The 252,068-nt window shown below is 38.7% G+C and overlaps 19 protein-coding genes, 2 long non-coding RNA genes and 5 pseudogenes across 39 annotated transcripts; 14 read left to right on the top strand and 12 right to left on the bottom strand.

Annotated features, from left to right (window-relative positions):
* The first annotated feature begins 12,335 nt into the window (after positions 1-12,335).
* LOC126584867 (uncharacterized) lies at positions 12,336-16,263 on the top strand. 2 transcript variants are annotated; one of them, XM_050249240.1, is made up of 4 exons: positions 12,336-13,032; positions 14,550-14,633; positions 15,739-15,850; positions 15,983-16,263. In XM_050249240.1, exons 1-4 carry the CDS (start codon positions 12,958-12,960, stop codon positions 16,069-16,071), a joined length of 360 nt encoding a protein of 119 aa, XP_050105197.1. In that variant the 5' UTR covers positions 12,336-12,957; the 3' UTR covers positions 16,072-16,263. The 2 variants fall into 2 exon arrangements, with proteins under 2 accessions (XP_050105197.1, XP_050105196.1); XM_050249239.1 differs by having other exon boundaries at positions 12,343-13,032; positions 15,971-16,263.
* A 2,034-nt stretch (positions 16,264-18,297) lies between these two features.
* On the top strand, positions 18,298-22,745 carry LOC126584860 (probable LRR receptor-like serine/threonine-protein kinase At5g48740). The gene is made up of 16 exons (XM_050249231.1): positions 18,298-18,465; positions 18,552-19,092; positions 19,180-19,631; positions 19,736-19,853; positions 19,929-19,997; positions 20,095-20,163; positions 20,241-20,309; positions 20,429-20,500; positions 20,586-20,654; positions 20,729-20,967; positions 21,051-21,256; positions 21,358-21,484; positions 21,593-21,661; positions 21,753-21,942; positions 22,037-22,169; positions 22,270-22,745. The coding sequence occupies exons 1-16, from the start codon at positions 18,390-18,392 to the stop codon at positions 22,480-22,482; spliced, it is 2,712 nt and encodes a 903-aa protein (XP_050105188.1). The 5' UTR covers positions 18,298-18,389; the 3' UTR covers positions 22,483-22,745.
* Positions 22,643-25,752, bottom strand: LOC126584408 (uncharacterized). The gene is made up of 5 exons (XM_050248801.1): positions 25,739-25,752; positions 25,484-25,628; positions 23,345-23,492; positions 22,940-23,006; positions 22,643-22,861 (listed from the first exon to the last, which is right to left on the bottom strand). The coding sequence occupies exons 1-5, from the start codon at positions 25,750-25,752 to the stop codon at positions 22,750-22,752; spliced, it is 486 nt and encodes a 161-aa protein (XP_050104758.1). The 3' UTR covers positions 22,643-22,749.
* On the top strand, positions 25,426-29,232 carry LOC126584861 (myosin-binding protein 7-like). Its single transcript, XM_050249232.1, has 3 exons — positions 25,426-26,713; positions 26,960-28,328; positions 28,774-29,232. The coding sequence occupies exons 1-2, from the start codon at positions 26,071-26,073 to the stop codon at positions 28,282-28,284; spliced, it is 1,968 nt and encodes a 655-aa protein (XP_050105189.1). The 5' UTR covers positions 25,426-26,070; the 3' UTR covers positions 28,285-28,328; positions 28,774-29,232.
* Positions 29,233-38,591: 9,359 nt separating this feature from the next.
* LOC126586838 (phosphatidylinositol/phosphatidylcholine transfer protein SFH9-like) lies at positions 38,592-42,919 on the top strand. Its single transcript, XM_050251800.1, has 15 exons — positions 38,592-38,863; positions 39,081-39,131; positions 39,237-39,537; positions 39,630-39,729; positions 39,952-40,218; positions 40,325-40,402; positions 40,485-40,586; positions 40,658-40,707; positions 40,802-40,901; positions 40,997-41,086; positions 41,177-41,275; positions 41,508-41,598; positions 41,718-42,109; positions 42,222-42,296; positions 42,459-42,919. The coding sequence occupies exons 2-15, from the start codon at positions 39,125-39,127 to the stop codon at positions 42,513-42,515; spliced, it is 1,809 nt and encodes a 602-aa protein (XP_050107757.1). The 5' UTR covers positions 38,592-38,863; positions 39,081-39,124; the 3' UTR covers positions 42,516-42,919.
* Positions 42,920-43,524: 605 nt separating this feature from the next.
* Positions 43,525-52,070, bottom strand: LOC126586836 (endoribonuclease Dicer homolog 3a-like). Of its 4 annotated transcripts, XR_007610918.1 has the most exons (25): positions 51,846-52,069; positions 51,521-51,713; positions 50,917-51,030; positions 50,668-50,802; positions 50,311-50,380; positions 50,166-50,230; positions 49,939-50,070; positions 49,684-49,833; positions 49,446-49,575; positions 49,245-49,350; positions 48,970-49,162; positions 48,717-48,877; positions 48,411-48,629; positions 48,065-48,330; positions 47,557-47,825; positions 46,955-47,472; positions 46,786-46,871; positions 46,499-46,716; positions 46,188-46,397; positions 45,557-46,030; positions 45,165-45,440; positions 44,511-45,066; positions 44,306-44,417; positions 43,882-44,227; positions 43,525-43,585 (listed from the first exon to the last, which is right to left on the bottom strand). XR_007610918.1 is itself a non-coding variant. In XM_050251799.1 (24 exons), the coding sequence occupies exons 1-24, from the start codon at positions 51,899-51,901 to the stop codon at positions 44,020-44,022; spliced, it is 4,902 nt and encodes a 1,633-aa protein (XP_050107756.1). In that variant the 5' UTR covers positions 51,902-52,070; the 3' UTR covers positions 43,789-44,019. The 4 variants fall into 4 exon arrangements, 3 of the variants coding, with proteins under 3 accessions (XP_050107756.1, XP_050107754.1, XP_050107755.1); XM_050251799.1 differs by lacking the exon at positions 43,525-43,585 and having other exon boundaries at positions 43,789-44,227; positions 49,699-49,833; positions 51,846-52,070; XM_050251797.1 differs by lacking the exon at positions 43,525-43,585 and having other exon boundaries at positions 43,789-44,227.
* An 888-nt stretch (positions 52,071-52,958) lies between these two features.
* On the top strand, positions 52,959-55,233 carry LOC126585514 (trihelix transcription factor ENAP2-like). Its single transcript, XM_050249966.1, has 2 exons — positions 52,959-54,093; positions 54,577-55,233. Exon 1 carries the CDS (start codon positions 53,227-53,229, stop codon positions 54,058-54,060), a length of 834 nt encoding a protein of 277 aa, XP_050105923.1. The 5' UTR covers positions 52,959-53,226; the 3' UTR covers positions 54,061-54,093; positions 54,577-55,233.
* Positions 55,234-56,029: 796 nt separating this feature from the next.
* LOC126585513 (chromatin modification-related protein EAF1 B-like) lies at positions 56,030-69,434 on the bottom strand. Of its 8 annotated transcripts, XR_007610551.1 has the most exons (24): positions 68,993-69,433; positions 67,644-67,833; positions 67,500-67,554; positions 67,323-67,420; positions 65,767-67,219; positions 65,558-65,677; positions 65,184-65,459; positions 64,284-64,466; positions 63,791-63,871; positions 63,484-63,541; positions 62,888-63,396; positions 62,717-62,770; positions 62,401-62,461; positions 62,114-62,310; positions 61,963-62,016; positions 61,784-61,864; positions 61,520-61,657; positions 61,264-61,380; positions 60,506-60,606; positions 60,137-60,343; positions 59,633-60,014; positions 57,013-58,787; positions 56,386-56,575; positions 56,030-56,230 (listed from the first exon to the last, which is right to left on the bottom strand). XR_007610551.1 is itself a non-coding variant. In XM_050249965.1 (22 exons), exons 2-22 carry the CDS (start codon positions 67,784-67,786, stop codon positions 57,093-57,095), a joined length of 6,063 nt encoding a protein of 2,020 aa, XP_050105922.1. In that variant the 5' UTR covers positions 67,787-67,833; positions 68,993-69,433; the 3' UTR covers positions 57,010-57,092. The 8 variants fall into 8 exon arrangements, 1 of the variants encoding a protein (XP_050105922.1); XR_007610555.1 differs by having other exon boundaries at positions 56,030-56,575; positions 57,013-58,730; positions 68,993-69,434; XR_007610549.1 differs by having other exon boundaries at positions 56,030-56,575.
* An 8,182-nt stretch (positions 69,435-77,616) lies between these two features.
* LOC126587612 (pentatricopeptide repeat-containing protein At5g48730, chloroplastic) lies at positions 77,617-82,056 on the bottom strand. Of its 5 annotated transcripts, none has more exons than XM_050252693.1 (3): positions 81,537-82,056; positions 79,617-80,778; positions 77,617-78,705 (listed from the first exon to the last, which is right to left on the bottom strand). In XM_050252693.1, the coding sequence occupies exons 1-2, from the start codon at positions 81,939-81,941 to the stop codon at positions 79,645-79,647; spliced, it is 1,539 nt and encodes a 512-aa protein (XP_050108650.1). In that variant the 5' UTR covers positions 81,942-82,056; the 3' UTR covers positions 77,617-78,705; positions 79,617-79,644. The 5 variants fall into 5 exon arrangements, with proteins under 5 accessions (XP_050108650.1, XP_050108649.1, XP_050108652.1 ...); XM_050252692.1 differs by lacking the exon at positions 77,617-78,705 and adding an exon at positions 78,757-78,971; XM_050252695.1 differs by lacking the exon at positions 77,617-78,705 and adding an exon at positions 78,757-78,925.
* A 2,330-nt stretch (positions 82,057-84,386) lies between these two features.
* Positions 84,387-88,416, bottom strand: LOC126584407 (uncharacterized). The gene is made up of 4 exons (XM_050248800.1): positions 88,353-88,416; positions 85,527-85,710; positions 85,000-85,110; positions 84,387-84,761 (listed from the first exon to the last, which is right to left on the bottom strand). The coding sequence occupies exons 1-4, from the start codon at positions 88,414-88,416 to the stop codon at positions 84,677-84,679; spliced, it is 444 nt and encodes a 147-aa protein (XP_050104757.1). The 3' UTR covers positions 84,387-84,676.
* Positions 88,417-88,566: 150 nt separating this feature from the next.
* Positions 88,567-91,034, top strand: LOC126587830 (E3 ubiquitin-protein ligase complex slx8-rfp subunit slx8-like). Of its 3 annotated transcripts, none has more exons than XM_050252905.1 (3): positions 88,567-88,671; positions 88,835-88,933; positions 89,723-91,034. In XM_050252905.1, the coding sequence occupies exon 3, from the start codon at positions 89,752-89,754 to the stop codon at positions 90,805-90,807; it is 1,056 nt and encodes a 351-aa protein (XP_050108862.1). In that variant the 5' UTR covers positions 88,567-88,671; positions 88,835-88,933; positions 89,723-89,751; the 3' UTR covers positions 90,808-91,034. The 3 variants fall into 3 exon arrangements, with proteins under 3 accessions (XP_050108862.1, XP_050108861.1, XP_050108860.1); XM_050252904.1 differs by having other exon boundaries at positions 88,573-88,671; positions 88,798-88,933; XM_050252903.1 differs by lacking the exons at positions 88,567-88,671; positions 88,835-88,933 and having other exon boundaries at positions 89,503-91,034.
* A 9,311-nt stretch (positions 91,035-100,345) lies between these two features.
* On the bottom strand, positions 100,346-131,768 carry LOC126584404 (purple acid phosphatase 15-like; annotated as a pseudogene).
* On the top strand, positions 107,264-109,415 carry LOC126587597 (protein SUPPRESSOR OF NIM1 1-like). 2 transcript variants are annotated; one of them, XM_050252680.1, is made up of 2 exons: positions 107,264-107,400; positions 107,759-109,415. In XM_050252680.1, the coding sequence occupies exon 2, from the start codon at positions 107,793-107,795 to the stop codon at positions 109,239-109,241; it is 1,449 nt and encodes a 482-aa protein (XP_050108637.1). In that variant the 5' UTR covers positions 107,264-107,400; positions 107,759-107,792; the 3' UTR covers positions 109,242-109,415. The 2 variants fall into 2 exon arrangements, with proteins under 2 accessions (XP_050108637.1, XP_050108638.1); XM_050252681.1 differs by having other exon boundaries at positions 107,273-107,400; positions 107,665-109,415.
* A 6,077-nt stretch (positions 131,769-137,845) lies between the features above and the next one.
* Positions 137,846-139,777, bottom strand: LOC126587610 (uncharacterized). The gene is made up of 4 exons (XR_007611132.1): positions 139,625-139,777; positions 138,893-138,952; positions 138,057-138,126; positions 137,846-137,915 (listed from the first exon to the last, which is right to left on the bottom strand). It is a non-coding gene; the product is annotated as an uncharacterized LOC126587610 (long non-coding RNA).
* Positions 139,778-147,222: 7,445 nt separating this feature from the next.
* On the top strand, positions 147,223-149,161 carry LOC126587596 (F-box/kelch-repeat protein At3g17530-like). Its single transcript, XM_050252679.1, has 2 exons — positions 147,223-147,344; positions 147,593-149,161. The coding sequence occupies exon 2, from the start codon at positions 147,627-147,629 to the stop codon at positions 149,124-149,126; it is 1,500 nt and encodes a 499-aa protein (XP_050108636.1). The 5' UTR covers positions 147,223-147,344; positions 147,593-147,626; the 3' UTR covers positions 149,127-149,161.
* A 3,762-nt stretch (positions 149,162-152,923) lies between these two features.
* On the bottom strand, positions 152,924-160,409 carry LOC126584403 (purple acid phosphatase 15-like; annotated as a pseudogene).
* An 11,570-nt stretch (positions 160,410-171,979) lies between these two features.
* On the top strand, positions 171,980-174,054 carry LOC126587595 (putative F-box protein At3g17480). The gene is made up of 2 exons (XM_050252678.1): positions 171,980-172,201; positions 172,486-174,054. The coding sequence occupies exon 2, from the start codon at positions 172,520-172,522 to the stop codon at positions 174,017-174,019; it is 1,500 nt and encodes a 499-aa protein (XP_050108635.1). The 5' UTR covers positions 171,980-172,201; positions 172,486-172,519; the 3' UTR covers positions 174,020-174,054.
* A 1,428-nt stretch (positions 174,055-175,482) lies between these two features.
* Positions 175,483-176,245, top strand: LOC126584402 (ribonuclease S-3-like). The gene is made up of 2 exons (XM_050248799.1): positions 175,483-175,810; positions 175,901-176,245. The coding sequence occupies exons 1-2, from the start codon at positions 175,553-175,555 to the stop codon at positions 176,243-176,245; spliced, it is 603 nt and encodes a 200-aa protein (XP_050104756.1). The 5' UTR covers positions 175,483-175,552.
* Positions 176,246-178,614: 2,369 nt separating this feature from the next.
* LOC126584401 (purple acid phosphatase 15-like) lies at positions 178,615-194,859 on the bottom strand (annotated as a pseudogene).
* Positions 194,860-198,591: 3,732 nt separating this feature from the next.
* LOC126587594 (F-box/kelch-repeat protein At3g17530-like) lies at positions 198,592-200,611 on the top strand. The gene is made up of 2 exons (XM_050252677.1): positions 198,592-198,795; positions 199,043-200,611. Exon 2 carries the CDS (start codon positions 199,077-199,079, stop codon positions 200,574-200,576), a length of 1,500 nt encoding a protein of 499 aa, XP_050108634.1. The 5' UTR covers positions 198,592-198,795; positions 199,043-199,076; the 3' UTR covers positions 200,577-200,611.
* A 3,762-nt stretch (positions 200,612-204,373) lies between these two features.
* Positions 204,374-211,859, bottom strand: LOC126584400 (purple acid phosphatase 15-like; annotated as a pseudogene).
* Positions 211,860-220,626: 8,767 nt separating this feature from the next.
* LOC126587609 (uncharacterized) lies at positions 220,627-221,846 on the bottom strand. Its single transcript, XR_007611130.1, has 3 exons — positions 221,754-221,846; positions 221,144-221,207; positions 220,627-220,802 (listed from the first exon to the last, which is right to left on the bottom strand). It is a non-coding gene; the product is annotated as an uncharacterized LOC126587609 (long non-coding RNA).
* A 1,598-nt stretch (positions 221,847-223,444) lies between these two features.
* Positions 223,445-225,505, top strand: LOC126587591 (putative F-box protein At3g17480). The gene is made up of 2 exons (XM_050252675.1): positions 223,445-223,652; positions 223,937-225,505. Exon 2 carries the CDS (start codon positions 223,971-223,973, stop codon positions 225,468-225,470), a length of 1,500 nt encoding a protein of 499 aa, XP_050108632.1. The 5' UTR covers positions 223,445-223,652; positions 223,937-223,970; the 3' UTR covers positions 225,471-225,505.
* Positions 225,506-226,933: 1,428 nt separating this feature from the next.
* LOC126584399 (ribonuclease S-3-like) lies at positions 226,934-227,696 on the top strand. The gene is made up of 2 exons (XM_050248798.1): positions 226,934-227,261; positions 227,352-227,696. Exons 1-2 carry the CDS (start codon positions 227,004-227,006, stop codon positions 227,694-227,696), a joined length of 603 nt encoding a protein of 200 aa, XP_050104755.1. The 5' UTR covers positions 226,934-227,003.
* A 2,369-nt stretch (positions 227,697-230,065) lies between these two features.
* On the bottom strand, positions 230,066-246,312 carry LOC126584398 (purple acid phosphatase 15-like; annotated as a pseudogene).
* A 3,736-nt stretch (positions 246,313-250,048) lies between these two features.
* Positions 250,049-252,064, top strand: LOC126587588 (F-box/kelch-repeat protein At3g17530-like). The gene is made up of 2 exons (XM_050252672.1): positions 250,049-250,248; positions 250,496-252,064. Exon 2 carries the CDS (start codon positions 250,530-250,532, stop codon positions 252,027-252,029), a length of 1,500 nt encoding a protein of 499 aa, XP_050108629.1. The 5' UTR covers positions 250,049-250,248; positions 250,496-250,529; the 3' UTR covers positions 252,030-252,064.
* Positions 252,065-252,068: the final 4 nt, after the last annotated feature.

Here is a 252,068-nt window from a genome sequence, read left to right as displayed (position 1 = left end):
AAAAAAAAACTTATGAAGACGACTGAATAAATTATTCGGCAGCCTGCCGCTATTATCACCAACTAGGTGATCAAAAGTACGTCCAGTACTCCAAAACTATTCAGCAGTCTGCCATTATTATCATCAACCAGGTGATCAAAAGTACAACCCGTCTTCCAAAAAATCATACATGAGCATCACTCATGACAATCACCATCATACATGAGCATCACTCATGTCAATCATACATAAACATTCATGAGCATCACTCATATCAATCATACATAAACATAGCATCACTCATGTCAACATTCATGAGCATCACTCATGTCAATCAGCTTCAAAAGCTTCATTTACAGAGCTCTAACTTCGAAAACTTCATTTACAGAGTTCCAGCTTCAAAAGCTTCATTTACAGAGCTCTAACTTCGAAAGCTTCATTTACAAAGCTTCAGCTTCGAAAGCTTCATTTACAGAGCTCCAGCTTCGAAAGCTTCATTTACAAAAGCTCCAGCTTCGAAAGCTTCATTTACAAAGCTCCAACTTTAAAGCTTCATTTACAAAAGCTCCAGCTTCAAATCTTTACTTTCAAAGCCTCACCTATAAAACTTCACTTTCAAAGCTTCACCTACAAAGCTTCAGTGCATGGTAAAGACCGCCTCCGAACAACTGCCACTTCGGCCCATACATGGATTGAATTTGAAGTCTCCAGCCAACATACTCTATTGACTCAAGACTAAGGGGACTACACTATATACCATATATTGGGCTTCCGTAACTGGGCCTCATGAAAAATACTTGGGGGACTTAGCCCATTATTTATGTACTGAGGAGCGAACCCTTATTCTATAAAAAAGACTCCCTCACTTTCATTAGAGAGCACCCATTATTCATGCATTGAGGAGCGAACCCTTATTTTATAAAAATGACTCCCTCACCTTCATTAGAAAAAGACTCTCAGCCCATCACTTATGTATTGAGGAGCGAACCCTTATTCTATAAAAGGGACTCCCTCACTTTCATTAGAGAGCATTGCTGCCAGCTGAGCAACCGCCTCGCCACAAGCATCACTCCTAACCCATCACTTATGTATTGAGGAGTGAGCCTTTATTCTATAAAAGGGACTCCCTCACCATCATTAGAGAGCATCGCCGCCTGCAGAGCAATCGCCTTGTCATGAGCATCAACTCTAGCCCATCATTTATGTATTGAGGAGTGAGCTCTTATTCTATAAAAGGGACTCCCTCACCTTCAACGCCACAAGCCGAGCCAACCAAGGCAACATAAGCCACAAGCCGAGCAGCCTCGCAACATGTACTACTTCTAGTTGAGCATCATTTCACATTAAGCACCGCCTCATATCGAGTATCAGTTTTAGACGACATCTAGTTACTTCGGCCCACACATGGACTGAATTTCAAGTCTCCAGCCAAAAGACTCTCTTGACTGAAGACTTGGGGGACTACTATTTGTACCATATTTAGGGCCTTCATATTTAGACCTCGTATAAATACTCGGGGGACTAAAATGTAATTATGTAATAAATGAAGGGGCAAATATGTAATAAGTGAGAAGCCCTTATTCTATAAAATGACTCATCACTCTCCTAATTAGAGGAGGACAAGGTTTAGGCCATGAGAAGAGAGAAAACATCTCAGAAAGGGTAAACACAAAAAATAGGCTAGAGAGCACACGGCCTCTAGCCTTCTTGTATATTCACCATTCAGAGTGAAACAATATCAACATCAGTGTGGACGTAGCCCAAACATTGGGGTGAACCACTATACATCTTGTGTTTTTTACTTTCTTGCAGATTCACGGTCGGATTTATGTTGTTCCAAAACCCCTCTGGTTTTGTGCATCAACATTATTCATAATGTATTCGAGGTACTGTTTTTCAATTTTTCATCGTCAGTGGAGTTCATCGTTTGTTTCTTCAGAAAATAAATTTGAAATCTGCATGCTATTAAATAATAATGATGGGTCACTGTTTATGGATTTTAAGTAACACTATTTCTGGAATCTAAGTCACTATTTCTGGAATCTAAGTTACTGTTTCTGGAATGTAAGCTAGAAAAGAAATAGTGAAATTCACTGTATTTGGATTCAAAACAAAATAAGCACCATATTTATTAAATATAATCAACTGATGCATGAAAGAAAAGAAACAGTCAAAGGTTAAAATATAGACTATTTCTGGAATTAAGTCATTATTTCTGGAATCTAAGTCACTGTTTCTGGAATTTAAGTCATTGTTTCTGGAATTTAAGTTACTGTTTCTAGAATTTAAGTCACTGTTTCTGGATTTTGGTTATTTTCTTTCCAGATATAGTGTTTGTTGTGAACAGACAAAACAAACACTGTATCTGAGTTTTTTTTTTCTAGAAACAGTGTTATGTTTTGGGTTCTCTAGAAACAGTTTTATGTTTTGGTTCTTTTTTTTTCCAGACACTTTTTCATCGGTTTTTGCCATTAAACTTCTTTGAACTTGTTTTGGCTACTTTGTTCCGATGAATGCTTCATTTTTCAACTTTGATTTGAATTTTGATTTGGTTGTTTTTGAAATTGGGGAATTACCGGGCAATTAGCAGTTAGATGATGAAGATGATCCCCTGGCGCTGGGACATGATTCTACTGCAGGTGACAGTGGGCAATCATCAGGAAAGAAGAAGAAAGCTTCATTTAAAGAGAAGTCAAGTAAGATGGGAAAAGAAAATGGGGAGGTGGGGAAGAAGATCAGATATGAAGAAAATGGCTCAAGGCGAGAGAAGAGCAAGCATGAGGAAAGTGGCTCAAGGAAAGACGAAGGGAAAAAGAAGATGAGGAGGCGGAGACATTCCCAAGATAGTGCTAATAGTTTTGGTCCTTATGGTGGTGCATGGACTCGGTAGAATATTTGTTGGCCCGTGAACAATAATTTTGGATGATTTTTTTATTAAATTTTGAGCCATTTTGGTTAAATAACATTTTGAAATGGTTTTTGGTTAAATATTTGTTGGCTCAAGCCCTTTTCATTAAAGCTCCCCAAAATTTATCCCAATAATATATTTACCATATAGTCTTCACTCTCCCATAGCCCAACCACATAAAGGCATGGTCGTTCAGCCAAACGCAGTCGTTTAGAGAGTATTCGGAGAGCGAGCCAATTCAAAAACTAGTTAGTAACGGCTGCTGAACCCAGAAAACCTAATTTTGGCTCCCTCTGGTTCACTCGCTAATCTCCCATACACAAAAAACGCATGCTACACTGTATATCAAATACACAAAAAATCCAACTCAGAACGCACAATTCTCGCCTTGTCCCCGTCTGCATGAAATGAACCCTCATTCAAGAACCAGCTAAGCCAGCAAAGAATCTTCTTCATCATCTTTATTGTGAAACCAATCCTAAACCTTGTTCATCCTCTCTCCAAAAATGTCCCCACGAGTTTGCCAACCAAGGTCTCTCCCCTTCTCGCCTTGCATTCCATGTTTTCGTCCTCGTTTGTATCGAAAACTCAGTTATAAGAATCCCCAAGGTTTGATTGTGAGCTTCTCAGAGAGAGCACAGTTTGTTAGGCTTTGATTGTGAGCTCCACAGAGATAGCACAGTTTTGTTGGGCTGTTCTTTTAGTGAGCAAATGGCACCAAAGAAGAACAACTCGCTTGAGATTCCCGACGGCTGGGTCCTCCACACGAGGGTGGAGAGCGACGGGACTGAGGTCCAGGTAGTCCAAATTCTATACCCTTTTGCTTGAGTCTGATATAATCTTACCCATTTTTGTAAATTTTGAAGCTTTGGGTTAAACTTTGATTATGGTTTGATGGGGTTCTGTTTTTAATGTGTGGTGATATTAATATGAGCATCTTTATGTTCTTTGATTAATATAATTAAACATTTGAGATAAGTAAATGGAAGAATTTTTCTGAAAATAAAATTTGACTTGTTTTTATGAGTAGAAGAACTACTGTTTGATGATTTGATGTGCAGATTTGAAGCTTTCAGTGATTTCTTTTCCCTTAGAAAAATGATTATCTAGTTTTGTTAAAGTGTTTTATTTTCTTATCACAAGTTTTAACTGTTCAAGCACAAATTAGGATGGAAAAGTTTTGATTATTTTGGACTGCATTGGAACATTGCTTTGATCCGGTAAAAAATAAGTACAATATTGTATCCTTACTCGTCGATTGATTGTGTTGTTCCTCAGTTAGAACGCATTGACTTTCACAGATCCCAGTGATCCATAAGGTATGTGCTCAGATGTTAGATCTTGTGAGATCTGTTAATGTTGAGAAGATATATTTCCTAGTACGCGGTACAAAATCATTTGATCTTTAAGTTCAGCTTTGTTGTGAAATGTTTTAGATGAATCTACGTACGATTGTTTTAGCTGCACGTGTTGGATTGCATGTAGCTGTCATAAATTAAGTCCGTAAGACATGATCATTGAACATCCAATTCAATTTTGTCGTAACGCATTTAAGATGAATCTAAAGAATGTTGTTTTCCAAATAGTTACACGTGTTGATTTTTATTTACCATCGCATTTGAGAAGCTTAATGAATGTTGAATGTCTACAAGCGACACAAGATTTTGTTGTTGTTATAGAGATTAGAGAATAGCTCATCATATACATGTTAGTTTATAAGTGTATTTGCTGAAATATAATAAGAAGTCAGTTATAAATATCAGCCCTTGGATCATAGTCCAAGTGTGCAGCTAAGATGTAATCTTAGATTAATTAATATTTCCTCTTGCTACATGTGCTAAGTGTGTGCGAATGAATGAAACAGTGTGCAGAGTTCGTTTCTTCTTCCTCAAGATGAATTCTCTCACTCTCTCTCTCTAGATTTCTTACTCTCTTCCTTTCTTCAGTATTTATAAATTGTTTGAAACACTCATACAAGATCATAGTCTGTATGCTAACATGGCCTCAGAGCTGTGTTCGATCAATTGATACTGGGCGTTTGGATCTGTGAAGAGAGCTACCCAGCAACTCAAAGCTGCGATCGAGTTGATTGCGATCTGAGTCTAACATGGCAGGATCGGGTAGTGGTGAGGTGAGAGCACCAATTTTCAATGGTGAAAATTATGAGTTCTGGAGTATTAAGATGAAGACCATTTTCAAGTCCTACGGATTGTGGAATCTGGTTGAAAAGGGTTTCGATGAATCAGATCTGAAGAAGATTGATGAATCTGAGGCGAAGAAGAAAGACAAAGAAGAGTCTAGTGGTGCTGGGAGGATGACGCTTGTTGAGGTGCTCATGAAGGATGCTAAAGTTCTGGGTCTGATTCAGGGCGCTGTTTCAGATGAGATATTTCCCAGAATCTCTCATGAAGAAACTTCAAAAGGCGCATGGGACATTCTGCAGCAAGAATACCATGGTGATAAACAGGTTAGAAGTGTTAAATTGCAAGGTCTTCGTAGGGAATTTGAATATACCCGAATGCGAGATGATGAATCACTCTCTGTTTATCTTACAAAACTATTTGATCTGATAAATCAAATGCGGAGCTATGGAGAGGAATTATCTCGAGAGAGAGTTGTTCAGAAATTATTAATTAGTTTGCCATCAGCTTATGATTCTATCTGTTCTGTTATTGAGCATTCGAAAGATTTGGATGTGATTGAGGTACAAGAGGTGGTGGCTTCTTTGAAGAGTTTTGAGTTAAGGATTGATAGGCATTCTGAAAATAAAACTGAGAGAGCATTTGCTAGCCTTAGTGTGAATTCCAAACCAGTTAAGTTTACTGGAAATCAAAATGCCAAGTACCATAAGAATTGGAAGGACAAAGGCAAGAAGTGGGATAACAAACCCACAGATGGGGCTAGAAATTCTTGTAAGCATTGTGGCAAGCTACATTTTGGTGAGTGTCGATTCAAAGGCAAACCAAAATGTTACAACTGTGATAAGTTTGGTCATCTAGCAAGGGACTGTAATAGCAAGAAGGCAGTGCAACAGCTTAATTATGCCACTCAGGCAGACTCTACACCAATCATGTTTTATGCTAGTAATCAAACTAATACTAGTGTAAAAGGATGTGAAGATGTATGGTATGTAGATAGTGGGTGTAGTAATCATATGACTGGAAGGGAGGATCTACTGATTGATATTGACAAGTATGTGACTGCAAAGGTTGAAATGGGTACTGGACAGCTTGTTGATGTAACTGGTAAAGGAAGTCTTATGGTTGAAACTAAAATAGGCAAGAGATATATCAATGAGGTTATGCTTGTGCCTGGATTGAAAGAAAATTTGCTCAGTGTAGGTCAAATGATGGAGCACGGTTATTACTTGGTGTTTGGAGGTCATAAAGTAGAGATCTATGATGATAGCTCATATTCCAACTTGATTGCCAGAGTACCAATGAAGGGAAATCGAAGTTTTCCAATGAAGTTACAGTCTGGAATACATATTGCCTACAGGGCAAATGTATGTCCTTCTACTGCTATGTGGCACAGAAGATTGGGTCATCTGAACATGAGCAGTTTGAAATTGATGCAGGAACAAGAATTGGTGATCGGGTTACCGGAGATCAAAGTAATTCAAGGAGTGTGTGAAGGCTGTGTTCTTGGCAAACAATGCAGAGAAGCATTTCCAAGAGAAGCCACTACTAGAGCATCATTTCCTCTTGAGCTTATACACAGTGACATTTGCGGACCAATGCAGACAACTACAAGCTGGAAATCGATACTTTCTCACTTTTATAGATGACTGCACCAGGATGTGTTGGATTTATTTTCTAAGGCATAAATCTGAAGTTCTCAATGTGTTTAAAAGGTTCAAAGCTACTGTAGAGTTGCAGAGTGGATATAAACTGAAGAAGCTTAGGAGTGATCGAGGAGGTGAATACACCTCAATGGAATTTAACAGATTTGTTGAAGATGTAGGCCTGGAAAGACAACTTACCACTCCATACACACCACAGCAAAATGGTGTGGCAGAGAGAAAGAACAGAACCATCGTGGAAATGGCTAAGTGTCTTATGTTGGAGAAGAAGGTTCCACTTGAATTCTGGGCTGAGGCAGTCAATACCTCTGTGTACATTCTGAATCGATGCCCAACCAAAGCCTTACATAAGAAGACACCTTTTGAAGCTTACAGTGGGAGAAAACCAGGAATTAAGCATCTAAAAGTGTTTGGTTCTTTGTGTTATGCTCATGTGCCAAGTCAACAGAGACAAAAAACTCGATTTGGCAAGCAAGAGGTGTATTTTCTTGGGATATGGTAGTTGTGAGAAGGGATATAGACTGTATAACATTGAATCTGGAAAGGTGACTATTTCCAGAGATGTTGTGTTTAATGAAGAAGCATGTTGGGATTGGAATGCACAGAAGGAAAGAAGGGAGAGTATCCAGATCATTGAAATGTCTGCAGGAGAATAAAACTGTGAAGGAAGTGCTTGTGATTCTGAAACACAATGTGAAGTCAGTGAAGAGAATGTTGGGTCAGATTTAGTTAGGTCAGATTTAGTTACTGAGCTATCTGATCAAGAAAGAGTGACAGGTCCACAGGATTTTGATCACACTCCTCTCAAGTACAGAAACATTGCATAAATATATGAAAAGTGTAATCTGTGCATAATAGAACCCGAATGTTTTGAAGAGGCTGCCAAGGATGAATCATGGCAGAAGGCTATGGAAGATGAAATCTCTATGATTGAGAAGAATCATACTTGGGATCTTGTTGATAGACCATTTGATAAACCAATCATTGGAGTCAAATGGGTTTATAAAACAAAACTAAATTTGGATGGTTCAGTGCAGAAAAACAAAGCACGGTTGGTTGCAAAGGGGTACTCTCAGAAGCCTAGAATCGATTTCAATGAAACTTTTGCACCTGTGGCAAGACTTGATACTGTGAGAACCTTGGTGGCCCTTGCTGCACAGAAAGGATGGAAATTATTTCAGTTAGATGTAAAGTCTGCATTTCTAAATGGAGTGTTGAATGAAGAGGTGTATGTGGATCAACCATCTGGTTTTGTTATACAGGGCAAGGAAGACAAAGTGTACAGGCTCAGGAAAGCTTTATATGGTTTGAAACAAGCTCCAAGAGCTTGGTATGAAGAAATAAATTCCTATTTTGCAAAGGCTGGATTCCACAGAAGTCCGAGTGAAGCTACTCTTTATATCAAGACATCTCACAGTGGCATTCTTATTGTGTCACTGTATGTAGATGATATTATTTACACAGGGAGTTCAAAGGAGATGATAGCTGAGTTTAAAGGTGAGATGATGAGACAATATGAGATGACTGATCTAGGATTACTTCATCATTTCCTTGGTCTTGGGGTATTGCAAACAGATAATTACATCTTCTTGCATCAAAAGAAATATGCAAAGAGTTTGCTTGAGAAATTTGGACTTAGGGATTGTAAGCCGGTTGCAACACCATTAGCTATGAATGAAAAACTTACAAAAGTAGATGGAAGTGATCTGGCAGATGAGACTTTATATAGACAAATGGTGGGAAGTTTGCTATATTTGACAGCAACAAGACCAGATATTATGTTTGCAGCAAGCTTATTGGCTAGGTTTATGCACAATCCTACCAAGAAGCATATGGGGACAGCTAAGAGAGTTCTGAGATACATACAAGGCACTGTGACCTATGGAGTTGTCTATGAAAAGGGAAAAGGAGCAGTGTTGGTTGGTTATTGTGATAGTGATTGGAGTGGAAGTGAAGATGATATGAGGAGTACATTTGGCTATGCATTCAATCTTGGTTCTGGTGTGTTTTCTTGGGCCTCAATCAAACAAAGTAGTGTTGCTCTTTCAACTGCAGAGGCAGAGTACATCAGTGCAGCAGAAGCTACTGCACAGGCCATTTGGCTAAGATTTGTACTCTCTGATTTCGGGGAAGAACAAGCAGAACCAACTAAGTTGTTGTGTGATAATACCTCAGCAATTGCCATATCAAAGAATCCAGTTCATCATCACAAAACCAGGCACATTAATCGGAAATTTCATTTCATCCGAGATGCACTTCAAGATGGTGAGATTGATCTGGTATACTGCAAGACTGAAGAGCAGGTTGCAGATATATTCACTAAAGCTTTGGCAAGGGATCGATTTGAAGTACTGAGGACAGCTTTGGGAGTGATTTCAGCACATCACTTAGAAGGGAGTGTTAGTTTATAAGTGTATTTGCTGAAATATAATAAGAAGTCAGTTATAAATATCAGCCCTTGGATCATAGTCCAAGTGTGCAGCTAAGATGTAATCTTAGATTAATTAATATTTCCTCTTGCTACATGTGCTAAGTGTGTGCGAATGAATGAAACAGTGTGCAGAGTTTGTTTCTTCTTCCTCAAGATGAATTCTCTCACTCTCTCTCTCTAGATTTCTTACTCTCTTCCTTTCTTCAGTATTTATAAATTGTTTGAAACACTCATACAAGATCATAGTCTGTATGCTAACAATACAAACTTATTTTTCCATATGCGTTTGTAACGTATATGCAACTTTGTAAATCGACAGCATGCAATCATGATCGATTACTGTTTGTTGATTATGTATTGCCTCATTATTATGCACAAACTTATAAAGTAACTGTTCCCAATTGAGCGAAATCCTAGATCTTTCATTCTTCTTCTTTTTTATCTGGCTCCATGAAACCCTCTTATGGCAAATTTGATTTACACATAAAAGACTTTAACTGCTAGAAAGAGAAACAAGGTGGTGGCACTCAGTTACTCTTATTTAACTAGACTATATAAGACCCTATCAAATGTAGCAGTTCAAGATACTTTACCGAAACTAATGGTAGAAAGTTATAAGCTATGAGCAGAAACTTCTAGCAGGCAAGGTAGATGATACTCTACTTTCCCTTTTTACGGAATCTAGGGCCTCTAAATGCTAGATCAACTTCCTTGGCTAGTGATATTTGCTTAACCCATTTTCCTTCTGTTTTAATCTGAATATTTGGTTGATTTGTAACCATATTTTTTTAGATTGTGTCAAAGGGATGCTACTAAGAATATTTGTAATAGCTAGTTGTAATAGAATTAAATTAAGTAAAGCTAGCATGTCTTGACAATAAAGAAAAACTAGTTGAAACATAAAAACAATATAGACCTGTAAGGACTGATGCTTTTCAATTTTATTTTGCAGTCCTTCTTCTGCCCACAGACTGAACAAGAGTTTTCTACCTATGAAAAGCTGATGCGATATGTTCGGTATGCTAAAGCTGCGAAGGTTTCAATATATGCACCAGTGAGTTTGAGCTCCTATCTTCTTTATTTTAGTCTGCTCTTTTTTCTAATAATTGTCATGCATATACATATGTAGCTTAAATGTGGATTTCGTAGCCTAGAATCTTATTTCCAAATGAGAAAAATGATGAAATTTCAACACTTTATCAAGCTGTTTGTGTCTGTTTAAGATTGCCCTTAGATCCAAATACATTATCATTGTCTACCATTCATGTGTGCTATGATTGTTTCCTGTCCTTTAAAGTAGGTTACTTAGTATGAATCTCTTGATGTATTTAAGAGAAGTTTCGATAATAATTTGCGAAGTATAAGTGCATTCAAACAATTAGGTCTGAGTTTACTGTGTACCATTTGCTCATAGTATGGCAAGTGTGAATTTTGTTTAACGGATACTAATCCACAACTCCAGTAAAAACTTACATCCCTTAGTTTTTTGAAGATCTAATACTTAATGATCAGCTTCCTAATCAGGAGTAATTTTTCCATAATTAGGAGTAATTTTTCCATAATTAGGCGTTTTTCGGTTGAAAAGGACATAAGGAATTTGATCTTGTATGAGACTTGCTTCAGTTATGTATTTGCATTAAAGTAGGGCAACTCAGTTTGTACTTTCAGTTTAACTATAGGCTTCCTTTTAGCCTCATCTTATCGACAATCCTATATTAAGTTGCCTCCTTATATTTCTGGGTTTTTGGTGCCTGGCTGCCAACAAGGTATAGGTCGGGCTTCTCTGTAAGAATTTGATTGTTGTTTTCGTGGTCGGATATTACGTCAGTTGATATTCCCAACTGGAAGAAGGGCTTTATCATATTGTACTAATAAATCGCTAAGTTTCCCAAGTAGGCTATTCAAGCAACTTTCGTTATAGATATAGTCTTCTAGATTTGAAAGCAATTTGGCCATCATGTGTAGGATTTTCGAAGCACCATTCCGAATGAAGTATCTAGGTCAAAAGCTGGGAAGAAACGCTCATCAGGCCAGGGCTCAAAGTCATCTGTCACTAAACAAGGTAAAGATGTGAACTTCTTCACTTGATGGGAGAGGGAGGGAGATGAATTAGTATGTTATAATTGATGAATTTGAGTTCCTTAATTTTTCTGTTGTAGGTGAGGAAAGCACCGAGTCTGCAGCAGCATGCAACAGCTCAACTGAAGGTCGAAGGTTGCGTTCTCATGGCAAAAAGCAAAAGTGAAGGATTCTAAAGCTTCCAGAATGTCAAATTTGTAAAACTCTTGGTTGTTCTGGCAAGTTTTGTTGTAGTGTGTGTGTCCATCATCGTGTCATTGGAACTAATCTACCATCATTTTGTGATGGTTGAACTTGAAGTCCTTTAATATATAGTAGTGGGCTTTCCTTTTTTAATAATTGGTTCGCTCGGCATTTTTTATGCATGAGTAGTGTTTTGGCTGGGGATTAGCATTCCTGGAGAACTGACATTTGAGCATCTAAACTAGGAGAGAGACCTACATACACTATTTTGCAACGGATGGGATACTATATTATTGGTTTAGTAAGAATATCGTCACAGTTCTGTTGCCAATATGCATATTTAACAAGTATATGAATGAACTAACAAATACGTAGTATGCATTATGAAACTTAAGAAGATATCTAAATCAACTTAAACTCTATGTTAGACAATTATTTTTCCGAGGTGCTAATATAAGATGCTAATACTACGGTCTAGTAGTATTCCTTCACTTGTAAGTAAGAGGTTTTTGGTTTGAATCTTGTCGAAGACAACTTTGAACCACAAGTCCATTGTGAGGTTAAGCTCACTCTCTCTTCCTTAGTGTAGATAATGAGAAGTCATGTTGTTCCAAAAAAAAATTGTCTAAGTTTTTAAAATTGTTGTTGGCAATCCAAAATGTTACCTTGCTATAATTTTTCACCTTCAATTTTATCAAAAGACGATATTCTAAATCACTCTAATTTACGATAAAGAAAATTCAAACTTGAGTGCAATAAAACGAGCACATTGTACTATCTAACTGGCATATATCATTTTGTGAAAGAGTAGTGCAACATAACTTTTTAAAGTACTAGTAACAATCCCATATAGAGAAAGGTATATAAAGAAATTATTTTAGGGTGACCAAGACATTTAGATTAAGATGCCGCATTTTCCTTTGTTGTAATCTAACTCTCAGAAATTTTGGAGTCCAACAAGCGGACTACGTATCCGTGCGAATTTAGACACAAAAAAACAAACTTCTCTACCGCATCTCCTAATTTGTCAGGCTAATCATGGTCGACTTTTGGTCTCGCCCCCTCTCACAAAATCCTGACTCTCCCCAAACACCCCTATTGTATATAACCCTGGTCACCCCATGGCCCAACAACGAAACACAGTCGTTTGGCAGATCCTCGGTGAGCGAGCCAATTCAAAACCAGTAACGGCTGCTTCCCTATTTATGATGCCGGTAAAAACCTAATTTTGGCGCGCTCTCTCTTCTCCCTCTCTCCCTTTCTCTCTCCAAATATGCAAAAATCCAGCGCAGAATACACAATTCTCGTCCGTCCGCATGAAAAATCGAGGACCAGCTAAGAACCCAGATAAGATTCTTCTTCATCGTCTTTATTACCATACCATCTTAAGCATTCTTCGTCCTCATCATCCCTCACCAGAAAATGGTACCACGTGTTTTTCAACCTATCTCTGTCTTCCTCCTTCCATGTTTGCTCCCTCGCTCTTATCCAAAACCCAGCAATAAAAATCCCCTCGCTTTGCTGTCGAGAGCTGCGCAGAAAGTTCAGTTTTCTGGGTTGGTCTTTTTCTGAGCAATGGCACCGAGGAATAGGTGGCTTCAGATTCCTGAAGGTTGGGAGTTGGATAAAAGAGAAGGGAATCATGTAAAGGTAGTCTAAAATCTATACCCTTTTAGTTTGAATGGTATTTGGTAAAGCTTTCTTTGTAAATTTTGAAGCTTTGGGTTCGGTTTTGATTGCGGTGCGATGGGTCTTTTTATATGATTTGTGCTGTGACTGTTAACGATTTTTTTGTTCATTTAAAAATATAAGGGACATGTAAGGTATATGTTGTTTGAGAAAACTGGGAACCATGTGCTCTCATTTGCTTACATGGAAGATATTTTAAAATTAAAATTTGTTGTTGATTTTATGAGGATCAGAACCACTGTTTTGATCATTCGAAGTGCAGATTTGAAGCTTTCGGTTGTTTTCTGGTGTTGTTAATAAATTGTTTAATTAGCTTAGATGCTCAACTTTTTTTTATACAAGCTGGGAGGGGATTCAAACTTGGGTACATAGGCGGGAGAACATCCACCTATCGAATGTGGCTATGCCCACACCTGTGGTTTAAAGGCTTAAAGCTGAAACTTACTATAGAAATTTTTTTTTGTCTGGACTGCACGTGAATTTGTGTTGATCTTATATCGATAGAACACAAAAATGTCCTACTCTGTTTAGGTAGAAATGTTTGATACTACACAACAATGTATTTCTTATTAGATGATACTGGTTATCTTTTAAGATCGCTCAATGTTAAAATGATATAATTGGCAGTACATACATGGTTGGTACAAGATCGTTGAAAATTCAGTTCAGCTTTGTTGGACATGTTTTAGATGAATCTAAGTATTGTTTCCATGTAACTTCTGTACATTTGAATTTCATACAGCCAATATATATTTAGTGCATGGCACACGATCATTGAACATTCAATTCAGCTTTGTCGTAACATGTTTAATTAAGAGGAATCTTGGTAATGTCGTTTTCCAAATAGTTGCACGTGTTGAATTACTTCAACGGTCACATTATAGGTGCTTATTTAATGTTTGAAGCATGTTATCATCAAGCGATGCAAAATTTTTGGTGGTTATAGCAAATGCGCGCATGATAGTTTTAATAAAAAGAATGCATTTGTAACATTAAATAGCTCAATATATAATAAAATCAGTTTTTCCTAATATAAGTACTTCCTAGTTTTACCAATTACGGGCATTTAATCATATGGTCCTTGTTAGTCGATTTTACATTCACTCATTATTATTCATGGACTTAGCTGTGCTAGATTTAGCAAAATCCTGGTTCTGTCATTGTTATACCGTACTTCTGGACTTTATGCTTTCCTTCTTTTCATAATCTTAAGCCTTATACATTAGATCAACTTCCTTGAGTGATATTTGCTTCACTATTTTCTTCTCTCTGCATATTTGGTTCACTTGTAACCAGATTCATTAGATTGTTGGGCTTTTAGCGTGCTCAAAGTCACGCTACTAATGTTGTGGTATTAGTTATGATACCATCAAACAAAACGACGCTAAAAGTTTCAATGATAAAGATAAAATAGTTGAAACATAAAAAAGTTTAAGAGCTGCAAGGACTGATACTTTTTTTATGCATGGCAATTGTAGGGCTTCTTCTGTCCCAGAACAGGCCAATCATTTCTGACGTTTGAACATCTTATGCGCTATATGAGATGGGTCGACTATTATGCTGTGAGTTTGAGCTTCTCCTACCATTTATTTTTTAGTTTATAACTTTGTATTAATTAGTGTGCATATATCCTGATGAACTGTGGATTTTAAAAGTCTAGAATCTTATATCAACAAAGGAAATGATGAAATAGAATTTGATTAATTTTATCTAGTTTGTTTTTATTTGTGATTTCCTTTAGTTTCATCCTTGTCTACCTTATTCTTGTGCTATGATAGTTTCCAATTCTTTAAGTTAAGTTACTTAGGAGCCCTTTGATGTATTAGAAAGCAATATTGATCTTGATATAACTAGACATCATAAGCTCTAAATACACAATGATATTGTGTATGATTTGCACGTAGTATTAGTTAATAAATGATAAGTACCTTTAAGATTCTATTCATTGGTAAGTGTCTTTTAGGTATGTTATGTTCGTTCTGTGAATTTTGTTTCACAAAAAATAATCCACGATAGTAAATTGTGATTTTTCTTTAAGATCTGATAATCAAACTTCCTGATGTGGAACAAATTTGTCGTATTTAGGCGCTTTTAGGTTGAAAAGGATGGCTAAGGAAATTGATCGTTTGCAAATGTGAGATTAGAAACTGGCTTCAACAATGTATTTGCATTAAAGTAGGGTAACTCCTTTAGTTTTGTACTTTCCTCCTCCCCGGCTGGGCGTGGCAACTTAACTATTGAGAGAATCCAATTCAGATGCCTCCCTTTTTTGTTGTTGAAACTCAGATGACTCCTTATTTTCCTAGTTTTTGGTGCCGGGCTGGCTACAAGGTTACAAGTTATAGGTATACGCTTCTGTAAACAATATGCAGTGCCGAAGCAAGGAAACTTAATTGTTGTTTTAGTGAGAGGATATTACTTCATTAGTGAGGAGAAGGGTTTTATCCTCCTCTGCTGTTACAATGGCTAATTCAATTAATAAGTCTCTTGGGATCTAGAGTAGGCGATTCAAGCTACTTTCGTTATATATTTTGAAAGCAATGTATGATGGAAAATCTTCTATGTTTTCTCTTTTCTTATACAATGCCCTAATCCCCGTACAGGGTGACATTGATCTGAATCTGCTTCCTTAAATAAATTGTGTATGCATTTACCCACCATTTGTAGGATTCCAATGCCAAGAAGCCGTATGCCAAGAAGCCGAACAATGGAGCAATCTTTAAATTTGGGGAAAATCCTTCATCAGGCCAGAACCCAAAACCATTGATGATTGAACAAGGTAAAGTTCTTTATTGTAACCGGGTGAGGAAGGGAGGCCGGTATCAATTACTCTGTTATAATTGATTGATGATATTTTCCACATTCCATATTGTAAGTGGGATAAGCACTGATTGTGCAGGGTACACTGCAGCCTCGACTCAAAAGCCAGATCCAAATTTTCAATTTGTTGCCAAGCCGAGCACTTCAAAGGCCAAGCACAAACAGCAAAGGCGAAAGTGACGGACACCGATATAGATTGGATCATCTCAACATGAGAGTCTTAAATTGCACTGCTGCTAAACCAGAAATTTGGCCAATTTCATAACCCTATCGGTTGTGCTTATGTTTGAACTTGGATATGTCCACCTTATTCCGTGATGATTAAACCTTGAAATCCCTTACAATAGTAGGCTTTCCTATCTATGGTTTATACTTGGTTCTCTCCCCATTTTTGATACATGAAGTTGACATCGGCAGGTGCATGTATGCATACAGGCCTATCGATTAGAGAGAGCTTTGCCTGGCATCAGATTAACTAACTAAGCACAATGATTTACATGAAATGGGAATGCCGAGGTACGGTGTCCCAAACCAATTATGCAATGCTACATGAGAAAGTTAAAGCATATGTGACATATGATAGATTAAGGTCAACGCTGCCTTGGTCCTTGGCGTTCTTGTTTCATGTAAGTCTCTCCAAAACTGGAGCTTCTGACTCAAAGTCATGGGATACACAAGGAAGAAGTTGAAATATTCAACAAATATATGAATAAACTTAGACCAACTCCAACCCTTGAAGTAAGTCCTAAATTCCCCCCCCCCTCCTCAAATTTCTCTCCAACCCTTGTTCTAAAATTGAGTTTAAATGTTAAAACTTAAAGAAAACTCAAATTCCTCTCAAGATTTAGCCTAAAATTAATGATGGAGCCCACATGTAAGAGTGAAAAACAAAAAGTGAAGCCCAAATGCCCAACTCTCACCTGCCTAAACCTTTGCAGGTGCCAAGGAAGTAGCAGCCGGACCCCACCCATGTAGGCTTGCAATCATGAGCCTAACGGCTCTATTTTTTTTATCGTGCATTTAAATGGACCGTTGGTTGTCCACGGTCAAATTTTTGTCTTGTTTTATATTTATATATTTATTGAATCCAACAACTGATATCTAATATAATCAAATTCAACTGTATAAAAAAAGATCTTACAGCCCAAATTTAAATTCAACGGCTAAAATAATTTAACTCAAAATTCACCCAAATTTAGTGATTTTTCAATATTTATCGGAATCTATATATTTTTTTATTGAAATTTTCATAAAATTAAATTAGGATAGTATACAATTTTTTTTTAAAAAAAATTACTTAAAAGAAAAAATTAGTCTAAATTTAATCTTTAATAATCTTAGACTAAAAAATTTAGGCCAGAAGGGTTGGAGCAGAAAAACTTTTTTTTTTTTTTTTTTGTTAAAACCTAAATTTTCTGGACTAAAATTTTTAGATTTTACTCCAAAAGTTAGAGATGGTCTTAGAAATAAATAGCATATATCATTGATGCATGAGAAACATAGGGTATTGGTTCATATTTTGTCTTCCTTTGTAGGCCCAAAATGATGGGTTTGGTTAGGACAAAGCACCTTTTCTTCCCATAAAAGGTAGCGGTTGGAGCAAGAGAGAAATTACAAGCAAAGCTATACACAAAGGGAACCACAAAAATCATTGTTTTGTTGCATCCTGCATTAAGCATCCTATGCATCATCATCTTCCACTAACCCACATTACTGAAACTTGCATTTCAAGCCTTGACTAATTAATCTAATGCAACTGTTGCTTATATCTAAGACAAGCAAGACCCTCCCTTTTTCTTTCTTATTTTTTCCTGGATTTTTTTTTTAAAAAATAACCAAGAAAAAAGTTTCCCAATTTTACAGCACGATGAGTTGGAACGTTGCATGCATACAAAAATAATATATTTTATACGAGTATCTTGCTCAAGACAAGACTAGACCACATAATAAGTGAGATATTGAAATGAGAATATATCCTCGATGATGCGGCAGAATCTCTCATTTCAAAACCCCAAAATTAACACTATGTTACATGTACTCTTAATAACTTCTCTATTCATAACTGAAAGTGGCCTTCTTTTTCAACACCTACTACAATATTATTACTAGCACTGTGCATAGCTCATAATTATAATTATTTGCTACTCCATCATCACCAGTGCGCCTTTTTCATCCTCAGTCACAACCTTCTTTTATCTCCTTTTTACAGATTCATTACTAAATAGAGCCGTTAAAATTCCTGTGTTACTGAGTAGTCCTGACTATTAAACAAAAACTGCTAAATAAAATGCCACTTTTGATATTTTATTCGTAACTAACTCATCAATTTGTCACCCCAGTGACCCCACTAAAGAAATACAATCATTTTCTTGGATACCAATATCTCTTTCACTTCCTTCTTTTGAAATCTTCACTCTGTTTACCCCTTTTGTTTCCTAGATAAGTATTTTGGGCTTCTCTGGTTTCTGAAGATAGCAAACTTTCGTGGTTCCGAATTCATGGACCTCCATTGTTTCTGGGTTGGCATCTGTCTGTTCTTTGGCTTTTCGCTAGTTGCCTTATGTGACCAAGATGGTATGCAAATTTTTCATCAAACTTTTTGGTTTATCCTCCTAATTCCTACATTTTAAGTGTTGGTTCTTCATGCAAATGATGGACAGGTTTCTTGAGCTTAACTTGCGGTGGAACTGCCGATTACACCGATTCATCTTCAATCTCATGGATTCCAGACAGTGCATACATCACCACAGGCAACACAACCAGTGTTGATTACATTGAAGGAACCTCCTCATCTAGTGTCCCGGTTCGGTACTTCCCAATTTCCCAAGGCCGGAAATGTTACAAGCTACCAGTCACCAATGTGTCATCTTTGGTTCTTGTGAGAGCTCAGTTTGTATATAAAAACTATGACGGGCATCGAAAGCCCCCGTCATTCTCCGTCTCTCTTGGGACAGCCATTGTTAGTACTATAGATCTCCTAAAAAATGATCCGTGGACAGAAGAGTTCGTTTGGCCAGTTGACAAGGACATGGTGTCGTTCTGTTTGCACGAAATTGCAGGTAGAGGAGCTCCTGTAATTTCTACACTTGAAGTTAGGCCACTTCCTCAAGAAGCTTACACAAGTGGCATGGAAGATTTCCCTAACAAGTCACTTAGGAAAAACTACCGGATAAATTGCGGTTACACGAATGGAACTTTGAGGTATGAAATTTTCTGACTCTAAAGATTTCCCTAACAAGTCACCATTAACTTTGATGTTTTATTGGAGTTTTCGTTGTCTGAAAACAGGTATCCTTTGGATCCGTATGATCGGATATGGGATGCTGATCAAAGCTTTTCGCCATTTCATACGTCCACCGAGTTCAAGACTCAGCTTAGCTTCAATTTCTCTGCTTTGAAGGAGGCTCCCCCTGCTGCCATTCTCCAAACAGCAAGAGTTTTGGCGCGAAGGACCATGTTGACATATACCTTTCCTCTTGATACCCTGGCAGACTACTACATTGTCCTCTATTTTGCTGGGATTCTTCCTGTTTTTCCATCGTTCGATATCTTAATCAACGGTGCTGTTGTGCAGTCAAACTATACCATCAGAAGCTCAGAAGTTAGAACACTATATTTTAAACAGAGAGGAATAATGAGCTTGAACGTCACACTGAAGACCATCAGCTTCTATCCTCAAGTCAACGCAATCGAGGTGTATGAAATTCTCGATGTTCCAGAGGAAGCCTCCTCCACTACAGGTACCATTTCAATTTGCCACAATTAATAATTAAGGTCACTTGATGCGCTAATTTCGATCCACAACTGACTTTATTTTTGTGTGATCTCCTACATTATGTTGCAGTATCAGCTCTTCAGGTTATCCAACAGTCTACCGGTTTAGATTTGGGGTGGCAAGATGATCCTTGCTCTCCTAAATCATGGGATCAAATTGGATGCGAAGGAAACATAGTCACATCACTGTATGTTCATTGTAGTTCTAGAATTAACGTTTCATTTTATCTCTTATGCTGAACTTACCGTCTATGTCTTTTTAGGGAGCTTCCGGGAATCAGTTTGAGGTCGATTAGTGCAGCCATCGGCGATTTGCTTGATCTTAAAACATTGTAAACTAGTTTGATAATATTTTTGGTGATGAAATCTAACTAGTTTGCTAAAATTGATGTTACATTTTCCTTATGTTTTGGTGGTATTTATGCTCAGGGATCTGCATAACACATCACTTGCTGGTGAAATACAGAATTTGGGCAGCTTGACACGCCTCGAGAAATTGTAATCCCCTTTTATTCTTTACCTGAAATTCTGTCTCTTTACATCGTGACAATCATTTACTTGACTCGAACTTCCAGGAATCTGAGCTTCAATCGGCTAACATCCTTCGGTACTGAGTTGGAGAACTTGGTTAGCCTCCAAATTCTGTAAGTTGAATGTTTTCTGCATTTCTATGCTTTTGAACATAAGTTTACGCTTGTTTATGAACCCGGAGTCTGATACTAACATTGCATTGTCACTTTTCTCCTGCCTACTCTATATGGAGGGACTTGCAAAATAATACTTTGCAGGGAATCGTTCCAGACAGCTTGGGAGAGTTAGAAGAACTTCACTTATTGTAAGTGAACCCTAGTATACTTTCCAGTTCGTATACAAGTAAAATCATTAGTCTCACTCAATTATACATCCTCTGCATTTATCAGGAACCTGGAAAACAACAAACTACAAGGCACTCTTCCGCTGTCCTTGAACCGAGAAAGTTTGGAAATCAGGTACTGAATTTAACATTGTCATCGTCTGCTGCACCTTATGTTTCCTCTTGTGCTAATGCACTGATACTGTGCAGGACATCTGGAAATTTATGCCTCTCTTTTTCGACAATGTCATGCAATGATCCTTCATCCAACTCTTCAATTGAGGCACCACAAGTTACACTCTTTCCCCGAAAGAAACACACTGAACACAGCCGTGTAGCAATTATACTTGGCGCAATTGGAGGAGCCTTACTTGCACTTGCGATATTTGTCTTCCTTCTAGTATTCTTGCACGTGAAGAAAAGGAGAACTGAAATGACTTGCGCGGCAAGTATGTGAACATCCAGATTATGATTTTGTACATTGAAGATTCTTACTTAATTCTTACACGAACGTTGTTTGGTGACTGCTTAGGGGCGGTGGCGGATATGCGAAACTGGAATGCTGCAAGAGTTTTTACCTACAAAGAAATCAAGGCAGCTACAAACAAGTTTAAGGAGGTTCTAGGCCGGGGTAGTTTCGGTTGTGTTTACCTTGGAAAGCTTTCGGATGGAAAAATGGTGGCTGTGAAAGTACGATTCGATAAAAGCCAACTCGGGGCAGATTCTTTTATCAACGAGGTTCACCATCTCAATCTGTAAACTCTTTGCTCGCTTATAAAGCAGAGATATTTTGAAAACTCATAGCTCTTAGTAACTTCTGAGTTCCGAATCTTTTATAGGTGCGTCTCTTGTCGGGAATTAGCCATCAAAATCTTGTAGGCTTGGAAGGATTCTGTCATGAAGCAAAGCAGCAAATACTTGTTTATGAGTATCTTCCTGGCGGATCGTTGGCTAACCATCTTTATGGTATGCCAAATTTATGCATCAACAAAAGCAATTTTAATTCCTTGTTGAAAAAGTGTTGTTCTTTAATCCCATGTTGCAATTTCAAGAGGTGTTCTGATGTTATATCAGGTCCAAAGAGTAAAAAAGTTTCAATGAGTTGGGTTCGCCGGCTGAAAATTGCTGTCGATGCTGCAAAAGGTATGCTGGTTCTTCTGCTTCTGATCTGGGTCTTCCTATTCTCTTTCAACAACTTTATCTAACTCACGAGTCTCATTTCTTTCTTTTGAAGGATTGGACTATCTACACAACGGGAATGAGCCGCGAGTCATACACCGTGATGTGAAATGCAGTAACATCCTTCTGGACAAGGAGATGAATGCTAAGGTTTGTGATTTTGGCCTTTCTAAGCAAGTAATGCAAGCGGAAGCAACTCATGTGACCACTATCGTTAAGGGCACTGCCGGCTATATTGACCCTGAGTATTTCTTTAAACCCTCCATAATGCTGTTGATTTCTGATGGATTTTTCTTTTTCTCGTGTGTTGACGGATTAATTATACAACTCAATTCACAGATATTACTCAACCCAGCAGCTTACTGAGAAAAGTGATGTCTATAGCTTTGGAGTTGTTCTTCTGGAGCTGATATGCGGGAGAGAACCATTGAGTCACTCTGGAACTCCAGACTCCTTTAACCTGGTGTTATGGGTAAAACCGAATATCTGTATTTTGTTGCACCTCGTTCTTTGCGTGTCAGTGTTCTTCCTTCAGGCTAAAGTTCATTGTTTCTTTGTATTGACGAGTGCAGGCCAAGCCTTACTTACAGGCAGGTGCATATGAGATAGTGGATGAGAGCCTGCAGGGCACATTTGATGTCGAAAGCATGAGAAAGGCAGCATTAGTTGCTATAAAATCTGTGGAGAGAGATGCATCGCAAAGGCCAACCATAGCAGAGGTTTTGGCCGAGCTCAAAGAAGCCTTCAGCATTCAGCTTTCGTATCTCGCATCCCGTGACATGTGAACTCGAATTTTGCGACTTCTGTGATCAAATTACTTCATATAAGAGAGCTATTAAGTTATTTTGTATAGTTCTACCCTATATAGTTAATTTATCCTTAAAAATGCAACTGTATTTCTTCTGTTATTTAAAGCTTTTTATGGTAAGGTGAAAGAGCGGACTGTAAAAAAACGTTTGGTATGATAATTTATATCTAGGATTGTGTCAAAAATCAATATTTTGTATTGGATATTACTCCAAAGATAATCACAGTAATTTCTCTTCTATCCTCTATTTCTGGGAACTCATTCTGGCTAGGTAGAGTAGCGGCGTCTCAGGTAAAGGAATAATGCCGTTGATGCAGCCACATCGGAAGGGCGTAAGGGAAGATGGTGCAAATGCCCTGGAAAATCTTCAAGTTAGATTCATGAAATTACAGAAAAATGATTATTTCATTCATATATTTAGAGCTTTTGCATACCAGTGCTGTTGCAACAGTAGCGAGGGCAAAGACGGGGGCGCTCCCTCAGGAAGAATCCTATTGACGACTGAGATGAGAAAGCAAAAGAGAACAAGTTAGGCTAGTACTTGAACGAAGGTTGGATATCAATCTCTACTCTTGTTGTTCCAGCATCGAAAATATTACTCTTCAAATGCCAAGAAAATCTGAAACTTCTAAACATTTCACTCCTTTTAGCAAGTATTGCAACATTTCCCCAGTTTTTCTTTGAGCTACAGCATGTTATGAGACGTATCTTCTACCTAGTTAAGCATAGATTTAAGTACATATCTATACAACTCTATTCGCACTTCAGAGTATCTAGAGTTGCAGGCATTGTTATGCATGTATGCAGGGCAGCACAATTGTTAAAATAACTGAACTGACCTGGAGGGGAAGGGTGATCAAACAGCCACAACAAACACCAGCAAAGAAACACTCTGAATAAATGCCCTGCACTCAGATAAAAGAATGTGATTCCCGAGTCAATCAACACCGGTTGGTGGAAGGCGAGGCGGAAGGCAACAATGTTGCCCTCCAGCCAAAAAAAAAACCATCTCCAGCAGTTGAATAAGCAAGGGCAAGTGGTGGGCCAACCACTGCCCACTCAAAAGCCCGTGCATGTGTCAAAAGCAAGTTGACGTCAACATGGCGTCAACCACCATCTTTTTTTTACTAGGCGTGTGCAACACACGCTTGAAGAAGGGAGGATGGGCCAACAAAACTTCAAAGGTGTGCCCTGCTGCAGCAGAGCACTGAGTGCTATTCAATGGCTTAGACACGTGGCGAATGGAAAGCGGTTGGATTTCCAATGGCTAGATGATCTAAACCTTGGATTTCCAACGATAAAAATACCATTAGACACTCAGCATGTTGTGGGTCATCAATTTCAGATCAGTTTGAAAATCAACGATCAAGATTATTCCAACAGTAAAAAAAATTTAAAAAAACATATAAAAATCAAATAAAATAGAAAAAATTTGTTTTTCGATAAATACCAAACCATCTTTTTCAATTCTCCATCACAACTCAATATATATACACGAAACTTCTTCTTTATTTCTCCATCACAACTCAATATTACAGTAGAAAAAAATTGTTATTCTATAAAAAATTTAGAAAATATATATACGCGAAACTTCTTTGGCGTTTTGAAATACGAGGGTTAGATCGTGCCTTGTCCTCTCAAATGTAAAGTGACACATTGTGCTATTTTTACCAATGTTTTACGTCACATTTTACCTTCACCATCAAATCGATTAAGAATTCGTTTAAAATGTTGGCACGACACAAATTACTTGATATGGTTTTGCCATTTGTGTTAAGAAATTATGAGTTTCACCGTCGCAACATTATTTGATGTAACTAATCAATAATGCTATGATATGAGTAAGGTTTAAAATATCGATAATATCGGAAATATCGATAGTCCAAAAGCATGAAAATTTCGATGGAAATATCGGGATTTTATCAATATCGATAAAAATTGAATAAAAACCACAGAAATTGTAAGAAAATCTTGGAAATTTTTATTGAAACTTTGTAGGATGTTTATTTAGTCAATTATCTATTAGTTTATCATAAAAAATTGGAAGGAAATGCATTGCATGATGAATTTAATTGATTTAAGTTGATTATACAATGAGCTGACAAACATTGTGAATGTAGAAAACATGTAGTAATTAATTAAAGAAGTTTAAACACACCATAATCATTTATATATAATAAATTAGTACAATATTTTACACTTTATACATTGCATGGTAAGATACATGAGTGACTCAGTACCACATAGAGTTCCTATCAAGTTCTAAAATATCGATGATATCAAAAATATCGGTAGTCCAAAAACATAGAAATTTTGATGGAAATATGGGGATAATATCGATATTTTAGACCATGGATATGAGTGAATAAACAATTTGATAATTCATCAACTAAGATATATTAACAAATAGATACTTACATTATAATTTAGGATAATGATAGGGAGATAAGATTTGTAGACAAAATTTTATAAATTAAATGACATGAAAGTTAAAAATTGAATTATTACATAAATGTTGATTAACGTGTTTATTTTATTAATTATTTAACTTTTAAATTTAAACTATAAATCTAATTTATCTATCAATATCATACCGCCAATGAGGCTTAAAAACAAAAGGATGGCGCAGTATTTCCACGAATGGTGCCACCCTTTACCCCAAGAAATTGTCAATTGTGATGAGAACACGACTGGTATATCACGTGTTTTTATGTAAATGATGAAAAATTTTATTTTTTAAGTTATTAACATTTTAATACATATATTTCATCATTTATATAACAACACATAATATACCATCTTATATGACGCTAACATTAAAAAAATATCTCCCTTACCCCTGAGGGGATTTGGCGCGCAGCAGATAAGAATACAGCAGTCAGCTAATACTTAAAGTAGACTTAATAGATGACGACGGTGATTCCGTGAATGTCAACAGCAGTCAGCTAATACTTAAATAGAAATACTTGCCGATTTACCATCTTCTTCCCCAATTCAAAAGCCCGTCTCTTTCCAAAACTCTGCGAACTTTCTCCGACCTCGCGGCTCAAAAGTCCAAACCCATCACGATCTCCCCATACCCTTGCTGGGTTTTCTCTTTCAGCTCTCTGAGTTACCAATTTCCTGTCAAAGTTGAGATTTTTACCTTTTTTTTCTACTATTTTTTCTTTTATTTATTTATTTTAATTCATCTTCCTTATGGACTAAGTATTGTGTGCGTCATTGACTTGTACCTAGTTGGATTCATTCATTACTTGGAGAATTCTAGTAGTGCAGGATATGATCATCTCCGTCACAATTTTTAGAGAATCTTTTGAATTATTAATTTTTCTACTTCCAAGGGTATTGTAATCATGAATTCATGATGTTGCAGCTTTTTCTCTTTTAATATTCTCCCAACTGGGTAGCTTTTGGTTTGGTGAATTCTTTACACCCAACTCAGCAAAATATTCTCAGATGATTTGGTTTGGTGAATTCGTTGTACCCAAATCAGCAGACTTTATGATTCGTCAATTGCTTCCCACAATTCTGTGAAATCCCAGAATTTTGATTACTTTGAAAAGGGATGGCTTTTGCTTGCCAAGAAGTTCAGCCCTGGACCTTTGCTGGTCTTATACGAGCGTTTCTCGACCTCGGTTTGGCTTATTTCCTGCTGTGTGTGTCTGCTTTCATGTTTTTCGCCTCGAAGTTGTTGAGGATTTTTTGGGTTTATTTGCCATGTCCTTGTAATGGGGTTTTCGGGTATCGAAACCGTGATCTTTGCTTACATAAGTTGCTTATTGACCGGCCTGTTGGGACGATCGGCGATGTTCACAAGCTGGTGAAGAGCAGGTTCCCTTTTGATGTTATTTGGTCTCCGGATCAAGGATGCAACTTGAATAGAAAACTGATCAGAGATGTGAATTGTGAGAATGGAGTCCATGAGTTGGAAGGTGAAGCGGATTCTAGTCCGTTTTCGAGTCCCAGATTGCAAAACCTGGTTGATAGGGAAAGTGGGTATGATGCTAAGGGGAAGAGGGTAATGACTCTAAAGAAAAGGACTGGAATTCGGCGCTCTAGGAGAGCCGCTCCTGAATACGGAAGGCTTTCTTCTTACTATCCAAGTGATAGTTCAAGGTTGGTTGCTCGCATATTCCCCTTTCCTTGTGATAACAGAGATACAAGAGAGATGTCGGGTGAAAGCTCAGTTGCCATAGCTGGTAGAGAAGGTGAGTGAGGAATATCTAAACTCGTTTGGTTGTTTTCAGTACTTAATTTCATGTTTTTTGTATTAGAGGAACTTGTTTTCTTTAATGTGTGGATTTATATATCTATTAGAATGTAGTGTGAATCAAATTTATTGCAATTTTAGTTTCGAAAATCTTTTAAAACTAGAATTGGTTGCATATGAACTTCTTGTTTTGCTGTATTGGTAATGATGTTTGCTCACTTTTGCGGATTTTCTTTCATTTTAGATTATGTGAAAGCATCAGCTGGAGATGATATGGCTGAAAGTATATGCCAAAGTTCTGAATTGAGTGGATTATTTGGTGCGAGTAAGGACGTGGATGTTAGTAACACGCAAGAAAAGGCTTCCGTTGTTGGAAATGAAACTGATAAACTCAGGGTGTTGGAAGAAGCACTGGAAAAAGAGAAAGCTGCTTGTGCTACTCTTTATCTAGAGCTAGAGAAAGAGCGAGCTGCTGCTGCAAGTGCTGCTGATGAAGCAATGGCCATGATAGCCCGTCTGCAAAAGGATAAAGCATCAATAGAAATGGAAGTGAGGCAGTACCAAAGGATGATCGAAGAAAAATTTATTTATGATGAAGAGGAGATGGATGTTCTGAAAGAGATTCTTCTTAGGAGGGAGATGGAGAACCATTTTTTGGAGAAGGAAGTTGAATCGTATAGGCAGATGGGTGTCTTAGGAAAGGAACGGTCTGATGCTGATTTGAGTGAAATGTTATGTGAATCGGGAAAAAGGCCTTCACCTTCACTTGATCCAAATACAGATGCACAACTGATGCTAAAGCAGACTGCTGATAGTAAATCCAACTGTACGGCAATCGAAAATATTGCAAATAGTACTTCTCAGTATGAGGCTTCATTTGTTGAAAAACAAATCCATCCGAATGAGCATGATTCACTTGAGAAATGTATACTTTCAGAAAGGGGAGAAAAAGTACACACGGATAATGTAATGTGCCAAGAAATTACTACTGAAGCAGCCCAAGCTCATAATGGTACCGAGGAAAACTTACATTGTGATGAAGAAGTGCCACAGCGTGATGGGGATCTTCAGAGGAATTTGCATGGTTCAATGCTTGATATTGAGCCAGCTGTTTATGATGTTCATGTCGTTGATGGTAAAACTGATTTTTGGAAAGAAGAAAGTAGATCATCACTTTATACTGCATTGGATGGATCCCAAGATTTCACTCATACATTTGGCGCTGCCGGAGTCAGTAGCAGTGAGTTATTACAAGGTTTGCCAAGTACAAGCCAGGTGGATACTGAACCATTCACTCCAAGTTCTTTGGATATGCATTGTGGGTTATCGATGTTGGATAGCTCCCGATGCAAAACCTTGGTGATAGACTCAATGAAGAACTCATTGTCGACAGTAAATAGTGAAAGGTCGAAGATTGACACTGAGGTTGAATTGCTAATGGAAAAGCTACGGATTCTAGAAGAGAGAAAAGAGAAGTTGACTTCCTCTTCTGAACATGGGGAGAGGCAAAAAACCCCATCAAAATGTTTGGAGGAGATCAGAACCCGCTCTGCAAGATTCAGCAGATAAGAGATCCTGCACGCCAGGCTTCTTTACCTCCTTTGTCTTCTAAGGTGAATCATTGTACTTTCTAATTGCAATTTTACATTTATAACTTCTTATTGCATATTTTTGTCAAAATCATCCATGTCTTGTGCTGCAAAGATCATTATTTGTACTGTAACTTTGATTTCTTCATCGCGGAAGCAACATGGTTTGCTTCTATTCTACCCTTATTAACATATAGAAAGATAGGATCATCACCTGTCAAAAATTGAAAGATGCAACGATGCAGTGGAGTCATTAGACCTGAGAAAAAACCAATGAATGCTTACCACTTTATTGTGGGGAGGAGGGATTTTAATTATAACACTAACACTCACAAGCGCTCACGAGAACTCACAGAGAACCATGAAAGAAGGGAAGTACAGAAAGGACCATGTTATAGGCTCATATAACGTGTGCTTTCATTTCCATTGCTATGTTCTCCGAATGACAACGTAATGTTCTCACTTTCAGGTGAGTTCGAAAAAAAGAAGCTGCCAAAGTACGTCCTCGGAGGCACTCGAAGCTACAAGTTCCTAAAGCATGTAAGATTGTACGCTAATTCCCGGATTAATATCGGAATGTTGATGCTTCAAGTCCCTTTATATTTGATCTATGGTTGGAAGGAATCTGTCAATGAATTGTATATTCCCACTGTACTCGTTAGTTAGATTGTAGCTGTCAGTTGCCTGCCCTAGATAACTTTTGTGTTTTGTGTATTAAATTTTGAATTTAGAAAACAAAGCAAAAAGGGTTCACAACCATGTTCCTCCAGTGATCTGTCCCACCTTGTATTTCCCTTGGCAAGTGATGGAAAAAGAAAAAATGTCCCCCAAATCTTAGCCAATGATCCAAAGGCTTATGGGGCTTGAAGGTTGCTGATGGATGTGATGATTGTACTTTTAGTTTCTCAAGTTCTTCTCACTTTTCTCATTTCCTTTTCATCTTAATTTTTTATTTCGCTAAAGTTTCCGACTAACGGTCTATCCTTCTTTATTCGGAGGCTCGGAGGCTTGTAACTCAAGTGGTAGAAAATACTTAATCCACATTCATGCTCAGAGATCGAGTCTCGTCTTTCCCAATAGTTGGACCCGTGATAAATCGAAGTATTTATAAAGAAACGAATGTAGACAAAGTTTGACAATCCAAAAGACAACTCTTTCTGGGTAGGTGAGGGATGATGAAACAATGAATATCGAGTCTCATATGGGTCGCCACCCTTGATTCCTTGGCTTGACTCAAACTAGGTTAAAACAAAATGAATCAGAATCTTTGGAGCAATGATCCTGTCAAAGAACGTGCTTGTTTAGCGGGCAACTTGGATTTCCATGAGAGTATTTTTCATAACAAAAAATTGGGGAGAGGGGAAACAAACACGTCTTGAGTGCAGCGACAGAATTCTTAGTCATTTGAGTTACATGTTCATTGGAGTTTTGAGATATTAGGTACAAATAATTGGAGCAATAGTTCATGAACTTTGGTCTTTAAACTAAAACTCTGTGAGTATGAGTCTCTGAACTTGTTATATTATAGAGCAACAGTCATTTTGAATAAGGGGTGTGTGGAGGAGTTTCGAGATATTAGGTACAAATAATTGGAGCAATAGTTCATGAACTTTGGTCTTTAAACTAAAACTCTGTGAGTATGAGTCTCTGAACTTGTTATATTATAGAGCAACAGTCATTTTGAATAAGGGGTGTGTTATCCACACACCCCATTTTACTTTTCACACCCCTTGATAATTTATGTTCGTTGATCTTCTTCAATTCATCCGATCTAACGGCCGAAAATTAAAAAGGTGTGTGAGAAGTAAAATGAGGTGTGTGGATATCACACCACTTGAATAATTCTATTAGAACTTTCACTCAGTTTTGGGCTCTTTAAACCCTTTATTTTGAGTGAAATTTTCAATGGGGTTAAAATTAGTTTAAAAGACTATTACTTCATATTATGACAAGTTTAGGGATCAGAACTCTAATTGACCAAATTTTAGGAATCATTGTTCTAATTTTCTCTTAACAAGTAGAAAGATGAAATATAAGAAACAAGTAGAAAGATGAAATATAAGAAATATGACAAATGTGATACGACCTAATTTGGTATCCAAACAAAAGTATAAATTAGAAATTTTGGCACCCTTTGGTGACGCATGCATGAAAACGGCCTCCTTTGGTTTCCACCCACGAAACTAGTGTGGCATTGTACTACTTGTCTCCATGTACCATGTGACATCAACCTTATTAGGTCATTTAATTTTTTTAGGGGTTAGGTATTTTTAAAGATACAATAATTTGCATCCAGAACTTTTTGTGACCTCTCTCATTTATTGACATCTGATCATTTATTTAATCTTCTCAATAAAAAAAAGAGTAAATTACATAGTAGCCCCTCAGGTTTGAGGTCAATTACAACCCCATACAACAACTTTAAAACATTTCACTTTCATACATCCAGTACCATTTTATTTCAAAATAACACCTCCGTTAGATTTTCCATCCATTAGTCTGTTAAATCCTGACGTGGCTGCCACATTTGTGCTGATGAGGCTGCCACGTGGCAAAAAAACTAATTTTTTTAATTTTTTTTTTTTAAATACCTAAATCTTCTAAATTAAAAAAAAATAAAAAAATAAAAAAAATAAAAAAATAAAAACCCAGAATCTGAACAAAACCCCACCCCCGTGAACCCCCCTCAGCCTTCTTCTTCCCTGCTCCCATCTTCCCCCACCCCATACCTGCACCTTTGAAGGGAAAAAAAAAAAAACCAGAGAACAACCCAGATCCCATATCCCCGCGAAACCCATACCCCATACGACCACCCCCCAACCCAGATCCCATTACCACGCCCCCCCCCCCCCCCCGACGCGAAACCTAACCCAGATCCCATTACCACCCCTCCGGTGCGAAACCCATATCCCCCCCAAACTGCAAGGACATCATCCTCACCCGCATCATCTTCGTCGTCGAAGACGACAACGAGCAGGAGCAGCAAGGCGACGATGAGAAATCCCGGTCGACGGCGAGATCGGGTGGTGACGAAGGACCTCCGTGAATAGCAGAGGAATCAGAGAGAGAGCTCTGCGGTACAGGCCGCGATGCAGCGCAGGACCCAAATTCACCGCCACGAAGACGACCAGAACGTTGAGCCCATTCCGACCCAACCCCCGACCCTCATCCCACTCTCCTCACTCTCTCTCTCAAACCCCAAACCCCCCAGATCCAAAACCCACACAACTCCGCCGGGTCACCACCGCCAACGCCTTCCTCCTCAGCGGTTTGACCCTCCTCCCACTCTCCTCACTCTCTCTCTCAAACCCCAAACTCCCCAGATCCAAAATCCCCACCTTCTTCCCGCTTTCTATTCGCCCCAACGCCAATCCTATATCCATCACTCTCTCTCCTCTTTCTGCTTTCTCACTCCTTTCTCTCCCTCTCTGACTCTCTCTCCGGCAACCCCCCCCCCCCCGGCGAACCCCCCATATCCCATTAACCCTTTCCCCCACCCCTCCTCGTGAACCTAGATCCCATATTTGTGTTTTTTTTTTTTTTTTTTTGCTTTTCTTTTCTGGGTTGAGATCCCATTAACCCCTTCCCCCACCCCCCGCGAACTCAGATCCACACAGTTCGGTGGTGTTGGGATTGGGAGTGGGGATGAAGATGGTGAAGGGAATGATTTTTGGGAGGTGGAATTTGTGGGATTGGGTTGCAGGGAAAAGACGAGGCTCGGGTTGGGGGGAAGGAGGATTTAACGGGAGTCGGTCGTCGGGGGGGGGGGGAGGTGGGATTTGAAGGGAGTGGGTCGTCGGGGGAAGGGGGATTTAACGGGAGTGGGTCGTCGGGGAGGGGGGTGGGATTTGACGGGAGTGGGTCGTCGGGGGAAGGGGGATTTGACGGGAATGGTTCGTTGGGGGGTGGGGGGGGAGGAGGAGGTTGCTGCGCTAGGTTTCTGGGGGGATTAATGGGGAGGTGGGTTTGGGATTAATTGGTTTCTGGTTTTGGGGGTTGCGGGTAAAGCTTTCAGGTTTTTTTATTTTTTATTTTTTTATTATTAATATTTAGAAGATTAGATTTTAAAAAAATTAAAAAATTATTATTTTTGTCACGTGGCAGCCTCATCAGCACAAATGTGGCAGCCACGTCAGCATTTAACAGACTAATGGATGGAAAATCTAACGGAGGTGTTATTTTGAAATAAAATGGTACTGGATGTATGAAAGTGAAATGTTTTAAAGTTGTTGTATGAGGTTGTAATTGACCTCAAACCTGAGGGGCTACTATGTAATTTACTCTAAAAAAAATTAAAAACTAAAGATAAGTTAAATCAAAAGAATATGTATAACTTAAATAGATAGGCCACAAACAGACCACAAAAAATTTCGAGTGCAGATGATTTAAACTCATCTGGCCGATGTTCAACTAGTAAAAAAAAAAAGAGTTTCTTTTGTTAAAAAAAAAAAACAGAAGAGTTTCTAGAATTTCAAAAGTGGAAAGGCTACGCACATGAACTTAATTTATTAACCCAGACAAACGAAAGCTAACTTTTTTTAATTCAAAAGGTGTAATCTTTGAATTCTTAGTAGATGTTGGATTATAAGATGATGAGTGATAAAATTGATAATTCCACAAATCATCAAGTACGTGTATCACAATCACTCTAATGAGTTGAAATTGGGAACGCTTGGTTGAGATTATCATCTTTAATGCTTGTGAATTAGGAATGTGGTATATGGAAAGAAGCTCATCTTGCCGTGACTTTTTCCTTGATTCTCAAAATTCCTATCCCTCCATCTCTGCAGGGGCAGAAAACCTATCGATGTCTTGGTTATGGAAGTGTACGGAAAACCTAAAAAAAGAAGTCTAATTTTGTGAGTTATTATTGGGTTTAGTTCACTTTGTTGGGTTAGACCCATTCACTGATTATCCACATTGGCTCTTTTTTAATAGGAAAACTAATTAAAAGAGTTTGAAAACTTTGATTTTTAACAAAAAAAGCAAAATAAAGGGTAAAGTGAATAGTACTAGAATTGATTTTTTTAATATAAAAATGTGATTTTTCGTTAAAGTAAACAGTACCATAAGCTTTTCGTTAAAATTCCCTTTTTTTAGTTGTAATAAATGTCATCCCTTATTTATAGGTTTATCTTTTACACAATTTTAGAATTAAATATTGTTTCTCAATTTTTTTTTCTACCTCCATCATAAGTTAATCGTGTTAACTAATCTATGTTCTTGGTACTATATATATCAGCCTATATAGTATGGATTTATAAGTGTATGGAAGATGAAATATCTTTGAACTATTTTCATGGATGATAGGTGCATTAATTTTTATTTATTTTTCTTAGATACTTCTATCACAGGTTAAATGTATGGCATGTAAATTTCTTTTAATTATTTCCATGAAAGTGGTTAGATTTTCATATTCAAATATTCAAATTAAAAATTTGAGTAAAGATGCATAAATCAAGAAATTTAATTATTAAAGTTGAAAAAGATAAGAAAACTGGACTAATTCCAACAACAGTTAAATTTTTTCTTTGGTAGGTAACTAAGAAACAAACAAGGGTAATGCTACAGAAATAAGCATGTAAATCAACGTTTAAGTAATAATCCAATTATCAACAACCACATCATTTTGTTTGTAAATTTAGTTTAAAAAATTTGATCTCTTTAACATTATCCAACAAGTACAAGTAAGTATGCACAAATTTTCCATGAAAATAGAATCAAATTTGCATAAAAGGAACTTTATTACACAAATGACGCAACAAAAAAAGCAGAGTTGAGAGGCCTTTGTTCCCGCCCCAACCCCCAAAGCGTCGCATCTGATTCTCTCGAATCAGCACCAATTTTGAAGAAACTGAGAGCACCGCGCCTCTCCACGTGTCACATATCACTTGGACGATGACGTGGCTCCCACACAAATACTTCACACCGACGCCGAAACTCCGCCTCCTCATGCGTAGCGTAAACTGTACAGCATCTAATCACACCCGCATCCTCCGTCTCCCGTTAACAAACGGCGCCAACAAACAACAAATTAAAAAAGGGTAGACTCAAGTAAATAAAGGTTTCTTTATGGCCAAATATAAAATAAAGTTTAAACAATGTTTTTTGTTTTTGTTAGTACATCAATATTTTACACTAGAGAGATGGAGAGTTTGGCTAAATCACACAATGGGCAACCTAATTTGGTATCGAATTCGTCATCCAAGAGATTCAAACCTAAGACCTCTCAATTCCAAGCAAAGATGAATACCAACAGACCGTAGTACTGAGTGATTTTTTTTATTGAATAAGATACTTTAAACTTTTTTTGTCAAGTGATAAATTTGTTATATTAAATGTTAGATTAGATAGCAGATAGGGTTTAAACCCGCGCTTAACGCAAAAGCAGCACTCATTTCCACCACTTTGATAGTAAGATAGTGTATAAGATCATCTCCAAATGATATGTTAAAGTTTAAACACAAAATTTAAATTTGAAAGCTTATGTGGCACATTGATATTTTTATAAATTTTGTTCTCCATCCGATATTTCAAATTTAAACTATTATTTATTACGTTATTTATTTTTTATAGTTGTAATTAGTATTTGAAAACAAAAGATAAGTATAAAAATTATGAAAATCATTTATTAATTACTAAAAATATATTTGAAGTTGCTTTCAAATTTGACAGTAACTTCCTCTGCTGTCTTTTTATGTCATGCCACATAGGAATTGACATTTCGGTTGAAAAACACTAGTGATGTCTTTGATTACCGTTATTGCTGAAGTGAACTTTTTGACATCTCTTTTGGAGATGCTTTAAGATATTAAAGTCTATCCAAAATCAAACATGAATATCATGAACTAAAGTTGCGTCTTAATTAAAAGACACGTTGCTCAATTAACATCAGAGGCATAAAACCAAAACAAGGAAGTCTTACAAATATCATTGAATTAATTATAAAGTACAACTTCCAAGAGAGAAGACATCAAGTTATGAAGGCTGATGATGTGGATCTCAATAAAAAATCTTTCTGGAAGAAAATCACTTGGAACAAAACTTCATGACAAGAAAAAAAAAGCGCCACGCAATTTTTATGTTCAACATGAACCAACCTTAACATTACCTTTCACCACCGCTATCACCTCCATGACAGTGGCACTATCAACGAAATCCTCAATGTCAATTCCAAATCTCAGCAAATTGTTAAGACACCTTAAACATTAATCCGAACTTCAAAATCCAAGACATGTTGAATAAAGTCTATAAAATCTCTGGAAAAGAAGATACACCAAAGAAGGAAACTAAGTAAATAGAAAGGAAATTGCTCTAAACAAGTACTACTTGATACTCAATCATCAAAAGAATGTAAAACAACAAATGAACTAATGATCTAAAAACGTTTTTAGCCAAAATAATCTCTGAGATTTGCATAACTTCTTTTTTTGATTTTTGAGTTTGTCCACCATCAATCATTTTGATCATTCCGTGAAAAATCTCTATTAAATAAGGATAAAATAGAAAAAATACCCTCAATTTTTAAAAATTATTTTGGTCCATTGTTTATTAAGCTGAGAGTATTTCTGTCATTGTTGTAAAGAATCTTTCATGAAAGAATTAAAATGATTGATAGTGGATAAACTCATGGACTATTTCAATTGATTTTAAATTTGAAGGACCAAAATGAGGAATGTCAATCTCAAAGACAATATTGGCTAAAAAGCCAAAACAAATGCAAATGAACAATCAAAGAAAAATGATACTGTGAACACGGAAATTTCCTGAAACGAAAGAGACAAGAACGAACGTGCACAAACAAATATTTGTATTTTTGATGATTTTGGGTTACAATCTCTCTCTATTTTGATCCTCTGATTCAATCTCCGTAAGGTATTGATTTGTGGATGTTTCCTTGATCCAAGGGCCGTCGAGGCTTGATCTTGGATGAACTGTTGGAAGTTTCTTCAAGGGGCCGTGGGCTTGATCTTTGAAGGTGGATTTGAGCGGATCTTCAAAGGGGCTTTTGGGCTTGATCTTTGAAGAACAGTGACGAACGGATCTCCAAGGGCTTTTGGGCTTGATCTTGAAGAACAGTGATGAACGGATCTTCAAGGGCTTTTGGGCTTGATCTTGAAGAACGGTTGGATGTGTGGATTTGTCGACGTTGTTGATCCAAAGGGCCGTTGGGGCTTGATCTTGGATGAACGGATGATGAACGATGGTGCTTTCTTCAAGGGCCGTCGGGGCTTGATCTTGAATTGGTGGATGGTTGATCCAAGGGGCCGTTGGGGCTTGATCTTGGAAGAACGATGAACGAAGAACGAGGAACACTTTCTTCAAGGGCCGTCGGGGCTTGATCTTGAATTGGTGGATGATTGTTGATCCAAAGGGCCGTTGGGGCTTGATCTTAGGATGAACGATGAACGAAGAACGCTTTCTTGATTCTTCGGGAACCTGGATGCTTGAGAGCTTCGGAGTTTCAGAGCTTCAGAGCTTCAAGAGTTTTGTCTAATGATTTTGGTCCCCCTTAAATGAATGAAATGGGCTTGTATTTGTAGAATTTTCCAAGGCCTAATTTTGAATATAATATCCCAGATGAAATAAGTCGTTTCTGCCAGATGTTGACACGTGTCCTATTTGATGACTTTTCCAATTCATTTCAATTTTCGTTGAGTCACACGCTACGTGTAAAATTTATGTAATACATGAGCGTTGACACTTTGATTTATCGGTCAACATTTATTTACCGAAATTTCGATGTCTACAGATACAACCCAAACAAAATAATCCTAAAAGATATTAGTACCTTAACACTTCAAACAAACAAAGACCAACTTATTTGGGAAAACATTTCCAGAAATAAAAATATTAACTGTTTTGCAAAAATCAATATTGAATTTGTGAAGGCAGAAATTAATAAAACGTGCCCCAAGACAGAAAAAAGTTCTTCTCCAACATAGTTAAAAGTTGAAAAAATTACCACTTAGTATTATTGTGCTACGGTCTAATGATATTTCTCTTCATTTGTAAGTAAAAAGTGTTAGATTCGATTCTCGCCAAAGACAAATTTGAATCACATTATTGTTAGCCCATTGTAAGGCTAAGCTCAGTCCTCTCATCTTTAAGTGTAGAAAATATCGTTTGCTAAAAAAAAGTTGGAAAAATTAAACACTTTTAAATTGTTGGAATTCAAAAAAAAAACAAAAAGAAGTTCTTCTTCGACCCTTACAGTTTTGTTAAATTATTTGTAGCAATTTAAGAGTAACCACTTAATTGCAGACATGAATTTATTTATGTTAAATGAAATATCTCTTGTATAAAAAGAGAACAAAACTTAATTATGTCGTTTTTATTGGGATAATTAGCTCATAAATGATATATGTGACACTTCAGTAAAATTTTTTTTTTTTTTTTGTAAATTTAACACTGCCACACCAACGCATATGCTTCTTTCGTGCTTGTTTCATTAAAAAGTGACAAAATTAAATTATTCTTAAATTGACAATCTACAAAATTAATTTTTTTGAGTTGAGTCTACATGTACCAAAGTGGAATTTTACGAAAATACTGAAATCATATTTTGGCAATTATTAAAATCGTACTTGCCTTAACAAATTACTAAAATTGAAACATGAGTCTAGGTTAGAGCAATGTGTTCTCACCTGTTTACATCTGTTCATTCAAGTTTTAGTTAAATTTAGTGTAAACTATACTATCGTATGTAAAACAAATATTACCAAAATTATAAGTCTTTATTACTAAGTCATAGTACTAAGTGACAAACAAAAATTGAAAATTGTATTAAGAAAATAATTGAGAATTGAAAGAAAAAAAAATGTAAAAACTAAAAAGAAGCACTGCACAGTATATTGATATTACCAAAATTATAAGTCTTTATTACTAAGTCATAGTACTAAGTGACAAACAAAAATTGAAAATTGTATTAAGAAAATAATTGAGAATTGAAAGAAAAAAAAAATGTAAAAACTAAAAAGAAGCACTGCACAGTATATTGATATTCCTCTTCACTTATAAATTATTCATTTCCACTTAAAAGTGAGAGGTCTTAAGTTCAATTATAACTAAAGGTGAATTTGAACCACATTATTGAAGTCATATTTTACGGTTAAATCCACCTATTGTTTGTCAAAAAAAAAAAAAAAACAGATGACGGAGTTAAACGGCCGTTGTACGATACATCTTGTTCAACTAACGCTTTTGACAACGACATGCCTCTCTCTCTCTCTTCCTCTGCGCTTCCGCTACGTTCCTTCTGTTGTCTCAGCTCTCTCTCTCTCTCTCTCTCTCTCTCCCCCCTTCCTCTGACAGTTCGCTGCTTAGAGAGAGAAACAATTAAGAAAATAAAATGCCATCATAATCCAAAAGCAACCTCCATTTAGCTTTCTCTTCCTCTCTCTTTCATCACCTGTTATTTCACAGAGAGAGAGGCAGCATAAACAATTCAATTCAGTTCCATTCTTTCCGAAATTCTCCGCCACGTGTGCGCTCGGTTCCATGCGCTTCGCCTGCAATTTGCCGTTCCGCTTCCGATTCAATCACCTGATCAGCTTACGGTACGAATGCAAACTTGAAATTTTGACATTTTTTCTCGGCTTTGAATTTTCGTTTCTGGATTCTGGTTTTCAATCCGTTTCCCGGTTTTATCGGAGATTTTGCTAAAATCTTGGTAGATTTAGTCGTTTTCTTGACCTATTGAGTATTTTCTAAGAAATTTCGGATTTTATTCGTAAATTTGATTTTCTCTGTTTTTGCTCTTCTTATTCGATGCAGAATGTAATCCGAGCTCGAGCTGTTATCCGATTCGATTAGCAGCAATGCCAGGTACATTATTCCGATTCCTCAATGAGATTCTCTACAAAAATCGGATCTTAATTTTATTTTTGATCCAAAATTTTCATTTTTCTGCATTTTGATATGTAATTTTAGGAGAAGTAGTTTCGTTGCAAGAAGACGAAAAGTCCAGAACTTTTGATTTCGAAACCTCCCAGGCCGAGAGGCGGAGGCCTCGGAGCAGATCTCTTAAGAAAAGAACTTCAAATGCTTCCTTGAGATTGACAAACACTCTTAGAAAGCGCGGAAAGCGTGTGGCCAATTGCCGCTACGCTTCGATTTCAATCGAAGATGCTCGGGATGCTGAGGAGGAAGAAGCTGTGATTACGCTTCGCGAGGCATTGGTTGCTAAAGATATGCTTCCGGCTCAATTTGATGATTATCATACAATGCTGAGGTGATTGACTCGTTGCAGTGATAGTGTTTATTTTTTATTGTCCTTTTAGCGTTTTGGATTCGATTACTAACAGCTAGGCATTGTTTATGCAGATTTTTGAAGGCGAGGAAATTTGACATTGATAAATCTCTTCAAATGTGGGCCGAAATGCTCAACTGGAGGAGAGAGTTTGGAGTAGAATCTATTGTGAAGGTATAATGTTATTAAGAGTACTTCGAAGGACAACTGATACATGTATAATGCCTGTATATCTTTTACTATTCCATTTTCATTTGATAAAGAATGAAACTTTTGTTAGTAATTTTTAAAGATTACAGAATATCGAACAAGAGGAACTTTTTAATGCCTGTTTTGTCGGACATTTCATTTCATTCACAGGATTCTAATAGAGGTGTTATAATGATAAATTTATAGGATTTCGTGTACAGTGAATATGAAGAGGTTCAGCGTTTTTATCCTCATGCTTATCATGGGGTAGACAAGGCAGGACGGCCTGTTTATATTGAAAGACTTGGAAAAGTTGAACCTAGCAAGCTAATGAATGTCACCACAGTGGAACGGTTTCTAAAATATCATGCCCAGGGTTTTGAGAAGGCTTTTGCTGAGAAATTCCCGGCATGTTCTATTGTGGCCAAAAGGCATATAGATTCAACGACTGCTATACTAGATGTCCAAGGGATGGTAACTTCCTAACTCACAAATGGGTTTATTCAGTTCTATGCATCATGTGTATTTTTAGCAATAACTACACTTTTTCCTGTTTTTTATTATCATTATTATCATGCAGAACTGGATGAGCTTTGGCAAGGTTGCGCTTGACCTTGTTATTCGCATTCAGAAAATGGACGGCGATAACTATCCTGAGGTGGATTTAATATTATCTGAAACCAACTTATAATATTAATGAAATGGTTTTTATTCATTTCTGATACTAGCTCATTCTCCAGACGTTAAATCAAATGTTTGTGGTAAATGCTGGTAACGGATTCAAGCTACTTTGGAACACAGCAAAAGGGTTTCTTGACCCAAGGACTACTGGAAAGATACATGTATGTGGATATTTTTCATTTGTTACTTTCATTTTGAAGGTCCTATGGACTACTAATAAGTTCTTCTGCAGGTCTTAGGCAACAGATTTCAAAACAAGCTTTTGGAAATCATAGACTCAAGGTTGGGACTTCTTACTATTTGATAAATTAATTCGATTTGAAACTTTTTTGGTTTGTGTTTCAAAACTTATTGTAGCAACTTTTTCTTTAAACAGTCAACTTCCGGATTTCCTTGGGGGAACTTGCTCGTGTCCAAATGAAGGCGGGTGCCTTAGGTCTGAGAAGGGACCCTGGAATGATCCAGAAATAATGAAAGTACGGTTCAAGTGGATTTAACAGTTTTGAATTAATAGGCCGAATATTAGGTGGTTTTCTTGTCGGTTCCATACTCATTTGACTTCTTTTTGCAGCTGGTACACGTTGCAGAAGCAATGTACTTGAGAAAAATCAAAAGTTCTTCTGATGGCGATGATTTTGGAATCAAGCTGCTTACCTCTAAGGTGACTTGAAGCCAAACCTTCAATGGATACTGATCTTTATGACCTTTTACTCATGTATCATATTTCACATATCTTGGGTTTACTTTGCAGACAACAGATAGTAAAATAGTATCTGCAGCTGAGTCGGGATCAGAAATGAGGTCGAGTACTTCTGCCTTCATGCAGCTATCAAAGTCTCAATCTGACGAAGTAAATTTTCTGAAGTTCTCTTTCTTGGGTGTCTTATCCTTTGACTTCACTACTGACTACATCTCTAATAGCTATTTTATTTATAGCATCTATATATCTAGCCAAAATTAAAGATATTACTTACTATTTTGGTCCTTCATGTAATTTTTGAATTCCTCATAGACCAAAAATGATAAAATATCAATTAATTTCTAACTCTTTCGTCCTCTATATTTTGTCTGATTTGTCTCAGGAGAGGGCAACTGACTCTGCATCTCCCTGCAACCTAGTTGAATCAGGCAGTGCTGCGGCAAGAATGGAAGTTGCTAATTCAAGTTTAACAAGTAGGTGATCGTCGGTCATTTATCAAGCTGCTTATGTTTACTCGTAACGTAGTGGCAGCTTGCTTTTCATGCCTCAGACTTGGAAGTTTCTTATTCAAGTTTAACTTGTTTTTTGACAGGTGATTCACCCATGAACTTCACCCTGACAAGGTCGCTGAAGACATCCATTCCACATGTAGCAAGTTTAACCATTCACTTCATACTCAAAATATTAACAGGCATATGTCTGATATTCCCAATGTTAGGGAGGATATTTGCAGCATGTTATTCAGAGAGCCGCTTAAAAACACCATGCAAACCTCCGCCACTTGAAAATTCAAGCTCTCAGGAACAACAGTATTCACAGGGAGTAGATGTAGACCCTCTCTGGCAGAGACTGCAGCAATTAGAAGTATTGGTTACCAATTTGATAAACAAACCTATTAAAATTCCTCAAGAGAAAGAAGACATGCTTCACGAATCTTTAAGTCGCATTAAATCTATAGAGTACGACTTACAGAAGACAAAGAAAGTAAGTCAACCATCTTTCTTGAAATCATAGGTTATTCTGAAGTGTGTACCAATAAGGTTTCCTGTTTCCGTCGTATAGAGTCAGCTACTAAATCCAAGATCTTTTCTTTCAGGCATTGTTTGCAACCGCATCAAAACAAGTGGAGCTTGCTGAGTCGCTGGAAAGTTTTAAGGAGGACAGCTTAACTGTAAGTTCCTAGAACCTTTAGTAATAAAATTGAACATTGTTTATAAGGCGGTTAAATTTGGAGCCTCTTTTTACTATTATGCGGTTGGCTAGAAATCATGACTCGTTGATGTCACTAGCACAACATGGATGTGCCACTAATATCAGGCTTTCTCGATTGCAGGGATCAAACTCATGTTGGCCAAGAAGTTACAGTTATAACCACGACCCGGGAAGATGAAGGCCAGTTTCTTGGGACAAGGGCCTACTGATATTGCCGGCCAACAATGCCTGTTGACTCACAAATGCAAATATTACCACATCTGAGTTGTGCTGAGCCAATTTTAAGGGGTTTGTCATTTAAGGTGACTGATATCTTCCGTAGCACGTTGATACAATCATCTCTATTTAATCTCTATTTCCCGTGCCAGTTTTTTTGTAGTTGGCGATTGATAGTAGTTATCAAGAGAAGGGAGAGTAGAGAGAATAAGCTATAAAGCTGATGATCGGGGTCACAGCGAAGAAAAGCGTGTTTAGAACCTGCTTGGTGTTTATGTACATAGCTTTCTTCCCCCTTTTCATTGTGACTGATAAAGTATTATACTTGACCTTCTCAATTTTTATACCAATACAAATTTTACTAAAGCAGAGTTTACCTCGACAATGTCTATTGATTCTGGACATTATTTGCTAACTATATAGGGTTGGGCACTTTAGTGGCCTTACCGACCAACGTAACTGGAATTGGTTGGGTTGGGTTGGCTGTAAGCTCTATACATCTATTTTCGTGTAGAAAACTGACTACCCGTCCAATAGATGGATTGGGTTAGGTTGAAGTATTAATAACTGTCGGAACTGTTTTTTGTCCCACATCGGACAGAGGGAGAAGAGAAGAGTACTTTAAATAGAATTACCCTACTCTAACTAAAACTGAGGCCTTTTATGATAAAACCCCACACTTGAGGATTGTGCGGGTGGTTAAGTGGGAATAGTATCGGTGTTGTTGGAGTGGGCCCTCGGCCCATCGACTTGAAAAATTCCACATGGTATTAGAGCCAGGGGACGGGCCCGTACTGCCACGTGATTGGGTGGGTCCCTGTTTGGCCCCATGCGATGGGTGAGCCCCCGTTGGCTCCACGTGGTTGCTGATGTGGATTTCCACGTGTGACCCATAAAATGGGGTCTCATGTGCGGAGGAGTGTTGGAACCCCATTTTGTCCCATATTGGACAGAGGGAGAAGAGAAGAGTATTTTAAATAGAATTACCCCACTCTAACTATAACCGAGGCCTTTTGTAATAAAACCCCACACCTTGGGGACACTATCGGTGTTGTTGGAGTGGACCCTCGGCCCGTCGACTTGAAAAATTCCACACGATTGAAACCCACCCACCTAAATAGCAAACAATTCTTAAACATATATGTTTATTACATAGATACATGCATAAAATCTAGTAGTTACTTAAAATAATGAATTTCAAATATCAAGCAACAAACAAAGATCCTACAACACAATTCACATAATTTAGGTCTAATATGACATGTTTTGTGGATTATACACTTTAGGAATAAAAAACAAAGTAAACCATGGAACCCGTCCAACCCAACCTTGTCTTAGAATTGTTCAGGTGGGTTGGTTTGACCATTTTCTTGGATGGAAATGAGTTTCAATAGTACCAACTCGAGCCTATTGGGTTGACCAATGGGTTGAAGTCCAACCTAACCAACCCAGCCATTTCCCACCCCTCAAGAGCACCCAATTGTAAGTTTTCCCTGTCGTTGAAGCTTGTAAAGCAGGGCAACTACTGCAGAGTCATATGAACTCTTCTTATCAGCTCTAGGATCTCCTCTGCATACAACAGTCCCATAGTTTGGTATCTGCAAACTTATTTCCGATGCGTAGCTGTTGAAACCGATTCTCTTTTCAGAGCCCTCACCAAATTCGATTGGAGTTCTGCAGGAGGAAGACACTAGTTAGTTTAGCCCCTAAGAAAAGGAAACAATTAAGTGCGGTTTGGTTGATTCGAATCACCTCGATTTATGCTCTGTTGTTTTGAATGTAGGCATTGGCCACTGCATTCTCTTACACAGCTCAAAGAGAGAAGCCCGCGCTGCTCCTTTCCTCGTGCTGATCGAAGCTATAGCTGCACACAAGAATGAATAGCATGTAAATGAAAATGGGAGAAAATAATGATAACCGCGAGCAGCGGAATAGGTTGATTCATTTGTTCACTAACCATGTAAACTTGGGGTTACAATGTTGTGACTGTAGATTTTGTTAGGACCAAAATTGGTCGGGGTAGGACCTGTTCTCGACTCTGCATATGGTGATTCGATTCGATTGATCGACTCTAAAGAATGAGTATCATTCAGTTGGCTGCAGTGTTCAATCTCCATGCCTTCGGAAGAGAGCTCATCTACACGGTCAGGATCAAGTTTTCTCCTTTTAAACACTGAATGGCAACCCTGGAGCTCCTTCAACAGTTGACGAGCTGCTTTCTGTTTAGCAGCTTTCTTGCTCCGATCGTACCCATTCCCAACCAAAAGACCATCTTCCAGCTGCAAAGTCATTTCCACATGCTCCAATGAATCCTCTTTAGTACAATTTTCTTTCACAAAGTACCCGAGAGAACCACATAACTCGGTCAATTCACGCAGCGGATGTAATTGCAGAGTGGAAGGGGTCACGATCGGAGATAATAGCGGTTTAAACACCCTCCATACTTTGTTAAGATCGAGATTGCTGTCCATGTATATAGCCCCAGCTATGCTTTCCACCATGTCCCCAAGAGCCTGCATTAAACAAGTCGTGGTTATTAACAAAACTTGACGTTAACACAGAGCAGCTAACTGTTTAGAAGTTTAAGTCGAATAAGGCCTAAGAGGCGTACTTTAGGGCCTTTTACGTCTTCAAGTAGGCTGGTGGTGTTAAGAGCTTCAGCAGTACACAACTTCTCATACTCTGTGATATGATTCAGAAGTAACCCGGAGCAATGTTGAAGATGTGGGTGAAGTTTCTTTCTCACGGCAGCTCGGGCAAAGTTTTCGTTACAAACGGCAGCTGATCGCAAGTCTGTCAACCATCCCGGATTAATAGTTGTGTGGCTATCATAGAGATACTGTGTGATTAGCACATCCAACACAGAGTCGCCAAGAAACTCGAGCCTCTGTCAAATTATTCAAGTAGAAAAATGAGCTATTGTATGAATTTCTGTGTACTAGAAAAAAAAAATGGGAACAAACTAAGGGGACTCAAAATCTGCAGAAAAGATCAAGTTCAAACCTGGTAACAGTAGCTAGCACCTAGTTTTTGCTCAGAGGCATGTGTTATGGCCTCCTGTAACAAACCCTTAACCGAAAATTGGTAGTCAAGCTTCAACTCCAAGGCAGCGATGTCATCATGTTTTGGGTAGTAAGATCGGAGGGAAGCCCTCGTAATGGCTTCAGTGGCTAATGAGGGTTCAAAATCAGAATCAATACCAAGCCACTTCATCACATGTAGTGCAGCAAACAGTCCTTTGCCGACATAGTAGGCTCCTATGAGGGCCTCAACACAATCTGCTATGGTTTTCGAGTTCATCCATCTATGGCCACTATCGCAGAATTTTCCGACCTTTACCGCTTCTACAGTTTGAAATCTGCTGTCCAAAGGCACTTCTAAGGCGTCCACTCCGCATTTACACGGATCAGGGAATCTAGACAGCTGCCCTGGAGCTGCCCAACGGCGTGGTTCAAATGCGCTGTCACGTATATATCCCTGTCAAACACATAAAAAAGATTTGTTTTTGTGTGAGTACCTTGATGCCTAAGTTACAGACTTCAATGCAAGTTCATGTGTTTTTAGGATCTTCCAACACTTTGATATATTTATACGAAAACAAATTATAGCTTCAAATATCGAATGCATCTGATACCTGTATCTTTCGTTGGATTCCTAGTTTATGCAGGTTGGAGTTGCATATTACCCTTGTACGCCGAGCTGTTAGTTGTCCTTCATGTTTCTCAGGATATCTGAGAAAAAGGTAGGAGCTCACAGCATACTTGAGAACTGAATCTCCGAGCAACTCCAAACGTTCCAATGAGAAATCTTCACAACACCTAAGTGTTGTGAGTGCTTCCAGAATCTAAACACAAAGTCTTTGTATTAGATATAGTTATAGTGATGCAATGGAAGTTGGATGAAGAACGAATTACATCGACATTAAAGAAGGATAGTAGAACTAACCAATGAACTTGATATTTTAAAGTTGTTAGTTTGGCCATTGATCTCTTCCCTGAGCTGGCTAGCTAGCATTAGTGACTCCAGCCGGTGCATTACTGACGGTAACAAGTAACATGATCGTAGAACATCCACCTGAAAATCAATACTGACTAGGATCTCGGGAGGCATACGAACATGAGCTTGTTCCTTGATTACTCGACCGTCTTGTGATGAAGCACCTGCTGATTTAGGAATATGCTTATACTGTACATGACGAAACTGTAAAACAAAGATCCGAACACAAAACATACCTTCGGCACCAAGCAAGTTATGCGGATTATGACTTTGCTTTAACCGCAGCAAAGGCTGTCCGGGATAAACAAGTGAAATCCCATACCTGAACATGCTCGTGCTATGAGAAAGTTGTGAAAGAAAAAAATTGATAAATCTAACACAGCACGGGGATTGCATATCGCATACTTCGTTTTGAAGTGCTGAGCATAACTGTATGTCGATGATGCATCATCAATATTTTCCTCCGAAGAACTTTCTGCAGATTTTCCATGGACAACTTCGATGATTGAATAGATACGTCCCGTGTGAATAGCCAATACTAGCATATCTTGGAGATTATCGGCATCAATTGAACTATTAGCAAAATGGATATGATTCGAAGCCTTCGACTGTGTCATGGATGAACCAGTCCTAGAAAGTGGCAACTCGCTGTGATCACCATTAAAACACTTGGAATGCGTGGAGTATTGTTTCTTCAAAAATTCTACCACATTAACAGAAGAACTGATCCCTCTCCAGTTCACTTTTGAAGTGTCCAATGTGTCAACGGGTAAAAGCAAATACATATATGCTGAGTTCCAGAGTGATTTTGTTTCTGTCTGGAGTAAAAATTCTCGCGTTGTCCCTTCTGATTCTCCCCCAAAAAACAATCTCCCAAACACACCATTAAAGAAAAATTCTTGAAAGCGCTTGGCTTGCGTTACCTGGTTAGAAAATAGGCAGCATAGAATTACAGAAAGTGGTTTAAATAACAAGAAGAAACTATTGAAATGTGATAGCAATCTTACCTGCTCTGCACTCAGATAACATTTTCCACATGAAGAGACCGAAGATTTAACCATCCTTGAGACGAGTTGAAGATCCATTTCGATATTTCCCACATCATCATCGAGTTTTGACTCAATTAGTAGAACAAATCCTGAATATGTCTCATCAACGATACTACACGAGAAATCAAACTTATAGGCCTCAAAAACAGTATCAAGTTTTTCTCCCCAAGTTCCACATAATGCCCGGATGGATGTTGTGCCGTGTAATTCCTTTCTTTTCGTTGTTCCTTACAAAAGTAAAACTGAAATCAGAAATGTTGGCACTTCAAGGGGAACATACTTAAAAGAAAGATTTGGAAGGAGTTGCCGATACAAAAAACGCCATTGGTCACTAATTTTCACTCTCAAATGTTATAAAGAAATTAGAATCATAAATATAGCTGAACTAGACTACGTCCAACCAGCAACAATGCTAAATGGTTACCCCTTCGAAAAATTAGGTCTATAAATTTATACACACACATACCTGCACCAGCAGATAACTCTCTTCTTTCTGGAATTAGATCATCTTCTAAGGGCTCTTGGACAAGCGGGAGAAGATGATCATCCAAGGCTCCCATTTCATGGAGTTTTTTACAAGCTTCCAAGCACACTAGCTGCTTGGACAAATGCGTGTTGCTGCTCAGTGGACCGACCGTTGTTAGAAAAGCTGCATTTGGGGGTAATGTTATTCTACACTGGTACAACCCTTCAGAAATTTCGAAGTCAAAAGTTGGTTTCGGAGTAAAGTACCTACATTTTGTAACAACCAGTTAGGAAATACAGAAAGCTGCTTAATAGAACTTGTGATTGACAAGGCAAAATATCCATACCTATCTCCCGGGAGCTTTTCGCAGTATCGATATATAAGACTGACACTTGAATCCGTTGTAACTGATGCTCCAGTAACTTTTGCACGATACGATTTTGTTTCCTCAAAACAACAAGCTTTTAAGGTGCACACTTCAGGATCTCTGTTTCTAGATGTATCTGTCATCGAATGTTCGCTCCTGATGATGTCGAACATTTGATCTATTTGCTTCTTGTTGCTCCTGTAAAATATCTGTCAAAACTCAAACTCCAAAAAATATTCTGACTTGCAATCACTTTTATATGAAACTACAAAAAGAAGCCTTCACCTTTCAAGCATTAGGATATATTGGGAGTCATTTTTTCGACCTCTTCCCCGGGACTGGATATAACTACGAACTGTCTTGGGCAAGTCAAAACGAATCACACAGGAACAGTTTGCAACATGTATTCCCTCCTCAACTACATCCGTAGCGAACAACAGATTGACCTGATCATAGAAATGTTTCTTCACTGATTTTGTGGTTTTCTAACACCAAAGCTTCGTATAAATTGAAATCAATGATGTGAAAGATTAGGTACCTTCCCGGAGCAAAAGGATTCCATAGTTTCCTTTTGCAGCTTCGGTGATAGCGCATCAGCTGATCCGTTACTTCCAGTCACGTATGAAACCGTCAAGTGAGATAAGCACCGCACTTTCTTAACATATATTTCAATCACTTTCGCTGTAATAATTCGCTCTACGAAAATGAGGCATTGAACTTTGCTACCGGTTCTGCAATGGCAAAGGACTTCAATAAATTAACTTTATAACAAAATTAATTCATATGGACTTGGCCACGAGTAGTTTTACTTACCCAAATGACTGGAAAATTTGAAGAAGTTCGTATAACTTTGGAGATATGAAACCCAAATCGCACGCCTTTGTATAGTCAGACTCAAAGTTTGCATGAAGTTCGCAGCCTAAGCAGTGCGAAGGAAGTAATATCAATTAGAAATAAGTATCAATCCAATGCGACCAATCGAAATGTGAGAAAAAAACTTGCCGATTGGCATACCAGGTTGAAGAAATCCGGCAATCATAAGCAAGACTTCATCGAGAAAAATTTTCAAATACGAAGAACATTCTCTATAGAACTGGCACTCTTCTTCGGCATCAGGGACATTCTCTAGGCAAACTTTGACAGCCTATAAAAAGTGGTAACACCAAACAGATCACATTCCTCTTTTCATTTTTCTACCACATTTTAGTTTTCTTCTTTTTTGCTCTTTTGTTTCGACTAAGAACAAGGGTACCTCATATGCACATACAATGCCAAGGTCATCAAGGCAGTACAAGATCTTCATGTGGTCATTGTGTAACCGCTTTCGCAACATCTTTATCTTGTCACTGATGTCTTGGTACTGACTTGGCATTTGCTCTTGCAACTCCAACTCAGAAGCATACTGTCCATGAAATTAAATACCTGTTAGTGTATTCAGAAGTACAGTAGCTAAGACATAAGTCTAACATACTTTGTGAACGAACGAAATGATACGGCGCAGGACTACCTTCGACAGCAAGGCTTCCATCTTTTCCTTCAGATCCGAATAGGCGGACGGTGCTTGCTTGTAGAACCTACATTTGTGGACTGCTGAGGGAACAAACGTTTCGATTTCAGTCCTGTCTTCTACAGTGTAAACCTACATCGGCACGTCTCAAGATATTTAGACAACAAAATTGTGACCACGTCTAGTAATAAATGGAGAACGATCACAACATGAAAAGCTCAAAATACCTGAGCATCCAACATGCTTTCAAGTGCAGATATTTGATCCTCACAATCCATGGCGGACGAGACACCTGAAATGTGAAAAGATCTCTTGAATATTTTGCATAACAGATTGTAGAACTTCACTAGCTATGAAGCACCAATATCTGACCTTTTCTTATAACGGGGGACGCTGTCATCCCAAAAATCTTTGGCCTGTTCACAGATTGGTGATAAAAATCCTTCAAAACCAAGATATTAGTCACTCAGATGTACTTGAACGAGTTTTTTATATATACATATTACTTTGTAAACTCATGATCTCCTACTCACTAGTGAGCAAGCGATCAACATTGTGTATGTATACGTGTGTATGTGCATCTAATTGCGTCAATGGTGTTTCGCTGCACAATGCAGATGCTCGTTGCCCCTTACGATCGTGGAGTCAACTAGATAGACAATCCACAGACTCTTAAAATTGAAGATTACAAGTAGGAAACCATTACTAAAACTATAATCCGTAAACTACCTTCATTATTTTCGTATAGGGATGATTGCCTGTAGCGCGATGACATTCGTCGAAGATTATCAAGCTAAACATTTCCAAGTTTAAGAAAGCATTCCTCATGGCATCCAAGAGAACCTGTGGTGTCATGACCAGTATCTACAGCATAAGAAAAAAATAAATCAGTGATTAGTTCTAAATCTCGGAAATGATTTGTACAAAAAAAACTGATTAAGCATCGATTACTCGAAAATCGAAGAAAATTAAACTTACATCATGTGTATTAGCTTCTGTTTCCCAACAGCTCCGGGTCCATTCATCCACTCCCTTGGCTCCATAGTACTCTTCCACTTCAAGAGTTGTGGAATTTTTAATAACCTTGTATTGCTGCCAAACAAAATTGAAATTGGTTCAGCAGTTGAATGATAACTCCAATTTTTTCACCGGATCCGTTTGGGACTACTAGAAGCATTTATGTTAGTAAGCACGTATAGTGTTTCATTAGAAACACGTCAAAAAATTCATTGAAAATTGTAGTGGTTTTTGGAGAAGCTAGAAAAACATTACAGAAATTATTTTATAAGTTTTTCTACCAAACTTAGTTAGAAGCACTTCTGAGTGTCAAAAATCGTTTTTAGCCCATTCTAAAATAGTCCCCGCATGCGTCATTTGTGACTACTTGTGTAAGAAGTACTCATGATCATAAGCACTTTGCTAAAAGAACTTTTATTAGAAGAAAAAAATTAAACTTCTATCAAACATTTAAGTTCTCCTTGGAAGATCATCTAGCTAAAAGTGAGGAATAAAGTTGGGACAGTTTTGTACTCAACAAACAAACAAAAACACAGAAAAATAAGAAGTGAATCAAAGTTTTTACTTGAGTGACAAGATAAACTGTCGGAGCCAAGAAAATGATCAACTTTTTAACTCCAGAGGAGGGGATGATACTCATCATCTCCTCAGCAACGTGCTTGATGAGCATCACAGCTATCATCGTCTTCCCAGCTCCTGTTTCCAGCACCGCAATCGTGTTCTTCCGCTTTGCAACCTCAAACACTTTCACTTGGTACCTATTTAAAAAAAAACACACACACACAAACTTTCTGTGTTACAAACAAAAGATTCAAAGTTGCAAACTTTACAAACAAACAAAAAAAGGTAAGAAAACTAGAAGAAAACAAAAAAAACTCAAGAAAGAAAACCTTCTAGGGATGAACTGATTAAGAACAGTGGGCTCCATGATACCATTAGACTCCATGTTCTTAAAGCTTGAAGGTTTTTTCTGCTCTCTCTCTTCTGGAGATTCTTCTGATGAGAGAGAAAGTGAGAGCTTCGGTTTGAAGGTTGTGAAACAAATAGAAGGAGAGAGGGAGAAAGATGGATTATTTCTTTTGGCTTTGGAATGGCTTAGAATTAAATGAAGGTTGCTACTTCGTGTATTGCTGGGACTTGCTCTGAAAGCTGTACTCTCTGACTCTCTGGCTAGTGTGCAGAACGCATGCTTAAATGCAACCAGTGTGAGTGGTTCCCACACTGTACCCCAAGAAAAGGAGCAATTTTATCATATTTCGGGAACATAACTTGGTACATCAAGGATCATAGTACAAGTTGTTGAAAATAAAAAATTTCAAGTATTCAACCACTTATATTAAACCCTTAATGTACCGAATAATGTTTATGCTGCACCGAAATATCTCTCCAAGGAGGAACCCTTAGAGATATGTATTAATTTTTTCAAATTTTTTGGCATGTTTTTTTTTGTACGTATATATGTATGTATGTAATTCCAACTATTTTGTGAATGGGGACAAAATGAAGGAATGAGCATGTCAAGAGAACATGGGCAAGTGACCCTTTGTCACAGTGATGAAAAGAAATTGAGCCCCTTGCATGACATCATGAGTTTGAACTCCGTCGTTAGCAAATATAACACATAATCTAACAAAATCTATCGTTTGATAAAAAAATATTAAGACAACATAGGATGTGATGTTTTCTTGGACCACTACCACGTGTCGTTAATCCAATCCGTCAAATGAGTGAAATAGACGGAAAAATCAACCTAGTTGACGAATTAGTATAAAGTGAAAGCAAAACAAAACTATAAGAATGAAAAATGCTACAAGAGAGTTATAACGTAATTGGAAATCAAATTAACTAGGAGACTATATGTCGTTCGTTGTAACAAAAAATAAGAGTGTTAAAGTCATTCGTTGTAACATTAAAAACAATAAACAATTGTTGTTGAGTAATGAGAAAAAAGACGTGCCGGGGATAAAAGCGTACAAACTGTGAAAACGTTAAAAACGGGCAAACAAAAGCCCAACTAGTTTCCTGCTTCTTCCAACTCTTTTAAACTCCAAAACCGGGTTCGGATCCATTGACTTCAACTCTAAACTCCTCCAACCCACTACTGGGCCCCACCCACAAATCCACCCCAACAAGTCCCCCCCAACGGCCCAACCATCACCACCACCGCCACCGCCACCACCAACCTCCACAGCTCTCAAACAAAAAACCCCCAATTCCCCCAAACCCTAACCCCAAAATTCCAAATCTCCAGCCCTAACCACCCCCACAGCAATGTCCACCCCACCCCCGCCCTCGCCCCCGGCCTCCCCCACGGCCTCAGTCTCCGCCTCGCTCACACCCTCCGCCAAGAAGCCCCAGCCTCTGCCGTGGACCCACGAGGAGACGGTGCAGCTGATCCGGGCCTACCAGGAGAAGTGGTACGCGCTGAGGAGGGGACAGCTGAAGTCGAGCCAGTGGGAGGAGGTGGCGGTGACCGTGGCGGCTCGGTGCGGCTACGAGTACGGCGAGCCGTCGAAATCCTCCACGCAGTGCCGCCACAAGATGGAGAAGCTCCGGCAGCGACACCGCGGCGTTAAGAAGCGCCTAGGCCAGCGGACCAAGTCCGGTTGGCCCTTCTTCGAGCTCATGGAGCAGATGGAGCGCGGGCCCATGCCCATCTCGGCCATGCCAATGGGGGAGATGCCACATCAGCAAGAGGAAGAAGAGCGTGATTATCACGGCGGTGGCGATGACGAAGACGATGAGGAGAACTCCAACAGGGTCCGGAGCATTGAGTACATCCTGCGGAGGCCGACGTTTGTGAACAGATTTTCCGGAAAAGACCCGTTTTTGCAGGGACCGGCGGCGTTAAAGAGGGGGAGAGAGGCGGTGGACGACGGAGATGTGGTGGAGCCGGCGCAGCAAAAGGGGAGGGAGATGGTGGAATTAGCAGACGAGATGAGGGCATTCGCCCAGCAGTTGATCGGGGTTGAGAACAGGAGGATGGAGATGATGAAGGAAACGGAGAGGTGTAGAATGGAGATGGAGAAGAAGAGGATGAGCATGATCCTGCAGTCACAGCAGAAGATTATTGACTCCATTAACACAGCTTTCGGCAGCACCTGATGATGAATTTCATCAACCTAATTCGTTTCCAAGGTAGATTTTCGATTTTCGATTTGAGTATAATGTTATGGTTCTTGGGTTCGTTGTTGAATTGGATTTGTATAGTTGACAGTTGAAGCCCAGAATGTATGCGTAGTGTCATAGAGTTCCAAGTTTAATTTGTTAAGGATTCAATCTCTCTCTCACTCTCTCTCTCTCTCGTAATGTTAGTTTTCCTTTTCTTTTTTTCGGATGAACGGATTCGTATTATCAGCTAAGCTTAATATGTGTTTTGATTAAAACTTAAAGTTTTCAAACCATTTTCATTAGTTTTTCTTTTGAATTATGGATAATGTTTGCTAATAATTCTGTGATTATGGATATTAATATGATGGATGAATGTCATCAAAGTATAGAATTTGCTTTCTTAAATCTCACATTCTATTTTACGCGAGTATAATCTGTATTCTAGATTTATCTAGCTTAACCGCATTCTTTTGTTTTCTTTTGTAATTTGTTATTTATTCTTTGTAATAGATCCTCTAACTTGAATTACAAAGAGGAGGATTCGAACTTGAGTATAGAGGCGAAGCACATCATCTTTCCGTTGGATAGGTGCTACGTTGGTTGCAAAAAGAAATTCTGTCATTTTGGTGTTTGAGGGAGAAGACAGTGCAAGGTTCACCGCCACATGTGGCGTCATGTGCCAATAATGCAAGGACGTGTTAATTTCTTTTACACGTCCTTGTGTTATTAGCTAAGATGCAGTGAATTAGTATCATACAAGTTGTTCAGGAAAAAAACTTAGTACGTCCTTTCTACTGCATTGAGTAGTTTGTTTTTTTCTAAAAGGATCCTCACCGGATACTTTTCCTAGGGATCCTAAGGATCCCGTGATCATGACCTTTCATCGTACATCGTGTGATCAGAAATCATTTTAAAAATTAAATATAAATAATATCTAATAAAAATTAACCGTACGATCTACGATGAACGATCACAATCACAGGATCCCTAGAAGAATGATCAGGCGAGGATCCTTTTCCCTTTTTGTATTTTATCAGCGTGAGGTCCTCTGAAAAAACTTAATGTTAGGGGTGAAGTAATTGATTTGTACTTCATCTTCAACGCATTGGTTAATGGTTGAAGATTGTTAAAACTTGCACTGAGAAACTCTTTATGGCACTGCCATCATATGTCAGTCTGCTCTTAACTTCCGGTGGCAAATCCTTCACAATGTTCCGAATGCATGGACCTACCGTCTCTTCGGGGCAAGCACCCGAATGGCGGTTACTTCTGCCCGTCAAGATTTCCTCTGCACACCCTGGGCTCCGATCGGATTGAGTACTAACCGAGATTTGAACGCATCGGGATTGAATTCTGAATGATGAGTAGTGCAATGTCCGTTAACCAACGTTTTCCTTTCGCTTTCTTTGTTTTTTCACTACGACCACGATCTCCAAAAATTAAGAACTGTGGCTTTGATCCCTCACAACACAGCATTTCGATGAAAGAAGACGATCACTAAATCATACCAAACGACATAACAGTCCTGTCTGAATTTGTTGGTGAAGCACTTCCACTCCCTGCGCCAACCCTGCCCGGGCCGGGAATGGGGAGCGTCTCACATCTTTAACTCTTCCATGCCTCATGCCACCGTCCAACGAATCCAAAAATAAAAGGAACAACTGTAATTTATCTACTTATGAGTATCCTCTCCAAGATATATACAAAAGGAACGATCAAAGGCTAATCTCCAAGGTAAAGAATCTAATGATACGCGTTACACATTCCAAAGATTATCAAAATTAAGGACAGGAAACAACAGTGCAAATTTGTAACCGCAGATCATACACGAGGATATAACGGCACCCGACTTCCCCCCAACATTACTATTTTTTTCTTTCTTAAGCTGGAGCTCCCAACACAAAGTTCAGGGCAGAAAATATTATGCATTGCGGATGCTGTTGGCTTTAACAAACACCAGATGTGGATGAACAGCTATCAGGACTCTTTGCATTATAAACTGCGAACCGTTACAAGTTACAATAGTTCGAGAGGCAGACATGGCATTGACAGATGTTGATTGTTCTAATCCCACTGGCCAAGGTATTACCCCAGACATCTCTAATATTCACAAGATTTGCAAAAAGCTTTTTTGCCCATAAAAATGATTGCAACACCCTTTGATCTGAAAAAGGGTAATAATGCATGCGCTAATCTACCGGGCCAAAAATAAATAAGGTCCCTCGACAAATATGCTGGGAGACCAAGAAAAATAAAGAAAAAATTGGAAGAAAAACGACAGGTACTAGAAATGGAAAGATAAGACCCCTGTACACGTACCTCTATATCAGTCTCTATCTTCCCAGAAATCTAGCCCAGTGGTAATTTACATGGTTTCCAAAAACAAAAGCAAAATGCCTTATGCCTTGCAACGTCACTTTGGTGGTCCAGCTACATTTTTCACAAAACCTGCAAATACGATGACAACCCTCTTCCTGTCAATATGCCCTTGTCGAATAATCAGCTTCATCTAGCATTAAACCCCAAACTCAAATCAGATACGTTTTATGATTGAAATAGCTCCTTTGACTCGCAGAAATGAAAAATAAAAAATTAGACAACTCAGACAGTATTTGCGGAAAAAATAAAATATGAACTAGCAGTCGAGCACCAAAGCAATACTCAGCAATAGAGAAGTGGAAGACATATCCTACTACTGAGAAAGACAATAAGACAACAAAAAGGGAAAAGCAACGCAATTTTGTATTTAAGAGATTAGAAGTAATGCATGCTTCATCACTATAATTCACTTCAAACAGAAAAGGTTTGGGAGTATTTGAGTTTGGGAGTATTTGAGAACTAATAAGCCGAAGAATAGCTTTTTTGATGATGTTGGTGATACATTCAAGTTTATGCAAAGCCCTATCATGTTATATCCATCTTGTGGAATTAAAGAATAGCAACTACCTGTACACCGCTGTACCAAGGGCATGCAGACCCAACCTGGCAGGAACGGTTGCTGCAGCTGCTCAATTCCCTAGAATCATTCATTCTGGTGTTGAATTACCAGACATCATATACAAACTTCCTTGCCCTGCTTGCAGATGCTGCATTTGCTGCTGAGACTGCTGTTGCAGAGTCAGTTGATGTTGGGGTGGCTCTTGTTCCTGCTGCTGCTGTTGTTCTTGTTGCTGGTACTGTTGTTGGGATGGGGACGGCAGTGAAGGAGACCGCTGCAGTAGCTGCTGCTGCTGCTGCCACTGTGCTCCAACATTATGTCCATGAGAGAGCAAGTTACCAGATAACTTTCTTGGGCCTAACCCTTGACTGATAGGTGGCCCAGGCACATTCCCAGAAGTATTAGTTTGTGCAGGGCTCCCAATGGGACCCACTTGAGCGGTTGAATTCGGCATGTTAGCATCATAAACTGCTTCTGATGATGGCACTACACTAGATGAATCAGTACAGGACTGAGGAATCACCATGCTCACACCCACCTGCGAAGCACCATTTACAGGCTGCTCATCAGCTTGAGTTGGATCATTTTGAGACTTATTTGGAATCTCCGAGTTCACTTGGCAATTGTGCTGCACAACTCTCTGAACATAAGGCTGAGTTTGATTAGCTTGCTTTTGTTGTTGCTGTGGCAGTGGCTGTGACTGCGGCTGCACTTGCTGGTGGTTGGAAGCCATACCTGATGGAGAGCCAGTTTGATGTGAAGCAGATATCATATGACTAGAAGAAACTGGTGGAACCTGGCCTTGAGTGATATTATCAGAATGAGAAGGCATTTGCTGGAGTTGGTTTGATGGAGGGGTTGGTGCACTAGAAAGTAACTTTTGCTGCAACTGAGAATGGTTTGCTGATTGGGGGACCAATGGTTTCGATGTTACTGGATTAAGGCCAGACCCAGAATATGCACCTTGACCTTGCATCAACTGCATGATTTGTTCTCCTTTCTCAAGAGCTTGGCTTCCTGGAGGCATAAGCCCATTAAGTTGAGAAGGATCAATAGGATCAATGGAGAGGTTCTGATGCACCATTGAATTGCCTCTTCCCATTCCCTTTGAAAGTTTAGCCTGCTGCTGAGACTGCGTAAGTTGCCGTTGTTGAGGGTGGTGTCTACCAGATTGTTGAAGATGGTGCTGCTGTGGTTGTCTTTGTCGTTGCTTCCCCATCTGATTGGCCATCCCACTAGCACCAGGATTCCGGCTAAGGCCGTGGGATGGCAGATGATGTTTCTGCTGGTGCTGGGATGACATGGGAGTCCTTGGGGAAGATGGTGTCATAGGGGACATAGGTACCGGGTGAGGAGAAGTTTGTGACTGAAGTTGGGAACTATTTTGCAAAGTTGATGACATGGGAAGTTGAGCCTGCGTCTGGACGTGTGGCACCAAAGAATTAGATGCAGAAAACTGTTGCTGTTGATGCAAATACCGCTGTTGCAGCCTTTCTTTTGCAACACGGATGGCATAGGCTTGCTGCTGCGGCCCCGTAGCATGATTCGGGCCTTGAAGATGAGGGTTATGAGGGTTGCTGAGTGCATGGGACTGTTGTGGGGATATCTGATGCTGCTGGTGAGTATGGCCTGGATATGTTTGAGCAGATGGCGGAGTTGTCTGATTAGGAAAACCAGAACTCAGCATATTGAATGGAGTAACACCTTGGCCATTCCCTTGCGTGACCTGCATTTGAAGTTCTGGAACCATAAGTTGCCTTTGATGCTCCGGATTATGGCCAGGCTATGACAAAAAAACCTCAATAGTCAAGTAAACATAAAACCTTGGTGGATTGGGACAATTACAAGCAAAAAAAACAGTGAATATTGAGAAAGGAAAGGAAATAATCAAATCTTCTCATCAAATGTGTCTGCCAAGAACGGCGACCTAGAAAAGCAGTGAAATGACAAGTGATTGTTCTAAGTGTAACACTAGATAATCAAATTTAGTGTGAAAAGAAGTTCATCTCCAGCCCTGCCAATAGAAGCTTAATGAGGGTGACGTGAGGACTGAGGCTTTAGCTTTTGATCCAGGAAACTAAAAACCTCAAGAATTAAATATACACATGCCACAATTTCAAACTTCATGACATATTTTGATACAAAAGAAGAGCCTGACATAAGGGAGGAAACCAACAGATCAAAAGTAACCAACATTAAATACCCCAAGGACATACCTCCCCCTTCCCCCTCTTTCCACCCCCAAACTCGTGGAAGAAAAAGAGTAATAAAACAATAAGATAAAACTAATGAAGATGGTTGACACTATGCAACTAGGCACATTCAACTTTAGCCTTTCTTCTTCCACTTCGCAGTTGGCACTCCCAGAGTGGCAGAAGAAACTGGAGAAAAATAATCAAACTAAAAAAATGAATGTGGTTAACAAACACTGTTGCAACTTGCAAGTTGGGCACATTTGACCCCAACCTGCAAAAAAATAAATCCTTGAGGACAAAGGAATCATATGCTATGAACCATTTCATATTATCTTTGGAATTTAAATTAGAATCGCACATTGCAACATTCTAAAAGCTACCATCACAGAATTAAATCTGTGTCTAAAACAATGTAGGTGCGTCAACAACTCACCCGCATCATATGCAAAGCATCACGGGGTCTTATCATCAAGTTTCCCTGACCAGAACCAGCTCCAGAGTGCATATTTACAGGGCTTGGTATCCCCACCATACTGGATGAAAGCATACTCCCAGAATTTAGCATAGATGGTGAAGTCATCCCCTGAAACCCTGGCCTTGAAGTTGGCATGCCTCTGTTCATCCCACACATCATGCTCATACCATTTCCACCAGGAACTATACGAACTCCACGATCAGTTCCTGGAAGAGCTCCAGGCACAGACAAGCCAGACTGCTGAATGTTTCTACCAGACAACATTTGATTGTAGTGCTGCATTTTTTGCTGCTCGTCGACTGGCAATGAAGATGTTCTTGGACTACCATATCTACCATCTCTGTACCATGAATAATGAGATACATAGGATTGACAAATAAATCAAAAGCATGCACTAAGAATTTTACAAAGATAATGTACACCAAAGAGACAATAACATCTCAACCGATAGAAACACACTACCTGACATTGGCACTGAGTGAACCAGACGGGGATGGCAAGTTGCTTCCAAGAACCATACCAGAAGATCCCTGTATTGAGACATTTGCCCCAGAAGGAAGTAGTGATGCCATCCCACCCTGATTTGACATTGCTAAACCACTAGAATGAGAGCCTTGATACCCAAGGACATCCGAGCTTGATGAAGTGGTATCACACAGATCCAGGGGACTTCACACAAATTCAAATACTTATATTACGCAGAATCATAGAAGGAAAAGAAGTACACGAACACGGAAATGCAAAAAGGATATGATAACATACTGACAAAGATGGATAGATGATTAACATGGAATAGCAGACTATTGTTGACATGCAAGAACAAGAACTTACGTTAGAACACCTCCATTCAAGTTATTTGGACAGACTTGGGAAAGGGCCATAACATGAGAATTGTGGACAGTCGTTACTTGTTTCAGATCCTGGTTATCATTCTTCAAAAATACACAATCACAAGTTATTGTCAGAATTCAGGAAGGAGTTCCAGTAATACAAACTATTAACTTCCACACATGCAATGAAATTACTATAAACAATATTTATTTCAGTTGAACTGAAATATAAGAGAAAGACAGGGTAATTAAATTGCTTCCAGATCCCAACCACCATGTATCGTCCATTCTTGTGAGCATCTAAGAAATAATTTATTTCAGATGAACTGAACTACCTTTTATCTCACATGTATTTGGAGTTAGGTCGACAATCCATTTAATTCCAACTAGGATCACTAACACAAAATTGACAACACTCAATGTTTTGGGTTTAAGGTGTTAAGGTACAGCTCAATATTACAATTTACAAAAACCTTTAAAATCCTATGAATCAAAATCGTCAGTTTTACTGGATGACAATATTAAAAAACAACCGGTCAGATCACAGAACTAAAAGGATTGGCATCTCAAGTGTAGCATGTAATAACCGTAAGGTCCAGTATTAATCACTGTAAAATGATTTTTCGTAAGTAGGAAGGTCTAATATTTGTGATCATAAGGATGGTCTAGCTACAGAAACATTGACAACAATATCAATCAAAATTGGGCCACTGCAAGATCTGCACTGTGCTCAGCAACTCTATGCTTATTTTCACTAACCTGACTCCTCCGATAATGATGCCTCTGACCAATCTTAATTATTTTCTCAAAATGAGACTTGAGAACATCCTCTTCCATGGGCTCTTGCAAGCGTTGAAATAATTGCCTGGCACTGCCCTGCATGAAATACAGAAACACCAACCAACAAAAGTAAGTCGAAATACAATGATAGATGTAAGTTTTTCGTGCTGAAGATGAAACAATGTGAGGTCAACTTAATAGTTTAAAAGGAGCACTTTAAAGGACACGCTCTTGCCTTTGGAATGCCTGGTATTGTAGATGGATAAGGCTGAGAAGATCCTGAATCTTCAGCACTATCAGCCCCATCACCAGAATTCATATCCATTAATATTTTGTGACGCTCCTTGCACTCTTTAGGCTTGCGAAAAATACACTGCATGGTACAAAGTCATAAGAGCAACACCCAAGACATAGACTATGAAAACCAACACTTCAAATGCACATAGATCATCCTCACAATAGACAATAAGTATAAAGGTGCACCAGCAATAACACTAACCTTCAAGTGCAGTGTGCTGTTGATTGCATCGCTTATGAGTTCCCAATTTGGGCCCATATCATGTACAAGAACAACAAGTGCCTAAGGTAACAAAAACAAGTAAATCTTGTTCAGTTATTGGCAAGTCTACAACATCTGAAGAGAGAACAATTTGACAAAATTAATAATGACGTATTAACCTGATCTTCAAAAAGGGACCATGGACCTCCAGAACCTGGCTGCCCAGCAGACATCTGCAAAAAGGTTACATTCACATTCACAGCAAAAGAAGTAAGTAAAAGGTTTTTTTTTTTTTTTTTCCCGTCAAACAGGATATCAACAAAGAGTTACCTTTAGTGATTTAGTTTTCCGTCCCCTATCTCGACCACCAATCAACTTAATAAATTTACTGGTATTGGACATATTACTCATTTGGGATGCCACTGGAGAAGGATTGGACCCAGGCATTGGAGTAATACTGTCATAAGTATTATCTAGAGATTGCTTTAATATCTTTGGCTTCTTGGCTGTATGTTGCCCATATAAACCTGCAGAGTACACAGTTTAATACATAAATGAGAGGCTCCATAGCATTTCAAATCAAAGGCTAAAACAAATATCCAAGTGAAGACAGGTACCAATTGTTCCATTGGACTCAAAATGATGACCCTCCAATCCCTTTTTGGAATGATCCCTCTGCTAATTCAAGACGCCGTCAGTTATTTGATTACCACTTCAGAATATAGTTCACAGGACTCAATGCAACACTTAATTTGAGGGAGAATGAATTTTAAACTACATGAATTGAAAAGCAAGCTTGCAAAATAAGAAATTGCATAGAAATATAAAACGCAATCCAAAAGAATAATGTACAATTGGAAAAAATTAAAAATAAAAAAGAGAAAATTATAAGCATGGCAGACCCAGATCATATCTAACAATGTTACTAATTACCTGTTCGTTCAGGATAGCAGAATCCAGTTGCCATCCTGGATCATAGGTAGAACCCTGCAACCATAAAGAATACAATAAGCTTAGCCAGTGATTAAGGTAAAAGAACTAAAGAACCTTCCATATTATTCCATGGATAAGTCAGTCCAGTTGAAATATGAGGACTTCATGTACCAGATGTTTGGCCTTCTTCTTTTTAGGCTTCATTGATGTTTCTGCATAGTCATATGGTAACTGCTTCTCAAAGTCCCCAACAGACTCAACCTCCATACTTTTCTGGAACTGAGATCCGCCATGTAAAGTACTCTGATCATCCTGAAAAGAATTAGTATCACCACTTGAAGCATCAGTCCTATTCGGGGCCTGAACATTCCCAGCAGGCCCAGCACCAAATGGACTAACGACCCTCTGCCTGGAAGCAGTGCGTGTGCGTTTTGTTGGAATTGAACCAACATTGAGACTAGCAGGCCTTTTCCCCATCGACATGGACTGCTGAGTTGCAGTCGTGCAGTTCCCGTAAGGCAGATCAGCTCCTTCATATGACCTAGAAGCATGTAACTTCAAGTTCCTTCGTTTCTTCTGGTTAGATTTTAATGACCTGCTACCTTCAAATGCTCCAGGCAAATAATAGGTGCTTGTTTCTCCTTCATCCTCATCATATGCAGTCTCTTGAAAACCAAACTCTGAGATTGAATATAACGACTTAGTAAGCACAAATTAAACAAACATGAACTCAATTTAGTTATACAAAAATAGTCTTGAGTTTGTACCCGCTCCTGCATCATACATAGATGTCTCGACCTCCTCTTGCATGCTACTGACGGTTCTCTGAAATTTTGCAGGTTGCTAAATCAGCAAGAATAAACCAAATTGAATTCAAAGAGTTAACAAATCAATTATGTAAGAGGCACAATATAAACAAAAAAACTCCTTCCTATGATAACCAATATATACATGAGTAACCAATTCACATTGGAATTTGATTCCCCATATTCTCCTTTTAAAATGTGATGAATCCTTGGAGAATCCAGAAACAGGAAGCACCTAATCATTAACACTGGTGTGCGGTGCATTTACCTCAAACTGAACCAAATGAGATTCAATTGATTTTCTATAGGTTTCCATTGCACCAGAGGGAACTGCATAAAAGAGGTTTTCCTGCAAAAACAAAAACTCAGTTTTTAAGAAACAAACAATAAAAAGCCATATATAGAATTCAAGTTGCCCTGGTGATTTGGGTAGTTAACTTGCCTCTACCATGCTCGAGATATAAGTCCCTATGGTTGCAAATGTATAAATTTTATGTATACATATTTATATAAATATATATTAAAAGGCACGCGAGAGTTAACCCTTAAAGATACAACACATGGGATTCTGGAGGGTGGTCACCTAATAATTTCTATGTTATAATAGTTAACAATTACCTTTGTGTGAGTGGGTGTATATGTGAGATAGATAGATAATAGAGAGAGAGAGAGAGAGAGAGAGAGAGAGAGAGGTTGGGTAGGGCCAATGTCATTATAGATAACTTCGCCAACAAAAATAATAATCAAGAACTTGACCATACCTCTGTAAGATGATCCTCCCACGACATTTCTGTAATGCCTAAATCAGAAATTCTCTCAGGAGTAGGAGCTTGAAGGCCAGGACCCAGAGAGTTGTTATACTTCAAAAATCTCACTGCATATCCCTGCACTGAAAGTGAAAGATCTTTTCGGGGATGCTGTGGCTCCAAATATTTGATTGGCTCCTGACCATGACCATTATTTAGAACAACATATAGCACATACAATGTTAGACAAAAGTTATTGCATCTTCTGGCTATAAGCACAATATCAATGGATACCAAAAAGGAACACATGAAACAAGTTTTACAGCAAATGAAAGCAACTTTAAGCAAAGAACCAGAAGGTGCATCTCAAAATTTAGAGAATTCATTCCCGCCTAAAATAGGCAAAAGAATATTACATTACTCAAATTCAAACATCCATGTGAGTACTCATTCCTAGAGAATTCTAAAACAATTTGCGACCCTCTTTGAAACTATTAACTTAGCATAACTCTAATCATTTATTTAAGGGTATTATGCATAAAGAAGAGAAATGTATGCATCAAGAACTCCGACAAGCCTCTCTAGTTCTGCAAGTTCAAAATCACCTTGAGCATGGGAAATAATTAATCTGATCCATGCTTAAGGTGACAGTGTATTTTCTAATGGCATAAACTCTCTCTCTACAACTAATAATAAATTAGCTCATAAAGTAATCTAAAAGTTCAAATGGAAAAAGTGACCACCAAAGGTGTCTATCACGACAAAATTGACTATCAGACATGGACCAATAATTAAACAGTTGCCAGATGCTAAAAGTAAAGGGAAACAAAGCACATACATAGCATGTGATTACCATCAATAAATTGACCAAAAGTAAAAACCATTGAAAGAAAGGTCCAGAAAAATGACCAATACCATATTAGGTTCCCCATTCTTGTCTTTGGAAGTTTCGTTCCTTTCAATCCTCATTGATTCAACCAAATTGTAGTTACAGTCCTTTTGACAAGAGCTTGAATCATCACCCTTCAGAAGGGTCTCAGCTGAAACCCAAAATTGGTTGACAGCCTTTGCCAGGTCATGAGCCACTTTTGTTAGCTCCCAATGATGATGTTGGGATTCAATTCTCAACCGAGAAGCAAAAGCAGCACGATGACATATTTGCGCAGCGGTAGTAAGCTTCCAAAGACGCTCCTATAAACACAGAATAAATGAACAAAAATGTTTACAAAACTAAAAACTACAGACATATTAATATTAGTTAGTTTCTACAATATGTAATCATATCATGCCTGCGCAAAATCATTTGCCAACCAAGCCATTTCCTCCAGGACAAAATCCCACTGAGACTTTCGGCGATTCTCCGATGGTAAAGAACGAACTGATAATTCGGCAATCCTCTTACGCTTAACCTGATTATTGCAAATGATGAAGTAAGTAAAAGCCTCCTTCAAAGTTTGTAACATTAGACATCATAAATTGCAAGGAAACGGGAAATAACCTCTATAACTCGAGCCTCTTCCAGAATAGAATCTTCATGTGCCTTGTCTATCACTTTCAAGTAAACTCCAGGAGTCTGACAGTCAGAACCTGCAGCAGTATCTCTCCCTGAAAACGCAGTCTCAGAAACCTCATGCATTGATGAATCTTGAGGACCCTGGGATATGCCAGTGCAAAAGTTCTCTCTGTTGATGTTGGAACTATTATCCAAAGCTTCATCCACCTTATCAGCTTCTGACATAAAAGGGTCACTTGGTTGTTCTCCCTCAACATTTGAATGGAACTTAACTTCATTATGTAACTCGGATCTACTTTCACTTGTGTCTCCCTCAACTTTGATTTCCCTATTCCCAGAGTTGTTTTGACAAACAGAAGCCTGATTATCATTAACAATAGCACCACTATCAACAGCTTTGGTTTCCTTATCTTCTTGTACCATTAAGCCACCAGCTGGATTTCGTGTCCCATCCACATCTGATGATTCGATAATATTTCTATTATCAGCGTTCCTCGTAGTAGTACACAAGTCACTATCATTATTTACATCTAATCCTACACTAGTTTGGGTGCAAGAAGACTCTGAATCTAAACCCTTCGTGCTTAGAGCTGCACTGCTAATTTGACCTTCATGTGGCACACTTTTACTCTCTCTATTTAAATTGTTAAACCCATTGACCTGCACCGAACTAATTTCATTTTCAGTCTTTGTTGTAGCAGCACAGGGAGGACACTCAAGGACGGATGATGCTAGTAGTTTCCTTTCTGCAACATCAGATCTCTCAGAAACAACATCAATGGGGGTTTCCTGAGCATCAATCTGAGATGGTTCACTACGCTGGCTATCCCTCAAACTTTTAAGAGGTGTAACATCCAATTTGTTTTGAGATCCATCTTTCATTGGACCAGTAATTACGTCAGGGGCTTGCACCCCCTCCAAGTCCATATCAAACTGATTATCAGAAGTTACAATCTTGGGAAGAATATCACCATTTGAACTCGCATACTTTAGGTTAGCACCAGAAGGTATATTCTGGTCCCTTTGGTTGTTTGTTTCAGATATCGGCCTCTTAGTATCCTTTGACACCCCACGGGCAGGTAAAGAAGATCCCTGACCACCACGACCCTGTATATCTACTGAATTTGATCGAGGGCCATCATGATTTGGTCTAGACCTGTTCCTTCGAGCATATGGACGGAACATAGTCGAGTCTTCTGATTCCTTGGGGTTTTGAGTCCCATCCATCTGGGAAAACTGTTCTGATGGACCTTTGTTATTCCTTCTACTAAGACGCACAGAATTCATTTCCCCTTCAGGAGCATCACTGCCGCCATCAAATAGTAAAAGATTATCAGCGCTGTTGGGTTCACAAAGTGTAGGAACCTCTGGTCGACCACTACTTTCAACAGAGTCCCCATGTGGTGATGCAGTCAACGCAAAACTACCTTTTGCTTCACTGAAACCACAACCACGACATAAGGAAGGAAAAATGAAGAGAATTAACCATTTGACGAAAAATCATCGACAACCCATTTATGAACAAGCAAATTTAAAAAAACCTGGTTACAAACTGTTCTGGATGCTGATCAGTGAGTGAAGTAGACTGGACACTAACAGAAGCTCCATTCCCAATCTTGAAGTCCAAAGGATTGCCACCCTGAAAGTCATTAAATTGTCATAATCAGTACATGAAGAAGCCAAAAATAAATCAGCACCCTGAGATTAAATTTCCATACTTTCTCAAGAAATTCTAGCTCCCTTCTTCTTTGCTCCCTCACATCATACTCCTGCCTGTTATCAGAAAATAACAGTTCATTGTATACTACATGCAGACATGAAAATATCCAAATGTAGAAGTTAAAGAAGAAGAGAAAGCAAACCTAAGCTCTGCTTGGGCCTTCTCAATTGCTGCTCGGCGTGGAGAGGTTTTCAAACCAATACCAACTCCACCATCAACCACTCCACCCATGGAATCAACCTCTGCATTTACTAGGAGAGCAGATCCTGAGCTACATCCATGCATTCCGACCTTAATGTCCACAATCTTTAATCTCCCATCTTATCCAAAGTCTATAAAAACAAAAAAGAATCCAGAACTTATTATGTAATTTTCTATTTATAAACAAAGAGGAGAACCTGATACACAAGGAATAAAAATAAACTTTAGTTCACTAAATTTGGATTGGTGCATTGTAAGCAACCAGGAGAAAATGTCCACATTCGACTAAAAATTGAAGGGCAATATAAGCAGCTACATTGCATGAGTGGAAAGTCTTCAGGTTCAAACCAAGCACTAACAACTGAACAGGTGAAACCTAGTTCAAACAGCTAAGCATAGAAAATCAGCTAATGTATATATGAAACATCATAATATGACTGCAGGTTTCTTAGACCAAATCTAAGAACTTAAAATAAGGATTAAAAGCATTTAAAGAACTTAAAATAATAATAAAATAAGAGGAAGGAAGTATGCGAATTCAAGATGATCATAAACAGTCATCATTCCCCATCTTTCAAAAAATGATTTTCCACAATTTATAATATCAATGTATGGTAGTTTCATTCTGCAGAGCATTTCACAATTTAAATCAAATCCACGAGATGCTAAAAATTGAAGGGCAATATAAGCAGCCACATTGCATGAGTGGAAAGTCTTCAGGTTCAAACCCAGCACTAACAACCGAACAGGTGAAACCTAGTTCAAACAGCTAAGTATAGAAAAGGAAATATGTGGTCTGCCAAAAAATAGGAACATGAAAAAGCAACGACCGAAATATGGTAAGTCATTACTTGCATAAAATATACTGTACGTATATATGATTCGGTACTAATAATGCTAAGATTTTGAGCAACAACTGCATGCAAGATGCTTGCAGACAATGATTTCCTTCGAATTCACCCAGGGCACTTCCATTTACATCCACTAAAGCTACAAGGCCACTAGCGTACAACTCAAAGAAAGTACATACTCGATTCCCCATGTGGTGCACGTCGAATTCTGGCCTTCAATCCCATGTCAAAACAATAAGCGCACAGATAGCAAAACTTACACTATAACCCTCAAGCATTTAATCACAATGCATTACACAATCACAACGAAAGACACCTCCCCACAAATTGCCTTAACGAGCGAAACCCTAATTCCATTCAACCCCAAGCAAACGCCTAATTTCAAAAATTCTAGGGTTTCCGTGACAAAAACCTACCATGAGCAGAGCAGCAAAAATACCTGAAATTGGGAACAAGATAGCAAAATTGGGAGCTAGGGCACGACGTTGAGGCCACTGAGAACTTCAATTTTGGGAAATTTCTCTCTCCTAGGGTTTTGAACAAACACAAAAAAAGCTCAGAAATGGAACGGGACGGAGTTTGCCCTAGCACAAAACACCTCTCTCCAAATGTCAGCCATGGAATGGATGGTTAGACTAGCTGAGAAACTCTCAATCTGTGAGTGATTGATTTCTGGTTTTGGGAATTAGGTTTTCGGATTGATGTTTTCGTTGCGTATTTGGGGGTGAAGAGTTTGGGGGAGTATGCGACCTCTGCGAATAGTGGGCTCTGTGCGCATGGGGGAAGAAGACGAACACGAACGAAGAGGGCTTTAGAGAAATTGGACGTACATTTTGGGCTTTTTATTATTACGTCCTTCAAATTTTTTTATTTTTTCGAGTTCGATTGGGGTTTCGATGGGGAAGAAGAAACAGGCCAAAATTCAAATACATGAATTTTTTTTTTTTTTTTATCACTAAAAAGGAAATAGTCCTATTAATTTCTTTCTCATCTCTTCATCTCAATTTCACATAAATTTAACTTAGATTTTGTTCTATTTATTGATACTTATGTTTCAATCGTGACTAACTGTTGTGGTCATTTGGGATAGATCTTATGCTATTTCTTTTTTTACGTGGTCATGATTTTTTTAAAATTTGTATAGATTTAACTGAGATTTTATTTTTTGTTACTCACATTTTGATTATGAATTGACCACTTACGATCATTTGATATTTCTTTTGCTACGTATTTATAATTTTCTTTGAATTTATATAAAATTATTAGAATTTTGATATGTTAATTGACACTCGTGTTTCAATTAGAGACTAATTATTATTGTCATCAGCAATATGATCTTATGATATATCTTTTTCTGCATATTTAGAAATTTCTCCAAAAATTAAATTTAGCTAAATTTGTTTAGTTTTTGTTTCTTGTTACACACATTTGATTTGTGAATTGACTGTGTTGGTCATCTGTTAACTGGTCTTATTGTATCTAGTTTTTTATTATCTTTATAACTTTCTTCAAAGTGAAATGTTAAGGAGATTACATTTTTGTACCACATCAGTATGTCATTTAACGTGGTAAGCGATATGTACATGTCACGTCAATTAATGAACCTATATGATTAGATGTTGGTTGTTGGTTGTTGCATCATTTGACACATGAGAGTGTACACCAATGTGGTTATCAAATATAGTTTCTTTAGCATTATTCTCCTTCAAATATACATAACTTGAGAGATTTCATTATGTTTCTTGATACTCATGTTTCGACTCTAAGTTGACCATTTACGGTCATTCATGGAATCACATAACGATTTTATGATATTTCTTTATTTCCGTATTTATAAGTTTCTTCAAATTTATATAATTTTAATTAATATTTCATTGTTTTGTTTCTTGATGCTCATGTTTCGATTAGGAATCGACTATTTTGGACATTATCTTACAATTATAATTTTTTTTAAATAAAATAAAATTTCTCAACCCAAAAATAATAAGCTATACCCTTATTGAATTTCTCTCTCTCTCTCAATGCAAGTAAATGGTCTTTCCACATTATCTGCAATTTATTTTAATATATATATATTTTTTAAAAAGGTTGATATCTATAAACGGTTGAAGAAGGTCGTTGGTAGTTTCTTAATTTAAATGCATGATTACAACTTTTAGCTTAATAAATACAGTAGCATATTTGGTGGGGTGGTCCTATCCATACACACGTTTTACCTTACACATTCTTTGTTAATTTTTGTTCGTTGATGTTCTTCAATCAATTAGATCCGATGGTAAAAAATTAAGAGAGTACGTGAGAAGTAAAATGGATGTGTGGTAGCACCACCCATTTTTATGTTGAAATTTCAACTCAATATATCAGCTCAATTACTACTCTTAGACGTATCGAAACGCACTATCATTTACGTATTTTACAAGAAGACTAAAGGAAGCGCACATATCTCATACCTTGCGAATAACCTATCTTTACCGTATATTTTATAGTCGGAATCATTCAATTTTTTAATTTTTCATTGAAGATCATCCTTACATAAAATCATTCGAATTGGAGACCGTTTATGCATAAAAATATATGAATAAATCGATAACATATCCATGACGAAACTTTCCATTTATTTGATTTATTTACATGGCTAAACGATCTCTAATTCGAATTATTCTTTTTAGGAATAATTTTCAAATAAAATATTAAGAAATTAAACAGTTTGGATTATAAAATTTATACAATGAAGATTTGTTAATCACAAGAAGTAAAATATGTGCATTCCCCGTAAGAAATGCAAATATTATCCAAAATATAAGTCAAAACAAGACAATGAGAATAGCATCTTTAATATTCCCTAATGTGAATCAATAAAACAAAATATAAAAACAAAAATTAAAACAAAACAAGACAATGAGAATAACATCTTTATTATCACTAATATGAATCTATAAAATAAAATATAAAAAAAAATTAAAACACAGAACATTTTCTTTACTCTTGGGTGGATGGTAATTTTCCTCCCCAAGTAGTCTGATTTCAACTTGTGTTCCTCATTTGCAAGTTATCATAATCACCCAGTAAAAACTTGACGATTATTAATCGATTTGCCCCTTGAAATTATTTAATCTCATTTTGCACTTTGGAATTTATTTTGTCTCATTTTGCCTCTCGAAATTGCCATTTTCTTCTCATTTAATTTTATTTCACCCAATTTTTGTCAATTTCATCAAATAGTCCTTAAATTAAAATTAGTTGTCGACTAAACTCAAGAACTAGATTCACAAGTCTATATTCATCTTTCCTCTTTCAGTTAACCTTAATTTGTTTCCCCTCTTTTCTCGCAACAATTCACATTTGGCCTAGTAAATATGGGTTGATCAACCAAAATCTTAACCTAAGTGCCACGTCGTCAAGCATAGGGCTTATCTCTACATGCGTAAATAAATGAAATGTCCTCACTTCCCTTTACCTTAATGTCTATTTGATGAGCCGATATTAGGTTCGATTGTAAGTGGTATTCCTTTTCACATTAGTACTACAATTTAGTGATATTCCTCTTCACTTGTAAGTGAAAAATATTAGGTTCAATTCTCACCAAATGCGAATTTGAACCATATTATTGCTAGCCTATTGTGAGACTTAGCTCACTCCTCCACCCTTAATGTAGATAATATTGTTTGTTAAAAATGCCTATTTGACGAAATAAACGAAAATAGAGTGAACTAAGACTAAATGAGACATAGATGAAAATTTCAAGGATAAAGTGAGACAAAATAGGTTTCATAGAGTAATTTAAGATTAAATGACTATTACTATCCACCTTACTCTTTCATTTCTACTTATTTCTCCTTAAGACTTCTTTATATCTTACTAAGTAATTAGGAGAAAATTTTTGCCCTCCCAATCCTTGTATCACGTTCTATCCAGTGACTTTTGATCTCTAACCTTTATGTTTGCTCCATGAAGCGGTATGACCGATTTATCCATGTTTTTTGGGTGCAACTCTCCATTTGTTGGGAGGATGAACTTGGTTTGTAAAGCTAGTCCAAGCATAAGTTTAAAATGGTAACTACGGCATTTTGTACGTCTTTTGGAGTGTTTCTAATGTTAGTCCTCGAAACTGTTATCACCACCGTATAGATCTTATTAATGAGGAATAAGGCTCTTCAATGCATAAGAAATTGAGTACCTCACCAGATATATGAGATAAGTCCCCACAAATAGAAACAGTATAGGGACCAAAGTGGTGGAGCCTAGGGGCATTTTGAGTAGAAAACTTGGCCCACCCACATGCAGCTATTCCTTGCTGAATGAGGATCCTCTCTGATTCTCTTTGTGAGGATCTCGAGAATCCTCAAATCACGTACGTTTATCGTACATCGTGAGGTCAATTTTCGTCATGGACTGTTTATATTCAATTTTAAATAAAAAATTACAATGATTTTAACCAACGAGGTACGATAAACGGATGCGATTGAAAAATCTCCAGGATACTCACAAATAGGATCCTCATTCTTCCTTGCTATTACTGTGTAGCTGCATGCATGGGTCCAACTAATTTTTTTTTCTTTTGTTTATTGATGGGAAATCAATGATCTTGATAACTTTTTGGTTTTTTGGTTTTTTTTACTGTTTAGATCGATGGAAACTAACAATGATTTTTAATCTTTTAGTTCATAAACTTAAAGATTATACTATAGGACACTCTCATTGAATCTAATATTATTTTAAGGACAAGCATATTCCTTTTAAATTCCTAGATGATCTTAAAACATGGTGGTGGGAGTTTCTAAATAATGAATCTCATTCAAGATGCTCGATATAGCCTACATTTCTTTGATTTTTTTTTAATCTTTCATTTTCTGAATACACTTCCCAAATCCAACGTAAGATATAACATTTCTTAGAACTGTTTTTTTTGCTTCAAGCTCTCAAAATTACCAAAATTGGTTAACTTTACTTCTATTCTTGGAACTTAAATGTGGGTCTCAGATGAACTTGGCATTAATCTGAGTTCCAAGTCATCAAGTTTTCCACTCCCACCATATCTGTCCGTCATGTTTACCACTTCCACCACCTCTGTCATCCACCATTTTCACTATCGATTGGTATCGATGTCGTCGCTTTGTTTGACACAAAAAGAGCGAGTCGAAATCAACACTTGCAGGTGAATTTTAGTTCAAGAAATGAAAAAGAAACACAAAAAGATTGATAAAACTCGAAAACTTAACAATTATACCACACAAAAATAGAAGAGACTCAAGAATCTCGACACAAGATCGATAAAACCCTACAGAAAGCAATTCATTGAGCAAATATTTCGTGTAAGTAGCTCAAATGGTGAACTTTAAATGCACGTATGAACGAAATTTCAAGAACATTACACTTTCAATGAGTTCGTGGAAACATTTACAAAACTTTCATGATAAAGTTATTCAAAACTATTTAATTACGTTGAATAGTTCATCAAGTACTATTTTAAACTTTTAAGTGCTACCAAATACTTCACTAGGTTGTATAGGGTGAACAAGTTGGCAGTTCTAAAATCTCGTTTTAGCAAAGGAGGATTGCTTTTTGAAGACCGTGTTGTGGTGATTCGACATGACTACTTCTAATCGAATTTTGGAGATGGTACCTATTTGCATGTGTTGTGTGGCTTGACCAACTTCCTCAAGGATTATGGATGAAAATAATATACCCAAGTTGGATATGTTCAAACTGCAGTCATGCAATGGATGCCATTTTCTTGCCTTGACCGACTTCCTTATATTCTAGTTCCATTTGCAAGGGGCATTTCTCTTGGTTAGTTAGGAGAGTTCACCCTTTGTACTCGAGATTTTGAGTTCAATTCCCCTTTTAAAATTGCTCGTACATTTTGAGTTCATCCATGTTTTTATTGTTATATGTACTCTTTCAAGTCATCTACATGGATCAGCTTTGTTGCTCATCTTAACTTGTTTTATGAGCTCAAAGTTGTAAGGTTCTCTCTTTATGCGTGTTCGCCTCTAATTCAATATTTTAAAGGAAAACTAATGAAAATGGCTTGAAAACTTTGAGTTTTAATGATAAGGACAAAATAAAGGGTAAAGTGAATAGTACCAGGATTGACTTTTTAGTGTAAAAATGTGGTTTTTCGTTAAAGTGAACAGTACCGGGTGCTTTTCGTTAAAGTTCCCATATTTTAACTTGGTTTATGTGTTTTGTCCTGTCTTTTATTGGATTTTCAATGAAGTATCATTTTGGCAAAAGAAAAAGAGAAAAAAAGATGCATCTTCTTGCAAAATTTTGTGGTGGAACTAAGGGATGATTTTAGACGCGGCATATTCCCTTTGGCCATATAATCATTTGGTTTCTGGAAATTTAAAAGCCAATTTCCTTCATAATTTCTCCAATTCAAATGGCAGAGAAGTTTCTATATTTATAGTGTTTTTTTGTTTGAATTTCTTTTTTTTTTTAGGAAATTATAGCAATGGTCTATTAATTTTAATTAAATTGGAGCAATGATTTATTAACTAAAAATTCATGACTATTGGTCCCGTAACTCATCAAAACGTGCAATTATAATCATTTTCATTAACTCTGTTAGAACTTCCGTCAAAATGAGTAACGTGTCACGCACATGAGGCTGAATCCAGGGGCAAAACTAAATAAGAAAAATTGTAGTAATGATCCATCAACTTTAACCTAATTTATCAGTTGTCCTTCTAACATGACTCATTTTGACATAGTTGATGAAAATGATCATAGTTACACATTTTGATGAGTTAAGGGACCATTAGTCCTGAATTTTTAGTTAAAAGACCATTACTCCAATTGAGTTAAAGTTGGAAGACAATTACCACAATTTTCTTCAAACCTTTTGACAATATTACATGAAGGAGCAGTACTCGGATTTGACACTAGAACAACAAGAAGCTATAATTATTGCATAGGTAAACTTACTTTTCTATTTATATGTCCATTGTTCTTATTTAGTCAATTACATATTCTCTTTATTTGCAGTTTTAGAAGCAGAGACCAAATATGAAAAATTAACTGAAACTTCACACATCGTTGAAACGATGATGACGGGAAATGTGGTAAACTGCAAATAAGCTTGAAAATCTTAAAGGATAATATGTCAGTTGCAAAATTGGAAGGTCCTAAACATGTTACTTATGTACCTCCAACTGCATGCCACCATTATACAAGCTAAGTTTCATGGTGGTTCTTGAAAAATTGCGTATATGTGTAAATCTTATCTGCAACATGAATAACATGTTTAAGCCCTTGTAAATTTTCCATTGATATATATTCTTCAAGAATTTCCAAGTTTTTTTGCATTTTACCACATTCCCCGTCATTGGAACCCCCGTCATCGTTGCAATGATGGGTGAAGTTTCAATTAATTTTTCATATTTGGTCTTTGTTTCTGAAACTGAAAATAGAGACAACGTGTATTCACTGAATAAGTACCACATGCATATAAATAGAAAATAGAAAGAAAAAAAGAAAATTTGGTTTGTTTATGCCCAGGAGGATCCTCTTTGTGAGGATCCTAGAGATTCTCCAATTACATCCGTTTATTGTACATCATGCGCTCAGAAATCATTGTAAATTATTTGTTTAAAATTGAATATAAACAGTATCTGACAAAAACTGATCAAATAATGTATGATAAACGAATATAATTGAAAGATCTCCGAGATCCTCACAAAGAGAATCCTGTCAGGATGCTCTCTCTACTTATGCAACCATTATTGCTTCTGGTAGTTCTAGTGTCAAATCCGAGTAGTGCTCCTCCATGTGTGATTATCAAAAAGTTTGTAGTTCCAGTACATACTTTTGCATGAAGTGACATCTTTTTTCTTCCTTTATTGGGCAAAAAGATACCTCACTAAAGAATTCAATAAAAAAAAACAAGGCAAAACACAAAAGTCAAGTTCAAATATTGTATTAAAGGTGATGAAACACCAAAAAAAAAAAAAGGAGATAAAAGCTTACAACTTTTGAGCTCATAAATAAAGTTAAGATAAGCAATAAAGATGATCTATTTACATGATGACAAAGTACATACAGCAAAAAATAGAAACTTTCCAAAAATGTAAGAACTTTGGTCTAGTGTGAAGGAATCGAACTCGAAACCTCGAGAGCAAAGGTTGAATAATTGGACACGTATTTAACTTCTGGTAATCAAGCATGACGATTACCTTAATATAAACGACAACATTAGTACATTTTCAAACAAGTTAACCTTGGGATGTATTTTATTCAATCATCTCTCTCTGTGATTATATCAATAGTGAAAAGAAAAATCTAATAAACTACTGGAATTAACGAAATCGAAATCGAGCTCAACATGTTTGAGAGCAAATTTGAATAAAACTCAAGCTAACCAACAAACAAATTGCTTGAAGCTTGTAAAGTAAACCCTTCTGCTAGATTTTCCTATGCATTCCTACATTTCTAAGCAAACAAACGAAGAACAAGTAGAAACCCATATAAAATTCCCCAAAACCCGATTTGAGCGAAAAAAAGGGAAAAATGACTGACCTTGCGAGCAGAATCCCAACGCGGAGCAGTTGTCCGACTTTGAAAATGAACATTAAGGTATGGATGGCGGGAATGGGGACGTGTCACTGCTAGAGGCCGCCACTAGACGGGTTAGGGGGGAATGGAAAATTGCACCTCTTTGATTCCTAACTAAAAGATTTGTGTCACTGAGCAGTAGGGAGACTTAATTTAAATTTTCTTTTGTCTTGAATTCTAAGAACTTCAAATTTTCTTATACTTGAGAAACTAAATGACAATATGGTAATAATTACTAGCTACAATGACAAAGCTCTCACACCCACATAATTATCAACGATCTGCAATACGCTCTTCCTTGGATATCAAGATACCGCATCCCATTCATTCTTGGTACGTTTTTCCTATGCCTTGAATGCTTCCTTCCTTCTGCATTAATGCTAGTTTTGAATTTCCCCATGAAACTTTAGCAAATGTTTTCATGAATTTTCTGTAAAACGTTGTTATACTCGATAAACCGTGAAGCCGGTTTGAAGAAAATTCTCTTAAAATTCTAATACGTAAAAGTTCACCATTCATACGCTTCCCATTAAATAGTAGTAACCAGAACAACTTGAATGGAATTATATGCGGTATATTTTTTTGATAATTTTGTAACATGTACTTTTGTGTTTCTCTTTTCTTGCACTACAATTCACTCGAAAATGTTTATTTCAACTCGGTTTTCTTTCAAACAGAGCGATCACATGGATTCCAACTGCAGCAGGGCTACCTTTCTCAACAACGGCACCCAGAGTCTGTTCCAGCACGTCAACTAGCACTTCAAGCTGTTCCGGCACAGCAGGAAATCCCAATTTTCTCTCCAATACCTATGATGGTGCAATCGGGCTGACCAGACAAACAACAAGTACTTCAAGCTGTTTCGGGGAAGAAGGCAATCTCAACAAGCACAAGTACCCAATCTATTACTAAACCAAGTTCAGTTTAGATTAGATTCCAACCAGCACAAGATCCACTTATTCACACTATACAACCAATGTCTCCGATGCATCAGGTTGGAAACTCCGTTGCAGAGAGTCGAATTCTTTCAGGACCATTTACAGCACCGGTGGCTATAAAGCAGCTCAGTCAGGGATTTCCAATTGCAGCTCCTGATCCAAGGCAACTAGGTATATAATGTAGCATCACAAGCAAACTTTGGGACGTTTTAGTTCGACTGCCCCACCATGCATTGAAACTTTGGTGTGTACAGAACTATGATGTAACTTTGAATCGTTGAGCAGACAATGTCAATGGGCACAAAGACACTTGAACACGCACTCTACAATTTTGATATAAATAAAGCCTATATATGCTTGTATGCTAGCAGTAGAGTGCTTACTATATCAAGATTATGGCTTGATACCTTTTTGTGATCGATTTCAGTGTCAGAGTAAATGAAAATAAATACAGAGGCAGGACGGTGGGAAAGAGAGCACATGGAGAAGTGGAAGGACGCACAAGGAAGAGGCAGAAGAATATAAACACCGAGCAACCAGCTACACCTACTCAACGTTTCCCACCTTTTAGTGTGTTAAATTCCCACATACAGCAGACAGATGGACATCCAAGACTTACTCAACCTGCCCAATCTTCACCATCTTTAGCTGGCTTTCTCTGCCAACCACAACAGAGTGGTGGTGACTCAGAACCGGACACAAGAATAACTGCTCGAACATCACAGAATGTAATAATGGCTGAATACTCTGTAAGTAGCAATTGGTTACTCCAAAGTCCAAACATACATTGATATATATGTTTTGTTTTGTGCAGAACAACCACATAGATCAAATTAGCCATGGAACTGGGCCAAAAATCCTTCCAAGAGAAACACAAGCTGGGATATACAACAACACAGCATCACATGAAGAATCTTAAGGTTTCTGAAAACATGGTTCAGAAGGTGATAATGTTGAAGCAAATGTGGATGATGAATATGGTGAAAAGACACACTGGAAAAGGCAAAGCAAGTGTGAGTAATAGAAGGGTTTGCATTTGAAAACATAGACAATGTAGATGGCACGGTGTCAACTAGAGGACAGAGCTTACATCAGATTTAGTTAATCATTCCAATACTTTTAGATGATGCTCCTATAGAAAATTAATTTAGTACCTGGAATAACTGCCTAATTCATCAATTACAATTTACAAATAGCAAATTTTCAAATTACCACCTCAAAGACTCAAACCCAAATATTATTCAAGGAGATGTATCTGTGCTTAATGTGTAGATGCACGAATTTGTTTTGGTTCTCTCTCTTTTTTCTTTTTTAAAAAATGGACTGTGAATATGAAAAGACTGCATACGTTATCAGTGAGACAATAACATGTGGCAATTTACTTTATTCACGGATTCACTAAAATTAAAAAAATGGTATACCACAATGTTGCAGGCTTAGTACACTTTACAAGTCATATAGCAGCATTAGCATATACCACGCTTACTGCATTTCGTTTGTCATTCAAATATTCATGTACAAAAATCAGGAATTGCTTCAAAACAATGAAAACGTACAGGAACAGTATACCTCAGGGATGGACGACCTGCAAAAGAGGTCACTGAAAGTCAGGTTTTTCTCTCTGGGACCAAGTCATCTGACTTCCTTCTGCTGATTCCATAAGTTCACGGAGTTCCTTCACATGGCCAATCATCTTGTTGGTGGAATAAGCTTTAATCATAGTTCTATATGTAACTTTGTCTGGCCTACATCCTTTTTGCTCCATTATCTCAAGCACCCCCTTCATTTCTGCGAAGCATCCCATCCTCCCATAAGCATCAACCAGACAATTGAAAAACACTGTATCGAGCATCACATCTGAATTCTCCACAAAACGTAAAACACCTTCAATTTTTTCAGGTTTACCGGCTAGACCATATGCCCTTACGAGTGAACAAAGTGTGACACAGCTTGGTTTGATCCTCTCTGACCGCATTAGCCTAAATAGATACTCCATTTGTTTTAAATCACCAGCCCTCCCAAATGCGTCTATCACCACATTATATGTCACAATCGTCCACGAATAATGGTATTTCTGCATATATTCCATCACAGCACTCATCTTCTCATATTTCCCAGCTTTTCCATAGGAATCTAGGAGAATGTTGAAAGTCATGATGTTGGCTTGGATCCCAGCACTCTGAAACCTCTCAAAACACTTTTCCATTGTTTCTATTTGCCCGCTGTTGCCAAAGGCTCTCAGTACTGAATTCATGGTCCAAACATCAGGCTCACAATCCTGTTCGCTAAGCATTTCCACTAGTGTTGATTCCATCTCTGCAAATCTTTTAGATTTGCCATAGGCATCAATAAGGGTATTATATGTGATGGTGTTGGGTCTTATCCCCTGAACTTCCATATCCGAAAGTAGAGCCTGCACTTTGTCATATGCAAAAACCTGCAGGCATGATTTTATGAGGATTGAATAAGTGTGGACGTCAGGCTGGCAGTCAGGAGTAGTCTTCATCCGCTCAAGGAGGGAAAATGCTTTGTGAAAGAGGCCGCTCCTACCATAGGCAGAGACAAGAGCAGTGTACGATTCAGTGTTGACATCACAGCCTTCTTCAATCATAGCTTCAAAAAGCTCATGGGCTTTTTCTGGTTGCTTACACTTTCCAAGCATGACGATTAGCTTAACATATACAGCAGCATTAGGTCGGTACCAGAGCTGCTCCTGTAGTAGTTCAAAAACCTGAAAGTATAAAGGATAAAATGACCATGAGAAGAGACGCTCATAATATATTAGGCTTACGAACAATTACATTGTCCAATACAATAAAGACGGGAAATGTGTAATCATAGAAAGATGCAATAAGAGAGAAAATTGAGGAACAGTAAATTGGGAATTTTTTATATAACGCGAGTCTTCTTACTTGACAAAGAATGAGATTCCAAGTTGATTTCTTTCTTCATCATAGTAGTTGATAAAAATACCGATTTTCTTTAAAAAAATTGTGTCAATTCAAATCCTCAACATATTTAATGCATTGTTCGGTGAACATTAGGATTTCTCCCCAGATTAAGAACATAAATGAAACTTGGGATTTATTTGTTCATTCAGCTATCTCTATGAATATATCAACAGTGACAACAATCGATATTAGTTACCAGAATTAGCATTATTCTGATTTTCAAGGGTCCTATAAGCCGAAAATCGAACCTTTTCTATGCATTTTTAGCAATCAAAACGAAATTAAGCACGGAACACCTAAATTCAAATAAAGTTCTTGTTAACCAACAAACAAACTGCTTGAAGCCAGCAGAGTAGACCCTTCGGCTACCCTATTCCGAACAAAACACCAAAATCCCAGTACTTAAAACGTCAATACCTCGCCTTTCCCTACATTTCTAATCAACCAAGCGAAGAAAAACCACAAACCCAGATAAAATTTCCGAAAACCCAATTCGCCAAAACCCGATTCGAACAAGAAAGTTTGAAAGAGGACCGACCTTGAGAGCGGACTCCCAACGCAGAGCAGTGATTCTCTCATGGAGGGCTTCGAGCACGGTTTTGGGAAGCAGCCTCTTGGACCCTTTCTTCTTCTTCTCAATCAGGGCTTTGGTGGCTTCTCTTCGGAGTATCACCGAGATTGCTTTTCTGGAAGCTATTCTGTTGTTGGTCTCCTCTTTCCTCTCCTTCGCCTCCTTATCTTTCAGCTTCTGACTCTCAAGAATTTTGCTCCGACTGTTCTGAGTCACTGCCAGTGAAGTCGTTTTGTTTGCATTAGTATTAGTTGAAGAGGAAGAAGGAGGAGGATGGGGATTGAGTGTCATTTGTGGCCGTACAGTTGACGGCGGCGGTGGACGGTTAAACGGCGGAGGAAGTGGTTGGGTTGGTTGAGGAAGTGAGGCCATGATTGAATGTGTGTGTGGAGAAGAGTAACAGTGAGAAAGTAAGGGCGCGCTATGATACCGTTTAAGAAGGAAAAACGGCAAGGGCACCTATTAAACGACATATTTAAACGGTTTCCATTCATTCAATTCAAGAGCTAAAAATAAACACGAATTTGTAGAAATAGAAAACGATTGTGTATAATTCACTTCTCTTTCCTTATCACAATGGTCACAAAAAGGTTTTGGAGTTTTGGTTATGATCTTGACTTTTGTTCGTGAGAAGAAACTTTGATAGAACTATTTGATTAGAGAAATTTTGACACCTAAAATTAACATGAGGTCGTTGAGACCAAAGTACATCAAATATTATACTTTTATACGAGAAATTCTAGCATCCATAACCAGTATTGCCGCATCGTCCATCAGTCTCATACAAATTAGGGTTCCAATATTTGGTCTCACCCGATCCCATCATATGAGTCTAAATCTAATGATATATACGAGCAAACCACACACAAGTCCCTCCAGTTTTGTGTGAAGGCATTTATGAATGACATCATTAGTACATTACACAAGCTTTTCTCGATGAGAAATTTTATTTAAACTCATGTAACATTTTTTTATACCCAACTTAAATTTTAAATGTTAATTGTCTATTTCACCGTATTGTATAATTACTAGTAAGTACAAAATAAAATTAATAATAAAACCCAAATTTATCAATAAACCCACACACTATAATTAAACGTTAGCATCACTCTTTGTTTATCCTATGTTTATTCTAACTACATCCCTAATAGCTTTTATATTAGAGTGAAAAACTTGTATTCAAAACACCAGGGGCGTGTTGATCAATTTAAGCAACTTCGAGGGCTAAAGAATGTAGCCACTAATGATATTGTGGCTCTTGAAGATGATTAAAAATGTTTTGATAGATATGTTGAAATTTTCTTTTATTTAGTTTATCTTCTATTATGTTTTAAGTTTAGAACTCCTGGTGAAAAAGTCGGTAATGTGAAAAAGTAAACTAGCTACAACAATCATCCTGTAATTCTTCAAATCAAGGCAAACAAGTTACAACTACTGGCTGTTGGAAAAGTTGATAATTGGTTTCTTTTAATTGCAAGGTCTTTTTGGTTTTTTAAATCTTAGTGTTTGTTGTATGACCAAAAACAAAAGAAAAAGAATCATGATTGCGTTCTCTAGTAGTTCTCTCCTTATCAAAGAGAAGTTGTCGGCAAAGTAGTAAATTTGGGTTATAGAGGTACAAACTCATCTTCATTGTAAGCACGTTGGCGTCATTGAGGTATCGTTTAGTATGCATACGGGACTTGACAGAACGGAATGGGACGGGACAACGGAGATGGAGTAAAGATGCCCTCGAATGGAAACAAGGAGGAAGAAGGAGACAGAGAGATTATAATTTTGTGTTCTACGGATGTGGAATGAGTCATTCTAGGGGGTGAGGCGGAACGAAAATTCACCTAAAATTTGTACCGTGGAACAGCGCGTTCCACCCGTTTTAGGTGCATCAAACGTGGGACGGAACGTCTCGTCCCACTCCGTTCTGTCCCGTCCCACGTACCAAACGGTACCTGAGGGGGCATAAGAGTATTTGAATCAGTTCCTACCTCGGCCGTTGGGTTCAAAATTCAGATTGTTTTTCGATATTGAAGGGACTAAGAACATCCCCAATGAAGAGCTTTATATGGAGTTGGAAAAATAGTAGATATAGCTCATTTTAGAGCTATAAAGAATCTCTCTCTACGAGGAACTATTTTTTTGGGGATGTATATGGGGCTATTATATTTATTTATGTAGTAATTTCATTATGCGATATTTTTATTTTGTATTAACTTTTTGTAAGTTGATTTTTTGACGTGTTATCTTAAATTTTTTTTATGAACATGTCAACCTAAAATTGTTCAAATTGTGAAAAAAATTATATTTCATCACTTATGAACCGTTCGTTTGACTAGATTCCCTTATCTCAATCTCATTTGTTGAAAAATACTAACTCCCACTTCGCCCTATGAAATAATTTGATATTTTCACGTACAGCACAACAATTTTCTTAGCGCCAATAGTTAAATTAGTATCATACAATTTTGAAAAGAATTATTTGAAAATTTCACCCACTAATGCTCATGAACGTTAAATCAATTTGAAATTTTAATTCTTATGAAATTTAAAACAATTATTAATTATCCAAATTGCTAAAAAAAAAAGAATAAAAAAATAGAGTATAAATGTATTTGCAAGTGGAAGGAGAATGATGGAATTTTGCTCACATGAATTGCTAATTTTTTTGTAGGAACCACTATTTTTTGGTGCTAAATGTAGCCCGATTTTATACTACCAAAAAAAAAAAAGTTGCTCGCTCCAATGGTAAATCTAACCCTATTTTTCGGTTCATTAGAAATAAAATTTCTCACTGAGATTGAAATGTAATAACCTCATGAAGAATGAAGAATAAAATCCCCAATGGGATGCTCTAAATGAAACAAATTTAATGCTACATTCAAAGGCATTATAAAGTTGAAAGCTTTTCAGAATCCAACAAGTAGATCAGGGTTGCAAAAACCAAAACAAACACTAGATATTTGATTGTTCATCTCGATTTTCGAATCCCAACCCAAAAACAAACGCCCCTTCTAATTCCCACCCCACACCATACAATTACAAATTACAATACACACAATCACATTAATCCCATTTAATCTAGTCCCTAATCTTCACACTATCTCCATCCCATCTCATTTTTTCCCACCGGCATTGATCCCTCCCGCCTGCTCGGCCGCTGCCTTCTTCTTCGCCTTCTCCTGCAGCGCTTTTGCGTCCCTAAACCGAAAACAAACAGAATCCCAATTCAGAGTTGATTCACAAACGAAATCCCAATTCAGAATTGAAACACAAACACAATCCAATTCACAATTGATTCACAGACGAAATCCAAATTCAGAATTGAATCACCAACACAATCCCAATTCAAAATTGAATTGCAAACAAAATCCCAATTTCAGAATTGAATCACAGGCAAGTTTTGAGCTTGAAAAGCATGAAATTCAAAGAAAAGGACCTTTCGCGGCGTTGTTCGGGGGTTAATCCGTCGTTTTTGGGCTTGGATTTATTGCCGCCGGACCTGGCCTGAGCCCTTTCGCGGTCTCGATCCCTCTGGTTTCCGCGTTCGCTTCAGTTAAGGCAAACAAATAAACACTTAAAGCATCACAAACAAAACAATTCTCTATTTACAATCCGTTTGGTTTCCGAGAAAACGCCCAACACAACAAGAATTCATAGATCAGGAACAAAAAAGATCGAATCTTTCGTGATTTTCTCGGCGTTTCCCGGAAGCCAAACAAGTAAAAATTAAAAGATTTGGAAAGAAATAACGGAGGAAGAATAATCAGATCCGATTGCAAAGGATATGGGACATTATTGAATTGTGTGACTGAAGCTGAAACAGCCAAACAGATCACAAATACAACAAAAACCCCTGAAATTCCACAACCAATTAAAAATCAATTACGATTTCATCGAACCAAAATCCCAAATTCCCGAACGAGAAAAATATTATTAAAAAAACAGAGGGAAAATTGAAATTACCTGATCGATTTCTGAGCTCGTAGAGAAAACGCGGAGACGCTAAAGAAGAAGAAGTTGATGGTACTGGGTTTTGGGGCCGGAGGAGAGGTGGTGACTAAAAAGGGGGAGATGCTGGGAACCAAAGAATCTATGGAAGTCTCGAGAAGCCGCGCTTTTTTTCGCACATATAAAATATTTTTGAGAGCTTTAACGAAAAGCATCTGGTACTGTTCACTTTAACGAAAAACCACATTTTTACACTAAAAAGTCAATCCTGGTACTATTCACTTTACTCTTTATTTTGTCCTTATCATTAAAACTCAAAGTTTTCAAGCCCTTTTCATTAGTTTTCCTAATATTTTTTCGTTGTGTGCTTATCTGGCATTATCTGTTTTTAATTATTTTTTTGCAAGTTGTATGCGGCAATATTTGCTTTAATGCGTCCCTTAATTAATTACCAAACATCAGTGTTTGGTAAAACAATTTTTTTTTTTTTTAAATTAATGTCGATGATAGGTGAAAAACAGAAGAAATGGGTAAATGGTAAGTGTATTATCAAAACACAATAGAAGCATTTTTTTTAATATAATAATACCAAACTAGCCATAAGTCCATTATTATATTTTCTCCACTCTTATTTCTTGTATTTTCGTTTTATATATTTTTAAAATATTAGAAATAAATTAAAATATTTTGATTTCATGCATCTTCTAATTCCAATAAATATATTTAATATCTTCTAACAAAAAACTAATGAACTAACGTAAATCCATATGCAAAACATGTCACATCCCGGCTCGAGCCACCACCACATCCTGGGCTCAACTCTACCGTAGCACAATATTGTCCGCTTTAGGCTTCGACCACGCCCTCAAGGTTTTGTTTCTGGGAACTCACACGAGAACTTCCTAATGGGTCATCCATCATGGGATTACTCTCGCGTGAACTCACTTAACTTCGAATTTCAGATGGAACCCGAAACCAGTGAGTTCCCAAAAGATCTCGTGCTAGGTAGAGATGAGAATATACATATAAGGCTTACATGATCCACTCCCTTGAGCGATGTGGGATGTTACAATCCAGCCCCCTTAGGGGCCCAACTTCCTCGTTGGCACGCTTTCGGCCAGAGATTGGCTTTGATACCAAATTGTCACATCCTGACCCGGACCCCCACCACATCCCGGGCTCGACTCCACCATAGCACGATATTGTCCGCTTTGGGCCCCGACCACGCCCTCACAGTTTTGTTTCTGGGAACTCACACGAGAACTTCCTAGTAGGTCATCCATCATGGGATTGCTCTTGCGCGAATTCACTTAACTTCGAAGTTTCGATGGAAGACGAAGCCAGTGAGCTCCCAAAATGCCTCGTGCTAGGTAAAGATGAGAATATACATATAAAGCTTACAGGATCCACTCCCATGGGCGATGTGAGATGTTACAAAACATATCACCCTAACTCAACTCAAGTAAAAAATATATGAATGTATAAAATACCTACAAACGAGATATGAAATCTAACTAAAAAGTACAAAAATATAATATACCTATATGCAAGACACATTAATTTGTGATACATGTTAATAAACTATTTCTAATATTAACTCAAAAATTTAGACTTAATATTTTGTCTTTAATTGTTCTTCTGAAGAAAAGTAATTGGGCTACTTAAAATGACCTAGGAAGACACGACATTCTAAGCCCATAATCAAAATGATTTTCATAAAACAATCACGCGGATATTTTGAACCTATTTTGAACATGTGCGTTAGTTGATTCCAGAAATCTGAATTTGAGATATTTTTCAAATTCGAAGAAAAAATATCACTAACCTAAATACTAGCATGTTTCATTAGTCCATTCGAGAAGCTCTCTTTCTGCTGATCATTGGCTAGGTGCTACAACTATTTGTTGGAGGAGAAAGAGTACAGTTTCGTCAAATTTTTGAATTACTACATATTAGTCACTCTCTCCTCTTCCTCTAAATGAGAAGCAATTACATACAATTGTGCCGATATAATGGTGGACATTCTAAATCAATCACGCAATATCATTTAAGTAAATTAAAACACATAAAAATGCACCACTTTCATGTTATAGATGCGTGTAAAACCCTAAACAAAAAGAACGTCTGTAGGCCACCTCCTCTGTTACTTTCTTTGTTGGGATAGTGACAGAGTATTTAAAGAAACAAAGGCAAGACATGTGAAGTCATCAATTACAAAGAGAACCTACAATGCCACACCTAGATTAAATGAACATCTCTGACAAGTCTATCAGATCATTGTGACGTACTCCGATATTTAAAGAGTCATTTGATCCAATATTAGTGCATATTATGGCACTTAAAACTGTTCAAATTCAATGTTTGATCATACAATTCTAAATATCGAAGTACGACATACTCTGATGCATTGTTGCCACCCGAAATTAAAAAAGAATAGTAAATGATGGGCATGTTGAACCAATATTAAGCTACCAAAAACCTGCATGTTCTGTACTTTGTTTGCAACTTCATAACAACTTAACAACTTCAACCACTCACCTTTGGAACAAATTTCCCACCAGAAAACCTTCAAAACTAATGTATTATTAGTGAATTTTTTTTTTATTTCTATTTGTTATAAAAAAGGAACATCTCTTAGTTTGGAATAGTTTTAATATTTTTATGTGTGGGAAGTCATTATCCAATGACGACTATTCTAGCTTTCTAAATCTCACAAACACCAATGAATTAGATTAGCTCACGCTTGCATATATGCTTCTCATGTTGATAAGTGGTGTATAGCCTTGGCATTTCTTTCCGACTATGCTTACATGAAAAAAATTGAGACAATGCTCTACTTACCACAAACAAGGGGAAGTAGAGGGACGCTAGTGCGTGCCTTCCCTTCCATAAGACTCGCTCCCATTGTCCAAGTCCCCCCCAAAAAACCATCCTTCTCTTTCCATCCTACATTTCGAGAGCTAAAGTCGGAAGATTACAAAACCAAACAAAAAAACTGAGAGATTAACCAACCACCACAATCAATCAATCAATCATCCACTCAACTAATTACTAATTATGCTTAAAAAAAGGAAACCAAGCAAACCAAAAAACAAACACGCAGAGACCCACCACCATCGCCAATTTGCCCTTGCATCCATCGCCTAGCTTTTGCCTTTTGGTGCGTCAACTCTCTCTCTCTCTCTCTCTCTCTCTCTCTCTCTCTCTCTCTCTCATCTTTTATCTAAATTACTATTCTTTTGCTTCCATCATCATATGAATGTTTCTTTGTCTCTCTCGGGCTCAGGTAAATCTCAGCTTTCTTTTTCTTCCTTTGTGCACAGAGAGAGAGAGAGAGATAAAACAACACTTAAAATAATTGAAAGCTGGCGGAGCCATCGTATCTGACGGTGCCACCAGAAGCAACGGTCACGGGACGTAAGGTATCCCATGCAACTCCCCATTTTCATCTTTTCCCCTAACATTATCAAAATTTCGCATAATTGCAAACTCAAACGTCCTAAATTCAGACTTGTACACGCAAGTTTTCTCCCATGCATAATAAAAGTTGCATAACAATGTGTAATGTGATGCCTGTCGATCGACACGAGACTTCAGATTGACTGGCACAAATAGGCTGATGAATTGAAGAAAGAAGCGAATTAATCAATACATCAACATTCTATGTTAACTGTGCATATCTCATCTAGCATTAGAGAATTTTAGGTAATTAATGGGTTACTGACTTACTGTGAAATGCAGTGTCGATCAACATACGTTAATTAATCACAAAACGACAGACGAGTCAACATAATCATATTATATATTTATTATGCACACTCGTTGAGTAGTAGCGCGCAATGTACTTAATTTAGTATACGCATAAAAATTCTAGTTCTTAAGTGGATACGGTAATTGATGCATGAAGTACGTATTTCGTAATTGAAAAACATCAAAATTGTACGTTTTCTTGTGTTGTTTTGCTTAGATGCCCTCAGAAAACGAGTATATTAGTCAACTGAAAGAAAATAAATCAGTCTTAAAGAATGATAGATCCCCATTGCTGGTTCAGTTACAGTTCCCAAGAAACATCAGAACGCGGCAACCAAGCAAAACCAACGGACGCTTCCGAATCCGATCCCTTGATTTCCTCCTTTCCCCAATAGAATTTTTTTTTATTTATTTTTATTTTTGTTAATTTTTATTTTTGTGTGGATTTTATGAAATGGAAGGTCGCCGGAGGCTAACGCTTCTCGATCAGATGTCAGCAAGTAGCAACGGGAGAGACTTAGCCGGATTGAGCCTAGACGACTTGTTGCTGGCCCCTGCAGCCGCCAAACACCCCCCTCCACCGCCAGCACTTCCCCCCACAATCTCGGGTCGGACCCTACTCGATATAATCCGCGACGAGGAGCCCAAGTCCTACCGGGCCCTGATTGGCAAGAAGGATAAGAAAGCCTGGAAGTCGTTCAAAGACCGCCTCCTACTCAAACGCGCCGGCTCCGCCTGGACTTCCTCCGTCCGTGTCCCCACCTCCGATATCCCTATCCGGAACACAGCTAACTACGCTTCCAATCGCCACCACCACCCGCGATCTCACAACTCGCGTCGCGGCTCGGTTCGTTACGTCACCCCCGAGTCCAATCTCGACATGACTCACCAGGAGAGGCAGATTGCGCGGCGGGGCTCCACCCGGTTCAGCCCCAACGCCTCGATTCCGTCCGACGAGGTGGATGCGGACAACCCCCGCGCCTCGATGTTCACTCGCCGGAGCTCCGTGCGGTTCACGGCCGACGAAGTCGCGACTGACTCGCCAAGGCGGCGATTGTCGGCGGCGTTGGAAGAGGAGAGATCGCTGTCGGCGAGAGAAGCGATGGCGGCGCAGGAGGCCGCTGAAGCTGCCGCGGCGGCATCGGCGGCGTCGGAAGAGGCCGCTGAGGCAGAAGAAGAGACCGGGAACGAAATGCCGTCCGTGGAGACGGGTGCGGCGGCGGGTACGGCGGAGCCGGTGAGGATGTCGTTGATGGACTTGTTGGAAGAGACGGACAGGCAGATGGGGGTGGAGTCGAGGTACACGATGGACGAGGACGAGGATGAGGAGTGCGAGGAGGAAGAGGAAGAGGAGGAGGAGGAGGCAGCGGCGGAAGAAGGGAATGTGGAGTATAACTGCTGCGTGTGCATGGTGAGGCATAAAGGGGCTGCGTTTATCCCCTGCGGGCACACGTTCTGCAGGATGTGCTCCCGAGAGCTGTGGGTCCAGCGGGGCAATTGTCCGCTCTGCAACAATTTCATCTTGGAAATTCTGGATATTTTCTGAACCAGATAAAGTAAAAGTAAAAGTAAAAGAAAAGTTACTGCAAGCAAATTCGATTTATGCATTTTCTTTTAATTGGAGTTATTAGGAGAAATCTTTGTTTTATTTGATTTATTGTTTTTTGTTTTTGGTATTTGGTATATTTGAGTTGAAGTTTCAAGTTGTTTTTTTCTTGTAACTAAATAGTTTCATGAATGAATGCCTTGCGTTTAGGCTCCTGTATGTACATATATGTTCTTTGTTGGTAACCACTGCAGTCTGCAGTCTGCAGTCTGCAAGTTTGATTTCATTTGGTGTTTTTAAGTGTTACAAATTTGGATTAACATTAAAAAAAAAAGACAGCTTTGGTGTTTTTCAATCGTAATGCCAATTGCTACGTGACATGACGTATATTAACATCAAATATGGTAACTATCATATTTGACACTAACTTCAAATTTATTATTTGCGTTAAATTTTATGTTTAACATTTGACGAGATGATCTAAGTCACCACCCATGTTACCAAATTATCATCCAAGCCCATACGGAGCTCGGAAAATAGCGGATCATGCAACATACACAGCTGAAGGGCATGTACAATTTGACAACTCATTGCTTGGGTAACTACCCTTTTACTCATGTAACTTTTACCAATTTTTGCCACTTCAAATTATACTCTAAGGGTAATATTATTCACTTGTACATTAGATGTTTTATATTTGATTCTTGCAAAAGGCATATTCAAACTAAAATAATATTGCTATCTATTGTGAGGTTTAGCATAGGACGTTGGGTTTCTGCCTATGTGTCTGGGTTTGAAAATTCCTTCACTTAAATTATTGTAATAATTTCAAACCCTCCAATTTCCGCTTAACACAATAATTTTTCGAATGAGGATCCTCTTCGGATCCTTCAATCACATTTGTTTATCGTACATAGTGCGGCTAGTTTTCGTCAAGTACTGTTTATATTTAATTTTAAATAAAAAGATTTACAATTATTTTTGATCGTACGATATACGATGAATGGATATGATTGAAGGATCTCCGAAATCCTCACAAATAGGTTCCAGGGAGGATCCTCATTCTAATTTTTCTTAGTATGGTTGACATAAGGCTACGTCCTTTTTATTTTTTTATATGCAACCATGGCTTGTATTGACAAGTCAGAAATGAGCTGACAAAAGAAAGAAAAAAAAAAAAAATCAGAAATGAGGTCTAGAAATCGTCAAACCAGAAAAAAAAAAAAAACAAAAACAATCACTAAGAAGAGCAAATCGAGTTAGCTGATGGGTAATGCCGTTGGCTTATAGGCGCACATGAAAAGGATAAACTCCAAGAGGAAATTATATAAATGGTTTTTCAATTTTAACTTAATTAGAGCAACGATATTTTAACTAAAAACTATGATCATCAATCCATTAACTCCTCAAAACATGTATTTATGGTTTTTCTTGTCAATTCCGTCAAAATTTTTGTCAAAACGAGTCATATTGAAAGAATCATTGCTATAATTAGGTTAAAGTTGAAGGATCGTTGCTCTAATTTAGTTAAAGTTATGAGACAATTTCTCCAATTGAATTAAAGTTAAGGGACCATTTTACAATTTTCTCATTTAGATTTCCATATTTGCCTCTTAATTCAGCCTCATCTACCATTTGGTACGTGACTAATTTTAACGAAAGTTTTAATACAGTTAACGAAAAAGATCATAACTGTACATGTTGATGAGTTAAGGGACCAATGATCATAGATTTTTAATTAAGGAACTATTGCTCAAATTGAGTTAAAGTTGAGAGACAATTACTATAATTTCTTGTCTTTATGCTTCATATGAATCGTCATCCTAATCTGGAAACTCGTTGTCCGAGTCCTGGCCGAACATTATCATTTATAAACCAAATAGGTATCTTCCTAAAACAAATATGAATTTATGGGAGGAGGAGTACGACAAGCACGACAAGTGCTCGGACAAAACATTTACCAGACGCAATATTTCCTTAAGGCTTGGAAATTGTGGCATCAGTACAATGTATCCGCTATGTTTCGTAAACATATTATTCTACCAGGCTTTCAATATCGTTATATCTGTTGCGAGTTATATATTAGTTAAAGTGTAAATAGTAGTTTATTGTCCCACATTAGGGAAGTACATATGTAATACCAATTGTAACTCCTATATATACTCCACTTTGGAGATTAATGAATATATAAGAAATTCCCAAATATTGTCATATATATTTTTGGTATTTACCATGTTTAGTTTAATATGGTATCAGAGCAGTTCGCTCTTGGTGACCTGTGTGCTTTAATTTTGTGCCCACATTTTTCATGATTTTCCTCTGTGAGAGAAAAAAAAAAGTGAATAGTGTCGCGCTACAGTACAATGCTTTGCTACAGTGCATGAACAGTAATCTTCTACAGTGCCATGAATAGTGCTATGCTATAGTGCCGTGAACAATGTTCTGGTAAATTGTTTTTATTCCGCTGTGTATCTTTTGTGCCTTTATTGTTCGTGATTTTGTTCAATGACTCAATATAATCATAGTGTTGTTATGCATATTGGTGGAACAAATAAATGGATAATTGATATTGAGGCCACTGATCATGTGACTAGTGACCTTAGAGTGTTTAATGAGTTATGTGACTATGTTCGTGATCCGTATATTACTAGTGCAAATGGAGGACCTTCCCTTGTGAAGGGTGAAGGCACTATCTCTCCGACTCCAACCTTATCACCGGTCCGTGCTTTACTTGTTCATGATGTTAAGTGCAATCTTTTGTCGGTAGGAAAACTTCTTGATACCTTATATTGTTCTGCTCACTTCTACCCTACATATTGTTATTTTCAAGACATTCAAACTCAGAAGATAATTGGTCATGGTAAAAGAATAGGGGGTTTGTACATCTTGACTATGAATGATATTGTTGTTTCCGGTTCAAATAATCATCAAGTTTTAAGTGCTAAAGTGGATGACAGACATCAAATTTGGTTGTGGCATCGACAATTGGGACATTCATCATTCAGTTACATGAAGCATCTATTTCCTTCTTTGTTTCACACTTGTAGTGATTCAGAGTTCAAGTGTGAAACATGTGTCATGGCTAAGAGTCATCGTGCTTCCTTTCCCATAAGTGATTCTAAAGCTACTTTGCCATTTGATTTGATACATTCTGATATGTGGGGTCCGGCTAAAGTTACTTCTAATGAATTCCGTTGGTTTGTTACTTTTATTGATGATTGTACTAGGTTAACTTGGGTGTTCTTGATGAAGAATAAGAGTGATGTTCCATTACTTCTTCAAGAATTTTGTACAATGGTGTCTACTCAGTTTCAGACCAAAGTTAAGGTCTTCAGGTTTGATAACGGAGGAGAATATGTGAATCACACTTTGACATGTTTTTTTCATGATCATGGTATTATTCACTAGATGACTACTCCGTTTACACCCCAACAAAATGGTGTGTCCGAACGGAAGAATCGTCAAATAATGGAGGTTTCTCGCTCCTTGATGTTGGATAAATGTGTTCATAATCATTTGTGGGGTCATACTGTTTTGGCTGCTGTGTATTTGATCAATCGTGTTCCAAGTAGGGTTCTTGATTTTCAGACACTGTTTGATGTGCTACAAAAACATGTTTATCTTGTTTCTGTATCAAAGCTTCCTCCGAAAGTGTTTGGGTGTATTGCGTATGTGCACCTTCCCTTGCTACAAAAACCTGTCATTCCCGGAATTATTTCTACTGACGATAGATCAGATGTGCCCAGTGAGTTGCCTATTAGTAGGTCTGACGAATTACCTTCTGATGATCGGTTGCCTGCTGCTAATATGTCTAACGAGTTGCCTGATGATGGTTTTTCTAGAGATGATTCTTCTAATAGTTTGGTACAAGATGGTGGCATACATGAGGTAAATTCTGACGATTCTTCTACTTATCAGTTGCCTCCACGAGCTAATCGTGGAAAACCTAAAGTACAATATGAGCTTGATATGCATGCCAAAGCCAAATATCCTATCAACAATTATGTGTCTACTCATCGTTTGTCCAAACCATATGCATCTTACATATGTTAGCTATATAGTGTATCAATTCCAACAAAATTGCAAGATGCTTTGTCTGACCCTAAGTGGGTTAATGCCATGAAAGTTGAGATGAAAGTTTTGGAAAATAATTTTACTTGGGATTTGGTTCCTTTACCAAACGGGAAGAAAGCCGTTGGATGTAGATGGGTGTTTACTATTAAGCACAAAGCAGATGGTTCTATTGACCAGTATAAAGTCAGATTAGTTGCTAAGGGTTATACTCAAACCTATGGGGTGGACTATCAGGAGACATTTGCTCCTGTTGCCAAACTTAATAATGTGCGTGTTCTTTTTTCCTTAGAAGCAAACCAGGATTGGCCTTTGTTGTAGTTTGATGTTAATAATGCTTTCTTTCATGGTCATCTTAAGGAGGAAGTGTATATGGATCTCCTATTTGGTATTGGAATATCTCTTGGAAAATGTGTTGTGTGCAGGTTACGAAAGGTCTTGTATGGTTTGAAACAATCTTCTAGAGCGTGGTTTGGGAGGTTTACAAGTTCAATGAAGAAGTTTGAGTATATCCAGAGTCATTCAGATCATACTTTGTTTCTAAAGCAACAAAATGGTAAGCTAATTGCATTGATATTTATGTTGATTACATGATGGTGACTGGTGATGATCATAAGGAGATACAACGCCTTTAAAAGTACCTAGATACTGAGTTTGAGATGAAAGAATTGGGTGAATTGAAATATTTTCTTGGAATCGAGGTTGCACGATCCAAGCATGGTTTTTTCTGTCTCAACGGAAGTATGTTCTTGATTTGTTAGTTGAAACATGTATGTTAGATTGCAAACCTGTTGATACTCCGATTGAGCAAAATCATCGTCTGGGCTTATTTCTAGATCAAGTTTCTACTCATAAAGAATGATATCAGAGGCTTGTGGGGAGATTAATTTATTTGTCACACACTCGTCCTGACATTGCTTATGCAGTTAGTGTGGTAAGTCAGTTTATGCACTCACCTAGTAAAGCTCATATGGATGCAGTAACCTGTATATTGAGGTACTTGAAGATGGCTCTTGGCAGAGGCTTGGTTTTCTCCAAGAATGGTCATTTGAATGTCGAAGGGTATACAGATGCAGATTGGGCAGGTTCTATCACTGATTGGCGATTTACATCTGGATACTTTACGTTTGTGGGTGGTAATTTAGTTACTTGGATAAGCAAGAAACAAAAAGTGGTGGCTAGGTCAAGTGCAGAAGCTGAGTTTCGTGGTATGTCTCATGGTGTATGTGAGTTGTTGTGGTTGAAAAAATTGTTGAGAGATCTTGGGTTTAAACCTAAAGATGCTATGAAACTTAGACCTCTACTACCTCCATAGTTCAGAATAGTACTGCTACCATAGCTCTGACTACTACTGCCACTGCCATCATAGCTTTGTCGGCGCCAACATTCTGCACTGGTCGATATCCACCGTAGTTTGAGCCAGAGGTAAAATTACCAGGTGGTGTTGAAAGACAATCACGAACGAAATGCCTGGTACCTCCACACCTGTGACAAACTACAACAGTCATCCCACAACTCCCTCGATGACGTAACCCACACTAATTACAGACTAAATATCCTGGAGTGAAATGACTGAAATATCGTCTCGCTGACTCGTTGCCTGAGCCTTCACTGGAAGACTCTAAGCCCCATCCTGATCGTTTAAAGGAAAAAGAATGTCTGGGACCCACAAAACTGGAGGGGCCTACTGATTCCCTGGTACTCCGCGACCGAAAATTCTGATTCCGCTGTCTATTCTGTCTTTGGGGTTGGCTCCAAGTCTGAGGTTGATCCTGTATTTCCGTATCCCACTTAGACTGTTCTATACTTAGACTTATCTTGATTATATTCTCATAAGTTCTGGGTCTCTGAGCAGCTACTAGTGTACAGTACTCCTGATTCAGTGCAATTATCGCCTGATCCATCTGTGCATGCGGATTATCATAAGTCCCGTCATGATGTCTAGCCAGGCACCTGAAAGTGTTGTCAAATTCTGTGATGCTAAGATCACCCTGTTGGAACTCTAAGTACTCCTGTCTCTTCCTTAGTCTATAGCTAGGGCTTAAAAAAATAGGCAATAAAACGTTTTCTGAAGGCAGCCCAAGTCATCCAAGAACCAGGTGGATGAGATTCCTTCGTTGATTTCCACCAACTCCTAGTTTCACCCTGAATAAAGAAACCTGCAGTGCTTGCCCACTCATTTAGAGGACACTTCATAGCCTGTAAAATATCCTCAATTTTCTCCAACCATTGTTCAGCCTCCTCACCATTCCCCATAGATCTCAACTCAACAACTCCATGACTTCTAGCAATTTCTAAGTATGTCTGATTCAGTCTATGACCAGGAAGAGCATTCATTAAAGCATTAGTAAACTATTGGATTTCTCCTATTATAGAAGTACGAGGTTGCCGATGCACATTCCCACCAGGATTAGCCATGATTCTGACAAAGATAACAAGATTTAGAAAGACTAAAATTTACCAAATTGGTGGAAAGAAACCCTAACCATGCTCTGATACCATTTGCCACATCCCGGCTTGGGGTGGACCACTTCCCGGGCCCGCTCCACCACTGTAGCACGATATTGTCCGCTTTAGGCCCCAACTACGCCCTCACAGTTTTGTTTCTAGGAACTCACATAAGAACGTCCCAGCGGGTCACCCATCATGGGAGTGCTTTCGTGCGCTACTCGCTTAACTTTGAAGTTCCGATGGAATCCGAAGCCAGTGAGCTCCCAAAAAGCCTCGTTCTAGATAGGGATGGGAATATACATTTGAGGATCACTCCCCTAGGCGATGTGGGATGTTACAATCCACTTCCCTTAAAGGGCCCGTTGACCTCGTCGACACACCACGGCCAAGGTTACGCTCTGATACCAATCTGACACGCCCCAACCTTGATATTCTTCGAATACCAGGATAAACAATTGCTGGCCGACACCCGAGGGTGACGAAAGCCATTAATTGATTACAAGAGTAATAATTAGGAGAAAATATTCATGAATAAACATCAGAATTTAAGAGTAATAAACAAAGTTTAAGGAAGTGTCTAAGGTGCACAAGACACAATCTAAAACAAAATTTACAAAAAGGAAAGATCATTACAAGATATCACACAAGTGAGTGATAGATTGCTACTGGTAGGGGAATGCCTCGCATGCCGTCTCGTAGTCCTCGTTTCTATGACATGAATGAGGGCGTAAAATAAAGGTGAGTGGACCAAGCTCATATATACAATAACAATAAAATAATTATCAAAATACTAACCTCCACTGTTTATATAATGAAAACTACTAGCATAATAAGTGATGGATTTAATCAAAATCCTAGCATGCCAAAATATCTCAAAAAGCCATATCGCGGAACAACATCACAGAAATCAAAATAGTAAACGCATCGTAAATCGTCTCGTAAACGTGGTGTGCTGCTAGAAAGATCACTGAATAATATAACTCCCGGCCCAATACCTGCTCTGTGATCTCTGCGCCCGTAGCCAGAGATTACCAACTCCTGGCCCAATGCCTGCTCCATGTCCCTCAACCCGTAGCTAGGGATTATTTCTCCCAGCCTAAATACCAACCCCAAATCCTCGCCCCAGGCAGCATAATGTCCTCTAGGTACGCACAAATAGTTACGCCTCTCATAAATAACCACTTCATAGTATAAATTCATCCATCGTCTAAACTATAAAGAGGGGTTTCTAAAACATGTTCTGGCATCCTATCATCATCCATCAGATAGTCTACCAGATCACGGTTTTTATAGAAAATATGATATATTAAAATATAGCTCAAAATAGGCTAATTTTATTTCCTCACCAAAAACACGAGACGAAAACAATAAATTCAGTAAACAGGCTTAACATAAATCGAATCATAAATTTGTAAGCATGCTAATCATTTATGCAATTAAATTATAAAATCATGTAATTTTAGAAGGGGTCAACTCACAAATATTCCTTAGCAGAAGAGTCGTGCGGATAAGGATTAAGAATTTCTCCACTAGCAACTTTACCTAAGCACAAAAATGGTAATAAATAAATAAAAAGGATTTTCTAAAAGATTGGGCTTGAACTAAATAAAATAAGGAAATTGGGTTGGATGGGTTAGGCCCTAATAGGTTTTAGAATTCTAAGGTTTTAGGGTTAAAAAGGCTTTAGGGTAAAGAAAGGGGGTTTGGGCTTAAGCCCAAACACACACACACCACACACACACACACACACACACAAGCACGGCATGCACATGCATGCATATACACACACGCACACACGTATTAAACGCACACACACACCCTAAACACACACACACACACACACACAAGCACGGCATGCACATGCATGCATATACACACACGCACACACGTATTAAACGCACACACACACCCTAAACACACACACACACACACACACACATGGGCTGCACACCCACTGCTCGCATACACATACAAAGGCCGGCCCTAAGGCCTTACAAAAGGGCAGGCCTTTAAGCCCGTTAATGAAAACCGGCCCAAGGCCTTTCAAAATAAGGCCCGTGGCCTTTTGGGGTTTTAAAACAACATAACTAAAAATAAAAGGTTGAAGCCTAAGGGTGGTTCTAAACGGCCTAAAAGGCCTGGTTTGCCGAGAAAGAAGGCCAGAGCTGCTACGGCTTCGGTCACCTGAAAACAAGGGCTCTACGTTCTGATCTAAGTACAAACATGAAGAACAAGAGGAGATGAAGAGATTGCTACCTTCAAATAATCGTAACACGGTCGGAGGTGACCGGAAATCCCCTCGAAGCTCACGGTTCGCCAGAAAAATAGGTGTGCTTAACCCAACTCGATTCCATGGTACAACCTACGTAAAAAGGGAATGATCAAGCACATAAAACGCAACCAAGCATCATGCCAACAACGAGAATGAGAGATTCGTGACTTACCTAACGAAAAAAGAGAAAAGGTTCGCCGGAGCTTTGCTTCGTGCCGTCGAACTCGCAAGGCAGGGGTCCTGGGCTCGTTGCGAGCCTCCTTGCTGGTGACACGATCCTAGTGTCCAGAGGAAGAGAGTGATGCGAGAGGTAGAGGGAGAAAGGTACGGGAGAGCTGAGAGAGAGAGAGCTACGGGATAGTTGAGAGAGACAGAGTACAGAGCGAGAGAGAGGAAGAAGAGAGAGGTCTCGGAGGGAGGGGGACAGAAAAAGAGAAAAGAAAGAGGGTTAGATGGCTGCCACGTGGCAGTCTAGGTTAAAATAACAAATAATACAATTATTTTGGGGGCGGTTGTAACAATTTATTAGGTTAGTTTAAATTCACATCAATGGCTTCTTGAGCTTTAGCCTTATCGGGGCACGTTGCAAGATTTTTGACTTATAGAGTCATTGGCTGGACTCGTGCTTTTCATAGGAAGCAGATGAGGTCCGCATAGCTGTTATAGTCGTGACACTCGACTTTGTGGCTTCTTGAGCTTTGGCCCTTCCGGGGCACATTGCGAGATTTTTTACTTATAGAGCCATCATGCGGAATCGTACTTCTCATAGGAAGCAGAGGAAGTCCATGTAGCTGCTATAGTTGTGACACACGACTTTGTCCCAGCAAAACTTAAATCATAGACTGATGGCCGGAAGTGCTGCTGTAAGTAAGCAAGCAAGTCCGCGTACTCATAGCAGGTGTAAGTCTCGGCTTACAGGCTACCTTAGGCCTGTAGTCGTAGGGTCGTTGGTTGGGTGTCTTACTTACAGAAGCAGACGACCCACGTGACCACTTCAGGAGTAATCTTTGGCTCTCGGAGGTGTTTTTTAGTGTGAGGTGTAGGCGAAGTCGCTCCTAAAAAACCATATCCTTCAGATTCGCAACTTTGATCCCATAGGTCGTTTAACTAGTATTGAAACACTTTGAAATCAAGCCACTTCATGAAGATTTGCACGTTAAGGACAGACCATCTTGTTCACGCGACATCTTTCATGGGCAGGGGTCCTGCACTTAATTGCCTCTTCCGATTAGAGACTTGGGTCCCACAGAATTGAATCATTCAGTTGGCTAAGGCTATTCTCATGGAATGACTATTTTGGCCAATTCTAGGAGTCGTCCAGCTCAGGTAGTCACTGACATCAAGGGAAACTGAGCAGTCGTACTACCCATCCACGTCTAGATATTCCGGATACGCCATGTCTATACGTGCAGTGGGCGTCTTCTGCTTATCATAGGGATGTAGTTCCTTCTAACTTTCTATCACTATCTAGTTACTGGTATGCAAGAAAGCCTCAGTCGAATGACCCTTATACCACTTCTTCCACATGGTTTCTGGCTATAAGAAAGAAACCTGTTACCTATCAAAGATTGTGACAATCATTGGTTTGTGACAATTATTGGTGGTTATCGTTACTTACATGTCCATTGAACACTATATCAACGCCATAAGAGCACAGTAGCTTTTCCATTTCCAAACTCATACATTCTACCTCTCTGTAATGGGCCTCATAGGTACTATACCAGGGATGATGCCAAGTAGCTACCAACCAGGGAGTTGTAGATCTGTCCACATTAGCCAGATCTTGCTTCAACCACCTGTATTGTTGCCCTATGGGCAAAGTGATCACTGATTTAATGGGGATAGAAACAATAAAGAAATGACTTGTAAAGAAAAAGAAATGCAAAAAATAGGAATATTTAGGCAAGGAATAAGCTAAAACATCAGGCAAACTTTAATAACCTGATTTGCTAAAGTCAGTGTAGGCTCCAAGCATGATAAAATGAACGGACTCGCTGATCGTCGTCCGACAAATCAAAGGTGTTGTCGTGCAGACTGGGATCAAAGGGGACGGTGAGGGGCTCGGACGGGCCGTCCAAGGTGGTGGGAATTCGAGCCAATAAGAACCCATGACAGCTGCAATCAAACACGTTATCGCAACAATTGCATGAATCGAGGAGCACGAAGAAAATGCCATTTCTATTGGGGAAGAAAACACATTGCTTTAGTTCTCGTCCGCCATTAAATTATAATGCAATTTAATGCATTGTCAAACTGGATATTTGCCAAACAGAAAAACAGAAAAATGAGTACCTCAAAGATCCCATGGCCAAAGCTACTTTCTCTGAATGCATTGTGAGGTAGAGGTTTGTATAAGTAACATCACCAATCAATAGAACAAGATCAGGATTGTTACTTGTCAAGTGACTTATTGTGGTAGTTGTGTTGTAAGTAAGGCCAAGGTCTCCCACAACCGCTATTCTCACAGGGTAGCTCCGAGGACCAGAAACTGGCATAGTCCTGAAATGGTGGATTTCAGTCATTGCAGCTATAGAAGGATCCCCGCATCGATTAAAGTACAGTGTATTCGGTTTCAACCCTACATCGAAACAACAATTGGATCAGCAACTTATCAGAAGAACCACATTCCATCACAACTTATGTTTGGGGGATTTAAAAGTTCAGTCATTTCAGCAAAACCCAACCTTAATTCTCCATTGAAACTTTGAAGAAAATAAGAAGCAAACGAAATCAAACATGTGAGACTAAGATGGTAGATGATTCCGGAAGTGTAATTTTGGAGGCCTTCAAAATGGTAGAGCTGATCGTAAAGAAGAGAATACCCTGTGGCTTCATGTGTTGGTGGATATCTCAGCTTCCCATAATGAACAATGCTTGCCACACTTTTGGGGTCCAATAGACATGTGTTACCGTTGTGGTTTCAAAGCGTGATTCTCCAGATCTCAAGACTTTCAACTTCAAGAATAAAGGTAAGGCACAACCACCATAGAAATAGACATATGTTACCATTGTGGTTCCAAGGACTATTGGTCATGCATTTGCCGAGCACTTACTCATGTTGTTGCTAAGTATCATTCACGTCGTAAAGTCATACAGACTAACTTTGTTCAAGTTGATAATCCCGAAGTTACCACTATGTAGTTTTTTGATTTTCAAGAGTCATCTACACTGATGGAAGATTAGAACTTTTAAACAGGGGCCAACATGTATCCGAGTTCCCCCTAGTGGCTAAACGCCCTCTTAATATTTGGTTCAAGTTTTTGAACAATTTTCTATGGAGTAATGTTAGGATCCTTAGGGAGACTAAATTTAAAGACAATTTTGTGAATTAAATGACATCTAAGTTGTTGATTAGATTATTAATTGAACATGGATGAACATGATCATTTCTTATTGGTGACACATCATTTGGTTTGCAAATTTTGTCTACAAATTTAGCCTCCTAGCATTACTCTTTTTCTATGTATTTCAATTATTTATTGGTGTTTTGTTTTAAATTTTGGATAATTACTTTATGAGTATGATTCTCGGGTGATTAGTGAATGAATGAAATTTAAATTTCCTTATACATGTGACTAAAGGCGAATTCAAACAAAAGCAATATTACTAGCCACTGTGAGGTTTGGCCATTCTTCGACCCTTTAGTATAGATAATATCGAATGTATTAAAATAAATAAATTTTAGCAATTTTTGAGATTCAAAGACCGTTTTACAAGTAATTATCGAGTAAGGCTACCAATCCTTGATATTTATATGGTTGGGCATAATGCATGTGGTCCAATATCCTAGTAGATTGGAAGTTGATTTCTACCTTGTGTGTCAAGTTCGAACATCCCTCCTCATCTAAGTTATTATAAAAGTTTCGAATCATCTATTTAATAATAATAATTTTAAAAAATATGGTTGGCATAAGGCTGCGTCCTTTTTATTTTATTTTTATATGCAACGATAGCTTGTATTAACAAGCCATAAATGAGGGAACAAAAAACAAAAAAACAAAAAAAGTTTTTGATTTCTAGAAATCCTTAACTAAACAACAAAAACAACTACTGTGAAGGGAAAATCGAGCTAGCTGATGGATTATGTCGATGGCTAAAAGGCACACATGGGAAGGTGTTTAGGCCCAAATAGTTTTTAGGGTCAATAAAAGATAAACTCTAGTGATTGTAATCATCATTGGTGTAGATAATATCGTTTGTTCAAAACAAAAAAAGTTTGGGGTAGTATTCAAAACAAGGCCGCAAGACAGTACCCCAAAAGTAACTCATTTAGGAATGTACCAATAATTTCCAGTCAAGTATTCAAACGAAGAATTGTAGACTTCAAGCATTAAAAATCAACTCTAAAAAATCCAATAATTTCAACAGTTTACACTTATCAGCAAAATTAGACCGATACTGGAGGCATGAGTATCTTATAGCATGCTTTCTCCCTATCATTTTCTTTGTTCTTGTTCTTCCCTGCAAGACAAAGAGAAAGAGAGCAATCAGCCGGCACTTGAAATCAACTTTCCGATTTCATTCAAGATCAAGCCTCGACGACCCTTGAAGAAATCACAAGTCTGATTCAAGATCAAGTGTCCACCACCCTTGAATCAAATTTAGCTCCAAATAAAATGAGTAAATTCGGTCATTGGAGGAAGTCTAGCATAAATAAATAAATAAATAAATAAACCCGCCAGCCCAATTCAAGATTAAGCCTGTGGAAAATCAACCTTTGGAGGAAACCAGAAAACCTTCCAGCTCTGTTCAAGATTAAGCCTATGGAAAATCAACAAATTGGAGGAAATTAGAAAATCTTCCAGCCGAATTCAAGATCAAGTCTCGATGGCTCTTGGATCGACATCTACGTTAAGGGACTTCAAAGTGCATCTTGTACACATGACAAGCACATGTATATGACGCGTCTTGAAGTGGGGGCATTTGTAGACATCGAAATTTCGATGAAATAAATGTTGACCAATGCATTAAAATTTCAACGTTCACGTGTCACATAAATTTTACACGTAGCATGTGACTTAACAAAAATCGAAAATAAATCTTATAAGTCATCAAGTACAAATAGGACACGTGTGAACACATGGCAAAAATGATTCATTTCATCTGAATATTATATTCAAAATTAGACCTTGAAAAATTCTATAAATAGAAGCCAATTTAATTCATTTCACTTCACCAATGGACAAATACATTTCTCTACTCCCAAATTGAAAGAGAATTCCCCAAATCCTTGAAGCTTTGAAACTCTAAAGCTTTCAAGCATCCAACCTCCCAAATTCCCAAGAATCCCAAAGGATCAAGAAAGCTCTCTTCATTCTTTGTCAAATCCTTGGAGAAATTGTTCATCAAGATCAAGTCCCGAAGGCCCTTGAAAATCCGTTCATCCTCGTTCATCAAGATCAAGCCTAACGGCCCTTGAAGAAATCCACACAACTGTTCATCAAGATCAAGCCCCGAAGACCCTTGAAGATCTGTTCATCCTCATTCATCAAGATCAAGCCCAATGACCCCTTGAAGAAATCCACACAACTGTTTATCAAGATCAAGTTTCGAAGGCCCTTGAAAATCCGTTCATCCTTGTTCATCAAGATCAAGCCCAAAGGCCCTTGAATAAATCCACACAACTGTTCATCAAGATCAAGCCCCAACGACCATTTGGATCAACAGTCCATCCACAAATCTACACCTTACGATAATAGAATCAAACGATCAAATTGTAAAAGAGATTGTAACCCCAAAATTAATACAAAATATTATTTTATACACGTGTTCTCGTTTCATTTGTCATAGGAATTTCCATGTTTACAGGCTCCTTTAACATTGTTACAATATGGGGAAAGGGAACCTCTCCGGATCTCTTCCTCCTAATCCACCAACCTAATCCACCAAGTCCAGGAATCTAATGGCTACAAATAAGGGCACACTTTAAAAGTTATAATAACTTTGGTTGTTGAATCAAATTTCAATGGCCCGGATCCCCAGACTTGGTGGATTAGGAGGAAGGGATCCGGAGAGGATCCCTTTCCACAATATGGTAGTTGTGCTCTCAATGATTAAATTTTGTAATCCTCTCTTTGCTCCTTTTTCCCCTAAACATTCTTTAGACCCTACAGTCGCGACCTTAAAGGGGGAGATACCATTATTAATGTAACCTTCCATTAATTTTAATGTAATAAATAGAAACAAATTGAGGGGCCAGGAGTTTGATGTCCCAAAACTAGTGTCTTCATCATGTCTTCTTTCTAACTTTGTGACACTTATGCTTCAACTTAACACCAATTCAATAGTGTTTTTTTAGTACATCAATATTTTTTATACTAAGGGGAGAATGAGTTCGGCTAAGCCACATAATGGGCAGCCTAATTTGGTATCAATTTTACCATCCACGAGATTTAAACTTAAGACCTCTCACTTCTAAGTGAAGAGGAATACCACCAGACTGTAGTACTGAGTGGCAACACTAATTCAACAGTGTTAACATTAAAAAAAAATTAAAGAAAAACAATAGCATCCCTTAACTACCCAACGACCATCTATCTCAACCAGTCCCACCCGTCGTCTGCGAAGCTCTTCATCAGCGACGAAGCTTACCACTTCACCATTTCTCTCATTTCCTCTCTCTTCAAATTAGAGAAGTGTTGTTGCAAAAACCCTTATATGATGGATCTAGCCCATCAACAAATTTTTGGTATTTTGGAATCTAAGGATTAGCCACAATTCATTATTTTTTTTATGGAATTTGAGGATAGCCACAATTCATTTTTTTGGTTCTTTCGGAAATTTGAGGATAGCCACATTTTCTAAAAAACCAAAGAAAGCCAAAGATTTCAATTCCTTCAAAAGTATTGTGCGTTGATTTGGATTGCGTTGTTGATTAGTGTGGCCGCCAACGAGCTTGTGTGTGGTTTGGTGGTTGATTATGGACCAATGTTCTAAAATACGCTAGACGCTAGTAGGACGGTAGTTAGGATCTAGAATTTAAGTAAATTATTATATCGTATAAATAACTGCCTATGTACACTTAAAAAAAATACATAATTTTTATTGAGAGACATAAATTGCAAATTAGAATGACATAAAGATTATAAAGTATTAACATAATGAAAACATGGAAGCAAACATATAATATGTATTCAAATAAGTATTTAACAAATCTCGTACAAATTATTGAAAAAGATAAATACAAAATAAAGGTTATCTATTTTATGTCTAAATAAGAGTTGCGAACTAAGCAAGTGTCTAGGCGGGTTTGGGCAGCCTAGGCAGGTGCCTAAGCGGTTTAGGCAACCGCTAAACAAGTCTAGACGCTATTTCTTAATTTTCAAATGCCTAGGGATTAATCGAAACGATAATCAGCCGTCTAGCGCTTAGACGGAGATTTTTAAAAAAATGTTATCGGGTAGGTGGAGAGTTTGGCACCTTTTGCTTTTCTTTATTTTCTTTTTATTTGTTATATTAGTCTTTTGAAAAAATAACACCGTTAAATTAAAAGTTAAGTTTATAGGCATAGATAACTGTTAAAAAGTTAAGAGAGCAAACACAAATGAGACACTGAAAAGGAGACAGCAAACTGTGGACGAATTTCCGAGGGTAAGTTTGTAAATTTGGGACGGTGTTGAAAAACGGTCGCACAAGAATCAAAATAAAAACCCCTCTCTGCCATCGCATTATCGCAGGCAGCTGCACGAACAAAACGCAGAAGATAGATTTTCTGCGCCGAGTCTGCCCCTTTCCCTCTCACTCGCAGCGCTGCTTCTGCTTCGGTCTCTTCCTCTTCCTACTGCCTAGTATACAACAAGGTAACTTTATTTCTAGCTTTTTATTATTCAATTTCAGTTTATATATATATCTTTTTTTAAATGAAAGAACGATACTTTTTTTGTTTCAATTCTTATTTCGCTTTTGAATTTCAATTGGCATTTTCAGTAGGGTTAAATTTTTTAATGTATCCATGAGTTTTTTTTTTTAATTAGTAAATTAAAGCAAATTCAAATGCTACTGAGTTTTTCAGAATCTTTTAGCCAAGATCATGCTTTTGTCGCTGATTTTAACGTTTGTGCCAGATGATATGAGCTTTTGAGAATCAGCTTAATTAAAGAGAATGTGTAATTGTGGAATCTTCTGATCTTGTTGTGTTGGCTTTTGTGAGTGTAATAGAACAAGGGTGAGGTCGATACTTGACATTGCACGAATGACGAACAAAACATCCAAAATTGGACAAGATTTGTTGGTGAATATTCTGTCAACTTTGCCTCCGAAATCTCTGATACGATTCAAGTGCGTCGCTAAATGGTGGCATGCTCTCATCAACGACCCCAGGTTCGTCGACAAACACCTCTCCCATTCCTTGCTGGACGATCAATCCACTCGTGTCCTTTTAAAAAGAATGTTAGTCCCTCCTACAGAAGACCCAAATGGTGACAAAATTCAATCCGTATTCTCAGTACTTACTTTTGACAATGTCATTGTTGATGATGACGATGATGGTGTGCATAAGTGTAGCACTCTTTCTGGGATCGAGGACATCAATATTCCTCTTTCTATGAGTCTAGAGATTGGAGATGATCGATCATTTCATGTTATAGGTCATTGTGATGGGATCATTTGTCTAGCTCGGCCTAATTCTACTAAGGTGCTTTTGTGGAATCCGGCAATTCAGGAATTCAGGGTCCTTCCCTTGGAGACATACATTCCAGATTGGTTTGACGAAGCATCCCGTAGGGATCCTCATCCTTGGTGGTTGGGTATGCCTTACATGCCACTAACAAGTCGGTTCAACGATGTTTTGGGATTAGGCTATGATCCTAAATCTAAAGATTACAAAGTTGTCAAAATTGGATTTTCTGGTTCAGAATTGCATGGCGACACAAAACATTTGCTTATTCATCCTCCCAAGGTAGTAGTGTATACCTTGGGAACAGATTCGTGGAGAGAGATCAAGCCTTGTTCTTTAGAAACGGAAACTACTTTCCTTTGGCCTGAAACTTTTCAGGTGTACTTCAAGGGGATGTGTTATTGGATAGGAAGTGAGCAACAAAAGGAATTTGTCCATAGCTATGATGCCACCTATCAGGAGGAAGAAAAGATTAGGCGAGTGATCGTGTTGTTTGACATGAGTTGTGAGGTGTTTCATGACATACTGTTACCACATGAGATGCTAGAGTTCAACGATTTCAGAGGAGTTGGCCTTGACATTCGTCTTAAGGTGTGGAATGAATCCATCGCTCTTTTTCGCTTGAATATATATACTTTTGAGGATGGTGATGCACTAACCTTTGAAATGTGGCTAATGGATGATGATTTTGGTGGTGGTGGGACTAATGAAGGTAGTGTTTGGACAAAACACTTTGCATCCAAGATCCCAACGTTCTCAATGTCCCCTGTCCACCTGCGCAACACATTGGCAATGTGGAAGAGCGACGAGGTTCTTCTGTTAACGGATAATGGATGCATAGTCTGCTATAACATCCGTACTAAAAACCTTAAAAATCTTCCCATTCAAACTGCTGTAAGGATTATTCCCTGTTTTCCTCCACCACCGTCTTATTTTCCACTGTGCAAAGCAAATCATTCGCCTCTTGTATATGTGAAGAGTATAGTTTCGGTCATGGAAGGCAACAAGAAGTACAAGAGTACGTAGTACTTGATACAACATGCATCAATAAGGGCGTAGAAGTTGATGAAATCCTTTTGTTGTTGAAATCATGGATTGTAAACTTGGAGTCGATAGAAATTTATATGTTGTATATTTGATTATGTTTGATTATTGTATTAACAATCCGCAACTGTGAAGAAATACAACCGTGAAATGAAATGATGAGTACCCGCAAATATCCACCTTGTGGTGTCGCCTTGCAGCGACCAAGATGGTGTCAATACTCAATAGGGCGATATGAGGGCTTGCGGTAGGTATTTTTACCACCTACAAAAGTAGGGATAAAAACACTTAAAAATACTTGCAAGAGTACAAGGTTGTCGTAGTATAGCAGCTCAAGCAAGGACGTTTTCCACAGAGATTGATTGAATAATTTGTATTTAAACTAATCCTTAGCTAATTATTTAGAAAAAAATTTCTTAAAGGTTGATTTTGGAATTTAAAATAATAAAAACGAATTTTAAAATAAAACAATTAAAGAAGTTAACAAAGAAAAACTAAAGAAAATAATTTTGAAAATAAAGTTAAAAACCTAGGGTTCCGCCGTCCCCTTAACAATCCTATGTAGTTTTACCAATTACTTATGAATTACACATGCAACTTTGAAGGTTAGGTTTTCCTTATGCATATTATCCTCGTGATATTCAAGCAAGAACATATATCTAACACGCAATCCGTCTGTGATATTCAGATCAAATATAAACATGCAAGACTCATTAAGTTTTATGAAAACCTTTTGAAAAACCATGCAACCCCTAAGAGCGTGATATTCGCCTTAGGTGAAATTACAATTATTAACCACAAGAAGCAATACTCAATCCTCCGGTTATATTCCGACCGAATTGCATCCGATTACTTATCTAAAAATCCTAATGGTAGCTAAGCATTAAGACATAGAGACAGTTCAAGCACAATGATTAATAATTCAAAGTATACATGCATAATATCATGAGCAATTGAATAAAGACTACATATTCATGCTAAGGTTCAAGGCTTCGCCCTAGCAAACGAAAATTAGTTACTAACAATCATACAACGAAATATTATTAAAAATAAGGGTAGAGAACACCTTGAAAATAAACTTCAAAGTCTCTCTAAATTAGTGCGTGCATTCTCTCCTATGTTGCCTCTCCTCCCTCAACCCTAATGGCTAAAAGTCTTATTTATACTATTACAAAATAAAACCCTAAAAGGTCTTAGAATAAAACTAGGAAACCAAATAAATTGAAATAAAATAGGAAACATAATCCTAAATTAACTAGATAAATTCGCCCAAAATCTGCACAGCCTCAAAACAGCCACGTTTCTGGATCTTCAGGTCTCCAAAACAGGTCCAAAATGGCTAGAAATAAAGCTTGAGATGTCCCGAACATAAGTGCAGAAGGCTTTGAACCCAAAAGACATCATCTTAGATGCCAAAAAGCCCAAAGAAACCCAATACGTCAGTTTGACAGCATTGCATGCTGCTCCTTTATTCTATCGCCAGAAAATCATCGCTTGGTAGAAAAATCTGATATTTTGATATGATCAAGCCAAGTGACTCATGAACGTCTTCCAACTGGAATTACTCCAAAATTCATCCATTTGACCACGTTTTGCTCCAGAGGAATTCAAAAGTCCTATATCGAAAATACAATTCAAAGTATCAAAATTCTTCCAAAATAAGAACCAAAATATACCAAGAATAGGGTTAAATATATAATATAAAATTCACTTATCAGCTAGCACTAGGGTTAGCAGCAGGAAAGGGTTTTAAAACTTCGAGTTTTAACGAAAATGACAAAATAAAGGATAAAATGAATAGTACCATGATTGACATTTTAGTGTTAAAATGTGGTTTTTCGTTAAAGTGAATAGTACCGGGAGCTTTTCATTAAAGTTTCCAATTGAAATAGCTATTTACTTAATCCACAAGTTAATTAATTATCTGCAAGCGTTATAAGTAAGTTCAAACGAAACCATGAAGAGGAGAGCTCCAAAATTTCAAAGATAAGAATAACTACTGCTAGAAGGTAGTGGTTGAAACTTCAATAATCAATTGAATGGACGTCCAAATCGAGTGTAGTGTAAAGTTGTACGTTTTTAGAAGATAGGATACACAAAAAATGTCCAAATTGTTTATGAATTTATTCGATTAGAACCATGTTTAGCTAGCGTGATCTTGAGTAGAGTTTTGAAACAAAATTATAATCTAAAAGTTGAGACTATTAGCTAGCATAGGGTCTGAATCTGATATATGAGGAACCACTGTAATTGGGTTGATTGGGTTCATGATGAATCATCCAATAGACAGTTACTACCCTTTATAGCATGCATATGAGAATGCAATGCCTTGGACATCAAGAAAGAGGCATTCCCTAATTCAGAATATGTTCACACACTCACTTCGCCTTAATTAATTCTTTGCTAGCTAGCTTCAACTGAATCTTTCTCTACACTCTACCCTTAACCTCAATTCTAACTACTCAAACTTGGAGTCGATAAAAATTTATTTGTTGTATATTTGATCATGTTTGATTAATGAATTAACTAAACAAACGGCATGTTGTATTAACAAGCTGCAAATATGAAGCAATACAACCATGAAACGAAATGATGATTGACGACTATCCGCAGATATCCATCCTGCGGTGTCGCCTTGCAACGACAAAGCGGGTGTCAATAGGACGATATGAGTTCCCCGGTCTGAAGGCTAGCTCCTGGGTTAGCAGCAGCAAATTGAAATAGCTTTTTACTTGAATCCACAAGTTAATTAATTATCTGCAAGTGGGATAAGTTCAATAGAAGCCATGAAGAGGAGAGCTCCAAAACTTTCAGTAAGAATTACTACTGCTAGAAGGTAGTGGTTGAAAGTTGAAACTTCAATAATCAATTGAATGGACGACCAAATCAAGTGTAGTGTAAGTTGTGCGTTTTTACAAGATAAGATACACAAATAATGTCCAAATCGTTTATGTATTTATTCGATCAGAACCATGTTTAGCTAGCATGGTCCTGAATGGATTTTTGAAACAGAATTATAATCTAAAATTGAGACTATTAGCTAGCTTAGGGTCTGAATCTGATATATGAGAAACCACTATTGGGTTGATGATGAATCAACCACTACACGCTTACTGCCCTTTATAGCATGCATATGAGAATGCAATGCCTTGGATAACAAGAAAGAGGCATATTCCCTAATTCAGTATATGTTCACACTTACTTGACCTTAATTATTATCTTGTTTGCTAGCTAGCTTCACCTTAATTCTAACTATTTAAACACCTGTTAATTCCTTGGAAATGTTAATTCACACCTACTTCACTCTTTAGCCTTCTTTATTTTTTCTCCTCCCATTCTCCCTCCCTATGTTCTTCTGATAACCGCTTGACAATCATGCACTTCTTCAAGATTGCTCTCGTTGTCCTCACTCTTTACTTCATCACCTCTCTCGGAAAGATCAATGCTGCCACACCATATGACATCTTCCAGTTCGTCCAGCAATCCCCATTGGCCTTCTGCTACGGAACCGATATCTGCGGAGACCAACCAGTACTGCCCCGTACCTTTACGACGCACGGCCTCTGGCCAAGCAGCAGCACCAATCCAGCTGCTCCTTTAACCTGCGCTGGTACCGCATTCAGCCGTAGTGAGGTGCACATCGCATACATATACTAATTTCAGTTTTTTTTTTTTTTTCCTGCGGCTTTCTGAAATGCATGTACTTTCTCGTCTTTGTGCTTCAGATGAATGATCCCGACAATCAATATCTGCAACTACTTTTGTCCTATTCCTGGCCCAACTTCAACATTAGACAAACAAATATGGATTTCTGGGAGTATGAGTACAACAAGCACGGCAGGTGCTCGGACAATACATTTTCCCAGACACAATACTTCCGTGAAGCTTATAGATTGTGGTCTACCTACAATGCACTCCATCTATTTTCTCAAACAACTTGGATTGTACCAGGCTATCCATATCGTTATATCGACCTTGAATTGGCCATTCGACGGACTATAGGAGGGAAAGCACCTCTTCTTATGTGCAAGTATAACGGGGTGAGCCCGTATCTGGTGGAAGTCGTCATCTGCTTTGACTACACTGCAGCGAATCCGGTCGATTGTGTCAGGACAACAAATTGTGGAAATCCTAATGCATTGGTATGGTATTTACTCTTCTAGGTATATATAGTGGCTACATATATCTATATTAATGTAATAAGAACAACAATATAATGATGATTTCGAATTTATCGATCTCACCATTTCATATCCTAAGTAAATGTTATGTAGTATGTAGTTATGTACATGACCTGATGAATTCTGATTACGGTAATTTGCAGTGTGTTACTTTTGTGCTTTGATTTTTCTTTGCCAATTTGTTTGGGGTAGTAGATTCCAAAGTTCGGTTCTAATTTGTTTTAAAAGCCTTTCAAATCCGTCAAAATTAATTAGACCATGAAATTCCCCAGTTAAACATGATCAAATATGGGGCAGACAGTTTTACTGACACCCAATTGCTATGCATCCTGCAAATATATAGCATAATTGGCACAATATTACAAATGTTTTGGACAAGAGACGGTAAGAAATTATATCATTCACTCAAACAACAGGTGATAATGATAGAATTACCAAATTCCGACCAACTCTAAAAATTACCAAATTTTACAGGCGAGTAGAGTTCAAGGAGAGGAACAACTTTCACACCTGTGACCAAGGCCAATTTGGCCTGGAAAAGCGTCAATTCAACACGAACCCGCCGGAACTCTATAATTTGGGTGTCCTCAATTCGACTCCATAGCAACTCCGACGCCCCCAAACTTGTTTGGGCTTTGTTCCTGAGCTCCAAAGGAGTATTTTGGTGGTGGTAATTGAAGGATTTTGTATCAGATTTGATGGATTGACACCTATGAACTCACACACCCACCGATGCGGTTTGCATAATTTCAGGGCAAATTTTCATCTAATATATGGTGGAATAGGCAGAGGGAAAAATCGACGAAAAACCGACGGATCCGGTGCACTTTCTCTCCTTTCCGACGGATCCGGTACCATAGTTCGTCGGAAAAATCGACGAAAAACCATCGGAGGAGGTGGAGAAGGCCGGGTTAGGTCGGAAATATAGAATCGGTTCGAAGGATCCGGTGCACTTCCTCTCCTTTCCCCTCCTTGTTCTCTCTTCTCATTGGTCCATTTCTCTCCTCCTCCCTCTCCTTCGTCCGGTTCCTCCTTTTTCTCTCCTTTCTTTTCCATCTCCACCCTCAATTTCTCTCATTCCTTCAATCTTGGCCACACACGTGGCTCCCCAGATTTTGCTCCAAAAATCTGAAGCCTTCTAGAATGAAGGAAAATTACCAAAATATCCCTAACTTTCAACGTTAATAACTTCTTCGTTATAACTCCGATACACGAACAATTTGCGCCCACACGTTCATGAGATCGAGCTCTATTTAAAAATATAAATTGTGATCTCAAATGGTCTATGGATTTTAAAAAATAAATTTCCAAATTCTAAACTTCGTAATTAGTTTAATTTTAAGACTAAACTCAAATAAATTATTATAAATTCTCAAATAAAAATCATATAAAGTCTCAATAATACCAATACATAAATTATAAAAATTTCCGGAAACAAAACGCTAAAATTTCCCAATTCTATTTTCATAACTATAAATCGATTTATTTTCGATTTTCTCCACACATTCATATATTTAAATTTTCAGGATATTACAATTTAATTGGGTCCTTTGGTTTAAAAGGCTAAGGGATTGGGCTGCCCAAATGGGTTGGGTGAAAAGGGTTTTGGGTCTAAGGTTTGTGGGTCACCGGACCAAAGGAAGAAGAAGGCCAGAAATCGGCCGGAGAATTCTCGAGCTTCGATGGAGCTTGAAACTTAGTCAAAACAAGTGAACTAAAATACCAAAATGAAGCTCGTGAAGCAAGGAGTCGAAATATACCTTCCTCATGGCTAATCGTGGCCAGAATATGATCAGAAAATGTCTGCAAGTCCCGGCACCTCGTCGGAAAATAGGGAATATAGTCCTTCGAGGTGTTTATTCGTATTTTGACGTCCAAAACACAACAACATGGTCAGAAAAGAACTATAGGTGACACGTCCCGATCCCGATGTCCTCGGGACATCGGGATGGCCACGTGTTGGCCGACACCCGAAGGGTGACGAAAGCCATTTAACTAAGTAAAAGCTTAGAAATAAGCTAAAACAGGCAGAAGGAACTAGCAACATAATATAAAAATTCAACTTCTAATTAATAAAATTATGGTCATACACATAATATCAGAGCATACGTCTAATCACAGAGTACAAACAAAATTCAAGATAGAGGAGTGCTATATTACAATAGATGTCGAAGCAGAGGAAATATAACATTGAATCACTGGTAGGGAAAAACCTCGTAGCTTAAATCGTAATCCTCGTTCGTATGTCCTGAAGGGTGCGCAAAACAAACATGAGTGGACCAATTTGATATAAATATAATAAAACAGTTATCAACATATTAACCCCTAGGTTTATGAAAACACATATATATAATGAAAAACATAGGTTTTCCAAAACCTAGCATGATGTGCAGTGTCCAAAAATCATAACTTGTATATATAATAATCACTAGTGAATTGTCCGATAACCCCCAGGCCCCATGCCGGCTCCCCGTCTCTGTGCTAAATAGCCAGAGAAAACACACTCCAGGCCCTATGCCAACACCAAACCGTCGCCCAGGACGGACCGGAATCTATCCCTACGTCCCGTAGCGGAAAAGACAACTAGGTAAGTACAAAACCACTGAACATATATATATTGAAAAACAACTTCATAGTATAAAGTCATCCATCATCTATACTATAAAGAGGTGTGCAAAACATGTTCTAAATATCATATCGTCATCCATCGGATATTCTATAAGAACATGGGTTATAGGAAAAATAGTAATAATTCAAACTAGCCTCAGTAAGCATGTTATCTCAAAGCGTCTCATAAAACATAATTATTAAATCATGTTTTTCATGTATGCATTTCTACTATCAAAACATGCATTTTAGAAGGGGTCCACTCAAAGTACTTCGCCGCCGAAGAGCCACACAACTAGCGAAGACAGAAACGCCACTATAATTGCTCCTAAGCACATAAAGGGCTCAATTAATAAAACTATGTAATAGAAATTTAATTTGGGAAGACGGACGTTGGAAACGGATTCAGAACATCGAATTATCTTAAGAAGAGTTCCGGTTAAATTTCGTAAACGTCAATAGAATATTCCTAGAATATTCCCTGACGGAATATTCCCTAACAGAATATTTCCCATAAAGGGTTTGGACCGGATAGGGTTAAGGGTTTAGCTAATTAGGTGGGCTAGGTTTAGAGGAGAGGGCTTAGGGCCCTGGTTCAAAAGGTCCGAAGGCCTTAAGCCTAAGGGTTTTGGGTTTCTAGATAAAAAGGCTTAGGGCCTTAGCTAATTTGGCCCAAAGGCCTTTAACTTAAAACAATTAATAAAATAAATAATAAAACTGAAATGGGTTTTGGGTTGGGCTCGGCAGGAAAGGCCCAAAGGGCCTGGGTTTGGTAGGTCGTCGGACCCAAGGATGAGAAGGCAAGAATTCGGCCAAAAATCCACACCAACTTTAAACGGCCATAACTTTGTCAAAACTCATCGAAATTGAGGGATTCAAAAACAAAAGTTGTAGCCCTCGAAGAGAGGAAGAGAATGGTACCTACACGACACTAACTCGCCGTTTTTTGGCCATAAAACCCCTCGAAAGCCACTAAGGTCGCCGGAAACTGGGTAAGATTCAAATGGATATAACTTCTTCAATACTCAACGAAATTGGGTGAAACAAAAAGGAAAGTTGTAGTACTCAGCGAGACGAAGAGATTGATACCTTGCACACCGGCCAAATCGCCATGGTTTGGCCAGAAATGGCCTCGAAAGTGACGGGTTCCTCACCGGAATTTAAGAAAAGGTTTTACCAAGTTGGTTTCTGTATAAAACTCACCCAAACTCCCGTGTAAGCTCAAGATCGTGCCAGGAGTAGAAAAACTAAAATGAAACGACCTGATACGATCTTTACCCAAAGTCGGGGATACAAGGCTCGTCGAGAGATTCGTCAGGGACGACAGCTCTACTGCGATGGTGAGTAGTAGGGGTGATAAGGGTGAGTGACAGTGATGAAGTTCAAGAAGGGTGGGGGAGAGGAGGCCCACATAGTGGTGGTTAGGTGTGTGCTGCTCGGATGGAGGGAGAGAAAGACAGAGAGAGCGGGTGAGGGAGAGAGCTCGGGGGAAACAAAAGGAGAGAAGAAGAAAGAAAGCTTAGGGAGACTGCCACGTGGCAGCTAAGAAGAGGGGACAGAGTACAGACAGGGGGTGGGCCCCTTGGGCTCACCAATTAAGACACAAAACCATTTTTAAAAGCAAGATAAACTCAAACGTAATGAAAATACAATTTAAATAAGGGGTGGGTGTAACAATAGGGACGAAAAGAGAAGCATTTGGAGTGTTTTGAGGCTTACCCAAATTGGAAAAGTTACAAAATCATTTGAAGTCGCGTCGGGGAACTTTGTTCTCGTCGGAGCTTGGAGTTAGAGTCTCACGGTTCGGTTTTTCCCACGTAACAGGGCTCGGGTTTGAGCTCGTGAGGTCTATAAGGTGAAATGGGTGGTTTCTTAGGTGGTGCTTTACCCCACGGCACCCTTCGGTGCTTGCTGAGAGAGAAGGGAAAGAAGTGAGAGTGAGAGAGATAAAGTGAGAGGGAGAGTGAGACTCACGGGAGGGAAGAAAGAGAGAGATGGAGTGAGAGAGAGAGAGAAAGGAGAGGGTTGGGACAAACTCCAAAGGTGGGCCCCTTGGGCACACCTATTAAGGCCCTCAAAAATAATATTTTAAACCAATATCCCAATCCAACATGAAATTACAACATTACCCTTTCGTTCTGTAAAAATCCAGGACGGGTTGTTACACATGTACTCCTTAACTCTAGTGTGATAATCAATCAACTATCTCTCTTGCCAAAAATCTTTTGTTTCATGCTAGAACAAAGCATGTAGAGATTGATTACTACTACATTCGAGAAAAGGTGTTATCGAAGGTCATCTCATTCCATTTTATATTCACTCAAAATCAAATTTCATATATCCGCACAAAATCTCTTTCTAAAGATCGGTTTCAGCTCTTAAGATCCAAATTGTCCCTTCGAACTCCTTAGTTCAGTTTGAGGGGGGATGTTAAGGATAGTATTGTTAAAGATTCAATTGGTGATTGATAGGAGCATATTTATGCGCCTTAGTTAGCTAGTTCTTATGCATTTTCGTTATGTTTTCTTCGTTAAAGTAGTCTTTTGAGCTACTTTCATGTGTTTTTAGGCTTAAAGGGCATATGACATAAAAGATGGCAATTTGGAGTTTTTGGAGCAAATTGTGAGCTTGGATTGAAAAGTACATGCTTGGAACACAAGGTTTGGATGAAATGAAGAAATAAAAGTGAAGAACAAAGAAGTCGGAATTGGCAACTAAAGTTTCTAAAGTTGGAAGTTTCTATTCTTGGAGGTTTCCATTTTCGAGAGTTTCTATTCTTGGCTTTGGGCTTTTGGATGAACCATCCTTACCCTTTTAGATTGGAGCCGCACCTTCCTAGCCCAATCTCTCTTGAATTCTGACTTGTTAGGCCCTTTCCTTGTGGTTTTGGGTTATACACATTCCTTTCTAAAACTAAGTGGGCTAAAACCCTAATTCTTTGTGGATATTCAACCTTTGCCGCACCTAAACCCTAGCCCATTGCATAATATGATCTCCCTAAACCTTTGCCGCACCTAGCCTTCTAGAAGAACTTGTTTGCCTTGCCTTGCAAGGCATTCTAGAAGCCTTAACCCTTGCCCACTAAACCAGCCGAACCCTAGGCCTTTTCCTATGCAAAATCTGATTGTTTTAACCTATTTTCTGTTGGATTTGGGTTTCTAGAAACCCTAATCTGATTGCTAGGGTTTTTAAGTGCCTATATATACTCCTTTAAAGCTTTTGGCCGAACCTACCACCTCCCATATCATCCATTCACTCCAGAAATTTACCCTAAGCCTTTGCCGCAACCACCAACATCATTCTCCTTAGTTCTAAGTTCTTGCCGTGCCCCCTAGTCCCCTTAACCCTTCTACCCTATTCCATAACCATTCATCCACCACAGCCGCACCTTTCCACCACCATCACCACCTCGTGTAGCCACCATTGAAGGAGAAAGAAGTAGTGCCGTGCAGTCCAAAGGAGGGAGAAACCTTGCACATGCAATCTGCCATTAGTGGAGTGTTTGGAGTTCTTTCTTCTCTTGTTTCTGTTTTCATGTTTAATTTAATTTGCTTTTCAATTATGTTAAACATGTGGAACTAATTTCTTTTTAGTTAGAGGCGAATTTGAAGCCATGGACATATGTTGTATATGATTTGATTTCTTCCAATTATGATTTCATAAATCGTGAATGTGGTTTACTTATCTATTTGATTGATAACTTGTTTATGTATGTGGGTTGAGGGTCGACACTTAATTTGCATGCCTAAACTTGATGCTAGGATATAAGGGAATTTCACCTAATCGTTATTAACTTATATTCATAAGTAGTAAAAGTCGTTAGTCACGATTGTGTTACGTAAATCCTAGGCAAGAGTAACATGCGTATCCCATAGTTATGAATGCCTCGTCAATGCTTATGATTTCCATTGAACTTAATGATCTTTGATATGTGTCTCTATCATGCGTATTCCATAGTTAGGGTCCTTGATAAGAATAATTTGGTTGTAATGCGTATTCCATTCAATTCAATGAATCTAGGGAAATCTGAGAATTAATTGGTGCAACCTAGTTAATTTGGGGCATTGTCATTCATGGTTTGTTGAAAGAGTAATTGGAAATCGAGTTGTATGCATATGTTCATGTGTGGATAAGGAACCCTCTAACTAGTTTCTCACCATTCTATTTCATCACAATCTGTTTTGCTTTACATTTGTTTTCAAAGTTTAAGTTTTAAAGTTTTAATTTGGTCAAAATCAATCCCCCATTTATTTTAAAGTGTTAGATTAGTTAGAAATAAATTTAGTTTGTGTTTTTAAGTGTTTTGAGTCGAGTTATAGTCCAATTTCGTCCAATTAGTGTTAGGTACTCAAAACTGCCCAGAAAGTGGTTTTGAGGCAGTTTTGAGTCTTTTAGTTGCTGTTTTGAGTTTTTGGTTTGTTTAGGTGTTTTAAACTCTAGTTTTGCATTAATTGAGTCTAGTTTAGTGTTCTACATTATGTTTTTATGTTCTTGAGTCAGTTTCACATTGATTAGCATCCCTAGTTAATCCCCGGTCTAGAACGATCCCTATTTGCTCATATACTACAATTGTCATCCATAGGGTTTAATTTGTGTGTCAAGTTAATTCTCACATCAGTGATAAAACTTAGAGCTAGTTAGTTTGTTGTGGTTGTTGTATTAGACTAGTAATTAGTTGAGATTGTTGTATAGGTGGCAAGGTGGTTAGAAGGTTAGAGTTATATGAGAGTGTGTATATATATAAACATACCACAACATTGTAATTTTATTCTCTTAATCAAGGAAATTCATTTTCTCAAACAGAATGCAGCCTCATTGACGAAAGGTTAAGGTGCTCGTCAAGGTGAACGGCGCGAAAGTTGCGGAATTGCAGCGAGGAGGCCGACGACGAGGTCCAGGTTGCTGGTGGCGCCGATTCAAAGGGCGGTGTTGCTGAGGTGCTCGAGGGTGAGCTAGCGCTTGTAGACGATGGAGCAGGCATCATAGTTGGGCTTGGAGTTGAGCCGCCGGAAGACCTCGACGATCTTTTTACTACATAGACTTTCCTCCGAATACTCTATCACCACGGAAACTATTAATTTGATTTACAAATTGAGGGCCAGGAGTCTAATGTCTAGTGTCTTCGTCATGTCTTCTTTCTAACTTAGTGACACATGCTTCAACTTAATACCAATTCCACAGTGTTAACATTTAAAAAAAAAAACTAAAAATTAAAGAAAAACAACAACATTCCCTTAAAAGATAACACTGTTAAATTAAATAGTGATATAGTGTTATCGGGTAGGTGGAGAGTTTGGCACCTTTTGTTTTTCTTTTATTTCTTTTTTATTTGTTATATTAGTCTTTTGAAAAGATAGCACCGTTAAATTAGAAGTTAAGTTTATAGACAGCTGTTAAAAAGTTAAGAGAACAGACACAAAGAAGACACTGAATTGGAGGCCGCAAACCACTGCCGAATTTCGGAGGGTAAGTTCGTAAATTTGGAAGGGTGTTGAAAAACGGTCACACAAGAATCAAAATAAAAACCCCTCTCTGCCATCGCATTATCGCACGAAGCTGTACGAACAAAATGCAGAAAATACATTTTCTGCGCCGAGTCTGCCCTTTTCCCTCTCACTCACAGCGCTGCTTCTGCTTCGGTCTCTTCCTCTTCCTACTGCCTAGTATACAACAAGGTAACCTTATTTCTAACTTTTTATTATTCAATTTCAGTTTTCATAATTTTTTTAAATGAAAGAAGGATACTGTTTTTTGCTTCAATTCTTATTTCGCTTTTGCATTTCAATTGGCATTTTCAGTAGGGCTAAATTTTTTCGTAAGTTGTACGTTTTTACAAGATGCGATACACAAGCAATATATTGAAAAACAATATATCATATATATATATATTGAAAAACAACTTCGTAGTATAAAGTACAAAACCACTAGGTAAGTACAAAACCATTGAACATATATATATTGAAAAACAACTTCGTAGTATAAAGTCATCCATCATCTATACTACAAAGAGGTGTTCTAAACATGTTCTAAATATCATATCGTCATCCATCGGATATTCTATAAGAACATGGGTTCTAGGAAAAATAGTAATAATTCAATCTAGCCTCAGTAAGCATATTATCTCATAAAGTACTTCATAAAACACAAGTATTAAATCATGCTTTTCATGTATGCATTTATATTATTAAAACATGCTTTTGAAGAGGTCCACTCACTGTACACCGATGGTGCAAAGCTATACCAAAAAGGTATAACGGAATCACCGTTAATAATTGCACCTATTCACAAAAAGGAGTACCTTTAGTCAAACTATATTCAAACGATTGAATTTGGGAAAACGGACTTCAAAAACAGGTTCAGGACATCGAAATTAGCCTAGGAGAGGTCTTGGACGAAACCTCGAAAAGTCAACTTAAAAAGTCAACGTTGACCGTTGACCGTTGACCGGTCAAAGTCAATGCCAAAGTCAACACTCAGAGTCAACTGGTCAAGGTCAAAATCAGATTGGGCTTGGGGTTTGGGGTTTAATTAAGCTAAAGGGATTTGGGAAAATGGCTGAAGGCCCACTCTATAATTGGCTCAAGGCCTTATTTATAATTCAGAAAATGAATAAAAACATTAAAAGGTTTTTGGGCTTGACTAATGGGCTACGGCCCTAAACATAAACGGCCTGAAGGCCTTTTGGGTCTTAAACAATAACAATTAATTAAAACAATTAAAAGGAAATAAATGGGCTAAGGCTTGGGCTCCCTCACCACACGGGCCTAAGGCCCGCTTGACATGGAACCGGCCTGGGAGGCCTGTCTCACCGGAGCACCACCACTAGAGCTTCACAGCTCCGCCGACAACCACACACAACCCTAGACCCCGATCTACGTACCAAAACGAAGAGCAAGACGAGGGGAGAGTTTTTATACCTTCCTTTCGTCGTGGAACAGCCGGAGATGGCCGGAAAAACCCCCGAGGTCGCCGGAGTTGGGTGTGCTTACACTCGGCTTCGATTTTGTCCTATAACCTCCAAATATAAGAAAAACAACTCAATTAAAACCTATTCACACATATTCTAGGACGAAAGAGAAGGATTTGAGGCTTACCAAACCGGAGGAAAAAAAGAAACTCGCCGGAGTTCCTCTCCGGGTTTTACTGGGGTTGCGGGAACGAGAGGGAGAGAGAGAGAGAAAGAGAGAGAGCAGGACGAGATGATGATGACAATGGACTTCCTCGTGCGGGGAGATGGGTGCGTGCATGCTGCTGCGGTGCAGAGAAGAGGGAGAGAGACAGGATAGACAGAAACGAAGAAGAATGAGGAAGGGGTTCACGGGGGGGGGGGGGGCACAGAGAGAGAAGTGAGGTGAGTGAAGGGGGTGCTGCCACGTGGTAGCTTAAGGGAAAGAAAGGAATCCATTTTCAGATTGGGTAGATAAAATGGGACAAAATTGATATATTTAAATTGTTTTGGGATAATTACATACATATATCTTTATAATTAGGGGTGGGTGTTACAATTTACCCCCCTTATAAAAATTTCGCCCCCGAAATTTAAAATCATTTACTAAATTGAAGTACTAAAAAATAGTAAGAAGAATATATGTATAAAGAGAAATCAAGTCAGAGTGGGTGCATCAAAGAGAATATGCCACAACGTCGCGAGCGGGTTGCAAAATCCTCTATTATGCCTCCAAGCTCTTACTTTCTTCCCCATCAGTGTGAAAGTAGAAAACATACTTTAATAAGATATAAGGTCGAAAACATAAAATAGCTTAAGGTCAAAAGTAAGTACATAAAATACGATAACGTCAAAATAGAGATGTAATAACATATAGGTCAAAAACTCGTGCTGAACTTAAAATTGAAAACGGAAAACACTTTCCTCAAAACATTTATAATGACAACAATTAACTAAATTAAAGGAAGTTAAAATACTTATACTGAAAACCAAAACTGAAAATGGAAGTGGGTCTCGCCTAAGAATTCGTAACTTCACGTACTCCGAGAAAAGATGAGTCTTTGGGTCAAGTCCCAAGAATAGCGACTCTATAACAATTGCCATAGACGGATCTTCCTGCCCACTTGCTTAACGAACCCAACAAATAAGTTATCGATACAATAGTCGGCCGCTCGTGATATCGATCACACATTTGTTGTCTCGATAAGCAAGCAGTAATTTCCTAAGGGTGCACAATTTCACATGTTGTAAATTCAATCCTCCAACTACTAGTTCACAATACTCCTCTATCAACTAGTGTTGTCTGTAGAAACTCTCATACCAGGTCGCAATAGTGCCATACTCAAATTGAACAAAATAAGAACTGTCGTCGTAACAACTCCATCCAGGACCAAGCATCATATCCTCCTCAGATCTTCTAAATGTGACCAATTACCTCAGTGTTTTGCCAGCAAAGAACTCACTTGGAAACTGTACCTTGGAATTCAAGAGAAGTGTAAAGATTATCCAATTCTCGCATCGACCGTGCTGTAGTGTCATCCCAGAATGCACCAAACAGATATGCTAGAAGTGTTTCGACAACCACATATTCATCACAATATGGTTCAAAAGTGAAACAGTGGAAATATGCGCTGAGACGAACACATATCGTTGGAAAATAACCGATGTGATGCCTATGAATTCTAGTAAGATGGTGATACAATATGCTGACCTTCTGTACTAAAACCTTCAACCAACTCTTACTAAAAGACCGCTTAAACCTCATGCCCACGTGCTCTCGAACCGAAAGATCCTGGTGCGAGGTAGTGGAAAGCTACGTTGAGGTGCGTTGAGGCGAACACATCACATCATCGAAAAGATCTACCAGAGTACGATATGATGGTTATGAGTTGTAGCAAGATAATGAGTGGTGACCAATCAATTCAGCGTGAAGATAGTGATGCAATTTGCTGATCATCTGCCCTACAATCTTCACCGGTCTCTTACCAAAAGACGACTTAAACTTCACACCCACGAGGAACTCTTTCTGGTAAGTCTGGTAAGCTTGTCAAAATATTATGCTCCCAACATTCCTGTCCAAAACGATAAGAATTGGGCACACACTTCCGCCGAATCGATTGATCGTGAATTCCTCACTGATTGAGCGAGAAACCATGTCGAGAAGGCTAAAAGAACACTCAAGAATTTGAGAGTCAAAACAAGTCCATTAAAACTGGAGTACAAGATATCGGGATTTAAACCAGAAACCATGCCGAGAACAAACCTTTTTTTTTTCCGGCATGATTCAGTTTACATTGAGAAACAAACAAGCGAAGGAAAATGAAGATGCAGAAACAAAAGTCACTGTTCATGATTATTTGACTAATCATCACAATAAGGTCGACTGGTTTCTTAGCCAAAAGGAACAGGTCTAATTTCAAGAATAGTTAAGAATTGTTAATAAGATTCGACGAGGCCAAAGACATTTCGAAATTCACAATACTTTGTGAGATTTGTTTCAAAGTTTAAAATTAAACATAGAACCTCTGAATTAACAGAATGACGATGAAGAAAGATACGAAGCAGCTCGCGTATACATGCAGTGACACGATTGGCTACCTTAAAGCATGCCTCTGAGCAAACCAAAGCTCAATGAGTCCAGAGAAGTTTAGAGTAAGGCTCGATCTTCGTACAATGATTAATATGGTAGAGTCTTAAGTCATTACACTGAAAATTACAAGGCTAAACAGTTAACGGACAAGAGCACTGGTCAGTTGGGCTACAAGCAAGAGGTTAAGTTTACCTCTACTGAAAGTACGAGGACAAGGGGCATTTTACCACCGAGTACCAGACCTAGGTGAAATTCAAGGAATCTGTTTATCCAAACAAGTTTGGATTTTCATCATCTAAGTCCAACTACCACAACAACAAGAATCGTAACTCCATTTTGGGAAAATTGATGGGAATAGCATCTGCTACTGAGGAGTTTCCCAAGAAAAATGTAATCTCTAGACGAAGTCAAATTTTAAAGGATTTGATGTGAAGTTAACGATCAAAGGTTCGAGAACTTGACTTCGTCGTTGAGTAAACAAGAAGGTAACCGATAGAACAATCGCCGAGAATTGTTATAAAGATCCCCACGAATTTCTTCAATGGTAATAAGTCCGAGAACATTGATTTGCTCCCACCAACTACCACCTACTAACCGTCGTCACCACTAGCACTTACTCGCTTCTTTAGCACGCATTTCGAATATTTCAAGCAATTTCCAAGAGATATGACTCTGCTCGCCATTCCTAGGGAACGCATGTTGTAGAGTGATATCATCGCTTCAAATCTCCAGTTGGTAATTCGTATCACCAGGGTTTTTCCGTTTCCCAAGATTTCGATGCAAAGCCGACCCTGCTCGCAATTCCTAGGGAATGCATGTTGCAGAGTGGCATCGCCATTTTGGATTTACAGCTGGTCTTGACCAGGCTTCCTCAAACTGAGATTTCTAAAATACGTCGTTTACAAGTAACACCAACTTTACCCGTCATTCCCAGGGAATGCACGTCGTAGAGCATCGATCCGAAGTTGAAAGTCGTCCAACAATTCAAACACGTCACTGATGAGGTACAATCCCGACACGAATCCTTGTATATCAACCAGAAGGTGACAATTCAAACAGAGAAAGATTCGCATAACTGCGCCGAATAACACTAAATCCAGAAGTCCTGACATCCAAATGACGTCAAAACCAACACACTACTTTAGTAAGAGAAGATCCTAAGTATGCTCTGAACAAACCACGCTTTGATACCAATCTGACATGCCCCGATCCTGATATTTCCTCGAATACCAGGATAGGCACGTGCTGGCCGACACCTGAGGGTGACGAAAGCCATTTATTGAGTGCAAATGCTGAAAACAAGGAATAATTAAGACTTATAAATATAAAAGAATAATGAATATGCATTTAAGGAACATTTTCAGAGCACACATCTAATCTAGAACATTAAAAGAATTAATATAAAAATTGAATGAACATAGAAGTGGGTCCTACACCGAGAGGACTCGAAGATACCGATGCGGAAGTGCCTGGATGCCGGGATTGTACGCCTCGATTCTTTATCCTAAAGGGGGCACAAAACAAACATGAGTGGACCAAGTTGATATATATATAATAAAATAGTTATCAATGTACTAACCTCCAGGTTTTATGAAAACACATATATAATGTTAAACATAGGTTTTCCGAAACCTAGCATGCCGTGCAATGTCTCAAATCATAACTTATATATAATAATCACTAGTGAATTGTCCGATAACCCCCAGGCCCCATGCCGGCTTCCCGTCTCTGAGCAGACAGTCAGAGGAAAATAAACTTCAGGCCTCATGCCGGCTCCCTGTCCCTCTGCTAAATAGCAAGAGGAAACACACTCCAGGCCCTATGCCAACACCAAACCGTCGCCCGGGATGGACCGGAATCTATCCCTACGTCCCGTAGCGGAAATGACCACTAGGTAAGTACAAAACCATTGAACATATATATATTGAAAAACAACTTCGTAGTATAAAGTTATCCATCATCTATACTACAAAGAGGTGTTCTAAAAATGTTCTAAATATCATATCGTCATCCATCGGATATTCTATAAGAACATGGGTTATAGGAAAAATAGTAATAATTCAATCTAGCCTCAGTAAGCATATTATCTCATAAAGTACTTCATAAAACATAATTATTAAATCATGCTTTTCATGTATGCATTTCTATTATTAAAACATGCTTTTGAAGGGGTCCACTCACCGTACACCGATGGTGCAAAGCTAAACCAAAAAGGTATAACGGAATCACCGTTAATAATTGCACCTATTCACAAAAAAGGAGTACCTTTAGTCAAACTATATTCAAACGATTGAATTTGGGAAACGGACTTCAAAAACAGGTTCAGGACGTCGAAATTAGCCTAGGAGAGGTCCTGGACGAAATCTCGAAAAGTCAACTCAAAAAGTCAACGTTGACCGTTGACCGGTCAAAGCCAAAGTCTACATCAAAGTCAACTCTGACCGTTGACCAAGTCAACAGTCAGATTCAACTGGTCAAGGTCAAAGTCAGATTGGGCTTGGGGTTTAGGTTTTAATTAAGCTAAAGGGATTTGGGAAAATGGCTGAAAGCCCACTTTATAATTGGCTCAAGGCCTTATTTATAATTCAGAAAATGAATAAAAACATTAAAAGGTTTTTGGGCTTGACTAATGGGCTACGGCTCTAAAAATAAACGGCCCAAAGACCTTTTGGGTCTTAAACAATAACAATTAATTAAAACAATTAAAAGGAAATAAATGGGCTAGGGCTTGGGCTCCCTCACCACACGGACATGGAACCGGCCTGGGAGGCCTGTCTCACCGGAGCACCACCACCAGAGCTTCACAGCTCCTCCCAACTACCACACACAACCCTAGACCCCGATCTAGGTACCAAAACGAAGATCAAGATGAGGGGAGAGTTTTTATACCTTCCATTCGTCGTGGAACGGCTGGAGATGGTCGGAAAAACCCTCGAGGTCGCCGGAGTTGGGTGTGCTTACACCCGACTTCGATTTCGTCCTATAACCTCCAAATATACGAAAAACAACTCAATTAAAACCCATTCACACAGATTCTAGGACAAAAGAGAGGGATTTGAGGCTTACCAAATCGGAGGAAAAAGAGAAACTCGCCGGAGTTCATCTCCAGGTTTTACTGGGGTCACGGGAACGAGAAGGAGAGAGAGAGAGACAGAGAGCAGGATGAGATGATGATGACGATGGACTTTCTCGCACAGGGAGATGGGTGCGTGCGTGCTGCTGTGGTGCAGAGAAGAGGGAGAGAAGAGAGATATGAGAGAGGTCCGAGAGGGAGAGAGACAGGACATACATAAACGAATAAGAAAGAGAAAGGGGTTCACGGGGGGGGGGGGGGGGAGGGACAGAGAGAGAAGTGAGGTAAGTGAAGGGGGTGCTGCCACATGGCAGCTTGAGGGAAAGAAAGGAATCCATTTTCAGATTGGGTAGATAAAATGGGACAAAATTGATATATTTAAAATGTTTTGGGATAATTACACACATATATCTTTATAATTAGGGGACGGGTGTTACAGCTTCTCTGTAATGCCAAGTAGCTACCAACCAGGGAGTTGTGGATCTGTCCACATTAGCCAAATCTTGCTCTAGCCACTTGTATTGTTTCCCTGTAGGCAAAGAAATCACTGATTAATGGGGATAGAAACAATAACGAAATCATTTGTAAAGAAAAAGAAATGCAAAAATACAAATATTTAGGCAAGGAATGAGCTCAAAAATTAGGCAAACTTTAATTACCTGATTTGCTAAAGTCAGTGTAAGCTCCAAGCATGATAAAATGAATCCCCCCTGCATTAAATGAGTAGTAGAATGTGGACAAAGATCCGCTTTCTTCAGATGGGAATGCAAACCAAGAACTATAAGCCTCAAAAGTCTTATTTTCAGCCTGTTCTTCTATTTCATGTTTCCCTTCAACAACCATTATTGGAACTTTGGACACTAAACTCTGCATATACCTACACAAATTACCCAGCAATGACAACATAAGAAAATAAGTTCTATACCATAATTTACAGCAGCCATTGCATGCGATAGAAATAAAGCAATTTATGTTTTAACCTTCCTCAGTAATCCCATCGAGGCTGATAGGTTTCATGTATCGGAGAGTTTGGAAATGAGCAAGAATAGCAGTCAGAGCCAGTTCCATTTGTGTGTGGTTGAGGTTTGTATAAGTAACATCACCAATCAATAGAACAAGATCAGGATTGTTACTTGTCAAGTGACTTATTGTGGTAGTTGTGTTGTAAGGCCAAGGTCTCCCACAACCGCTATTCTTTCAGGGTAGCTCCGAGGACCAGAAACTAGCATAGTCTTGAAATGGTGGATTTCACTCATTGCAGGTATAGAAGGATCCCCGCATCGTTAAAAGTACCGTGTATTCGGTTTCAACCCTACATCGAAACAACAATTAGATCACCAACTTATCAGAAGAACCACATTCCATCAAAACTTATGTTTGGGGGATTTAAAAGTTCAGTCATTTCAGCAAAACCCAACTTTGTAATTCTCCATTGAAACCTTGAAGAAAATAAGAAGCAAACGAAATCAAACCTGTGAGACGAACATGGTGGATGATTCCGGAAGTGTAATTTCGGAGGCCTTCAAAAGGGTAGAGCTGATTGTAAATAAGAGAATACCGTGGCTTCATGTGTTGGTGGATATCTTAGCTTCCCATAACGAACGCCGCTTGCCACACTTTTGGGGTCCAATAGACATGTGTTACCGTTGTGGTTTCAACGCGCAATTCTCTAGATGTAAGGTACAACCACCATAGAAATAGACATATGTTACCGTTGTGGTTCCAAGGACTATTAGTCATGCATTTGCCGAGCACTTGCTCATGTTGTTGCTAAGTATCATTCATGTCGTAAAGTCATACAGACTAACTTTGTTAAAGTTGATAATCTCGAACATACCACTATGTAGTTTTTTTATTTTCAAAAGTCATCTACACCGATGGAAGATTAAAACTTTTAAACAGGGGCCAACATGTGTCCGAGTTCCCCCTATTGGCTAAACGCCCTCTTAATATTTGGTTCAAGTTTTTGAACAATTTCTATGGAGTAATGTTAGGGTCCTTAGGGAGACTAAATTTAAAGACAATTTTGCGAATTAAATGACATCGAAGTTGTTGATTGGATTATTAATTAAAAAAGGATAAATGTGATCATTCCTTATTGGTGACACATCATTTGGTTTGCAAATTTTGTCTACAAATTTAGCCTCCCTAGCATTACTCTTTTTCTATGTATTTGGATTATTTATTGGTGTTTTGTTTTAAATTTTGGATAATTACTTTATGAATATGATTCTCGAGTGATTAGTGAATGAACGAAATTTAAATTTCCTTATACATGTGACTAAAGGCGAATTCAAACAAAAGAAATATTACTAGTCGCTATGAGGTTTGGCCATTCTTCGACCCTTTAGTATAGATAATATCGAATGTATTAAAATAAATAAATTTTACCAATTTTTGAGATTCAAAGATCGTTTAATAGGAAATTATCGAGTAAGGCTACCAATCCATGATATTTATAAGGTTGGGCATAATGCATGTGGTCCATTATCCTAGTAGATTGGAAGTTGATTTCTACCTTGCGTGTTAGGTTCGAACATCCCTCCTCATCTAAGTTATTATAAAAGTTTCGAATCATCCATTTAATAATAATAATTTTAAAAAGTATGGTTGTGCTTTTTTTTTTAACAAGCCATAAATGAGGGAACAAAAAAAAAAATTTCTGATTTCTAGAAATCCTTAACTAAACAACAAAAACAACTACTGTGAATTGAGCTAGCTGATGGATTATGTCGATGGCTAAAAGGCACACAAGGGAAGGTGTTTAGGCCCAAATAGTTTTTAGGGTCAACAAAAAATAAAATCAGGGGATTGTAGTCATCATTGGTGTAAATAATATCGTTTGTTCCAAAAAAAAGTTTGGGGTAGTATTCAAAATAAGATTGCAAGATAGTACCCCAAAAGTAACCCATTTAGGAATGTACCAATAATTTCTAGTTAAGTATTCAAACGAAGAATTGCAGGCTTCAAGCATTCAAATTCAACTCTAAAAAATCCAATGATTTCAACAATTTACACTTATCATCAAAATTAGACCGATACTAGAGGCATTGGAGCACCAGATTAAGCTCAGATTTTTTAGCCCAGGGAATCTATCGCTGATAGCAGTCATACTGGCGTCCTATAAGCTATTCAAATCAAGCACGTTGTTGTCGGAGCCATTGGCAAAATGTGTTAAGGATAGTATTGTTAAAGGTTAAATTGGTGATAAAACTTAGAGCTAGTTAGTTTGTTGTGATTGTTGTATTAGACTAGTAATTAGTTAAGATTGTTGTATAGGTGGCAAGGTGGTTAGAATGTTAGAGTTATGTGAGAGTGTATATATATATATACACACACACCACAACATTGTAATTTTATTCTCTTAATCAATGAAATTCATTTTCTCTAACATGGTATCACCAACCTTCTGTATACCGACTTGATCCAATCCACACTTTCCTTTCTCCAGCTTCTTCGCTAAGCTTTCTTCCTTCCTAAGCTTATTCGCTAAGCTTTCACTGCCAAACCCTAACTCTCTCCCATGGCGACCTCAGCTTCTCCCTCTTCCGAATCGGCAACACAAATTCATCCTAATTCTCTCTCAAATTCCAATTATACTCTTTCCACACCTTCAATCATGATCCAGAATATCGGATCCATGGTGCCGATCAAGCTGACTCCGACCAATTATCTCACCTTAAGTGCGTTGTTTACTCCGATCTTCCTTCACTATAATCTCACTAGAATTCTTGATGGATCAATGCCCCCTCTATCTCAATTCATCTCTGATGCTGTTGGAAATCAAATTCTAAATCTTGCATATGTTTATTGGTTTGAGAACGATAAGAACATCCTCATTTGGATCAATTCCACGTTCTCTAAATCGATCATCCTTACATTGTTGGAGTTACTACATCCAGAGAGCTTTGGGTAAAATTGGAGTCACGCCTTGCGACGACGTCTCAATTGTACATCCATGAGCTCTAATCATGTCTGCACAGCATTTCGAATGGCGATTCCACATCTGCTCAATATCTTCAATAAATTGAAGAGATCATTGATGTTCTTGCTAATGTCGGTGCTCCAGTTGAGGATTCTGAATTAACCTCTGTCACACATCATGATTTACCACTAGAGTATGAATCTTTTGTTGATGCGATACAATTCCGGCTTGGTTCCACCACACTTGATGAGCAGCATGGTCTCCTTCTCAATAAAGAGATTCAGCTAACAAATCGGAAGAAAACTACTTCGACAATGCCAATTCAGGCGTACAACTCCACGACCGGCATTCTTCCTACTTCACCTTCTCAAGCTTTTGTTGCTCAACATAATCCTCCAGGTCGTGGTGGTGATCATAATTTCTCTCAAGGTCGTGGTGGCGATAGTGGTTTCTCCAACCCTAGAAACATTTAGGGACGAAACAACTTTTGTTCTAACAACAATTGTCCAAATTCTTCTCGCAACAATTCTCAGCGCTATAACTGTGGTGGTCGATCATCCTTCAATTTCTCAGGAAGGAGGATTCCATGCCAAATTTGTTGCTAGTTTGAGCATGATGCAATCGAGTGTCCCCAGCACATGAATCCACATTATTCCAGCAATGCTTCTCATTCTGCTATGGCTGCAAGCACACATTCTCATCAACCTACTTGGATTGTTGACTCCGGTGCTAGTACTCACATGACCAATTCTTACAACATTCTTTAAAGGTTTGCCTATTCTCCACTTTAGTTTTTCTACATTAAATACTCCTCATCATAATTTTCAACTTCAAAATATGTTACATGTTCCTGATTTGAAACAAAATCTGCTTTCTGCAAATCCGTTTCTTGTTGACAATTGGTGTTCTATCATCTTTATCATTTTCATTTCGTTGTGAAGGATATTTCTTCCAGGAAGATGCTCTTTAAAGGTCTTGTGAGAGATGCCTTCTATCCATTTCAACCACAGCCTTCCAGTTTTGTGATCCACAATCACAATGTGTTTAGTGCTTCTGTTAACGCATCCAGAAATATTTGGCACCAAAGACTTGGCCATCATTCAGTGAAGATTCTCAATAAGTTGGCTACTAAGTCTTGTATTTCTTTTTCTAGTGATTCCAATAAGTATTTCTGTAATGGTTGTGCCTTAAGCAAAAGTTCTTGATTGCCATTTGCTTTTGTTACTTGTCATACCAGTAAGCGTTTGGAGCTACTTCACACAAATGTTTGGGGGCCAACATCTATCACTTATGTGAACAATTTCAGATACTTTTCATACCAGTAAGCCTTTGGAGCTACTTCACATAGATGTTTGGGGGGCCAACATCTATCATTTCTGCGAACAATTTCAGATACTATGTCATATTTGTAGATGATTTTACAAAATATTGTTGGCTTTATCTTTGCAATATAAATCTGATGTGTTTCCTACTTTTGTTAAGTTCAAAAGTCTTGTTGAGAACCTGCTGCATACTAAAATTGTTGCTCTCAGATCATATTATGGTGGGGAATATCTTAGCACTCAATGCTCTAATTTCCTTATTGAGAAAGGTATCAATCATTGACTAAGTTATCTATACGCCCCTCAACAGAATAGTTGTGCTGAACCTAAGCACATATACAGAGTTGAGACTGCCAGAACACTTTTAACAGTTTCTAAGGTCCTTCATACCTATTAGGATCATGTTTTTTCCACTGCTGTGTTTCTCATAAATAGATTACCTACTCTATCCAGATTGTCTCCATGGGAACGTCTCTTCAACAGATCACCTAACTATGCCACCTTGAAGGTTTTTGGGTGTAGTTGTTTTCCATGGTTGCAACCTTACTCTGAGTCTAAATTGGATCCCAAAAGCAAGCTCTGTGTATTCCTTGGTTACAGCCTCAACCACAAAGGTTACAAATGTTTGGATCTCACTACCAACAAGTTATACATCTCACGAAATGTGATCTTTGATAAAGGCAATTTTCCCTTTCACACTATTACAACTTCACAGTGCTCTCTTTCCTCAGTAGCAGTTTCATCTCTCAATACCATTCCCACTCACCTCACATTCACTTAACCACAGATTCACTCTTATATTGCCAAGTAGCTCTTCTCTAACAACCTTTATACCTATATCTTCTATACCTACATTTCACTCGGTTCATACTAATACTCATCTTATGCAAACCAGGTCCAAATCTTGTATTTACAAACCAAAAGCATTTCTGCAACCAAACATCTTCTCATTTATTATCTTTCCAATGAATTTGTTCCCACTACATATCTCCAAGCTTCCAAATATCCACATTGGGTTAAGCCAATGCAGGAGGAGTTTCTTGCCTTACAACAAACTGGTACTTAGTCCTTAGTACCCAAAACTGCTCATCAAAACATTGTAGGATGTAAGTGGGTTTTCAGGATTAAAAGAAAACCTGATGGTATCATAGATAAGTACAAAGCTTGCTTAGCTGCCAAAGGTTTTCATCAGTAAGAATGACTTGATTATACTGAGACTTTTAGTCCAGTAGCCAAGCATGTGACAATTCGACTCCTACTCACTCTTGCTGCCCAATTTGATTGAAGTCTCAGTCAACTAGATGAAAGCAATGCTTTTCTGCGTAGGACATTGTCTGAATCTGTTTATATGCAACAGCCGCCTGGTTTTGAAGATGCTATTCATCCTACTCATGTTTTTCAATTGCATAAATCCCTATATGGTCTTAAACAGGCTCCCCGAGCATGGTATGACAAACTCCATGGAGCATTACACACTTTTGGCTTCACTGGTTCCAAATCAGATCATTCATTGTTTGTCAAAAGGGATCCTATGGTCTTTGTTCTGATATACGTTGATGACATTACTATCACAGGGCCATCTGCAACAGCTTGCAAGCATTTTATTTCTTAACTTAGCTCTCTCTTTCCCATTAAAGAACTTGGTGCACTTCATTATTTTCTAGGAATTGAAGCCACGCGATCCTCCAAAGGCATCTTCATTTCAAAAACTAAGTATATCTTGGATGTGTTAAAGAAGGCTAACATGGCTGGAGCAAAACTATGTGCTACCCCACTTAGTACATCCAAGATGGATCTTTCTTCTCCATTGCTTGGTAATCCTGCAGATATCGACCTTTGGTTGGTGCATTACAATATCTTACTTGGACTCGGCCAGATTTATCATTTGCAGTTAATTCATGCATAGTCTAAGGCAGTCTCATTTTCAAGCTGTCAAAAGGACCATTCGATATCTTAAGGGGTTCCATTGACATTGGTTTTTGGTTTACAAAATCTGGCTCTATTCCATCTCTCAAAGCCTTCTCAGATGCTGACTTGGCAGGTTGCACACTTCATCCTGGGTTCATCTATCATCAGTTGGAGTGCTAAGAAGCAACCAATAGTGGTTCGTTCTTCAACGGAGGCAGAGTATCGGTCTTTAGCTAATAATATAGATGAAATTACATGGATATGTCAGTTACTTGCTGATATTGGTTTCCATCTTCGATGTTGACACGCCCGGCCTTGATATTCCCCAAACACCAAGGTAGGAACGTGCTGGCCAATACCCAAAGGTGACGAAGCCATATTAGAATGCATGAGAACCCGAAATATATAAGACTTATAAATTTAATAATATTTAATATGCAAATGATGAACGTGTTCAGAGCATACAACTAATCTAAAACACTAAAAAGAAAATAATATAACATTGAAGGAGCAAAGGAATGGGTCCTACACCGAGAGGACTCAAAGCTGCCGAAGCGGAAATGCCTTGCATCGAGATTGTACGTCGTGATTCTAAGTCCTGATGGGGCACAAAACAAACATGGGTGGACCAACTTGATACACACACGCACACACACACACTAAAACATTTATCAACATACTAACCACCAAAGTTTTATGGAAATTCAAAAGTATAATATGTAATAGGTTTTCCGAAAACCCTAGCATGCCATAAAACCTTCATAAAACATATCTCCTATATAGTGTGATACATAGTGGTATCCAATAATAATATCTCCCGACCCAATGCCCCCTTCTATGTCTCTGCACCTGTAGCCATAAATTATTTCTCCCGGCCCAATGCCAGCTCCATGTCTCTCAGCCCGAAACCAGAGATTATTTCTCTCAGCCCGCAACCAACAACTATAATCCTCACCCATGGTGGTATAGTGACCACTAGATAAGCACGCAACCATTGAACATAGTCCTCCGAGGTGTTTCTTCGTATTTTGATGTCCAAAACACAACAACGTGGTCAGAAAAGAACTATAGGGACGAAAAGATAAGCATTTGGAGTGTTTTGAGGCTTACCCAAACCGGAAAAGTTACAAAATCATTCAAAGTCGCGTCGGGGAAATTTGTTCTCGTCGGAGCTTGGAGTTAGAGTCTCACGGCTCGGTTTTTCCTACGTAACAGGGCTAGAGTTTGAACTCATGAGGTCTATAGGGTGAAATGGGTGGTTTCTCTGGTGGTGCTTTTCCCCATGGCACCATTCGGTGCTTGCCGAGAGAGAAGGGAGAGAAGTGAGAGTGAGAGAGATAAAGAGAAAGAGAGAGAGAGAGAGACAAGGGAGAGGGTTGTGGACAAACTCCATAGGTGGGCCCCTTGGGAGTGTGTATATATATATATACACACACATACCACAACATTGTAATTTTATTCTCTTAATCAATGAAATTCATTTTCTCAAACAAAATGCAGCCTCATCGACAAAAGGTTAAGGTGCTCGTCAAGGTGAACGGCGCAGACGTTGCGAAATTGGCAGTGAGGAGGCCGACAACGAGGTCTAGGCTGCCGGTGGCGCCAATGCAGAGGGCGGTGTTGCTGAACCGCTTGAGGGCAAGTTACCGCTTGCAGACGAGGGAGCAGGCATCACAGCTGGGGTTGGAGTTGAGCCGTCGGAAGACCTCAGCGATCTACATAAACTATCCTCCAAATACTCTATCACCACGGAGACTATTAATTTGATGTCCATAAACTAGTGTCTTCGTCATGTCTTCTTTCTAACTTAGTGACACATGCTTCAACTTAATACCAATTCAACAATGTTTACATTAAAAAAAAAAAAAATTAAAGAAAAACAACAGTACCCCTTAAAAGATAACACCGTTAAATTAAACAGTAATAACACCAATTAAATAGTGTAATTGGGTAGGTGGAGAGTTAGGCACCTTTTGTTTTTCTTTTATGTCTTTTTATTTGTTATATTAGTGACACGCCCCGACCCTGATATTCCCCGAATACCAGGATAGACACGTGCTGGCCGACACCCGAGGGTGACGAAAGCCATTAATTGATACAAAAGCTAAGAATAAGAAGTAAATAAGGGTTAGAAATTTTAAATATAATGAATTAACAATTTAGGAACGTGTTCAGAGCATACAACCAAACCTAGTCACTAAAAAGAATTTAGATAAAATTGAATGAATAAAGAAGTAAGTCCTACATCAAGAGGATCCGAAGATGCTGCTGCGGAAGTGTCTTGACGCCGGGATTGTATGCCTCGATTCTAAATCCTGAATGGGGGCGCAAAACAAAGGTGAGTGGACCAAGTTCTTATATAGAATAATAATAAAACAGTTATCAGGGTACTATCCCCCACAATTTATATAATGAAAACTACTAGCATAATAAGTGATAGGTTTACTGAAAACACTAGCATGCCAAAAACATCTCAAAGACATATCGCGGGAAAACATCGTGTAAAACCAAAGCATGAATCGTCTCACAGATCGTCTCGTAAGCGCGGTGTGCTGCTAGTTAGATCACTGAATAAATATAACTCCCGACCCAATGCCTGCTCCGTGGTCTCTGCGCCCGTAGCCAGAGATTACCAACTCCCGGCCCAATGCCTGCTCCATGTCCTTCAGCCCGTAGCTAGGGATTATTTCTCCCGGCCTAAATGCCAACACCAGATTCTCGCCCCAGGCGGCATAGTGTCTACTAGGTACGCACAAATAGTTACGCCTCTCATAAATAACCACTTCATAGTATAAATACCGATCATCGTTTATACTATAAAGAGGGGTTCAAAAACATGTTCTAGCATCCTATCGTCATCTATCAGATAGTCTACCAGTTCATGGTTTTTATAGAAAATACGATATATTAAAATATAGCTCAATATAGGCTAACAATTAATTCCTCACCAAAAACACGAGACGATAATCAATATATTAAATCAAGAGGCTTCACATAAATTAGATCATAAATTCGTAGGCATGCTAATCATTTATGCAATTGAACTATAAAATCATGTAATTTTAGAAGGGGTCCACTCACAGTACTTAGTTGCCAAAAGCTGCGCCACTAGCGAAGACGGAAACATCACAATAATTGCCCCTAAGCACATAAATAGCACATTTAGTCAAACTATACTTAAACGATTGACTTTGGAAACGGATTCAGAACGTCGAATTACCCTAAGGAGGGTCCCGGACGAAAACCCGAAAAATCAACCCTAAAGTCAACGTTGACCGAGGGTCAACGGTCAAATTAGGTCTAACGTGTTTTAGGCTTGAAATCCGGATTAGGGTTTAGGTTAAATAGGTTAGGATCTATTGGGTTTTGGAATTCTAACGTTTTTGGGTTAAAAGGTTTTAGGGTGAAGAAATGTGGTTATAAATCCAAACACACACACACACACCACAAACACACACACACACACGGGCTGCACATGCAGTGCACAGCCCACACAACACACACACACAGAGGCCAGCCTTAAGGCTAAAAAAGGCTGGGCTTGAGCCCTTTAGCAAAAACCGGCCCAAGGCCCTTTGGGTTTTTAAAAACAAAAAGGATGCGGGCTGGGGTTTTGGGCTGAGATATAACGGGCTTAAGGCCCGTGGGGTTTTCTAAACGGCCTGAGAGGCCTGATTTTGCTGAAGAAGAAGGCCGGAAATTCGGCTGGAAAACCACCCAACTTTAAACAGCCATAACTTTGTCACTACTCAACGAAATCAAGCGAGACAAAAACGAAAGTTGTAGCCCTTGAAGAGATGAAGATAAAGGTACCTCACACGACGGCTAACTCGCTGTGGTTTGGCCGGAAAATGCCTCGAAAGCCTCAGAGGTCGCCGGAAACTGGGTAAGATTCAACTGAGTATAACTTCTTCAATACTCAACGAAATTGAGTGAAACAAAAAGGAAAGTTGTACTTCTCAATGAGATGAAGAGACTGATACCTTGCACGCCAGCCAAATCACCGTGGGATTTCGTCGTCCTTTCTACAACAGGAGAGAGAAAACTACAGAGGTTTTGATGGTGATGTCCTCAGCAGATGGCAAGGCTGAGTGTGTTGCTCGGGGAAGAGGGAGTTGCAGCAAGGGAGAGAGATGAGGTCCGAGAGAGAGACATGGGAGAGGTGAGGGAGAAGAGAGAACTGAGAGAAGAAAGAGACCGGAAAACATAAAAATAAAACAAGGTGGGCCCCATGGGCTCACCAATTAAGGCTTTAAAACAATTTTTTAAATAAAATGGGGTTGGGGTGTTTCAATTAGTCTTTTGAAAAGATAGCACCGTTAAATTAAAAGTTAACATTATAGACCGCTGTTAAAAAGTTAGAGAGCAAACACAAATGAGACATTGAATTGGCAACAGCAAACAATCGAATTTTGGAGGGTAAGTTCGTAAAATTAAGCTAGGTACGAGAATGAGGGATTCGAGACTTACCCCTACTTAAAAAGGAAGAAAGCTCACCGGAGCTTTGCTCCGTGTCTTCGATCTCGCGGGCAGAGGGGTCCTGGGCTTGCTACAAGCCTCTCCTGAAGGTGCTAAGGTTCTAGTGAGTCCAGGGAGAGAGAGATGCGAGAGGTTGAGAGAGAGAGCTACAGGGAGAGTTGAGAGAGCTTCGGGAGAGAGAGACGAAGAAGAAGAAGGTCACGGGGGTGAGGGGACATAGAGAGGGAAAAGAGGGGAGGTTTAATGATTGACACGTGGCAGCTGGGGGTGGAAATAACAAATGGTGTAATTATTTGGGGGTGGTTGTAACAATCTACCCCATTTAAAATAATTTCGTCCTCGAAATTTAATCACTTACTAGACTGAAAATATTCAAAAATAGGAAGAAGAATAATATACATATATGTAACGAAGATATTAGGTAAGAGCGGTTACACAAAAGGGAAAATGCCACGCCGTCGCAATCGGCTGCAATGATTCCATCTTCCGTGCCCCCAGGCTCATACTTTCTTTCCCCATCAGTGTAAAAGTAGAAAACTTACTTTAATAAAATATAAAGTCAAAAACACAAAATAATTTAAGGCCAGATAACGTCAAAATAGATATGTACTAACATATAGATCAAAAACTCGAATCAACTTGAAAATGAAAACAGAAATACTTTTCCAAAAACATTTATAACGACAAAAACAAATAACTAGAGGAAATGAAGTTAAAATACTTATACTGAAAACCAAAACTGAAAAATAAGAGTAGGTCTCGCCCAAGCACACGAAACGTCACGCACTTTGAGAACAGATGTGTCTTTGGGTCGAGTCCCAAGAATAACAATTCTGAATCTGCATCAGCTGTTGTAGGCGAATCTTCTTGCCCACTTGCCTAACGAACCCATCAAATAAGCTATCGATATACCGGTCGGCCGCCAATGCAAAGGGCGGTGCTGCTAAGGCGCTTGAGGGCGAGCTAGCGCTTGCAAACGAGGGAGCAGGCGTCACGGCTGGGCTTGGAGTAGAGCCGCTGGAAGAGCTCGGCAATCTTTTTACTACATAGACTTTCCTTTGAATACTCTATCACCACGGAGACTATTAATCTGATTTACAAATTAAGGCCTAGGAGTCTGATGTCCATAAACTAGTGTCTTCGTCATGTCTTCTTTCTAACTTAGTGACTCATGCTTCAACTTAATACCAATTCAACAGTGTTAACATTTGAAGAAAAAACTAAAAATTAAAGAAAAACAACAGTATCCCCTAAAAAGATAACACCGTTAAATTAAACAGTGATAACACCAATTCAATAGTGTTATGGGGTTGGTGGAGAGTTAGGCACCTTTTGTGTTTCTTTTATTTCTTTTTATGTGTTATATTAGTCTTTTGAAAAGATAGCACCGTTAAATTAAAAGTTAAGTTTATAGACATCTGTTAAAAAGTTAAGAGAACATACACAATTAAGACACGGAATTGAAGACTGCAAATTCGTAAATTTGGGAGCGTAAGTTCGTAAATTTGGGAGGGTGTGGAAATCGGTCGCACAAGAATCAAAATAAAAACCCCTCTCTGCCATCGCATTATCGCACGCAACTGCACGAACAAAACGCAGAAAATGTAAAGATAAAGAATTGTTAGATTGTGACAAGTGTCAAAAGAGGAAGGGATAAGGTGGTTATGATAGTTAAAACAGTTAGTGTAGAATACTTAGTGAGTAAGGAAAGTCAAAGATATATATACTTGTATTATGTACTGTAAGATTCATTCAATCATATATGAAAAGGATAATTCAGATACAATTCTCTCTCTTAAATTCTTCTCTTTCTCTCTCTAGATTACACAGGAATTTCTATTGATGTTCTTCACAGGATGAAGTCTTACATGGTATCTTCGCCGATCCTTGGATTCTGAGGAAAAGTACTGCTTCCGCTCTTGATCTTTGACGTTTGTAGTGATCTGAATTGAAGTTTTTGCTGTTATCTTTCGAGCCGGGCTTCGTATTTGTCATCGATCTTATTTGCACAGTGTATGCAATCATGCCCGCCAAGTGTTTGTTGAAAAGTATGACTCAACCTTTACATGTTGTATTGGTGATTTCTTTCTGAATCTTGATCTCGATTTGTGTTCTTTTCTTTTGCACTCTTGTGACTGCTTCTTCATCCTTTGATCTTTCAATCTCTTCAAGTAAATTTCTTGATTCTCTGTTACATTCTGCGACACAATGGTGACCGCTGCACAATTGACCATAGTTCAGTCTCCGATCACGAATCTGATTCCAACTGTGTCCACTTCTGTCACTGTTAAACTTGATGATACAAATTATCTTGTTTGGCACTATCAACTTCGATTGCTTCTTGAAAGTCATGGCATTTTAGGCTTTGTGGATGGTACTAGGCGATGTCCTACTCGATTTGTTGAAGATGCTACACTTGAAGGTGTTGAGACTGATGCGTTTCAAATCTGGAAAATGCATGATCGTGCAGTCATGCAACTTATCATTGCCACATTGTCTCCCACAGCTATGTCGTGTGTTATTGGGTGCTTGAGCTCTAATGACATGTGGATTAGCCTCAAAGATAGGTTCTCCACTGTAACTAAAGCCAGTATATTTCAGTTAAAAACGGAGCTGCAAAACATTAAGAAGGGTAATGACTCAGTGTCTACATATCTGCAACGTATTAAAGATGTGAGGGATCATCTTTCTGCAGCTGGTGTCACCTTTGAGGATGATGATATTGTGATATTGGCACTGAAAGGTTTGCCTTCGGAGTATAATACTTTTAGGACAGTTATAAGGGGCAGGGAGAATGTCATCAGTCTTAAGGAATTTCGGTCTCAGTTATTGGCTGAGGAAGCAACCGTTGAAAATAACTCGATCTCAGAGTCTTTTGTTACTGCCATGGTTGCTCAAAATACATCTGGCAAAGGCAAAGCTCTCATGCTACAAGAAGGCTCTTCTAGTGGTTCCTCTCAGTCACAAGTGTATACTGGTGGTTCAACACCTCCTGGTTATAGTGGTCACTCTTCTCACTACAATGGTGGCTATAGTTTTAATGGCTTTCGAGGACGAGGTAGAGGCAGGAACAACTTTCACTCTAATCCCAAGTACAACACAGGTCCTTCAACTTCGAGTGCTGGAATCCTTGGTCCTGCCAAACCTCATATCTCCACTTGTCCTGAGCATGGTTATGAAGTACCTACGTGTCAAATATGCAACAAAAGAGGTCACATTGCTGCCGATTGCTTTCAACGACACTCTTCTCCATCTGCACCATCTTCTAAAGTGCAGTGCCAAATCTGCTGGAAATATGGACACACGGCAGTTCAATGTTATCATCGAGGCAACTTCACTTATCAAGGAAGATCACCACCCTCAACTCTTTCTGCAATGAACACTACATTTTCTCCTTCTGCACCACAAGAGCAGTTCTGGGTTGCTGATACTGGGGCTACTTCTCATATGACTTCAGATCTTTCTAATCTCAATCTTGCAGCATCTTTTTCTGGCAATGATACAGTCACAACAGCAAGTGGCTCAGGTTTGCCAATCTCTCATATAGGTTCTACTACTCTTCATACACCTCAGTATGCTTTTGAGTTAAAGAACATCTTACATGTGCCTCAGTTATCACAACATTTACTATCCATATATCAGCTATGTAAAGATAACAAATGTCAATTTATCTGTGATGAATTTTGTTTCTGGATCCAGGACAAGATCACAGGGAGAATCATTCTTCAGGGGCTGTGTAGGGAAGGCCTCTATCCAATACCATTTCACATTCCACAACATCTCATCATTCAAGCACAAAAGCACAATGCATCATTTCAGCAACAAACCTGCTATCTTGGCAGTCAAGTCAAAATAAATTTGTGGCACCAAAGATTAGGACATCCTTCCAACATTGTCACTTCAGCAATGCTAAAACAATCCCATATTCCTATGTCTTTAGATCATGTGTCTTCTATCTGTCAATCTTGTTTGGAAGGCAAATTTGCCAAGCTTCCATTTCTATTTCCTGCAAATAAAACTGTCCATCCTCTAGAGGTCATCCATAGTGATGTTTGGGGTCCTTCATCCACTGTTTCCATTGAGGGTTACAAATTTTATGTAAGTTTTGTGGATGAATGTACCAGGTTCACCTGGATTTTCCCATTAATGAATAAAAGTGAAGTTTTTGGTGTTTTTGTTCATTTTCACAGTTTTCTAATCACTCAATTTTCTGCCACTGTGAAAGTGTTTCAAAGTGATGGTGAGGGTGAATACTCCAGTCATAAATTCAAACAATATTTACTCCAAAAGGGTATACTTCATCAAAAGTCATGTCCCTATACTCCTCAACAGAATGGTCTTGCTGAACGGAAGCACAGACACATACTTGAAACAGCAATCACTCTCCTTCAAACAGCATCCTTACCACATAAACTTTGGTTTCATGCTTGTGCCATTTCTGTCTATCTTATAAATAGGATGGCATGTCAAACACTTCAAATGTCATCACCATTTCAGTGCTTGTTTGGAACCTCACCATCCATCTCCCATCTTAAAATTTTTGGCTGTGCTTGTTTTCCACTTTTAAAACAGTTGAATTCCAGTAAACTGCAACCTAAAACTTCACAGTGCATATTCATAGGCTATGCAGGTCAGTATAAAGGCTATCTTTGTCTCAATCCTCTTACCAACAAAATCTATGTGTCTAGACATGTTTTATTTGATGAGACTACATTTCCTTATTCTTCCATCATTACATCCAACAGTGCATCATCTCACATTTCATCCCCTTCACTACAAGTACAACCTCAAGTTCTTCCTTCATTGGTCAATTCTCATAATACTGTAGTTTCACCTATTCCACTTCAAGCTTCAGAGTGTTCAACTTCTACCCCTCCTACTGCCTCAGAGTGTTACCTGTCCACACCACTTCCTAATTCGGGATTTGTGGAATATCCTACTTCTCTTACATCACCCACTGCCTTACCTGCAGATTCTACACAGTCCTTGCTCCCTGATGATCCAGATTTTCAACCTGAAGATCTGTCAGTTGTCTTTCCAGTTCCCTTAGTTAGTTTGCATCCTATGCAAACTCGCTCTAAAAGTGGAATATATAAGAAGAAGGTCTTTTCAGCAACAATTCAGTCATCTGTTCAAGTTTCAGAACCTGCTACTTTCAAGTCTGCTATTAAAATTCCAGAATGGGTTGCTGCTATGGAAGATGAGATCACTGCCTTAAAGTCTCAGCATACTTGGTCCATAGTTCCTTTGCCATCTACTAAAAACCTAGTCGGCTGTAAGTGGGTCTATCGCATCAAAACCAATCCTGATGGCTCAGTGGCAAGATATAAGGCACGGTTAGTTGCAAAAGGTTATAGCCAAGAAGAGGGTGTGGATTACAGTGAGACCTTCAGTCCTGTAGTGAAACCTACCACTGTTCGATTAATTTTGGCATTAGCAGCTCAGTTTCAATGGTCCTTGAGGCAACTGGATGTGAAGAATGCGTTTCTTCATGGTGATCTACATGAAGAAGTCTACATGTCTCAACCACAAGGCTTTGAAAGTTCAGTTCATCCCTCTAATTATGTGTGCAGACTTCATAAGTCACTCTATGGCTTAAAACAAGCTCCTCGAGCTTGGAATGAAAAGTTTACAAGTTTCTTGCCAGGTTTGGGTTTTAAAGCTTCTTTGGCTGATCCATCATTGTTTGTGCAGCACACTCCTCTTGGTACTGTGGTTCTTCTTTTGTATGTGGATGATATCATCCTTACTGGCAGCTCATCTCAGTTGATTGATGATGTTATCCAAGCTTTAGCCAAAGAGTTTGACCTGAAAGATTTAGGCCAGCTTCATTATTTCTTGGGGTTACAGATTACATATCAGCCTCAGGGTCTCTTTGTGTCACAAACTAAATACATCAAGGATCTGCTAGAAAAGGTTGACCTCCAAGATTCCAAACCTTGTAACACCCCATGCTTACCCTATCACAGGTTGTCTAAGACAGAAGGGACTCCTTATCACAGTCCACACCAATATCGAAGTATTGTGGGAGCCTTGCAATACTTGACATTTACAAGGCCTGATATTGCCTTCTCTGTAAATCAATGTTGCCAGTTTATGCATAATCCTATGGACTCCCATGTTGTGGCTGTCAAGCGCATCTTGAGGTATCTCAGTGGCACGATGCATTATGGTCTTCAGTTTCAACCAGGCAAGCTTCAACTACAGGCTTATAGTGATGCCGATTGGGCGGGTGACCCAAATGATCGAAGATCCACGTCTGGTCATATTGTCTATCTTGGTTCGAGTCCTATATCTTGGGCATCGAAGAAGCAACACACGGTTTCCAGATCATCAACAGAGGCAGAATATAGAGCGTTGGCAATAGCAGCAGCTGAGTTAGCATGGATCAGGCAGGTTTTATGTGATCTGTGTGTTCCTCTTTTCACTGCACCGGTTCTTTATTGTGACAACATCTCTGCCATTGCATTATCTTCTAATCCTGTCTTCCATTCTCGAGTGAAACACATTGAAATAGATTATCATTTTGTGCGGGAACGTGTTATTCGAGGAGATCTCCATGTGCTTCATGTGTCATCCAAAGAACAGTTTGCCGATATATTAACCAAGGGACTGTCTGCACCCTTGTTTCAGCATCATTGTTCCAATCTTATGCTTGGTTCCTCCAAGCATATGATTGAGGGGGGATGTAAAGATAAAGAATTGTTAGATTGTGACAAGTGTCAAAAGAGGAAGGGATAAGGTGGTTATGATAGTTAAAACAGTTAGTGTAGAATACTTAGTGAGTAAGGAAAGTCAAAGATATATATACTTGTATTATGTACTGTAAGATTCATTCAATCATATATGAAAAGGATAATTCAGATACAATTCTCTCTCTTAAATTCTTCTCTTTCTCTCTCTAGATTACACAGGAATTTCTATTGATGTTCTTCACAGGATGAAGTCTTACAGAAAATACATTTTCTGCGCCGAGTCTGCCCCTTTCCCTCTCACTCACAGCGCTGCTTCTGCTTCGGTCTCTTCCTCTTCCTACTGCCTAGTCTACAACAAGGTAACCTCATTTCTAACTTTTTATTATTCAATTTCAGTTTTTATATTTTTTTTTAAATGAAAGAAGGATACTTTTTTTGCTTCGATTCTTATTTCGCTTTTGAATTTCAATTGGCATTTTCAGTAGGGCTAAATTTTTGAATGTATCCATGAGTTTTTTTTTTTTAACAAGAAATAGCAATGCCAGATGATGATGAGCTTTTGTGGAATCTTCTGATCTTGTTGTGTTGGTCTTTGTGTGTATCGTAGAACAAGGGTGAGGTCCATAATTGACATTGCACAAATGACGAACAAAACATCCAAAATCGGACAAGATTTGTTGGTGAATATTCTGTCAACTCTGCCTCCGAAATCTCTGATGCGATTCAAGTGCGTCGCTAAATGGTGGCATGCTCTCATCAACGACCCCAGGTTCGTCGACAAGCACCTCTCCCATTCCTTGCTGGACGATCAGTCCACTCGTGTCCTTCTGAAGCGAATGTTAGTCCCTTCTACGGAGGACCCAAATGGGGACAAATTTCAATCCGTATTCTCAGTACTTACTTTTGACAATGTCATTGTTGATGATGACGATGGTGGTGTGCACAAGTGTAGCACTCTTTCTGGGATCGAGGACGTCAATATTCCTCTTTCTATGAGTCTGGAGATTGGAGATGATCAATCATTTCATGTTATAGGTCATTGTGATGGGATCATTTGTCTAGCTCGTCCTAATTCTACTAAGGTGCTTTTGTGGAATCCGGCAATTCAGGAATTCAGGGTCCTTCCCTCGGAGACATACAGTCCAGATTGGTTCGACGAAGCATCCTTTAGGGATCCTCATCCTTGGTGGTTGTCTATGCCTTACATGCCACTAACAGATCGGTTCGACGATGTTTTGGGATTAGGCTATGATCCTAAATCTAAAGATTACAAAGTTGTCAAAATTGGATTTTCTGGTTCAGAATTGCATGGCGGCACAGAACATTTGATTATTCATCCTCCCAAGGTAGTAGTGTATACCCTAGGAACTAATTCTTGGAGGGAGATCGAGCCTTATTCTTTAGAAACGGAAACTACTTTCCTTTGGCCTGAAACTTTTCAGGTGTACTTCAAGGGGATGTGTTATTGGATAGGAAGTGAGCAACAAAAGGAATTTGCCGATAGCTATGATGTCACCTATCCCGAGCAAGAAAAAATTAGGCGAGTGATCGTTTTGTTTGACATGAGTCGTGAGGTGTTTCATGACATACTGTTACCACATGAGATGGTAGAGTTCAACAATTTCGAAGGAATTGGTATTGAAATGCGTCTTAAGGTGTGGAATGAATCCATCGCTCTCTTTCGCTTGAATCGTAATACCTTTGAAGATGGTGATACACCACCCTTTGAAATGTGGCTAATGGATGATGATTCTGGTGGTGGTCCGAAAAATGCGGGTGGTGTTTGGACAAAACACTTTGCTGCCAAGATCCCATCATTCTCAATGTCCGGCTTGCCCCTGTACTCCACATTGGCAATGTGGAAAAGCGACGAGGTTCTTACAGTAGAGGGAAATGGAGGCTTGCCAATGTGGAAAAGCGAAGAGGTTCTTACAGTAGAGGAAAATGGAGGCATAGTCTGCTATAACTTCCGTACTAAGAAGCTTAAAAATCTTCCCATTCAAAGTGCTGTAAGGATCAATCCCATTTTTCCTCCGCAACCGTATTATTTGCCACTGTGCAAAGCAAATCATTCGCCCGTTGTATATGTGAAGAGTATGGTTTCGGTCACGGAAGGCAACAACAAGTACATGTGTACGTAGATATCGAAAGTAATGAAATCCTTTTGTTGTTCAAATTATGGATGTCTTTAAGAAACTTGGAGTCGATAAAAATTTACGAGTATATGAAGCAATACAACCAAGAAACGAAATGATGGCTACCCGCAGATATCCACCCTGCGGTGTTGCCTTTCAACGAAGAAGATGAGATACTCAAACAATGTTCGAAATTAAGTGTATTGTAAGTTGTACGTTTTTACAAGATGAGATACGCAAGCAATGCCTAAATCGTTTCTGTATTTTTTCGTTCGGAACCATGTTTAGCTAGCGTTGTCCTGAATGGATTTTTGAAACAGAATTATAATCTAAAATTTGGACTACTAGCTAGCTTAGGGTTTGAATCTGATATATGATGAACCACTTTATATAATTGGGTTGATGATGAATCGTCCACTACACAGTTACTACCCTTTATAGCATGAGAACGCATTGCCGTGGGCAACAAGAAAGATGCATTCCCTAATTCCGAATGTGTTCACACTCACTTGACCTTAATTATTATCACCTTTGCTAGCTAGCTTCAACTTAATCTTTCTCTACACTCTACACTTGACCTCAATTCTAACAATTTGTATGTTGTATATTTGATCATGTTTGATTAATAAATTAACTAAACAGAAGGCATGTTGTGTTAACAATCTGCAAATGTGAAGCAATACAACCATGAAATGAAATGATGAGTACCCGCAGATATCCACCCTGCGGTGTCGCCTTGCAGCGACGAAGCGGGTGTCTATAGGACAATATGATTTCCCCGGTCCGAAGGCTAGCTCCAGGGTGAGTAGCAGCAAATTGAAATAGCTATTTACTTAATCCACAAGTTAATTAATTATCTGCAACCGGGATAAGTAAGTTGAATAGAAACCATGAAGAGGAGAGGAGAGCTCCAAAATTTCAAAGATAAGAATTACCACTGCTAGAAGGTAGTGGTTGAAACTTCAATTTACAAGATAAGATACATAAACAATGTCCAAATCGTTTCTGTTTATATTCGATTGGAACCATATTTAGCTAGCGTGGTCCTGAATGGCTTTCTGAAATAGAATTATAATCTAAAAATTGAGACTATTAGCTTGCTTGGGGTCTGAATCTGATATATGAGGAACCGCTATAATTGGGTTGATTGGGTTGTTGATGAATCAACCACTACACGGTTACCACCCTTTATAGCATGCATATGAGAATGCAAAGCCTTGCATAACAAGAAAGAGGCATTCCCTAGTTCAGGATCTGTTCACACTTACTTGACCTTAATTATTATCATCTTTGCTAGTTAGCTTCACCTTAATTAATTTCTCCAAACCCTACCCTTAACCTCAACTCTAACTATTTAAACACCTCTTCATTTCTTTGAAAATTCACACTTCATTCACTCTTTAGCTTTCCTTGTTATTTCTCTTCCCATCCTCCCTCCCTCCCTTTGTTCTTTTGATAATTGCTTGACAACCATGCACTTCTTCAAGATTGTTCTGTTGGATTTTGTGGCTCAATACTTCTTGGGCCTTTAGTTTTTTGTCTCAAACCCAAATAGGTTTGGCCTTTTGTTACCCATTTGAAAGCCACATGGCAGCTAGGGTTTAATTAAAAGGCACCAGCCTTATATAAGGCAATTCATGCCTTTTGGTCAGTAAAGAGAGCAGAAACTCAGCGGCAGCAGATAGCAGAAAAAAGAGAGCAGAAACTCAGCGGCAGCATATAGCAGAAAACAGAGAGCAGCCGATAGAGAAGAAAATTGAGTGCTGCTGTTTTACTGTTCTCCATTTGTGCAATCATTCATTCAAAGATATATTGCTACATTTTGTGGCTTTTGGGAGAGAAGGATTTGGTATGTGTTTCTTCTTCTCTATTTGTTCTTTGTATGAGTGAAAGCTATTGGGTGTATGTGGGATTTGGGTTTGAGTGTTGAACTCTATTTGTAATCTCCTTTTGATATTAGTGGAATTTCCTCGCCGTCTCGGAACTGGACGTAGGCTTACGCCGAACCAGTATAAATCCTTGTGTTATTTAGATTATTTGTCTTATCATATTTTGCCGTTGTAGTTTATCATATTTTGCCGTTGTAGTTTATTGGTTTCACATTTGACGCTTCCGCACAACATGTTCTCGTTGTCATCGCTCTTTGCTTCGTCACTTATGTCGGAAAGAGCAATGCTGCCACACCATATGATATCTTCCAATACGTCTTCTGCCTTGGGAATGGAATTTGTGGAAACCAACAAGTTCTACGGCATACCTTTACGACACACGGCCTCTGGCCGAGCAACTTTACCGATCCATCTGCACCTATACTCTGCGCTGGCACCCTATTCGACAGAAATCAGGTACACATTGAATATATATACTCATTTCAGTTTGTTTTTTTCTCCTGCAGCTCTCTGAAATGCTTGTAACTTCTCGTCTTTGTGCTTCAGATGATTGCTGATCATAATCTGCAATTACTTTTGTCCAATTCCTGGCCCAGCTTCAACAATAGACGGACAAATATGGATTTCTGGGCGCATGAGTACAACAAGCACGGCAGGTGCTCGGACAATAAATTTTCCCAGACACAATACTTCCACGAAGCTCATAGATTATGGTTGACCTACAATGCACAACATCTATTTTCTCAAACAACTGGGATTGTACCAGGATATCAATATCATTACATCGACCTTGAATCGGCCATTCGACGGACTATAGGAGGGAAAACACCTCTTCTTATGTGCAAGAAGGACGGGGGGATCGCGTATCTGCAGGAAGTCGTCATCTGTTTTGACTACAACGCAGCGAATCCGGTCGATTGTGTCAGGACAACAAATTGTGGGGCATTGGTATCGTATTCACTCTAATAGGTATATATAGTGGCTACATATATCTATATTAATGTAATAAGAACAACAATATAATGATGATTTCGAATTTATCGATCTCACCATTTCATATCCTAAGTAAATGTTATGTAGTACGTACATGACCTGATGAATTCTGATTATGGTAATTTGCAGTGCAATTTGTTTGGGGTAGTAAATTCGAAAGTTTGATTCTAATTTGTTTTAAAAGCCTTTCAAAATCCGTCAAAATTAACAAGACCATGAAATTCCGAAGTTAAAACATGATCAAATATGCGGCAGACAAAGTTTTACTGACACCAAATTGCTATGCATCCTGCAAATATATAATATAATTGGCACAATATTACAAATGTTTTGGTAAGAAATTTACATTATTCACAGAAACAACAGGTGATGATAATCTCTATGAGATGGAGGTGGAACCCCTGGCCTGGAATTTAATGGAGAATACAATGAACGGGAAGTTGTTGAAGGTTTTTTGTACCGAGGTAGTAGCGAACCTCATCGTTCCGTCCAAACTCCGAATGACTTATGGACGGGGTGCATTGTGAGCTCGCGAGCTAAGGATTTTGTCAAAACGCCACCCTTTTAAGCAGTACCACCATAACATCAGTGAACTGGTAACACCATGTGACAGTATAAAAGTCACTTCCAACAATTTCTCGGCTTCACAATAAGGGGAGGGGAAATTTTTGATAACTCAACAAAATACGCAATTAGTTTAGAATTCAATATCCGAAATTGCTCCAGGAACCAATCTTACACGTTTGTTGTTGTATAAATTGGTTGAGAGAGTATATATTCAAGTTACAAAGGAGACGTATAAACGAGATTTTATCATTTACATACAACAACAGCGGAGTTGCTCTTCTTCTGTGCTCTCTCTCTCTCTCTCCCCGCCCCCTCCCCCACCCCCCACCCCCCCAACCCCCCTCCACTTATATATAGTGTGTATACATAGGTGAAACCCCATCTTCCTACTCTTTCTGCAACCTTCCATCCTATTCCTATCTAGATAAGAATGGTCAATTGATTTGGGATCTTAATAATAAATTTTTCCCAGCAAGCAGCAGTGAGAATTAGAGGTCAGCAAGCCAACTTTCGAACAAATGGCGGATGCGGCATTTATCAGGCTGCCTCACTATATAAATTTGATCTCCAATTTTATTGTCGGAGTCCTGGTTCCGGTACCATGTCCACAAAGCCCAAGTCTCATTCTTCACCTGCAAGTTATGCACATCAAAATGCACGCTTAGTGTATAATCCAGGTAGCCTACTAGCCTACATCTATATGTTTGCTACTCAATAACCGATCAAGGGTATTCAAGTCAGTCACAGGATTTTCGCACTCCGTATAAACAGATATTGGTGCTAAGTGATTTTCTCTTGACATTGCAGTGGAATGGTAAAAATGATTTAAACTGGTTCCATAACATTTACCCATGTGTGGTCTTTCTATGCACATTGACAGTCAAGCACATGCTCATCTTTCCATCAATCATTTTCAAGTTGTATCATATGTAGTGTAGGGTCATACAAATTAAAGTATAACGTTTCTAGACAATTGAATGCATTGTCAGACTGAATATTTGCCATACAGAAACACAGAAAAAGGAGTACCTCAAGGATCCCATGGCCAAAACTGCTTTCTCTGAAAGCACTGTAATCCGGTTGCCGATCCCAACAAAATTTACCTGCTGCTGGGCCGGAGGTAAAGTTCTCTGCACAAAAGGCACCATCACCTAGGTGTTGATCAGGAGTAGTTGATGGCTCTGGGCAATGACCAGGTTCGTCAGCATGTTGAACTGCCATCTTCTCCCGATTACCCCCGTCACCAACGGTGAGATATACAGGACCACAGGGATCTAAGTTGTAATCATAAACTCGATTCGATCGCTCGTAGGCATGAACCTATTGTTTTATTCAAGAAAACAGAAGAACATTCAGTGCACTTTAAAGCGAAAAGATATTTAGTTACAATGAGGAAAATTGTCATCATTCATAGACACTAAGGACAACTTAATAAAATCATGCTTGGGATCGGAACCAAATGGTACTGCTGTGATACGAGTTTCAAGATAAGGTTATTGTTTCTGATAGCGTTTCAAATACGTTTGTGTTATGTGTTTTAGCAATAAGGGAACCAAGTACCAATTAATTTCATATTAAATTTGTTTTCTCAAAAGTTTAAAGCATAAACTGCAGTTCCTTCTAGCTTTCTATCACTATCTGGTTACTGGTATGAAAGAAAGCCTCAATCGAAGGACCCTTATACCACTTCTTCCACATAGTTTCTGGCTATAAGAAAGAAACCTGTTACCTATCAAAGATTGTGACAATCATTGGTGGTTATCGTTACTTACATGTCCATTGAACACTATATCTACACCATAAGAGTACAGAAGCTCTTCCATTTCCAACCTCATACATTCTGCCTCTCTGTAATGGACCTCATAGGTACTATACCAGGGATGATGCCAAGTATCTAGCAACCAGGGAGTTGTGGATCTTGTTGGTATTTAGACAATCTTTCATCATTAATAAAACTTGAATAAAATGATAAAGATTGAAAATCAAAGAAACAGAGTGCAGAGAGCTTTTTTGGAAACAGAGGGCTGATGCTTTTTACTTAAAACAGAGATCTGATATTTTCATTCAGATATTTCTGATATATATGGCTCAATACATAAGCTGACTGAAGTAATTGGGTCGACTGATAAAGAGAATGGGTCGACTGATAAAGGCAACAGTCAGCCTTTTTACACAGAATCAGTTTCAGTAAAGCAGAATCAGTTTAAGTAAAGCATTAACTTTTAACACTCCCTCTTAATGCTTTGCTGCTTCACTCCCAAAAGTTCTCTTAGGTAGATGAATCTGTCCTTTGGTAATGCCTTGGTGAAGATATCAGCAACTTGATCTTCTGTCTTGCAGTAGACCACATCCACTTCCTTGTCTTTCACAGCACCTCTGATGTAGTGATGCTTCAGAGCAATATGCTTTGATTTACCATGACAGACAGGATTCTTGCTCATGGCAATAGCTGACTTATTGTCACAAAAGATATGAGTTGCTGATTCTTGTTTCTCACCAAAATCTTGCATAATTCTTCTCAGCCACACTGCTTGAGAAGTTGCAATTGAAGCCGACACATACTCAGCCTCTGCCGTTGATAGTGCAACTGATTTCTGTTTCTTAGATGCCCAAGAGAATACACCAGTCCCTAATGTAAAAGTATAGCCAGATGTGCTCTTCAAGTCATCCACACTACCTCCCCAGTCACTATCACAGAACCCATACAATTTGGGCTTAACATTCCTTTCATACATAATACCAAAGTCAAGTGTACCTTGTATGTATCTTAGGATCCTCTTTGCAGCTCCATAGTGAATGCAAGTAGGCTTGTGCATAAATCTGGACAACAAGCTTGCAGCATACATAATATCGGGTCTAGTCGCTGTCAAATACAACAAACTCCCAACCAGGCTTCTATACACAGATTCATCAGCATCACCATTACCATCTTCTCTTTGAAACTTTTCATTCACAACTAGAGGTGTTGCAACAGGCTTGCAACCAACCATTTTGAACTTTTCTAGAAGTGTTTTTGCATATTTCTTTTGAGTAATAAAGATACCATCATTTGATTGAATGATACTAATTCCCAAAAAATAATGCAACATGCGTAGATCACTCATCTCATATTTCCTCATCATGTCATTCTTGAAATTCAAGATCATATTACGACTACTTCCAGTATAAACCAAATCATCAACATATAAGGAAACAATAAGGATATCTGAAATACCTTCTGTTTTGACATAGAGGGCAGGTTCATTCTCACTTCTTTGAAAACCTCTTTCATTGAAATATGAGTCGATCTCTCCATACCATGCTCTCGGAGCTTGTTTCAGGCCATAAAGTGCCTTCTTAAGTTTATACACCTTGTGCTCTTGTCCTTTAAGAACAAATCCTTGAGGTTGGTCAACGAACACCTTTTCTTTTAGGACTCCATTTAGGAAAGCCGACTTGACATCAAGTTGGTGTAGAAACCACCCCTTCTGAGCAGCTACGGAAATAAGGCCTTTGATTGTTTCATGCCTAGCTACCGGTGCAAATGTTTCTTGGAAATCAATCCCGGGTTTCTGAGAATAACCCTTTGCTACCAATCTAGCTTTGTTCCTTTGAACGGAACCATCTTGATTGAGCTTAGTCTTATAAATCCACTTCACTCAAATGACGGAGTTGTCACAATGTCTGTCCACTAGTTCCCATGTCTTGTTTTTCACAATGACATTGATCTCCTCTTGCATTGCAGCCTTCCAAGTCTCTTCTTTCACTGCATCATCAAAGTTTTCTGGTTCTTCAACACAAAAATTGCAGCTTTCATAGACTTCATTTAAGCTCCTTAATCGAACCGGCGTTGAACTTGGACTTGAAAGTGTAGGAGAGTGAGTTTGAGGACTGTTTTCAGGTGATAATTGTGGAATTTCTGGCTCAATTTCCTCTTCATTTGGTTGATTTTCTTCTTCAATTCTGATTTGTACAGATTTTTCTCGGATGGTTGCTTGATTCCAATCCCACGAAGATTTCTCACTAAAAAGAACATCTCTACAAACCACAACTTTCTTCCTTTTTAAATTGTAAAGTCTGTACCCTTTTGTGTATGAAGCATAGCCTACGAAAATGCATCTTTCACTTGACTCATCAAGTTTTTGTCTTAGTTCTTTCGGAACATAAGCAAAGCAGATTGACCCAAACACTCTCAAATGATTCACGGAAGGCTTTCTTCCACTTCATGCCTCAAATGGTGTCTTATCTTCAACTGCCACTGTTGGATGCCTATTCATCAAGTAGACCGCTGTATTAACTGCCTCACCCCATAAATATTGAGGTATTCCCTTGTCATGTAACATTGCCTTAGCCATTTCGACTATGGTTCTGTTTTTTCTCTCAGCTACTCCATTTTGTTGTGGAGTGTAGCTGACAGTAAGTTGTCTTTCCAAGCCAATATCTTGACAAAACTTATCAAATTCTGTGGATGTATACTCTCCTCCTCTGTCACTTCTAAGAACTTTGATTAGATACCCAGATTGTCGCTCAACCATAGCTTGAAACTTCTTGAAGATTGAGAACACTTCTGATTTCTGTCTTAGAAAGTATACCCAAGTCATTCTGGAATAATCATCCACGAATATTAGGAAATACTTGTTTCCCACTTGAGTAGAGGTCTTCATGGGTCCACAAACATCTGTATGAATCAATTCCAATGGAACTTTTGCTCTCCAAGCTTTACCATGTGGAAATGAATCTCTATGATGCTTCCCAAGTGCACACCTTTCACAGATTTCTTCATTTTCTTGGATACTCGGCAACCCATGCACCATTTCTTTTTCTTGTAGCTTCTTGAGACTTTGAAAATTCAAGTGGCCAAGCCTTTTATGCCATAGCTTTGAATCTTCTTGCACTTCCATCTTGAATGCAGATTGAGTTGCATACTCAATTGTGAGAGGAAAACTTCTACTCTTCCTCATCTCAATCTTAGCCACGAGTTGTTGACGATTCCTCGTATCATATATCTTGCAAGTATTGTCTCCAAAATATAAGTAGTAGCCATGCTCAATGAGTTGTCCAAGACTTAGCAAATTTTGCTTCAAATCAGGAACTAACATGACATCCTTGATGAACATCTTTCCATTCTTCGTATGCACGGCAATAGTACCTCTTCCCAATGTATCGACTAGCTGCCCATTTCCCATCTTCACTCGGGTTAGGTTTGTAGTGTCAACATTATGGAGAATGTTCTTATTCGCCGTCATATGATTGCTACAGCCGCTGTCCACAAACCAAACTTTAGCTTCTTCTTGGACGGTTGTATCATGACCAAAATAAAACATATTGGTCTCTTCATCTTCTGCTTTGGTGTAGTGAGCTAGCTGATTATCTTTGTAGGTACAATCCTTTTGCATATGCCCGAATTTGCTACACTTGTGGCATTTCACTTTTCCTTTGAACCAATTTCACCGGAATGAGCTTTGTCACAAATTTTGCACTTCGAAACATACAAACTCTTCTCAACCTTTTTCTTGTCTTCAAAATTACCCTTTCCTTCCCACGCTTTGTTTTTGCCTTTCCAATTCTTGTTGGAGTTGGCTTTGCTTTGACTTGAACTAGCTTGAGTTTTTGGATTCACTGTAAGTGTTTGGAAAGCATTTTCTACATCATTGTTGTCATGCCTAGATAATCTTTGAGCAAAACCTTTGAGAGAACCAATCAATTCTTCAACACTCAAAGTTGACAAATCCTTAGTCTCCTCTATGATTGAAACTATGTTGTCATACTTTCTTGGCAAGCTAATTAGATACTTCGGAACTATTCTCTCATCAGACAAGATTTCACCATAGCTTTTCATTTGATTAATAATCTCAGACAATCTACTCAGGTAATCATCTAGCAATTCCTCATCTTTCATTCTTATATACTTAAAATCTCTTCTCAAAGATTGGAGTTTGACAGCCCTTACCTTAGTAGAACCTCTGTAGACTTTCTCCAGCATATCCCAAGCTGATTTGGCACTTGTCTCATTTGAGATTCTCGGAAAAATTTCATCTGAGATAGCATTTTGGATGACCCCAAGAGCTTTTGCATCTCTCTTGATGTTTACCTTCAACTCCCTTGTTTGAGTCTCTGTCAAAACCACAGTGCTTGGAGGTACAACATAGCCATCTTCAATCAAGCTCCACAAATCATGAGATACAAAAATTGTTCTCAACTTTGTCCTCCAGAAGTCGTAGTTTACTCCACTGAAGATAGGAGTTCGAATCTCACCACTGCTACTTGAACCAACCATGAATTTGAAAAATTTTGATTCTAGGGTTTCACTTGGAATTTTCCCCTTTTTTGAGAATAAAAAAAAACGCCCCACTCTTTGATCAGATTGGCTCTGATACCATGTTGGTATTTAGACAATCTTTCATCATTAATAAAACTTGAATAAAATGATAAAGATTGAAAATCAAAGAAACAGAGTGCAGAGAGCTTTTTTGGAAACAGAGGGCTGATGTTTTTTACTTAAAACAGAGATCTGATATTTTCATTCAGATATTTCTGATATATATGGCTCAATACATAAGCCGATTGAAGTAATTGGGTCGACTGAGAAAGAGAATGGGTCGACTGATAAAGGCAACAGTCAGCCCTTTTACACAGAATCAGTTTCAGTATAGCAGAATCAGTTTAAGTAAAGCATTAACTTTTAACAGATCTGTCCACATTAGCCAAATCTTGCTCCAGCCACTTGTATTGTTTCCCTGTAGGCAAAGAAATCAGTGATTAATGGGGATAGAAACAATAACGAAACCATTTGTAAAGAAAAAGAAATGCAAAAATACGAATATTTAGGCAAGGAATGAGCTCAAAAATTAGGCAAACTTTAATTACTTGATTTGCTAAAGTCAGTGTAGGCTCCAAGCATGATAAAATGAATCCCCCCTGCATTAAATGAGTAGTAGAATGTGGACGAAGATCCGCTTTCTTCAGATTGGAATGCAAACCGAGAACTATAAGCCTCAAAAGTCTTATTTTCAGTCTGTTCTTCTATTTCATGGTTCCCTTCAACAACCATTATTGGAACTTTGGACACTAAACTCTGCATATACCTACACAAATTACCCAGCAATGACAACATAAGAAAACAAGTTCTATGCCATAATTTACAGCAGCCATTGCCTATGATAGAAATAAAGCAATTTATATTTTAACCTTCCCCAGTAAAACCATCGAGGCTGATAGGTCTCATGTATCAGAGAGTTTGGAAATGAGCAAGAATAGCAGTCAGAGCCAGTTCCATTTGTGTGTGGTCGAGGTTTGTATAAGTAACATCACCAATCAACAAAACAAGATCAGGATTGTTACTTGTCAAGTGACTTATTGTGGTAGTTGTGTTGTAAGGCCAATGTCTCCCACAACCGCTATTCTCTCAGGGTAGCTCCGAGGACCAGAAACTGACATAGTCTTGAACTGGTGGATTTCACTCATTGCAGGTATAGAAGGATCCCCGCATCGTTAAAAGTACAGTGTATTCAGTTTCAACCCTACATCAAAACAACAATTAGATCACCAACTTATCAGAAGAACCACATTCCATCAAAACTTATGTTTGGGGGATTTAAAAGTTCAGTCATTTCAGCAAAACCCAACTTTGTAATTCTCCATTGAAACTTTGAAGAAAATAAGAAGTAAACGAAATCAAACCTGTGAGACGAACATGGTGGATGATTCCGGAAGTGTAATTTTGGAAGCCTTCAAAAGGGTGGAGCTGATTGTAAACAAGAGAATACCCTGTGGCTTCATGTTTTGGTGGATATCTCAGCTTCCCATAACGAACGCCGCTTGCCACACTTTTGGGGTCCAATAAACATGTGTTACCGTTGTGGTTTCAAAGCGCGATTCTCTAGATCCCAAATCTTTCAACCTCAAGAATAAAGGTAAGGCACAACCACCATAGAAATAGACATATGTTACCGTTGTGGTTCCAAGGACTATTGGTCATGCATTTGCCGAGCACTTGCTCATGTTGTTGCTAAGTATCATTCACGTCGTAAAGTCATACAGACTAACTTTGTTCAAGTTGATAATCCCGAACATTCCACTATGTAGTTTTTTTATTTTCAAAAGTCATCTACACCGATGGAAGATTAAAACTTTTAAACAGGGACCAACATGTGTCCGAGTTCCCCCTATTGGCTAAACGCCCTCTTAATATTTGGTTCAAGTTTTTGAACAATTTTCTATGGAGTAATGTTAGGGTCCTTAGGGAGACTAAATTTAAAGACAATTTTGTGAATTAAATGACATTGAAGTTGTTGATTGGATTATTAATTAAAAAAGGATAAATGTGATCATTCCTTATTGGTGACACATCATTTGGTTTGCAAATTTTGTTTACAAATTTAGCCTTCCTAGCATTACTTTTTTTCTATGTATTTGGATTATTTATTGGTGTTTTGTTTTAAATTTTGGATAATTACTTTATGAATATGATTCTTGGGTGATTAGTGAATGAACGAAATATAAATTTCCTTATACATGTGACTAAAGGCATTAAAACAAAAGAAATATTACTAGCCGCTGTGAGGTTTGGCCATTCTTCGACCCTTTAGTATAGATAATATCGAATGTATTAAAATAAATAAATTTTACCAATTTTTGAGATTCAAAGATCGTTTTACAAGAAATTATCGAGTAAGGCTATCAATCCATGATATTTATATGGTTAGGCATAATGCATGTGGTCCATTATCCTAGTAGATTGGAAGTTGATTTGTACCTTGCGTGTTAGGTTCGAACATCCCTCCTCATCTAAGTTATTATAAAAGTTTTGAATCGTCCATTTAATAATAATAATTTTAAAAAATATGGTTGGCTTAAGGCTACATCTTTTTTTTTTTTATATGTATGCAACGATAGCTTGTATTAACAAGCCATAAATGAGGGAACAAAAAAAAAAGTTTCTAATTTCTAGAAATCCTTAACTAAACAACAAAAACAACTACTGTGAAGGGCAAATTGAGCTAGCTGATGGATTATTTTGGTGGCTAAGAGGCATACATGGGAAGGTGTTTAGGCCCAAATAGTTTTTAGGGTCAACAAAAGATAAACTCAGGGGATTGTAGTCATCATTGGTGTAGATAATATCGTTTGTTCAAAAAAAACGTTTGGGGTAGTATTCAAAACAAGATTGCAAGACAGTACCCCAAAAGTAACCCATTTAGGAATGTACCAATAATTTCCAGTTAAGTATTCAAACGAAGAATTGCAGGCTTCAAGCATTCAAATTCAACTCTAACAAATCCAATGATTTCAACAATTTACACTTATCAGCAAAATTAGACCGATACTAGAGGCATTGGAGCACCAGATTAAGCTCAGATTTTCGAGCCCGGGAAATCTGTCACTGATAGCAGTCATACTGGCATCCTATAAGCTATTCAAATCAAGCACGTTGTCGGAGCCATTGGCAGAATATGTTAAGGATAGTATTGTTAAAGATTCAATTGGTGATAAAACTTAAAGCTACTTAGTTTGTCGTGATTGTTGTATTAGACTAGTAATTAGTTGAGATTGTTGTATAGGTGGCAAGGTGGTTAGAAGGTTAGAGTTATGTGAAAGTATATATATATACACACACACACACACACACACACACACACACACACCACAACATTGTAATTTTATTCTCTTAATCAATGAAATTAATTTTGTCTAACATGGTATCACCCACCTTCTGTCTACCGACTTGATCCAATCCACGCTTTCCCTTCTCCAGCTTCTTCGCTAAGCTTTCTTCCTTCCTAAGCTTCTTCGCTAAGCTTTCACTGCCAAACCCTAACTTTCTCCCATGGCGACCTCAGCTTCTCCCTCTTCCGAATTTGTAACACAAATTCATCGTAATCCTCTTTCAAATTCGAGTTATACTCTTTCCACACCTTCAATCACAATCTAGAATATCAGATCCATGGTGCCGATCAAGCTGACTCCGACCAATTATCTCACCTTGAGTGCATTGTTTGCTCCGATCTTCCTTCACTATAATCTCACTAGAATTCTTGATGGATCGATGCCTCCTCCATCTTAATTCATCACTGATGCTGTTGGAAATCAAATTCTGAATCCGGCATATGTTTATTGGTTCGAGAACGATAAGAACATCCTCATTTGGATCAATTCCACGTTCTCTAAATCGATCATCCTTACACTGTTGGAGTTACTACATCCAGAGAGCTTTAGGCAAGATTGGAGTCACGCCTTGCGACGACGTCTCAATTGTACATCCACGAGCTCTGATCATGTCTGCACAGCATTTCGAATGGCGATTCCATAGCTGCCCAATATCCTCAACAAATTGAAGAGATCACTGATGCTTTTGCTAGTGTCGGTGCTCCAGTTGAGGATTCTGAATTAACCTCTATCACATATCATGAGTTACCACCAGAGTACGAATCTTTTGTTGATGCGATACAATTCCGACTTGGTTCCACCACACTTGATGCTGCATGGTCTCCTTCTCAATAAAGAGATTCAGCTAACAAATCGGAAGAAAACTACTTCGATAGTGTCAATTCAGGCATACAACTCCACCGCCGGCATTCTTCCTACTTCGCCTTCTCAGGATTTTGTTGCTTAACATAATCCTCCAGGTCGTGGTGGTGATCATAATTTCTCTCAAGGTCGTGGTGGCGATCGTGGTTTCTCCAACCCTAGAAACTTTCAGGGACAAAGCAACTTCCGTTCTAACAACAATTGTCCAAATTCTTCTCCCAACAATTCTCAGCACTACAACCGTGGTGGTTGATCATCCTTCAATTTCTCAGGAAGGAGGATTCCATGCCAAAGTTGTCGCTAGTTTGAGCATGATGCAATCGAGTGTCCCCACGCATGAATCCACATTATTCCAGCAATGTTTCTCATTCTGTTATGGCTGCAAGCACACATTCTCCTCAACTTACTTGGATTGTTGACTCCGGTGCTAGTATTCACATGACCAATTCTTACAACACTCTTTAAAGGTTTTCCTATTCTCCACTCTGGTTTTTCTACATTAAATACTCCTCATCATAATTTTCAACTTCGAAATATGTTACATGTTCCTGATTTGAAACAAAATTTGCTTTCTGCAAATCCGTTTCTTGTTGACAATTGGTGTTCTATGTATCTTTATCATTTTCATTTCATTGTGAAGGATATTTCTTCGGGGAAGATGCTCTTTAAAGGTCCTGTGAGAGATGGCTTCTATCCATTTCAACCACAGCCTTCCAGTTTTGTGATCCATAATCGTAATGTGTTTGCTGCTTCTGTTAACACATCCAAAAATATTTGGCACCAAAGACTTGGCCATCATTCGTTGAAGATTCTCAATAAGTTGGTTACTAAGTCTTTTATTTCTTTTTCTAGTGGTTCCAATAAGTCTTTCTGTAATGGTTGTGCCTTAAGCAAAAGTTCTAGATTGCCATTTGCTTATGTAACTTGTCATACCAGTAAGCCTTTGAAGCTACTTCACACAAATGTTTGGGGGCCAACATCTGTCACTTCTGTGAACAATTCCAGATACTTTTCATACCAGTAAACCTTTAGAGCTACTTCACACAGATGTTTGGGGGCCAACATCTATCATTTCTGCGAACAATTTCAGATACTATGTCATATTTGTAGATGATTTTACAAAATATCGTTGGCTTTGTCTTTGCAATATAAATCTGATGTGTTTCCTACTTTTGTTAAGTTCAAAAGTCTTGTTGAGAACTTGTTGCATACTAAAATTGCTGCTCTTAGATCATATTATGGTGGGGAATATCTTAGCACTCAATGCTCTAATTTCTTTATTGAGAATGGTATCAATCATTGACTAAGTTATCTATACACCCCTCAACAGAATAGTTGTGCTGAACCTAAGCACATATACATAGTTGAGACTGCCAGAACACTTTTAACAGTTTCTAAGGTCCCTCACAGCTATTGGGATCATGTCTTTTCCACTGCTATGTTTCTCATAAACAGATTACCTACTGTATCCAGATTGTCTCCATAGGAACGTCTCTTCCACATATCACCTAACTATGCCACCTTGAAGGTTTTTGGGGGTAGTTGTTTTCCATGGTTGCAACCTTACTATGAGTCTAAATTGGATCCCAAAAGCAAGCTCTGTGTATTCCTTGGTTATAGCCTCAACCACAAAGGTTACAAATGTTTGGATCTCACTACCAACAAGTTATACATCTCACGAAATGTGATCTTTGATAAAGGAAATTTTCCCTTTCACACTATTGCAGCTTCACAGTGCTCTCTTTCCTCAGTAGCAGCTTCATCTCTCAATACCATTCCCATGCACCTCACATTCACTTAACCACAGATCTATTCCCCTATACCATCATCTCCATCTCCTATATTCTCTAACAACCTTTATACCTATATCTCTTATACCTACATCTCACTCGGTTCATACTAATACTCACCTTATGCAAACCAGGTCCAAATCTGGTATTTACAAACCAAAAGCCTTTTCTGCAACCAAACATCCTCTCCTTTCTTATCTTTCCAATGAATTTGTTCCCACTACATATCTCCAAGCTTCCAAATATCCACATTGGGTTAAGGCAATGCAGGAGGAGTTTCTTGCCTTACAACAAACTGGTACTTGGTCCTTAGTACCCAAAACTGCTCATCAAAACATAGTAGGATGTAAGTGGGTTATCAGGATTAAAAGCAAAACTTGATGGTACCATAGATAGGTACAAAGCTTGCTTAGTTGCCAAAGGTTTTCATCAGTAAGAATGACTTGATTATACTGAGACTTTTAGTCCAGTAGCCCAGCCTGTGACAATTCGACTCCTACTCACTCTTGCTGCCCAGTTTGATTGGAGTCTCAATCAACTAGATGAAAACAATGCTTTTCTGCGTAAGACATTGTCTGAATCTGTTTATATGCAACAGCCGCCTGGTTTTGAAGATGCTATTCATCCTACTCATGTTTGTCAATTGCATAAATCCCTATATGGTCTTAAACAGGCTCCCCGAGCCTTGTATGAAAAACTCCATGGAGCATTACACACTTTTGGCTTCACTGGTTCCAAATTAGATCATTCATTGTTTGTCAAAAGGGATCTTATGGTCTTTGTTCTGATATATGTTGATGACATTACTGTCACAGGGCCATCTGCAGCAGCTTGCAAGCATGTTATTTCTCAACTTAGCTATCTCTTTCTTATTAAAGACCTTGGTGCATTTCATTATTTTCTGGGAATTGAAGTCAAGCGATCCTCCAAAGGCATCTTCATTTCACAAACAAAGTATATCTTGGATCTATTAAAGAAGGCTACCATGGCTGGAGCAAAACCATGTGCTACCCCACTCAGTACATCCAAGATGGATCTTTCTTCTCCATTGTTTGATAATCCTGCAGATATCGACCTTTGGTTGGTTCATTACAATATCTTACTTGGACTCGGCCAAAATTATCATTTACAGTCAATTCATGCATAGTCTAAGGCAGTCTCATTTTCAAGTTGTCAAAAGGATCATTCGATATCTTAAGGGTTCCATTGACATTGGTCTTTGGTTTACAAAATCTGTCTCTATTCCATCTCTCAAAGCCTTATCAGATGCTGACTGGGCAGGTTGCACACTTCATCGAAGATCAACTAGCGCTTATTGTATTTTTCTGGGTTCATCTATCATCGGTTGGAATGCTAAGAAGCAATCAACAGTGGTTCGTTCTTCAACAGAGGCAGAGTATCGATCTTTAGCTAATACTATAGACGAAATTACATGGATATGTCAATTACTTGCTGATATTGGTTTCCATCTTCCATGTTGACATGCCCGACCTTGATATTCCCCAAACATCAGGGTAGGAACGTGCTGGCCGATACCCAAAGGTGACGAAGCCATATTAGAATGCATGAGAACCTGAAATATATAAGACTTATAAATTTAATTATATTTAATATGCAAATGATGAACGTGTTCGGAGCATACAACTAATCTAGAACACTAAAAAGAAAATAATATAACATTGAAGGAGCAAAGGAATGGGTCCTACACTAAGAGGACTCGAAGCTGCCGAAGCGGAAATGCCTTGACGTCGAGATTGTACGCAGCGATTCTAAGTTCTGATGGGGCATAAAACAAACATGGGTGGACCAAGTTGATATATATATATACACACACACTTACTAAAACTTTTATCAACATACTAACCACCAAAGTTTTATGGAAATTCAATAGTATAATATGTAATAGGTTTTCCGAAAATCGTAGCATGTCATAAAACCTTCATAAAACATATCTCCTATATAGTGTGATACATAGTGGTATCCAATAATAATATCTCCTGACCCAATGCCCGCTTTTATGTCTCTGCACTCGTAGCCAGAGATTATTTCTCTTAGCCCGCAGCCAACAACTATAATCCTCACCCGTGGCGGTATAGTGACCACTAGATAAGCACAAAACCATTGAACATAGTCCTTCGAGGTGTTTCTTCGTATTTTGATGTTCAAAACACAACAACGTGGTTAGAAAAGAACTATAGGGACGAAAAGATAAGCATTTGGAGTGTTTTGAGGCTTACCCAAACCAAAAAAGTTACAAAATCATTCAAAGTCGCGTCAAGGAACTTTGTTCTCGTCGAAGCTTGGAGTTAGAGTCTCACGGCTCGGTTTTTCCTACGTAACAGGGCTCGAGTTCGAGCTCGTAAGGTCTATAGGGTGAAATGGGTGGTTTCTCTGGTGGTGCTTTCCCCCATGGCACCCTTCGGTACTTGCCGAGAGAGAAGGGAGATAAGTAAGAGTGATAGAGATAAAGTGAAAAAGATAGTGAGACTCATAGGAGGGAAGAAAGAGAGAGAGAGAGAGAGAGAGAGAGAGAGACAAGGGAGAGGGTCGCGAACAAACTCCATAGGTGGGCCCCTTGGGCACACCTATTTAGGCCCTCAAAAACAATATTTTAAACCAATATCCCAACCCAACATGAAATTACAACATTACCCTTTCGTTCCGTAAAAAATTGGGACGGGTTGTTACACATGTACTCCTCAACTCTAGTGTGATAATCAATTAGCTATCTCTCTTGCCAAAAATCCTTTGTTTCATGCTAGAACAAAGCATGTAGAGATCAACTACCACAACATTCGAGAAAAGTTGTTATTGAAGGCCATCTCAGTCCATTTTATCTGCACTCAAAATCAAATTTCATATATATGCACAAAATCTCTTTCCAAAGACCGGTTTCAGCTCTTAAAATCCAAACTGTCCCTTTGAACTCCTCAGTTTAGTTTGAGGGGGGATGTTATGGATAGTATTGTTAAAGATTCAATTGGTGATAAAACTTAGAGCTAGTTTGTTTGTTTTGGTTGTTGTATTAGATTAGTAATTAGTTGAGATTGTTGTATAGGTCGCAAGGTGTTTAGAAGGTTAAAGTTATGTGAGAGTGTGTGTATATATATATACACATACCACAACATTGTAATTTTATTCTCTTAATCAATGAAATTCATTTTCTCAAACAAAATGCAGCCTCATCGACGAAAGGTTAAGGTGCTCATCAAGGTGAACGACGCGAACGTTGCGAAATTAGCAGTGAAGAGGCCGACGACGAAGTCTGAGCTGCCGGTGGCGCCAATGCAGAGGGCGGTGCTGCTGAGGCGCTTGAGGGCGAGCTAGCGCTTGCAGACGAGGGAGCATGCATCACAGCTGGGCTTGGAGTCGAGCCGCCGGAAGACCTCAGTGATCTACATAAACTATCCTCCGAATACTCTATCACCACGGAGACTATTAATCTGATTTACAAATTGAGGGCCAGGAGTCTGATGTCCATAAACTAGTGTCTTCGTCATGTCTTCTTTCTAACTTAGTGACACATGCTTCAACACCGTTAAATTAAACAGTGATAACACCAATTAAATAGTGTAATTGGGTAGTTGGAGAGTTAGGCACCTTTTGTTTTTCTTTTATTTTTTTTATTTGTTATATTAGTCTTTTGAAAAGATAGCACCGTTAAATTAAAAGTTAAGTTTATAGACCGCTGTTAAAAAGTTAGAGAGCAAACACAAATGAGACACTGAATTGGCGACAGCAAACTACCGCCGAATTTGACACGCCCCGATCCTGATATTACCCGAATACCAGGATAGACACGTGATGGCCGACACCCGAGGGTGACGAAAGCCATTAATTGATACAAAAGCTAAGAATAAGAAATAAATACAGGTTAGAAATTTAAAATACTAAGAGTTAAAAGGTTTAGGAACATGCTCAGAGCATACAACTAAACCTAATCACTAAGAAGAATTAAGATAAAATTTAATGAATAAAGGAGTGAGTCCTACATTCGAGACGATCTGAAGATGCTGCTGCGGAAGTGCCTTCACGCCGGGATTAAGTGCCTTAATCCTAAGTCCTGAATGGGGGCGCAAAACAAAGGTGAGTGGACCAAGTTTATATATACAATAATAATAAATTAGTTATCAACATACTAACCCCCAAAGTTTATATAAATGAAAACTACTAGCATAATAAGTGATGAATTTAATAAAAAACCTAGCATGCCAAATATCTCAAAAATCACATCGTGGAATATCATTGCAGAAATCAAAACAGTAAACGCATCATAAATCATCTCGTAAACGTGGTGTGCTGCTAGAAAGATCACTAAATAAATATAACTCTCGGCCCAATACCTGCTCCGTGGTCTCTGCGCCCGTAACCAGAGATTACCAACTCCCGGCCCAATGCTTGCTCCATGTCCCTCAGCCCGTAGCTAGGGATTATTTCTCCCGGCCTAAATGCCAACACCAGTTCCTCGCCCCAGACGGCATAGTGTCTGCTAGGTACGCACAAATAGTTACGCCTCTCATAAATAACCACTTCATAGTATAAAGTCATCCATTGTCTATACTATAAAGAGGGGTTTCTAAAACATGTTCTAGCATCCTATCGTCATCCATCAAATAGTCTACCAGTTCATGGTTTTTATAGAAAATACGATGTATTAAAATATAGCTCAAACTAGGCTAGCAATTTATTTCCTCACCAAAACACGAGACGAAATCAATAAATTCCAAAAACAGGCTTAACATAAATCAATTCATAAATCCGTAGGCATACTAATCATTTATGCAATTAAATTATAAAATCATGTAATTTTAGAAAGGGTCCACTCACAAATATTCTTTAGCAGAAGAATCGCGTGAATAAGGATATAGAATTTCTCCACTAGCAACTTTACCTAAGCACAAAAATGTAATAGATAAATAAAAGGATTTTCTAAAAGATTGGGTTTGAATTAAATAAAATAGGGGATTTGGGATTGGATGGGTTTAGGGTTTTAAATGGGTTTTAGAAACCTAGGGTTTTTGGGTTAAAAGGGTATTAAGGTGAGAATTGGGGTTTGGGCTTAAGCCCAAACATATACACTCCCCAAACACACACACACCACCAAAACACAAAGGCCTTAAGGCCTTATTAAAAAGGACAGGGCTTTAAGCCCTTTAATATATAACCGGCCCAAGGCCAAATTATATAAGGCCCGAGCCCTTTTTGGGTTTTAAAAACCAATTAACAAAGCTTAAAAAAAACTAAAGGGGGCTAGGGTTTTGGGCTTAAGACAACACGGGCCTAAGGCCCGAGGGGAGGAAATGGGAAAGGCCGGATGGCCTGGTTTGCCGAGAGAGAAAGCCGGAGCTGCTACAGCTCCGGTCACTTGAAAACGAAAGCTTCGAGCTCCAATCTAGGTACAAACATGAAGAACCAAGAGAGAGAGAGAGATTTCTACCTTCCAAACACCGTAACTCGGTCGGAGGTGACCGGAAAAGCCTCCAAAGTCCATGGGTTCGCCGAAAAATAGGTGTGCTCACCCACAATGATTTCCGAAGCAAAATCTACGTAAAAATAGAAGGTTCAAGCTTCTAAATCATAACCAAACATTAAGCTAGGTACGAGAATGAGGGATTCGAGACTTACCCCCACTTAAAAAGGAAGAAAGCTCACCGGAGCTTTGCTCCGTGTCTTCGATCTCGCGGGCAGAGGGGTCCTAGGCTTGCTACAAGCCTCTCCTGAAGGTGCTAAGGTTCTAGTGAGTCCAGGGAGAGAGAGATGCGAGAGGTTGAGAGAGAGAGCTACAGGGAGAGTTGAGAGAGCTTTGGGAGAGAGAGACGAAGAAGAAGGTCACGGGGGTGAGGGGACGTAGAGAGGGAAAATAGGGGAGGTTTAATGATTGACACGTGGCAGCTGGGGGTGGAAATAACAAATGGTGTAATTATTTGGGGGTGGTTGTAACAATCTACCCCCCTTAAAATAATTTCGTCCTCGAAATTTAAAATCACTTACTAGACTGAAAATATTCGAAAATAGGAAGAAGAATAATATACATATATGTAACGAAGATATTAGGTAAGAGCGGTTACACAAAAGGGAAAATGCCACGCCGTCGCAATTGGCTGCAATGATTCCATCTTTCGTGCCCCCAGGCTCATACTTTCTTTCCCCATCAGTGTAAAAGTAGAAAACATACTTTAATAAAATATAAAGTCGAAAACACAAAATAATTTAAGGTCAGATAACGTCAAAATAGATATGTACTAACATATAGATCAAAAGCTCGAATCAACTTAAAAATGAAAACAGAAATACTTTTCCAAAAACATTTATAACGACAAAAACAAATAACTAGAGGAAATGAAGTTAAAATACTTATACTGAAAACCAAAACTGAAAAATAAGAGTGGGTCTCGCCCAAGCACACGAAACGTCACGCACTTTGAGAACAGATGTGTCTTTGGGTTGAGTCCCAAGAATAACAATTCTGAATCTGCATCAGCTGCTGTAGGCGAATCTTCTTGCCCACTTGCCTAACGAACCCAACAAATAAGCTATCGATATACCGGTCGGCCGCCAATGCAAAGGGCAGTGCTGCTGAGGCGCTCGAGGGCAAGCTAGCGCTTGCAAACGAGGGAGCAGGCGTCACGGCTGGGCTTGGAGTAGAGCCGCTGGAAGAGCTCGGCAATCTTTTTACTACATAGACTTTCCTCCGAATACTCTATCACCACGGAGACTATTAATCTGATTTACAAATTGAGGCCCAGGAGTCTGATGTCCATAAACTAGTGTCTTCGTCATGTCTTCTTTCTAACTTAGTGACTCATGCTTCAACTTAATACCAATTCAACAGTGTTAACATTTGAAGAAAAAAACTAAAAATTAAAGAAAAACGACAGTATCCCCTAAAAAGATAACACCGTTAAATTAAACAGTGATAACACCAATTCAATAGTGTTATGGGGTAGGTGGAGGGTTAGGCACCTTTTGTTTTTCTTTTATTTCTTTTTATTTGTTATATTAGTCTTTTGAAAAGATAGCACCGTTAAATTAAAAGTTAAGTTTATAGACATCTGTTAAAAAGTTAAGAGAACATACACAATTAAGACACGGAATTGAAGACTGCAAACCGCGGCCGAATTTGGGAGCGTAAGTTCCTAAATTTGGGAGGGTGTGGAAATCGGTCGCACAAGAATCAAAATAAAAACCCCTCTCTGCCATCGCATTATCGCACGCAGCTGCACGAACAAAACGCAGAAAATACATTTTCTGCGCCGAGTCTGCCCCTTTCCCTCTCACTCACAGCGCTGCTTCTGCTTCGGTCTCTTCCTCTTCCTACTGCCTAGTCTACAACAAGGTAACCTCATTTCTAACTTTTTATTATTCAATTTCAGTTTTTATATATTTTTTTAAATGAAAGAAGGATACTTTTTTTGCTTCAATTCTTATTTCGCTTTTGAATTTCAATTGGCATTTTCAGTAGGGCTAAATTTTTGAATGTATCCATGAGTTTTTTTTTTTTTTAAACAAGAAATAGCAATGCCAGATGATGATGAGCTTTTGAGAATATGCTTAATTAGAGAGAATGTGTAATTGTGGAATCTTCTGATCTTGTTGTGTTGGTCTTTGTGTGTATCGTAGAACAAGGGTGAGGTCCATAATTGACATTGCACAAATGACGAACAAAACATCCAAAATCGGACAAGATTTGTTGGTGAATATTCTGTCAACTCTGCCTCCGAAATCTCTGATGCGATTCAAGTGCGTCGCTAAATGGTGGCATGCTCTCATCAACGACCCCAGGTTCGTCGACAAGCACCTCTCCCATTCCTTGCTGGACGATCAGTCCACTCGTGTCCTTCTGAAGCGAATGTTAGTCCCTTCTACGGAGGACCCAAATGGGGACAAATTTCAATCCGTATTCTCAGTACTTACTTTTGACAATGTCATTGTTGATGATGACGATGATGGTGTGCACAAGTGTAGCACTCTTTCTGGGATCGAGGACGTCAATATTCCTCTTTCTATGAGTCTGGAGATTGGAGATGATCAATCATTTCATGTTATAGGTCATTGTGATGGGATCATTTGTCTAGCTCGTCCTAATTCTACTAAGGTGCTTTTGTGGAATCCGGCAATTCAGGAATTCAGGGTCCTTCCTTCGGAGACATACAGTCCAGATTGGTTCGACGAAGCATCCTTTAGGGATCCTCATCCTTGGTGGTTGGATATGCCTTACATGCCACTAACAAATCGGTTCAACGATGTTTTGGGATTAGGCTATGATCCTAAATCTAAAGATTACAAAGTTGTCAAAATTGGATTTTCTGGTTCAGAATTGCATGGCGGCACAGAACATTTGATTATTCATCCTCCCAAGGTAGTAGTGTATACCCTAGGAACTAATTCTTGGAGGGAGATCGAGCCTTATTCTTTAGAAACGGAAACTACTTTCCTTTGGCCTGAAACTTTTCAGGTGTACTTCAAGGGGATGTGTTATTGGATAGGAAGTGAGCAACAAAAGGAATTTGCCGATAGCTATGATGTCACCTATCCCGAGCAAGAAAAAATTAGGCGAGTGATCGTTTGGTTTGACATGAGTCGTGAGGTGTTTCATGACATACTGTTACCACATGAGATGGTAGAGTTCAACAATTTCGAAGGATTTGGTATTGAAATGCGTCTTAAGGTGTGGAATGAATCCATCGCTCTCTTTCGCTTGAATTGTAATACCTTTGAAGATGGTGATACACCACCCTTTGAAATGTGGCTAATGGATGATGATTCTGGTGGTGGTCCGAAAAATGCGGGTGGTGTTTGGACAAAACACTTTGCTGCCAAGATCCCATCATTCTCAAGGTCCCTCTTGCCCCTGTACTCCACATTGGCAATGTGGAAAAGCGACGAGGTTCTTACAGTAGAGGGAAATGGAGGCTTGCCAATGTGGAAAAGCGAAGAGGTTCTTACAGTAGAGGAAAATGGAGGCATAGTCTGCTATAACTTCCGTACTAAGAAGCTTAAAAATCTTCCCATTCAAAGTGCTGTAAGGATCAATCCCATTTTTCCTCCGCAACCGTATTATTTGCCACTGTGCAAAGCAAATCATTCGCCCGTTGTATATGTGAAGAGTATGGTTTCGGTCACGGAAGGCAACAACAAGTACATGTGTACGTAGATATCGAAAGTAATGAAATCCTTTTGTTGTCCAAATTATGGATGTCCTTAAGAAACTTGGAGTCGATAAAAATTTACGAGTATATTTGATAATGTTTGATTAATGAATTAACTAAACGGAAAAGGCATGTGGTATCAACAATCTGCAAATATGAAGCAATACAACCAAGAAACGAAATGATGGCTACCTGCAGATATCCACCCTGCGGTGTTGCCTTTCAACGAAGAAGATGAGATACACATACAATGTTCGAAATTAAGTGTATTGTAAGTTGTACGTTTTTACAAGATGAGATACGCAAGCAATGCCTAAATCGTTTCTGTATTTTTTCGTTCGGAACCATGTTTAGCTAGCGTTGTCCTGAATGGATTTTTGAAACAGAATTATAATCTAAAATTTGGACTACTAGCTAGCTTAGGGTTTGAATCTGATATATGATGAACCACTTTATATAATTGGGTTGATGATGAATCGTCCACTACACAGTTACTACCCTTTATAGCATGAGAACGCATTGCCGTGGGCAACAAGAAAGATGCATTCCCTAATTCCGAATGTGTTCACACTCACTTGACCTTAATTATTATCACCTTTGCTAGCTAGCTTCAACTTAATCTTTCTCTACACTCTACACTTGACCTCAATTCTAACAATTTGTATGTTGTATATTTGATCATGTTTGATTAATGAATTAACTAAACAGAAGGCATGTTGTGTTAACAATCTGCAAATGTGAAGCAATACAACCATGAAATGAAATGATGAGTACCCGCAGATATCCACCCTGCGGTGTCGCCTTGCAGCGACGAAGCGGGTGTCTATAGGACAATATGATTTCCCCGGTCCGAAGGCTAGCTCCAGGGTGAGTAGCAGCAAATTGAAATAGCTATTTACTTAATCCACAAGTTAATTAATTATCTGCAACCGGGATAAGTAAGTTGAATAGAAACCATGAAGAGGAGAGGAGAGCTCCAAAATTTCAAAGATAAGAATTACCACTGCTAGAAGGTAGTGGTTGAAACTTCAATTTACAAGATAAGATACATAAACAATGTCCAAATCGTTTCTGTTTATATTCGATTGGAACCATATTTAGCTAGCGTGGTCCTGAATGGCTTTCTGAAATAGAATTATAATCTAAAAATTGAGACTATTAGCTTGCTTGGGGTCTGAATCTGATATATGAGGAACCGCTATAATTGGGTTGATTGGGTTGTTGATGAATCAACCACTACACGGTTACCACCCTTTATAGCATGCATATGAGAATGCAAAGCCTTGCATAACAAGAAAGAGGCATTCCCTAGTTCAGGATCTGTTCACACTTACTTGACCTTAATTATTATCATCTTTGCTAGTTAGCTTCACCTTAATTAATTTCTCCAAACCCTACCCTTAACCTCAACTCTAACTATTTAAACACCTCTTCATTTCTTTGAAAATTCACACTTCATTCACTCTTTAGCTTTCCTTAATATTTCTCATCCCATCCTCCCTCCCTCCCTTTGTTCTTTTGATAATTGCTTGACAACCATGCACTTCTTCAAGATTGTTCTCGTTGTCATCGCTCTTTGCTTCGTCACTTATCTCGGAAAGAGCAATGCTGCCACACCATATGATATCTTCCAATTCGTCCAGCAATCCCCATACGTCTTCTGCCTCCGGAATGGAATTTGTGGAAACCCACCAGTTCTGCGGCATACCTTTACGACACACGGCCTCTGGCCGAGCAACTTTACCGATCCATCTGCATCTATACTCTGCGCTGGCACGCTATTCGACAGAAAACAGGTACACATTGAATATATTTACTCATTTCAGTTTGTTTTTTTCTCCTGCAGCTCTCTGAAATGCTTGTAACTTCTCGTCTTTGTGCTTCAGATGAATGCTGATCATAATCTGCAATTACTTTTGTCCAATTCCTGGCCCAACTTCAACAATAGACGGACAAATATGGATTTCTGGGAGCATGAGTACAACAAGCACGGCAGGTGCTCGGACAATAAATTTTCCCAGACACAGTACTTCCACGAAGCTCATAGATTATGGTTGACCTACAATGCACAATATCTATTTTCTCAAACAACTGGGATTGTACCAGGACATCAATATGATTACATCGACCTTGAATCGGCCATTCGACGGACTATAGGAGGGAAAACACCTCTTCTTATGTGCAAGTATCATAGGAGGATCACGTATCTGCAGGAAGTCTGTTTGGGATAAAATCTGAACTTTGGGCCAGAGAGAAAGTCGGCCCAAACCCAAAGCCCAGAGGAAAACTTAGGAGGCAGGAAAGAGGCTTTCGGCTGGGCACAAGTTACAAAGGCCACCTGCTTACCTGCTCAAAGACCATAGGGGGTAGGCTATTCAGTCACTACACAGCCCAATAAAGTACTTTATTGGTGGCATTCATGTAAAAAAGCTAGTGAGTCATCACCAAACAGCATTCGGGCACCGCTATTGCTACAGGAACCCAAGCTGAAGTCGTCTATAAAAGGAGGAAGAGAAGATAGAATTAAGGACACTCAAACAAACAAACAAAAGCCAAAACTCTGCTCAAGCCAGATTTGCCTTCAACAAAGCTGTAGTCAGCACAAGCCTTCATCCCATTCGGGATAAACCTTCCCAAACCCCTGTAATAGCTCTGCTACCTTGTTCATGGTGGTATCGATTCATTTTGTATCCTCTTCTCCCCCATCAACCCCTCTAAAAGCTTTCAGACCTCTGACAGAGCCACAAAGATAGATTTTGTAAGAAGTTCAGCCTTGGCCGATAAGGTTCAAACTTACCCGACTATCTTTGCTCTGTCTTGGTCTTTTCTTTCTTTTAAAAGCACAATAACATGTTATATATTCCCAGTTATATACAAGTTATTTCTAGCAAAGTCATAATGAAAATAAGTCTTCAGCACTTGAATCCGATCTGAATCGCGTCAGAGTTCAAATCAGATCTAAGTCTTAAGCCCGCGGGCATGTAATTTAAAGATCAATTTAAAAGTCCTTGGCCTCAAGGCATAAAAAAGAACTCTATGTGGACTCAACCCATCCACGACAATCCTTGATAAGCGAGAAGTCCGAAGTTACTTGGGGCGCAAGTAATCAATCTATTTCTCCGTTTTGTTGCTATTATATCTTGATTCGTAGAAAAGGTTTAAGCCTGGAGTGAATTCTGATAGAAAGCCTCAAGGCCTACACCTAAGGCCCCGCGAAGGCATCTATTTAGCTTCATTTCATGTTGCGGTCTAGTTGGTCCGAGTATAAGGATTAACTCTGATGGGAAGCCTCAAGGCCTATACCTAAGGCCTTACAAAGGCACTCATTTGGGTTCGTCCTACCTCTTGGATTCAGATAATCAAAGGTATAATAGTGATAAGACTCTGGCAATCATAAAAGACCAAATATGATACATCCAAGCACTGGTTTAGTTTGACAGGAAGCCTCAAGGCCTATACCTAAGGCCTCACAAAGGCACCTGTTATATCTAACTTGGTTTCTCGGGCGTATACATATTCAATCAAAGCTTAAACACTCATTCAACATCTGCCATACTGAAGATGGCAGTGGCACGCCTGAGCACGACAAAGTTAATCTTGATTGTGAGCCTTAAGGCCTACACCTAAGGCCCCACAAAGGCACCCTTTCAAATTAACTCTGCCCTTCTCTTTCAGAACTGCCCGACGAGCCTTGCCCGAAGTGTGTCTTGCCCGACCAAGATCTTCCCGACAAAGGCTTCCCGAGCAAGCCCGAGAAGAAAGCAGAAGTACGACAGATACCCTCAACCGACGCCATTCTCCCAGGGGAGCTGTGTGCTCGTCCGCCAGGAGATTCCTGCGACGAACAAAGTCGTCATCTGTTTTGACTACAACGCAGCGAATCCGGTCGATTGTGTCAGGACAACAAATTGTGGGGCATTGGTATCGTATTCACTCTAATAGGTATATATAGTGGCTACATATATCTATATTAATGTAATAAGAACAACAATATAATGATGATTTCGAATTTATCGATCTCACCATTTCATATCCTAAGTAAATGTTATGTAGTACGTACATGACCTGATGAATTCTGATTATGGTAATTTGCAGTGCAATTTGTTTGGGGTAGTAAATTCGAAAGTTTGATTCTAATTTGTTTTAAAAGCCTTTCAAAATCCGTCAAAATTAACTAGACCATGAAATTCCGAAGTTAAAACATGATCAAATATGCGGCAGACAAAGTTTTACTGACACCAAATTGCTATGCATCCTGCAAATATATAATATAATTGGCACAATATTACAAATGTTTTGGAAAAGGGACGGTAAGAAATTACATTATTCACAGAAACAACAGGTGATGATAATCTCTATGAGATGGAGGTGGAACCCCTGCAAATATATAATAGAATTCGATATCCGAAATTGCTCCAGGAACCAATCTTACACGTTTGTTGTTGTATAAATTGGTTGAGAGAGTATAAATTCAAGTTACAAAGGAGACGTATAAATGAAATTTTATCATTTACATACAACAACAGCGGAGTTGCTCTTCTTCTGCTCTCTCTCTCTCTCTCCCCGCCCCCTCCCCCACCCCCCACCCCCCCAACCCCCCTCCTCTTATATATATAGTGTGTATACATAGGTGAAACCCCATCTTCCTACTCTTTCTGCAACCTTCCATCCTATTCCTATCTAGATAAGAATGGTCAATTGATTTGGGATCTTAATAATAAATTTTTCCCAGCAAGCAGCAGTGAGAATTAGAGGTCAGCAAGCCAACTTTCGAACAAATGGCGGATGCGGCATTTATCAGGCTGCCTCACTATATAAATTTGATCTCCAATTTTATTGTCGGAGTCATGGTTCCGGTACCATGTCCACAAAGCCCAAGTCTCATTCTTCACCTGCAAGTTATGCACATCAAAATGCACGCTTAGTGTATAATCCAGGTGGTGAAACTGAGCTGTAATTCAAGTATATACATTCTCAGCAGACTTCTAGCCTACTAGCCTACATCTATATGTTTGCTACCTCATACATTCTGCCTCTCTATAAAGGGCTTCGTAGGTACTATACCAGGAAGGATGCCAAGTAGCTACCAACCAGGGAGTTGTGGATCACTGATAGTCCAGTTAAGTATTCAAACGAAGAATTGCAGACTTCAAGCATTAAAATTCAACTCTATCAAATCCAACGATTTCAACAGTTTACACTTATCAGCAAAATTAGACCGATACTAGAGGCATTGGAGCACCAGATTAAGCTCAGATTTTCGAGCTTGGGGAATCTGTTGCTGATAGCAGTCATACTGACATCTGATAAGCTGTTCAAATCAAGCACGTTTTCGGCGGAGCCATTGGCATAATGTGTTAAGGATGGTATTATTAAAGATTGAATTGGTGATAAAACTTAGAGCTAGTTAGTTTGTTGTGGTTGTTGTATTAGACTAGTAATTAGTTGAGATTGTTATATAGGTGGCAAGGTGGTTAGAAGGTTAGAGTTATGTGAGGATGTATATATATATACACACACACACACACACACCACAACATTGTAATTTTTTTTCTCTTAATCAATGAAATTCATTTTCTCTAACATGGTATCACCCGCCTTCTGTCTACCGACTTGATCCAATCCACGTTTTCCCTTCTCCAGCTTCTTCGCTAAGCTTTCTTCCTTCCTAAGCTTCTTCCTAAGCTTTCACTGCCAAACCCTAACTATCTCCCATGGCGACCTCAGCTTCTCCCTCTTCTAAATCGGCAACACAAATTCATCCTGATCTTCTCTCAAATTCTAGTTCTACTCTCTCCACACCTTTAATCATGATCCAGAATATCGAATCCATGGTGCCGATCAAGCTGACTCTGACCAATTATCTCACTTGGAGTGCATTATTTTATTCGATCTTCCGTCGCTATAATCTCACTAGAATTCTTGATGGATCGATGCCTCCTCCAGCTCAATTCATCTCTAATGCTGTTGGAAATCAAATTCTGAATCCGGCATATGTTTCTTGGTTCGAGAATGATAAGAACATCCTCATCTGGATCGATTCCATGCTTTCTAAATCGATCATTCCTTACATTGTTAGAGTTACTACATCCAGATAGCTTTGGGTAAAATTGGAGTCACGCCTTGCGATGGCGTCTCAATGGCACATCCATGAGCTCCGATCATGTTTACACAGCATTTCAAAGGGCGATTCCACAACTGCTCAATATCTTCAACAAATTCAAGAGATCGATGATGCTCTTGCCAATGTCGGTGCTCCAGTTAAGGATTCTGAATTAATCTCTATCACATTTCACGATTTACCATCAGAGTACGAATCTTTTGTTGATGCGATACAATTCCAGCTTGGTTCCACCACACTTGATGAGCGGCATAGTCTTCTTCTTAGTAAAGAGATTCAGTTAACAAATTGGAAGAAAACTACTTCGACAATGCCAATTCAGGCGTACAACTCCACCACCGGCATCCTTCATACTCCACATTCTCAGGCCTTTGTTGCTCAACATAATCTTACAGGTCGTGGTGGTGATCGTAATTTCTCTCAAGGTCATGGTGGCGATCGTGGTTTCTCCAACCCTAGAAACTTCCAAGGATGAAGCAACTTTCGTTCTAACAACTATCATCTAAATTCTTCTCGCAACAACTCTCAGTGTTACAACCGTTGTAGTTGATCATCCTTCAATTTCTCTGGAATGAGGATTCCATGCCAAATTTTTCGATAGTTTGAGCATGATGCAATCGAGTGTCCCTAGCGCATAAATCCACATTATTCCAGCAATGCTTCTCATTCTGCTATGGCTGCAAGCACACTTTCTCCTCAACTTACTTGGATTGTTGACTCCAGTGCTAGTACTCACATGACCAATTCTTACAACACTCTTCAAAGGTTTGCCCATTCTCTACTCTGGTTCTTTTGCATTACATACTCCTCATCATAATTTTCAACTTCGAAATGTGTTGCATGTTCCTGATTTGAAACAAAATATGCTTTCTACAAATCAGTTTCTTGTTGATAATTGGTGTTCTATGCATCTTTATCCTTATCACTTCGCTGTGAAGGATATTTCTTCTGGAAAGATGCTCTTTAAAGGTCCTGTGAGAGATGGCTTCTATCCATTTCAACTATAGGCTTCCAGTTATGTGATCCACAATCACAATGTGTTTGCTGCTTCTGTTAACACATCTAGAAATATTTGGCACCAAAGACTTGGCCATCCTTCGATGAAGATTCTCAATAAGTTGGCTACTAAGTATTGTATTTGGTTTTCTAATGGTTCTAATAAGTCTTTCTGTAATGGTTGTGCCTTAAGCAAAAGTTCCAGATTGCCATTTGCTTATGTACCTTGTCATACCAGTAAACCTTTGGAGCTACTTCACATAGATGTTTGGGGGCCAACATCCGTCACTTATGTGAACAATTTCAGATACTATGTCATCTTTGTAGATGATTTTACAAAATATTGTTGGCTTTATCCTTTGCAATATAAATCTAATGTGTTTCCTACTTTTCTTAAGTTCAAAAGTCTTGTTGAGAACTTGTTGCATACTAAAATTGTTGCTCTCAGATCAGATCTGGTGGGGAATATCTTAGCACTCAATTCTCTAATTTCCTTGTTGAAAATGGTATTAGTCATCAACTAAGTTGTCCATACACTCCTCAGCAGAATGGTTGTGCTGATTGCAAGCACAGACACATAGTTGAGACTGCCAGAACATTTTTAACAGTTTCTAAGGTCCCTTACACCTATTGGGATCATGTTTTTTCCATAGTTGTGTTTCTCATAAATAGATTACCTACTTTATCCAGATTGTCTTCATGGGAACGTCTTTTCCACAGATCACCTAACTATGCCACCTTGAAGGTTTTTGGGTGTAGTTGTTTTCCATGGCTGCAACCTTACTCTGAGTCTAAATTGGATCCCAAAAGAAAGTTATGTGTATTCCTTCATTACAGCCTTAACCAAAAAGGTTACAAATGTTTGGATCTTACTACCAACAAGTTATACATCTCAGAAATGTGATCTTTGATGAAGGCAGTTTTCCCTTTAACACTATTGCAGTTTCACAGTGCTCTTTTCCCTCAACAGCATCTTCACCTCTCAATACCATTCCCATTCACCTCACATTCACTCAACCACATATTCATTCCCCTATACCATCATCTCCATCTCATATATTTCCAAGTAGCTCTTCTCCAATAGCCCCTATACCTATATCTCTTATACCTACATCTCACTCAGTTCCTACTAATACTCACCTTATGCAAACCAGGTCCAAATATGGTATTTACAAACCAAAAGCCTTTTCTGCAAGCAAACATCCTCTCATTTCTTATTTTTCATATGAATTTGTCCCCACTACACATCTCCAAGCTTCCAAATATCCACATTGGGTTAAGGCAATGCAGGATGAGTTTCTTGCCTCGCAACAAACTGGTACTTGGTCTTTAGTACCCAAAACTGCTCATCAAAACATTGTAGGATGTAAATGGGTTTTCAGGATTAAAAGAAAACCTGATGGTACCATAGATAAGTACAAAGTTTGCTTAGTTGCCAAAGGTTTTCATCAGCAAGAAGGACTTAATTATACTGAGACTTTTAGTCCAGTAGCCAAGCCTGTGACAATTCGACTCATACTCATTCTTGCTGCCCAATTTGATTGGAGTCTCAGTCAACTAGATGAAAGCAATGCTTTTCTGCATGGGACATTGTCTAAATCTGTTTATATGCAACATCCGCCTGGTTTTGAAGATGTTATTCACCATACTCATGTTTGTCAACTGCATAAATCCCTATATGGTTTTAAACAGGCTCCCAGAGCTTGGTATGAAAAATTCCATGGCGCATTGCATACTCTTGGCTTCACTAGTTCTAAATCAGATCATTCATTGTTTGTTAAAAGGGATCTTATGGTCTTTGTTCTGATATATGTTGATGACATTATTGTCACAGGGCCATCTGTAGCAGCTTGGAAGCATGTAATTTCTCAACTTAGCTCTCTCTTTCTCATCAAAGACCTTGGTGCACTTCATTATTTTCTGGGAATTGAAGTCAAGCGATCCTCCAAAGCCATCTTTATTTCACAAACCAAGTATATCTTGGATCTGTTAAAGAAGACTAACATGGCTAGAGCAAAACCATGTGCTACCCCACTCAATACATCTAAGCTGGATCATTCTTCTCCATTGCTTGATAATCCTACAGAATATTGATCTTTGGTTGGTGTATTACAATATCTTACTTGGACTCGGTCAGATTTATGATTTGTAGTCAATCTTGTTTGTCAATTCATGCACAATCCAAGGCAGTCTCATTTTCAAGCTGTCAAAATGATCATTCGATATCTTAAGGGTTCCATTGACATTGGTCTTTGGTTTACATAATCTGTCTCTGTTCCATCTCTCAAAGCCTTCTTAGATGCTGACTAGGTAGGTTGCACACTTGATCGAAGATCAACTGGCAGTTATTGTATTTTTCTGGGTTCATCTATCATCAATTTGAGTGCTAAGGAGCAACCAACAGTGGCTCGTTCTTCAATAGAGGCAGAGTATCGATCTCTAGCTAATACTGCAGCTGAAATTACATGGATATGTCAGTTACTTGCTAATATTTGTTTCCATCTTCCATGTTGACACGCCCAACCCTGATATTCCCCGAACACCAGGATAGGAACGTGTTGGCCAACACCCGAAGGTGACGAAGCCATATTAGAATGCATAAGAACCCGAAATATATAAGACTTATAAATTTAATTATAATTAATATGCAAATGAGGAACGTGTTCAGAGCATACAACTAATCTAGAACACTAAAGAAAAAAATATAACATTGAAGGAGCAAAGGAATGGGTTCTACACCGAGAGGCCTCGAAGCTGCCGAATCGAAAGTGCCTTGACGTCGGGATTGTACACCTCAATTCTAAGTCCTGAGGGGGCGCAAAACAAACATGAGTGGACCAAGTTGATATATATATATATATATATATATATATATATATATATATATAGACTAAAACAGTTATCAACATACTAACCACCAAAGTTTTATGGAAATTCAATAGTATAATATGTAATAGGTTTTCCGAAAACCCTAGCATGCCATAAAACCTTCATAAAACATATCTCGTAAATAGTGTGATACATAATGGTATCCAATAATAATATCTCCCGACCCAATGCCAGCTTTTATGTCCCTGTGCCCGTAGCCAAAGATTATTTCTCCTGGCCCAATGCCAACTCCATGTCTCTCGGCCCGAAGCCAGAGATTATTTCTCCCGGCCCACAGCCAACAACCATAATCCTCGCCCGTGGCGGTATAGTGACCACTAGATAAGCACAAAACCATTGAACATAGACTTTCCAAACATAGGTATATATATATCTTAAAAACATCTTCATAGTATAAAGTCATCCATCACCTATACTATAAAGAAGTGTGCAAAAGCATGCTCATAAGCAGTATAAAGTCATCCATCATCTATACCACATAGAACATGAGTTCGATAAAATATGGTAATTCAAAATATTCTCAGTAAGCATAATATCTCATAAAAACGTTTCATAAAAAGTAATAATTAAATTAGGCTTTTTATGTATGCATTTCTAGTATTAAAACATGCATTTTAGAAGGAGTCCACTCACAGATACTCCGTCGTTGTAGAGCCATATGAAATAAAAATGACGGAATCGCTGTAAATAATTGCACATAAGCACATAAATGGTCCAATTAATAAAACTTTATTCAAATGATTGAATTTGGGAAAACGGATGTCTAAAATGGATTCAGGAAGTCGAATTACCCTAAAAAGGGTTCCGGGTAAATTTCGAAAAAGTCAATAAAAAGTCAACACTAAGAATATTCCAAAGAATATTCCTTGACAGAATATTCTCAGACGGAATATTCCAAAGAATATTCCATCCGAGTTGGGCTAGTGGGTTTAGGCCGAAGGGGCCTAGGCCCAAAAGCCTGGTTTCAAATGGTCAAGGGTTTGGGTTTAATGGGCTGGATTGGCGATGGGCCTGGGCCTAGGTGCACGGCCCAAGGGCCTAGTTAGACTAGGGTTTTGGGCTTGAAAGCCCGGTTATTTAATTGGGTCATTTGGTTTAAAAGGATAAGGGATTGGGCTACCCAAATGGGCTGGGTAAAAAGGGTTTTGGGTCTAAGGTTGTGGGTCATCGGACCAAAGGAATAAGAAGGCCAAAAATTGGCTAGAGAATGCCCGAGCTTTGATGGAGCTCGAAACTTAGTCAAAACAAGTGAACTAAAATACCAAAATGAAGCCCGTGAAGCAAGGAGTCGAAATATACCTTCCTCGTGGCCAGTCGTGGCTGAAATATGATCAGAAAACGTCTGCAAGTTCCAGCACCTCGCCAGAAAACATGGAATATAGTCCTCCGAGGTGTTTCTTCATATTTTGATGTCCAAAACACAACAACGTGGTCATAAAAGAACTATAGGGATGAAAAGAGAAACATTTGGAGTGTTTTGAGGCTTACCCAAATCGAAAAAGTTACAAAATCATTCGAAGTCGCGTCGGGGAACTTAATTGCATATATCTGCACAAAATCTCTTTCCAAAGACTAGTTTAAGCTCTTAAGATCCAAATTGTCCCTTCGAACTCCTCAGTTCAGTTTGAGGAGGGGATGTGAAGGATAATATTGTTAAAGATTCCATTGGTGATAAAACTTAGAGCTAGTTAGTTTGTTGTATTAGACTAGTGATTAGTTGAGATTGTTGTATAGGTGGCTAGGTGTTTAGAAGGTTAGAGTTATGTGAGAGTGTAGAGGGTATCCATACATATATATATATATATACACACACATACCACAACATTGTAATTTTATTCTCTTAATCAATGAAATTCATTTTCTCAAACAGAATGTAGCCTCATCGACGAAAGGTTAAGGTGCTCGTCAATGTGAACGGCACAAACATTGCGGAATTGGAAGCAAGGAGGCCGACGACGAGGTCCGGGCTGCCGGTGGCACCGATGCAAAGGGCGATGCTACTGAGGCGCTCAAGGGCGAGCTAGCGCTTGCAGAAGAGGGAGCAGGCATCAAGGCTGGGCTTGGAGGCGAGCCGCCGAAAGACCTCGGCGATCTTTTTACTACTTAGACTTTCCTCCGAATACTCTATCACCACGGAAACTATTAATCTGATTTACAAATTGAGGGCCAGGAGTCTGATGTACAATACACTGCGCTGGTACCGTATTCAACAGAAATGAGGTACACATCGAATATATATATATACACACACTCATTTCAGTTCCCTTGTTTTTTCTCCTGCAGCTCTCTGAAATGCTTGTAACTTCTCATCTTTGTGCTTCAGATGAATGCTGATCATTATCTGCAATTACTTTTGTCCAATTCCTGGCCAACCTTCAACATTAGACAAACAAATATGGATTTCTGGGAGGATCAATACAACAAGCACGACAGGTGCTCGGACAATAAATTTTCCCAGACACAATACTTCCATGAAGCTTATATAGTTTACCTACAATGCACAATATCTATTTTCTCAAACAACTGGGATTGTACCAGGATATCAATATCGTTACATCGACCTTGAATCAGCCATTCAAAGGACTATACAAAACAAAATACCTCTTCTTCGTTGCAAGTATGACGGGGGGATCGTGTATCTGCTGGAAGTCGTCATCTGTTTTGACTACAACGCGGCGATTGTGTCAGGACAACAAATTGTGGGGCATGGCATTGGTATGTTATTCACTCTAATAGGTATATATATAGTGGCTACATGTATCTATATTAATGTAATAAGAACAACAATATAATGATGATTTCGAATTTATCGATCTCACCATTTCATATCCTAAGTAAATGTTATGTAGTATGTACATGAGCTGATGAATTCTGATTATGGTAATTTGCAGTGCAATTTGTTTGGGGTAGTAATTTTGAAAGTTTGATTCTAATTTGTTTTAAAAGCCTTTCAAATTCGTCAAAATTAAATAGACCATGAAATTCCTAAGTTAAAACATGATCAAATATGCGGCAGACAATGTTTTACTGACACCAAATTGCTATGCATCCTGCAAATATATAACATAATTGGCACAATATTACAAATGTTTTGGACAAGAGACGGTAAGAAATTATATGAGATGGAGGTGGAACCCCTGGCCTGGAATTTAATGGAGAATACAATGTATGGGAAGTTGTTGAAGGTTTTTTGTACGGAGGTTATAGCAAACCTCATTGCTCCTTCCAAACTCCGAATGACTTATAGGCGGGGTGCATTGTGAGCTCGGGAGCTAAGGGTTTTGTCGAAACACCACCCTTATAAGCGGTGCCACCATAACATTAGTGAACTTGTAACACTAAGTGACAATATAAAAGTCACTTCCAACAATTTTTTGTCTTCATAATAGGGGGAGGGGAAATTTTTGGTTCATCAGTTGAACCAATTTGCAGTAACTCAACAAAATACGTAAATAGTTCAGAATTCGATATCTGATTGCTCCAGGAACCAATCTTACACATTTTTTGTTGTATAAATTGGTTGAGAGTATATATTCAAGTTACAATGGAGATGTATAAATAAGATTTTATCAGCTACATACCACAATAGCGGAGTTGCTTTTCGTCTTCTGCTCTCTTTCTCTCTCCCTCTCCCCATATATGTAGTGTGTATACATAGGTGAAACCCCATCTTCCTACTCTTTCTGCACCTTCTGTCCTATTCCTATCTAGATAAGAATGATCACTTGAGTTGGTATCTTAATAATAATTTTCACAGCAAGCAGCAGTGAGAATTAGAGGTCAGCAAGCCAACTTTAGAACGCATGGCGGATGCAGCATTGATCAGGCTGCCTCACTATATAAATTCGATCTCTAATTTTATTGTCGGAGTCCTGGTTCCGGTACCATGTCCACAAAGCCCAAATCTTATTCTTCACCTGCAAGTTATGCACATCAAAATGCACGATTAATGTATAATCCAGGTGGTGAAACTGAGCTATAATCCTAGTATATACATTCTCAGCAGACTTCTAGCCTACTAGCCTACATCTATATGTTTGCTACTCAATAACCGATCAAGGGTATTCAAGTTAGTCACAGGATTTTCGCACCCCATATAAACAGATATTGGTGCGAAGTGATTTTCTCGTGACATTTGTTGATGTTTGCAGCTACTTTCTGATTTAAGTTTCTTATTTTCCTTTGTAATTCAAGGTGTTTGTTCTTAGTTTGTAATGTAGGGCTCAGATTAAATCAAAGCTAATAGGCTAGATGTGTGTCACATGGCATATCATCTCACTTACAGGTGAGCATGTGCTATACACGTGAGTGTGTGAGGTGGATGAGTGAGTGCGCCCTCAACGACTATATCTCACCCTCCACTGATGTATCAATTCAGTTATAGCTGAATAAAATCCAAGGGAGAAATCTCTTCACCTTCTTCGTACCTTCATTCCTTCATGCTTTCTGAGCAGAGATCATAATCTCATTGATTTCTTTTTGATTTCATGCTTTGATACTTCATAAAATCACAAACCCATATAAAATCACGAACTCTATCATGGCCTCAGAGCCAGGTTCATCGCTTTAATTTGGGCATGAATATGTGATTTCTGTGTTCTTCAATGAATTGTTTTCCCTAAGCTTCATTGCTGAAGAATCGCGCTTTGAAAATCTGTGAAAATTGAAGATCTGAGTCTAATATGGCTAGAACAACGAGTTCTGAGCTTCGCACTCCTATTTTCAATGGTGAGAACTATGAATTCTGGAATATCAGAATGCGAACCATCCTCTAGTCTCATGGAATGTGGGAGCTCGTAGAGACTGGGTTTACTATCCCATAATCATATATTGTGGTTGTGGTAGCTGATGAAAAGAAGGAGAATGATGCAGCTACTGAAACTCCAAACGTTGTGGAGATCATAATGAAGGATACTAAGGCTCTTGGGTTGATCCAAGGAGCTGTCATTGATCAGATTTTCCCCAGGATCTCTAACGAAGAAACCTCCAAGGGAGCTTGGGATATTCTACAGCAAGAACTCAGAGATGACAAACAGGTTAGAAATGTGAAATTACAAGGTTTAAGCAGAGAATTTGAGTACACTAGGATGAGAGATGATGAATCCTTATCTACATACCTTACTAAATTGTTTGACCTCATGAATCAAATAAGGGGTTATGGTGAAGAACTATCTAGGGACAGGGTTGTTCAAAAATTACTTATAAGCTTGCCTAGAAGTTATGACTCTATCTGTGCTGTGATTGAACAATCAAAGGATATTGAAACCCTTGAAATCCAAGAAGTTGTTGCCCCTCTGAAGGGTTATGAACAAAGGCTAGATATGCATGCTAAAAACTCTAATGAAAAGGCATTTGTTAGTCTAAATGTTGGGTCTAAGTTTCAAAAACCCAGTGGGTTCTCCGGTACTCAAAAATCAGGAAAAAATTGGAAGAACAAAAGGAAAAAGTGGGATAACAAGCCCAACCTTGTCTCTAAGCAGAATAATTCTCATGATTCGAACAAAACAGCTTGCAAACATTGTGATAAACTGCACTATGGAAAGTGCTGGTTTGAAGGAAAACCTAAATGCACAAATTGCAATAAATTTGATCATGAAACCAGAAACTGCAATGGGAACAAAATGGTGCAGAAGGCCAACTATGCAAATCAGGTTGATGATATGGGAACCTTATTCTTTGCTTGCAATTTTGTGACTCAGGTGAAAGTCAATAATACTTGGTACATTGATAGTTGTTGCAGCAACCACATGATAGGAAATGAAAGCTTGCTGATGAATATGAGTAGAAACCTGAATGCAAGAGTAAAAATGGGAACTGGTGAAGTTGTGAGTGTAGCAGGAATAGGTACACTTGTCATTGAAACTAAGATGGGAAGAAAACACATACAAGAAGTGATGATGGTGCCTGGCTTGGAGGAAAATCTCCTAAGTGTGGGGCAAATGTTGAAACATGGTTACTATCTACTATTTGGTGGTAATGTAGTTTGTATTTATGATAGCTAGAACTTGAATGGACTGGTTGCTAAGGTTCAAATGACTGGCAACAGGTGTTTTCCCTTAACCATGATGCCTGCTACACCACTAGCACTGAAAGCTAGTGTATCTCATTGTACTCAGACTTGGCACAAGAGGCTTGGTCATTTAAACACAAGAAGTTTGCTGCAACTTAGGGAGTAAGAAATGTTTCATGGGCTGCCTCACTTGGAAGATTCCAAGAATGTTTGTGAAGGATGTATGCTTGGCAAGCAACGTAGAGATGAATTTCCAAGAGAATTTGCTTGGAGAGCTAAATTCCCACTTGAATTGGTACATACATATATCTGTGGTCCAATGCAAATTGCTTCAAATGCTGGAAACAAGTACTTTATTCTGCTCATTGATGATTGTACTAGAATGACATGGGTTTATTTTCTGAGATAAAAATCCTAGCCATTTGAGTATTTCAAAAGGTTCAATGCAATGACAGAATTGCAGGGTAGACACAAGATCAAGTACCTAAAAAATGATAGAGGTGGTTCATGTCTTCTGAATTCAGTGACTATTGCAATGTCTCTGGTATTCAAAGGCAACTAACCATGTCATACACACCACAGCAGAATGGTGTGTCTGAAAGAAAAAATAAAACTGTGGTGGAAATGGAAAAAACTATGCTACATGAAAAAGGCATGCCATACCAGTTTTAGACAGAAGCTGTGCACATTGCAGTATATCTCCTCAACAGGTGTCCTACAAGGTCTTTGGATAAAATGACTCCTTTTGAAGCCTATAGTGGAATAAAACCTGGAATTGCACATTTGAAGATCTTTGGTTCAGTGTGCTATGTTCATGTTCCCATGAATTTTAGACACAAGCTTGAATGCAACAGTCACAAATATGTCTTTGTGGGGTATGGAACCAGTGAGGCAGGATACAGGGTATTTGATCTTATCACTAATAAAATTATATTGTCTAGAGATTTAGTATTTGATGAGAGTGCCAGATGGGATTGGAATGTAAGCTCTGAAAAATATTTTGATACATCAATTACTACTAATATAGCAGAATCTGAACGAACTCAAGGATTAGAAGTTCAAATGAAATTATACTCCCTGAGATCACTTCTGATATTTCACAGGAAAGTTTGAGTTCCAATGCTGATGGTTCAAGCTCACAGATTGATCTATCACAGAGCTATGATTTTACTCCAAAGAAATGGAGACCCTTGAATGAAGTTCTTGCATAGTGTAATGTTTGCATTATGGAACTTGAAAGCTATGAAGAGGCTGCTCTAGATTTATCTTGGATGAAAGCTACGCAAGCTGAGCTAGACATGATTGAAAAGAATAGTACATGGATGCTGGTAGACAGACCATCTAGCAAACCTATGATAGGTGTGAAGTGGGTATACAAAACAAAACTGAATCTTGATGGAAGCATTCAGAAAAACAAAGCTAGATTGGTTGCAAAAGGTTATTCACAGAAGTCAATAATTGACTTCAATGAGACTTTTGCACCAGTTGCTAAGCTTGACACCATAAGGACTTTGATAGCTCTTGCAGGTCAGAAAGAATGGCAACTCTTTCAGTTGGATGTAAAGTCTGCATTCCTTAATGGTGTACTCAAGGAGGAAGTCTATGTTGATCAACCTCAAGGTTTTGTCATAGAAGGCAAGGAGGATAAAGTGTACAAGTTAAACAAGGCATTATATGGCCTTAATCAAGTTCCAAGAGCTTGGTATGATGAAATTGATTCCTACTTCACCAAGGCTGGTTTTAAAAGAAGTCCTAGTGAAGCCACTCTATACACTAAGGTTGAAAACTCAGGGATTCTCATTGTTTCTGTGTATGTTGATGATATTGTGTACACTGGTAGTAGTGACACATTGCTGGACAAATTTAAAAATGACATGATGCAGCACTATGAGATGATAGATTAGGGATTGCTGCACCATTTTCTTGGTATGAGAGTTGTACAAACCAAGAAGAGCATCTTTATACATCAGAAGAAATATGCAATGAAGTTGTTGGAGAAATTTGGACTAAAGGGTTGTAAATTCGTGGGAACACCACTTGTAGCAAATGAAAGGCTATGCAAGAATGATGGAAGTGAAACTGCAGATGAGTCTGAGTATAGGAAATCGGTGGGAAGCTTTTTGTACCTCACTGCCACTAGACCAGACATAATGTTTGGTGCTAGTCTCTTGGCAAGATTCATGCATGGTCCAACCAAGAAGCATATGAGAACAGCAAAAAGAGTACTAAAATACATTCAAGGTACTATGGACTTTGGCATTGAATATGTAAAAGGAAAGTCAGCATTGCTTATTGGATATTGTGGCAGTGACTGGGCTGGGAGTGTTGATGACATGAGAAGCACATCAGGGTATGCTTTCAATCTTGGCTCAGGTGTGTTCTCTTGGGCATCAATCAAACAAAACACAGTGGCATTGTCCACTGCAGAAGCTAAATACGTAAGTGTTGCGGAAGCAACATCTCAGGCCAAGTGGTTGAGGTTTTTTCTAGAAGATTTTGGAGAAGAACAGGTTGAACCTACTATGCTAATGTGTGATAACACTTCAGCAATAGCTATTGTCAAGAATCATGTGTTTCATCAGAAAACAAGACACATCAGCAGAAAATTTCACTTCATGAGGGATGCAATATAAGAGAAGGAACTTTAGCTTGTTTACTGCAAATCTGAAGAACAAATGGCAGATATCTTGACTAAGGCCCTACCAAAGGAGAAGTTCAACTATTTTAGAGAGATGTTAGGAGTCAAATCAGCTGCCAGCTTAGAGGAGAGTGTTGATGTTTAAGCCTTGTAGCTGCTTTCTGATTTAAGTTTCTTATTTTCCTTTGTAATTCAAGGTGTTTGTTCTTAGTTTGTAATGTAGGGCTCAAATTCAATCAAAGGTAACAGGCTAGATATGTGTCACATGGCATAGCAACTCACTTATAGGTGAGCATGTGCTATACACGTGAGTATGTGAGGTTGATGAGTGAGTGTGCCCTCAAACGCTATATCTCACCCTCAACTCTATGCTTCTAGATGTATCAATTCTGTTATAGCTTAATAGAATCCAAGGGAGAAATCTCTTCACCTTCTTCGCACCTTCATTCCTTCCTGCTTTCTGAGCAGAGATCATAATCTCATTGATTTTTTTATTTTTTTATTTCGTGCTTTGATACTTCATAAAATCACAAAACCACATAAAATCACAAACTCTATCAACATTGCAGTGGAGTGGTAAAAATGATTTAAACTGGTTCCATAACATTGACTGTCAAGCACATGCTCATCTTTCCATCAATCATTTTCAAGTTATATCATATGTAGTTTAGGGTCGTACATATTAAGTTATAACGTTTATAGACAATTGAATGCATTGTCAGACTGGATATATGCCAAACAGAAAAAACACAAAAAGGAGTACCTCAAGGATCCCATGGCCAAAGCTGCTTTCTCTGAAAGCACTGTAATTCGGTTGCCGATCCCAACAAAATTTACCTGCTGCTGGGCCGGAGGTAAAGTTCTCTACACAAAAGGCACCAACACCTAGGTGTTGATCAGGAGTAGTTGATGGCTCTGGGCAATGACCAGGTTCGTCAGCATGTTGAACTGCCATCTTCTCCCGATTACCCCCGTCACCAACGGTGAGATACACAGGACCACAGGAATCTAAGTTGTAATCATAATCTCGATTCGATCTCTTGTAGGCATGAACCTATTGTTTTATTCAAGAAAATTGAAGAATATTTAGTGCACTTTAAAGCAAAAAGATAATTAATTACAATGAGGAAAATTGTTCGTCATTCATAGACACCAAGGACAACTTAATAAAAACATGCTTGGGATCGGAACTAAATGGTACTGTTGTGATACGAGTTTCAAGATAAGGTCATTGTTTCTGATAGCGTTTCAAATAAGATTTGTATTATGTGTTTTAGCAACGAGGGAACCAAGTACCAATTAATTTCACATTAAATTTGTTTTCTCAAACGAGAACTATAAGCCTCAAAAGTCTTATTTTCAGCCTGTTCTTCTATTTCATGGTTCCCTTCAACAACCATTATTGGAACTTTGGACACTAAACTCTGCATATACCTACACAAATTACCCAGCAATGACAACATAAGAAAACAAGTTCTATGCCATAATTTACAGCAGCCATTGTATGTGATAGAAATAAAGCAATTTATGTTTTAACCATCCCCAGTAATCCCATCGAGGCTGATAGGTCTCATGTATTGGAGAGTTTGGAAATGAGCAAGAATAGCGGTCAGAGCCAGTTCCATTTGTGAGGTAGAGGTTTGCATAAGTAACATTACCAATCAATAGAACAAGATCAAGATTGTTACTTTTCAAGTGACTTAGTGTGGTAGTTGTGTTGTAAGTAAGGCCAAGGTCTCCCATAACCGCTATTCTCTCAGGGTAGCTCCGAGGACCAGAAACTGGCATAGTCCTGAAATGGTGGATTTGACTCATTGCATGTATAGAAGGATCCCCGCATCGATAAAAGTACAGTGTATTCAGTTTCAACCCTACATCGAAACAACAATTAGATCACCAACTTATCAGAAGAACCACATTCCATCACAACTTATGTTTGGGGGATTTAAAAGTTCAGTCATTTCAGGAAAACCCAACTTTGTAATTCTCCATTGAAACTTTGAAGAAAATAAGAAGCAAACGAAATCAAACTTGTGAGACGAACATGGTGGATGATTCCGGAAGTATAATTTTGGACTTCAAAAGGGTAGAGCTGATTGTAAACAAGAGAATACCCTGTGGCTTCATGTGTTGGTGGATATCTCAGCTTCCCATAACGAACAATGCTTGCCACACTTTTCTGGTCCAATAGACATGTGTTACAGTTGTGGTTTCAAAGCGCGATTCTCTAGATCTCAAGACTTTCAACTTCAAGAATAAAGGTAAGGCACAACCACCATAGAAATAGACATATGTTATCATTGTGGTTCCAAGGATTATTGGTCATGCATTTGTCAAGCACTTGTTGATGTTGTTGCTAAGTATCATTCACGTCGTAAAGTCATACACACTAACTTTGTTCAAGTTGATAATCCCGAAGATACCACTATGTAGTTTTTTGATTTTCAAAAGTCATCTACACCAATGGAAGATTAGAACTTTTAAACAAGGGCCAACATGTGTCTGAGTTCCCCCTAGTGGCTAAACGCCCTCTTAATATTTGGTTCAAGTTTTTGAACAATTTTCTATGGAGTAAGACAATTTTATGAATTAAATGACATCGAAGTTGTTGATTAGATCATTAATTAAACATGGATGAATGTGATCATTCCTTATTGGTGACACATAATTTGGTTTGAAAATTTTGTCTACAAATTTAGCCTTCCTAGCATTACTCTTTTTATATGTATTTGGATTATTTATTGGTGTTTTGTTTTAAATTTTGGATAATTCCTTTATGAATATGATTCTCGGGTGATTAGTGAATGAACAAAATTTAAATTTCCTTATACATGTGAATGAACAAAATTTAAATTTCCTTATACATGTGACTAAAGGCGAATTCAAACAAAAGCAATATTACTAGCCACTGTGAGGTTTGGCCATTCTTCGATCCTTTAGTATGGATAATATCGAATGTATTAAAATAAATAAATTTTAGCAATTTTTGAGATTCAAAGACCGTTTTACAGGAAATTATCGAGTAAGGCTACCAATCCTTGATATTTATATGGTTGGGCATAATGCATGTAGTCCAATATCCTAGTGGATTGGAAGTTGATTTCTACCTTGCGTGTCAAGTTCCAACATCCCTCCTCATCTAAGTTATTATAAAAGTTTTAAATCATCCATTTAATAATGTAACATCCCACATTGCCCAGGGGAATGGATCCTTTAAGCCTTATATGTATATTCTCATCTCTACCTAGGGGTGGGTTCGGTACGGTTACCGTACCAAAACCCTCGTACCAATTACCGTACCAAACTTTCGGTTTGGTAAAATCTATTACCATTACCATACCAAACTTTCGGTATACCAAAGTTCGGTATTGCCAAATGTTCGGTTGGCATGGTATGGCAATGGTAATTGCCACTTTATTTTAAGACAATCTGTTTTTGCTTTGTTCAACATTTCATATTTTGTACCTCTGTAATAAGACAAATATATATAAACCAAATGCATAGACGGAAGAAAATTCTCATAACAAGTGCCCAAATGGATTTCGGATTTCCACCTTCAAATGGATTTACAGCCGCATGAAATGTTGATGAATTACTTGAAAATTATAAGCCTGAAACAAAAAATGGAAACATAAAGCAGTACTATAGGTCTACTTCCTCACCTTAGCAGTACCAGTTGATTATTCAACAGAAGCATAAAGCACCACTATGGCACCACAACAAGACTCACCTCTTTAACTTAAACCTCACCTTAGTTGCTGATATCTCATAAATTGTAGCCTAAATTCATCTATTATTCATCATTCACAATTCACACACACAATAATTCAAATGATGCATCATGATTCATAATGAAAACTAAGCTTACAATTCAAATAAAAGTTATAAACCAAAACAAATAGAAGTTAACAATCCAAATAGAAGTTAAAGTTTCAAACTAAATGAAAATTGAAACTAAACTTCAAAAGGTAAAATTCATTGATCAATTCTTCAAGTTTAAGATGTCGAAGCTTTTGGAGGAAACATTGAACTTCTAGAATATTATAAATATATATTATAATTTATAAATATGTGTTATATTATATATTATATTATATTTTTGGTACGGTACGGTAATATCGTGGTAATGATATCCATTACCAATACCGTACCACGAACTTTCGGTACGGTACAATACCGTACCATTATCGTTGGCACAAAAAATTTGGCACAAAATCGGTATGGCACGGTTGGCAATTCGGTTGGCATGGCAATTTGGCAAAAAAATCCACCCCTATCTCTACCTAACACGAGTCATTTTGGGAGCTTACTGGCTTCGGGTTCTATCGGAACTTTGAAGTTAAGCGAGTTCACGCGAGAGCAATCCTAGGATGGGTAATCCATTGGGAAGTTCTCGTTCCCAAAAACAAAACCGTGAGGGCGTGGTCGGGGCCCAAAGCGGACAGTATCGTGCTACCGTGGAGTCGAGCTCGGGATGTGGTGGTGGGGGCCCAGGCCGGGATGTGACAATTTAGTATCAGAACCAATCCCTGGCCGGAAGTGTACCGACGAGGATGTCGGGCCCCTAAGGGGGTGGATTGTAACATCCACATCGCCCAAGGAATGGATCCTGTAAGCCTTATATGTATATTCTCATCTTTACTTAGCACGAGGCATTTTGAGAGCTCATTGGCTTCGGGTTTCATCGGAACTCCAAAGTTCAGCGAGTTCGCGCAAAAGCAATCCCATGATGGGTGACCCACTGGGAAGTTCTCGTGTGAGTTCCCAGAAATAAAACCTTGAGGGTGTGATCGGGGTCCAAAGTGAATAATATTGTGCTACAGTGGAGTCGAGCCCGAGATGTGGTGAGGGCTCGGGCTGAGATGTGACAAATAATAATAATTTAAAAAAAATATGGTTGGCATAAGGCTACGTCCTTTTTATTTTATTTTTATATGCAACGATAGCTTGTATTAACAAGCCAGAAATGAGGGAACAAAAAAACATAAAAACAAAAGTTTCTGATTTCTAGAAATCCTTAACTAAACAACAAAAACAACTACTATGAAGGGCAAATCAAGCTAGCTGATGGATTATGTTGGTGGCTAAAAGGCACACATGGGAAGGTGTTTAGGCCCAAATAGTTTTTAGGGTCAACAAAAGATAAACTCCGGTGGTTGTAATCATCACTGGTGTAGATAATATCATTTGTTCAAAACAAAAAAAGTTTGGGGTAGTGTTCAAATCAAGCACGTTGTCGTCGAAGCCATTGGCAGAATGCAGCCTCACCGACGAAAGGTTAAGGTGCTCGTCAATGTGAACGGCGCGGACGTTGCGGAATTAGCAGCGAGGAGGCCGACGACGAGGTCCGGGCTACCTGTGGCGCCAATGCAAAGGGCGGTGCTGCTGAGGCACTCGAAGGCGAGCTAGCAGGCGTCACGGCTGGGCTTGGAGTAGAGCCGCTGGAAGAGCTCGGCAATCTTTTTACTACATAGACTTTCCTTCGAATACTCTATCACCACGAAGACTATTAATCTGATTTACAAATTAAGGCCTAGGAGTCTGATGTCCATAAACTAGTGTCTTCGTCATGTCTTCTTTCTAACTTAGTGACACATGCTTCAACTTAATACCAATTCAACAGTGTTAACATTTGAAGAAAAAAACTAAAAATTAAAGAAAAACAACAATATCCCCTAAAAAGATAACACCGTTAAATTAAACAGTGATAACACCAATTCAATAGTGTTATGGGGTAGGTGGAGAGTTAGGCACCTTTTGTGTTTCTTTTACTTCTTTTTATGTGTTATATTAGTCTTTTGAAAAGATAGCACCGTTAAATTAAAAGTTAAGTTTATAGACATCTGTTAAAAAGTTAAGAGAACATACACAATTAAGACACGGAATTGAAGACTGCAAACCGCGGCCGAATTTGGGAGCGTAAGTTCCTAAATTTGGGAGGGTGTGGAAATCGGTCGCACAAGAATCAAAATAAAAACCCCTCTCTGCCATCGCATTATCGCACGCAGCTGCACGAACAAAACGCAGAAAATACATTTTCTGCGCCGAGTCTGCCCCTTTCCCTCTCACTCACAGCGCTGCTTCTGCTTCGGTCTCTTCCTCTTCCTACTGCCTAGTCTACAACAAGGTAACCTCATTTCTAACTTTTTATTATTCAATTTCAGTTTTTATATTTTTTTTTAAATGAAAGAAGGATACTTTTTTTGCTTCGATTCTTATTTCGCTTTTGAATTTCAATTGGCATTTTCAGTAGGGCTAAATTTTTGAATGTATCCATGAGTTTTTTTTTTTAACAAGAAATAGCAATGCCAGATGATGATGAGCTTTTGTGGAATCTTCTGATCTTGTTGTGTTGGTCTTTGTGTGTATCGTAGAACAAGGGTGAGGTCCATAATTGACATTGCACAAATGACGAACAAAACATCCAAAATCGGACAAGATTTGTTGGTGAATATTCTGTCAACTCTGCCTCCGAAATCTCTGATGCGATTCAAGTGCGTCGCTAAATGGTGGCATGCTCTCATCAACGACCCCAGGTTCGTCGACAAGCACCTCTCCCATTCCTTGCTGGACGATCAGTCCACTCGTGTCCTTCTGAAGCGAATGTTAGTCCCTTCTACGGAGGACCCAAATGGGGACAAATTTCAATCCGTATTCTCAGTACTTACTTTTGACAATGTCATTGTTGATGATGACGATGGTGGTGTGCACAAGTGTAGCACTCTTTCTGGGATCGAGGACGTCAATATTCCTCTTTCTATGAGTCTGGAGATTGGAGATGATCAATCATTTCATGTTATAGGTCATTGTGATGGGATCATTTGTCTAGCTCGTCCTAATTCTACTAAGGTGCTTTTGTGGAATCCGGCAATTCAGGAATTCAGGGTCCTTCCCTCGGAGACATACAGTCCAGATTGGTTCGACGAAGCATCCTTTAGGGATCCTCATCCTTGGTGGTTGTCTATGCCTTACATGCCACTAACAGATCGGTTCGACGATGTTTTGGGATTAGGCTATGATCCTAAATCTAAAGATTACAAAGTTGTCAAAATTGGATTTTCTGGTTCAGAATTGCATGGCGGCACAGAACATTTGATTATTCATCCTCCCAAGGTAGTAGTGTATACCCTAGGAACTAATTCTTGGAGGGAGATCGAGCCTTATTCTTTAGAAACGGAAACTACTTTCCTTTGGCCTGAAACTTTTCAGGTGTACTTCAAGGGGATGTGTTATTGGATAGGAAGTGAGCAACAAAAGGAATTTGCCGATAGCTATGATGTCACCTATCCCGAGCAAGAAAAAATTAGGCGAGTGATCGTTTTGTTTGACATGAGTCGTGAGGTGTTTCATGACATACTGTTACCACATGAGATGGTAGAGTTCAACAATTTCGAAGGAATTGGTATTGAAATGCGTCTTAAGGTGTGGAATGAATCCATCGCTCTCTTTCGCTTGAATCGTAATACCTTTGAAGATGGTGATACACCACCCTTTGAAATGTGGCTAATGGATGATGATTCTGGTGGTGGTCCGAAAAATGCGGGTGGTGTTTGGACAAAACACTTTGCTGCCAAGATCCCATCATTCTCAATGTCCGGCTTGCCCCTGTACTCCACATTGGCAATGTGGAAAAGCGACGAGGTTCTTACAGTAGAGGGAAATGGAGGCTTGCCAATGTGGAAAAGCGAAGAGGTTCTTACAGTAGAGGAAAATGGAGGCATAGTCTGCTATAACTTCCGTACTAAGAAGCTTAAAAATCTTCCCATTCAAAGTGCTGTAAGGATCAATCCCATTTTTCCTCCGCAACCGTATTATTTGCCACTGTGCAAAGCAAATCATTCGCCCGTTGTATATGTGAAGAGTATGGTTTCGGTCACGGAAGGCAACAACAAGTACATGTGTACGTAGATATCGAAAGTAATGAAATCCTTTTGTTGTTCAAATTATGGATGTCTTTAAGAAACTTGGAGTCGATAAAAATTTACGAGTATATGAAGCAATACAACCAAGAAACGAAATGATGGCTACCCGCAGATATCCACCCTGCGGTGTTGCCTTTCAACGAAGAAGATGAGATACTCAAACAATGTTCGAAATTAAGTGTATTGTAAGTTGTACGTTTTTACAAGATGAGATACGCAAGCAATGCCTAAATCGTTTCTGTATTTTTTCGTTCGGAACCATGTTTAGCTAGCGTTGTCCTGAATGGATTTTTGAAACAGAATTATAATCTAAAATTTGGACTACTAGCTAGCTTAGGGTTTGAATCTGATATATGATGAACCACTTTATATAATTGGGTTGATGATGAATCGTCCACTACACAGTTACTACCCTTTATAGCATGAGAACGCATTGCCGTGGGCAACAAGAAAGATGCATTCCCTAATTCCGAATGTGTTCACACTCACTTGACCTTAATTATTATCACCTTTGCTAGCTAGCTTCAACTTAATCTTTCTCTACACTCTACACTTGACCTCAATTCTAACAATTTGTATGTTGTATATTTGATCATGTTTGATTAATAAATTAACTAAACAGAAGGCATGTTGTGTTAACAATCTGCAAATGTGAAGCAATACAACCATGAAATGAAATGATGAGTACCCGCAGATATCCACCCTGCGGTGTCGCCTTGCAGCGACGAAGCGGGTGTCTATAGGACAATATGATTTCCCCGGTCCGAAGGCTAGCTCCAGGGTGAGTAGCAGCAAATTGAAATAGCTATTTACTTAATCCACAAGTTAATTAATTATCTGCAACCGGGATAAGTAAGTTGAATAGAAACCATGAAGAGGAGAGGAGAGCTCCAAAATTTCAAAGATAAGAATTACCACTGCTAGAAGGTAGTGGTTGAAACTTCAATTTACAAGATAAGATACATAAACAATGTCCAAATCGTTTCTGTTTATATTCGATTGGAACCATATTTAGCTAGCGTGGTCCTGAATGGCTTTCTGAAATAGAATTATAATCTAAAAATTGAGACTATTAGCTTGCTTGGGGTCTGAATCTGATATATGAGGAACCGCTATAATTGGGTTGATTGGGTTGTTGATGAATCAACCACTACACGGTTACCACCCTTTATAGCATGCATATGAGAATGCAAAGCCTTGCATAACAAGAAAGAGGCATTCCCTAGTTCAGGATCTGTTCACACTTACTTGACCTTAATTATTATCATCTTTGCTAGTTAGCTTCACCTTAATTAATTTCTCCAAACCCTACCCTTAACCTCAACTCTAACTATTTAAACACCTCTTCATTTCTTTGAAAATTCACACTTCATTCACTCTTTAGCTTTCCTTGTTATTTCTCTTCCCATCCTCCCTCCCTCCCTTTGTTCTTTTGATAATTGCTTGACAACCATGCACTTCTTCAAGATTGTTCTGTTGGATTTTGTGGCTCAATACTTCTTGGGCCTTTAGTTTTTTGTCTCAAACCCAAATAGGTTTGGCCTTTTGTTACCCATTTGAAAGCCACATGGCAGCTAGGGTTTAATTAAAAGGCACCAGCCTTATATAAGGCAATTCATGCCTTTTGGTCAGTAAAGAGAGCAGAAACTCAGCGGCAGCAGATAGCAGAAAAAAGAGAGCAGAAACTCAGCGGCAGCATATAGCAGAAAACAGAGAGCAGCCGATAGAGAAGAAAATTGAGTGCTGCTGTTTTACTGTTCTCCATTTGTGCAATCATTCATTCAAAGATATATTGCTACATTTTGTGGCTTTTGGGAGAGAAGGATTTGGTATGTGTTTCTTCTTCTCTATTTGTTCTTTGTATGAGTGAAAGCTATTGGGTGTATGTGGGATTTGGGTTTGAGTGTTGAACTCTATTTGTAATCTCCTTTTGATATTAGTGGAATTTCCTCGCCGTCTCGGAACTGGACGTAGGCTTACGCCGAACCAGTATAAATCCTTGTGTTATTTAGATTATTTGTCTTATCATATTTTGCCGTTGTAGTTTATCATATTTTGCCGTTGTAGTTTATTGGTTTCACATTTGACGCTTCCGCACAACATGTTCTCGTTGTCATCGCTCTTTGCTTCGTCACTTATGTCGGAAAGAGCAATGCTGCCACACCATATGATATCTTCCAATACGTCTTCTGCCTTGGGAATGGAATTTGTGGAAACCAACAAGTTCTACGGCATACCTTTACGACACACGGCCTCTGGCCGAGCAACTTTACCGATCCATCTGCACCTATACTCTGCGCTGGCACCCTATTCGACAGAAATCAGGTACACATTGAATATATATACTCATTTCAGTTTGTTTTTTTCTCCTGCAGCTCTCTGAAATGCTTGTAACTTCTCGTCTTTGTGCTTCAGATGATTGCTGATCATAATCTGCAATTACTTTTGTCCAATTCCTGGCCCAGCTTCAACAATAGACGGACAAATATGGATTTCTGGGCGCATGAGTACAACAAGCACGGCAGGTGCTCGGACAATAAATTTTCCCAGACACAATACTTCCACGAAGCTCATAGATTATGGTTGACCTACAATGCACAACATCTATTTTCTCAAACAACTGGGATTGTACCAGGATATCAATATCATTACATCGACCTTGAATCGGCCATTCGACGGACTATAGGAGGGAAAACACCTCTTCTTATGTGCAAGAAGGACGGGGGGATCGCGTATCTGCAGGAAGTCGTCATCTGTTTTGACTACAACGCAGCGAATCCGGTCGATTGTGTCAGGACAACAAATTGTGGGGCATTGGTATCGTATTCACTCTAATAGGTATATATAGTGGCTACATATATCTATATTAATGTAATAAGAACAACAATATAATGATGATTTCGAATTTATCGATCTCACCATTTCATATCCTAAGTAAATGTTATGTAGTACGTACATGACCTGATGAATTCTGATTATGGTAATTTGCAGTGCAATTTGTTTGGGGTAGTAAATTCGAAAGTTTGATTCTAATTTGTTTTAAAAGCCTTTCAAAATCCGTCAAAATTAACAAGACCATGAAATTCCGAAGTTAAAACATGATCAAATATGCGGCAGACAAAGTTTTACTGACACCAAATTGCTATGCATCCTGCAAATATATAATATAATTGGCACAATATTACAAATGTTTTGGTAAGAAATTTACATTATTCACAGAAACAACAGGTGATGATAATCTCTATGAGATGGAGGTGGAACCCCTGGCCTGGAATTTAATGGAGAATACAATGAACGGGAAGTTGTTGAAGGTTTTTTGTACCGAGGTAGTAGCGAACCTCATCGTTCCGTCCAAACTCCGAATGACTTATGGACGGGGTGCATTGTGAGCTCGCGAGCTAAGGATTTTGTCGAAACGCCACCCTTTTAAGCAGTACCACCATAACATCAGTGAACTGGTAACACCATGTGACAGTATAAAAGTCACTTCCAACAATTTCTCGGCTTCACAATAAGGGGAGGGGAAATTTTTGATAACTCAACAAAATACGCAATTAGTTTAGAATTCAATATCCGAAATTGCTCCAGGAACCAATCTTACACGTTTGTTGTTGTATAAATTGGTTGAGAGAGTATATATTCAAGTTACAAAGGAGACGTATAAACGAGATTTTATCATTTACATACAACAACAGCGGAGTTGCTCTTCTTCTGTGCTCTCTCTCTCTCTCTCCCCGCCCCCTCCCCCACCCCCCACCCCCCCAACCCCCCTCCACTTATATATAGTGTGTATACATAGGTGAAACCCCATCTTCCTACTCTTTCTGCAACCTTCCATCCTATTCCTATCTAGATAAGAATGGTCAATTGATTTGGGATCTTAATAATAAATTTTTCCCAGCAAGCAGCAGTGAGAATTAGAGGTCAGCAAGCCAACTTTCGAACAAATGGCGGATGCGGCATTTATCAGGCTGCCTCACTATATAAATTTGATCTCCAATTTTATTGTCGGAGTCCTGGTTCCGGTACCATGTCCACAAAGCCCAAGTCTCATTCTTCACCTGCAAGTTATGCACATCAAAATGCACGCTTAGTGTATAATCCAGGTAGCCTACTAGCCTACATCTATATGTTTGCTACTCAATAACCGATCAAGGGTATTCAAGTCAGTCACAGGATTTTCGCACTCCGTATAAACAGATATTGGTGCTAAGTGATTTTCTCTTGACATTGCAGTGGAATGGTAAAAATGATTTAAACTGGTTCCATAACATTTACCCATGTGTGGTCTTTCTATGCACATTGACAGTCAAGCACATGCTCATCTTTCCATCAATCATTTTCAAGTTGTATCATATGTAGTGTAGGGTCATACAAATTAAAGTATAACGTTTCTAGACAATTGAATGCATTGTCAGACTGAATATTTGCCATACAGAAACACAGAAAAAGGAGTACCTCAAGGATCCCATGGCCAAAACTGCTTTCTCTGAAAGCACTGTAATCCGGTTGCCGATCCCAACAAAATTTACCTGCTGCTGGGCCGGAGGTAAAGTTCTCTGCACAAAAGGCACCATCACCTAGGTGTTGATCAGGAGTAGTTGATGGCTCTGGGCAATGACCAGGTTCGTCAGCATGTTGAACTGCCATCTTCTCCCGATTACCCCCGTCACCAACGGTGAGATATACAGGACCACAGGGATCTAAGTTGTAATCATAAACTCGATTCGATCGCTCGTAGGCATGAACCTATTGTTTTATTCAAGAAAACAGAAGAACATTCAGTGCACTTTAAAGCGAAAAGATATTTAGTTACAATGAGGAAAATTGTCATCATTCATAGACACTAAGGACAACTTAATAAAATCATGCTTGGGATCGGAACCAAATGGTACTGCTGTGATACGAGTTTCAAGATAAGGTTATTGTTTCTGATAGCGTTTCAAATACGTTTGTGTTATGTGTTTTAGCAATAAGGGAACCAAGTACCAATTAATTTCATATTAAATTTGTTTTCTCAAAAGTTTAAAGCATAAACTGCAGTTCCTTCTAGCTTTCTATCACTATCTGGTTACTGGTATGAAAGAAAGCCTCAATCGAAGGACCCTTATACCACTTCTTCCACATAGTTTCTGGCTATAAGAAAGAAACCTGTTACCTATCAAAGATTGTGACAATCATTGGTGGTTATCGTTACTTACATGTCCATTGAACACTATATCTACACCATAAGAGTACAGAAGCTCTTCCATTTCCAACCTCATACATTCTGCCTCTCTGTAATGGACCTCATAGGTACTATACCAGGGATGATGCCAAGTATCTAGCAACCAGGGAGTTGTGGATCTTGTTGGTATTTAGACAATCTTTCATCATTAATAAAACTTGAATAAAATGATAAAGATTGAAAATCAAAGAAACAGAGTGCAGAGAGCTTTTTTGGAAACAGAGGGCTGATGCTTTTTACTTAAAACAGAGATCTGATATTTTCATTCAGATATTTCTGATATATATGGCTCAATACATAAGCTGACTGAAGTAATTGGGTCGACTGATAAAGAGAATGGGTCGACTGATAAAGGCAACAGTCAGCCTTTTTACACAGAATCAGTTTCAGTAAAGCAGAATCAGTTTAAGTAAAGCATTAACTTTTAACACTCCCTCTTAATGCTTTGCTGCTTCACTCCCAAAAGTTCTCTTAGGTAGATGAATCTGTCCTTTGGTAATGCCTTGGTGAAGATATCAGCAACTTGATCTTCTGTCTTGCAGTAGACCACATCCACTTCCTTGTCTTTCACAGCACCTCTGATGTAGTGATGCTTCAGAGCAATATGCTTTGATTTACCATGACAGACAGGATTCTTGCTCATGGCAATAGCTGACTTATTGTCACAAAAGATATGAGTTGCTGATTCTTGTTTCTCACCAAAATCTTGCATAATTCTTCTCAGCCACACTGCTTGAGAAGTTGCAATTGAAGCCGACACATACTCAGCCTCTGCCGTTGATAGTGCAACTGATTTCTGTTTCTTAGATGCCCAAGAGAATACACCAGTCCCTAATGTAAAAGTATAGCCAGATGTGCTCTTCAAGTCATCCACACTACCTCCCCAGTCACTATCACAGAACCCATACAATTTGGGCTTAACATTCCTTTCATACATAATACCAAAGTCAAGTGTACCTTGTATGTATCTTAGGATCCTCTTTGCAGCTCCATAGTGAATGCAAGTAGGCTTGTGCATAAATCTGGACAACAAGCTTGCAGCATACATAATATCGGGTCTAGTCGCTGTCAAATACAACAAACTCCCAACCAGGCTTCTATACACAGATTCATCAGCATCACCATTACCATCTTCTCTTTGAAACTTTTCATTCACAACTAGAGGTGTTGCAACAGGCTTGCAACCAACCATTTTGAACTTTTCTAGAAGTGTTTTTGCATATTTCTTTTGAGTAATAAAGATACCATCATTTGATTGAATGATACTAATTCCCAAAAAATAATGCAACATGCGTAGATCACTCATCTCATATTTCCTCATCATGTCATTCTTGAAATTCAAGATCATATTACGACTACTTCCAGTATAAACCAAATCATCAACATATAAGGAAACAATAAGGATATCTGAAATACCTTCTGTTTTGACATAGAGGGCAGGTTCATTCTCACTTCTTTGAAAACCTCTTTCATTGAAATATGAGTCGATCTCTCCATACCATGCTCTCGGAGCTTGTTTCAGGCCATAAAGTGCCTTCTTAAGTTTATACACCTTGTGCTCTTGTCCTTTAAGAACAAATCCTTGAGGTTGGTCAACGAACACCTTTTCTTTTAGGACTCCATTTAGGAAAGCCGACTTGACATCAAGTTGGTGTAGAAACCACCCCTTCTGAGCAGCTACGGAAATAAGGCCTTTGATTGTTTCATGCCTAGCTACCGGTGCAAATGTTTCTTGGAAATCAATCCCGGGTTTCTGAGAATAACCCTTTGCTACCAATCTAGCTTTGTTCCTTTGAACGGAACCATCTTGATTGAGCTTAGTCTTATAAATCCACTTCACTCAAATGACGGAGTTGTCACAATGTCTGTCCACTAGTTCCCATGTCTTGTTTTTCACAATGACATTGATCTCCTCTTGCATTGCAGCCTTCCAAGTCTCTTCTTTCACTGCATCATCAAAGTTTTCTGGTTCTTCAACACAAAAATTGCAGCTTTCATAGACTTCATTTAAGCTCCTTAATCGAACCGGCGTTGAACTTGGACTTGAAAGTGTAGGAGAGTGAGTTTGAGGACTGTTTTCAGGTGATAATTGTGGAATTTCTGGCTCAATTTCCTCTTCATTTGGTTGATTTTCTTCTTCAATTCTGATTTGTACAGATTTTTCTCGGATGGTTGCTTGATTCCAATCCCACGAAGATTTCTCACTAAAAAGAACATCTCTACAAACCACAACTTTCTTCCTTTTTAAATTGTAAAGTCTGTACCCTTTTGTTTATGAAGCATAGCCTACGAAAATGCATCTTTCACTTGACTCATCAAGTTTTTGTCTTAGTTCTTTCGGAACATAAGCAAAGCAGATTGACCCAAACACTCTCAAATGATTCACGGAAGGCTTTCTTCCACTTCATGCCTCAAATGGTGTCTTATCTTCAACTGCCACTGTTGGATGCCTATTCATCAAGTAGACCGCTGTATTAACTGCCTCACCCCATAAATATTGAGGTATTCCCTTGTCATGTAACATTGCCTTAGCCATTTCGACTATGGTTCTGTTTTTTCTCTCAGCTACTCCATTTTGTTGTGGAGTGTAGCTGACAGTAAGTTGTCTTTCCAAGCCAATATCTTGACAAAACTTATCAAATTCTGTGGATGTATACTCTCCTCCTCTGTCACTTCTAAGAACTTTGATTAGATACCCAGATTGTCGCTCAACCATAGCTTGAAACTTCTTGAAGATTGAGAACACTTCTGATTTCTGTCTTAGAAAGTATACCCAAGTCATTCTGGAATAATCATCCACGAATATTAGGAAATACTTGTTTCCCACTTGAGTAGAGGTCTTCATGGGTCCACAAACATCTGTATGAATCAATTCCAATGGAACTTTTGCTCTCCAAGCTTTACCATGTGGAAATGAATCTCTATGATGCTTCCCAAGTGCACACCTTTCACAGATTTCTTCATTTTCTTGGATACTCGGCAACCCATGCACCATTTCTTTTTCTTGTAGCTTCTTGAGACTTTGAAAATTCAAGTGGCCAAGCCTTTTATGCCATAGCTTTGAATCTTCTTGCACTTCCATCTTGAATGCAGATTGAGTTGCATACTCAATTGTGAGAGGAAAACTTCTACTCTTCCTCATCTCAATCTTAGCCACGAGTTGTTGACGATTCCTCGTATCATATATCTTGCAAGTATTGTCTCCAAAATATAAGTAGTAGCCATGCTCAATGAGTTGTCCAAGACTTAGCAAATTTTGCTTCAAATCAGGAACTAACATGACATCCTTGATGAACATCTTTCCATTCTTCGTATGCACGGCAATAGTACCTCTTCCCAATGTATCGACTAGCTGCCCATTTCCCATCTTCACTCGGGTTAGGTTTGTAGTGTCAACATTATGGAGAATGTTCTTATTCGCCGTCATATGATTGCTACAGCCGCTGTCCACAAACCAAACTTTAGCTTCTTCTTGGACGGTTGTATCATGACCAAAATAAAACATATTGGTCTCTTCATCTTCTGCTTTGGTGTAGTGAGCTAGCTGATTATCTTTGTAGGTACAATCCTTTTGCATATGCCCGAATTTGCTACACTTGTGGCATTTCACTTTTCCTTTGAACCAATTTCACCGGAATGAGCTTTGTCACAAATTTTGCACTTCGAAACATACAAACTCTTCTCAACCTTTTTCTTGTCTTCAAAATTACCCTTTCCTTCCCACGCTTTGTTTTTGCCTTTCCAATTCTTGTTGGAGTTGGCTTTGCTTTGACTTGAACTAGCTTGAGTTTTTGGATTCACTGTAAGTGTTTGGAAAGCATTTTCTACATCATTGTTGTCATGCCTAGATAATCTTTGAGCAAAACCTTTGAGAGAACCAATCAATTCTTCAACACTCAAAGTTGACAAATCCTTAGTCTCCTCTATGATTGAAACTATGTTGTCATACTTTCTTGGCAAGCTAATTAGATACTTCGGAACTATTCTCTCATCAGACAAGATTTCACCATAGCTTTTCATTTGATTAATAATCTCAGACAATCTACTCAGGTAATCATCTAGCAATTCCTCATCTTTCATTCTTATATACTTAAAATCTCTTCTCAAAGATTGGAGTTTGACAGCCCTTACCTTAGTAGAACCTCTGTAGATTTTCTCCAGCATATCCCAAGCTGATTTGGCACTTGTCTCATTTGAGATTCTCGGAAAAATTTCATCTGAGATAGCATTTTGGATGACCCCAAGAGCTTTTGCATCTCTCTTGATGTTTACCTTCAACTCCCTTGTTTGAGTCTCTGTCAAAACCACAGTGCTTGGAGGTACAACATAGCCATCTTCAATCAAGCTCCACAAATCATGAGATACAAAAATTGTTCTCAACTTTGTCCTCCAGAAGTCGTAGTTTACTCCACTGAAGATAGGAGTTCGAATCTCACCACTGCTACTTGAACCAACCATGAATTTGAAAAATTTTGATTCTAGGGTTTCACTTGGAATTTTCCCCTTTTTTGAGAATAAAAAAAAACGCCCCACTCTTTGATCAGATTGGCTCTGATACCATGTTGGTATTTAGACAATCTTTCATCATTAATAAAACTTGAATAAAATGATAAAGATTGAAAATCAAAGAAACAGAGTGCAGAGAGCTTTTTTGGAAACAGAGGGCTGATGTTTTTTACTTAAAACAGAGATCTGATATTTTCATTCAGATATTTCTGATATATATGGCTCAATACATAAGCCGATTGAAGTAATTGGGTCGACTGAGAAAGAGAATGGGTCGACTGATAAAGGCAACAGTCAGCCCTTTTACACAGAATCAGTTTCAGTATAGCAGAATCAGTTTAAGTAAAGCATTAACTTTTAACAGATCTGTCCACATTAGCCAAATCTTGCTCCAGCCACTTGTATTGTTTCCCTGTAGGCAAAGAAATCACTGATTAATGGGGATAGAAACAATAACGAAACCATTTGTAAAGAAAAAGAAATGCAAAAATACGAATATTTAGGCAAGGAATGAGCTCAAAAATTAGGCAAACTTTAATTACTTGATTTGCTAAAGTCAGTGTAGGCTCCAAGCATGATAAAATGAATCCCCCCTGCATTAAATGAGTAGTAGAATGTGGACGAAGATCCGCTTTCTTCAGATTGGAATGCAAACCGAGAACTATAAGCCTCAAAAGTCTTATTTTCAGTCTGTTCTTCTATTTCATGGTTCCCTTCAACAACCATTATTGGAACTTTGGACACTAAACTCTGCATATACCTACACAAATTACCCAGCAATGACAACATAAGAAAACAAGTTCTATGCCATAATTTACAGCAGCCATTGCCTATGATAGAAATAAAGCAATTTATATTTTAACCTTCCCCAGTAAAACCATCGAGGCTGATAGGTCTCATGTATCAGAGAGTTTGGAAATGAGCAAGAATAGCAGTCAGAGCCAGTTCCATTTGTGTGTGGTCGAGGTTTGTATAAGTAACATCACCAATCAACAAAACAAGATCAGGATTGTTACTTGTCAAGTGACTTATTGTGGTAGTTGTGTTGTAAGGCCAATGTCTCCCACAACCGCTATTCTCTCAGGGTAGCTCCGAGGACCAGAAACTGACATAGTCTTGAACTGGTGGATTTCACTCATTGCAGGTATAGAAGGATCCCCGCATCGTTAAAAGTACAGTGTATTCAGTTTCAACCCTACATCAAAACAACAATTAGATCACCAACTTATCAGAAGAACCACATTCCATCAAAACTTATGTTTGGGGGATTTAAAAGTTCAGTCATTTCAGCAAAACCCAACTTTGTAATTCTCCATTGAAACTTTGAAGAAAATAAGAAGTAAACGAAATCAAACCTGTGAGACGAACATGGTGGATGATTCCGGAAGTGTAATTTTGGAAGCCTTCAAAAGGGTGGAGCTGATTGTAAACAAGAGAATACCCTGTGGCTTCATGTTTTGGTGGATATCTCAGCTTCCCATAACGAACGCCGCTTGCCACACTTTTGGGGTCCAATAAACATGTGTTACCGTTGTGGTTTCAAAGCGCGATTCTCTAGATCCCAAATCTTTCAACCTCAAGAATAAAGGTAAGGCACAACCACCATAGAAATAGACATATGTTACCGTTGTGGTTCCAAGGACTATTGGTCATGCATTTGCCGAGCACTTGCTCATGTTGTTGCTAAGTATCATTCACGTCGTAAAGTCATACAGACTAACTTTGTTCAAGTTGATAATCCCGAACATTCCACTATGTAGTTTTTTTATTTTCAAAAGTCATCTACACCGATGGAAGATTAAAACTTTTAAACAGGGACCAACATGTGTCCGAGTTCCCCCTATTGGCTAAACGCCCTCTTAATATTTGGTTCAAGTTTTTGAACAATTTTCTATGGAGTAATGTTAGGGTCCTTAGGGAGACTAAATTTAAAGACAATTTTGTGAATTAAATGACATTGAAGTTGTTGATTGGATTATTAATTAAAAAAGGATAAATGTGATCATTCCTTATTGGTGACACATCATTTGGTTTGCAAATTTTGTTTACAAATTTAGCCTTCCTAGCATTACTTTTTTTCTATGTATTTGGATTATTTATTGGTGTTTTGTTTTAAATTTTGGATAATTACTTTATGAATATGATTCTTGGGTGATTAGTGAATGAACGAAATATAAATTTCCTTATACATGTGACTAAAGGCATTAAAACAAAAGAAATATTACTAGCCGCTGTGAGGTTTGGCCATTCTTCGACCCTTTAGTATAGATAATATCGAATGTATTAAAATAAATAAATTTTACCAATTTTTGAGATTCAAAGATCGTTTTACAAGAAATTATCGAGTAAGGCTATCAATCCATGATATTTATATGGTTAGGCATAATGCATGTGGTCCATTATCCTAGTAGATTGGAAGTTGATTTGTACCTTGCGTGTTAGGTTCGAACATCCCTCCTCATCTAAGTTATTATAAAAGTTTTGAATCGTCCATTTAATAATAATAATTTTAAAAAATATGGTTGGCTTAAGGCTACATCTTTTTTTTTTTTATATGTATGCAACGATAGCTTGTATTAACAAGCCATAAATGAGGGAACAAAAAAAAAAGTTTCTAATTTCTAGAAATCCTTAACTAAACAACAAAAACAACTACTGTGAAGGGCAAATTGAGCTAGCTGATGGATTATTTTGGTGGCTAAGAGGCATACATGGGAAGGTGTTTAGGCCCAAATAGTTTTTAGGGTCAACAAAAGATAAACTCAGGGGATTGTAGTCATCATTGGTGTAGATAATATCGTTTGTTCAAAAAAAAAGTTTGGGGTAGTATTCAAAACAAGATTGCAAGACAGTACCCCAAAAGTAACCCATTTAGGAATGTACCAATAATTTCCAGTTAAGTATTCAAACGAAGAATTGCAGGCTTCAAGCATTCAAATTCAACTCTAACAAATCCAATGATTTCAACAATTTACACTTATCAGCAAAATTAGACCGATACTAGAGGCATTGGAGCACCAGATTAAGCTCAGATTTTCGAGCCCGGGAAATCTGTCACTGATAGCAGTCATACTGGCATCCTATAAGCTATTCAAATCAAGCACGTTGTCGGAGCCATTGGCAGAATATGTTAAGGATAGTATTGTTAAAGATTCAATTGGTGATAAAACTTAAAGCTACTTAGTTTGTCGTGATTGTTGTATTAGACTAGTAATTAGTTGAGATTGTTGTATAGGTGGCAAGGTGGTTAGAAGGTTAGAGTTATGTGAAAGTATATATACACACACACACACACACACACACACACACACACACACACACCACAACATTGTAATTTTATTCTCTTAATCAATGAAATTAATTTTGTCTAACATGGTATCACCCACCTTCTGTCTACCGACTTGATCCAATCCACGCTTTCCCTTCTCCAGCTTCTTCGCTAAGCTTTCTTCCTTCCTAAGCTTCTTCGCTAAGCTTTCACTGCCAAACCCTAACTTTCTCCCATGGCGACCTCAGCTTCTCCCTCTTCCGAATTTGTAACACAAATTCATCGTAATCCTCTTTCAAATTCGAGTTATACTCTTTCCACACCTTCAATCACAATCTAGAATATCAGATCCATGGTGCCGATCAAGCTGACTCCGACCAATTATCTCACCTTGAGTGCATTGTTTGCTCCGATCTTCCTTCACTATAATCTCACTAGAATTCTTGATGGATCGATGCCTCCTCCATCTTAATTCATCACTGATGCTGTTGGAAATCAAATTCTGAATCCGGCATATGTTTATTGGTTCGAGAACGATAAGAACATCCTCATTTGGATCAATTCCACGTTCTCTAAATCGATCATCCTTACACTGTTGGAGTTACTACATCCAGAGAGCTTTAGGCAAGATTGGAGTCACGCCTTGCGACGACGTCTCAATTGTACATCCACGAGCTCTGATCATGTCTGCACAGCATTTCGAATGGCGATTCCATAGCTGCCCAATATCCTCAACAAATTGAAGAGATCACTGATGCTTTTGCTAGTGTCGGTGCTCCAGTTGAGGATTCTGAATTAACCTCTATCACATATCATGAGTTACCACCAGAGTACGAATCTTTTGTTGATGCGATACAATTCCGACTTGGTTCCACCACACTTGATGCTGCATGGTCTCCTTCTCAATAAAGAGATTCAGCTAACAAATCGGAAGAAAACTACTTCGATAGTGTCAATTCAGGCATACAACTCCACCGCCGGCATTCTTCCTACTTCGCCTTCTCAGGATTTTGTTGCTTAACATAATCCTCCAGGTCGTGGTGGTGATCATAATTTCTCTCAAGGTCGTGGTGGCGATCGTGGTTTCTCCAACCCTAGAAACTTTCAGGGACAAAGCAACTTCCGTTCTAACAACAATTGTCCAAATTCTTCTCCCAACAATTCTCAGCACTACAACCGTGGTGGTTGATCATCCTTCAATTTCTCAGGAAGGAGGATTCCATGCCAAAGTTGTCGCTAGTTTGAGCATGATGCAATCGAGTGTCCCCAGCGCATGAATCCACATTATTCCAGCAATGTTTCTCATTCTGTTATGGCTGCAAGCACACATTCTCCTCAACTTACTTGGATTGTTGACTCCGGTGCTAGTATTCACATGACCAATTCTTACAACACTCTTTAAAGGTTTTCCTATTCTCCACTCTGGTTTTTCTACATTAAATACTCCTCATCATAATTTTCAACTTCGAAATATGTTACATGTTCCTGATTTGAAACAAAATTTGCTTTCTGCAAATCCGTTTCTTGTTGACAATTGGTGTTCTATGTATCTTTATCATTTTCATTTCATTGTGAAGGATATTTCTTCGGGGAAGATGCTCTTTAAAGGTCCTGTGAGAGATGGCTTCTATCCATTTCAACCACAGCCTTCCAGTTTTGTGATCCATAATCGTAATGTGTTTGCTGCTTCTGTTAACACATCCAAAAATATTTGGCACCAAAGACTTGGCCATCATTCGTTGAAGATTCTCAATAAGTTGGTTACTAAGTCTTTTATTTCTTTTTCTAGTGGTTCCAATAAGTCTTTCTGTAATGGTTGTGCCTTAAGCAAAAGTTCTAGATTGCCATTTGCTTATGTAACTTGTCATACCAGTAAGCCTTTGAAGCTACTTCACACAAATGTTTGGGGGCCAACATCTGTCACTTCTGTGAACAATTCCAGATACTTTTCATACCAGTAAACCTTTAGAGCTACTTCACACAGATGTTTGGGGGCCAACATCTATCATTTCTGCGAACAATTTCAGATACTATGTCATATTTGTAGATGATTTTACAAAATATCGTTGGCTTTGTCTTTGCAATATAAATCTGATGTGTTTCCTACTTTTGTTAAGTTCAAAAGTCTTGTTGAGAACTTGTTGCATACTAAAATTGCTGCTCTTAGATCATATTATGGTGGGGAATATCTTAGCACTCAATGCTCTAATTTCTTTATTGAGAATGGTATCAATCATTGACTAAGTTATCTATACACCCCTCAACAGAATAGTTGTGCTGAACCTAAGCACATATACATAGTTGAGACTGCCAGAACACTTTTAACAGTTTCTAAGGTCCCTCACAGCTATTGGGATCATGTCTTTTCCACTGCTATGTTTCTCATAAACAGATTACCTACTGTATCCAGATTGTCTCCATAGGAACGTCTCTTCCACATATCACCTAACTATGCCACCTTGAAGGTTTTTGGGGGTAGTTGTTTTCCATGGTTGCAACCTTACTATGAGTCTAAATTGGATCCCAAAAGCAAGCTCTGTGTATTCCTTGGTTATAGCCTCAACCACAAAGGTTACAAATGTTTGGATCTCACTACCAACAAGTTATACATCTCACGAAATGTGATCTTTGATAAAGGAAATTTTCCCTTTCACACTATTGCAGCTTCACAGTGCTCTCTTTCCTCAGTAGCAGCTTCATCTCTCAATACCATTCCCATGCACCTCACATTCACTTAACCACAGATCTATTCCCCTATACCATCATCTCCATCTCCTATATTCTCTAACAACCTTTATACCTATATCTCTTATACCTACATCTCACTCGGTTCATACTAATACTCACCTTATGCAAACCAGGTCCAAATCTGGTATTTACAAACCAAAAGCCTTTTCTGCAACCAAACATCCTCTCCTTTCTTATCTTTCCAATGAATTTGTTCCCACTACATATCTCCAAGCTTCCAAATATCCACATTGGGTTAAGGCAATGCAGGAGGAGTTTCTTGCCTTACAACAAACTGGTACTTGGTCCTTAGTACCCAAAACTGCTCATCAAAACATAGTAGGATGTAAGTGGGTTATCAGGATTAAAAGCAAAACTTGATGGTACCATAGATAGGTACAAAGCTTGCTTAGTTGCCAAAGGTTTTCATCAGTAAGAATGACTTGATTATACTGAGACTTTTAGTCCAGTAGCCCAGCCTGTGACAATTCGACTCCTACTCACTCTTGCTGCCCAGTTTGATTGGAGTCTCAATCAACTAGATGAAAACAATGCTTTTCTGCGTAAGACATTGTCTGAATCTGTTTATATGCAACAGCCGCCTGGTTTTGAAGATGCTATTCATCCTACTCATGTTTGTCAATTGCATAAATCCCTATATGGTCTTAAACAGGCTCCCCGAGCCTTGTATGAAAAACTCCATGGAGCATTACACACTTTTGGCTTCACTGGTTCCAAATTAGATCATTCATTGTTTGTCAAAAGGGATCTTATGGTCTTTGTTCTGATATATGTTGATGACATTACTGTCACAGGGCCATCTGCAGCAGCTTGCAAGCATGTTATTTCTCAACTTAGCTATCTCTTTCTTATTAAAGACCTTGGTGCATTTCATTATTTTCTGGGAATTGAAGTCAAGCGATCCTCCAAAGGCATCTTCATTTCACAAACAAAGTATATCTTGGATCTATTAAAGAAGGCTACCATGGCTGGAGCAAAACCATGTGCTACCCCACTCAGTACATCCAAGATGGATCTTTCTTCTCCATTGTTTGATAATCCTGCAGATATCGACCTTTGGTTGGTTCATTACAATATCTTACTTGGACTCGGCCAAAATTATCATTTACAGTCAATTCATGCATAGTCTAAGGCAGTCTCATTTTCAAGTTGTCAAAAGGATCATTCGATATCTTAAGGGTTCCATTGACATTGGTCTTTGGTTTACAAAATCTGTCTCTATTCCATCTCTCAAAGCCTTATCAGATGCTGACTGGGCAGGTTGCACACTTCATCGAAGATCAACTAGCGCTTATTGTATTTTTCTGGGTTCATCTATCATCGGTTGGAATGCTAAGAAGCAATCAACAGTGGTTCGTTCTTCAACAGAGGCAGAGTATCGATCTTTAGCTAATACTATAGACGAAATTACATGGATATGTCAATTACTTGCTGATATTGGTTTCCATCTTCCATGTTGACATGCCCGACCTTGATATTCCCCAAACATCAGGGTAGGAACGTGCTGGCCGATACCCAAAGGTGACGAAGCCATATTAGAATGCATGAGAACCTGAAATATATAAGACTTATAAATTTAATTATATTTAATATGCAAATGATGAACGTGTTCGGAGCATACAACTAATCTAGAACACTAAAAAGAAAATAATATAACATTGAAGGAGCAAAGGAATGGGTCCTACACTAAGAGGACTCGAAGCTGCCGAAGCGGAAATGCCTTGACGTCGAGATTGTACGCAGCGATTCTAAGTTCTGATGGGGCATAAAACAAACATGGGTGGACCAAGTTGATATATATATATACACACACACTTACTAAAACTTTTATCAACATACTAACCACCAAAGTTTTATGGAAATTCAATAGTATAATATGTAATAGGTTTTCCGAAAATCGTAGCATGTCATAAAACCTTCATAAAACATATCTCCTATATAGTGTGATACATAGTGGTATCCAATAATAATATCTCCTGACCCAATGCCCGCTTTTATGTCTCTGCACTCGTAGCCAGAGATTATTTCTCTTAGCCCGCAGCCAACAACTATAATCCTCACCCGTGGCGGTATAGTGACCACTAGATAAGCACAAAACCATTGAACATAGTCCTTCGAGGTGTTTCTTCGTATTTTGATGTTCAAAACACAACAACGTGGTTAGAAAAGAACTATAGGGACGAAAAGATAAGCATTTGGAGTGTTTTGAGGCTTACCCAAACCAAAAAAGTTACAAAATCATTCAAAGTCGCGTCGAGGAACTTTGTTCTCGTCGAAGCTTGGAGTTAGAGTCTCACGGCTCGGTTTTTCCTACGTAACAGGGCTCGAGTTCGAGCTCGTAAGGTCTATAGGGTGAAATGGGTGGTTTCTCTGGTGGTGCTTTCCCCCATGGCACCCTTCGGTACTTGCCGAGAGAGAAGGGAGATAAGTAAGAGTGATAGAGATAAAGTGAAAAAGATAGTGAGACTCATAGGAGGGAAGAAAGAGAGAGAGAGAGAGAGAGAGAGAGAGACAAGGGAGAGGGTCGCGAACAAACTCCATAGGTGGGCCCCTTGGGCACACCTATTTAGGCCCTCAAAAACAATATTTTAAACCAATATCCCAACCCAACATGAAATTACAACATTACCCTTTCGTTCCGTAAAAAATTGGGACGGGTTGTTACACATGTACTCCTCAACTCTAGTGTGATAATCAATTAGCTATCTCTCTTGCCAAAAATCCTTTGTTTCATGCTAGAACAAAGCATGTAGAGATCAACTACCACAACATTCGAGAAAAGTTGTTATTGAAGGCCATCTCAGTCCATTTTATCTGCACTCAAAATCAAATTTCATATATATGCACAAAATCTCTTTCCAAAGACCGGTTTCAGCTCTTAAAATCCAAACTGTCCCTTTGAACTCCTCAGTTTAGTTTGAGGGGGGATGTTATGGATAGTATTGTTAAAGATTCAATTGGTGATAAAACTTAGAGCTAGTTTGTTTGTTTTGGTTGTTGTATTAGATTAGTAATTAGTTGAGATTGTTGTATAGGTCGCAAGGTGTTTAGAAGGTTAAAGTTATGTGAGAGTGTGTGTATATATATATACACATACCACAACATTGTAATTTTATTCTCTTAATCAATGAAATTCATTTTCTCAAACAAAATGCAGCCTCATCGACGAAAGGTTAAGGTGCTCATCAAGGTGAACGACGCGAACGTTGCGAAATTAGCAGTGAAGAGGCCGACGACGAAGTCTGAGCTGCCGGTGGCGCCAATGCAGAGGGCGGTGCTGCTGAGGCGCTTGAGGGCGAGCTAGCGCTTGCAGACGAGGGAGCATGCATCACAGCTGGGCTTGGAGTCGAGCCGCCGGAAGACCTCAGTGATCTACATAAACTATCCTCCGAATACTCTATCACCACGGAGACTATTAATCTGATTTACAAATTGAGGGCCAGGAGTCTGATGTCCATAAACTAGTGTCTTCGTCATGTCTTCTTTCTAACTTAGTGACACATGCTTCAACACCGTTAAATTAAACAGTGATAACACCAATTAAATAGTGTAATTGGGTAGTTGGAGAGTTAGGCACCTTTTGTTTTTCTTTTATTTTTTTTATTTGTTATATTAGTCTTTTGAAAAGATAGCACCGTTAAATTAAAAGTTAAGTTTATAGACCGCTGTTAAAAAGTTAGAGAGCAAACACAAATGAGACACTGAATTGGCGACAGCAAACTACCGCCGAATTTGACACGCCCCGATCCTGATATTACCCGAATACCAGGATAGACACGTGATGGCCGACACCCGAGGGTGACGAAAGCCATTAATTGATACAAAAGCTAAGAATAAGAAATAAATACAGGTTAGAAATTTAAAATACTAAGAGTTAAAAGGTTTAGGAACATGCTCAGAGCATACAACTAAACCTAATCACTAAGAAGAATTAAGATAAAATTTAATGAATAAAGGAGTGAGTCCTACATTCGAGACGATCTGAAGATGCTGCTGCGGAAGTGCCTTCACGCCGGGATTAAGTGCCTTAATCCTAAGTCCTGAATGGGGGCGCAAAACAAAGGTGAGTGGACCAAGTTTATATATACAATAATAATAAATTAGTTATCAACATACTAACCCCCAAAGTTTATATAAATGAAAACTACTAGCATAATAAGTGATGAATTTAATAAAAAACCTAGCATGCCAAATATCTCAAAAATCACATCGTGGAATATCATTGCAGAAATCAAAACAGTAAACGCATCATAAATCATCTCGTAAACGTGGTGTGCTGCTAGAAAGATCACTAAATAAATATAACTCTCGGCCCAATACCTGCTCCGTGGTCTCTGCGCCCGTAACCAGAGATTACCAACTCCCGGCCCAATGCTTGCTCCATGTCCCTCAGCCCGTAGCTAGGGATTATTTCTCCCGGCCTAAATGCCAACACCAGTTCCTCGCCCCAGACGGCATAGTGTCTGCTAGGTACGCACAAATAGTTACGCCTCTCATAAATAACCACTTCATAGTATAAAGTCATCCATTGTCTATACTATAAAGAGGGGTTTCTAAAACATGTTCTAGCATCCTATCGTCATCCATCAAATAGTCTACCAGTTCATGGTTTTTATAGAAAATACGATGTATTAAAATATAGCTCAAACTAGGCTAGCAATTTATTTCCTCACCAAAACACGAGACGAAATCAATAAATTCCAAAAACAGGCTTAACATAAATCAATTCATAAATCCGTAGGCATACTAATCATTTATGCAATTAAATTATAAAATCATGTAATTTTAGAAAGGGTCCACTCACAAATATTCTTTAGCAGAAGAATCGCGTGAATAAGGATATAGAATTTCTCCACTAGCAACTTTACCTAAGCACAAAAATGTAATAGATAAATAAAAGGATTTTCTAAAAGATTGGGTTTGAATTAAATAAAATAGGGGATTTGGGATTGGATGGGTTTAGGGTTTTAAATGGGTTTTAGAAACCTAGGGTTTTTGGGTTAAAAGGGTATTAAGGTGAGAATTGGGGTTTGGGCTTAAGCCCAAACATATACACTCCCCAAACACACACACACCACCAAAACACAAAGGCCTTAAGGCCTTATTAAAAAGGACAGGGCTTTAAGCCCTTTAATATATAACCGGCCCAAGGCCAAATTATATAAGGCCCGAGCCCTTTTTGGGTTTTAAAAACCAATTAACAAAGCTTAAAAAAAACTAAAGGGGGCTAGGGTTTTGGGCTTAAGACAACACGGGCCTAAGGCCCGAGGGGAGGAAATGGGAAAGGCCGGATGGCCTGGTTTGCCGAGAGAGAAGGCCGGAGCTGCTACAGCTCCGGTCACTTGAAAACGAAAGCTTCGAGCTCCAATCTAGGTACAAACATGAAGAACCAAGAGAGAGAGAGAGATTTCTACCTTCCAAACACCGTAACTCGGTCGGAGGTGACCGGAAAAGCCTCCAAAGTCCATGGGTTCGCCGAAAAATGGGTGTGCTCACCCACAATGATTTCCGAAGCAAAATCTACGTAAAAATAGAAGGTTCAAGCTTCTAAATCATAACCAAACATTAAGCTAGGTACGAGAATGAGGGATTCGAGACTTACCCCCACTTAAAAAGGAAGAAAGCTCACCGGAGCTTTGCTCCGTGTCTTCGATCTCGCGGGCAGAGGGGTCCTAGGCTTGCTACAAGCCTCTCCTGAAGGTGCTAAGGTTCTAGTGAGTCCAGGGAGAGAGAGATGCGAGAGGTTGAGAGAGAGAGCTACAGGGAGAGTTGAGAGAGCTTTGGGAGAGAGAGACGAAGAAGAAGGTCACGGGGGTGAGGGGACGTAGAGAGGGAAAATAGGGGAGGTTTAATGATTGACACGTGGCAGCTGGGGGTGGAAATAACAAATGGTGTAATTATTTGGGGGTGGTTGTAACAATCTACCCCCCTTAAAATAATTTCGTCCTCGAAATTTAAAATCACTTACTAGACTGAAAATATTCGAAAATAGGAAGAAGAATAATATACATATATGTAACGAAGATATTAGGTAAGAGCGGTTACACAAAAGGGAAAATGCCACGCCGTCGCAATTGGCTGCAATGATTCCATCTTTCGTGCCCCCAGGCTCATACTTTCTTTCCCCATCAGTGTAAAAGTAGAAAACATACTTTAATAAAATATAAAGTCGAAAACACAAAATAATTTAAGGTCAGATAACGTCAAAATAGATATGTACTAACATATAGATCAAAAGCTCGAATCAACTTAAAAATGAAAACAGAAATACTTTTCCAAAAACATTTATAACGACAAAAACAAATAACTAGAGGAAATGAAGTTAAAATACTTATACTGAAAACCAAAACTGAAAAATAAGAGTGGGTCTCGCCCAAGCACACGAAACGTCACGCACTTTGAGAACAGATGTGTCTTTGGGTTGAGTCCCAAGAATAACAATTCTGAATCTGCATCAGCTGCTGTAGGCGAATCTTCTTGCCCACTTGCCTAACGAACCCAACAAATAAGCTATCGATATACCGGTCGGCCGCCAATGCAAAGGGCAGTGCTGCTGAGGCGCTCGAGGGCAAGCTAGCGCTTGCAAACGAGGGAGCAGGCGTCACGGCTGGGCTTGGAGTAGAGCCGCTGGAAGAGCTCGGCAATCTTTTTACTACATAGACTTTCCTCCGAATACTCTATCACCACGGAGACTATTAATCTGATTTACAAATTGAGGCCCAGGAGTCTGATGTCCATAAACTAGTGTCTTCGTCATGTCTTCTTTCTAACTTAGTGACTCATGCTTCAACTTAATACCAATTCAACAGTGTTAACATTTGAAGAAAAAAACTAAAAATTAAAGAAAAACGACAGTATCCCCTAAAAAGATAACACCGTTAAATTAAACAGTGATAACACCAATTCAATAGTGTTATGGGGTAGGTGGAGGGTTAGGCACCTTTTGTTTTTCTTTTATTTCTTTTTATTTGTTATATTAGTCTTTTGAAAAGATAGCACCGTTAAATTAAAAGTTAAGTTTATAGACATCTGTTAAAAAGTTAAGAGAACATACACAATTAAGACACGGAATTGAAGACTGCAAACCGCGGCCGAATTTGGGAGCGTAAGTTCCTAAATTTGGGAGGGTGTGGAAATCGGTCGCACAAGAATCAAAATAAAAACCCCTCTCTGCCATCGCATTATCGCACGCAGCTGCACGAACAAAACGCAGAAAATACATTTTCTGCGCCGAGTCTGCCCCTTTCCCTCTCACTCACAGCGCTGCTTCTGCTTCGGTCTCTTCCTCTTCCTACTGCCTAGTCTACAACAAGGTAACCTCATTTCTAACTTTTTATTATTCAATTTCAGTTTTTATATATTTTTTTAAATGAAAGAAGGATACTTTTTTTGCTTCAATTCTTATTTCGCTTTTGAATTTCAATTGGCATTTTCAGTAGGGCTAAATTTTTGAATGTATCCATGAGTTTTTTTTTTTTTTAAACAAGAAATAGCAATGCCAGATGATGATGAGCTTTTGAGAATATGCTTAATTAGAGAGAATGTGTAATTGTGGAATCTTCTGATCTTGTTGTGTTGGTCTTTGTGTGTATCGTAGAACAAGGGTGAGGTCCATAATTGACATTGCACAAATGACGAACAAAACATCCAAAATCGGACAAGATTTGTTGGTGAATATTCTGTCAACTCTGCCTCCGAAATCTCTGATGCGATTCAAGTGCGTCGCTAAATGGTGGCATGCTCTCATCAACGACCCCAGGTTCGTCGACAAGCACCTCTCCCATTCCTTGCTGGACGATCAGTCCACTCGTGTCCTTCTGAAGCGAATGTTAGTCCCTTCTACGGAGGACCCAAATGGGGACAAATTTCAATCCGTATTCTCAGTACTTACTTTTGACAATGTCATTGTTGATGATGACGATGATGGTGTGCACAAGTGTAGCACTCTTTCTGGGATCGAGGACGTCAATATTCCTCTTTCTATGAGTCTGGAGATTGGAGATGATCAATCATTTCATGTTATAGGTCATTGTGATGGGATCATTTGTCTAGCTCGTCCTAATTCTACTAAGGTGCTTTTGTGGAATCCGGCAATTCAGGAATTCAGGGTCCTTCCTTCGGAGACATACAGTCCAGATTGGTTCGACGAAGCATCCTTTAGGGATCCTCATCCTTGGTGGTTGGATATGCCTTACATGCCACTAACAAATCGGTTCAACGATGTTTTGGGATTAGGCTATGATCCTAAATCTAAAGATTACAAAGTTGTCAAAATTGGATTTTCTGGTTCAGAATTGCATGGCGGCACAGAACATTTGATTATTCATCCTCCCAAGGTAGTAGTGTATACCCTAGGAACTAATTCTTGGAGGGAGATCGAGCCTTATTCTTTAGAAACGGAAACTACTTTCCTTTGGCCTGAAACTTTTCAGGTGTACTTCAAGGGGATGTGTTATTGGATAGGAAGTGAGCAACAAAAGGAATTTGCCGATAGCTATGATGTCACCTATCCCGAGCAAGAAAAAATTAGGCGAGTGATCGTTTGGTTTGACATGAGTCGTGAGGTGTTTCATGACATACTGTTACCACATGAGATGGTAGAGTTCAACAATTTCGAAGGATTTGGTATTGAAATGCGTCTTAAGGTGTGGAATGAATCCATCGCTCTCTTTCGCTTGAATTGTAATACCTTTGAAGATGGTGATACACCACCCTTTGAAATGTGGCTAATGGATGATGATTCTGGTGGTGGTCCGAAAAATGCGGGTGGTGTTTGGACAAAACACTTTGCTGCCAAGATCCCATCATTCTCAAGGTCCCTCTTGCCCCTGTACTCCACATTGGCAATGTGGAAAAGCGACGAGGTTCTTACAGTAGAGGGAAATGGAGGCTTGCCAATGTGGAAAAGCGAAGAGGTTCTTACAGTAGAGGAAAATGGAGGCATAGTCTGCTATAACTTCCGTACTAAGAAGCTTAAAAATCTTCCCATTCAAAGTGCTGTAAGGATCAATCCCATTTTTCCTCCGCAACCGTATTATTTGCCACTGTGCAAAGCAAATCATTCGCCCGTTGTATATGTGAAGAGTATGGTTTCGGTCACGGAAGGCAACAACAAGTACATGTGTACGTAGATATCGAAAGTAATGAAATCCTTTTGTTGTCCAAATTATGGATGTCCTTAAGAAACTTGGAGTCGATAAAAATTTACGAGTATATTTGATAATGTTTGATTAATGAATTAACTAAACGGAAAAGGCATGTGGTATCAACAATCTGCAAATATGAAGCAATACAACCAAGAAACGAAATGATGGCTACCTGCAGATATCCACCCTGCGGTGTTGCCTTTCAACGAAGAAGATGAGATACACATACAATGTTCGAAATTAAGTGTATTGTAAGTTGTACGTTTTTACAAGATGAGATACGCAAGCAATGCCTAAATCGTTTCTGTATTTTTTCGTTCGGAACCATGTTTAGCTAGCGTTGTCCTGAATGGATTTTTGAAACAGAATTATAATCTAAAATTTGGACTACTAGCTAGCTTAGGGTTTGAATCTGATATATGATGAACCACTTTATATAATTGGGTTGATGATGAATCGTCCACTACACAGTTACTACCCTTTATAGCATGAGAACGCATTGCCGTGGGCAACAAGAAAGATGCATTCCCTAATTCCGAATGTGTTCACACTCACTTGACCTTAATTATTATCACCTTTGCTAGCTAGCTTCAACTTAATCTTTCTCTACACTCTACACTTGACCTCAATTCTAACAATTTGTATGTTGTATATTTGATCATGTTTGATTAATGAATTAACTAAACAGAAGGCATGTTGTGTTAACAATCTGCAAATGTGAAGCAATACAACCATGAAATGAAATGATGAGTACCCGCAGATATCCACCCTGCGGTGTCGCCTTGCAGCGACGAAGCGGGTGTCTATAGGACAATATGATTTCCCCGGTCCGAAGGCTAGCTCCAGGGTGAGTAGCAGCAAATTGAAATAGCTATTTACTTAATCCACAAGTTAATTAATTATCTGCAACCGGGATAAGTAAGTTGAATAGAAACCATGAAGAGGAGAGGAGAGCTCCAAAATTTCAAAGATAAGAATTACCACTGCTAGAAGGTAGTGGTTGAAACTTCAATTTACAAGATAAGATACATAAACAATGTCCAAATCGTTTCTGTTTATATTCGATTGGAACCATATTTAGCTAGCGTGGTCCTGAATGGCTTTCTGAAATAGAATTATAATCTAAAAATTGAGACTATTAGCTTGCTTGGGGTCTGAATCTGATATATGAGGAACCGCTATAATTGGGTTGATTGGGTTGTTGATGAATCAACCACTACACGGTTACCACCCTTTATAGCATGCATATGAGAATGCAAAGCCTTGCATAACAAGAAAGAGGCATTCCCTAGTTCAGGATCTGTTCACACTTACTTGACCTTAATTATTATCATCTTTGCTAGTTAGCTTCACCTTAATTAATTTCTCCAAACCCTACCCTTAACCTCAACTCTAACTATTTAAACACCTCTTCATTTCTTTGAAAATTCACACTTCATTCACTCTTTAGCTTTCCTTAATATTTCTCATCCCATCCTCCCTCCCTCCCTTTGTTCTTTTGATAATTGCTTGACAACCATGCACTTCTTCAAGATTGTTCTCGTTGTCATCGCTCTTTGCTTCGTCACTTATCTCGGAAAGAGCAATGCTGCCACACCATATGATATCTTCCAATTCGTCCAGCAATCCCCATACGTCTTCTGCCTCCGGAATGGAATTTGTGGAAACCCACCAGTTCTGCGGCATACCTTTACGACACACGGCCTCTGGCCGAGCAACTTTACCGATCCATCTGCATCTATACTCTGCGCTGGCACGCTATTCGACAGAAAACAGGTACACATTGAATATATTTACTCATTTCAGTTTGTTTTTTTCTCCTGCAGCTCTCTGAAATGCTTGTAACTTCTCGTCTTTGTGCTTCAGATGAATGCTGATCATAATCTGCAATTACTTTTGTCCAATTCCTGGCCCAACTTCAACAATAGACGGACAAATATGGATTTCTGGGAGCATGAGTACAACAAGCACGGCAGGTGCTCGGACAATAAATTTTCCCAGACACAGTACTTCCACGAAGCTCATAGATTATGGTTGACCTACAATGCACAATATCTATTTTCTCAAACAACTGGGATTGTACCAGGACATCAATATGATTACATCGACCTTGAATCGGCCATTCGACGGACTATAGGAGGGAAAACACCTCTTCTTATGTGCAAGTATCATAGGAGGATCACGTATCTGCAGGAAGTCTGTTTGGGATAAAATCTGAACTTTGGGCCAGAGAGAAAGTCGGCCCAAACCCAAAGCCCAGAGGAAAACTTAGGAGGCAGGAAAGAGGCTTTCGGCTGGGCACAAGTTACAAAGGCCACCTGCTTACCTGCTCAAAGACCATAGGGGGTAGGCTATTCAGTCACTACACAGCCCAATAAAGTACTTTATTGGTGGCATTCATGTAAAAAAGCTAGTGAGTCATCACCAAACAGCATTCGGGCACCGCTATTGCTACAGGAACCCAAGCTGAAGTCGTCTATAAAAGGAGGAAGAGAAGATAGAATTAAGGACACTCAAACAAACAAACAAAAGCCAAAACTCTGCTCAAGCCAGATTTGCCTTCAACAAAGCTGTAGTCAGCACAAGCCTTCATCCCATTCGGGATAAACCTTCCCAAACCCCTGTAATAGCTCTGCTACCTTGTTCATGGTGGTATCGATTCATTTTGTATCCTCTTCTCCCCCATCAACCCCTCTAAAAGCTTTCAGACCTCTGACAGAGCCACAAAGATAGATTTTGTAAGAAGTTCAGCCTTGGCCGATAAGGTTCAAACTTACCCGACTATCTTTGCTCTGTCTTGGTCTTTTCTTTCTTTTAAAAGCACAATAACATGTTATATATTCCCAGTTATATACAAGTTATTTCTAGCAAAGTCATAATGAAAATAAGTCTTCAGCACTTGAATCCGATCTGAATCGCGTCAGAGTTCAAATCAGATCTAAGTCTTAAGCCCGCGGGCATGTAATTTAAAGATCAATTTAAAAGTCCTTGGCCTCAAGGCATAAAAAAGAACTCTATGTGGACTCAACCCATCCACGACAATCCTTGATAAGCGAGAAGTCCGAAGTTACTTGGGGCGCAAGTAATCAATCTATTTCTCCGTTTTGTTGCTATTATATCTTGATTCGTAGAAAAGGTTTAAGCCTGGAGTGAATTCTGATAGAAAGCCTCAAGGCCTACACCTAAGGCCCCGCGAAGGCATCTATTTAGCTTCATTTCATGTTGCGGTCTAGTTGGTCCGAGTATAAGGATTAACTCTGATGGGAAGCCTCAAGGCCTATACCTAAGGCCTTACAAAGGCACTCATTTGGGTTCGTCCTACCTCTTGGATTCAGATAATCAAAGGTATAATAGTGATAAGACTCTGGCAATCATAAAAGACCAAATATGATACATCCAAGCACTGGTTTAGTTTGACAGGAAGCCTCAAGGCCTATACCTAAGGCCTCACAAAGGCACCTGTTATATCTAACTTGGTTTCTCGGGCGTATACATATTCAATCAAAGCTTAAACACTCATTCAACATCTGCCATACTGAAGATGGCAGTGGCACGCCTGAGCACGACAAAGTTAATCTTGATTGTGAGCCTTAAGGCCTACACCTAAGGCCCCACAAAGGCACCCTTTCAAATTAACTCTGCCCTTCTCTTTCAGAACTGCCCGACGAGCCTTGCCCGAAGTGTGTCTTGCCCGACCAAGATCTTCCCGACAAAGGCTTCCCGAGCAAGCCCGAGAAGAAAGCAGAAGTACGACAGATACCCTCAACCGACGCCATTCTCCCAGGGGAGCTGTGTGCTCGTCCGCCAGGAGATTCCTGCGACGAACAAAGTCGTCATCTGTTTTGACTACAACGCAGCGAATCCGGTCGATTGTGTCAGGACAACAAATTGTGGGGCATTGGTATCGTATTCACTCTAATAGGTATATATAGTGGCTACATATATCTATATTAATGTAATAAGAACAACAATATAATGATGATTTCGAATTTATCGATCTCACCATTTCATATCCTAAGTAAATGTTATGTAGTACGTACATGACCTGATGAATTCTGATTATGGTAATTTGCAGTGCAATTTGTTTGGGGTAGTAAATTCGAAAGTTTGATTCTAATTTGTTTTAAAAGCCTTTCAAAATCCGTCAAAATTAACTAGACCATGAAATTCCGAAGTTAAAACATGATCAAATATGCGGCAGACAAAGTTTTACTGACACCAAATTGCTATGCATCCTGCAAATATATAATATAATTGGCACAATATTACAAATGTTTTGGAAAAGGGACGGTAAGAAATTACATTATTCACAGAAACAACAGGTGATGATAATCTCTATGAGATGGAGGTGGAACCCCTGCAAATATATAATAGAATTCGATATCCGAAATTGCTCCAGGAACCAATCTTACACGTTTGTTGTTGTATAAATTGGTTGAGAGAGTATAAATTCAAGTTACAAAGGAGACGTATAAATGAAATTTTATCATTTACATACAACAACAGCGGAGTTGCTCTTCTTCTGCTCTCTCTCTCTCTCTCCCCGCCCCCTCCCCCACCCCCCACCCCCCCAACCCCCCTCCTCTTATATATATAGTGTGTATACATAGGTGAAACCCCATCTTCCTACTCTTTCTGCAACCTTCCATCCTATTCCTATCTAGATAAGAATGGTCAATTGATTTGGGATCTTAATAATAAATTTTTCCCAGCAAGCAGCAGTGAGAATTAGAGGTCAGCAAGCCAACTTTCGAACAAATGGCGGATGCGGCATTTATCAGGCTGCCTCACTATATAAATTTGATCTCCAATTTTATTGTCGGAGTCATGGTTCCGGTACCATGTCCACAAAGCCCAAGTCTCATTCTTCACCTGCAAGTTATGCACATCAAAATGCACGCTTAGTGTATAATCCAGGTGGTGAAACTGAGCTGTAATTCAAGTATATACATTCTCAGCAGACTTCTAGCCTACTAGCCTACATCTATATGTTTGCTACCTCATACATTCTGCCTCTCTATAAAGGGCTTCGTAGGTACTATACCAGGAAGGATGCCAAGTAGCTACCAACCAGGGAGTTGTGGATCACTGATAGTCCAGTTAAGTATTCAAACGAAGAATTGCAGACTTCAAGCATTAAAATTCAACTCTATCAAATCCAACGATTTCAACAGTTTACACTTATCAGCAAAATTAGACCGATACTAGAGGCATTGGAGCACCAGATTAAGCTCAGATTTTCGAGCTTGGGGAATCTGTTGCTGATAGCAGTCATACTGACATCTGATAAGCTGTTCAAATCAAGCACGTTTTCGGCGGAGCCATTGGCATAATGTGTTAAGGATGGTATTATTAAAGATTGAATTGGTGATAAAACTTAGAGCTAGTTAGTTTGTTGTGGTTGTTGTATTAGACTAGTAATTAGTTGAGATTGTTATATAGGTGGCAAGGTGGTTAGAAGGTTAGAGTTATGTGAGGATGTATATATATATACACACACACACACACACACCACAACATTGTAATTTTTTTTCTCTTAATCAATGAAATTCATTTTCTCTAACATGGTATCACCCGCCTTCTGTCTACCGACTTGATCCAATCCACGTTTTCCCTTCTCCAGCTTCTTCGCTAAGCTTTCTTCCTTCCTAAGCTTCTTCCTAAGCTTTCACTGCCAAACCCTAACTATCTCCCATGGCGACCTCAGCTTCTCCTTCTTCTAAATCGGCAACACAAATTCATCCTGATCTTCTCTCAAATTCTAGTTCTACTCTCTCCACACCTTTAATCATGATCCAGAATATCGAATCCATGGTGCCGATCAAGCTGACTCTGACCAATTATCTCACTTGGAGTGCATTATTTTATTCGATCTTCCGTCGCTATAATCTCACTAGAATTCTTGATGGATCGATGCCTCCTCCAGCTCAATTCATCTCTAATGCTGTTGGAAATCAAATTCTGAATCCGGCATATGTTTCTTGGTTCGAGAATGATAAGAACATCCTCATCTGGATCGATTCCATGCTTTCTAAATCGATCATTCCTTACATTGTTAGAGTTACTACATCCAGATAGCTTTGGGTAAAATTGGAGTCACGCCTTGCGATGGCGTCTCAATGGCACATCCATGAGCTCCGATCATGTTTACACAGCATTTCAAAGGGCGATTCCACAACTGCTCAATATCTTCAACAAATTCAAGAGATCGATGATGCTCTTGCCAATGTCGGTGCTCCAGTTAAGGATTCTGAATTAATCTCTATCACATTTCACGATTTACCATCAGAGTACGAATCTTTTGTTGATGCGATACAATTCCAGCTTGGTTCCACCACACTTGATGAGCGGCATAGTCTTCTTCTTAGTAAAGAGATTCAGTTAACAAATTGGAAGAAAACTACTTCGACAATGCCAATTCAGGCGTACAACTCCACCACCGGCATCCTTCATACTCCACATTCTCAGGCCTTTGTTGCTCAACATAATCTTACAGGTCGTGGTGGTGATCGTAATTTCTCTCAAGGTCATGGTGGCGATCGTGGTTTCTCCAACCCTAGAAACTTCCAAGGATGAAGCAACTTTCGTTCTAACAACTATCATCTAAATTCTTCTCGCAACAACTCTCAGTGTTACAACCGTTGTAGTTGATCATCCTTCAATTTCTCTGGAATGAGGATTCCATGCCAAATTTTTCGATAGTTTGAGCATGATGCAATCGAGTGTCCCTAGCGCATAAATCCACATTATTCCAGCAATGCTTCTCATTCTGCTATGGCTGCAAGCACACTTTCTCCTCAACTTACTTGGATTGTTGACTCCAGTGCTAGTACTCACATGACCAATTCTTACAACACTCTTCAAAGGTTTGCCCATTCTCTACTCTGGTTCTTTTGCATTACATACTCCTCATCATAATTTTCAACTTCGAAATGTGTTGCATGTTCCTGATTTGAAACAAAATATGCTTTCTACAAATCAGTTTCTTGTTGATAATTGGTGTTCTATGCATCTTTATCCTTATCACTTCGCTGTGAAGGATATTTCTTCTGGAAAGATGCTCTTTAAAGGTCCTGTGAGAGATGGCTTCTATCCATTTCAACTATAGGCTTCCAGTTATGTGATCCACAATCACAATGTGTTTGCTGCTTCTGTTAACACATCTAGAAATATTTGGCACCAAAGACTTGGCCATCCTTCGATGAAGATTCTCAATAAGTTGGCTACTAAGTATTGTATTTGGTTTTCTAATGGTTCTAATAAGTCTTTCTGTAATGGTTGTGCCTTAAGCAAAAGTTCCAGATTGCCATTTGCTTATGTACCTTGTCATACCAGTAAACCTTTGGAGCTACTTCACATAGATGTTTGGGGGCCAACATCCGTCACTTATGTGAACAATTTCAGATACTATGTCATCTTTGTAGATGATTTTACAAAATATTGTTGGCTTTATCCTTTGCAATATAAATCTAATGTGTTTCCTACTTTTCTTAAGTTCAAAAGTCTTGTTGAGAACTTGTTGCATACTAAAATTGTTGCCCTCAGATCAGATCTGGTGGGGAATATCTTAGCACTCAATTCTCTAATTTCCTTGTTGAAAATGGTATTAGTCATCAACTAAGTTGTCCATACACTCCTCAGCAGAATGGTTGTGCTGATTGCAAGCACAGACACATAGTTGAGACTGCCAGAACATTTTTAACAGTTTCTAAGGTCCCTTACACCTATTGGGATCATGTTTTTTCCATAGTTGTGTTTCTCATAAATAGATTACCTACTTTATCCAGATTGTCTTCATGGGAACGTCTTTTCCACAGATCACCTAACTATGCCACCTTGAAGGTTTTTGGGTGTAGTTGTTTTCCATGGCTGCAACCTTACTCTGAGTCTAAATTGGATCCCAAAAGAAAGTTATGTGTATTCCTTCATTACAGCCTTAACCAAAAAGGTTACAAATGTTTGGATCTTACTACCAACAAGTTATACATCTCAGAAATGTGATCTTTGATGAAGGCAGTTTTCCCTTTAACACTATTGCAGTTTCACAGTGCTCTTTTCCCTCAACAGCATCTTCACCTCTCAATACCATTCCCATTCACCTCACATTCACTCAACCACATATTCATTCCCCTATACCATCATCTCCATCTCATATATTTCCAAGTAGCTCTTCTCCAATAGCCCCTATACCTATATCTCTTATACCTACATCTCACTCAGTTCCTACTAATACTCACCTTATGCAAACCAGGTCCAAATATGGTATTTACAAACCAAAAGCCTTTTCTGCAAGCAAACATCCTCTCATTTCTTATTTTTCATATGAATTTGTCCCCACTACACATCTCCAAGCTTCCAAATATCCACATTGGGTTAAGGCAATGCAGGATGAGTTTCTTGCCTCGCAACAAACTGGTACTTGGTCTTTAGTACCCAAAACTGCTCATCAAAACATTGTAGGATGTAAATGGGTTTTCAGGATTAAAAGAAAACCTGATGGTACCATAGATAAGTACAAAGTTTGCTTAGTTGCCAAAGGTTTTCATCAGCAAGAAGGACTTAATTATACTGAGACTTTTAGTCCAGTAGCCAAGCCTGTGACAATTCGACTCATACTCATTCTTGCTGCCCAATTTGATTGGAGTCTCAGTCAACTAGATGAAAGCAATGCTTTTCTGCATGGGACATTGTCTAAATCTGTTTATATGCAACATCCGCCTGGTTTTGAAGATGTTATTCACCATACTCATGTTTGTCAACTGCATAAATCCCTATATGGTTTTAAACAGGCTCCCAGAGCTTGGTATGAAAAATTCCATGGCGCATTGCATACTCTTGGCTTCACTAGTTCTAAATCAGATCATTCATTGTTTGTTAAAAGGGATCTTATGGTCTTTGTTCTGATATATGTTGATGACATTATTGTCACAGGGCCATCTGTAGCAGCTTGGAAGCATGTAATTTCTCAACTTAGCTCTCTCTTTCTCATCAAAGACCTTGGTGCACTTCATTATTTTCTGGGAATTGAAGTCAAGCGATCCTCCAAAGCCATCTTTATTTCACAAACCAAGTATATCTTGGATCTGTTAAAGAAGACTAACATGGCTAGAGCAAAACCATGTGCTACCCCACTCAATACATCTAAGCTGGATCATTCTTCTCCATTGCTTGATAATCCTACAGAATATTGATCTTTGGTTGGTGTATTACAATATCTTACTTGGACTCGGTCAGATTTATGATTTGTAGTCAATCTTGTTTGTCAATTCATGCACAATCCAAGGCAGTCTCATTTTCAAGCTGTCAAAATGATCATTCGATATCTTAAGGGTTCCATTGACATTGGTCTTTGGTTTACATAATCTGTCTCTGTTCCATCTCTCAAAGCCTTCTTAGATGCTGACTAGGTAGGTTGCACACTTGATCGAAGATCAACTGGCAGTTATTGTATTTTTCTGGGTTCATCTATCATCAATTTGAGTGCTAAGGAGCAACCAACAGTGGCTCGTTCTTCAATAGAGGCAGAGTATCGATCTCTAGCTAATACTGCAGCTGAAATTACATGGATATGTCAGTTACTTGCTAATATTTGTTTCCATCTTCCATGTTGACACGCCCAACCCTGATATTCCCCGAACACCAGGATAGGAACGTGTTGGCCAACACCCGAAGGTGACGAAGCCATATTAGAATGCATAAGAACCCGAAATATATAAGACTTATAAATTTAATTATAATTAATATGCAAATGAGGAACGTGTTCAGAGCATACAACTAATCTAGAACACTAAAGAAAAAAATATAACATTGAAGGAGCAAAGGAATGGGTTCTACACCGAGAGGCCTCGAAGCTGCCGAATCGAAAGTGCCTTGACGTCGGGATTGTACACCTCAATTCTAAGTCCTGAGGGGGCGCAAAACAAACATGAGTGGACCAAGTTGATATATATATATATATATATATATATATATATATATATATATAGACTAAAACAGTTATCAACATACTAACCACCAAAGTTTTATGGAAATTCAATAGTATAATATGTAATAGGTTTTCCGAAAACCCTAGCATGCCATAAAACCTTCATAAAACATATCTCGTAAATAGTGTGATACATAATGGTATCCAATAATAATATCTCCCGACCCAATGCCAGCTTTTATGTCCCTGTGCCCGTAGCCAAAGATTATTTCTCCTGGCCCAATGCCAACTCCATGTCTCTCGGCCCGAAGCCAGAGATTATTTCTCCCGGCCCACAGCCAACAACCATAATCCTCGCCCGTGGCGGTATAGTGACCACTAGATAAGCACAAAACCATTGAACATAGACTTTCCAAACATAGGTATATATATATCTTAAAAACATCTTCATAGTATAAAGTCATCCATCACCTATACTATAAAGAAGTGTGCAAAAGCATGCTCATAAGCAGTATAAAGTCATCCATCATCTATACCACATAGAACATGAGTTCGATAAAATATGGTAATTCAAAATATTCTCAGTAAGCATAATATCTCATAAAAACGTTTCATAAAAAGTAATAATTAAATTAGGCTTTTTATGTATGCATTTCTAGTATTAAAACATGCATTTTAGAAGGAGTCCACTCACAGATACTCCGTCGTTGTAGAGCCATATGAAATAAAAATGACGGAATCGCTGTAAATAATTGCACATAAGCACATAAATGGTCCAATTAATAAAACTTTATTCAAATGATTGAATTTGGGAAAACGGATGTCTAAAATGGATTCAGGAAGTCGAATTACCCTAAAAAGGGTTCCGGGTAAATTTCGAAAAAGTCAATAAAAAGTCAACACTAAGAATATTCCAAAGAATATTCCTTGACAGAATATTCTCAGACGGAATATTCCAAAGAATATTCCATCCGAGTTGGGCTAGTGGGTTTAGGCCGAAGGGGCCTAGGCCCAAAAGCCTGGTTTCAAATGGTCAAGGGTTTGGGTTTAATGGGCTGGATTGGCGATGGGCCTGGGCCTAGGTGCACGGCCCAAGGGCCTAGTTAGACTAGGGTTTTGGGCTTGAAAGCCCGGTTATTTAATTGGGTCATTTGGTTTAAAAGGATAAGGGATTGGGCTACCCAAATGGGCTGGGTAAAAAGGGTTTTGGGTCTAAGGTTGTGGGTCATCGGACCAAAGGAATAAGAAGGCCAAAAATTGGCTAGAGAATGCCCGAGCTTTGATGGAGCTCGAAACTTAGTCAAAACAAGTGAACTAAAATACCAAAATGAAGCCCGTGAAGCAAGGAGTCGAAATATACCTTCCTCGTGGCCAGTCGTGGCTGAAATATGATCAGAAAACGTCTGCAAGTTCCAGCACCTCGCCAGAAAACATGGAATATAGTCCTCCGAGGTGTTTCTTCATATTTTGATGTCCAAAACACAACAACGTGGTCATAAAAGAACTATAGGGATGAAAAGAGAAACATTTGGAGTGTTTTGAGGCTTACCCAAATCGAAAAAGTTACAAAATCATTCGAAGTCGCGTCGGGGAACTTAATTGCATATATCTGCACAAAATCTCTTTCCAAAGACTAGTTTAAGCTCTTAAGATCCAAATTGTCCCTTCGAACTCCTCAGTTCAGTTTGAGGAGGGGATGTGAAGGATAATATTGTTAAAGATTCCATTGGTGATAAAACTTAGAGCTAGTTAGTTTGTTGTATTAGACTAGTGATTAGTTGAGATTGTTGTATAGGTGGCTAGGTGTTTAGAAGGTTAGAGTTATGTGAGAGTGTAGAGGGTATCCATACATATATATATATATATACACACACATACCACAACATTGTAATTTTATTCTCTTAATCAATGAAATTCATTTTCTCAAACAGAATGTAGCCTCATCGACGAAAGGTTAAGGTGCTCGTCAATGTGAACGGCACAAACATTGCGGAATTGGAAGCAAGGAGGCCGACGACGAGGTCCGGGCTGCCGGTGGCACCGATGCAAAGGGCGATGCTACTGAGGCGCTCAAGGGCGAGCTAGCGCTTGCAGAAGAGGGAGCAGGCATCAAGGCTGGGCTTGGAGGCGAGCCGCCGAAAGACCTCGGCGATCTTTTTACTACTTAGACTTTCCTCCGAATACTCTATCACCACGGAAACTATTAATCTGATTTACAAATTGAGGGCCAGGAGTCTGATGTACAATACACTGCGCTGGTACCGTATTCAACAGAAATGAGGTACACATCGAATATATATATATACACACACTCATTTCAGTTCCCTTGTTTTTTCTCCTGCAGCTCTCTGAAATGCTTGTAACTTCTCATCTTTGTGCTTCAGATGAATGCTGATCATTATCTGCAATTACTTTTGTCCAATTCCTGGCCAACCTTCAACATTAGACAAACAAATATGGATTTCTGGGAGGATCAATACAACAAGCACGACAGGTGCTCGGACAATAAATTTTCCCAGACACAATACTTCCATGAAGCTTATATAGTTTACCTACAATGCACAATATCTATTTTCTCAAACAACTGGGATTGTACCAGGATATCAATATCGTTACATCGACCTTGAATCAGCCATTCAAAGGACTATACAAAACAAAATACCTCTTCTTCGTTGCAAGTATGACGGGGGGATCGTGTATCTGCTGGAAGTCGTCATCTGTTTTGACTACAACGCGGCGATTGTGTCAGGACAACAAATTGTGGGGCATGGCATTGGTATGTTATTCACTCTAATAGGTATATATATAGTGGCTACATGTATCTATATTAATGTAATAAGAACAACAATATAATGATGATTTCGAATTTATCGATCTCACCATTTCATATCCTAAGTAAATGTTATGTAGTATGTACATGAGCTGATGAATTCTGATTATGGTAATTTGCAGTGCAATTTGTTTGGGGTAGTAATTTTGAAAGTTTGATTCTAATTTGTTTTAAAAGCCTTTCAAATTCGTCAAAATTAAATAGACCATGAAATTCCTAAGTTAAAACATGATCAAATATGCGGCAGACAATGTTTTACTGACACCAAATTGCTATGCATCCTGCAAATATATAACATAATTGGCACAATATTACAAATGTTTTGGACAAGAGACGGTAAGAAATTATATGAGATGGAGGTGGAACCCCTGGCCTGGAATTTAATGGAGAATACAATGTATGGGAAGTTGTTGAAGGTTTTTTGTACGGAGGTTATAGCAAACCTCATTGCTCCTTCCAAACTCCGAATGACTTATAGGCGGGGTGCATTGTGAGCTCGGGAGCTAAGGGTTTTGTCGAAACACCACCCTTATAAGCGGTGCCACCATAACATTAGTGAACTTGTAACACTAAGTGACAATATAAAAGTCACTTCCAACAATTTTTTGTCTTCATAATAGGGGGAGGGGAAATTTTTGGTTCATCAGTTGAACCAATTTGCAGTAACTCAACAAAATACGTAAATAGTTCAGAATTCGATATCTGAAATTGCTCCAGGAACCAATCTTACACATTTTTTGTTGTATAAATTGGTTGAGAGTATATATTCAAGTTACAATGGAGATGTATAAATAAGATTTTATCAGCTACATACCACAATAGCGGAGTTGCTTTTCGTCTTCTGCTCTCTTTCTCTCTCCCTCTCCCCATATATGTAGTGTGTATACATAGGTGAAACCCCATCTTCCTACTCTTTCTGCACCTTCTGTCCTATTCCTATCTAGATAAGAATGATCACTTGAGTTGGTATCTTAATAATAATTTTCACAGCAAGCAGCAGTGAGAATTAGAGGTCAGCAAGCCAACTTTAGAACGCATGGCGGATGCAGCATTGATCAGGCTGCCTCACTATATAAATTCGATCTCTAATTTTATTGTCGGAGTCCTGGTTCCGGTACCATGTCCACAAAGCCCAAATCTTATTCTTCACCTGCAAGTTATGCACATCAAAATGCACGATTAATGTATAATCCAGGTGGTGAAACTGAGCTATAATCCTAGTATATACATTCTCAGCAGACTTCTAGCCTACTAGCCTACATCTATATGTTTGCTACTCAATAACCGATCAAGGGTATTCAAGTTAGTCACAGGATTTTCGCACCCCATATAAACAGATATTGGTGCGAAGTGATTTTCTCGTGACATTTGTTGATGTTTGCAGCTACTTTCTGATTTAAGTTTCTTATTTTCCTTTGTAATTCAAGGTGTTTGTTCTTAGTTTGTAATGTAGGGCTCAGATTAAATCAAAGCTAATAGGCTAGATGTGTGTCACATGGCATATCATCTCACTTACAGGTGAGCATGTGCTATACACGTGAGTGTGTGAGGTGGATGAGTGAGTGCGCCCTCAACGACTATATCTCACCCTCCACTGATGTATCAATTCAGTTATAGCTGAATAAAATCCAAGGGAGAAATCTCTTCACCTTCTTCGTACCTTCATTCCTTCATGCTTTCTGAGCAGAGATCATAATCTCATTGATTTCTTTTTGATTTCATGCTTTGATACTTCATAAAATCACAAACCCATATAAAATCACGAACTCTATCATGGCCTCAGAGCCAGGTTCATCGCTTTAATTTGGGCATGAATATGTGATTTCTGTGTTCTTCAATGAATTGTTTTCCCTAAGCTTCATTGCTGAAGAATCGCGCTTTGAAAATCTGTGAAAATTGAAGATCTGAGTCTAATATGGCTAGAACAACGAGTTCTGAGCTTCGCACTCCTATTTTCAATGGTGAGAACTATGAATTCTGGAATATCAGAATGCGAACCATCCTCTAGTCTCATGGAATGTGGGAGCTCGTAGAGACTGGGTTTACTATCCCATAATCATATATTGTGGTTGTGGTAGCTGATGAAAAGAAGGAGAATGATGCAGCTACTGAAACTCCAAACGTTGTGGAGATCATAATGAAGGATACTAAGGCTCTTGGGTTGATCCAAGGAGCTGTCATTGATCAGATTTTCCCCAGGATCTCTAACGAAGAAACCTCCAAGGGAGCTTGGGATATTCTACAGCAAGAACTCAGAGATGACAAACAGGTTAGAAATGTGAAATTACAAGGTTTAAGCAGAGAATTTGAGTACACTAGGATGAGAGATGATGAATCCTTATCTACATACCTTACTAAATTGTTTGACCTCATGAATCAAATAAGGGGTTATGGTGAAGAACTATCTAGGGACAGGGTTGTTCAAAAATTACTTATAAGCTTGCCTAGAAGTTATGACTCTATCTGTGCTGTGATTGAACAATCAAAGGATATTGAAACCCTTGAAATCCAAGAAGTTGTTGCCCCTCTGAAGGGTTATGAACAAAGGCTAGATATGCATGCTAAAAACTCTAATGAAAAGGCATTTGTTAGTCTAAATGTTGGGTCTAAGTTTCAAAAACCCAGTGGGTTCTCCGGTACTCAAAAATCAGGAAAAAATTGGAAGAACAAAAGGAAAAAGTGGGATAACAAGCCCAACCTTGTCTCTAAGCAGAATAATTCTCATGATTCGAACAAAACAGCTTGCAAACATTGTGATAAACTGCACTATGGAAAGTGCTGGTTTGAAGGAAAACCTAAATGCACAAATTGCAATAAATTTGATCATGAAACCAGAAACTGCAATGGGAACAAAATGGTGCAGAAGGCCAACTATGCAAATCAGGTTGATGATATGGGAACCTTATTCTTTGCTTGCAATTTTGTGACTCAGGTGAAAGTCAATAATACTTGGTACATTGATAGTTGTTGCAGCAACCACATGATAGGAAATGAAAGCTTGCTGATGAATATGAGTAGAAACCTGAATGCAAGAGTAAAAATGGGAACTGGTGAAGTTGTGAGTGTAGCAGGAATAGGTACACTTGTCATTGAAACTAAGATGGGAAGAAAACACATACAAGAAGTGATGATGGTGCCTGGCTTGGAGGAAAATCTCCTAAGTGTGGGGCAAATGTTGAAACATGGTTACTATCTACTATTTGGTGGTAATGTAGTTTGTATTTATGATAGCTAGAACTTGAATGGACTGGTTGCTAAGGTTCAAATGACTGGCAACAGGTGTTTTCCCTTAACCATGATGCCTGCTACACCACTAGCACTGAAAGCTAGTGTATCTCATTGTACTCAGACTTGGCACAAGAGGCTTGGTCATTTAAACACAAGAAGTTTGCTGCAACTTAGGGAGTAAGAAATGTTTCATGGGCTGCCTCACTTGGAAGATTCCAAGAATGTTTGTGAAGGATGTATGCTTGGCAAGCAACGTAGAGATGAATTTCCAAGAGAATTTGCTTGGAGAGCTAAATTCCCACTTGAATTGGTACATACATATATCTGTGGTCCAATGCAAATTGCTTCAAATGCTGGAAACAAGTACTTTATTCTGCTCATTGATGATTGTACTAGAATGACATGGGTTTATTTTCTGAGATAAAAATCCTAGCCATTTGAGTATTTCAAAAGGTTCAATGCAATGACAGAATTGCAGGGTAGACACAAGATCAAGTACCTAAAAAATGATAGAGGTGGTTCATGTCTTCTGAATTCAGTGACTATTGCAATGTCTCTGGTATTCAAAGGCAACTAACCATGTCATACACACCACAGCAGAATGGTGTGTCTGAAAGAAAAAATAAAACTGTGGTGGAAATGGAAAAAACTATGCTACATGAAAAAGGCATGCCATACCAGTTTTAGACAGAAGCTGTGCACATTGCAGTATATCTCCTCAACAGGTGTCCTACAAGGTCTTTGGATAAAATGACTCCTTTTGAAGCCTATAGTGGAATAAAACCTGGAATTGCACATTTGAAGATCTTTGGTTCAGTGTGCTATGTTCATGTTCCCATGAATTTTAGACACAAGCTTGAATGCAACAGTCACAAATATGTCTTTGTGGGGTATGGAACCAGTGAGGCAGGATACAGGGTATTTGATCTTATCACTAATAAAATTATATTGTCTAGAGATTTAGTATTTGATGAGAGTGCCAGATGGGATTGGAATGTAAGCTCTGAAAAATATTTTGATACATCAATTACTACTAATATAGCAGAATCTGAACGAACTCAAGGATTAGAAGTTCAAATGAAATTATACTCCCTGAGATCACTTCTGATATTTCACAGGAAAGTTTGAGTTCCAATGCTGATGGTTCAAGCTCACAGATTGATCTATCACAGAGCTATGATTTTACTCCAAAGAAATGGAGACCCTTGAATGAAGTTCTTGCATAGTGTAATGTTTGCATTATGGAACTTGAAAGCTATGAAGAGGCTGCTCTAGATTTATCTTGGATGAAAGCTACGCAAGCTGAGCTAGACATGATTGAAAAGAATAGTACATGGATGCTGGTAGACAGACCATCTAGCAAACCTATGATAGGTGTGAAGTGGGTATACAAAACAAAACTGAATCTTGATGGAAGCATTCAGAAAAACAAAGCTAGATTGGTTGCAAAAGGTTATTCACAGAAGTCAATAATTGACTTCAATGAGACTTTTGCACCAGTTGCTAAGCTTGACACCATAAGGACTTTGATAGCTCTTGCAGGTCAGAAAGAATGGCAACTCTTTCAGTTGGATGTAAAGTCTGCATTCCTTAATGGTGTACTCAAGGAGGAAGTCTATGTTGATCAACCTCAAGGTTTTGTCATAGAAGGCAAGGAGGATAAAGTGTACAAGTTAAACAAGGCATTATATGGCCTTAATCAAGTTCCAAGAGCTTGGTATGATGAAATTGATTCCTACTTCACCAAGGCTGGTTTTAAAAGAAGTCCTAGTGAAGCCACTCTATACACTAAGGTTGAAAACTCAGGGATTCTCATTGTTTCTGTGTATGTTGATGATATTGTGTACACTGGTAGTAGTGACACATTGCTGGACAAATTTAAAAATGACATGATGCAGCACTATGAGATGATAGATTAGGGATTGCTGCACCATTTTCTTGGTATGAGAGTTGTACAAACCAAGAAGAGCATCTTTATACATCAGAAGAAATATGCAATGAAGTTGTTGGAGAAATTTGGACTAAAGGGTTGTAAATTCGTGGGAACACCACTTGTAGCAAATGAAAGGCTATGCAAGAATGATGGAAGTGAAACTGCAGATGAGTCTGAGTATAGGAAATCGGTGGGAAGCTTTTTGTACCTCACTGCCACTAGACCAGACATAATGTTTGGTGCTAGTCTCTTGGCAAGATTCATGCATGGTCCAACCAAGAAGCATATGAGAACAGCAAAAAGAGTACTAAAATACATTCAAGGTACTATGGACTTTGGCATTGAATATGTAAAAGGAAAGTCAGCATTGCTTATTGGATATTGTGGCAGTGACTGGGCTGGGAGTGTTGATGACATGAGAAGCACATCAGGGTATGCTTTCAATCTTGGCTCAGGTGTGTTCTCTTGGGCATCAATCAAACAAAACACAGTGGCATTGTCCACTGCAGAAGCTAAATACGTAAGTGTTGCGGAAGCAACATCTCAGGCCAAGTGGTTGAGGTTTTTTCTAGAAGATTTTGGAGAAGAACAGGTTGAACCTACTATGCTAATGTGTGATAACACTTCAGCAATAGCTATTGTCAAGAATCATGTGTTTCATCAGAAAACAAGACACATCAGCAGAAAATTTCACTTCATGAGGGATGCAATATAAGAGAAGGAACTTTAGCTTGTTTACTGCAAATCTGAAGAACAAATGGCAGATATCTTGACTAAGGCCCTACCAAAGGAGAAGTTCAACTATTTTAGAGAGATGTTAGGAGTCAAATCAGCTGCCAGCTTAGAGGAGAGTGTTGATGTTTAAGCCTTGTAGCTGCTTTCTGATTTAAGTTTCTTATTTTCCTTTGTAATTCAAGGTGTTTGTTCTTAGTTTGTAATGTAGGGCTCAAATTCAATCAAAGGTAACAGGCTAGATATGTGTCACATGGCATAGCAACTCACTTATAGGTGAGCATGTGCTATACACGTGAGTATGTGAGGTTGATGAGTGAGTGTGCCCTCAAACGCTATATCTCACCCTCAACTCTATGCTTCTAGATGTATCAATTCTGTTATAGCTTAATAGAATCCAAGGGAGAAATCTCTTCACCTTCTTCGCACCTTCATTCCTTCCTGCTTTCTGAGCAGAGATCATAATCTCATTGATTTTTTTATTTTTTTATTTCGTGCTTTGATACTTCATAAAATCACAAAACCACATAAAATCACAAACTCTATCAACATTGCAGTGGAGTGGTAAAAATGATTTAAACTGGTTCCATAACATTGACTGTCAAGCACATGCTCATCTTTCCATCAATCATTTTCAAGTTATATCATATGTAGTTTAGGGTCGTACATATTAAGTTATAACGTTTATAGACAATTGAATGCATTGTCAGACTGGATATATGCCAAACAGAAAAAACACAAAAAGGAGTACCTCAAGGATCCCATGGCCAAAGCTGCTTTCTCTGAAAGCACTGTAATTCGGTTGCCGATCCCAACAAAATTTACCTGCTGCTGGGCCGGAGGTAAAGTTCTCTACACAAAAGGCACCAACACCTAGGTGTTGATCAGGAGTAGTTGATGGCTCTGGGCAATGACCAGGTTCGTCAGCATGTTGAACTGCCATCTTCTCCCGATTACCCCCGTCACCAACGGTGAGATACACAGGACCACAGGAATCTAAGTTGTAATCATAATCTCGATTCGATCTCTTGTAGGCATGAACCTATTGTTTTATTCAAGAAAATTGAAGAATATTTAGTGCACTTTAAAGCAAAAAGATAATTAATTACAATGAGGAAAATTGTTCGTCATTCATAGACACCAAGGACAACTTAATAAAAACATGCTTGGGATCGGAACTAAATGGTACTGTTGTGATACGAGTTTCAAGATAAGGTCATTGTTTCTGATAGCGTTTCAAATAAGATTTGTATTATGTGTTTTAGCAACGAGGGAACCAAGTACCAATTAATTTCACATTAAATTTGTTTTCTCAAACGAGAACTATAAGCCTCAAAAGTCTTATTTTCAGCCTGTTCTTCTATTTCATGGTTCCCTTCAACAACCATTATTGGAACTTTGGACACTAAACTCTGCATATACCTACACAAATTACCCAGCAATGACAACATAAGAAAACAAGTTCTATGCCATAATTTACAGCAGCCATTGTATGTGATAGAAATAAAGCAATTTATGTTTTAACCATCCCCAGTAATCCCATCGAGGCTGATAGGTCTCATGTATTGGAGAGTTTGGAAATGAGCAAGAATAGCGGTCAGAGCCAGTTCCATTTGTGAGGTAGAGGTTTGCATAAGTAACATTACCAATCAATAGAACAAGATCAAGATTGTTACTTTTCAAGTGACTTAGTGTGGTAGTTGTGTTGTAAGTAAGGCCAAGGTCTCCCATAACCGCTATTCTCTCAGGGTAGCTCCGAGGACCAGAAACTGGCATAGTCCTGAAATGGTGGATTTGACTCATTGCATGTATAGAAGGATCCCCGCATCGATAAAAGTACAGTGTATTCAGTTTCAACCCTACATCGAAACAACAATTAGATCACCAACTTATCAGAAGAACCACATTCCATCACAACTTATGTTTGGGGGATTTAAAAGTTCAGTCATTTCAGGAAAACCCAACTTTGTAATTCTCCATTGAAACTTTGAAGAAAATAAGAAGCAAACGAAATCAAACTTGTGAGACGAACATGGTGGATGATTCCGGAAGTATAATTTTGGACTTCAAAAGGGTAGAGCTGATTGTAAACAAGAGAATACCCTGTGGCTTCATGTGTTGGTGGATATCTCAGCTTCCCATAACGAACAATGCTTGCCACACTTTTCTGGTCCAATAGACATGTGTTACAGTTGTGGTTTCAAAGCGCGATTCTCTAGATCTCAAGACTTTCAACTTCAAGAATAAAGGTAAGGCACAACCACCATAGAAATAGACATATGTTATCATTGTGGTTCCAAGGATTATTGGTCATGCATTTGTCAAGCACTTGTTGATGTTGTTGCTAAGTATCATTCACGTCGTAAAGTCATACACACTAACTTTGTTCAAGTTGATAATCCCGAAGATACCACTATGTAGTTTTTTGATTTTCAAAAGTCATCTACACCAATGGAAGATTAGAACTTTTAAACAAGGGCCAACATGTGTCTGAGTTCCCCCTAGTGGCTAAACGCCCTCTTAATATTTGGTTCAAGTTTTTGAACAATTTTCTATGGAGTAAGACAATTTTATGAATTAAATGACATCGAAGTTGTTGATTAGATCATTAATTAAACATGGATGAATGTGATCATTCCTTATTGGTGACACATAATTTGGTTTGAAAATTTTGTCTACAAATTTAGCCTTCCTAGCATTACTCTTTTTATATGTATTTGGATTATTTATTGGTGTTTTGTTTTAAATTTTGGATAATTCCTTTATGAATATGATTCTCGGGTGATTAGTGAATGAACAAAATTTAAATTTCCTTATACATGTGAATGAACAAAATTTAAATTTCCTTATACATGTGACTAAAGGCGAATTCAAACAAAAGCAATATTACTAGCCACTGTGAGGTTTGGCCATTCTTCGATCCTTTAGTATGGATAATATCGAATGTATTAAAATAAATAAATTTTAGCAATTTTTGAGATTCAAAGACCGTTTTACAGGAAATTATCGAGTAAGGCTACCAATCCTTGATATTTATATGGTTGGGCATAATGCATGTAGTCCAATATCCTAGTGGATTGGAAGTTGATTTCTACCTTGCGTGTCAAGTTCCAACATCCCTCCTCATCTAAGTTATTATAAAAGTTTTAAATCATCCATTTAATAATGTAACATCCCACATTGCCCAGGGGAATGGATCCTTTAAGCCTTATATGTATATTCTCATCTCTACCTAGGGGTGGGTTCGGTACGGTTACCGTACCAAAACCCTCGTACCAATTACCGTACCAAACTTTCGGTTTGGTAAAATCTATTACCATTACCATACCAAACTTTCGGTATACCAAAGTTCGGTATTGCCAAATGTTCGGTTGGCATGGTATGGCAATGGTAATTGCCACTTTATTTTAAGACAATCTGTTTTTGCTTTGTTCAACATTTCATATTTTGTACCTCTGTAATAAGACAAATATATATAAACCAAATGCATAGACGGAAGAAAATTCTCATAACAAGTGCCCAAATGGATTTCGGATTTCCACCTTCAAATGGATTTACAGCCGCATGAAATGTTGATGAATTACTTGAAAATTATAAGCCTGAAACAAAAAATGGAAACATAAAGCAGTACTATAGGTCTACTTCCTCACCTTAGCAGTACCAGTTGATTATTCAACAGAAGCATAAAGCACCACTATGGCACCACAACAAGACTCACCTCTTTAACTTAAACCTCACCTTAGTTGCTGATATCTCATAAATTGTAGCCTAAATTCATCTATTATTCATCATTCACAATTCACACACACAATAATTCAAATGATGCATCATGATTCATAATGAAAACTAAGCTTACAATTCAAATAAAAGTTATAAACCAAAACAAATAGAAGTTAACAATCCAAATAGAAGTTAAAGTTTCAAACTAAATGAAAATTGAAACTAAACTTCAAAAGGTAAAATTCATTGATCAATTCTTCAAGTTTAAGATGTCGAAGCTTTTGGAGGAAACATTGAACTTCTAGAATATTATAAATATATATTATAATTTATAAATATGTGTTATATTATATATTATATTATATTTTTGGTACGGTACGGTAATATCGTGGTAATGATATCCATTACCAATACCGTACCACGAACTTTCGGTACGGTACAATACCGTACCATTATCGTTGGCACAAAAAATTTGGCACAAAATCGGTATGGCACGGTTGGCAATTCGGTTGGCATGGCAATTTGGCAAAAAAATCCACCCCTATCTCTACCTAACACGAGTCATTTTGGGAGCTTACTGGCTTCGGGTTCTATCGGAACTTTGAAGTTAAGCGAGTTCACGCGAGAGCAATCCTAGGATGGGTAATCCATTGGGAAGTTCTCGTTCCCAAAAACAAAACCGTGAGGGCGTGGTCGGGGCCCAAAGCGGACAGTATCGTGCTACCGTGGAGTCGAGCTCGGGATGTGGTGGTGGGGGCCCAGGCCGGGATGTGACAATTTAGTATCAGAACCAATCCCTGGCCGGAAGTGTACCGACGAGGATGTCGGGCCCCTAAGGGGGTGGATTGTAACATCCACATCGCCCAAGGAATGGATCCTGTAAGCCTTATATGTATATTCTCATCTTTACTTAGCACGAGGCATTTTGAGAGCTCATTGGCTTCGGGTTTCATCGGAACTCCAAAGTTCAGCGAGTTCGCGCAAAAGCAATCCCATGATGGGTGACCCACTGGGAAGTTCTCGTGTGAGTTCCCAGAAATAAAACCTTGAGGGTGTGATCGGGGTCCAAAGTGAATAATATTGTGCTACAGTGGAGTCGAGCCCGAGATGTGGTGAGGGCTCGGGCTGAGATGTGACAAATAATAATAATTTAAAAAAAATATGGTTGGCATAAGGCTACGTCCTTTTTATTTTATTTTTATATGCAACGATAGCTTGTATTAACAAGCCAGAAATGAGGGAACAAAAAAACATAAAAACAAAAGTTTCTGATTTCTAGAAATCCTTAACTAAACAACAAAAACAACTACTATGAAGGGCAAATCAAGCTAGCTGATGGATTATGTTGGTGGCTAAAAGGCACACATGGGAAGGTGTTTAGGCCCAAATAGTTTTTAGGGTCAACAAAAGATAAACTCCGGTGGTTGTAATCATCACTGGTGTAGATAATATCATTTGTTCAAAACAAAAAAAGTTTGGGGTAGTGTTCAAATCAAGCACGTTGTCGTCGAAGCCATTGGCAGAATGCAGCCTCACCGACGAAAGGTTAAGGTGCTCGTCAATGTGAACGGCGCGGACGTTGCGGAATTAGCAGCGAGGAGGCCGACGACGAGGTCCGGGCTACCTGTGGCGCCAATGCAAAGGGCGGTGCTGCTGAGGCACTCGAAGGCGAGCTAGCAGGCGTCACGGCTGGGCTTGGAGTAGAGCCGCTGGAAGAGCTCGGCAATCTTTTTACTACATAGACTTTCCTTCGAATACTCTATCACCACGAAGACTATTAATCTGATTTACAAATTAAGGCCTAGGAGTCTGATGTCCATAAACTAGTGTCTTCGTCATGTCTTCTTTCTAACTTAGTGACACATGCTTCAACTTAATACCAATTCAACAGTGTTAACATTTGAAGAAAAAAACTAAAAATTAAAGAAAAACAACAATATCCCCTAAAAAGATAACACCGTTAAATTAAACAGTGATAACACCAATTCAATAGTGTTATGGGGTAGGTGGAGAGTTAGGCACCTTTTGTGTTTCTTTTACTTCTTTTTATGTGTTATATTAGTCTTTTGAAAAGATAGCACCGTTAAATTAAAAGTTAAGTTTATAGACATCTGTTAAAAAGTTAAGAGAACATACACAATTAAGACACGGAATTGAAGACTGCAAACCGCGGCCGAATTTGGGAGCGTAAGTTCCTAAATTTGGGAGGGTGTGGAAATCGGTCGCACAAGAATCAAAATAAAAACCCCTCTCTGCCATCGCATTATCGCACGCAGCTGCACGAACAAAACGCAGAAAATACATTTTCTGCGCCGAGTCTGCCCCTTTCCCTCTCACTCACAGCGCTGCTTCTGCTTCGGTCTCTTCCTCTTCCTACTGCCTAGTCTACAACAAGGTAACCTCATTTCTAACTTTTTATTATTCAATTTCAGTTTTTATATTTTTTTTTAAATGAAAGAAGGATACTTTTTTTGCTTCGATTCTTATTTCGCTTTTGAATTTCAATTGGCATTTTCAGTAGGGCTAAATTTTTGAATGTATCCATGAGTTTTTTTTTTTAACAAGAAATAGCAATGCCAGATGATGATGAGCTTTTGTGGAATCTTCTGATCTTGTTGTGTTGGTCTTTGTGTGTATCGTAGAACAAGGGTGAGGTCCATAATTGACATTGCACAAATGACGAACAAAACATCCAAAATCGGACAAGATTTGTTGGTGAATATTCTGTCAACTCTGCCTCCGAAATCTCTGATGCGATTCAAGTGCGTCGCTAAATGGTGGCATGCTCTCATCAACGACCCCAGGTTCGTCGACAAGCACCTCTCCCATTCCTTGCTGGACGATCAGTCCACTCGTGTCCTTCTGAAGCGAATGTTAGTCCCTTCTACGGAGGACCCAAATGGGGACAAATTTCAATCCGTATTCTCAGTACTTACTTTTGACAATGTCATTGTTGATGATGACGATGGTGGTGTGCACAAGTGTAGCACTCTTTCTGGGATCGAGGACGTCAATATTCCTCTTTCTATGAGTCTGGAGATTGGAGATGATCAATCATTTCATGTTATAGGTCATTGTGATGGGATCATTTGTCTAGCTCGTCCTAATTCTACTAAGGTGCTTTTGTGGAATCCGGCAATTCAGGAATTCAGGGTCCTTCCCTCGGAGACATACAGTCCAGATTGGTTCGACGAAGCATCCTTTAGGGATCCTCATCCTTGGTGGTTGTCTATGCCTTACATGCCACTAACAGATCGGTTCGACGATGTTTTGGGATTAGGCTATGATCCTAAATCTAAAGATTACAAAGTTGTCAAAATTGGATTTTCTGGTTCAGAATTGCATGGCGGCACAGAACATTTGATTATTCATCCTCCCAAGGTAGTAGTGTATACCCTAGGAACTAATTCTTGGAGGGAGATCGAGCCTTATTCTTTAGAAACGGAAACTACTTTCCTTTGGCCTGAAACTTTTCAGGTGTACTTCAAGGGGATGTGTTATTGGATAGGAAGTGAGCAACAAAAGGAATTTGCCGATAGCTATGATGTCACCTATCCCGAGCAAGAAAAAATTAGGCGAGTGATCGTTTTGTTTGACATGAGTCGTGAGGTGTTTCATGACATACTGTTACCACATGAGATGGTAGAGTTCAACAATTTCGAAGGAATTGGTATTGAAATGCGTCTTAAGGTGTGGAATGAATCCATCGCTCTCTTTCGCTTGAATCGTAATACCTTTGAAGATGGTGATACACCACCCTTTGAAATGTGGCTAATGGATGATGATTCTGGTGGTGGTCCGAAAAATGCGGGTGGTGTTTGGACAAAACACTTTGCTGCCAAGATCCCATCATTCTCAATGTCCGGCTTGCCCCTGTACTCCACATTGGCAATGTGGAAAAGCGACGAGGTTCTTACAGTAGAGGGAAATGGAGGCTTGCCAATGTGGAAAAGCGAAGAGGTTCTTACAGTAGAGGAAAATGGAGGCATAGTCTGCTATAACTTCCGTACTAAGAAGCTTAAAAATCTTCCCATTCAAAGTGCTGTAAGGATCAATCCCATTTTTCCTCCGCAACCGTATTATTTGCCACTGTGCAAAGCAAATCATTCGCCCGTTGTATATGTGAAGAGTATGGTTTCGGTCACGGAAGGCAACAACAAGTACATGTGTACGTAGATATCGAAAGTAATGAAATCCTTTTGTTGTTCAAATTAT

The sequence above is a fragment of the Malus sylvestris genome, chromosome 10 (assembly GCF_916048215.2).
Source record: "Malus sylvestris chromosome 10, drMalSylv7.2, whole genome shotgun sequence".
Lineage (NCBI taxonomy): Eukaryota > Viridiplantae > Streptophyta > Magnoliopsida > Rosales > Rosaceae > Malus > Malus sylvestris.
Note: the sequence above shows the minus strand (reverse complement) of the source record. Positions and strands in the feature narration are given on the sequence as shown.

Excerpts from the sequence above, each read along its gene's own strand:
- LOC126584860 (XM_050249231.1), top strand. The coding sequence starts at position 18,390 with ATGGACCTCCATTGTTTCTGGGTTGGCATCTGTCTGTTCTTTGGCTTT. Across the intron at positions 20,310-20,428 it reads TTGGTTAGCCTCCAAATTCT|GGACTTGCAAAATAATACTT; the intron begins GTAAGTTGAATG and ends CTCTATATGGAG. Across the intron at positions 20,655-20,728 it reads CGAGAAAGTTTGGAAATCAG|GACATCTGGAAATTTATGCC; the intron begins GTACTGAATTTA and ends GATACTGTGCAG.
- LOC126586838 (XM_050251800.1), top strand. Across the intron at positions 41,087-41,176 it reads TCAAGCTGCTTACCTCTAAG|ACAACAGATAGTAAAATAGT; the intron begins GTGACTTGAAGC and ends TTTACTTTGCAG. Across the intron at positions 41,599-41,717 it reads TGCTAATTCAAGTTTAACAA|GTGATTCACCCATGAACTTC; the intron begins GTAGGTGATCGT and ends GTTTTTTGACAG.
- LOC126587596 (XM_050252679.1), top strand. The coding sequence starts at position 147,627 with ATGACGAACAAAACATCCAAAATCGGACAAGATTTGTTGGTGAATATT.
- LOC126587588 (XM_050252672.1), top strand. The coding sequence starts at position 250,530 with ATGACGAACAAAACATCCAAAATCGGACAAGATTTGTTGGTGAATATT.
- LOC126587597 (XM_050252680.1), top strand. The coding sequence starts at position 107,793 with ATGACGAACAAAACATCCAAAATTGGACAAGATTTGTTGGTGAATATT.
- LOC126584861 (XM_050249232.1), top strand. The coding sequence starts at position 26,071 with ATGGCTTTTGCTTGCCAAGAAGTTCAGCCCTGGACCTTTGCTGGTCTT. Across the intron at positions 26,714-26,959 it reads TGCCATAGCTGGTAGAGAAG|ATTATGTGAAAGCATCAGCT; the intron begins GTGAGTGAGGAA and ends CTTTCATTTTAG.
- LOC126587612 (XM_050252693.1), bottom strand. The coding sequence starts at position 81,941 with ATGGCCTCACTTCCTCAACCAACCCAACCACTTCCTCCGCCGTTTAAC. Across the intron at positions 80,779-81,536 it reads GTTGGGAGTCCGCTCTCAAG|GTTTTTGAACTACTACAGGA; the intron begins GTCGGTCCTCTT and ends TTATACTTTCAG.
- LOC126584867 (XM_050249239.1), top strand. The coding sequence starts at position 12,958 with ATGGCACCGAGGAATAGGTGGCTTCAGATTCCTGAAGGTTGGGAGTTG. Across the intron at positions 13,033-14,549 it reads GAGAAGGGAATCATGTAAAG|GGCTTCTTCTGTCCCAGAAC; the intron begins GTAGTCTAAAAT and ends TGGCAATTGTAG. Across the intron at positions 15,851-15,970 it reads ACCATTGATGATTGAACAAG|GGTACACTGCAGCCTCGACT; the intron begins GTAAAGTTCTTT and ends CTGATTGTGCAG.
- LOC126585514 (XM_050249966.1), top strand. The coding sequence starts at position 53,227 with ATGTCCACCCCACCCCCGCCCTCGCCCCCGGCCTCCCCCACGGCCTCA.
- LOC126584399 (XM_050248798.1), top strand. The coding sequence starts at position 227,004 with ATGCACTTCTTCAAGATTGTTCTCGTTGTCATCGCTCTTTGCTTCGTC. Across the intron at positions 227,262-227,351 it reads CGCTATTCGACAGAAAACAG|ATGAATGCTGATCATAATCT; the intron begins GTACACATTGAA and ends TTTGTGCTTCAG.
- LOC126587595 (XM_050252678.1), top strand. The coding sequence starts at position 172,520 with ATGACGAACAAAACATCCAAAATCGGACAAGATTTGTTGGTGAATATT.
- LOC126587594 (XM_050252677.1), top strand. The coding sequence starts at position 199,077 with ATGACGAACAAAACATCCAAAATCGGACAAGATTTGTTGGTGAATATT.
- LOC126584408 (XM_050248801.1), bottom strand. Across the intron at positions 23,493-25,483 it reads TTGAATTGGGGAAGAAGATG|GGCAACATTGTTGCCTTCCG; the intron begins GTAAATCGGCAA and ends TTTTGGCTGGAG. Across the intron at positions 23,007-23,344 it reads TGATCACCCTTCCCCTCCAG|TCGTCAATAGGATTCTTCCT; the intron begins GTCAGTTCAGTT and ends TTCTCATCTCAG.
- LOC126584407 (XM_050248800.1), bottom strand. The coding sequence starts at position 88,416 with ATGGGAGCGAGTCTTATGGAAGGGAAGGCACGCACTAGCGTCCCTCTA. Across the intron at positions 85,711-88,352 it reads TCTACTTCCCCTTGTTTGTG|CTCTCAAAAATATTTTATAT; the intron begins GTAAGTAGAGCA and ends TTTTCGTTAAAG. Across the intron at positions 84,762-84,999 it reads CCCGAACAACGCCGCGAAAG|GGACGCAAAAGCGCTGCAGG; the intron begins GTCCTTTTCTTT and ends TTTTCGGTTTAG.
- LOC126585513 (XM_050249965.1), bottom strand. The coding sequence starts at position 67,786 with ATGCATGGATGTAGCTCAGGATCTGCTCTCCTAGTAAATGCAGAGGTT. Across the intron at positions 67,421-67,499 it reads AGCTAGAATTTCTTGAGAAA|GGTGGCAATCCTTTGGACTT; the intron begins GTATGGAAATTT and ends AATGACTTTCAG. Across the intron at positions 60,344-60,505 it reads TTGAATGGAGGTGTTCTAAC|TCCCCTGGATCTGTGTGATA; the intron begins GTAAGTTCTTGT and ends ATTTGTGTGAAG.
- LOC126584402 (XM_050248799.1), top strand. The coding sequence starts at position 175,553 with ATGCACTTCTTCAAGATTGTTCTCGTTGTCATCGCTCTTTGCTTCGTC. Across the intron at positions 175,811-175,900 it reads CGCTATTCGACAGAAAACAG|ATGAATGCTGATCATAATCT; the intron begins GTACACATTGAA and ends TTTGTGCTTCAG.
- LOC126587591 (XM_050252675.1), top strand. The coding sequence starts at position 223,971 with ATGACGAACAAAACATCCAAAATCGGACAAGATTTGTTGGTGAATATT.
- LOC126586836 (XM_050251797.1), bottom strand. The coding sequence starts at position 51,901 with ATGGAGTCTAATGGTATCATGGAGCCCACTGTTCTTAATCAGTTCATC. Across the intron at positions 49,576-49,683 it reads GCATTGTATGTGCATATGAG|GCTGTCAAAGTTTGCCTAGA; the intron begins GTACCCTTGTTC and ends CACTTTTTATAG. Across the intron at positions 44,418-44,510 it reads TGTAACCCCAAGTTTACATG|CTATAGCTTCGATCAGCACG; the intron begins GTTAGTGAACAA and ends TCTTGTGTGCAG.
- LOC126587830 (XM_050252903.1), top strand. The coding sequence starts at position 89,716 with ATGGAAGGTCGCCGGAGGCTAACGCTTCTCGATCAGATGTCAGCAAGT.